This window comes from Balaenoptera acutorostrata, chromosome 8, assembly GCF_949987535.1.
Source record: "Balaenoptera acutorostrata chromosome 8, mBalAcu1.1, whole genome shotgun sequence".
Lineage (NCBI taxonomy): Eukaryota > Metazoa > Chordata > Mammalia > Artiodactyla > Balaenopteridae > Balaenoptera > Balaenoptera acutorostrata.
Window position 1 is genome coordinate 96723043 of NC_080071.1, and position 286363 is coordinate 97009405.

At 44.7% G+C, this 286363-nt stretch overlaps 6 protein-coding genes and 1 long non-coding RNA gene across 19 annotated transcripts in view; 4 read left to right on the plus strand and 3 right to left on the minus strand.

Annotated features, from left to right (window-relative positions):
- PTPN4 (protein tyrosine phosphatase non-receptor type 4) overlaps positions 1–23022 on the plus strand; it is a 184214-nt gene extending 161192 nt beyond the window's left edge. For 3 of the 4 annotated variants that reach the window (XM_007181267.2, XM_057551667.1, XM_057551666.1), the window contains exons 21-27: positions 681–771; positions 856–917; positions 3288–3434; positions 4922–5050; positions 7694–7842; positions 9023–9158; positions 15252–23022. In XM_007181267.2, the coding sequence (XP_007181329.1) occupies positions 681–771; positions 856–917; positions 3288–3434; positions 4922–5050; positions 7694–7842; positions 9023–9158; positions 15252–15338 (801 nt within the window). In that variant the 3' untranslated portion in view covers positions 15339–23022. The remainder of the gene's footprint in view (positions 1–680; positions 772–855; positions 918–3287; positions 3435–4921; positions 5051–7693; positions 7843–9022; positions 9159–15251) is intronic. The other variant, XR_009009090.1, reaches the window with a different exon arrangement.
- A 9897-nt stretch (positions 23023–32919) lies between these two features.
- EPB41L5 (erythrocyte membrane protein band 4.1 like 5) lies at positions 32920–165542 on the plus strand. Of its 3 annotated transcripts, none has more exons than XM_057551669.1 (25): positions 32920–33076; positions 39056–39242; positions 53997–54101; positions 74276–74318; positions 75294–75372; positions 76333–76377; positions 76535–76587; positions 79705–79825; positions 79944–80031; positions 80827–80915; positions 83484–83553; positions 88223–88392; positions 89974–90080; positions 91159–91186; positions 97075–97117; positions 97554–97669; positions 130770–130921; positions 133330–133427; positions 142313–142441; positions 145784–145848; positions 151546–151636; positions 153514–153588; positions 156929–156970; positions 157323–157456; positions 163443–165542. In XM_057551669.1, exons 2-25 carry the CDS (start codon positions 39063–39065, stop codon positions 163507–163509), a joined length of 2190 nt encoding a protein of 729 aa, XP_057407652.1. In that variant the 5' UTR covers positions 32920–33076; positions 39056–39062; the 3' UTR covers positions 163510–165542. The 3 variants fall into 3 exon arrangements, with proteins under 3 accessions (XP_057407652.1, XP_057407654.1, XP_057407653.1); XM_057551671.1 differs by having other exon boundaries at positions 157326–157456; XM_057551670.1 differs by lacking the exon at positions 32920–33076 and adding an exon at positions 33887–33908.
- A 21858-nt stretch (positions 165543–187400) lies between these two features.
- On the minus strand, positions 187401–190195 carry TMEM185B (transmembrane protein 185B). The gene has a single exon (XM_007181269.2). The coding sequence runs from the start codon at positions 189737–189739 to the stop codon at positions 188687–188689; it is 1053 nt and encodes a 350-aa protein (XP_007181331.1). The 5' UTR covers positions 189740–190195; the 3' UTR covers positions 187401–188686.
- Positions 190196–190295: 100 nt separating this feature from the next.
- On the plus strand, positions 190296–201235 carry LOC130708720 (uncharacterized). 5 transcript variants are annotated; one of them, XR_009009073.1, is made up of 3 exons: positions 190296–195866; positions 196697–196811; positions 197142–201235. It is a non-coding gene; the product is annotated as an uncharacterized LOC130708720 (long non-coding RNA). The 5 variants fall into 5 exon arrangements; XR_009009072.1 differs by lacking the exon at positions 196697–196811 and having other exon boundaries at positions 190296–194490; positions 195044–195866; XR_009009070.1 differs by lacking the exon at positions 196697–196811 and having other exon boundaries at positions 190297–190977; positions 191578–195866.
- A 495-nt stretch (positions 201236–201730) lies between these two features.
- Positions 201731–203122, minus strand: LOC130708705 (uncharacterized). Its single transcript, XM_057551374.1, has 2 exons — positions 202778–203122; positions 201731–202048 (listed from the first exon to the last, which is right to left on the minus strand). The coding sequence occupies exons 1-2, from the start codon at positions 203120–203122 to the stop codon at positions 201731–201733; spliced, it is 663 nt and encodes a 220-aa protein (XP_057407357.1).
- Positions 203123–217812: 14690 nt separating this feature from the next.
- On the plus strand, positions 217813–258342 carry RALB (RAS like proto-oncogene B). 4 transcript variants are annotated; one of them, XM_057551069.1, is made up of 6 exons: positions 218269–218673; positions 238213–238369; positions 241043–241202; positions 249741–249949; positions 253502–253679; positions 256621–258342. In XM_057551069.1, the coding sequence occupies exons 3-6, from the start codon at positions 241089–241091 to the stop codon at positions 256738–256740; spliced, it is 621 nt and encodes a 206-aa protein (XP_057407052.1). In that variant the 5' UTR covers positions 218269–218673; positions 238213–238369; positions 241043–241088; the 3' UTR covers positions 256741–258342. The 4 variants fall into 4 exon arrangements, with proteins under 4 accessions (XP_057407053.1, XP_057407054.1, XP_057407052.1 ...); XM_057551070.1 differs by lacking the exons at positions 218269–218673; positions 238213–238369 and adding an exon at positions 217813–217953; XM_057551071.1 differs by lacking the exon at positions 238213–238369 and having other exon boundaries at positions 218268–218673.
- Positions 258343–271481: 13139 nt separating this feature from the next.
- Positions 271482–274641, minus strand: LOC103006490 (sal-like protein 4). Its single transcript, XM_057551714.1, is given in 2 exon segments — positions 271482–272700; positions 272702–274641. Coding segments are annotated over 2 exon segments (3159 nt in total).
- Between the last annotated feature and the right edge of the window lie 11722 nt (positions 274642–286363).

The window sequence follows — 286363 nt, forward strand, 5'->3', positions numbered from 1 at the left end:
GAGAAATATTTGATATAAAAAGAATTCTAAAATGCAGAGTTTTAAAAAGTTGCTTCCAAAATACTAGCTATGGTTTCATTAATAGATATCTGTTTAAAACAGAGGGATAAGGAGGTTTTATAGGTATGTCACCAAGCTACATTTTCTCTGTAATTAAATAGCTGTTTTTATGAAAGGTTGCAGATAGACTATTACAGATGTAAAAATACTGAGTTAAAGGGAAATAATTTTTGTACCGTGTCATATGTACCCCTTCTCTAATTTTTGTCGGTGTAGTTAGCCATCATTAATATTTGCTGCTCTGAAGTGTATGTTATAGACGGGTGACTATAAAATATTTAGGACACGTCAGTTTTTCTTTTAAACGTCTCTAAACTAAATGAAAGCTAAGTGTTTCCTGCAGATTTGCTGTTTAAAACTTCAGGTACTTTTGCTGTAAGGAAAATGGTTTTTACTTGTTTCACTATTTTTCAAAATACATATAGTTCATGTCAGAGATTTTGCAAAATTCAGCTTTGCAAATCTGGTTCAATACCTTACTGAACCTAAGATACATCATTGTATAGATGTGGTATTCCAAGAGAAAAAAACCTGTTTCTTGATAGCATAGAAAGAAGTCTGGAAAACAAAATAGAAACTCTTGATGGCTTTCTGGACGCGTTCTTCTTTTTTTTTTTTAGCAACTATATCGGAAAAAACCTGGAATGACAATGTCTTGTGCCAAATTACCTCAGAACATTTCCAAAAATAGATACAGAGATATTTCGCCTTGTGAGTATCTACCCCCTCTGTATGTTATGTTTAATCTTTTTAACATAACTTTATTACAACATTCTTTCTTTTAAATTTTTTCAGATGATGCTACACGGGTCATTTTAAAGGGTAATGAAGACTATATCAATGCAAATTATATAAATGTAAGTTTTTTTAAATTATGCCTTTGTCATTTGGAATAAGAGGGACCACTATAAACTTTGAGATTTATTCCAGAATCCATAAATAATGACAATCAACTCTTTTAGTAGGTATCTCTGATAAGGACTTTTTTTTTAAGCAAAACTATTATACTGTTATAACACTTAGAAAAATAACAGTAACAAACACTTAGATGAATAATATGCTCAACTTAATTTACATGAAAAGTACAAGTCAAAACTGCAAGGAATTACTACCATTTTTCACCTATTAGATTGAAATATCAAAAAGTTTGATAATACCCTGTACACGTCTACAGCCTTTATCTGAAACCTTGGGGTCAAATATGCTTTGGGATTCAGAATTTGGAGGATTTTTGAAAGGTTATTCGGTGCATATACTGTAATAAGTAATGTCCCCAGCAGGCTATGGGACATTACCCTATAATCAATATGTTGATATTCAACAGCAAACAAACTATGGATATTCCCACGAAATAGGACTGATAGACTATAAACAGGTTCAGGTCGGATATTGTTACCAAATGAGTCCAGGTTAGGTTAGGTGTACCAAAAAAAAAAAGAGAGAGAGACAAACTTACGCTTCAGAGCATTGGGAGTTTCAGAATGTGGAGAAAGCGTTGTGGATTATTAAGGAGTTTACTGAGGAACAAGCATTCCTCGTACATTCTTGGTGGAAGTATAAATAGGGACAACCTCTTTGGAGAGCCATTTGGAGCCGTCTGTTAAAATTTTAAATGCAGGGCTTCCCTGTTGGCACAGTGGTTAAGAATCTGCCTGCCAAGGCAGGGGACACGGGTTCGAGCCCTGGTCTGGGAAGATCCCACATGCTGCAGAACAACTAAGCCCGTGCGCCACAACTACTGAGCCTGCGCTCTAGAGCCTGCAAGCCACAATTACTGAACCCGCACACCACAACTACTGAGCCTGCGCTCTAGAGCCCGTGTGCCACAACTACTGAGCCCGCGCACCTAGAGCCTGTGCTCTGCAACAAGAGAAGCCCGCACACTGCACCGAAGAGTAGCTCCCGCTCGCCGTGACTAAAGAAAGCCCGCGCGCAGCAACAAAGACCCAACGCAGCCAAAAATAAAATTAATTAATTAATTAATTAAAACACACAGGCACTTTGATCCAATGTTCTCATTTCTTCCTGTTGCCTATACAAATATATTTCTTCCTGTGTGCAAAAATGTTAGGTCTACAAATTATTCAGTGTAGCCTTGGTTATGATAGCAGATTAATTGGCCGCAATGTTACATGAATTTATGATACGTTTGTACAGTAGAGCCATTACACAGTATGAAATTTTATGTACTAATCTGACATGATTTTAAAGGTAAAGTAGAAAAAAGAGAAAGAAACAAGATGCAGAACAACATTATATGCTACCATTTATATTTTACAGAAAAAAAGGAAGGTAGATTTGTGTGTAGTGTGTAGAATATCTTCAAAAGGATAGGATAGGAGCTAGGAAAAAGGATTGCCCTCCTGAGTGTAAACTGGAGGCTGGGATGGGAAGGAGACTTCTTTCCTCACCCTTTGGTATCCTTCCAGTTGCCATGTACATGTCACCTTTTCTTTTTTTTAATTCAGTCTTAAAAATATAATATGATGGTTCATCTTCTCCAAATACTTACAGTCTTACTTTCTGAAAATAATGAACTTAAAATATTTTTCCAGCCTTTTCATGTTACATATATTATATATATAATTATGTGCATATTACATAATATTTATACATCACATTATACACATATACACATATATAATATGAAAAATCTAAACTAAAGCCAATGGCAGAATTTTTGCTCCTCACAAAATTTACTAATAAGCTGGTTAGAGACAGTTTTTTTTTCTTTTCTGTTATAATTTATTACAAGATATCGAATATAGTTCCCTGTGCTATACAGTAGGTCCTTGGTTTTTTATGTATTTTATATATAGTGGTGTGTATATGTTGATCCCAAACTCCTAATTTATCCCCTGCCTTTCCCCTTTGGTAACCATAAGTTTGTTTTCTATGTACAGGCAAACATTTTTTATTTCTATATCAATTCTCTGCCTCTGAAACAGGATTCTCTGTAAAGCTGCGCTTAAAAAAACCAAAAGAGCGCTTTGGAAAATATTTAAATTCGTGTTTCCACTAATTGAAAGATAAATATGTATAACTACTGCACATTGCCAAGAAATTTCTGCTACAAATAAAATAAATTGTTGATAAAGATTTGTTTTACTCACTTTGCAATTTATTGAGATTAGTTGTATTCAGTTATCATTCAGTAGATGATTTTCATGTGTTTGAGCCTAGTAAAAAGTAATAATGCGAACGATTTTGTTTTTGTGTCCTTTCAGATGGAAATTCCTTCCTCTAGAATAATAAATCAGTACATCGCTTGCCAAGGGCCGTTGCCGCACACCTGTGCGGACTTCTGGCAGATGGCGTGGGAACAAGGCTGCTCCACGGTTGTGATGCTGACCGCGCAGGCCGAGCACGGCAGAGTAAGTCACGCGGCCCAGAGCTCTTCTAGGCCGCACCGCGCGCTCGGTCAGGAGAGCCACGTCGCGTGGCCTCTCTGTCACCTTCAAACGTCCTTTCTTACGGGGTCGTGATTAAAATCATCACGGATAAGTGCTTAACTGTGACCGACACATAATAAGTGTGGTATAATAAATGTGATGTAAGTGTTAGCCATTATTATTTAAATGGACTAATATATACTTGATAAGGGATTTGTATCTAGAATATATAAAGAATTCATACAGCTTAACCATAAAATAGCAAATACCCCATTTAAAAATGGCCAAAGGATCTGAATAGATGATTCTGCAAAGAAGATATTCAAATGGCCAATAAGGTCACGAGAAGATGCTCGGCATCACTAGTCATCAGGGAAACGCGAATCAAAGCCACCACGCGGTACTTCGTCCTATCTAGTAGGGTGGCCAAAGTAAAGATGACAGAAAGTAACCCGTGTTGGCGATGCTGTGGCGACAGTGGAACCTCCTGTACCGCTGGCCGGTTTGTGAACTGGTGCAGCTGCCATGGAAGACAGCCTGTCAGCTCTTCAGGAGGCTAAGCGTAGAGTGACTGTAACTCAGCAGTGTCACTCCTCGGAATACCCGAGAGAATTAAATCCACGTCCACACAAAACCTGGTGCACAAATGTTCACAGCTGCATTATTTTCAATAGCCCCAAAGTGGGAGAAAACCCAGATGTACCAGATAAAATGTGGTATATTCATACAGTTGAATATTATTTGGCAATAAAAAGGTATGAAAAAGTGATACATGCTGCAACATGGATGAGCCTAGAAAACATTGTGCTAAGTGAACAAAGCAGTCACCAAAGACCGCGTGTTTTATGATTCTCTTATATGTGATGTCCAAAGTAGGCCATAGGGGACAGAAAGTAGATTAGTGGTCACCAGGCCTGGCATAGAGGGAGGAAAGGGGGCCAGAGGGACGCACAGGGATTACTAAGGGCTGTGGGTCTTCCTTTGGGGGTGATGAAAATGTTCTAAAAGTGATTGTGATAATGGTTACACAGCTCTGTGAGTATACCAAAAACAATTGAATAGTGTATGTTAAATGGGTAAATTGAATGGTATGTGAATTGTATTTCATGAAAACTTTTTTTTTATCCTAATTATGAAAATAAATGGATTGCATTTGGCATTTTAGTTGAAGATTCTTTCTCATTGTTAACTTAAATCTAAATTAGTGTAATGGTAAAACAATGGGTGGAAGCTTGTTGTAAACAGGATATTTGCAGTCTCAAAATATATCCAAACAGACTATTATTACAAAGAGAAAAAGTGACCAAGAAAAAAATGATACTAATTGGTAGATCTAGGTGAAGGGTGTGTGAGAGTTTATTAAATTATTCTTGTCACTTTTCTGTAAGTTTGAAAGTTCTTAAAAATTAAAACATTTTTAAAATTGGAGAACCTGAATTATGTATATTTCTAAAATCTATTGATACCAGGTTAAGTGTCACCAGTATTGGCCGGAACCCACAGGAAGTTCATCCTATGGGTGCTACCAAGTCACCTGCCACTCGGAAGAAGGAAACACTGCATATGTCTTCAGGAAGATGACACTGTTTAACCAGGAGGTACGAAGGCAGGGGGTCTGTTGTTAGGGCTGTTTTGTTTAAGGTGGAGGCTTTGACAGGTGAAAATGTTTTCAGTCTGAGTCCTAGTTACTAGAAATATTAAAAAATTGCTGAGCTATTTGCTTCAGTGGGATACTTCGGAATCTTATGAAGTGTATCCTCAGTACTATACTATTTTCCAATTTCTGTAGGTAAATACGAATGATCAGTGAAAACATAGTCTAGTAAATAATACTGATTACTATTAATATTGTACTCTTCCTATTCATAAAAATTATACCGGGGTGTTGGCTATAGATTTCTTCCTCCACATAATATCGGTAAGGTATTGGAGTCCATCTGTAGAAATGGAAAGAACAATTGAAAGCTATCAAATTATTCCCCTTTTTTAAGAGTGGAAGAGAGCAGTTTCACAGTCTTCCCAGTATTAAGGAGGAAAAAGATCATAGGCAGGACCTTCTGACCTCAGACAGATTATAGCTTTCAAATTGTTAGTTTTTCTTACTGCTGCCTGGGTCACTCCGCGTGGCTTCCAGAACAAAGCCAGAGTGGAAACCGATGCGGAAGCGACGGCTCAGTAACCCAGCTGGGAGACGTGTGGAGGGCAGCGTGCGCCTGTCCTGTTGTCCTGTTGGGCTGCCAGAGCCTGGACCAGCCACCTTGGGCGGAGGGGCAGTAGGGGCTTTGGGGGCTGAAGGCAGAAAGAAGTGATGCTAGAGAAGAGCAGACGGCACGGCATCCATGGCCAAGCCTTTGGAGACGAGACCACGTCTCCCCTGGCCCCCGCACAGGCCGCTGCCATTGCCGCGCCCCTCCCCGAGGGTGATTAGAGGAGTCCGGTGAGACAGGGCCTTACTGACCAGAAAGGGAAGGAGCGCCACGTTGTGCGGAAGGATTCTGGCACTGGATAAAGCAAAGTTACAAGAAAATAATAAAGTTTTCAAAATCTTAAGGGCTAGAGATAGGAGAATGAATTTTGGGTTTGGGCATGTACACTGTATAGCTCGTGGTTGTATGACGAGGCAAGCCAGTAAGCTGGTTCTTCACTTTCCTAAATAGGCATGACAGATGAGCTTGTAGAGGGTTGCATCAGGTGATATGTGTATCCCATCGTTCTCCACCGGCAGACTATCCGTGGCAGTTGTATATATTTTAGTGGCTTTTCTTTGCAACGCTGAGTACCTCAGAACTATGCTAAGACACAAATTAGTTTCTAACGTTGGAGCCAATTATAATTGGGAAAATTAACTTGCTACCATCAATACGTAGGTAGATAGATGAATAGACAGATAAATGCTACCCCAAAACTTAATAAAATATGATTCTACCTTACCCATTCTTGTAGATTATTGGTACCGTTAAGTTCTTTTGTTAACAATAATAGTCAAAGGTAATCTGTGCTAGATACCTTCAATTCATCTGAAAAATTAGTTATCAAATTAAACTGAGGTATCTTTGGGAATTCTTCTCTCTTAATTACCTTTCCATCTAATGTAAATGATAGTAACCAGATTTCATAGTGTTGAATGACTATAGCTACCAGGTATTGAGCATATGATTCCAAACAGCTGTGATTGGGTGCTTTGCAGGTCCTCTCACTGAATCCTTTTAACATAAGACTATCCCTCTGAGATGTAGATGTCGTTTCATTTTTCAGTTGGAGAAAGTAAGGCTTCTGAATTAGCATCTTAACTGGCAAAGTTGACGTTTGAACCAAGATGTATAAATTCAGTACCTTACTTTCTTCATTGTACCAACTTTTGGCTCCCCAAAGAGAATTAAGTCCTGATTGATTTTGTGTTTTTATGCTCTCCAGTTTTTAACCTACATTTATTTTGAGATTTTATTTTTCCTGATTTCCATAATTTCACTTGCATTTATCAATAAGTATTAGCCCAACTTTGTTCATTAAAAAAAAAATTTTTTTTTTTACCTTACCTTTTTTGCTCACCTAACGATTCTTTAGTTTTCTTTTAAACATTTCTCTGGGATCTTAATCTGTTTTTGCCTGTTTACTTGATTATCATCCTAAAAATACAAATACAGAAATTGAGTTGTAAGAAGAGTAATAATCCAAGTGACTGATACTTAAATGGGTACAGCTGTTTCTGTAAAATGGTTTCTTTCCTTTTCCTTGAACTTTTGGGTTTTATTGAGTTTATACATTACTTTTTTGGCGGGGGGAATGAGAGTGGTTTCTTTCGCTTTTCTTTTGGTTTTTTAAAAAAATATATTTATTTATTTATTTTTGGCTGCATTGGGTCTTCGTTGCTGTGCTCGGGCTTTTTCTAGGTGCAGCAAGGAGGGGCTACTCTTCGTTGCGGTGCACGGGCTTCTCATTGCAGTGGCTTCTCTTGTTGCAGAGCACTGGCTCTAGGCGCACGGGCTTCAGGAGTTGTGGCTCGCGGGCTCTAGAGCGCAGGCTCAGTAGTTGTGGCGCACAGGCTTAGTTGCTCCGCGGCATGTGGGATCTTCCCGGACCAGGGCTCGAGCCCGTGTCCCCTGCATTGGCAGGCAGATTCTTAACCACTGCGCCACCAGGGAAGTCTATTGCTTTTCTCCTAAAGTTAAAATGACATGAATATTTGCTTATATTTTAAGGATTATTTCTAAGTCAGGTGCATAATTTTTCATTATACGTAGAAAAATGAGAGTCGGCAACTCACTCAGATCCAGTATATAGCCTGGCCCGACCATGGGGTCCCTGACGATTCAAGTGACTTTCTGGATTTTGTTTGCCATGTACGAAATAAGAGGGCCGGCAAGGAAGAACCTGTTGTTGTTCATTGCAGGTATTTTATTTTCTGTCTATTAGGATTTGAGTAACTGACTAGATGTGTCATTTTTAAAAGGAAATACGTATTATATTTTGTCCTTCAGTTATGGTTGTCACTCTGATAGAACTCGAAGCTAGGCTCTGAAGGTAGAAGGCAAAGGGTATGTTTTAACAGATGATTGACAGAAATTTTATCATAAGAAGTAAGAATAATACTTACCGCGCTGATTCTTAGCAGTTTGTCTTCTTCATAGTTATGTCTTAAAGTTAATGGTATCATAGATTTGATGAAATACAGCATTGCAGGAGCTAGGTTGCATCCTGAGGTTTGGATTTCCCGCTCCTGGCCCCTCCTAGGACGTTTGGTGAGCATCTCACCTCCTTGGAGTGGCTCTGCCCAGCCCTCTCCGGAGGGACCACTTCCAAGAGCTCTGGTGAGCGGCGGCTCACACCCTCCTTCCTTTCACACTGAGCCCTTCTGCCCTCAAGGGACCGGATACAATGCTCCAGCCTTGCAGAGATTAGGAGCCAGAAGTTATTTTCTCCTTATCCAAGTGGTTTATTCAGAGGATGTATTAAGATATCTCTTTATCCTTAAACTTTCCAGCACTTTTTAAGAGCAAACTTTCAAATCATCAAAACAGATTGTAGACCAAATATTGGAGAGGCAAAATGGCAGGAATGGTGGACACGCTTGGCTATTTCATATCCTTAGTTCCCAAGAGCTACTTTATCCACATTCACAGAGTACTTCACAAAGTTGTTCTTAACTATCTCAATGGTGAAGTTCAATGAAAATTAAATTTGGTTTTAAAAATTGATTTTTGAGTGTGTAAAATAGTTGTCTTTTGTACATTTGTTAATGATTTATTATTGTAATTCTCTTATTTTGCATTTTAAAGCTGTTTCTCCAATAAGCTTCTATACCTTGTTCAGATTTTAAAAACTGAAATGTAACTTTTAAATTGTATATTTGCAACTAACAGTGGGGGAGGGGTGGTTACAAACCATTTAATCTGTATTAAGTGACTTTTTTTTTTTTTGGTTTTCAAAATAGTTTCCAGTTGGCTTGCTACTTTTGTTAATATAAAACATTAAAATCAAATTGTTCTTCTACTGTAATATGATTCAGTACAAAAGGCACAAGAAGTGTAACAGAATTGTATCAGACCTTGCCCCATATTTGTCTTTTTTAGTGCTGGGATTGGAAGAACCGGGGTTCTTATTACCATGGAAACAGCCATGTGTCTCATTGAATGCAATCAGCCAGTTTATCCACTAGATATTGTGAGAACAATGAGAGATCAACGAGCCATGATGATCCAAACTCCTGTAAGTACTACATACCTCATGTATGGGTGTGTATTCTCAACGTGATGGTTTTTGTTATCAGTATATATTTCAAACCATACTTTTCTCTTTTTAATTCTCTGCCAGGAGCTAATAACCCTAGCACAAGGGCCAGCAAATACTGCCAATGAGCCAAACTCGCCACTTGTGTTTATAAATAAAGTTTTATTGGAAACAGCCACAGTCATTTGTTTACAGGTTGTCTATGGCTGCTTTCACATTACAGTAGCAGAGTTGAGAAGTGGCAGCAGGCACCATGTGATTGCAAAAACGAAAATATTTGCTATCTGGTCTTTTACAGAAAACGTTTGCCAACACCACCCTATCATGCTAGTTCTGGACTGCCTAAACAGGTGCAGAGGAGGAATGTGCCCTGGGTTACTTAGTCAAATGGAGTGCTGAGAACGATAGTGTCCCTAGACTGGAGAATCTTGATAGACCTGTTTTCAGTGAAACAGCTGTGGGGAAATTGCCTTTCTTTTTTACATAAGAGCTTAAATTGCAACAACAAAAATCATCGACATTAAGCTACTAACTTACTATATTCTATACTGACTCTGAATTATGTTCCAAGAATCAAAAGAGGAATCATGGAATTTTAGAGTTAACACTAAGATTATTTTTTATATTAAGCCATTGTGAAATGTTAGCACTGTTGGTGGTGTTAAGGTTACTGAAGTGAACTGACCTGTGTGATAAGTGCCTGTCATTTTTTTAGCTTTTAATTATGGAAAATTTCAAACATACACAAAAGCAGACAATATAATGAACACTGTGTTGCATACTCAGCCCCAACACTGGCCGTGGCGTTTCCTTCATACTGCCACCTGTTCTCCCCATATTTGAAGCAAACCCTACACATCGTATTGTTTTGTCCATACATATTTTAGTGTGTCTCTCTAAAAGATAAGGAGTGTTTTTTTCTTCTAAAGAAAACCACAAGACCGTTATCACACCAAAGTATAATTAACAATAATTCCCTAATATTAGCAATAGCCAGTATTCAAATTTCCAGTTGTCTCATATAAATCATGTCTTTTTAAACTTTAGAACAGCTTTATATAATTCACATGCCATAAAATTCACCCTTTTAAACAAGTGTACATTTCACTGTTTTCTTTTATATCACGGAGTTTGGCAACCATCATTGCTATCTAATTTTAGCACATTTTCATCACCCCAAGGAAGACACCCTGTACCCATTTTTCCCTGTTACCTTCCCCAAGCTTCCCCCAACCTAGCCATAGGCAACCATTAATCTACTTTCTGTCTCTGTAGGTTTGCCCATTCTGACCTTTCATGTGAATGGAATCATATAATTTGATCTTTCATAAATAATTGGCTTCTTTTAATTAGCACAATATTAAAAGGTATATACATTCTGTAGCATATATCAGTACTTCATTCCTTATTCATTGAATAGATACACATTCATCTGTTGATGGAAATTTAGATTGCTTCCACTTTTTGACTCTTATGAATAATAATGCCATAAGCATTTGTGTCTATGTTTTTGTTTGGAAATGTTTTCATTTCCCTTGGGTATATACCCAGGAGTGGAATTGCTGGGTCATATGGTGGCTCTGTTTACCCTTCTGAGGAGCCGTCAGACTGCTTTCCTAAGCAGCTGCGCGATTTTGCAGCCCCCTGGCAGTGTGTGCGCGTTCCATTTTCTCCACGTCATTGTCATCCCTTGTCATTGTCTTTCGCTTAGTTTAGCCTTCCTACTGAATATAAAGTGGTATCTTGTGGTATATCAAGTGGCAACTTGTGGTTTTGATTTGCATTTCCGTAATAACTAATGATATCAAGCATCTTTTCATGTGGCCATTTATTTGTATACCTTCTTTCGAGAACTGTCCAAATCTTTTGCCTGTTTTTCAATTTGTTTTTTCGTTTTATTGTTGAATTGTAAGAGTTCTTTATATTTTCTAAAAACAAGTCTCTTATAGTTCTATGGTTTGCAAATGTTTTTGTTTATGCTATTCTTTCACTTTCTTGATTAAGTCATTTGAAGCACAAAAGTTTTTAATTTTGATTACATCCAGTTTTGTTTGTTTTGTTTTTAATCACATACACTTTTGGTGTCATAGCTAAGAAATCATTGCCTAACTTAAGGTCACAAAGATTTATTCCTGTTTTTTCTTCCAAGAGTTTTATAGTTTAGCTGTCACATTTAAATGTCAGATCCATTTTGAGTTCATATCTGCACGTGGTGTGAGGTAGGAGTCTACCTTCATTCTTCTGCATGTGTATCTCCAGTTGTCTCAGCCCCATTTGTTGAAAAGACTGTTCTTTCCCCATGAACTGTCTCTGGGTCCCTTGACCGCAAATGTAAAGGTTTATTTCTAGACTTTCAGTTGTATTCCATTGATTTATATGTCTGTTCTTATACCATGCTGTATTGATTACTATAAATTTGTAATAAAATTTGAAGTCAGGAAATCTGTATCTTGCAACTCTGTTCTTCTTTTTCAAGATTGTTTTGGCTACTCTGAGTCCCTTGCATTTCCATATGAATTTTAGAATCAGTTTGTCCTCTCTGCAAAAAAAGCAAGACAGGGATTGCATTAAATCTATAGATCATTTTGGGGAGTGTTGCCATCTTAATGATATTCTGTCTTCAAAAGCATGAACACAAAATGTCTTTCCATTTATTTATGTCTTCATTAATTTCTTTCAACAGTGTTTTGTATTGCACAGTCTTATCATTCTTTTGTTAAATGTATTCTTAAGTTTTTTTTAGTCTTTTTGGTCCTATTGTAAGTGGACTTGTTTTCTTGATTACATTTTAGGACTATTCGTTGCTTGGATATAGAAATAAAACTGATTTTGCATATTGATCATGTATCCTGCAATCTTGCTAAAGTCATTTATTAACTAATAATTTTCTGTATGCATGAAAGTAGATTCCTTAGGATACTTTATATACAGATCATGTCATTTGCAGATAGAGATAGCTTACTTCTTCCTTTCCAGTATAGATGCCTTGGTTTTCTTTTCACCTTTTCTGGCCCTGGCCAGAATCTCCAGTATAGTGTTAAAAAGAAATGGTGAAACCAGACATCCTTGTCTTGTTCCTGGTCTTAAGGGACAGTTTTCTGTTTTTCACCACTAAGTACTATAAGGTTAGCATGGATTTTTCATTAATGCCTTTTATCAAGTTGAGAAAGTTCCCTCCCTTACTAGTTTGTTGAGTGTTCTCATGATGAAAGGGTGTTCAGTTTTGTCAAGTGCTTTTTCTGTATCTACTGAGATGATCATGTAGTTTGTGTCTTTTATTGTATTAACATAATGTATTAGATTGATTGATTTTGAGGTGTTAAACTAACCTTGCATTCCTGAGATAAATCTTACTTAGACATGGTGTTTAATTCTTTTTATATGTTGCTTGATTTGATTTGCTAGTATTTTCTTGAGGTTTCTATATCTATATCCACAAATAGATTTTTTACTTTTAATTGTAGTAAAATACAAAACGTAAAATTTACCATCTCGACCGTTTTTAAGTGTACAGTTCAGTAGTATTAAGTATATTCACACTGTTGTATAACCAATCTGTAGAACTTTTTCATCTTGCGAAACTAAAACTCTATAGCCATTAAATCCATTTTTCTCTCCCCCAGCCCCCAGTACCCACCATTCTATTTTCTGTTGCTGTGAATTTGACTGCTCCAGATACATCATAAAAGTGGAATCACACAGTTTTTGTCTTTTGTGACTGTCTTATTTCACTGAGCATAGTGTCCTCAAGAGTCACCCATGTCGTAGAATGTGTTAGAATTTCCTTTCTCTTTAAGGCTGAAAAAAATACTTCATTGTGTGTATATACCACATTTTGCTTATCCTTTCTTTCATCTGTTGATGGGCATTTGGTTTATTCCCACATTTAGGTTATTGTTGAATAATGTTGCTGTGAACATGGATGTATAAATACCTCTTTTAGACAGTGCTTTCAATCTTTTCAGATACATATCCGCAAGTCAGATTGCTGGATCATATCATACGTAATGAGTTTTTGTTTCTGTTCTCACAGTTTGTGTAACGTCAGGATTCGAATATGGCCCACACATTTTGATTGGTCTGTGTGTCTCCTAAACCTCTTTTAATCTGTGTCTTCCTCCTATGTCTCTCTTCTTTCTTCTTGCAATTTATTCGATGAACAGAACAGGTGGTTTGTGCTACTTGTTCTCCCATAGTCTGGATTTTGCTGATTGTGTTCCCAAGATGGTGTTCTCTGTCTTTTCCAGAACTGGTAAATGGATCTGTAGGTTGCAGCAGCTTCCTTCAGGGGGTACATGATGTCTGTGTCTTCCTTTTTGTGATGTTAGCAGCCTTGGGTGATCAACGTCTGCATCATTAATTCATTGGGCTTGCAAAATGACGATATTCTATCATTCCTTTTTTATTTATTAGTTGGAATACTTCTTTAAAGAGAAACTTCTCATCTGCTGTTTGGTTAACCAGTGGTACAGTCTGTATAGGAAAGACGAGATAAACACTTGATGCTTTCCCTTTATTTATAAGTTTTCAATATAATGAGTTGGTTCATTGGCCTCTCCAGGGTTGGTTTGTTCCCATTTCCTTGGGGCCAGTTCTTGGAATTGTGGCAGCTTAGGTCATGGCTACAGCCTGGTCATCGCGTAATTCACTCCTTCCACCTGGTGGGGGTTTCAGTATCTATAAGGCAGCTCGCAGGACACGGCTCAGAATATGATCTATAGCCCTTGAGGAGGAACTGAAGGTCCTTGACTCTGCTTAATGACTATATTATTATTCAGTCGCCTTTGACTGTTTTCCTTTGTTTCTGCATTTTCTCATTTCTCTGATTAAACTTACCCTTTGGCTGAAATTTTTCCACAGACAAAAGGCAGGCTGAGGACATGGGGGGCATAGACCATAGGGCCCTGCTCTGTTTCAGGGCTTCCAATACAGACTCAGACCGCAGTGTTTTCACTTACCATTTTCTGCTTATATCTTTGTCCCTTTTCTTCTCTAACAAGAATGCTGGTTCTCTACAATACCAGAAATGAAAGACTTAGCATATCACAAGTCCTCATTTGTTTTATTCCACATTACCCAACAGCCGTCTCAGAATAACAAAACTAACACTACCAACAGTATCGTTACCAAAAAGAATTTTCAGTTCTTTTTGCTTTGGGATATATATTCTACAGAGATACATAGTTAAATTACTGTTTCAAAGTCCTTTGAAATAGCTCCTCTGTATGTGGTTATGCCATCAACTAGATACATACATTGATATGTTTTATATTTTCAATTTATAGAGGCTTTTAAAATTAATGTTTTAATTATGGAGTATCTTTACATGGTTCCAAAGTAAAATCTATAAAAGAAGGAAGTATATTCTCTATCTCTCTCCTTCACCCTGTTTACTCCTTTCCTTATAGGAAACCATTTTTTTATGATTTATCCTTTCCTTGCTTTTTTCTTAACATACATTTTGAGATAGTACATATTTGTATTCCCCCCCCCCCCTTCTTTTATAAAGATAATATATTGTATGCACTTTTCTCTGCCTTGCTTTTTTTACTTAACAAAATATCCTGGAACCAGCCTGTAGCAGTCTGTAGACTTTTTTCCTTTTCCCCCTGTTTCATAGCACCGCACTTTGAGGATGTAACGGATCGCTCACCCAGTCCCTTACTGAGGACGATCTGAATTGTTTCTGCTTTTTTGTCATTATAAGTAATTCCACAGTGAATAGCCTCATTTCTGAATAAATATTTTAATTTCTTTTTCTAGTTTACCTTCTAGATAGATTCCTAGAAGTGGGATTGCTGGGTCAATAGGTAAATTAATGTAATTTTGTTAGGTGATGCCAATTGTCCGTGCATAGGGATTGTAGTATTTAACATTCCTACTAGCAACGTATGAGTGAGTTTTGCCGGCAAAATATGCTGTCAAACTTTTTTTGCCAGTCTCTTGGTGAAAAATGGTATCTGTGCAATTTTACTTTGTATTTCTTGTATAAGCAAGCCAAGTGAGATGTTTGTCTATCTTTGTTTTCTAGTTTTTCTGATCAATTCTATTTTTTTATATTTTATTTTTCAGAGTCAATACAGATTTGTATGTGAAGCTATTCTGAAAGTTTATGAAGAAGGATTTGTTAAACCTTTAACGACATCATCAAATAAATAAGAAAGCAAAGGTCTGGGATATGTGTTGGGAAACTGCTTTCCATTATACTCACTGTGCCATGACACTGCTTACGGGAAATGGCATCTGAACAGACCAAAAAAAAAAAAAAATGAAGAACTAACAAAAACTGAAAACTTCAGCACTGTTGCACTTTATGTTTCAAAAAAGAGTCACTCTCTCAAAATCTGGAATTCACGTGTTTGAAGACTCGTTCACGCTTTGCTCCGAACAAATAGCGAATAACTGAGTATGTCCGGGTAATTTACGGACTCTTGCGGTGGTACCGTGCAGTCCGCTTCTGGTGGACTTGCCACAAACAAGGCCCAGAATTCTCGTCGTCTCTGCTGTACACCTGTATCTTGAGAGCAAAAAGAAGTCAACGTCAGGAGTCAGCTCTGGTGTTTCCCAGTGATTCACGTTCTTACTCTACTGGTTACCAGATGTTACTTTTTAAATGTTAGCAATATCATTCTCAATATTAGCCAATACACTGCCTATGGATGCAGCACATCTCTCCCTACACCTCCCCCCATAGAGACCTGCTGTTTGGAAGAAGAAAGGTGGAATTTGCTTCTCCCAGGAAATGCTGCACATTGTCCATTTACCAGCATCTTATAGAAAGTATAAATAAGAATCTACAAATTTTCTTGAATTTAATAATGTAACATATTTATCATAAGGTTGGCTTATTCCAAATCATGTGATTTCACATACTTGATGTAAAGGAATGCATGCATTGTGTCTTAACCCCTTAAGTGCCTTGAGACGTCTTTGTATGTCTAATGAAAAGGCACTCCTTTGACCCCACTAGGAGGTATGTATGTATATTGTACATTTACAGTTTTATGCATTTTGAATCAGTTCACATTTTTTAAAATAGCTTCTCGTATTGAGAGTTATGCAGTCAAAGAAGAGTAATGAAATTCTATTTCTTACTCAATTCCTGTATTTTGCCACAAGAAGCCAAGATAATTTGTGTTCTACTGAGTGAACGCTCTGCTGCTATGGAATTATTCAAAACCTGCACATTCCTTTCCTGAGGGACAGGGGTTACAGTTCAGCAGCTGAAGTTAAAAGATGCTTTATTCTTCAAATTTCTTATTTATTTTATCCCTAACTTTAGAAATAGCATCTACTATACACATTAAAGTTAAACATATGGATACTCTAAACTAAAGTTAGAGCAGCTAATTGTGACTTGTTTCTATCACTAAGTAAATGATCAGCATTCATTTCAGTTCTTACCAAGCTTTGTTCACGCTGGTCTGTTGGTTGGGAGACCACAAACGAGGGATGAAACGTCATGGAGTGTTTCTAATTGTAATCCCTCAATAGCTGAAAGGAGGGCTTTCTTGTCATTTTTGTGTACAATTAAATTGCTCCAGTTTATATATACTTATTAAGTTATAAGCATGTTAATATGGAGAGTTTTGATTGTCCAGCCTGATGAAGGACCTGCTTCCCTTTAAGGATGTGTATATTCTCCTCTTCAGGTTTTTTAATTTTTAAGTCCTCAGAGAGATAGAACTTTGAAATTGCCCAATTTTAATATAAGTGGAAATTTTCTCAGCTATTGAAATGTTATATTACACAATTACTTTCTATGGATTATGGTTAAAATAGATTCACTTACTCTAGTGGTTTCTGAATATTTGTGTATAGTCTTGATAAAATTTACAGTTGAATGGTAGATATTTTGGAATGTCATTTAGTATGAGCGGGAGAATGTACATTTTTAAATCTTCAGTATAATCTAAATGATGTTATTTCAAATATTCAAAATCCATAATAGTAAATTTTAGGAAGTTAAGTCCTAAACATTAATAGCCAAGATACCAAATACATTATTGTATTAAAATATTTTACCTTTTTTTTAAAGAGAAAAGTAAGCATGACCTTTATGTCAAAGAGAAATTCTTGTATCTATTTCTGAATTTCACAGTCAAGACAGTGTAAGATAGTAAATAACTCCGTACAGTCTTTCTTGAACATTCCGCTCGTTGCCAGCAGATAGATGTGATTCAGGCTGCTGTACGACATCATGGTAAGTTGAAAAGTGAAAGAATAAAATGTCAGGGATCTAAGAATTAATAACTGTTTTGGCAGTAGTTTTTCACCTGAATTAAAAAGAAAACCTATCCTAACTATATGGACAGAATATGACAACCATAGATAAAAAGATAAAGTTATATAGACATAAACAGATAAATGTCATGGTTGTCATGTTCTTTGATTTAGGGCTCTGTTTACACTTCTGAGAGTAGCTCTAATAATTTGTTGGCAGTGAGCACTTCTGCCTTTTTAAATCATTAATGACAGGCTTGTGGGATCTTAGTTTCCCGACAAGGGATCAAACCCTCGCCCCCTGCAGTGGAAGCGCCGAGTCCTAACCACTGGACGGCCAGGGAAGTCCCTGCCTGAGAATGTTTTTAATCTGTTCGTCAATCTAAATAGGGTTCTAGGAATAATCCCAGCTTTCATACACCAAGTAGTTCTAGATTCCACTCATATCAATGTAATAGTGTGTAACAACGTGCCAGATTTCTTGTATCTAAACTACCCTCCCCCTCCAGCGGCCAGTTCTCCCCCCCCCGCCCCCACCCTCCTGCAACACACACACACACACACTCAAGAAATCAGTGCTGACTGTTATTCTCACAACTGGAAATAGGTATTGGTGAACCAAGGGGCTTTTGTAAATGCTAAGAAATGTTTGTAAAAACCTTTCCTCTCTGATTTAGGATGGTTTTACCAGGTTCATTTTCGGTCTTATACTGAACATCTGGTTTGTGTCAGCACTGTGTACATAGGTTGAGGAATATTTTGGAATAGACCGCATTCACAAGAGGCATACCTGGTAGTATTTGTTAAACCAGTGCATACATCCGAAACCAAGGCAGAGTAAATAGCATAAGCAACCCTTTCCTTTGTGCGGCCTGCCCAGCACAAGTGGGGGGCGTTGACCATGTTGGTTAAGAGTAAAGAGAAAATTTACAGATTAAAAACTGACTTCAAGTGTGTAAGCTATGTTAAACCATTAAGACAGGTGCTTGAAGGTTTCAAGTGCTAATATATGCACGTAGAGATGCTTTTGTGTGATGATGGCATGTGTTGTTTCACAAAGGCTAATACTAACAAACAGGGGTAAAGGACCTGTGGTACCTGTAGAGTTGTGTATAATCTGTTGGCAGGTCTGACCAGGTCTGACCAGGTATTGGAACAAAGGCCTCCCGTCTACACCACAAGTACTACAACCTGAGCGCTGAAAGAAACTTGAAAGATTTTATCCAGTCTCACCTTCTATTCTTATAGGCAACGTATGTGAATATCATAAATTCTTGTGAAGTTTAGTCTGTTTCAGTTCAAGAGTTATACTCAGGCAGTGTTTTTACTTAATAACTTGATGACCTTAGAAGATGTCATTTAATTTAGAGAACAAGTAGGCTTTAAAAAGCAATCCTAATTAGGGCCCCAACTCTGCTTGTCATGCTTCCCTGATAAACAGTAGCTTCTGTCAAGTATTTAGGCTGATACACATGCAGTGTGAAAACATTCTGAAATGCAAATTAGAGGTCTAATTTTTAAAAGCACTTAAAACATAGAACTAAGATTTAGAATGTATGTCCACTTATAATTAAATAATTTATGTTCATAATGTGAACGTGCAGTAGAATTAAAGCATTACTTGTTTTATAATCTTATCGGGAAGGGAGAAGGAAACAAGAATTTTTAACAAAGTTCTATTTAATATCCATGTTTTGAATATTTAAAGGTATTCTGATGGTAAGATTGCCAAAGTAGTTTTGAATTCATAAAAATTATTTATGCCACAATAATGTGGGATATGTTTACACCTCTTTTATTTTGTAGTAATTATTTTGTAGTTTAGGCGAATTTGCATTTAAGTCACTTACATTAAGGTAAATATTTGTTGAAACAAACATCTTTTAATAATAAGAGGAGAGAGGTAAATTATGCCACAGCTTTCTTGTATGTAAGCTGCCATACCAACAAAGTAACTATATTAACACAGCTTACTTCCCACGTTTGCTTCAGCTAGCCAACCACAATTTCTGCAACCATTTTTATTTTTTCTGGTGTTTCCTCTAAGTAAAATACCTATGTTTTTAAAACCCACTGGATTAATTTTATCAAATATCAGAATTACTGATCTGTTGGCAAAGATTTATTGGGGTCTCTGTGATCACAACACAGCTTGTAGCAACTGTTTTATAAAGTTTTTAGAGAATTGTATAGCTCCAAAGGTATTTGTATAATAACGAACCTTATTTGAGGGCTAACTGCGAATAGATAATTTCAGCAATTTTATAGAGAGCCCATGAAATTAATCCCTAAATTGTACTTTTCTGGTTTAACTTACTTTACAAAATCTGCAACTATTTTCAACACAATGTTTTATTACACACAGACTTCATTTATTCTCAGCAGCAATTCCTACAATAAGCCTTTCAATGTTATCAAAAACAAGCCCTATTTCAGTGAGAAATTAGACATTTTATTTTTATAATCTGGGTGAAATTGTTGTGGGTAGACACCAAATAGTTATTTCTGTTTCCATATCTAAATTTGCTGCTACTTATTTGTATGTTTTTCTACTGCAGTTTACTGTTGATTTCTAAAGCTTCCTAGTCATTGTTACCTTTATTGTAGTAATCCAAGCTAAATGGGCAGCCAGAGGTGGAATCCACCGGGGTACCATCCATCAACATTGACTAGGTAGGGTTCAGCGCATAAATAAGTAAACCAATTTTTTTTTTAACTTACAAAGTGAAAGGTATTAGCAATATTGCAAGTTAAAGACTACAATTTTAGGAGGAGGTTCTAATGTTTAGCTTCCTGAAACCTTTTAAAATTTCCAATGCAGGAATGAAAATGTTTGAAAGCCTTGTAAATGCTCGTAGAAGTTTCAGTTAAACACTGTAGAATTTTCCTACCTATTGTTGTATAAATGATATAGAAAATATTTTTCTATGGACAAAAGACTGAAAATGTTAACTTCTTTTGCTTCATTGTTTAAAAAGGAAAAAATGATATTTGTATGTCTTTCATGCTGTAAAGAAATGAATGTATCTTTCAAATGTTATTAGAATTAAGACTTGATTCTAAGGATACTCTTTGTTTAAAAAAAAAGTTAGCAAGGGATTGAAAAGGAAAGGAAGAGTGTTTTCCACTTCATTATACAAAATGCAATTTTAGAAGAAAAATGTAATTTTCTTTATAAATAAGAGCAATCATTATTGAAGTATATTTCAATATTTCAAATACCTTCTTTTTCACTTTGCTTTGTGTTAACTTTAGAAGAGAAATTTTCAAAAAAATGTGTGCATACTGTTTTTAAGTGTAAAATAATTGAATTTTAGACTTCTGGAGTGTGTAGGGGTACATGTGTTTGAGGGTAAGCGTTCGGCTCCATGCGTTTACCGTGAAGGAAAGTTCTCAGGCTTTGTCACTGTGCCAGCCACAAATGAGGACAGCAGTCTGAGCGCGTGACTTCGGTGAAGCCAGAAAACCGTGCCTAAGTGTCACCACAGTAAATATGTGCAGAGGCCCTGACAAGTAAATAGTTTGGTTTCTGTTCTCAGTATCTTGGACAGGTAAGACCACTGAGCCCAACTCTGACGTGTAGCAGTGGTGTCTTATATGGTTAAGGGTTTATTACTTTAGCTGAACAGAAGACAGAAAGAGCCCTACATTTTAAACCAACAGGCATAATTTGTTCAACAATTTCTTTGAAAGGTAGTATTTATTATTCATCACTCACTAAGCTTGGCTCAGTGGGGCCTTTGTTATGTTGACTCCTACTTCCATCCCTCCAACTTAAAAAAAAAATTATTAATCTCCCTTTACGGTAGTCTTTGTGAAGTAAGGTAATCTTTTCCTTCATTGACTTTTGTTACAGTTGTTGAAGGATTAATATCAGGCCCCCTCAACCCTGAGAGTTTCCAAAATTTAGCAAATACTACTTCTGATAATCTTAACTAAAATGTCACATTGCTACATGAAGTTACCACCATGAAGCCATCAAGGAGACTCAGCCCTACTTACAATCTTAGACTGAAAGAGGTGCTGATTTGTGGTTTCACTGTAGTGACACTTGAACCCGTTTTACCTTTTATTGAAAGAAGCTTTTTCGTTTCTACTCCTGAATTGCAGTGTTCCATTTTTTTGCCTTCCTGAGCAGGAAAATTTCAACCCAATTCTGGGAGTCTCTGGCACTCATCTTTTCCCACCCTTCAGTTAGTTGACAAGATTATTCATGCTTTCTTGTGTTCTGTAGAGTAGGTCAGATTTCAATGCTGAAACTGATTTCTTGAATTTCAAACAGCACTTTATTTCATGCTTACTACTGACTTAATTTATACATTTAAAGGTAAAATTTATCCCAGGAGTTTTGTAAATATGGAAAAATACAATGGATTAGCATGTAGAACTCATTGGATTGGACCCAAGTTTAAATGCTTTACCATGATCTCTTGATCATTTGATATTTAAAAGGTAACTTGTGTGATTTTAGCTTTGCCACTTTTTTGTAGTTTATTTAGCACAATAAAGGCTCTTGCTGGACTCTGAGTCCTCTCAGCTAGCTTCAGCCAAGTTGGGTTCACTATAATCATTCTGCTTTGCATTTCTGTACATTACTTGAACACCTGGAAACCCATCTGTTTGGTTTTGAGTTGTATTAGGCGTTAAGTCAGTGCTTCACCACCAGTAAGTTGAAGGGGGCAAAGTCCTGACACTTCGTATACATGTTGAGGGGCAGGATTTAAGAGACTAAAAGTTTACATGAAGCTGTTTTCGTTTTCTGTCATTAGAATATTTCTGCTTTTAGGCAAATAAAAGCTGTCCAGCCGGTGTTCCTGCAGCACCAGGGAGCTGCAGTTACAATCCATACGGTAACCTTTTCAAATAAGAAACGCTAGTCTTTATTTTCTACAGTGTAGGCTCGATTTTAGGACAGATAGTTTACTATACACTCATCAAGGATATTTTTAAGTAGTAGTTTTAAAAATATTTCTATGTAGAGGCTGTTTTAATTTGGGAATTTTTTTTTCTTGTAACAGGTGCTATATGTAAATATGAAGGGCAAAAAGTCATTTAGTTAAAAGTCTAGTTTATTTCCTAATTAAATTATGATTTTACATATTTGCTGCCATTTCACGTTTGATTGTACTGAACTAAATGGAATTAGCCCCTTAATTTTTTAAATTCTCTTTCCCTGTTTCACAAAAATATCTCTTTCCATATGGTTTCCCATAGTTAGGAGACAAGCTTAGGGTTCACTTAAAATGTTTAAGCTTGAATTTGGTCAACACTGGATAATTTGAAATCATCACTATGCATTTGTCACTGCAGCTTACTGTGTGCTTGAAAGGCTTTGTGGATTTGTCTTAATTTCAGTGAAAAATTAGAATTCCTGCAATGAGTTTCATGTAAAAAAAACTATGAATACTAACAGCAAACAGGATAAAAATGTTGATTTGCATTAAAACTGTTTTAACCCTAAGAGCAGTTTATGTTATGTGAAATGCTATTATTATACATATTTTGTTGGCCATAATTCATTTTGATTGAGAACTAGTTGTTCAGGTTCAAACGTGAAAAAACTCTAGCTGTGACTTTAAATTGTTCAACTGCAAAATAAAGATGTGCTTTAGTAATTTAAGTATAGGAGTTTTGAAGATTATTTTATGGGAGTTTTTGTTGTTGGGCTTTTCAAACAATGGTTAGTTTTTTTCATTAGTGGGTGATTATAAGAGACTAGGAGAATGCTAAATGCAAAATTTATTTCTAGAATTACTCACAGAGTGGCTGTGTTTGGGGGTGGGTGGGTCAGTCAGGAACTAAAAGGGATTTAGAAGATTAAAGAATGTCTGATGAGAAGCTCCTCCTTCACTGTGGCCTCCGCTGGATTCTTCTTCTCCCAGCCCCAGCCTCTCTACTCCGGTATTCCTACCCTGAGACCTTGTCAGTCAAAGTAAAGGACCTCTCTTCGTGTGTCTGAAGCCCACTTGCCTTATACCTTCCCCAAGAGCAGTTAGGTATGCCGTTTGTCATCTGTAAGAAAATTTCTTGGAGAAAATAATATTTAATTTTGTATCTAGAAATAAGAAGGCAAAAGTAAATGCCATGCCTCTTTTCTTATGTATGTGATACTACGAACAGTATAAGGAAGACTCAGGAGGAGTTGTGAAAGCCTCTTTCCCATGCCCCGCCCCTAAGAATAGTACCCCTCAAACCAATGGCAACCTTAAATTTCGTGTCTTCTAGGGGAAAATATTGCACAAGCATTTGCGTGTACATACACGTTTTGTTAAGGCCAAAGGGATTGTACAATATATTCTGCAGCTTGCTTTTTCATCTTGTAAGTATATGCATACCAACACACTCAGATCTACCTCATTCTTTTGACTCACAGCGCTGACCTCCATCATACGGGTGGATATGCCGTAATGTAACTTCTTGATGGACATTTGTTTCCACTCTAGAAACAACGCCGCAGTGAGCACCCTCGTGCAAATATTTTCACTAATCACTGCAAGTCGACACACAGGGTCAGTTTCTAGCAGGAGGATTGCTAAGCATTGGGCACCTGCATTTTTAAATGTGAATAGTTCCTCTCAGAGAAGATTATATCACTTTATGCTTCCACCAAACATATAAGAATGTCTGTTTCCCCACATTCTGATTAGGACTGATATCGAACTTCATTTATTTGCTCATCTCATGAAAGAAATATTTTGACATACATTGTACTTATAAAGAGGTTGGATAGATTTTCATATCTTTATTGATCTCTTATATTTCTTGTTCTCTAAATTCCATATCGATATCCTTTGCTCACTTTTACATCAGGTTGTTTATAGCTACTTTATTTATTTATTTATTTATTTATTTTTGGCTGTGTTGGGTCTTCGGTTCGTGCGAGGGCTTTCTCTAGTTGCGGCAAGCGGGGGCCACGCTTCATCGCGGTGCGGGAACCGCTCTTCATCGCGGTGCGCGGGCCTTTCACTATCGCGGCCCCTCCCGTTGCGGGGCACAGGCTCCAGACGCGCAGGCTCAGTAGTTGTGGCTCACGGGCCCAGCTGCTCCGTGGCATGTGGGATCCTCCCAGACCAGGGCTCGAACCCGTGTCCCCTGCATTGGCAGGCAGATTCTCAACCACTGCGCCACCAGGGAAGCCCCATCAGGTTGTTTAATGTTTTATTTATATGAGATGTTGGAAATTAGTCATTTGACAGTCAAACGTGTTGCAAAACCTGTTTCATATGGTGTTCTTTGTCTTTTGACTATTCTTATTTGGGACTGGGGGGTATGATGATATTTTTAATACTTTTATAAAACAAATGTATCAATCTGCACCTTTAAGACTTACAAATTTGGAGCATACTTGCAAAAGCTTTACTCTAATTCCTATTAACATTCTATCTGTGACTGAAGCTTTCTTAACCACCATCCAAATAACCTACTCAGTATACTGGCACTCTGCTTTCTGCCCTTGCCCCCCGCTTGCCACCACTGACCACTCTTAATTATGCCAGGGTTCTGCTAGTTCCACCAAGTACCTTGTAAGCTTACTAAAACCAGCTGTGTTTATTTGCTAACCTACATATGCAAATTTACTTATCTTCATTATATCATTTAATTAATTATATGTTACATAAGCCAATGAAATGTGCATGTGAAAAGAAAAAGGGTAGCGTTTTTCCAAAAGCTTTACACAGGTGTCATTAATACTTTCTCGACGTCTGAAAATTGGTATGAACAAGACAATTATGAGAGACTAACAGAAAAAAATCGATATACTTGGGGTCTGTTTTCTGCAACAGACTAAGGGATTATAATTGAGCTCAAACAAACGTATTCTTAGAGCTGGGCACGCACATAGCCCCGTGCACACGAGCGGCCTTCGAGAGTCCCAGAAATGTGTCAGAGCTTTCCAGAGCCCCTCTGCACATCTGACTCCCCAGCTTTTCATTTTGAGCTCTGAGTTAGGTCAAAGAAAGTAACAATTCTCTGGGATGGGCTTTGAAGTTCTGGCTGTTCTGCTCCCTCAGGTGGCCCTTTGGCTGCTGGTTTCAAGGCTGCAGAGGAACTGGGGAGAGCGAGCTGAGACCCAGGCCCATTTAAATGCCGCAAAACTCATTGCTCTTACCAACATTCAGCTATTTTCCTTGAATAAACACCTCTGGATTGTTGCAAGCCTTTGCTTGCTATCCAGAGTTTGAAAAAAAGTTAATTCTGACCAGGTTTTTTGGTTGCTTTGCTGGATTTTCCAAGGTCCCTACTCTGCCGTTTTCATGGACTGCACTTAACCCCTTGCCTTCAGACTCCTGGTCTTCCAACACATTCACCCGACTGTGTTCTGATTGACTTCTGGCTGTTGCCAGGAACCAGATCCACCCTCTGAGGACAAAGATTTGCTACCACTGCGAAGATCCAGAAGCCTGTGAAGTAGTTTCCACCTAAACTCACAGCTTCACCTCCCACTGCTTTCTCAGGCATTATCAGCACCAGGAATGAGGTACAAAGCCCCTGAACTGCAATTGCCCACCACTGTGTTTGACCCTCACAACTGTGTCTCCATTTTACAGATGAGGAGTTAAAACTCAGTTTATTCTTTGGAAGTTAAGTAGCTAGTGTGTCTAGGAGGTGTCTGACTCTACAGCCAAAGTTAATATTCTTTGAGAGAAATTATTTTTAAAAGAACAGTACCAGTTTATATGTTTGAAAAATCATTGCCATAACTTTGACCTCATATTTCTAAATCAATTTTTGGAAAATAGGCATTTAAAATGTGATGATTCTCTCTTTAAAGGAAATTTGAGGTTTGGTTTATTTTTTTATTTTTTATTTTTTTAATTAATTTATTTATTTATTTTTGGCTGTGTTAGGTCTTCGTTTCTGTGCGAGGGCTTTCTCCAGTTGCGGCAAGCGGGGGCCACTCTTCATCGCGGTGCGCGGGCCTTTCACTATCGCGGCCTCTCTTGTTGCGGGGCACAGGCTCCAGACGCGCAGGCTCAGTAGTTGTGGCTCACGGGCTTAGTTGCTCCGCGGCATGTGGGATCTTCCCAGACCAGGGCTCGAACCCGTGTCCCCTGCATCGGCAGGCAGACTCTCAACCACTGCGCCACCAGGGAAGCCCTGGTTTATTTTTAACAAAACTAAATTCAAATTTTTTTGTGTATTTGGTTTATGTAAAATTAAATGAAATCCTCTTAGGTATTGAAATAGGTGTAGAATCACAGGTTTTAAGATCTGGAAGAGATCTCAGGAAGCATCTGTTCTAATTACCCCATTTGATTTTAATTTTTTTTAAGATTTATTTATTACTTATTTTTGGCCGCGTTGGGTCTTAGTTGCAGCACGCGGGATCTTTGTTAAGGCACGTGGGACTTTCGTTGCAGCACAGGCTTCTCTCTAGTTGTGGTGTGGCAGTTTTCCTCTCTCTAGTTGTGGCACACAGGCTCTCTAGTTGAGGCGCACGAGCTCAGTAGTTGTGGCGCACAGGCTTAGTTGCCCCGTGGCGTGTGGGATCCTAGTTCCCTGACCAGGGAATCAAGCCCACGTCCCCTGCATTGGAAGGTGGATTCTTTACCACTGGACCACCAGGGAAGTCCCAAATTACCTCATTTTATAGACGAGAAAACTAATGCCAGGAAAGATGGGTGCTTGTCAAGGGAATTCATGGCAGGTAGTCACCACTGGTCTTTCTACTGTGTGGTCTCCTGATAGCTTGGTGGGTCCTGGAATCACACAACAGTCACAGGTGTGGGGCAGTCCTGTAAGGGCCACGAACGACTCTCAGGCCCCACCCGACTTAACCTTGCAACAAGATCCCCAGGTGACTCACGTGCACTTAACGTCTGGGCGCCGCCGAGCCGTGGCTCCTCCCCTCTTTTTCCCTTAAGTCTCTCAGTCCCTCGTGGTTTCACTGTTGGGCAAACCAGATGGGAGAATGTTTTCACTTCCGCCTCTCTGTTACTCAATGGCAGGAACTTGCCTGGAGCCATCCAGGGTTTCCTGAAATTCTTTTTTCCCCGGCAGAATAAAGAACGCGTGTCTGCCACCAGATCAGCAGGGCTCTGTTCCAGATAATTCTGAACAAAATGATACATGAAATATGGATTCATGGAACATGAATGCTTAGGTCTATTGTCCTGAATCTCCACAAGTAGGGAAAAGCCTGACTTTGTGCTCTGGAGAAGGGAGTGACTTGTCTCCAGTTTCTCCAGTTTATCTTGCATCTCCCTTCTCTGCACACCTCTACCCCAGCTCTCCCCCATTCTTTTAAGGTGTCCTTCAATTAGTCTATGTGGTTAATACTTCAGTGTGAATTAGTTTAAGCTCCTACACATGCCAGGAATACTTGCAAGGAGAGAAAGGGTGAACTTCCAGACATGAGATTCTGGCTCAGGAGAGATGTAGCGGGTAAAGGGAGGCACCCGAGCACCCGCAACCAGGCCCAGGCCAGGAGCCCCCATCGCCCACTGGCAGCGCGGGTATCTTTGTTACATCATATGTAGTGTTGTGTGCTTCTGAAAACATTTTCAGTTAACTTATTTTATGTAAGTTTCCTAACTACCCTCTTAGGAAGGTGGTATCATCCTCATTTTACAGACTTAAAGTTATTTTGGATCTTTTAGCTTCTGAACTGAAGTCTAGACTCTGCAGTATGCTAATCAAACTCTGTCTTAGTGATGCTTCCTGATTTTTTTTTTTTTTAATTGTGTGCATTTTTGACTAGTCAGTGCTCTCCTGATCCAGTGTCTGGAAAACAAGCTATTCCTGATTCCCGCTCTCTCAAGGGTCTTTTCTTTTTTTTTTTTAATTTTTTTCTTTTTTCTTTTTGTGTGTGTGGCTTAAAATAACAACAAATATTTATTATTGCTCACAGTTTCTGTGGGACAGGAGATAGGTGGTTCTGACTCAGCCACAGTTGCACATTGGTGGGGACTTTGTCATATGAAGGCTTAAAGGGCTTGGAGGATCCAGTGCAACATGACTCACCTACACAACTGGCAAGTGGGTGCTGGCTGTTGGTGGGAGGCCTTGGGTCCTCTCCATCCAGCTGGCTACGCAGGGCTCCTCGAGTGTCTTCATGACATGGTGGCTGCTGTCCCCCAGAGTGAGCAATCTAAGAGGGCAAGGCAGAAGCGGCACTGTCACTTATGATGGAAGTCACACACCATCACTTCTGCAATGTTCTACTAATCACCAAGGGTCTTCTCAGTGGAGGCTTGTGGAAGGCAGGGCCCCTTCAGCCTCCAGGAGGACTGACTCTCATACTGGAATTCTCTCTGCTTCACTCAGCTCAGAATGCCTCAGCATGAATGGCCCCACCCATGTGGACCAGTTCAGACAAGCTGACTGAGAAAGTAAGGAGCTTGGAAATCAAGGGGAGAGGGGTTTGCAGACTTGGGACCAATGTCCTCAATTATTTAAAGGGCTGTGGTGTGGGGACTTCCCTGGTGGCGCACTGGTTAAGAATCCGCCTGCCAGTGTAGGGGACACGGGTTTGAGACCTGGTCAGGGAAGATCCCACGTGCCGCGGAGCAACTAAGCCCGTGTGCCACAACTACTGAGCCTGTGCTCTACAGCCCGTGAGCCACAACTACTGAGCCCGCAAGCCACAACTACTGAGCCCGCGCACCTAGAGCCCATGCTCCGCAACGGAGAGTAGCCCCCGCTTGCCACAACTAGAGAAAGCCCACGCACAGCAACCAAGACCCAACACAGCCAAAAAAATCTTTTAATTAATTAATTAATTAATTAAAAAAAAATAAAGGGCTGTGGTGTGAAAGAGGGGCCATGTTTTTTCTTGTGGGCAAAGGTGGATTTACCGTGAAGATAATCAGGTTTAAGTTTTAGGGCTCCTGACTTGTATGGGCCCCTTCCAAGACCCTGTATCTCACTCACTTTCAATCTTTAAATTTGTCTTATTTCACTTAAGCCTCCCCTCCCCCCACCAACTGTATTATATGATTTTCAGAACTAACAAAACCTGGATCTACCCCTTTCTGTGACTCCAGAGAGAGCAAACCAGGACCTAAAATAGGAGTGGAAATCTAGGGTGAGGATATTAGTTCAATAGAGGAAAATCTTTCCATGGCCAGGACTGTTCCACCAAAAGTGGGTTATTCTAGTAGGCACTTTCGATACCTTACCCACAGCCATTCTTCCTAACAACACCCCCTCCTTCCTGCTAATAGAACTTGGATTTGCTCAAGAAGTTAATGGTGAGCCCTTAATCTCAGAGGGAGCAGGCCCTTCCCCAAACCCCAAGTGTGAATTATAATTGGTCTAAACCAGTTATGGTATTCTCTCTCCCTATGGCCAGTGTGGGCAGGTAATCCCATTTTCACCAATGAGACAGGGCGTGGTGGGACTTCTTTCCCTGAATTAAAGACAAGGCTTCGCTGGGGATTCCCTGGGGGTCCAGTGGTTACGACTCGGTGCTTTCACTGCCGTGGCCTGGGTTTGATCCCTGGTCAGGGAACTAAGATCCTGCAAGCCTCGCAGCACAGCCAAAAAAAAAAAAAAAAAGCTTCAGGAAGAGAAGATCTCTTCCCCTTTCTCTTTCATTTCTTTTTTTTTTTTTTTTTTGACCACAACAAAAGCAACAATGATTGCAATTACCAAACATGAAACACACTTATACTATGTCATAATCTCTTTCATTTCTGAAACTCAGATAGGGGAGCTGATGATACTGCAGCCCTCTTGTGGCCAGTAGGCTACAAGCATAAAAACCAGAGTCAACATACTGAGGATGACAGAACAGAAAGAGTAACAGTTTAGGATCCTATTGGACTGTTGAGTTGAACCAATCTCTAGATTACTTATGTAAGAAAATAGTCTACTTATTTTTTTAAGCTACAGTTAATTGTATTCTCTATTACTTGCAGCCAAGTGCATTATAACTTAATTCAGCTGTGTCCAAGGAGAGAGCCTTCTGTCTCTGGTGGATGGCAGTTAGAGGGCTAATTCACCACAAAACAAGAATGTTGCAGAGGGTGTCTATGCCTGGGGGAGAGGATGAATTGTTAGGAGGAATAATCTTTCATGATTAGAGCACAAACAACCTCCTATGGCTGAGGCCCTTAGCTTGCATCCTCCAAGACTTCAAATTTCCTTCAGCCTATAACCATATTTCTCAACCTATTTCTCTCACCCCACCCTACCCTTGACCGAGGTAGAAAAAAGGATGGAGCAGAGGACCGTTCCTCTAAACTGGTGTGCTAGGCAACAATTTAGGACAATGAAGCTGGTTTATAAGCATTGAGAGAAAGTGCTTCCATTGCTGGTCAGTAGACAGGAAAAGTACAATACAGCTCTCAGCCCTGATAGACTGGGCGGGTGGCACTCAAGACCAGACAGTTCTCAAACAGGGTAACCTAACCCCGGGGAGACATGAAGGGTTTCCACGGGGTACATGGCCCAGAGAGTTGGTTTGTTGTTTTTTTTTTTAACTCTTTACTATGGAAAAAATTCAAACCTGTACATAAAATGGACAGAATAGTTTAATGTGCTCATCACCCAGCGTCACCCTGTGGCCCGTTCTAGCTCCATCTATACCTGAGCCACACTTCCCGACCCCCGTGTCAGCATCACTGGCACCACTGCTGTTTTCTTAATTGAAGTCTAGTTGATTTACAATGTTGTGTTAATTTCTGCTGTACAGCAAAGTGACTCAGTTATACATATATATATTCTTTTTCATATTCTTTTCCATCATGGTTTATCACAGGATGTTGAGTATAGTTCCCTGTGCTATACAGTAGGACCTTGTTGTTTATCCATGCTGTATATAACAGTTTGCCTCTACTAATCCCAAAGTCCCAGCCCTTCCCTCCCTGACCCCCCCTCCCCCTAGGCAACCACAAGTCTGTGAGTCTGTTTCTGCTTCCTAGATAAGTTCGTTTGTGTCATATTTTAGATTCCACATATAAGTGATATCATATGGTATTTGTCTCTTTCTGACTTACTTCACTTAGTATGATAATCTCTAGCGGCATCCCTGTTGCTGCAAGTGGCATTATTTCATTCTTTTTTATGGCTGTGTCAATGCTTTTTTATGGAGCTAAAGTTCAAAGATGACCACCAGCATTTCCTCTCACCCCTGTACCTCCGTGCTGCTCCTCCCATGAAGAAGTGATGAAAATGTCTGTAATTAGATTGTAGTGACGGCTGCACAACTTGGTAAATACACAAAAATCGTTGAAGTGTACACTTTAAATGGGGGAATCACATCTCAATAAAGCTATTTTTAAAAAGTAGAGAAAGAAAACTTCTCTACTTTAATACTATTAAAAGAAAAAAAAATTAGAGGTGGAATCTTGTTTCCGTCCCTTTTGAAACGGGTCTGGCCTTCTGACTCGCTTTAATCAGTAACCCGCAACATAAGTGACAGCGTGTGACTTCTGGGCGTTGCCCTTGTAGGCCTTGGAGCTTCAGTCCTCACTCTTTGAGGGGCTCCAGCCACTTCAACCACCCTGCTGCAGACGCCCAAGAGAACTCAGCTGCTCCTAAGAGCCACCCCAGCTGAGATGCCACACGGACGAGTGAAGGCCTTTGGGCAACCCCAGCTCCTGTGACACCGCAGCCCCCAGCTGTGTCTCCCCAGAAAACGGATAACGCTTGGGGTGGTGCGGGTTCAAAGGGGCAGCGCCAAACCCTAGGAAGGGCCCTTATGCTTTCAGCCAGCAGGTCCTCCACTGAACCCCTCGGAGCTTTGCCCAGGGCCCCGGAGCCCCTTCAGCTCGGCCCTGTCCTCTCTGACTTGTCGTCTCGGTCCCCCACGGCCCTTCCCTCTGCCCCCGCCCCCGGGCACCTCGCTCTCCTGAGCAGGCCGGGCCGAGCAGGGGCGCGCCTTCACCTCCTTCAGGCCTTAACTCCAAGGAGACCTTCCTCCTTCCCTACGGGTCTGTATAAGACCACCAGTCCTCACTCTGTCCCTGTCCCCCTTCTAGCTTTCTCTTTGTCATTTAGCAGGGCCTAACCCTAGTGCCCAACTCTAACCACGAATACTGATTTGGTACTGAATCTTACTAACTGATGTCACTTACTTTCTGTCTCTCCTGCCAGCTCGGAAGGCGCATGAGGTCTCTTCGTGTGTCCTGTTTATCCGTCGTATCTCCGCTGCCCAGAACACACCCTGGCCCATCGCGGGCACTGACCTGAATTCTCTGTACGGAGAAAGGATGCAACGTTCTCCGTTAAATAGAAATCTCCTATTTCCCGTCCGCTGCCTTACCGTTCTTCATGCATCTGTTCACCGTCTCTGTCCCCACTAGAATACAGCCGGGCAGTAAATATTTGCCGCGTGAATTAACTTGTTGAAGGACTGACAGCATGACCTAGCGTCACTTCCGTCCGCAGGTTAAGCGGCGGGCGCGCACCTCCCGGGGACCGGGCTCCTGCAGAGCCGCTTTAAACCAGCCGCCAGAGCTCCGGCCAGGTCTGCATAGCCGCTTTAACCCGAGCATCTCCCCGCCCCGCAACTTCCGGGGCGGTGTCGTTGCCCATTTAAGAGCGGCGTTCCCCGCCCCCGGGGCGGAGCTTAGGGGCTTTAAGGGGCGGGCTGGCGGCCGGGGTCCGCGGGGATTAGTGTGGTGGGCGCGCCTCTGGCCGCCATTTCTCGGCGTCTTCCCGGAGCCGCCCCCTTGGCGCCTCGCGTGGGTCTCTCCCCTCTCGTGGCCGCGGGTGGTCGCCGCCAGGTAAGCGCACCGCCCGCCCGGCTCCTCACGCCCTCCTCGCCGGCACCGGGGCTGCGGCCTCGCCCGGGACCCTCGGGCCGCCCGGCGCGAGGGGCGGGCGGGCGGCGGCCGAGGGGCCGGGCGCGGACGGAGGGAGGCCGGGCCGGGCCGGGCCGGGTCGGGCCGGGTGTCCACCTGCGGGCGGACGTGGCCGCTCGGGGACGCACCGCGGGCCGGTCGCGAGCGCGCTGGGCTGAGGCGCTCCGGGGGCGGACCGGCAGGTGTCCCGGGGTAGGGGTGGGGGTGGGGAAGGGGGGCTCCGGGGACACCCCCCCCCCCACACCGCGGCCGGGCCGGACGCCGGGCTCCGGGGGGGTCGGCTTCGATGGTACCTGCCCTTAAGGTTCTGCCGTCAGAGCAACCACACCCGCTCGGCGGTTACGTGTTTCTTCCAGAATTGGGGGAAGGCTTCCCGTCGTTCCGTTGCTATCCTGCTGACACAGTGGATGGTTTCACAGGCGCTGGTTGGCCGGGTTTTCTCCTCGTTCTTTAGAAAACGAGCTGTTTGCCCCGTCTGCTGAAGGCCTCCCTTGCAGACGCTCTCCGTGCTGGGATCACTGGGCGGGAGGGTGTCAGTCCCCTGGTGGTGGTGAGTAAGCCTGACCCTGGTCGACTGGGGTTTGTGCTGAGCCGGAAAGCCGTGCGGGAGCCGGCGCGTAGGGAGGCGTCCCGGGAGCGCTCCTCGCCGGCTGCCAGCGGGCGGTCTTTCCTTGGGGGGTGCGGTTGCCTACGGAGGACTGGCCACCGCTCACGTAGCAGAGTGTGCACGAATCACGGCAGACTTGAGTTTTAGGTGTGTATTTAAAAAAACCAAAACTTCAGTGAACTTAGGTGGTAAAAGGACGACTTGAGTTTGCATGTTTCCGGTTGTAGGGGAAGCCCGCCTTAGTTCACAGCTGAGAAGTTAGACGTGGTAGATTCAAAACTCCTGTGTAAGAAATAGGCAAAACCCTACCACCCCGAACTCCCGTTGTATTATTTCGGACAAGCTGTTCACGCAGCGCCTGGTGCGCGTACTGCCGTGCTGGCTGGGCCGCCGTGGGGAGCGAGTCGGACTGGGTCCCTGTCCTTGTGTGTGGCTTAGTGGGGGAAACACCCAGTAAAATGGACAGACGGCGTGGCATTTAATTGCAGTCCCTCGAGTGTTACAAAGAGCGGTCTAGGGCTGCTGCAAGGAGACCCATCTCAGGCGGCACGGGATGCTTTTCTGAGGAAGAGACATTTCCAAGCAGCCGTCTGAAGGTGGCCGTGCGAAGTAGGAGAGGGCCGGGGAGCTGGCGTGGGGAGGGCACCCAGAAAGCCGGCACAGCTGGCGGAAAGGCGGCACCGCGGGCTCTCGGGCTGAGTGGAAGCCTGACCCGAGCGGGGCGAGCGCGGGGGTGGGCGCCCGAGGGTCCCGGCGGCGGGGAGCGAGGCCGGTAACGCTGGGTCCTTCACAGGGGTCGGCGGGGTGGCCGCTCAGAATCCGCTGCCGCGGCTCGAAGGAGGGGGCTGGGGAGGGTGGACGTGGGAGAACGGGTCGGCAGTACATTTATTAAACTTAGGACGTGTTCGTATGTTGGTATTATGCAAGAACTGAGAACCTCCACAGGACCCTCTGCGGAGATAACCTTGCTTAAGTGTGCATGTCCTTCTCGTGCTTTTGTGTGTGTACAAGGTGTAAGAATATGTATATGGGTGCACCCCACCCCAGTGTGGAGTAAACTATGCTCCTTTTTCTGATTTCATTTTTCACTTGTAGATTTTGTCAGTGTCTCTGTCAACTGTACTTTAAAAACAACTGTGTCGTGTGCCATTGTATGAACCATCATTTAACTACTTGCATGTTGATAGAGGTATTTAAAACTGTCTTGGGGCGTCCCTGGTAGTGCAGTGGTTGAGAATCTGCCTGCTAATGCAGGGGACACGGGTTCGAGCCCTGGTCTGGGAGGATCCCACATGCCGCGGAGCAATTAGGCCCGTGAGCCACAATTACTGAGCCTGCGCGTCTGGAGCCTGTGCTCCGCAACAAGAGAGGCCGCGATAGTGAGAGGCCCGCGCACCGCGATGAAGAGTGGCCCCCGCTTGCCGCAACTGGAGAAAGCCCTCATACAGAAACGAAGACCCAACACAGCCAAAAATAAATAATAAATAAATAATAAATTTAAAAAAAAAGCAAAACCCATGATTTAAAAAAAAAAACCAAAACTATCTTAATCATGCCCTGAAAATTCTTGTTTCCGTAACTTGGAGCACATACAGGACATTTCTTTAGGCTGTCCTACTAGACGTAGGACTGCTGGGTGAAAGGCTGTGCACATTAACATTTCTCATAGTGTGCTGACTTCTTCCCCCAGGGGGACATGGTGTGAGAGTGATTGTTTTTCACATACCCTTTTCAGCACTGGGTATCTAGGGTCACTTAAATGACAGACAGTATCTTATTTTTTTAATTTGGATTTGCTTGGTTACTGGTGAGGTTGAACATCTTTGTAATGAATATTTTTATTGCATGTCAACTTTGAGACCTTGTTTCTTCATATCTTGTCTGTTCTTTCTCTTCTGGGTTGTTTATCTTAACAATTTGTGATAGTTGTTTATTAAACTGCCTATTAATCCTTCAAGAAATTTTTTGTGGAATTTCACCCTAATATATTATTTGTTTTTTTCTAGTACTTATTTCTTTTACTTCTTTAGTCCATCTAAAATTTGTTTTCATGTAAGTGCTTTCATATTCTTTTATAAAAGAACCTGTTGGGCTTCCCTGGTGGCACAGTGGTTAAGTATCCGCCTGCCAATGCAAGGGACACGGGTTCGAGCCCTGGCCTGGGAAGATCCCACATGCTGTGGAGCAATTAGGCCCGTGAGCCACAACTACTGAGCCTGCGCATCTGGAGCTCGTGCTCCGCAATGGGAGGGGCCGCGATAGTGAGAGGCCCACGCACCGCAATGACGAGTGGCCCCTAGAGAAAGCCCTCGCACAGAAATGAAGACCCAACACAGCCAAAATAAATAAATAAATAAATAGCGTTCCCTTTAAAAAAATAAAAGAACCTGTTATTTGTGGCATGGAGTTTCATAGTTCAAAGTACATAGTCATTTAAATTATAAATAAGAAAGAAGTTGTGTTTTTCCTTAGCAGGTTAACTCTGCTTGTATGGTGAGTCTATTTTTTTTTAAATTAATTAATTAATTTTTGGCTGCGTTGGGTTTTTGTTGCTGCGCGCGGGCTTTCTCTAGTTGTGGCGAGCGGGGCTACTCCTTGCGGTGCGCGGGCTTCTCATTGCGGTGGCTTTTCTTGTTGCGGAGCACGGGCTCTAGGCTCACGGGCTTCAGTAGTTGTGGCTTGTGGGCTCTAGAGCGCAGGCTCAGTAGTTGTGGCGCACGGGCTTAGTTGCTCTGCGGCATGTGGGATCTTTCTGAACCAGGGCTCGAACCCGTGTCCCTTGTGTTGACAGGCGGATTCTTAACCACTGCGCCACCAGGGAAGTCCAGTGAGTCTATTTTTAAGGTGTTAGGGTGAGGTGAAAGAAAACTTGTTTTATAATTCATGTACTTCCTAGGAACCATAAAGTTGTATTTCACTTTGAACTTTTTTTCCCTTAGAAAAAACTTTTTTATTATGGAAAAATGCAACGTATACAGAAGTAGTCAGCAGAATATAATTAGTCTCCATGCACCCGTCAGCCTCAACAGTTGTTGGCCAGTTATCTGGCCAATTTGTGTCCTCTCTCTTCCCGCTTAACTGCCTTCCTGGTATTATTTTGAGGCGAATACTAGACATCACATCATTCTTCTATAAATTTTTCAGTATGTATTTTTAAAAGATAAAGACTTTCTTTTTAAAACGTATCTTTAAAACCACTGTTTATCCAAAAGAAAGTTGGCAGTACTTCCTTGATTATCATAAACAATCCACTTAGTGTTCAGATGTTTGTGTGTATAGTTGTGTCCTTAGGAAGTTCCGATGACAGCTGTCATGGTTTTGCCAGTTTATCTGATTACATAGGAGTATGCGTACTTGTAAAATGAGGCTGTAATTCTCAATTGATAGCTACTGAATTTTTTAAAAATATGTCATTTATTTTAACACTTCAGCTTTTATTTTTATCATGTTTACAAATGCATCTATCTAGTTCACAGCATCAGCTGGTTATGCTAGACTTCTTATAAATTACATGTATAATAACAAATGCGTGACTTGAGAAAATATTTTAGTTTGAAATAATTTTAGACTTATGCTGAAGTTACAGTAGTACAGAGTTCCCATATACTTTTCACCTAGCTTCCCTCAATGATAACATCTGACAACCTAAAAGAATTTTTAGTTGAATTAGGATCTAAAAGTAGGCCCACACATGGTGATTTTTTGATATGTGTTTTAAGTCTCTTTGAATCTGCGATTTCCTTTGCAACTCTTTTTTTTTTTTACCCCTTTGCAATTTATTTCTTGAATATGCTGAATTAAGTTTTAAGAAACAGATTCATCGTGTGTGTTTTATGTTTGTATCTTCATTCAGCATCTTTTTAGCTGTGGTCTTTGATAATTTCTTATCTGTATAATGTGAGTTTTGCATGAATAGTCCTATGATGTAGTCGAAAGACCAAGGTTTGGAGTCAGAAAATCAGAGTTTGAGCCCCTGTCTTCAGTATTTACTAAATAATGGACTTGGTCAGTGGTTTAATTTCTGTGACCCTTAGTTTGCTTATCAAAATAAGACAATATTATTTGGGGAGTTTTTCTGAGTACTCAGTAAGATTATTTACTGAACGTTTGTTGTACCTGATGATGAAATGTGCTGGGTGGCTACCTGTTCAAAGTAGGAATTGTGTCCTCAAGGAGCTTACAGTAGGGACCTCCCTGGTGGTCCGGTGGATAAGGCTCCACGCTCCCAACGCAGTGGGCTTGGGTCTGATCCCTGGCGGGGGAACTGGATCCCCGCGTGCATGCTGCAACTAAGACCCGGCACAGCTAAGTAAATAAATAAATAATAAAAATAAATAAATGAATAAGTAAGTAAATTTTTAAAAAGTTTTCAAAAAGGAGCTTACAGTAAAGGAGATGGACATGTAAATGAATAATTAAAATCTGATTAGTGAGGCAGAAAAACATTTTCAAGGTTCAGTGAAAGTGTGATGATGGGAGTGACTGACTCTTTAGATGTCAGAATTTCCTCAGGGGAGGGTTAGGGGGAGTTAAGTTAACAGGGGTTAGGAGGGGTTCTCTGACATAGGGCGTTAGAAGTCTGCGGTGACAAGTGTGACCTTTGACAGGCCGCTGAAATGAGACTGGCCAGCAAGGTGCAAAGGGAGCAATGCCCGAAAAGAACCCTGGGGAGAAGGAGACTGGGGCCACACGTTACATATGAGGGTTTGTAAACTGAGAAGCTATCTGAAATTTCATAGTAATTTATAAATTACTATTAAATTTATAGAAATTTCATAGTAAAAATACAAAAATAATCATCTATTTCAAATGTAATTCAAATATAAGTTTTTATCAAATATTCTATTACAGATTTTAAATTGCTACTTAATAGTAGCTAATCTGGTCAGAGAAAGAAATGGAACTTCTTAGGATGGTTGTTATTATCAAGGGGCACCTTAGTGTATGGCATCGTCTCCTAATGTTTGTAGGGGTATTTGGCTGTTGTACATATAAATTACTGGCCCAAAAGACCTGTTGAACTTCATAAATGTTTGCCCTTCTCTTACCAGATAGCTCCTTATAAAAAAGTCCAGAAAGTTTCGAAGTGCTGTGAGCTGCAGCCATATTTTAGGTTAAGGTCTTTAAAAACTCAACTGAAGTAGCCAGTATTAATAATACTTTTTTCAAATTTACTTGGCCAGATGCTCTTTTAATAACGTATCTCCTAGTGCCCACAGAACTTTACTAAATTACACCATTTGTCTGACAGCCAATTGCGGGAGACCTCTGACAGCTTTTCCTGTCTTTCGCAGTGACAAAATGCTGAGCTTCTTCCGCAGAACGCTCGGCCGCCGGTCGATGCGCAGACAGGCCGAGAGGGACCGGCTCCGCGAGGCCCAGCGTGCAGCCACGCACATCCCTGCGGCCGGGGACGCGAGGGCCGTCATCACCTGCCGAGTGTCCCTCCTGGACGGGACCGATGTCAGCGTGGACTTGCCGGTACGGTCGCGCTGAGGTCACGCGCTTCTCTGGAGCTGCGGGGAGGGGCGGGGGATCAGGTCACGTGGGTAGGTGGGATCAGGTGGCCTTCGGTAGCGGGCGCGCTGGGACGCCTCTGGAGTTAGCGGCACTTCACTGGGACTTCCGGATGTTAGGGCGGTTGCTGGCGTGAGTCCTCCGTGTGCGTGTTTGTGCGTTCTCCACGGAGGCAGCACGCCCTGTGCTTCCCGGGCCTTCCTCACAGTCCTTGTTGAGCAGTTATGAAAGCGGTGAGAATCTCTGGGGACGATGATGATACTTACATGGATACCGCAAGACGTTTAGTTCTCTGTATTTTTCTGTAGTTTTCAAAACACTCCTCACTTGCCTCAAAACAAATACTTCCTGCCCACTTCGGTGTGCTTGTAGACGTTTTAATGGAACGAAGTGAGGAAAAGGACTTCGTTCATACCCCTCAGCTCCGGCTGCCCATCTCTTTGTTCCCAACGTAGTTTGCAGGGTAGGTTTTCCATACACTGTGATTGATCTTTATTTCAAGGTTGGATGTTGTAATTATATTCACATTTTGGGGAGATTTCTTTTGCAGTTATGAATAATCATAACTCACAGTGTGAAACAATCCAGTATATCTGAAAGGAGTTAACTTATTCCTTGCAGGTCTCTTTTTTTGAGGGGAGGGGAGGTAGCTCTATGGGGGGTGTGGAGCTTCTTTCTGAGCTGTTTGCTAATACCAAATCTCTTTCTCATGTCTTTGCCCTGTATTAAAAGGTTTACGTGACTAAGCTGTAAAATGTGCAATTTGAGGTGTCACTGAATGTTCCACAGTGTCTTCCCGCCCTACAGACTCCTTTTAGTGCGCATTCATTCACGCAGAATGCAATTAAAGAACACTTAGTGCGAAGCGGTAGCCTGGGTGCTACAGTGGTGCATGGTCGGACGAGCCGTGGACGGCCTTAGACTCGCAGAGTGAGAGATGAAGGGACTGGGTAGTTTGTTTAAACGAATATTCTGATTAACTGAGTAATTTAGAGTGTACTACTGTGTATGTACATTTTACGTTTTCAAAATAATGGAATATGATAAAATTAAGACACAGGATATCTTGAAGTGTTTTGAAGTCATCATTTTGAGTATTTATTATATTTGTACATTAGACTGGGCATTTTCAGGGGTTTTGATTCTGAAAGACTTTAATGCATTTAAATTTTCTTCCTGTAAGGGCTTCTTGAGGGTTTGTCTGATGTTCCAACATGTGCTCCTTTGTGAGGGTAGTTTTCATATTTATTTGATAAGTATCTCAAGAGTTCTGTGTACTAGTCCACTGAAATATGCTTAGGTATGTGGTGAAAATGTTGAGATTGCTGTGTAGGAGAGTGGAAGGAAGTTTCTCATTACCTAATGTTGGAAGTATGAAGTCTCGAGGGTGTTGATGGAGAAGCTGACACCAGGAAGGTAGAATAAATGGCTAGTGACTGGTTTAGAATGCTTTCCCTTGCTTGGTGCGCTCAGTGAGGGCGTGTGTGATACTCCATCAGGCCAGAAATGTTAGCCCGCCTTGCGCGCACACAGCTGCAGCGAAAAAGCCAGGAGTTTTACGTTTGTCTCTGTGCAGCCAGAGCGGTCGCCTTTTCAGCTCCGCAGGGGAAATCCTCGAGTTAATAAGCTAACTCTGGATGCTTACGTGGATATAAAATGGGCATTGCCCTCCCAGCTAAACTGCCTTACTAAAGAAAATGGCCAGAAGAATAGTAATTTCTGGGAAGAAAAGGCTTTCTCTCTTTCTTTAATTTTCTAATACAAACTTATTTATTTATTTTTGGCTGCGTTGGGTCTTTGTTGCTGCACATGGGCTTCCTCTAGTTGCAGCAAGCGAGGGCTACTCTTTGTTGCGGTGCACGGGCTTCTCATTGTGGTGGCTTCTCTTGTTGCGGAGCACGGGCTCTAGGCACACGGGCTCAGTAGTTGTGGCACACGGGCTCAGTAGTTGTGGCTCACGGGCTCTAGAGCACAGGCTCAGTAGTTGTGGCGCACGGCCTTAGATGCTCCGGGGCATGTGGGATCTTCCCGGACCAGGGCTTGAACCCGTGTCCCCTGCATTGGCAGGCAGATTCTTAACCACTGCACCACCAGGGAAGTCCAGGTTTTCCCTTTTTTTGATTTAGCTTCTCAGCCAGTCTAGTATGACTCTGAAAGAAGATTTAGAGTTGACCTTAGAAATTGAATGAAGCACATACTTATTTCCCATTGGGTTTAGCGTCAGTATTGATCATAGCAAGCAGCATGGAACTCAGATGATTGTCCAGGCAATATGCAAGGGATTATCTGCAGAGAAATCTAGATCTATATACTTCAAATTAATGTATACTTAGTAGTAATAGTCATTTTCTTTCTTCGGTTCTCCTTTCCTCTCAAGATTGGGGGAGGAATTTAAGTACCTTCTACTTCCTTTTTTTTAAGGAATTAACGTAGTGAGAGTGCCTTTCAGTAAATGATAAAGGCAAGGCATCAGATAGAAATTTCTGATTATCTGGTTTTTAAACTTTCTCTTTGGAAATGCCATAGTAACTCCTTTGATTTATGAGCTTAGTATTGTTTAGTAAATAGCCTGTCTTGTAAAACTCTGCGTCTCCTAAGTTTTCAATTAATGGGAAATATTTGATTAACCATTAGATAATAATTTTTATATATCCTCTTTGCTGATACAGATGCTGAAATCTTTAAATTATATAGACCATTGTATCTTAAAATAACTGAAAAAACATCCTGTGTTCACGAATTGTAAGACTTAACATTGTTGAGATGGCAATATACCCAAAACTGATTTACAGATTCAACATAATCCCCACCAGAATATCAGCTGATTTATTTGTGGAAATTGACAAGCTGATTTTCAAATTCATATGGAATTGCAAGGGACCCAGAATAGCCAAAACAATATTTGAAAAAGAACAAGGTCGTAGGACTCACATTTCCCAGTTTTAAGACTTAACTGTAAAGCAATAGTAATCTAGATGGTGTGCTTTGCTGGCGCAAGGACCAATGGAACAGAATAGAGAACCCAGAAATAAACCCACACATCTATGGTCAGTTGATTTTTGACAGGGTGCCAGAGCCATTCAATGAGGGAAAGAATGGTCTTTTCAACAAGTGGTGCTAGAACTGAGTAGCCACATGCAAAAGAATGAAGTTGGACCCTTAACTCCTACATATACAAAAATTAACTCAAAATGGATCAACGTCCTGAACATAAGACTATAATACTCTTAGAAGAAAATTCAGGGATAAATCTTCATGACCTTGGATTTGATACCAGTTTCTTGGATATGACACCAAAAACATGAACAACAAAAGAATAAATAAATTGGACTTAATCAAAATTATAACCTTTGTGCCTCAGCGGACACCATCAAGAGAGTGAAAAGACTCTCACAGAATGAGAGGAAGTATTTGAAAATTATATATCTGATAAGTAACTAGAACATGTGAAAAATTGTTAGAACCCAATAGTAAAAAGACAAATAACCCAATTTAAAAATGGGCAAAGGATCTGAATAGACATTCCTCCAAATAGGATGTGCAGGTGACCAACAAGCACATGAAATGCTTGACATCATTAGTTGTCAGAGAAATGCAAATAAAAAACATGAGATACTACTTCACACCAACTAGGAAGGCTAAAATAAAAATGCCAGGTAATATCAAGTGTTGGTGAGGATGTGGAGAAATCTGAACCCTCTTACATGTTTTAGCAGGAATGTTAAGGTGGTCCAGCTGCTGCTCTGGAAAACAGTCTGGCAGTTCCTCAAATGATTAAACATAGTTACCATGTGATCTGGCAGTTCCACTTCTAGGTATATGCCCAAGAGAACTGGAAACACGTTTACACAAAAACTTGTGCACAGGTGTCCATAGCAGCATCATTCTGAATAGCCAGAAGGTAGAAGCAGCCCAGACAGGTAAGTGTCAGCAGATGAATGGATAAATAAAATGTGTTATATCTGTATAATGGAATACTGTCAGTACTTGACCGTAAAGGAAATGGTACTGATACATGCTACATGGATGAACTTTGAAAACATTATGCTAGGTGAAAGAAACCAGTCACAAAAGACCATATATTATGTGATTCCGTTCGCATGAAAGTCCAGAATAGAGAAATCCAAAGGGGAAAAAAAAAGCACATTAGAGGTTGCTTAGGACAGATGGGTGGGGACAGAGAGGATGGTGTGAAGGGTGGTTGGGGCCAGTAGCTAAAGGATATGAGGTTTCTTTTTGAGGCGATGAAGATTTTCAAAAAGTAGTTGTGGGGATGATTGTATATATCTGTGAATATACCTTTGAATTATATACTTTTAATGGGTGAGTGGTGTGGTGTGTGATTTATATCTCAGAGCTGTTTAAGAATGCATGGATTTTTGTATACTTGTGTTTTATTCCACTTAAAGTTTTTTTAGTCGTGAAGAAACATGATAAAAGTGACATACAGCTTTGATTTAAAGGTGATATGCTTGATTCATTACAGGGAAAAAAAGTAAGAGACTACAGTAATAAAGGCACAAGATGATGGGGCTGCAGAATAACTGTGGCTGTAAGTTTGCAGCGGAAGAAATGCTTTGTACATGGATATGGGGGTGGAGAATGTAGATTAGAAATGAGTAAAATATAATTCTCACTCTGGTGTAGAGGGTAATGTTGATTGTGTGGAAGATCAGGAGAGGGTAGTCGGCTGTCATGCAGAGAAGGGGTGAAGGGATGAAGTGGGAAAAAGAGCTTCAGTGGGATGTGTTTGGAAGCCATATTTCAGAAGGTTTAAAGGAATTATTAGGGACAATCTTATATTTTTGGGGTCTCTTATAGTCCCTTGTACCCAGTGGGTGCTTAATAAATATTGTTTAGTTGTCTGAGGGAGTGCATGAAGGGAAAACGGGGGATTGACACGCGAGAATTGGCAAGGAAGAAAGAAAATAGCACAGCAGCTAGAGCATGGCTGTATAGGGGAGATCTGAGTTTGTCGAAATGGTTTTACATACACAGGTAGAAATGATAGGAACGTTCTAGGAGGAATACCATCTTATGCTGAGAAAGATAGAAGACTGATGGGAAGATGCTCTCTTGATGGTCTTAATCTTCCACAGAAGAGGTTATGAAGTGAGGACTGTGTCTGAATGAGGTGGTGACCTAGAGGAATTTGTTAGGAAAGAAAAGAATATAAATAGCAAGCACTAGTCTAGATTTAACTGAAATAAGAAACTGTAGTTTGTTTTAGGTAAGAGTCCAACTTCATCTTTTGCAAGAGAATACCCAGTTTTTCCAGGACTATTTGTTGAAGAGACTGTCCTTTATCCATTGAATGGCCTTGGCACCCTTGTCAAACATCATTTGACTGTATATGCAAAGGTTTATTTGTGAGCTTCCTATTCTGTTCCATTGGTCTGTATATCCGTCTTTGTGCCAGTATCACATTGTTTTGATTGCTGTAACTCTGTAGTAGGTTTTAAAATCAGAAAGTGTGAGCCTCTAGTTTGTTCTTTTTCAAGATTGTTTTGGCTATTCACTGTCCCTTGAGATTCCATATGACTATTAGAATGAATGTTATATTTTTGCAAAAACTGTCATTGGGTATTTGATGGGAATTGCACTGAATCTGTAGATTGCTTTGGGTAATACTGACATTTTAACAATGTTAAGTCTTTTGTGGGGAAAGGCAAGATAGGGGTAGGGGATTAAGAGGTACAAACTACTATGTATAAAATAAATAACCTACAGGATATATTGTACAGCACAGGGAATATAGCCAATATTTTATAATACCTATAAATGGAGTATATAACTTTTAAAAATTGTGAATCACTGTTGTACACCTGAAATTTATATAATATTGTAAATCAACTATACCTCAATAAAACAAACAATATTTAGTCTTCCAAAAAAAAAAAAGAAACTGTAGTTTGCCAGAGCTGTGTGGATCTTTGTTTCACTTCTTGTTTTCTGCTTGGTTCGTATTCAGTAGCTGCAAGATGAGAGGGTGTATGAAAATGAGTAGGAGGTCGACCCTGGGATCAGGGATTTCACATCCCTATTCTACACACTGTGGCCACACTGGACCGTCTTACTCTTTGCCCAGACATGGTAGACTATTTTACAGCTCTGTGCCTTTGCATAGGGTTTATACTAACTGGAATTATAGGTACAGAGTAGCACAGGAAGGAGGGTTCAGGGTCTGGCTTTTTTGGAAGGTAACATAGATGTACTCATTCTTGAAGTCAGAGTTCATTGGAGACCTAAAGGACGTTCTGAGCAGAAAGAACTGCATTTTGCTAAGGCTCAGAGGTATGACTTACTAGGGAAATTGTAAGCAGGTGAAAATGCTGGAGTGACAGGAGATGAGGCTGTAAGAGTGAGCAAGGAACAGTAGGAAAGACTGTTCATGCCCTGGAATTCACACTTTAATCTGTAGAGGAAGAGGAATAATTTTTTAAGGATGAGAGTGACATTCTGTTTTGCAGTTTTAGGAAGAATCACATTGGCAGCTTCTGCCACTTTGTCTTCTAACTCTTGCCTGCCTCAAGTCTGTCTCTGTCCTCAACCCCACCATAGACTGTCAAGACTTCATATCTTCCTTCATTTTGTTTTTACCTAAAGTGGCAGAATTGTATCAACCCTTCCAGGCCCAATTTCAGATATAAATTCCTCTGAAGGCTTTACTAGTTTTAAGCAGACTTAACTCACCCTCATTTCCTTAGCATTTTGTCGATACTGCAGGGATAACACTCATATTGATTGTGTTTAAACTAGTTGTGTATGATTTTATTCTTAGTAAGGACCTTGTGATTGCTTGAGAACAAGAAGTAAACACATATTCATCTATATACCTCTAGCAGCTAATGCATAATAGGTGTCATCCAGTAATTGTTGGATAGAATTGAATGATACATTATGTCAAAAATGTTATTTCCTGTGAATTTTTAAGTGCGTAATGAAATGAAAAACCCTTAAGAGAGTATGGAATGGGGAAGAAACAAAAACACTAATTCAAAAAGACACGTGCACCCCAGTGTTCATAGCAACACAATTTACAATAGCCAAGACATGGAAGCAACCCCAAGTGTCCATCAACAGATGAATGGGTAAAGAAGATGTGGTACATATATACAGTGGAATACCACTCAGCCCTAAAGAGGATGAAATTTTGCCTTTTGCAACACAGATGGACTTGAAGGGTGTTATGCTAAGTGAAATAAGTCAGAGACAGACAAATACTGTATGATAATCACTTATATGTGGAATCTAAAAAATAAAACGAACTACTGAATACAACAAAAAAGAAGCAGACTCACAGATATAAAGAACAAACTAGTGGTTACCAGTGGGGAGAGGGAAAAAGAGAGGGGCAAGTTAGGGGGAGGGGATTAAGAGGTACAAGTGACTGTATAAAATGAATAAGCTACAAGGATATATTGTACAGCACAGGGAATACAGCCAATATTTTATAGTAAGTATAGAGTATAACCTTTAAAAATTGTGAATCACTATATTGTACACCTGTAACATATAATATTGTACATCAACTATACTTCAATAAAAAAATTTTTTAGAGACGATTTTTTTAAATTTATTTATTTTTGGCTGCATTGGGTCTTCGTTGCTGCGTGCAGGCTTCTCATTGCAGTGGCTTCTCTTGTAGCGGAGCACGGGTTCTAGGCACGCGGGCTTCAGTAGTTGTGGCGTGTGGGCTCAGTAGTTGTGGCTCGCAGGCTCTAGAGTGCAGGCTCAGGCTCAGTAGTTGTGGCGCACGGGCTTAGTTGCTCCACGGCATGTGGGATCTTCCGGGATCAGGGCTTGAACCCGTGTCCCCTGCATTGGCAGGCGGATTCTTAACCACTGCACCACCAGGGAAGTCCGTAGAGACAATATTAAAAACAAGAAAAAAGTATTTACTTATTGTCTGAGACTTATTTTCATGAAAACAGTATAGTTCTTTTTCATGCTGACTGGACTCCAGATGAAAGTTTTAAAAATATTCATGCTATCCCTGAATTTCAAATTAGGATGTTTTGGGAGATTCTCATTTTGAGATGTCAGATTTCTGTTAGTTTGAGCATTATTAACATCAGGAACCTGCAAATACCTTGTGTTCACTATTGGTTGGCCTATAATTAGTCTCTATTAAGGAGTCAATACATACCCTTGAAAAGATTTTTATTCTGAGGAGGCAGCTACCCAGCTGGCAGAAGCCCATTCTCTCTTTTCTCAAAACACAACTCCCATGTTTCAAGAAGCTGGCAGATGATGCTTTGGCAGAATAAAGATGAGGATGAGAGCCGAATAAGGGAGCCAGGCTTCCCTTTGGTCTTTGAAGCAAATACAGAATGTTGATGCAATCTGAAATTGGTTCTAGAAATGCACCTTAGAATGAAGGTAATGGAAGCATGTAACTTTAGTACCAGATAAGTAAAGATTTCTGTGACTTCCTGCTATAACTTAGAAATATTTTGTGTTCCTTTTAGGATCATTGCCATTTGCAAATTTTTTGCGTAATTGCTATTTTCTATTTAAGTTTGTTAGCACTGCTCTGGGGCTTAGTTATTGTAAGTATGATTTAAAATCAAAAGCTTGGGCTTCCCTGGTGGCGCAGTGGTTGAGAATCTGCCTGCTAATGCAGGGGACACGGGTTCGAGCCCTGGTCTGGGAAGATCCCACATGCCACGGAGCAGCTGGGCCCGTGAGCCACAATTGCTGAGCCTGCGCGTCTGGAGCCTGTGCCCCGCAACGGGAGGGGCCGCGATGGAGAAAGGCCCGCGCACCGCGATGAAGAGCGGTCCCCGCACCGCGATGAAGAGTGGCCCCCGCTTGCCGCAACTGGAGAAAGCCCTCGCACGAACCGAAGACCCAATACAGACAAAAATAAATAAATTAATTAATTAAAAAAAGAAAATCCTTAAAAAAATAAAAAAATAAAAAAAATAAAATCAAAAGCTTTCTTTGTCATTTCCAGTAACAACTGTCTCTTCCCTTCCTTTGTCCATATTTCTCTTTTCCATCATGTTAGTGGAAAAAATATGTTCAAATGTTTGAATTCAGGTCTTAATCTTTACCTCCATTGTTGTCTTGATATTTGGTATCTGCCCCCTGACTGTGTCCTCAAGAATAAATCATGACAGCACTCCCCAAAGTTCTCTACCTCTAGAAATCCTCACTCCTAACATTTCTTTTCTTAATTTTATTTTTTTTTATTTTTGGCTGCATTGGGTCTTCGTTTCTGTGCACGGGCTTTTCTTTGGTTGCGGCGAGCGGGGGCTACTCTTTGTTGCGATGCACGGGCTTCTCATTGTGGTGGCTTCTCTTGTTGTGGAGCACGGGCTCTAGGCGCGTGGGCTTCAGTAGTTGTGGCATGCGGGCTCAGTAGTTGTGGCTCATGGGCTCTAGAGCGCAGGCTCAGTAGTTGTGGTACACGGGCTTAGTTGCTCCTCAGCCAGGGATCAAACCCATGTCCCCTGCATTGGCGGGCAGATTCTCAACCACTGCACCACCAGGGAAGTGCTTTTTTTTTGATATGAACCTTTTTTTTTTTTTAAAGTCTTTATTGAATTTGTTACAATATTGCTTCTGTTTTATGTTTTGGTTTTTCGGCCCTGAGGCATGTAGGATCTTAGCTCCCTGACCAGGGATCAAACTCGCACCCGCTGCATTGGAAGGCAAAGTCTTATCCACTGGATCGCCAGGGAAGTCCCTTAAAATTTCTTTACCTGACTGAATTCCCTACCCCTCTTCCATCAAACTTTCAGGGAGTGATACATTATAATGAAAGGAATGTATCTAGTGTTCCTTTCCCCTTCCCTTTGGAATGGGAGTGAATCACAGACCTGAAAAGTTGTTTGTTGAATGGGAAGTGATTGACTATGGTTTTCTGATTCTTGGGCCTCTCCTCTAGGACTCACCTACACCCCCACTAATTTCTCAGAGCTAAATGGAGCTGATACAGACTAGGGTTGAGCTCTTTCTGTTGTTACACATAATCCAGAGAAGCTTATTCATCCTAATGAATATAGCAAAATAAGGAGACAAATTTAAAATAAAGGACAAATTAGTGAGTGGGAAGATCATATTTAGGAACTCTTCTCATAGGAGGAAAGAAAGTACAAAATAGGAAGCATAAGAGAAAAGTTAAGAAATGGAAGATAAGTCTCTATTCCCCTAAGATTAGGAACAAGACAAGGATGCCTGCTTTCAGCACTATTATTCAACATAGTATTGGAAGTTCTAGCCAGAGCAGTTAGGCAGAAAAAAGAAATGATAGGCATCCAAATTCTAAGGGAAAAAGTAAAATTATTTCTGTTCAAGATGACTTGATCTTATAAGTAGGAAACCCTAAAGATTCCACAGTAAAACTATTAGAGCTAATAAAAGAATTCAGAAACGTTGCAGGATACAAGATCAGCCAACAAGAATCAAGTGCACGTCTATACACTAGTAGTGAGCAATCCAAAAATGAAATTAAGACAATAATTCCTTTACTATAGCATCAAGGAGAATAAAACACTTAGGAATAAGTTTAACCAAGGAGGCAAAAAACGTGTACACTGAAAACTACAAAACGTTACTGAAATGAAAGAATATCTAAAGAAAAGATAACCCATGTTCATGGATTGAAAGATTAATATTGTTAAGAGGACAGTACTACCCAAAGTGATCTGTAGATTCAGTGCACTCCATATCAAAATTCTAAGAACATTTTTTGCGCACATAGGAGAGACCATCCTAAAATTCATATGGAATCTCAAGGGACTCCAAATAGCCAAAACAGTCTTGAAAAAGAAGGAAAAGGTTGAGCTTGCATGTCCTGATTTGAAAACTTATTACCAAGCTATAGTAATGAAAACAGTGTGGTTCTAGCATACAGACAGACATGCAGACCAATGGAACAGAATGGCGAGTCTAGAAATAAACCTTCGAATACATGGTCAAATGATCTTCTGCAGAGGTGCTAACACCATTCAATGAGGGAAGAGTCTTTTCAACAAATGGTGCTGGGAAAATTGAATATCCACATGCAAAAGAATGAAGTTGGATTGTTATGTTACACCATATACAAACATTAACTCAAAATGGATCAAAGAAGACTGTGGTATTGTGATTTATAATAAATATATATTTGATCCTTGTCGTGTTTCTGGCACAGAGCTCCTAAAGCCCTTGGAATTTCCTAAGTCAGGAGAGCCCTGAAAGTGTTTCTGTTATGTTAACAAAGCCCCTAGGTAGCCCACTGATAGGGACTGGTTGACTGGGGGACTCACCATGTGATTAGGAGGTTAGAAGCTGGTACCCCCACCCCCACCCCAGCTGGGAGGGAAGAGGGGCCAGAGATTGAGTTCAGTCCCCAGTGGCCAGTGATTTAATCGGTCATGCCTATTTAATGAGGCTTCCATAAAGACCCAGAAGGACAGGTTTGGAGAGCTTCTGGGTTGGTGAACCAGAACGCTTCCACGTGCTGGGTCCCAAACTCCACTGGGACAGAAGCTCTTGTGTTTGGGACCTCGCCCTGTGTATCTCCTCATCTGGCTGTTAATTTGTATCTGCTGATATCCTTTGTAATAAACTGTTAATCTAGTGAGTAAACTGATTTCCTGAGTTCTGTGAACTGTTGTAGCAAGTTCATTGAAGCCAAGGAGGGGGTCATGAGAAGCCGTTTAATAGCCAGTTGGTCAGACACACCCATAGCAACCTGGACCTGCGATCGGCATCGGAAGTGGGAGCAGTCTTGTGGGACTGAGCTCGTAACCGGTGGAGTCTGATGCTCTCTCCAGGGAGACAGGGTGAGAATTGAGTTTGTCTGACACGCAGTCAGTCTCCTTGGAGAACTGAGTTAATTGCTTGGTTGTGAGGAAGGCACGGACACATCCGAGTGGGTGTAGAATCAGAATGACAAAATTTTAAGTGTGAGAGCTAAAACTATGAAACTCTTAGAAGAAAACATAGGGGAAAATCTTCATGACATTAGATCTGGCAGTGTTTTTTTGGATATGACAATAAAATGTAGGCAGCACAAGAAAAAATAAATAAGTTGGACTTCATCAAAATTAAAAACTTTCGTGCGTTAAAGGATACTCACTATCAAGAGAGTAAAAAGACAACCCACAGAATGGGAGAAAATATTTGCAAATTGTGTATCTGATAATGGATTAATATAGAGAATATATAAAGAACTCCTACAACTCAACAACGAAAAAGCAAGTCAAATCAAAAATAGGAAAAGGACTTGAATAAATATTTCTCCAAAGAAGATATGCAAATGGCCAGTAAGTACATGAAAGTATGCTTAACATCACTAGGCATTAGGGAAATGCAAATCAAAACCACATGAGATACCCTTTTACACCCATTAGGTTGGCTGTTACCAACACAAAAAAAGAAAATCCAGAAAATAACAAGTGTTGGTGAGGATGTGGAAAAAGTGGAACCCTGTTCATTGCTGGTAGGAATGTAAAATGGTGCAGGTACTACGGAAAACTGTTCGGCGGTTTCTCAAAAAGTTAAACATGGAATTACAGTATTCTACACCTAAGTGTGTACCCAAAAGAATGGAGAGCAGGGACTCAGTTACTTGTATACCACTGTTCACAGCAGTGTTATTCACAGTAGCCAGAAGGTGGAAACAACCCAGTGCTCATCCACAGATGAGTCGGTAAACAAAATGGCCTGCAGTCGTCCCTCGGTGTCTGTGGGGGATTGGTTCCAGGACCTGCTGCAGATACCAGAATCCAAGGATACGGAACCTGCCGTACGGAGGGCCGACTGTATACATACCGTGGAATATTATTCAGCTTTAAAAAGGAATGAGGGACTTCCCTGGCGGTCCAGTGGTTGAGACTCCGAGCTTCCACTGCAGGGGGCACAGGTTTGATCCCTAAGATCTCACACATGCTGCACAGTGTGGCAAAAAAAAAAAAAAGCTGAAATTGACATCACACTTTTCAGTGGCAACATAGACTGTAGGAAGACCATAGAGTAATATATTTTGAGTGATAGAGTAATGTATTTTGAGTAATAGAGTATTGACAGAAAGTAACTTTGAACCTTGAATTTTATATCCAGCCAACTGTCACTCAAGTATAAGAGCATGATTAAAATATTCTCAAACATAGAAGATTACATATAAAGTCCCACACGGGAAACATTTCTTGAGGAAAAACTCAAATGAGTAGAGAAATCTCGCAGATGCTGCTAGGTATGTGTAATGCACACGTGTAAGACATGTAAAGAATGATTGAATACCAAAGTAAAGTTGTTGTCTTAAAAAAGATTAACCATGACCAAAGAAAAGAAAAGAAAAAGAGGAAGAATATCCATAAAACCTGATGAGGATTGGGTGGAGGGGTGACTGGGGGGCATGAGGCCCTGGTAAAGTTCTGTCTTGATAAAAGGATGACAGTTTATCAAATAGAAAGGATGTAGAAAGTGCAGAAAAAGCAGTGGACAAGTTGAAATAATCAAGTTTTCAGTTAAAAGGCAGAAATTGATGATTCAATGAAAAAATCTACATTTTTTTTTAATGGGAAATATTCTAAATAATTTAAAACTAGGGGGAGGGGCATGGATACAACATATATGAAAATTGAGGATCTCAACAGTGCTTTTACTTAAAAGGTTGTATTTATGGATAGTTACCATATTAGAAATTAAAACCGAAAGATTAGGGACTTCCCTGGTGGTCCAGTGGTTAAGACTTTGCGCTTCCATTGCAGGGGGCACAGGTTTGATCCCTGGTCAGGGAACTAAGATCCCACATGCCACGTGGTGTGGCCCAAAAAAAAAAAAAAAAACTGAAAAATTAAAGAAAAACTTTACTGGTTAATTTAAAAATAGCAATAATATACCCCTTATAGGTTAACAAAAGTAACATTTTTATGAAAAATAACTATCTTACTAAACAACAAAAGAATTTAGTGAGAAGAGTAGCATTATTTTATGCACTTTTACCAGTCTCTTTAATGCTTGATTTAATAGACCAGTACTTAGATTCTCTTATCTCCTGTATTCACTCTGTTGCAGTATGTTGTTTTGATTGAGGTACGTGGGGAGAATCCTGGGACCATGTGGATCTTTCTTCTTGGGATCCCTCAGGGGTCCTGAGAGCACACTCTGCCACCTGCTTTTTCTGCGCAAGCTTCTTTGTTATCGCCCTGACTCCCTCCAGTTTGGTGTCTTCTGAGTTTATCAGTAGTTTTCTCGCTGTCCATTTTCCCTCCCACCTTCCATTTCTGCTTTTGCTATTTCCTACCCTACATTCTTTCCAGTTTAAGACCGATCTTCAAGTCTTCACTGATGATTCTAGTCTCAGTGACTCTCTCTTCTCTTCTCTGGCAAATATAGTTGGTTCCACATGGTTTGTGCTTAAGTGTTCTAAGATTTCTTGTTTTCTCTTTCCAGTTATTATAAAGCTCCTTTAAAGTAGGGACCCTAAAAATTGACAAGACAAGAGTTTCTTCTTACACGTAGTGTTAGGTACACAGTAATATTTGTTGGTTGATAGGAAGTAACACTATCCAGGAAAGCACATAATAGATCACAAATTCTCTTTTGGCCTTAAATGGTTTATTGGAAAACCATGGTATCTTCCCCATTACCGGCTACATGGTAATACTTGGTGTTGCAACTTTTTTTTTTTTTAAGAGATCTTGTGTAATTAAAACCATCTTCAGTTCAGACTTGTTGATCTTATAAGTCACTTACTGATTTATTTTCTTGCCATTTCAGAAAAAAGCCAAAGGACAAGAGCTGTTTGATCAGATTATGTACCACTTGGACCTTATTGAAAGCGACTATTTTGGACTGAGATTTATGGATTCGGCACAAGTAGCAGTGAGTATCTTTTTTGGAGGCTCTAAAATGGGGACAGAAATGAAAATTGTCAGATGATGTGCTAAGTGCTACTAAGGCTATACACATACTCAATGTCTTCTTTTTTCCTGTGCTTTTCTTATTATGGTCTGAAGCTTTGACGCCTTGCTTAAGAATAACCTGAAGTGCCTCTTTAAAAAAAAAAAGAGTTCTGGCCGTAAGCCAAATTGCTAGAGCATGATCTTTGCAGATGAGACTTCGAAATCTCAACCGGTGGATTGGTCTCGGGCATACTAGAGTTACCACTGTGTCTTCAGGATGCTGGGATGGGAGGTTTCTGGGCTCTTGGGTGAATGAGTGACAGAAGTTCCTAGTTTGCAAATTAAGGTGAGAGGACTAGGATATCCCTAAGATCCCTTCCAGATCTGTGATTATCTGTAAATAGACGTTCTTTGACGTGTGCATTTGAGATGAGAGAACGGCATATGTAATAGGGTAGGAAGTTGGAGGCTTTTCAAAGAATTGAGTACTTTAGTAGGATTTGACGGGAGGGTATTTGCAAGAGAGTAGTAGTTAAGATTGGAAGGTGGATTAGTGGCCAAACTGAATAGCAAAAGTGTTAATAATAAATTGGCACTATTCTCTAATAATTGGGATTAGGAACTTTTCAGGCAGGGAAGTTATATTTTTCTTTAGGAAGTTTTATATAGGAATATTGTGTAGGATTGTTTGGAGTGGGCAGAGAACGAAGTCAGAGAGAGTCAGTGCAAACACTTCGGGGATAAAAGTAATATTAGGGCCTAGAGTAGGGCATTCACAGTAGCCGGGAGAGTGAGGGAGCAGGGAGAAGGATATCAAGACCTTAAGGCTTGTTTTCTGGAAGTTTGTGATGGGTGTGTGTGTGTGTGTGTGTGTGTGTGTGTGTGTGTGTGTTAGTGACAGTAATTGCAGTGTTTAGGACCCGACCCATAGGGACAAATATATTACGTAATAAGAATTCTCAAGTTTCTTTTGGAGTGGGTTTTTTTTGTGGGGGGGGGGGCGTTTGGTGTGATTGATAAATTAACTGGAATATCTCTGTAAGATACTTTATAAACCCACATGTCTTGGAGATGAACTCCTAGGATGGTTTTATAGAGCATCTTAGCTAAATGTACAGCTGTTAATAATGTTAGCTGCAGCTGTTTTCTTGATTTCCCCTGATCCCTAATTTAAAAAAATAAGCATGAGCATTTAGCTGCAGGGTATTGGTGAGGTAAATTTTGATACATCCTTACAGTGGAATACCTGCAGCCCATTAAAAACGGTGATTTTTAAGTATACTAATTGACACAAATGATGTAAAAATAAAAAGGGTTACAAAACAGTGTAATTGAATTCTTCTGTTTTTAAAAAATCTGGATATGTGTGCACACATAAACATGAAAAAATTTGAAAAGCTGTTTTCCATAGTTTCAGAGTTCTGATCGCTGGATAGATTTAGTCTAGGAGGCATTTCTTTCATTCTTCTTTTGAACCTTATTTCTTTTCTATTAGAGGAAACCCCCTAAGGGCAGGGAGTGAGTTAGTTACCTCTGTTACCCAGCATGTGGTAACAGCCCACAAGACCATTTACTGAATTGAATTCTCTGCTACTTAGTTTGATAAAGGCTTGGTTAACTGGTGAGTTGAATATCATTAAACTCTCATCTCTAGAATAATGGAGTTAAAATCTTACAGCCAGATGAAAAGAATAAATGATTTTGGGGGAAATCACACAGCCTCCTGTTTTTTGAGGGGTTGTGAGGGAAAAGAGGTAGAAGTGTGCCAATGTTATGTTTCAGGTACTTTCTTTCCATTTCTTAAAGTATTTAAGTAATTGTGGAAAGAAACAGACATGCAGCCCTTCCTAAGTTGCATTATTTATTCTTTGCTACTATCAGCAATTACTGAATTACTAGATCCCATATTTTTTCCTCTCATTTGATACACATATAGTGCTCTTCTTCTGGTCATAACAAGTGTCTGGTAAAGCCAGCATTAGAATTTGTGATCCCTACTTTTTTTAGTTTTAGTTTCTCTCTCTCAATGCTCAGAAATCTAGGCAGTAAGATTAAATTTATATAGTCTTATGTTTTTTTCAGTTTCTACTTGTGCTGTCACTAAAATACTCTTTGTGAATTGAGCTGGAAGAACAATAATTGGTGGATGAAAGCTATGGAAGATGAACTCTAGATAGCACTTCAGGTATTCTGAAAGTGCTGACTCACTTGCTTCCGTAACAGTCTTGTGACATAAGTGAACATAGAGATGAGTGTCAGTTATTCAGAGCATGGCCAGATTTAACCCCAGAATTAAACAAAATTGATGCTTTACGACAGTTCAGTTTGTTGGTGAAGATAATGAACGTGATAGATCATGTGGATTTTTGGCCAGGATCATCTATGTAAACTAAGTTAACCCAGTGGTTTCCATAGCTCTTTTTCTGGAACCATTTGAGATACAGTTGCAGGTAGGCTGTCCCATTACCCCTGAATTTCCTACAAACAAGCATGTTCTCCCGCATAATTCAATACAGGCATCAGAACCAGGAAGTTATCATTGTGACATTGCCACCATCTAATCCTCAGACCCCACTCAAGTTGTGCCACTTGTCCCCAGAGTGTCATTTGTAGCCAGAGGCTCCCTATTTACCAGTCACTCCCCATTCCTCCTCCCCACAGCCCCTGGCAAAGGCTAATCTTTTGTTTGTATGGATTTGCCTGTTTTGAGAATTTCATACAAATGGAGTCATGTAATACGTGGCCTTTGAATCTGGAAATGCACTTGGCATAATGTTTTCAAGGTTCTTCCATGTTGTAGTACGTGTCAGTGCTTGATCCTTATAGGTGAGTAATATTCCGCGGTAGGGATATACCACATTTTTATTCATTCACTGATAGACATTTAGGTTTATTCATTTTTGGCTATTATGAATAATGCTGCTGTGAACATTTGTGTACAAGTTTTTGCGTTGAACATAATTCTTCCAGGTATGTATCTAGGAGTGGAATTACTGGGTCATAGGGTAACTTTCTTGTATAACTTTTTGAGGAACTGCCAAACTTTTCCATAGTGACTGCACCATTCCGCATTCCTATCTGCAGTGTGTAAGGGTTCCAATTTCTGCATATCCTCACTAACACAACATTTCCCCTTCTTTTTGATTCTAACTAGTTGGTATGAAGTGGTCTCATTGTGGTATTGATTTGCACTTCCCTAATGGAAAAGATGTGAACATCTTTTCATGTGTGTATTGACCATTTGTATATCTTCTTTGGAGAAATGTGTTCAGATTCTTTACCCACTTTAAAATTGGGTTATTTCCTTTTTATTGTTGAGTTGTAAGAGTTAAACTATTGCCTATTCCATAGTCACAAAGATTTAGGTATGTTTTCTTCTTTATCTGTTTGGAGTTAATTTTGGTATATGCTGTAAGGTAGGGGTCAAACTTCATTCTTTTACATGTGGATATCCAGTGGTCCTAGCAGCACCACTTGTTGAAAAGATTATTCTTTCCCCATTGAATGGTCTTGACACACTTACTGTAAGTCAGTTGAGCGTAGATACATGCGTTTACTTCTGGGTTCTTTGTTCTTTTCCATTCATCTATATGTTGGTCCTTATGTGAGCACCACATAGTCTTGATTACTGTAACTTTGTAGTAAGTTTGAAATTGGAAAGTGTGAGTCCTTCAATTGCATTCTTCTGTTTTAAGATTGTTTTGGCTGTTCTGAGTCACTAATATTTCCATATACATTTTAGGATCAGCTTGCCTGTTTCTGCAAAGAAGGCAATTGGAGTTGTTTCTTTGTTTGTTTATACAGCAGGTTCTTATTAGTCATCAATTTTATATACATCAGTGTACATGTGTCAATCCCAATCTCCCAGTTCATCACACCCCACCCCCACCCCCTGCTGCTTTTCCCCCCTTGGTGTCCATACGTTTATTCTCTACATCTGTGTCTCAATTTCTGCCCTGCAAACCGGTTCATCTGTACCATTTTTCTAGGTTCCACATATATGCATTAATATATGATGTTTGTTTTTCTCTTTCTGACTTACTTCACTCTGTATGACAGTCTCTAGATGCATCCATGTCTCTACAAATGACCCAATTTCGTTCCTTTTTATGTCTGAGTAATATTCCATCATATATGTGTACCACATCTTCTTTATCCATTCATCTGTCGATGGGCATTTAGGTTGCTTCCATGACCTGGCTATTGTAAATAGTGCTGCAGTGAACATTGGAGTGCATGTATCTTTTTGAATTATGGTTTTCTCTGGGTATACGCCCAGTAGTGGGATTGCTGGGTCATATGGTAGCTCTGTTTTTAGTTTTTTAAGGAACCTCCATACTGTTCTCCATAGTGGCTGTATCAATTTACATTCCCACCAACAGTGCAAGAGGGTTCCCTTTTCTCCACACCCTCTCCAGCATTTGTTGTTTGTAGATTTTCTGATGATGCCCATTCTAACTGGTGTGAGGTGATACCTCATTGTAGTTTTGTTTTGCATTTCTCTAATAATTAGTGATATTGAGCAGCTTTTCATGTGCCTCTTGGCCATCTGTATGTCTTCTTTGGAAAAATGTCTATTTAGGTCTTCTCCCCATTTTTTGATTGGGTTATTTGCTTTTTTAATATTGAGCTGCATGAGCTATTTATATATTTTGGAGATTAATCCTTTGTCCGTTGATTCATTTGCAAATATTTTCTCCCATTCTGAGGGTTGTCTTTTCATCTTGTTTGTAGTTTGCTTTGCTGTGCAAAAGCTTTTAAGTTTCATTAGGTCCCATTTGTTTATTTTTGTTTTTATTTCCATTACTCTAGGAGGTGGATCAAAAAAGATCTTGCTGTGATTTATGTCAAAGAGTGTTCTTCCTATGTTTTCCTCTAAGACTTTTATAGTGTCCAGTCTTATATTTAGGTCTCTAATCCATTTTGAGTTTATTTTTGTGTATGGTGTTAGGGAGTGTTCTAATTTCATTCTTTTACATGTAGCTGTCCAGTTTTCCCAGCACTGCTTACTGAAGAGACTGTCCTTTCTCCATTGTATATCCTTGCCTCCTTTGTCATAGATTAGTTGACCATAGGTGCGTGGGTTTATCTCTGGGCTTTCTATCTTGTTCCATTGATCTATATTTCTGTTTTTGTGCCAGTACCATACTGTCTTGATTACTGTAGCTTTGTAGTATAGTCTGAAGTCAGGGAGTCTGATTCCTCCAGCTCCACTTTTTTCCCTCAAGACTGCTTTGGCTATTCAGGGTCTTTTGTGTCTCCACACAAATTTTAAGATTTTTTTTGTTCTAGTTCTGTAAAAAGTGCCATTGGTAATTTGATAGGGATTGCATTGAATCTGTAGATTGCTTTGGGTAGTATAGTCATTTTCACAATGTTGATTCTTCCAATCCAAGAACATGGTATATCTCTCCATCTGTTTGTATCATCTTTAATTTCTTTCAGCAGTGTCTTATAGTTTTCTGCATACAGGTCTTTTGTCTTCCTAGGTAGGTTTATTCCTAGGTATTTTATTCTTTTTGTTGCAGTGGTAAATGGGAGTGTTTCCTTAATTTCTCTTTCAGATTTTTCATCGTTAGTGTATAGGAATACAAGAGATTTCTGTGCATTAATTTTGTATCCTGCTACTTTACCAAATTCATTGATTAGCTCTAGGAGTTTTCTGGTAGCATCTTTAGGATTCTCTGTGTATAGTATCATGTCATCTGCAAACACTGACAGTTTTACTTCTTCTTTTCCAATTTGTATTCCTTTTATTTCTTTTTCTTCTCTGATTGCTGTGGCTAGGACTTCCAAAACTGTGTTGAATAATAGTGGTGAGAGTGGACATCCTTGTCTTGTTCCTGATCTTAGAGGAAATGCTTTCAGTTTTTCACCATTGAGAATGATGTTTGCTGTGGGTTTGTCGTATATGGCCTTTATTATGTTGACGTAGGTTCCCTCTATGCCCACTTTCTGGAGAGTTTTTATCATAAATTGGTGTTGAATTTTGTCAGAAGCTTTTTCTGCATCTATTGAGATGATCATATGGTTTTTCTTCTTCAGTTTGTTAATATGGTGTATCCCATTGATTGATTTGTGTATACTGAAGAATCCTTGCATCCCTGGGATAAATCACACTTAATCATGGTGTATGACCCTTTTAACGTGTTGTTGCATTCTGTTTGCTAGTACTTTGTTGAGGATTTTTACATCTATATTCATCAGTGATATTGGTCTATAATTTTCTTTTTTTGTAGTATCTTTGTCTGGTTTTGGTATCAGGGTGATGGTGGCCTCATAGAATGAGTTTGGGAGTGTTCCCTCCTCTGCAATATTTTTGGAAGAGTTTGAGAAGGATGGGTGTTAGCTCTTCTCTAAATGTTTGATAGAATTCACCTGTGAAGAAGCCGTCTGGTCCTGGACTTTTGTTTGTTGGAAGATTTTTAATCACAGTTTCGATTTCATTGCTTGTGATTGGTCTGTTCATATTTTCTATTTCTTCCTGGTTCAGTCTCGGAAAGTTATACCTTTCTAAGAATTTGTCCATTTCTTCCAGGTTGTCCATTTTTTTGGCCTAGAGTTGCTTGTAGTACTCTCTTAGGATGCTTTGTTATTTCTGCTGTGTCTGTTGTAACTTCTCCTTTTTCATTTCTAATTTTATTGATTTGAGTCCTCTGTCTCTTTTTCTTGATGAGTCTGGCTAATGGTTTTATCAATTTTGTTTATCTTCTCAAAGAACCAGCTTTTAGTTTTATTGATCATTGCTATTGTTTTCTTTGTTTCTATTTCATTTATTTCTGCTCTGATCTTTATGATTTCTTTCCTTCTGCTAACTTTGGGTTTTGTTTGTTCTTCTTTCTCTAGTTCCTTTAGGTGTAAGGTTAGATTGTTTGAGATTTTTCTCGTTTCTAGAGGTAGGCTTGTATAGCTATAAACTTCCCTCTTAGAACTGCTTTTGCTGCATCCCATAGGTTTTGGATCGTCGTGTTTTCATTGTCATTTGTTTCTAGGTATTTTTTGATTTCTTCAGTGATCTCTTGATTATTTAGTAATGTATTGTTTAGCCTCCATGTATTTGTGTTTTTTACTTTTTTTCCGTGTAATTGATTTCTAATCTCATAGCGTTGTGGTCAGAAAAGATGCTTGATATGATTTCAATTTTCTTAAATTTACTGAGGCTTGATTTGTGACCCAAGATGTGGTCTATCCTGGAGAATGTTCCGTGTGCACTTGAGAAGAAAATGTAATCTGTTTTTGGATGGAATGTCCTATAAATATCAATTAAATCTATCTGGTCTGTTGTGTCATTTATAGCTTGTGGTTCCTTATTAATTTTCTGTTTGGATGATCTGTCCATTGGTGTAAGTGAGATATTAAAGTCCCCCACTATTATTGTGTTACTGTCGATTTCCTTTTTTATAGCTGTTAGCAGTTGCCTTATGTATTGAGGTGCTCCTATGTTGGGTGCATATATATTTATAATTGTTATATCTTCTTTTTGGATTGATCCCTTGATCATTATGTAGTGTGTCCTTCCTTGTCTCTTGTAACAATCTTTATTTTAAAGTCTATTTTATCTGATATGAGTATTGCTACTCCAGCTTTCTTTTGATTTCCATTTGCATGGAATATCTTTTTCCATCCCCTCACTTTCAGTCTGTATGTGTCCCTAGGTCTGAAGTGGGTCTCTTGTAGGCAGCATTTATATGGGTCTTGTTTTTGTATCCATTCAGCAAGCCTGTGTCTTTTGGTTGGAGCATTTAATCCATTCACGTTTAAGGTAATTATAGATATGTATGTTCCCATGACCATTTTCTTAATTGTTTTGGGTTTGTTTTTGTAGGTCCTTTTCTTCTCTGTGTTTCCCACTTAGAGAAGTTCCTTTAGCATTTGTTGTAGAGCTGCTTTGGTGGTGCTGAATTCTCTTAGCTTTTGCTTATCTGTAAAGCTTTTGATTTCTCCATCGAATCTGAATGAGATCCTTGCCAGGTAGAGTAATCTTGGTTGTAGGTTCTTCCCTTTCATCACTTTTAAGTATATCATGCCACTCCCTTCTGGCTTGTAGAGTTTCTGCTGAGAAATCAGCTGTTAACCTTATGGGAGGTCCCTTGTATGTTATTTGTTGTTTTTCCTTTGCTGCTCTCAGTAATTTTTCTTTGTCTTTAATTTTTGCCAATTTGATTACTATGTGTCTCGGCATGTTTCTCCTTGGGTTTATCCCGTATGGGACTCTCTGTGCTTCCTGGACTTGGGTGGCTGTTTCCTTTCCCATGTTAGGGAAGTTTTTGACTATAATCTCTTAACATATTTTCTCGAGTCCTTTCTCTCTCTCTTCCCCTTCTGGGACCCCTATAATGCGAATGTTGTTGCATTTAATGTTGTCCCAGAGGTCTCTTAGGCTGTCTTCATTTCTTTTCATTCTTTTTTCTTTATTCTGTTCTGCAGCAGTGAATTCCACCATTCTGTCTTCCAGGTCACTTATCCGTTCTTTTGCCTCAGTTATTCTGGTATTGATTCCTACTAGTGTATTTTTCTTTTCAGTTATTGTATTGTTCATCTCTGTTTGTTTGTTCCTTAATTCTTCTAGGTCTTTGTTAAATATTTCTTGCATTTTCTCAATCTTTGCCTCCATTTTTTTTCCGAGGTCCTGAATCATCTTCACTATCATTCTGAATTCTTTTTCTGGAAGGTTGCCTATCTCCACTTCATTTAGTTGTTTTTCTTGGGTTTTATCTTTTCCTTCATCTGGTACATAGCCCTCTGCCTTTTCTTCTTGTCTTTCTTTCTGTGAATCAGGTAATTGGAGTTTTTACCAGAATTGCATTGAATCTGTATATCTATTTGGGAAGCGTCGTCATCTTAACAATGTTAAGTATTATACGTGATCACGGAATGTCTTTCCATGTATTAGGTCTTTATATTTCTTAAAACAATGTTTTATAGTTTCAATTTACATGTCTTTTACCTTCTTGGTTAAACTTATTCTTAGCATTTTATTCCTTTGATGCTATTGTAATATGTGATTTTCTTGTTATCATTTTTGGATTTTATTTGGATTGTAGTGTATAGAATTCATTTTCACATATGTATCTTGCAACCTTGCTGAACTTATTAGTTTTTTTTTTTTTTTTTAATTTTATAGCTACTTTATTTATTTATTTATTTATTTTTGGCTGTGTTGGGTCTTCGGTTCGTGCGAGGGCTTTCTCTAGTTGCGGCAAGTGGGGGCCACTCTTCATCGCGGTGCGGGGACCGCTCTTCATCGCGGTGCGCGGGCCTTTCACTATCGCGGCCCCTCCCGTTGCGGGGCACAGGCTCCAGACGCGCAGGCTCAGTAGTTGTGGCTCACGGGCCCAGCTGCTCCGTGGCATGTGGGATCTTCCCAGACCAGGGCTCGAACCCGTGTCCCCTGCATTAGCAGGCAGATTCTCAACCACTGCGCCACCAGGGAAGCCCTATTAGTTTTTAATGTGTTTTATGTATAAGATCATGTCATCAGCAAAAAGAGACAGTTTTACTTCTTCCTTTTGAATCTGAATGCTTTTTATTTCTTTTTCTTTTATCTCTTTTTCTTGCCTAAGTGCCCTGTCTAGAACCTTTAGCAAAATGTTGAATAGAAGTGGTAAGGGTGGACATTCTTGTCTTATTCTTGATCTTAGGGGAAAAGCGTTAAGTCTTTCACCATCAAGTATGATGTTACCTGTGGGATTTTTATAGATGCCCTTTATCATTTTGAAGAAGGTCTCTTCTATTCCTATTTTATTGCACGTTTTTTATCAAGAAAGGGTGTTGGGTTTTGTTAAATGCTTTTTCTGCATCTATTGAGAAGATCATATGGTATATTTCCTGTATTCTATTAATATGTATTACATTGACATTTTTGTTCATGTATTGAACCTTCCTTGCATTTCTGGGATAAATTTCACTTGGTCATGGCGTATAATCCTTTATATATGTTCCTTGATTTGATTTTGTTGAGGATTTTGATGTCCATATTCATAAGGAATATTGGTCTATAGTTTTTTGTGTTTTTTCCCCCTTGTGATATCTTTGTCTGGTTTCAGTAAGAGCAATACTGGCCTCAGAATGAATTGGAAAGTCTTCTCTCTTCTATTTTTTGGAAGCTCTCACGAAGGATTGGTGTTAATTCTTTTTTTTTTTTTTTTTTTTTTTTAAAGCAATGATTTCCTCCCTCTCCTTAACCCTTAACTCAGTCCTTAACCCTTTGCAACCACTGTAACATTCTCCATCTCTATACTTTTATAATTTCAAGAAATTTACAGAGATGGCATCACACAGCACGTAATCTTTTTGGGGCTAGCTTTCTTTTTTTTTTTTTTTTTTTATTTATTTACTTTTTAAACGTTTCTTTAATTAATTAATTTATTTATATTCATTTTTGGCTGTGTTGGGTCTTCGTTTCTGTGCGAGGGCTTTCCCCAGTTGCGGCGAGCGGGGGCCACTCTTCATCGCGGTGCGCGGGCCTCTCTCTGTCGCGGCCTCTCTTGTTGCGGAGCACAGGCTCCAGACGCGCAGGCTCAGTAGTTGTGGCTCACGGGCTTAGTTGCTCCGCGGCATGTGGGATCTTCCCAGACCAGGGCTCGAACCCGTGTCCCCTGCATTGGCAGGCAGATTCTTAACCACTGCGCCACCAGGGAAGCCCTGGTGTTAATTCTTATTTCAACACTTGGTAGGATTCACCAGTGAAACCATCTGGGGCCTGGGCTTTTCTGGGAAGTTTTTTGATTAGTGACTTAATCTCTTTACTTGTTATAGTTACATTCAGATTTTCTGTTTGTTTCTTCACTTTTTAAACCAGGCCACTGTAGAGTGCCTTACTGGATGGAGGGGTTGGGATAGTAGGCCTAAACCAGGATTATTCTGGCATACTAGGATATATGGTTACCCTTGTTTTAGTTGACTGCACAACACTGCCCCATTTCTATTTTCAAATCTAAACTTAATTTAGTATCATTTTATATAGTCCAGTGATGATCTTAAACCTTGAGTTACGATGACAAAATCTATGGATGCTTTCCCTAGAAAAAGGCACATACATATAACATTCTTTGCACATATATAGGTAATTCAAGTATTCCAGAAGCCCACCTATGGACTCTTATTTAGTAATAACTCTTCTTTAGCAAATAAACAACCTGTAGCTTAAGGAAAAACAGATGATGGTATTCATTTGCATGCTTTTTCTTCAAGTCTTTATGATAATACTGTTTTTGAAAATTTATTATCTTTTATACTGTTGGTGAAACCTTGTTATTAAATCTCATTGTATGACTGCAAAAAACTTTATGGTAATTTAATGAATCCTTCCTTCTTGATGAAGGATTTTGGGAAACTCTGTCATAAAAGTAACAGGATGTGTAAAGAGTTGCCTTATGGCAGCAGAACTGTATACATTAATGGTTTTTAAAAAAAAGGATGATTTGGGGTAATTTTCTTGTACAATAGAACTTTCCAGCGTGGAAGTAATATATCTTAAGCCAGGCAAGAAAGAATTCTTCTTTTGATACTGTGTGGTTTTAGGTTAGTACAATAAGAATTTACAAAATTGTTAATTGGAATTAACTATAACGATTTGTTAGAGAACATGTATGATTTATTTTGAAGGAATAATATTCAGTCTTAAAATCAAAAATCTACAGGAATCAGACAGGAGAACAAAAGGGAAGCGAGATGGCAGGCATATTAAGGACATGGGAGTGTTATTTATTTCCAAGAAGTATGGTTTTTCTCTTTTTTTGAATCATACTACATGCTTGATATGTTTTCTTTTCTCATTTTTGATAGATACAGAGACAGAAAAAGACAGCACCGTGATAAATTGTAGCTGACATGTTGATTGGTAGAGGAATTGTGGTGAAGTAGGGAGCATATCACTTTTCCCCACAAAAAGGAGGCAGAGGGGCAGGTACCACCTAGCTCTAGCCATTTGTTGCCAGATAGCATTGCTGGCTCTTCAGGTATTTCAAGAGAAGCTGGAAATCCAGATCTTTAGAATAAATCTTTCATTTTTTAAAAACAGTGGTTAAATTTTTAAAAATAGTGTGGCTGATGGAAGAAATCAAAAAAGAGCTAAATAAATGGAGAGACATGCTGTGTGCATGGATTAGAAGACTCAGCAAAGTAATCTGTTCTTCCCTAATTAATATGCAAGTTTAATGCAGTTCGTATCACAATTCCAGAAAATCCTTTGTAGATATAGACAAAATTATTTTAAAACTTAATATGGAAAGGCAGAGGATCTAGAATAGCTAAAAAACAATTTCAAAAAAGAAAAATAGTGAGAGTACTTGCTCTGCTCAACTTGAAGACTTACAACTGCCGTGAACAGGACCACGTGGTGTTGGCAGAACCTCAGACACGCAGATCAGTGGCACAAAATGGGGAGCTCAGAAGAAGCTGTGCATGGCTATGGCCAGCTGATTTTTGACAAAGATGCCAGAGAAGTTCAGTGAAAGAAGGGTAGTGTTAATAGTGGTGCTGGATCAATTGGATGTCAGGTGAAAAAATGAACCCTGACCTAGACCTTATACCTATACAAAAATTAACTCAAAAATAGGTAGTGTATGTAAATATAAGATGTAAAACTATAAACTTAGAAATACATAGCAGAAAATCTTTGAGACCTAGGGTTGGAGAAGATTTATGCGACGTGACACCAAAAACATGATCCATTTTTTAAAAACCGATAAAATGAATTTTATAAAAATTACAACGTTTTGCTCTGGGAAAGGCCCTCTTAAAAGGATGAAAAGCCAAGCTATAGACTGGGAGAAAATATTTGCAAACCACATGTCTGACAAAGAACTCATATCTAGTGTAATAAAGAACTCCTAAACTCAACATTTAGAAAACAAACAATCCAGTTAGAAAAGTGAACCAAAGACCTGAAGAGACATTTCACCAAAGAGGATATACAGATGGCAAGTAAACACACACAAAAAAGTTCAACATCACTAGACATCAGCGAAATGCAAAATAAGACCTTGGTGAGCTGTCATCACTATACACCTGTGAGAAGAGCTAAAATAAAAAATCGTGACAACGCCAAATGCTGATGAGGATGTGGGGAAACTGGATCTCTCGTACACTGGTTTTGGGAGTGTAAAAACGGTACAGCCGCTATGGAAAATAGTCTGGCAGCTTCTTAAAAAAACTAAACTTACATTTACATGTGACTCAGCAATTGTATGTATGGTCGTTTATCCTAGAGAAATGAAGACTTATGTCTTCACAAAAACCTGTGCGTGATTGTTAGTGACAACTTTATTAGTAATAGCAAAAAACTTGAAAAAAACCAGTGTCCTACAGTAGGTTAATGATTAAACAAACTGTGACACATTCATACCTTGGAATACTACTCAGAAATAGAAAACAAAAATCTATTGACACACACAACTTGGATGGATTTCAAGGGCATTATGTTGAATAAAAACAGCCGATCTCAAAAGGTCATATACTGTACACTTCCATTTATGTAACACTCTTGACAAAATTAGAGAGAGAGAGAGATCAAACTAATGGTTGCTGAGGTTTAGGGATGTTGAAGGTGGGAGAGGTGTGCCTATAGAGGAGTATTACCGGAGAGCTCTTGGTGCTAGTGGGATGTTTCTTTATCTTGGTTGTGGCATCAGTTCAGGACTCTAGCTGTGTGATAATGTGACATAGAACTGTGTATGCACATTGTACCAATGTGAGTCTCCTGATTTTAAGATTGTACTGTAATTATGTAAGAGGTAAGCACTGGGGGACAAAGGGGGAAGATAGGACCTCTTGCAGCTTCCTGTGAACATTTCATAATAAAAATTTTTTTAAAGAATATGAAAAATATAGTATGGACCAAACAAAACATGTTTCGGCCAAGATTTAATCCTCTGATCTATCTATACGTTTGTGACCTCTGGTTGATGAAGTTTCTCAAACTTCGTATTTAGAGCTTAGAATTTTAACTGGCCCAATCAAGTTTTTAAAAAAGAATGAGTCACCTAGATTGTAGACACTTATGTTCAGAAAAGGGAAACATAGGTAGCATTTCTCCTAATACTCGGAAAAGAAGGAAAAAGAACACAATAGTAATTATTTTTTGCCTTTTTCTTAAATCAATTTGATAGCTTGTCTTGGTTCGTTATATATGTACATATATATATGTATGTATATATTGATATATTAAACTTCCCTTGTTCTTTATATAAAAAATCCTAAATAAAATATCAGCATGCTATGTTCAGCAGCCTATTAAAAGTATAAATAGTACATATGATCAGGTGGAGTTTATTCTCAGAAATGCATGGATGATTCAATATCACTCATTATAATTCATCAGATGTTGTACTGTATATCATAGGATTGTTTCCTGCCTTTGATATAAGAGGATGATACTTTCTTGCTCAGTTGGTGCTAGGTTTTGACCACGTGACTTGCTCTTGGCAGTAGAATATGAGTCTGTGTGATGTGTGCCACTTCTGAGCAAGCTACCTAACCCTTCATTTATGCTGTTAACTGCTTCATCATACACATAAGTGAAACTACATTCAGAAAAGACTGACACTCAAATCTCTACCACAGAAGAAAGTAAGAGAAGTAACTTGATTAGTTGAAGTTTATGGCATTTAGTTCAGACAACACTGAGTGCAGATGGAGATGGAGATGTTGAATCCAAAGCTGAGAGGTAGACAACATGTTAGTCATCTGGTGGAACACTGGGGAAATACTGTGCAAGTGCACAGCTGGAGACGACAACAGTGGCCCCTCCGTGGCAGGTCCTAGATCCCTGAGCCAGGGGAAAGGGCAGGTCTTGTTCCTGGCACTGCGGGCGTGATGTGGTGAGCTGTGTTTGCCTCCTCTGAGGTCGGGCAGGTAATAATCCGCTCTCAACTTCCTTTCGTGTGGGTTCGGTGACCTTTGGAGCCCCTTCTTCCTGGCCCCAGAACCCCTTGAATAAACCTCACGGACTTTGGCCTGTACGGAATTGACCTCCCTTCTCCCTGTGTAGATCTAGCCTAGTTTTGGAAGCTGCGCCCGTCTCCAGGGTGATGGTAGGTATTCGGCAGACAGGTGGCCCAGCAGGCGGCCCCTGTGAGAACAGACCTGGTAGTTGCTCAAGGGCTTTGCTCTCCTTCTGTACAGATTTTTGATGATTAAAGTACAACAAACAACTTTACGTTAATAGAGAAACAAACAAACAGAAGCATTCCTACTAAAGACAGGCAGGAGACAGAGATGCCCCTTATTACCACTGCTATTAAATTTCATAACAGAAATAACAGCAAATGCAGTTATAGGAGTTATAAACGTTGGAAAGGAGGAGGTGAAATGATCACTATTGGCAGCTGATTTGGATAGGATTGTAACTGAGAACTTAACACAAACAATAGGATCGATAAAGTAGTGGGGAGTGAAAAATATATAGAAATAACCTATATGTTAAATATACATATGTATGTATTCTATATTGTGACAAACACACAGGCCCATATATTTGCACATATATTTTTTTTTCAAAAAAGTGTATTTCCGAAATAGATTATGTGCTGTATTTCCAGAGAGTGAATGTATAACCTACCTAACTCATCTACATTTCCATTATAAATTTGACTTTTAAGAGTCCTAAGAAGGCATACTAATAATACACAGAAAGATACAGTGGAAAATATGTTTTAATGGCTCATCTAAGGCTTCATTTGGAATGCCTTATAACACAGACTTTTAATGCCAAAAAAGTAATCACCCAAGTAGAATTTATAATGGAATCCAGGGTAAATTGAAGTGTTTTCAGTTAGATTGATCTTCTGTTTTCATGGCATTCATTGATTTTTAACATTTGTTAATTGTTTAAAGTGTTAAAATTTGCTTTAAAATAATCCCTTAATGCAGAGCATGAGCGTCTACTACTCACAGGAGAAATATTTTTTGCAGAGGCAGTTGTTTGGAAAGATGGTTAACGTTTGTGTGCGGTAAGCTCTTTGCTCCTTGAGCAGAAGCAGTGGAGTCGTGTGGGCGTTAGAAGTCAGGAATCATTCATTTGAAGAGCTGTTTGCAGACTGGCTATCGGGCCTGGGTAAGGGTGTGGATTTATTCGTGTTCTGGAAGCTCCCTAGGTGATTCTTTGTTTGGTTTAGTAATGCCTGTTGTTATGTTTGTGATTATTATGTATATTTTAAGACACAGGAGTAAGTGTTCTTTCATGCCTAGCTCAATAGGATGGAAAGAAATGTAGCTTCCCATATCCTTTGAATTCTAAGTTTATCAACCAAACTTTAGGAAATTCGAAGGGAGTTTGTTTCCTTTTTAATGTCCATGAGGAAAGAGAGCCATATTAGTTCCACACTGTGCATCCAGGAGTCTATGTCTGCATGCTCTCACTTTTATCTTCTGCTGTAATTTAAACTCAACTCCTAAAGGTTCAAGGAAAATACTATCAGTGCCTGTCTCTGAGCTCTGAATTTTCCAGTCCCTGGGCTTGGAATGTGGAGGAGATGAAAGAAAACAGACTAGAGGATATGCAAACATGAACTCAGACCTTTCCCAGAATGTCACCAGGAATTCCCCCAGCTCCTAAATTTTACTTTAAAATGTGTTTGATGCTTTATCCGAGTTTTGGGTTGTCTTAAGGGAGTGCAGAGTGTAGAAGCTATTACATGCAGGTAGAAAAGAGACTAAAATGCCTACTTGGAAGAAAACTCTGATCCTTTGTCTCACCAGGATGATTGTATGTTTAATGTGCTTCTTAGAATATTAGGGCACAAATTAGAGATTAAAGGTCCATTTATGAGACTGGCCCTAAATGTTCTTAAACTGGAAGAAATTTGTTACAACTGTCTAAGAAAGACTGAGTTGTTCTTGAAATAGTATTGGTCTATCTTATATTAATGTTTCCTTCTCAATATCCCTTAAATTTATTCTGTCAAAGTTTATATTTAGCCTGTTGATTTTCAGCCCATTGTTAATTTCTTTACTCTTTACCAACACACACAATTTTTTTTTTCTTTTTTCTTTGTTTGAAGAATCTCTGGAAGGAATCAGAAACCAGTAAATATCTTGGTGGGTGGGGAGTGGTGCATATGATGATAGAAGTTGGTATTGCAGGGGTTGGAGGGACTGTTGACCATATACCTTTTAATATTACCAAAAAATTAAGCCACATGAATATATTACTCATATGAAATATTAAAATAAGGGGTCCATGATTATTGTTTTAAGTAGGAGTGTGCTTGTTGTAGACTAAGTTGAAAATATAGGAAAACACAAAGAAAAATGATCACCAGCAGTCTCAGCCACCTAGCTGTACCATCTCTTACTGCTTTGTTATAGATTGCCTCAGTCCGAAAGAAAAGGCATTTTTAAAAATTAATTAATTAATTTTTGGCTATGTTGGGTCTTCATTGCTGTGCTTTCTCTAGTTGTGGCGAGAGGGGGCTACTCTTTGGTGCGGTGGTGCGCGGGCTTCTCATTGTGATGGCTTCTCTTGTTATGGAGCACGGGCTCTAGGCACCTGGGCTCAGTAGTTGTAGCACGCGGGCTCAGTAGTTATGGCGCACGGGCTTAGTTGCTCCGTGGCATGTGGGATCTTACCAGGCCAGGGCTCAAACCCATGTCCCCTGCATTGGCAGGCAGATTCTTAACCACTGCGCCACCAGGGAAGCCCAAAAGGCATGTTTATATATACAGTGGACCCATGACCAGTGTGGGGTTAGGGGTGCAGTTGAAAATCAGCGTGTAACTTCTATAGTTGGCCTTCTATATCCGAGGTTCTGCATCTGTGAATTCAACCAACTGAGGATTGTGTGGTGCTGTAGTGCATGTTTTAGTGAAAAAAATCCACATATCAGTGGACCTGCAAAGTTCAGCCCCTTGTTCAAGGATCAAAATGTACAAATTTGTGCATTTTGACAAAACAATTTACAATATGTTGTAATTTGCCTTTAACAATTTTAATGGGACTTCCCTGGTGGCGCAGTGGTTAAGAATCCACCTGCCAGTGAAGGGGACACAGTTTCGAGCCCTGGTCTGGGAAGATCCCACATGCCGTGGAGCAACTAAGCCGACGAGCCACAACTACTGAGCACGCACGCCACAACTACTGAAGCCCACGCACCTAGAGCCCATGCTCCACCACAAGAGAAGCCACTGCAATGAGAAGCCCACACACCACAATGAAGAGGAGCCCCCGCTCGCCGCAACTAGAGGAAGACTGTGCGCAGCAACAAAGACCCAATGCAGCCAAAAAATTTTAAAAATAAGAAAAACCCCAAAAAACAAAAAAACAATTTTAACAGTATACTATAAATAATTTTCCAGATTCTTAACTACTTTTGCTTTCATTCTTTTTCATCGTTGCACAGTTCTATAATGTTGAAATACTTTAACCAGTTCACTATTGCTGGTGGATATACAGATTTCTTTCTTTTCTCTGATATAATTCCTTGTGGGTTAAATCATCCATAATGGTTTCTAGATGCAGAACTGCTGAGTCAAGGGCACATAGTTATTTTGAAGGCATAGTCAGATTGCCTCTCGGAAGGTGTGTGCTCCTTTGTGTTCATTATGGTGAATGAGAGTCTCCCTAACTGTGGCTGCACGAGGTGCCTGGGTGACCAGCATTCACTTCCGAATTCACTGCAGTGTAATAGATGAAGCCTGCACATGGGGCAACTCCCAGATCCATGGGTGTGGGGAGAAAACAATCTAGGGCATATTAGCAAAATTTATCTCATACCTGGTGTGTGACTGGCATTAGGCTGTAGTAGGTATTTTGCACAACTAAGTCTGGGGTTTTTGTATAGTAGATTCCTGGGCTTGGCCATGATGGGTGAACTTTTCACTGTCCTGGTTGAACTCTTTTCAGCTGATAGATTGAATTATGTTCTGCCTAGTGGCTGACCAAGCATTGTATTAATGGAAAGATGTGTAAAACTGAACAGTTGCCAGATTAAAATATGCTTAAAAGTGGATGTCCGACTGCATTTATTGAAAGATGAGAGATGGCTAACTAAGTAGCCTGCACACTTGGAATCCAGAGGCGATACTGCACTGTATTTAATTGCCTTTGGAAATGTTTACTGACCATCTTGTGTCGACATGCAGAGGTACTTTGCTGGCACACTGGTGGTTCTGTGAATTTCGCTTTTGGATCTTGGCAGAGAGTGGAGAGAAGAGGCTAGGCAAATAACTGGCAAGAAAAGCAAATGGTTACAAGTCTGTTAACAGTGCAGCCTTGTTTACCCACACTTTGCCTGTCTGGGTTTCTGAGACTGGATTCCTTAGCTCTGTGAGCTGTAGCACAAGAGCCCTCCTTTGGCTTAGGGTGCTTGGAATTGTAAGCATGCTGGAGAGAACACAGTCATGTGTATCTTAGTGGGATGAGTGCGTCCTGTCCCTGTTAGGACTTGGTGTAAAGGATTAATAGTGAAGAGTGAGCTGGGAGTGGTTTATCCGTGCGGGTCTCTGGAATCGGTTCTTAGGTCTGTTTGTGTTTTGGGCATTTCAGAGTGAAGAGGTTACAGAAGTCAGAAAAGGCTGTTACTGTTGAAACCAGAAGTCTGCTAATCACAATGTTACCTTTTTTTATTTGTAAAGCAAAGGAACAAAGACTGCTTATTTAATAGATAAGGCCTTAGTTATGAGAAAGATCTAATTTTATTGTGTAAGCTCTTTCAGAGACTACTACTCTGAGTAGTACCTATTTTGTAAAACATAAGTGACATTGTTATTTCACCTGATTTGTGGTTATGATCTGTTAATAAATCTCACATTTTTATTACAAGAATGAACCAAGTACTAGAATATGAGGATACTTTTCTTCTAATTTTATCAGTTTTGAAAGAGTCATCTTTTGGGGGACAGTGAGAAAAACTGAGGGCAAAATTTAGAATATCATCCTTGTTACTAAGAGAGCAGAGGAAATGGTTTAAGAAGTCATATATCTGGTTTTAGGGTTTTTTGTTGTTGTTGTTCATATGTGTCATAAGCTTGCTGTGGATTCTGGCTAGATTAACACTCCCCTGCTCGCCAATTTTCAGGCTCACATTTGTTTTTCTCTTGTGAAATATTTCCGTATCGTTAATCAGCAAAAGCATGATGAAAATTAACTTTTCGTAATTAAAATGTTAAGTTCTCTCATCCGCTTAAGAGCTAACTTTTTGTTTTTGTTTTCAGCACTGGTTGGATGGTACAAAAAGCATCAAAAAGCAAGTAAAAAGTAAGTGTTGAAAAAATTGTGAAAAAAATTGGAAATCGAATTATATATAATTGTATATTAGAAACTGATTTCTCATAGTAGGGACATAAGAAATCATGTTTCCGATGAGTTTCTTAGGATCTCCACTTTCTAAAAATAATTTCAATCCGATATACTGACCCACCCTGTAAATTATATAGGGTTGATGGTAATCTAGATTCAAGTGCCTTACAGTTTGTTTCCAGGAGAAAGGCTTGCAGTTTGGAAATGAGATGTGAGTTCCCATGAGATGCCTAACTTTTCTTTAGTAATTACTTATATTGGAATGTTTCTGTTTGGTGTCTGCCCTGCTCTAGAAAATATTTTGAGAATTTAAGGCTGTAACTTTTTTTTTTTTAATTAAGAATAATGAAAATAAGTCATTCACATAGAATGTTAGTATTGTTCCTAGCGATAGTCAGGGGAAAATACCAGTGTCCGATCCATAATCCATCATGTTTTCTGTAGTAACAGAGATTTTTAGGGCACCTCAACTCTTTTTACAGAGTAATGGGACCTCTGAGAATGTAGAGGTTGGTGAAGTGGATTGGAAAGGATGTGGGCTGATTTGCCACGTGCAGTTAATAACGGGCGTCCCTCCTTGCTCTCGAGAAACAGAGCTCGGCAGGTTTTTAGGGCTGTCATAGTGCATAGTCAAGACTTTTTCATTCAGCGTATTTGGCCCTGAACTATTAGACTTAGTCTGGAGCTGTCTGTGCCTGGGAGGCCAGATACGATGTGACGCTGCTGCATGATGGTTGTTGGTACATTTACAACGTCTGTTGATTGTGTTAGGCTTCATCGAGCCCACAGTGGAACCTGAATTATTGCTACAATAATCTGTTACCTTCTGTCCACTTCAGTAGATTTTTGACAAATTTACTGACTGAAAATTCTTACTTATTTATAGAGCTATATTGAAAAAGTTACCCTCTGTTTTTTTTCTTTTAATGGCAGTTGGTTCACCCTATTGTCTGCATCTTCGAGTTAAGTTTTATTCCTCAGAACCAAATAATCTTCGTGAAGAACGAACCCGGTAAGCTCAATGTCTGGAGCTGTGTGCAAGCATAAAGTTTTGGTCAGGCTGGCTAAAGATGTCGGGAGGTTGCCTTTACAGTTCCTTCCAGTGTACAGACAGCTAGTGAAATGGATACTTTGCCCCTGGTAACAAGATACCAGACAAGATAATTTCATTTTGGGGCAGTATTTTTTTAAGTGTAGAATGTTTTCCTTTATTTACCAGTTTTCAAAACAGTTGGTTCTCTAGCATCGTGCAAAGGTAACCAGTGAATTCTGTTTTTAAGTATCATTATCAACTCATGAATTTTAAATAGGACTGATGTGCTTCAATACATTATCATATTGTGTCTATTGATGTTCAAAATGATCTATTTTCGGCCACTGAGAGTTGTTTCAAGTTGGCTCCTGACTTTCTTTATTGAAATGCCATTGATTAATGAAAAATGTTGAATCCTGATTTTGCTTGAATAGTTTTCAGTAACTTTAAGTAAGTTACAAACATTTATTTTTATTTTGTCTTGCCTCAGTATTTATTCATGGACTCTATATTGCATATCTATGACTCATGCACACATACTATTTTTATTAAGTAAAAAATTGAATTGCTGAGTCCCTTTAGAAGGGATTCCTCTTGAACACTCTGCTAGCGGATAAGATTAGAGCTGTTACCCATGTGTACATTGCCGTATTGCTTTACGTATGAGGTGGCTGTGTCGTCACAGTGAAGGTGAAGCAGACCACAGAGCTCATTCCCAGTAATTTGCTTTAAACCTTTTCTTTTGAGGGGCTACCCTGTACTCTGGCCCATCCTGCTGACACTGAGTGCCCCTTGTTTCATGTTCTTTTTTCCTTTACAGACTTTATTGTGGGTAAAGTTTTGTAATTAAGAATGTTTCTTCTCAGATTAGAAGGGCAGGATTATTTTTCATGGTAGATTGTTCTGTTTAGTTAAATTTGTGCCTTTTATTTTTCTTAGGTACTTATTTGTTCTTCAGTTAAAACAAGATATTCTCAGTGGAAAGTGAGTATTAGTTTAAGGTAAACCACATTTTCTTGAGTAGTAGAAAAATAAGTTCTTAATTATGAAAAAGAAATGTCAAAGTATGTCTTATTTCCATTTATCGTAAAACGAAGGTTGTGACATTGGCATGTTTAACACATTTGTGTTCTGCTCTCAGATTGGAGTGTCCCTTTGATACAGCGGTTCAGTTGGCAGCTTATAACTTGCAGGGTAAGCAGTTTTTTATGTTGGCTGTTAAGAGTGAAGCATAATTCTTCTTTGTGTGCATTTGAGGAATTTCAAAAGATTCAAAGTGATGTGTGAGAAAAGCACCACTGCGGTTTGTGTAAACATGTATCAGGACCCAGCTCTGCCTTTCCCTCCTTTTAGAATATTGCCTTCTTTTTCTTCCCTTTGTCTTTACTTGCTCCCTTTCCATCTAATAGTGTTTTCAAACAGAAATTGCAGTCTACTTGATGATTCAATAACTGTTTTAGTTGGATCCTCAGCTAATTTTTTTCCTTTAAAAAGAATGCAGGGATATATGAGCAAATTGTTGCTGTACCACCTGGTTTGCTTTCTTTAGTCTTATTCTTAAAAATAAATCCATGAAAGAAATACTTAGCATGTATTTAAAAGTTCCTGATGGTTATTTTAAGAATTTTTTAAAAAGCGTTTTCCAGTCAGTGAGATTAATGAAAAACTTACCCTTTTGTACCTTGTTACACTGATCAAATATTTGTTGAACTTGTATTCTCTTCTGAAAAATTGACGTTTTGGGAAAATAATAATCTTCAGTCCTTGTTCAGAAAATGGAAAGAAATATTCTGACTGGAGTATCCATATTTATTAGAATAAAAGCAATATTTAATGATTATTAAGACATTAATAATTTTATGCTTTTTTTGGGTGATTCCATATAATCCCCAATCTCTCTAAGATCAGCAGTATTTATTTTCCATTGTGTGGATAATAATGAGACTAAATTTTCATGTTTTATGGTAAACCTATTATTTTGCTTATTTTGTGCTTCTCCTATTTTAGAAAGAATATTTTTCTGTCGATAGAGGGATTGGTGACTGAAGGAAATTTCTGTACCTCAAAAATTTGCCGATAGTGTAAATTGTAGTCTGTCTACAAACTAAAACTTGTTTTCTCATCTGCTAGAAAGTCAAATAGATACTAGTTTGGAAGTGCTGTGCCTCTAGCACTGTAATGATCACGCTGTATAATTGCATGCATCTTTTCTTGAAAGCACATTTTTTGTTTTATTAATTGCTGTGTGAGGTTGTTAATTCTGAAACTCTCAGATCTACAGAAAAGCTGTCATTTTCAGCATCTGTGTTCCACCACTTACTGCTTCTTATACTCTGTGTCTCGTTTTATAAGTTTCGTTGACTGCCAAAGTATACACTTCTTGAAAATATGATTTTTATACATTTTTGTGTATTTAACAAAACACTCATTCAAAGTAATGCTCACTAAATACGCATTGTCTGATTCATGCACGTGGCAGTGTAATATTATCTCTTAACCCTACCTATCATATTTTTTCCCTGAATAAAATCTTTCCTACTTTTCTCTTGCATCCATGGCACCTTTTTTTGTTTGACAAGGAAGTAGGATGTTTGGTGGGCACACGTAAGGAAGGACGGCGCCAAGGCTGTCACGAGTGCCGGGCCCGCTGCGTGTCCAGGGGCCACGGTTAGGGGTGTACTTGACCCACAGCCATCCGGCGTGAGCTGCGTCTCTGCCACTGTGCTTTCAAATTCATCCGCGTTAAACTTTGTCAGTCCCCACTTCTTGGAGATGAGGATCTTCTGGCGGCCAGGGAACTTGAACTTGGCCCTGCGGAGGGCCTCGATCACATGCTGCTTGTTCTGCAGCTTGGTGCGGATGACATTGTGACTTGGCCAGTGTGGACCCTGGCCACTGTGCCCTGGGCTTTCCAGAGGCCCCTTGCATACCTGTCTGGAGCCCATCCGCTCCAGCACAGGACAGCATCTTGTTGGTGCGGATGACGTGGGAAGGGTGGGGCTGCGCTCGGATGTGAACAGCATCTGTGCCCCGGCTTTTCATCTTGTCCTCGTTGGCACAAACACGGGCAGCCTCCAGGGCTTCGGAGCAGAGTTGCTCACACCCGTCTGACACCATGTGGCCACGGAGTGGGTGTGCCACCGTTCTCTTCATGATTCCTCCAGACTTCAGACTATGTCTTACGCATCTCATTGTCCCGTGTCGCATAGCGTACCAAGTCCTACTAATTGTTTAGGTCCTTGAGAGTAACTCAGCTGAGTGTTCCTCCCGTCTTCATAAAGTGAGCGCCTCGCTTCTCATTTATGATTTTCTATTTTATCAGAATAATCTTTATCACTTTTCTCACACTCTCAAGTTCAGTTTTTCTTTACCATTTTAGTATATATCCTGAACAACATTATGTAGCAGATTTGGTTTGGGGCTTCTTAAAGAACTTGTGATCCAGACAGAAGAGCATTTTCTTCAGCAGTGAAGTAGGAGTGAGAATATTTTCCAAGGTTGTGAAGTTAAATGACAGTACATCTGTAATATGTCTAGTGTGTAAATTAGATGCTCAGTAAACAACAAGTTATTACCATTTTTATGATCAAAGTAGTTCTCATGTACATTTTCTTTCCACGGCCAAATTTTTTATCAAAATGGAAATATTTTAATTTGAGTAAAATATTTTTTTAAAGGAAATATTTCTAAAGAATAGAATATTCGAATCATTGTTTCCCCTCCTTCCCCAAACCCAGTTCAGAGATAACCACAGATGGGTACATAAATGTCTGTTCATCGTCCAGTTCTTTTCCTACTGCCTTCACAAAATATTTTTTAGTAAAATTTTGTTATTTCTTTGGGATTAATAATTTAAAGTTCCAGGAAGGATAGTGATTATTTCTTACAGTGATATTTGATGTCATGTTCTGTGCATATTAGCTTCTTAACAGATGCCAGCTAATTGTCTTTTAAGGATTGCTAATAAATATTTTTGTTTATTCAATATACAATCAAAAGATATTTCTCTATGGAAGTCTAAAAGAGGTTTTCAAAAGCTGAGCATTATAACATATGAATAAATTAAGAGAAAGACATTTAATTGAAAATACACTACCAACCACAAATGCTTGATTTGTGCGTACAGACAGGTAAGTCTTAAGTCAAAGCTAGATTTATTTTTGGGAATGGTCTGGGTGTTATGAATGCCTTGTAGTTTAAGAAAGAATCTAATCTTCTTAGCAGTTTTTATTAATAAAATGGGTCTTGAAGAAGGATTCAGCAGGAAGTAAACTTATTAACAAAACGTAACTGTGAAACTTACGTTTGTAGCTGAACTTGGTGACTATGACCTTGCCGAGCACAGTCCTGATGTTGTGTCTGAGTTCAGGTTTGTGCCCGTTCAGACGGAAGAGATGGAGCTGGCTGTTTTTGAGAAATGGAAGGAATACAGGTACTGTCACATCACCACAACAGCGACTTCGTATTTGTTTTCTTCTGTTTCTCTACTTGGTATAGAATTCATTGTGTATTTGTAATCATCTTAAAATTTTTTGTTTTTTAAATTTCAGAGGTCAGACACCAGCACAAGCTGAAACCAATTATCTGAATAAAGCCAAGTGGCTAGAAATGTATGGGGTTGATATGCATGTGGTCAAGGTAAGCACTGTGTTGTGATACTTTTTAAAAGCGTTATTCCTTCAAGACTCAAGGTGATTATGGACTCTTTCAGTGTGAGGGGGGTGTGGAGTTTGCAGGGGCTAACACCGGGTGCTTTGGATGAGTGGTTATGAAGATTGAGGGTAAATACTGAATGATGGGAGTCTCACACAGAAATTCCTTATAAGAGAGAGGAGAAACAGCCAAAATCTCCAAAAAGGTATGTCTGTGGTTTTAAGCTGTTGCTGTTGGGTTTTTGTGGTTTTTTTAAAGTTTTTAACCCACTTTTTATTCTTTCACTTCATATTCATATCATCTTTTATCATGTAAGCTGAGTAGGCTCTGTAAAAATGAAAATAATTTAGGAAGTAAAGTTAAAAATTTGTAGCTTGAGAGGACTTTGATAAGCTGTAGTCTAGTACAGCTTATGTAGTGATTTGTTATTTTTAGTTTAAGAAGCTAAATTTTCCCAGAAAGGCAGTCTTTTTCAAAATCTGTGATTTAAATAGTGACTAGAATTTGGGAAGACCCTGGAAAGCTTTCTTTGTCGTGGCAGTTATCACTGCGTATTTCCAATGAAGACATACCTTAAAACTATAGTGTCTATTAATATGCATGAAGTTTCCTGAGAATGTGATTTTGGGTGCTTTAATTGTTGAAAACACCTTTCGTATTAATATTAGTCTGTATGTAATTAATGTAATTCCATATGAAAAGAAAATTAAACAGTTGTGTGAAAATGTGAAACCTGTTTTATTCAGATAAAGCTAACACGTGTTGCTCCCCTAAAATTAGGCCAGAGACGGGAATGACTACAGTTTGGGACTGACCCCAACAGGAGTCCTTGTTTTTGAAGGAGAGACCAAAATTGGCTTATTTTTTTGGTAAGCAGAGTTAATGTCGAAGATAATTATTGTTGTTTCATTTTTTTAATGACTAGAAACACTTACATGAAGTTAGTGCAGAAAGCAGAACTTGGAAGTAGTTCTGGCAAAGCTTGGGCGTGAACTGCAGCTGTCTCCTGTCACCCTCCTGTTCGTCTGTAGTCTTGCTTCCCCGAGGCAATTTGTAAAAGTCTTCTAGATGCATTTTCCATTAGTTTCAAGGTATGTCAAAATACATGCCTTAACATAAAGAGCATCTAGTTCTGTGTATTAAGTGTTCACATGGCCACTCCCTCCGTCCTGCAGTTATGTTGCTGTTTGGAGTGTGCTTTGTTTCACGGTCTTTTACTCCCCCCCACCCCCCCACCCCCTCCTTTTGTGTGAAAGAGATAGTAATACTTTTACCCTCCTGGGTCCCAGCTTCTGTCATCCATACTTCTAACTTATATTTCATGTTACTTTTACATCAAGGGTAGATATTACTTGGATTTCATAACCATAATTAAGTTCTTCAGGTTTTGTCTGGCTGTGTCTAAAAGCTGAAAATCAGGAAATAGTGTTTATATTATTATGTGTTTGTCAGAACCGGGTGGAGCTAAGTAGTACCCTGGGTTATATACATGGGCTGAAGTTGGCTCTTGGATACCAGTTGTTTACTTCTTCGTAGCACGCCAGGACCCTTAGCTCAAAGCCCGCCAGCGCCAAACTCAAATTCTTACACATTCAGTTGCTTTAAATACAGCCCAGCAAGTGTAGTTTTAGCCATTCGGAGCACGCCTGGTTTTGCATATCTCGCTGCAAACTGCACGTCACATCTGCTAGCTGTGGACAAGCAAACCCTGTAGCTGTAAGAGACCCCAGACCTCCCCTGCTCCTCGGAGCGCTGTGGCTCAGAGACCTCCCCCTGCCGCTGAACGCCAGCCCCTCCCTCCCTCCCTCCTGGGAGCTCCCTTCCCCTCTCCCCCTCCCGGGTGGGAGCCCTGGGCCGCCTCCTCCGGAAGGTCTGCGGCCGTGAAGGGACCCCTCAGCAGAGCCCGCTGCCCAGTGCTGCCCTCTCCTGCTCCTGTCTTTTTCTTCGTCAGCCCTGAAATCCTTGAACTCACGACTGGGATTACGGTTTCCTTTGTTTTCCTGGAGCTCTTGGCTCCCATCCGCCCCACACATCTCTTTAAATGACCTGCCTTTGTCTTCTTGAGTTTTTTCAAATCCTCCAGGGTTGCCTGAGCTGACTCTTTTCCAGTTGGAACTGTTGACTCTTCCAGGCTGCTCTCCAGGTTTTATCTTGGGACTTTGTTTTCCCATTTTCTCAGTTATGAATCTGTGTCGTCTTCCATATTTTCTTGTCTTTCCTTTTGTTTTTCTGATACATCCTCAGGTAATGCCTAAGAAAAGGGTGTACGAGGTAAATTATTTGAATCCTTTGATGCCTTAAAATGGTTTATTCTTCTCTCATGCTTTCTTGATAACTGGGCTGAGAATGGAATTTTAGGGCGAAAATTAGTTTCCCTCAAAAAGGTGAAGACAGTATTTCATTTTTTTTTGTACCTCCTAGAGATTCCCTGGGACACTTGAGTGTAACACCTTTATAATTGTCCCTTGGGTGGGAAAGCTGTGTTATGTATTTCTCTAGTCCTTAAGTGCGAGCTCTCTGAGCCTTCCAGCTTGCCCGCGGGCAGGTGGAGCATCCTTCATGGCCAGAGAACGCTCCAGGTGGAGAGAGAAGGAAAGCATCGTTTGTACTGCCTCATAAGGATCAATTGAATTAATACATGTGAAACACTTAGTAGAGTACCTGACACTTACTAGGCACTGTGTAAGTATTTGCTACACTTAGATGCTAGATTCTCCCCTCCTATTATACTTATTTATTTACTTACTGTTTTAGTACAGCTCTTGTAAACAAGTTCTGTTTTACAATTTTATTTCATATAAGTTATATTTAAAAATTAGTGAGAGTGAGAGTCATGTTGTTTTCACATTCACGGTTCGTAGAAGTACAGAGGTAAGTTTGGTAGGTTGCTTAGGATTTTTGTACAGGTGGGAGATGGAGTTGGAAAGTGGGCCATAAAGTGTAGTTTAAAACATTTTTTATTTCTTAAATTAAAGATGTCTTTAATCAAAATTGCTATAGAAAATAGAGTTGAAGATCAGTAATTTTTTTTTTTATGCCTTTTAAAAAGCTTTATAGTGTTTCCTGTATCCAGTTCCCCTGCTGCTACTGTGACATTAGGCTTGGAGAATCTCTTCCACCGTAGTTAGGGGCCTATGAATATATATGTTATATAGATATATCTTTCATTTTCTTTTTTCCTTAACATTTTTAATGTCTTACATATGTGCAGCAGAAATTTTGCCAAAGGTACTGCTTTTGAAAATTTTTTTTCTGTTACCTTAACTGTTTTTTAGATTGGAGACTTTTTTGCTGGGCAGTGCAGGTTATGTTTACCCTCTTATCCAGCTTTCAATTCAGAAGTTAGATGATTAATATGCTTGAAGTAACAACAAATTTTTTAAATTCAGAGAACATTTATTGAAATCTGGCTGTTACTCTCATATTGTTTGTTATAGGCCCAAGATAACCAGATTGGATTTTAAGAAGAATAAACTAACCTTGGTGGTTGTAGAAGATGATGACCAGGTAGGAATTACATTGTGTCACATATTTAACGGTGACTGTGTTATGTGGTCACTTAAGGCTCTAAAAGGGGGAACACATCTTGTTTATAGAGCCATAGAACAGAAACTTAGTGTAATTAATAACTTAATTAAGTAATTTCCTGCTTTGTGTCATACCATCCTAAAACTACAGTTTTCTGTCTTTAAGATTAAAGATTAAATAAAAGACTTCTCTTGTTCCTTGGTTGACAATATATCTCAAATATATAAAAATTTATATTTAAATGGCTTTATTCCTTTAGTCCCTGATCAAAAAGATTAATCAAAAAGATCCACCTAATAATATTCTTTAATAAAGCCTTCTGTACTAAGGATTATCTTTTTTTCAGTTAAGTCTAGTTCCTAATTGATAAACTCATAACAATACGAATGCATCTCAGATGAATTATGCTAAGTGTAAGAAGCCCGACTCAGGACTTCCCTTGGGACCCAGTGGTGAAGAATCCTCCCGCTGGGGCTTCCCTGGTGGCACAGTGGTTAGGAATCCACCTGCCAATGCAGGGGACGCTGGTCCGGGAAGGCCCCACATGCTGCGGAGCAACTAAGCCCATGCGCCACAACTACTGAGCCTGCGCTCTAGAGTCTGTGAGCCACAACTACTGAGCCTGTGTGCCACGACTGTTGAAGCCTGTGTGCCTAGAGCCCGTGCTCCGCAACAAGAGAAGCCACCGCAATGAGAAGCCCGTGCACCACAAGGAAGAGTAGCCCCCGCTCGCTGCAACTAGAGAAAGTCCACACGCAGCAACGAAGACCCAACGCAGCCAAAAATAAATGAAATAAATAAATTTATAAAAATTTATTAAAAAAAAAGAAGCCCGACTCAAGAGATTATGACTGTATGATTCCATTTATATGACAATCTAGGAAAGGCAAACCTATAGGAATAGAGAATAGCTGATCCTTTGAGACTGGGGGTGTGAGGGTGCTTCACTACAAAGGAGCAGCACAGGGAACTTGGGTGGGGGGGTGAGAGGACTATTCTGTATCCTGATGTTGGTGGTGCTTGCCTGATCCTGTGCATTTTCAAAACCCACGGAATTGTGAGTAAATTTTAAAAAAGTAATTTTACTGCATGCAAAGTAATAAATTTGAAATATACGTATAGATGGATACAAATAAAAGGAAATAGGGGAAATGTTAAAAAGATTTGTTTGCACAGTGAAGTGTGAGTAGTGCTACTTAGCAGAACCTAAAAAAAGAAGATCCTGAAAATTAGATGAAACAGTTACAAGTTTTTTGAAAGTTTTAAGTTATGTTACTGGTATGCACGCAAAGGATTGCCCTATCACACAGCTTGGAAGAAAGTCAGAGACAATAAGAGAGCATTTTAAAAAGCAATCTCTTGATGGCACAGATGATCATTATCAACAAATGAGTTGAAAATGATTCAGAAGAGGCAGATTTCGCATCTAAAAACAATCTATTTTACAAATATTTTCCTTTTTATGTAAGCACAGATGCAATTAAATGATATTTGTATCTAAATCTAAAGGAATCATTCAAGAAGAATAAAATACAGTTCTGTGTGGTAAGAAAATATGGTCATAATTTAATGGGAGATGCCTGTTCTTACTGGGTCATAAAATAATTGTGCATCTCACAATTGATAGCATTTTAGATTTGATCTAATATAGTATTAGCTTCTTGGATATCTTTTTGAAGATACATATAAGCAAATGTGTATATCAATTCTTTTTTTTAAAATTTATTTAATTAATTTATTTTTGGCTGCATTTGGTCTTTGTTGCTGCATGCGGGCTTTCTCTAGTTGCGGCGAGCGGGGGCTACTCTTCATTGCGGTACGCGGACTTCTCATTGCGGTGGCTTCTCTTGTTGCAGAGCACAGGCTCCAGGCATGCAGGCTCAGTAGTTGTGACGCACGGGCTTAGTTGCTCCACAGCATGTGGGATCTTCCTGGACCAGGGCTCAAACCCATGTCCCCTGCATTGGCAGGTGGATTCTTAACCACTGCATCACCAGGGAAGTCCCCCTCAGTTCTTTTTTATGCAGAGGTTGCCATACTTATATACAGGGTTCTCTACTTATCCTTTTTAAACTTTACATTCTAACTTGGAATGTTTTCTACATCAGTACATAAAGTTGTTCTTCATGCTTATAAAAGCAAACTAAAATGCATAGTATTCTAGTGTATGGTGTACTCTAATTTATTTAATCAATTCTCAGTTAATTGGCATTCACTTTTTTATTCACTATCTATAATTAATTTGTACACTGGCAAGTATCTGTAGGATAATTTAATTTCCTAGAGGGGGATTGTGGGGTTGAATAGTTTATGTGCATTTGTCTTGGATATAGAGAGGTCCTACCAGCTTGCATAGTTTTTAGTGCACAGGCCTGTTTCCTGAGAAGGAATTAATCACATTTGTATCTGAAAGGTAAAAAATGGAATTTCATTGTAGGTTTACATTTTATTTCTATTATTATGAGTGATACTGAACATCTTTTCATACATTTGAGTTACTTGAATTCCTTTTTTCTAAACTGTCTATTCCTTTGCCCATTTTTCTTTTGGGTTATTGGCTTTTTTCTTATAGGTCTTGCCCTTTGTCACAGACATTATAAATATTTTATTTAATAGTTGTTTTTCTTTCAGCAGTGCTTATTGTGGGTTTTGTCATGCACTTCAAGAAATTTTAAATAGGTGAATTTATTAATCTTTTATGGCTTCTGGGTTTTGTGTCATAGAAAGCTTTTCCCTGTTTTGAGGTTATCTATTTTCTCATGTTTTTTTCTATGTGTAGTTTTTGTTGGTAAATTTCATTGAAGTATAACATCCATTCAGATAAGTGTAAAAATAAATGTACAGCTTATGTTGGATTTTTATGTATACTTGTATGACCAGCACCAGAATGAGGAAACAGAATTCCAGCAGAATTAAATTTCTCTTGTGCTCCCCACCAGGTACAGTTTCCCAAGGGTAACCACTCTCCCGACCTGACTTTAAGACCAGAGATTAGTTTTCGCTTATATTTTGGACTTCATGTAAATGAAACCTGGCTGACTGTTCTCTTTGTGTCTTGCTTCTGTATTTCAGGGCTGTAGTTGTGAGCTTTCAGCCCTGCTGCAGCAGGTGGCTATAGTTGGCTCATTCCTGCTGTTATACGGTATTCAGTTTTGTGAATACACTAGTATTTATCCATCCTGCTGTTGATGGACATGTGAGTTGTTAATTTTTGGCTAGTAAGAAGAGTGCTGCCCTGAGCCCTGGGATGTGCGTGTGCTTGGCTTTTGTGGAGGCCGCCACACTGTTTGCCAGCCTGTCTATACACACTCAGCTGCACTCCCACCCGGAGTGTCTGAGAGTGCCGTTTATTCTTCTTTGGCTTGTGTTTGGACTTCTCTTTCTCATTTTACCCATTCTGGTAGTAGAATCATCTTGTGGTTTTAGTTTGCATTCCTCTGATGACTGCTTCAGTTTACACTTATTTATATATCTATTGGATGTTTGGATAGTCTTTCTTGTGAAGTGCGTGTTTAAGCCTGTTGTTGATTTTTCTGTTGGGTCGTGTGCTGTTTGTCTCATTGAAGAAGTTCTATTCGATACAGCTAAGGTCTGAGCCACAGCTTGTCTCTTTCTTCCTCATTCTTGCAGGGTATCATTCTCATATTTTCTAACCTTTTGTAAATATAACCACATCATGAAACGTGGTAGGATGTTTTATAAATCTACATATGTATTATATATAATATACATATATATTAGGGTGGGGTTTTTTTTTTTGCAGCTTGCTAATTTTGCCTAAACAGGTAGACCTAGTTCATTCACTTTAACCTATATATAGTATTCTGCAGTATGAATAAACAATAGTGCATTATTAGTTCATTCATCTTTTATTCATTTATCTCTCTGTATAGTTTGTAAATAATATCATTGTTTACTTATTACATTTCTCATGTTTTGGACATTTAGGGTTTTGTGCCAGTTTTTACTATTATAAATGAGACTGTGAAGAAAATCTTTGGGTGTAAATTTTGGTGTTGAGAAAGTCTTTTCCCTTAGAAATACAGCATAGCTTAGTGGTTACAAAGGTAGGCTCTGGAGCCTGAATGATTAGGTTCAAATTCTGGTTTCCTCTCTTAGTAGCTTTGTGACATTGGGCTTAATTTCTTGAGACTCAGTTTTCTTATCTGTGAAATGGAGATAGTGATAGTATCTACTCATTGAAGCAATTCATGTGAAATTCTTAGAAGAGTGTCTATGAATGTTAACTAGTGTAATTAGATTCCTGTGAGTATGGTTACTATAATAAAGAATGTGGCCATTTTTAAGGCTGTTACGTATGTTGCCAGATCTTATATGAACCTTTACATTATAATTATACATTTATCCTGAAGTATGGCAGATAAAGGCTCATTTTATGTCTCTTTGAGAAATGAGATCATGTAAGTAGAGAGAAAATAGGAATAATTTTATATTGGCTGAGAAAATGGACAGCTTGATTTTAACTCTGCCGTTTTATGTACTAAAGAGTGTCAGAGTCTCAGGGAGCAAACTAGATGCTTTATTATTTGATTCTTGCTCTTGCTGCGGTTGTATTCATAGCTGAATGGGAGGGGACAGGACCATCTGAGCTAATAATTACCTCTGTTAACATGCGTTTCTTTTTCAGGGCAAAGAGCAGGAACATACGTTTGTCTTCAGACTGGATCATCCCAAAGCATGCAAACACTTGTGGAAATGTGCCGTGGAGCACCACGCCTTCTTCCGCCTCCGAGGCCCTGTCCAAAAGGGTTCTCACCGATCAGGATTTATTCGATTAGGGTCACGGTTTAGATACAGGTGAATGTTTATAGCTGCTTGCTGTATCTTTCATTGTTTCATAGAGGCCAGAAAACTTAGCCCAACTTCTCATTTTACAGATGTGGAAACTAGGGCACAGAGAGGTGAAGTGGTTTGCCAGTGTTTTCCATTGGCCAAAGTAAAAGAAAATCGGTACATATTGTTATTGTTTGTAATTTCCTGAGTAGACAGGAGAATATTGTAATGGTGTAATGGATTTCATATCCCTCCTGATGTTTTTGTTTCTTCCTTTTTTTTTTTTTTAGGAGTAATTAACAATTTTTCCAGTTAAAAACGTTTTTTTTTATTGAGGTATAGTTGATTTACAATATTATGTAAGTTTTAGGTGTACAGCATAGTGATTTATAATTTTTGAATGTTATATTCCATTTATAGTTATATAAAATGTTGGTTAAGCTTATTTATTTTATACATAGTAGTTTGTACCTCTTAATCCTCTACCGCATTGTGCCTCTCCCCACTAGTAACCACTATTTTGTTCTCTGTATATGTGCCTCTGTTCTTTTTTGTTATATTCACTAGTTTGTTTTATTGTTTAGATTCCACATGTAAGTGATATCATACAGTACTTGTCATTCTCTGTCTGACTTACTTCACTTACATAATACCCACCAGGTCCATGCATGTTGCTGCAAATGGCATTATTTCATTCTTTTTTATGGCTGAGTAATATGCCATTGTGTATATATATACCACATTTTCTTTATCCATTTACCTGTTGATGGACATTGATGTTTGCTTTATGTGTTAATCCCCAGTTTAAATCCACATAACAAGAGTTTTAAGGGGGCTCCACCCATCAGCTGGATGCCATGTAGACAGAGAGCGCTGTGCACTACTGGGGAGTGATCTGGACGACGTTTCTGGTCCTTATAAACCTGACGTTCCATTGTTCTCACAGACTCCTTGTTTGTTGGTCATAAGTTAGAAGTGTTTTGGTTTACCTCAGAGTAGCTTATTGATGGTGAGTTTTCGGCATGTCACGAGAATCCGTCAGTGTAATTTAAAGAAGGAATGGATAATATCAGTAATGTGGCCTGTTGACTGTGTGTGGGGTTCATGCAAGAGAGCTTCTATTCTACTTACATTAAAAGTGGGGAGGCATTTTCTTAGCAGAATTTAAATGGAAATGAAGGTGAGTGGGACAATAGTTTTAATATTTCTGGAAAAGTGACCTGAAAAGTATATCACAGTTAGAAAAAGTAACTGAAAATCTTGAGTTAATTGTACATCTTGCATTGAGGAGTATGGATGGGAAAGGGAAGGGAGTTCCATAAAAGGACAGATATTTCAAACTTATTTAATATGTTCTTAGGTGATGTGCATGATTAAGAAAAAGCAATATAATTGGTGTTGCATCTTTCACACAAGCCTAAAGAGTGAAAGAATGGTGTGGTAAAGAGAGACGTCAGCACTGTTTTTCGTAGTTCATTCAGGAAGGAAGTTCAGGATGGTTCTCTTGAGGAGAACCTCAGTGTAGACTTTCTCTCATTTTTGTGTATCTGACTACTGTAGGCCTCAAATTCTCTTATTCCTGTTAATATGCCTCATTTATTTTAGTGGGAAAACTGAGTATCAGACCACAAAAACCAATAAAGCAAGAAGATCAACATCCTTTGAAAGGAGGCCCAGCAAACGGTATTCCCGACGAGCTCTGCAAGTGCAAGGTGACGTGCAGCCCTGCCTCAGGGGACGCCTCTTCCTCACACTGCGTCCTGTGCTGGTGCTGGGGGCTGGGGAGGAGGCTGCCTCGGTCCTCTTAGTCTCTTCCAGGCAACTGAAGAGCTCTTCTTTACTGGATCTGGTTCTAGCATAATCAGTGTTTAAGAATACACGGGGAAAAACGGCCTGTACTGTTGCTGAGACGAAACGTTATGCTCATCCCAGCTCTGACGCTGCGCTGAGTTTGTGTTCAGTCTTCGTTCTTACTATTTTAGGTCTTCTCTAGAGCAACATTTTCCCTCCCTTTTTGACTTCCACATCTCATTCATAATAATCTGTTAAATCCCCGCAGATATTTTTTAAAACATTAGTATATGATGAATAAATTTTTTATTTTGTATGTATTATAATAATATTAAAGGCTCTGTTAAGTACAGTTTTTATATTAATCATCAGTGTACATGGTACATAGAGATTCACAAATTCATAAATGTTACTTGCTGTTTGTTACTTTAATTATGTAATACAAAGAATGGTTTACTTTGACCAGTAAGCTAAAACTTGTTTGGTTTCAAATCTGAGTATGTATTAAAATACAGATTGAATTTTAAGTATGTCCAATGTCAGAGTTGTCACCAGTTATCCAAAAACAACTGCCATGACCTCATGTTGGCAGTATCATTTTTTTAAAAAACTGATTTTGAAAGCTATAATTTTTGATGTATCTATAAATTAAATAATATGTAGCTATAAATGAAACCATTTCAATTTGTTTAAAACTCTTAGTTACCTCTTAGACTCCACTGATGATTTTTCACTGTCAGCTCACTCTGAAGGCTTGCAGATGGTTCTGTTTTTTAAAATGTATGCTTATTTTGTTGCCTTACTTAAAAATTGGAGATCGTTGTCATTATTCACTTGAATGGCGTGAGCCATAGAACACTTCGGTGAAGTGAAGATTTTTAAATCTGTAGTTGGGAAACAGCTTACAAAGCAATGAGTCAAGGTGTACTTTCGTGAATAGTAAAGCAGTTTACCATGTTGGAGGAATCTAATGGGATGTTTTCTGTTTTTTTCTGTCAGCAAGTACAGGAAAACCTGAAGAACTCAGGTGGGTAATGTCTTGCAACTTAGGAATTGATAACCGAATGTTTTAGCATTTCTGTAGTTGCATCGTTAATTGAACCAATGTCTGTTGAAGGTCTGTCACAGTGTTCACTTGCCCCTGAGCACGGTGGATCTAGCAGGGAGCAGATAAACACATCATAATGCTGGGTAAAACGGACAGAAAGAAAAATAAAGCAGCTTAAAAAAAGAGTGGGCTTGGGTGGCTGTGCTGTTTGTAATGAGAATGACATATTGTACGTTTGTTATTGGCCTGTGACTGAGGATATAAAGACGAATAAACTGTGGCCCTTGCACACAGGAAGCTCAGAGAACAAAGATTGATTTGTACACCAGCAGTTCATTTTATTCCTGGGAGAAATCCCACTTGGTCATGGTGTACAGTCTTTCTTTATATTGCATGTTGCAGGATTTGGTTCACTAGGTTTGTTGTGGATTTGTGTGTCTATATTCATCAAAGACACTGGTCTATAGTTTTCTTGTACTGTCTTCATCTGGTTTTGGTATCGGGGTAATTCTGGCTTCACAGAATGAGTTGGGAAATGTTTCTCTCTATTTTGGGGGAAGGTTTCGTAAAGAATTATTTAAATATATGGTAGAATTCACCATTAAAGCCATCTTGCCTGGACTTGATTTGTGTCAAGTTTTAAAATTTCCAGTTCAGTGTCTTGTTGTAGATCTATTCATATTTCATTTTTATCTTGAGTCAGTTTGGGAGTTTGTGTCTTTCCAGAGTTTGTCCATTTTATCTGAGTTATCTAATTTGTGGCATACAGTTGTTCATTTTATTCTCTTTTCCTCCTTATTTCTATAAGCTTTGTGGTAATGTCCCCTCATTCATTTCTGATTTTAGTAATTTGAGTTTCTTTTTCACTTGGTCAGTTCTAGGTAAAGGTTTTTCAGTTTTGTTGGCCTTTTCAAAGAACCAGCTTTTGGTTTCATCAATTTTATCTGTTCCTCTATTTTCTATTTCATTAATTTTCTCTCTGGTATATTATTTCACTCCTTCTGCTTGCTTTAGGTTTAGTTTTCTTTTTCTAGTGTCGTTAGGTGGAAGATCGGTTTATTAGGACATGAGATCTGTATTCTTTTTCATATAACATTTATAGGAATTAATTTCTCTTCGAGCACCACTTTAATCATATTTCATAAGTTTTGGTATATTGTATTTTCATTTTTATTCATCCCAAATTATTTTCTAATTTCTCTTGTGATTTCTTCTTTGACCCGTTGGCTACTTGGGAGTGTGTTGCTTAATTTTGACGTTTGTAGCTTAAATTTTCCCCTCTCCCCTTTTTTTCTTTTGTTGTAATTTTATTCCATTGTGGTTAGAGAATGTACTTCACATGACTTTGATCCCTGTACAGTTATTGAGACCTCTTTTATGTCCCAGCATGTAGTTCATCTTGGAAAATGTTCCATGTGCAATTGAGAAGAATGTCTATTCTGCTGTTGAGTGTCATGTCCTATGGATGTCTGTTAGGTCTGCTTGGTTTTTACTGTTGTTCACTTCTGTTTCATCACTGGTCTTGGCTTAGATCTCTCCATTATTTAGTGTGGACTATTGAAGTCTCCAATTATTGTTGTTCGGTTGTCTGTTTCTCCCTTCAATTCTTTGTGCTTAATGTATTTGGGGCTTTTTGTTAGGTGCATGGATTGTTTATAATTGTTTTATTTTATCACCAATAAATGTTCCTCTCTTTCTCTAGTAACTTTTTTGTTTTTTTTAGATCAGATTTTAAAAAGTTACTAGATTTTCTTAAATAAATGTTTCTCCACTTGATGTATGCCTTTTAATGATTTTTTTTTTAAGAAATTCACGTTATTTATTTATTGATTGATTGCTGTGTTGGGTCTTCGTTTCTGTGCGAGGGCTTTCTCTAGTTGTGGCAAGCGGGGACCACTCTTCATCGCGTTGCGCGGGCCTCTCACTATCACGGCCTCTCTTGTTGCGGAGCACAGGCTTCAGACGCGCAGGCTCAGTAATTGTGGCTCACGGGCCCAGTTGCTCCGCGGTATGTGGGATCTTCCCAGACCAGGGCTCAAACCCGTGTCCCCTGCATTGACAGGCAGATTCTCAACCACTGCGCCACCAGGGAAGCCCTTTTAATGATTTTTTTAAAGAATAATTTTCAGCAGCTACATGTCTGTTTTGCTGGGGAGAGGGTCTGCTGTAGTCCTGCAGTCACTGTTCTCCAAGTCCTCCTTCTGATGAATCAGTATTAATAGTGTATATTACAGTGTGGAGTTTCACGTAATGCTTCTCAACCACTGTTGTACCAAAGCCTCCTGGAATGCCTGGTAAACTGTGAGATTCAGGACATACTCACAAATCTAGTTTTTGTTAAAACAGTGTCTACACTCCTGTATGGAGATGTGTCAGTATAACTAGAGCTTCTTCAAAAGGAGAAGTTGTTTGTTTTGGGTACTGAGTAGGGTCAGCCTCAGCTGGAGATGTCCTATTCAGTTTTGGGTTTTTTCCCACTTAGAGAGCCATTAAAGCCAGGCTGTGATTAGTGACAGTCACAAAAGCACTCTGCTTTTTGAGTAAGGATTCCCCTGAAGTCCCTTTAGTGGTCAGGAAGCTGTTAAAAATAAATAAGTGGGTAGAGGAGAGAGGAAGTGTGAGGGATTCTGTCCATCGTGAACTTTTATTTTTTATTTTATTTTTAAATTAATTAATTAATTTATTTATTTATTTTTGGCTGCATTGGGTCTTCGTTGCTGCACATGGGCATTCTCTAGTTGCGGCGAGTTGGGGCTACTGTTCATTGCGGTGCACGGGCTTCTCACTGCGGTGGCTTCTCTTGTGGAGCACGGGCTCTAGGCGCGCAGGCTTCAGTAGTTGTGACACGCAGGCTCAGTAGTCATGGCTCGCGGGCTCTAGAGTGCAGGCTCAGTAGTTGTGGTGCATGGGCTTCTTTTTTTTTTTTTTTTTTTTTTTTTTGCATGGGCTTCTTTGCACCACGGCATGTGGGATCTTCCTAGACCAGGGCTTGAACCCACGTCCCCTGCATTGGCAGGCGGATTCTTAACTTCTGCGTCACCAGGGAAGTCCTGTGAATTTTTAATTAGGTAAAAAAAATTTTCTGCCTTTTCTGGGCTATACACTAATTTTTCTTGGAGTTGTTTTTAAACTGTGCTTTTAAGAGGATTGGTGGAGAAGTGTTAGAGGGGTTCTGTATATTTTAAAGTATTTTATTTGTTTGTTTAATGAATCATGTCTTGTTTTCCTGAAAAGGAGGCTGGGACAGAGTATTAGAGCTTAAAGTGAAGAAGATTCCCTGATGAAGTTAGCAGAAATGTAAACAAAGCATTCAAGCAATGATACGTAGTTGAAAAATTCAGGCTTTTATTTGCAAAAGTTTGTCCTCCTTTAAAATTTTTTGAAATACAGATTTCTGACCAAAAAGTGAGTATGACTGACTATATAATCTCCTAGCATTGAGATTAATTTAACTTTAATAAGTAAATTTTATTGTGTCTTCTTGAGTGATGCTTTTGGCTCTGGAAAACACAGCAAAAATGGAGTATTTAAGCACTGATACTTTATTATTTTTTTAGGTAGAATAATTTTTAGGAATGAAATTCAGAGGAGGACCCACTCTCCTGAAGGTTATTGAGCCCTGCTCCTAACATTGCTTGAGAGAACCTGAGCTGGCAGTGGCAGGAATGCCCTTTCATTCCTGCCCTCAGAGTTCTGTTCACGTGAACAGTTCTGCTCCAGTGAACCATGGCAAACGGTACTGTTAGAAAAAGCGCAACTATTTGACCTGAAAAGCTTCTTGACTTTGTACTGTGCTTACTTGAATAACAGGTTTTTAAATTGGCTGATGTTAGTTTTCCTTGTACTCTTTCATTTCTTCCTAACTACTCCCTGTGAGTCTTGACTAACATAAAGTATCTTAGGAAGAGGTGACATTTTAAAGGACAGTTCACTTTACACTTACTAGTACTTCTTGTACAGGCTTAGTGGACAGTCTTGAAGACAGAAGAGAGAGGAAAAGAAATGGTGGAGGAAATGATGCATAGAGGGGGCAAGAGCAAAATGGGTCAGGTATTGCAGACAGTCCTTTAAAAGGGAAGCTTGGATTGGTCAGTAACGGGAAGTATTTGTTCCCTTCATATTAGTGGAAGTGAAAGAATAAGTGTAATTATGAGAAAATAGTGCTTCCTGCGTTTCAAATTGTTTTAAAACAGGGAGCTAGAATCCGGTGAACATCACTTATCATCAGCGCTTTTTTCTCATGTTGTTCTTCATCTTTTACTTATCACCTACTGGACTTATTCCCAGTTCAAGGAGAAGCTTCAGAGCGTAACCCCGGGGGCCATAACATAATGAGTCTAATTTCTGTACAAAGCAGGTTGGAGGAGGTTTCATTAATGTGGGGTTATGAGTTACTTAATATAGCACAGTGTATCCTGAGAAGAACAACAAGGTTCGTAAAAGAAATTGTGCCGGATTGGTATATTCTTTACTCCGGCCTTGGCAACAGATCTACACTAAACAAGATGTTCTTTTTAAAGATTTCGTTGTTGGTTAGTTTTATTTGTCATTGTTCTTTGTGCTTTGCTAACATTTATTCGATCCCCTAATAGTCCCATGCGAGTGAGGAAACTGCGGTTCAGAGAGCAGAGCTAGTGGCGCGGTTTGAATTAGAACCCAGACAGTGGAGGTGCAAATTCTGGTGACTTAACTTGTAACAGAGATGTGGTTAATAAAAAATGGGGTGTAGAATGGGTTACTCCTTCTCACCCAGCCTTTTAGCAAGGCCTCTTCATTCTTGAGTTCTTTTTAATTGGTTGTCTTTCATCATCAGATACTTTTGTTTTGTTCTCACTCCCCTAAGAAAGGCTCCTGGATCTTGTATTCACAGTTTGTTTTGTGTTTGTGAAGCTTTGCCCATTTCCTTTTACTAGAATGACATCTTGTCTGGGTATAGTGTTCTCTGAGTGTTGCCATGGAGAAGTCTGTGCCAACCTGATGCTGGCAGTGATGTGCTTTTAACTCTCCTTAGGGTACCTGAAGTATTCTTTCCTTATCGTTGAAGGTCAGTAATATAACAATAAGGAATTGAATGTATTTAATTCTGTATCTCATCTCCCTGGAACACAGTGTTCTTGCTAAATCTGTAGATTATTTTCTCACTGTCAAGGAATTTTTTTATAACATTGAATAAATTTTCAGTTACCTTAGCTGAATTTTTTACCTCAGGATACTAGTTATGCTTATGTTAGAAGGTCTGAAGTCAGTAAACTCTTTTATTTGCCTTATTCTGTTGTGTTAGTATCTCATCTTTGAGTTCTTATTTCATTGAATATTTGTTCTTTTTTATTTAGCTGTTCTGAGGTTTGTTTCTATTTATTTTGTTGCATTATATGCTGAGTTTTTTAAGTGCTTTTTTGTGGGAGTGGGAGAGGAATGAGTGCAGTCTAAACTAAAAATTTAAAAACATATTTTGAATCATTTGGAGGAGAAGGATATACAGAGAAGTTTCTAACTTTAAGTTTATACTAAGGCCTTTTGAGTTATAAAATGCTAAGCTACTGCTGACACCATAAAATCTTGAGAGGGTAGGAATATATAAAAGAAGTGATGGGTAAGGTTATGTGGGTGTTTGTGCTGAATGCCTTGAATTTAAGGGATCATTTGTGCTGCTGGTTTTGTCATCTTTGACAGATGTTGTCCAATGAATAAACAAGATTAGTAATGAAGTATATATCTAAAGCACAAGTAGAATGTAGATATATGGAAATAGCAAATGAGCAGAAAAGCAAGTATTTGCCTGTAAAAGCAGATGTTTTCTGGACATCTTACATTCTTAGTTTTAGGTACCCACGGTAATTTTTTCTTTATTTTTTTCCCCATTACAGTGTTCACAATAATGTTTCAGCTCAGAGTAATGGCTCCCGACAGGTAAGACAATATTAAGCTTCTAAAGCACTGGAACACTGTAGTTAATTATGACAAACAATAGTATTATTAATTGAATTTTCTTAGTGGTATAATCTCAGGAAAGTTTTGTGCGTTTTCGTTTTCTTATCTGTAAAATGGCTCAGTAACGTGTGACCTGTCATTTTATTCTCTAAGATGTTACAATAGAACAGGTATAATGTTATAATGAAACATTTTCTGTCCCTGTAAATCCTGTAAAATAAATAAAATACTAATATTCAGTTAGATTATTATCTATCCCAAGGATGGTATATAACATTCAAGCATTTGTTTTTTGCTCTGTTTACTATCATATCTGTTCACTATGTAGATAGTATTCCATTTTAATGTTCTGTTTAGTGGTGAAGAGATCGTTTATCTAGGCAAAATAGATGATTTTTATAATTTGTGTCCAAAGGCTTGGGGTGTGAGATCCACTGTGCCTGTGATTCCTTCCGTTCCCTCTGGTCCTGTGCTGGTGCAAGTTGAGAATCTTCCAAGGAGTGCCGGAGCCGACCAGCATGACAAGAAATGGTTTGTTCACTCGTTGAGCCAAACTAAAACACTGCTTGCCTAAGGGCGTTCTGAATCCCCGGCCATACCCTTAGAGTACTTTAACTATGACTGAAAGCAAAGTATTCGTATTGGTAAGCTGAAAAGAAGCACGTCACGGAGCTGTCAGGTTGGGGTAAGTAAGGCTGCGGACGGAGCAAGGGGACAGTCGTCTAAATGAGGCACACCAGGCGGCCCCCGACTCCGGGTAGCATGAGCTGGGAGTGACGGTGCTTCTCTGTTGGAAGGGACTTCAGTGCTAGTCGGTAGGACCTTTTCCCAGATCCCTAAGGGTAATGTATCCATTACATGTTACTCCACACAGCGCGATGCTACTGCTTCGGGTGTGTTTTCTTCATTAAAGGCTGAAGATAAAGCCAAAACAGAAACGTGATTATAGTCCAATGAAACAAAGCACGAAATACTCCATTTGGGGGGGTGGGGTGGAGAAATAATCTAATGACAGAGAAGATACTTCATTTGTTTAGATTCCCAGGGTCTTTTTTTAGACTAATAGTAAGTGCACAAATATGGATACTTTGTGGCTTATTGGGGTTAATCAGTGGGGTTAATCCTTTCCCAAATGAATGTATGTGGCTTGGGGGCTGCTGGGGAATTATTTGATTGAATGGTCATGTCGGTTGCATCATCTGTTCAAGTTTTGTGTCTGTTTATGACATGAACTTTGATAATTCATAGGATTTTTTTCTTTTTCTCTTGCTCTTAGTTTGTGTAGTACCTGAAATCTAATGAGTTTCTGTGGTGATCTCAAGGTGTGGGTCAGCTTTCTGTGCAACCAGCTCTTCCTTCATGGTGGTGGGTCAGCAGTGGTTGGTGATTATTTTCAGTCTTTGCTATGTAATTGTTTTTCACTGTTATTTTGGCTTAACTAACTGCAAGGTGCTTTGCTTTTGATGATTGGGCATATTTTTACCTCAGTTCCAAATAACTTGATTAGTTTCTAAGATGGAGGGGATCCCCCCCCCCGTGTTTTCCGTTATCCTCTTTTTTCCCTCCCCACCATGTTTTCCGTTATCCTCTTTTGTCCCTCCCCCCCACCATGTTTTCCATTATCCTCTTTTTTCCCTCCCCCCACCCCGTGTTTTCCATTATCCTCTTTTTTCCCTCCCCCCCATGTTTTCCATTATCCTCTTTTTTCCCTCCCCCCCGTTCTCCGTTATCCTCTTTTTTCCCTCCCCCCCCCCGTTTTCTGTTATCTGCTTTTTTCCCCTCCCACCCCCCACCCCGGGTTTTCCGTTATCCGCTTTTTTCCCTCCCACCCCCCCAGCCCTGGTTTTCCGTTATCCTCTTTTTTCCCTCCACCTCCCACCCCCCGGGTTTTCCATTATCCTCTTTTTTCCCTTTCTCCTTGAGAGTGTGCTGGGGGTAGTGTGTGTGTGTGCATGTGGGCACACGCTTAAAGTATAAACAGTGAGGCTTCTGAATGTCACATTTTAGTCTTTATTTTTTTAAGCCATTAAGGACAGTGTTTTCAGTTTCTACTGAAGACACAGCTCCAGTAATGTTACCGCCAAGTCTTATTGGCAAGGAGACATAGTGCTGAGACTTCAACTAAAAAAGAGCTCATTTAATACGTGCTTACCTCTTAGATTAATATGGAATGAGAGTCTGGTTTGTCTGCATCTGTGTTATGACACTACATCTTTATAGTTTTCCAGTTTTAATTGGTACATGTTTAGGCATTACTCAGTTCCTTTGATGCAGCCTATAAAAAGAGAGAATGCTGAATCTAAGAGTATTGAATTTCAAGAAAAATGAAAAATTTGGAGCTGTATGTCCTTCTTCATGTCATTGTACTGAGGCCTCCTTTGTGGAAATGGAGCAGAATGGGGACCCTCAGGCCCAGGGAGCCTCAGTGTGTGGCAGCAGACATGGGACTGAGTACGGAGCTGGCCTGTCTCGGAGCTGACGGGTTCCCCAGCCTTAACCTAAGATGTGTTCTGCGTTTCAGTCTTTGTTTCTGCATGCTTTGATTCTTATTAATACTTTCACATGAATATATAACAGTCCTCCTTTAGAAAGTGGTACGTTAATAAAATTTGGAAATGCTCCCTAGGTTTGGACAGTTGGGCAGAATAGTGGACAATTCTATTTCTGGCAGATAACTTTTAACCAGTGTAGTCTAAACCTACTCCCTGTTCGGTTCTTTAGCTTTTTCTTGCCATCTTCTAAATGACACCATTATTTCAGTGAATGAATTGGTATGTCAGTAACCTAGAATTATCCAATATTTAAACTATCTTTTGAGAATTACTGTATTTTAAACCTATAAACTATTTATAAACAAAAACTGAATACTGTTTGGAAAATCTTGCATATGTAGGGGGAAGCATAAACCTAATTTAACTTTCTAAATTTTCAGAGACCCTATATTGAAGGTTGTGAGTTTTATGGGTTAGATCTGATGAATAGCTTGTATTTCAGTTGAAGGAAAGATGGTAATTTTATTGTAAAGAAAAAAAAAAAAGCTTCCAAGTTTGTTCTGAAAACCCTTTTCGCTAATTTATTTCCAGTTTCCTTAAGGAAAAAAAGGTGAAGATTCATGTTTTGGTGGAAGAGAATGTCTGTTCTTAGACATTTTTATAATTGGGGTGATTTTTTTTCCTTTGTAGTTATCTTAAATATATGCTGCCCTTTTTGTCACGTCACAAAACCTTGGCAAATGTTTTCTTTCTACTGGAGGACTCTGATGATTTCTAACCAGAAACTGCTTGTGTGCATGTTTCACTCTCTTACTTGAATAGGCCTGTTTATAGCTGTGAGAAAAGGTGTCTAAGGTGCTCACTAGACTCTCCTGGAGGGGCTTAATCTCATCACATTAACTGTACCTGTTGAATTTCATGCATTATGGAAGGAACAATGTTTCTCCATTGTTAATTGGAAACATTGATATCAAATTACATGGCCTCTGTGAGGGGAGATTTTTTTTAATGCTCTTTCTGAATTTTGTTTCCTGGATTTCAGTTTTGTGAAGTCAGTTGATCAGGGAAATAACTTTTCACAATTGCCATTTTCTCTATGTGGCTTTGTCCTAATGTAGAATTGTCCTTTCAAACACTTGAATTAAGTAGATAATAAGTATTTTTTCTTGTCATTAGAGCCTCAGACAGCATCTCTGCCTTTGGTTTTGATAGCAACATCAGGGACGGATGCAGAGCGTCTTGCTCTCCGTGAGAGTCCCTCTGTTTCACTCACCTAACTGACTCTGATGGCTGCTTCGTGTCTCCGTGTTGACACGTGCCTTTGTGGATTTTCCCCTTTGTCCTTCTTGAGCGTCTCACTGCACCGGTGCGTCCTTGTAGCAGCAGTGCACGCTGGTCACACAGCCTGCTCCTTTCTTACCTCTCACACCTCTTCCTGCTTCTGACTAACTGTGCTCCCTCCCACCCAACCATCCAGGCTCCCGGCTGCCGGTGACGCTGTCAACGTGGTGAAAGCCAGTGGGACACAAGGGCCTTGTCCGCACCCCAGCCTGCACACAGAAACTACCCTGACTTTGTCCATGAGCACAGTGTGAAGAATGTAGGAGTCCAGCAGGATGCTCATTTTCCTGGCCCTGCAGCCATGACTGACATATGAGTGTTGAGCCTCTCAGGCCTTGGGACTCTGTCGTGCAAGTTGATGGTGTACATTTTCTAGAGTTTATAGAGGATCGATCACATTAGGCAAATTTGGGAGAAGTTATTTTATACCGAATCACTCGTTGGGTAGTGTTGTTTGTAATTGAATTCTTCTCTGAAAGGGAAAAGGATCTGAAGATGCTATATGCCATCAGTGATAATGACAAATATTTCTGTGCTGCAAAGGGTATGTGTATCATAATTTTGGAAAGGTTTTTCGTGATTTTAACATGTTAACACATCACTCGGAAGAAGTCTCAGGAGAAGGTTTGTGTTTATAAACAAGCTGCCCGTTATCACCCCCACCCCATGCCGTGCCAATAGATCGAGGTTAGCAGAATCAGACACTGAAATCACACACAGAAGGAAGCATGTCGAGGCCTGATGCATCAGCCTGTGGTGATATTTTTATAAAACTGCTCTGATACACTATTTTTAATATTTCTGAAGTGACTCAGGCCTTAATTTCAGTTAAGTGCCTAAGATTCTATAATTTTAATTAATGTAATTTTAAATTAAGAACTTACTTTTTAATAAACACTAGTATTTTAAAATAGCAGAAGATCTAGAAATCACAGGAATGTGACTCATGTGGAGAGAGGAGTATGAATGGTTACTTCTTCATGATGAACTGAATAACCAATGGTGAGCTGAATGGTTATATTGCTACTGAATGGTTGTACAAGATGGAACATGTATTTAGTTTTGTCTTTTCACTTTTCTCTTTTATCTCATGCATCTGATAGATTTCCCAGGTTTGCGAACAGCCTCGTAATCTGGCCTTGTACAACCTCTAAAATAAAATTCTGAAGCCAAAACCATATCACTTTTAATACGTAATACATATCACTTTTAATCACCTCACCTTTTGCATAAGTTACTATTTTTGGTCCTTTATGAACTTCAGAATGTAATTGTCCAAGCTCTTTGGTTTAATTCATAGGGCAGATTAACTGGAGGAAGTATATTTCTGATGTAATGGGAAATGATGTAAGGGAACCATTTCTTTTGTCTTTTTAGAGTTTGAAAAATTTTAACATAATTTTCAGGCTTTTAAGCTATATATATAGTCCTTTGAAGGTGTTTTATAGTCTGAGAATTCATAATACTTCAAGATAATGAAGCTTCATTATAGACAACATAACCTGTTTACCATCCCGCCCACCTCAGAGGTCAGTCTTACACATCTCTGCCAGACAAAGGTCAAGTTTCAGAGGGCCTTATTACTGGGCTCTTGGTGGGAGATACATTACAGCTTGTCAGTAGAAGACGTAAGTAAGCAGAAGTAAGTAATATTTAGAGGATGAAATTTATAGGCAGGTTTCAATCTGAATTTATCACAGTCATAAGTATTCTTTAATCCATCTAAATATGAGCAGATACACATCTTAAATAGCCCAGCTCCCTACCTCTGCAAGTCCATCATCACAGCGTGCTTACAAATGGCCACTAATGGTACCCCTCATAATTATTTTAGACTTTACATAGCTCAGATTCTAATTGTCAAGTGTTGTCGCTGGTGATTTCTTTCTTAAAGGAATTTGAACCATAACATTTTAAGCACAGGAACTCCGACTTATGCCATTCAAGAAAAGATTTCGTGAGTATGAATATGATTAAGATCTTACTATTTCCATAAAAGAGGCATAATAACAGCACAGCTTTCTGGTCTCTTAGAAAGTGCTGAAGTTTGACTTGTCTCACTTTAACATTAATCTTGAAGCCTGAAGGTCAAACTGCTGATACAGTGCCACATATGTGTCTTACCAGAATCTCAACTTTGGGAAATATGGAAGGATTGTCAGAGTAAAGCTCTTCTGTTTACATGGAAAGTGGTCATTTCTATACTTAGAATTTAAGTTAATCGATACTGTTACATTTAAGTGATGGGAGAATCACATCACGGTTTTTGTTTGTTTGAAAACCTTGTTATAAAATAGTTTATTTGTAAATTCCTGATGATAGAAACTGGGTTGGAAGGGTGATGGGGCAAGAAGGCAGCAAAGGGTGGGGGGAGCAAAGGGCTAAGCCTGGATGGTGTAGAATCAAACTTGTCTACTTTATACAAGTTCCTATGCTTCAGGATTTCATAGCAAATATTAGGAATACTTGTTGCTACTGGTATTTTCAAGATGGATATACACGTTGTTTCCAGAGGTATGAAGAATTTACAGGTGGCTCAACCTAAATTAAATAAACTATCACCAACCTGTTTATACTCTGCATTTTATTCTACCTAAAGGGTCAGTGATCACACATCCTTGATTAGGGACCTAATATACCCCAGAAGCACCTTACTTGGTTATTTACTATCCTTTTGGTCCGAGGGAGCCATCAGCCTAGAATGCCAGGATCATGTGATTCAACTCCAGTGCTTTGGCTAACTTAACATAATTAATTTTAACATCTTGAATTAAGTTGGTTATGTTTCAACTGCATTTTTATAGACAGAGAAACTTACAGAAACAGCAAAGTTAGTGACCTTCACACTTTCACACACGAAAATTACATGCGCTGTTAAGATCATTATTTCTTTTGATGGTAAAAACACTTCCAAGGCATTTACCTATCTCTAAGTATAATCTAACCTTTCTGATCTTGATAGGGTAATCATAGATATACTTTTAAATGAATTTACAGAGAAAAACAAACTTTATTTGTCCTGTTATGTATGTCTCTATATTTTAAAAAGCAACCAATATACAAATATTGTAATAGTATAATTCAAATAATTTTTTAAGGGGGGAGCTTTTAAAGTGTTGACCCAGAAAATATTATTAGTTATAACACTTGGGTCATTCTTTATTGTTAAAATTGTCCAGGATGTAAAGGTGCCATGTAAACATGTCAGGGTTATAAAACTAAAGTATCTCCTGAGTGGAGGACAGGGACACAGCTTATCTCGTAGGATAAAACAATTAGCTGAGTCTTAATTATGGAAGTTTCTCTTATTTACTAGATTTTTACATATTTACTTGGTTGATACACTAAAAAATATTTTGATTAGTAACCTTGCTTAATAACTTTCATGTGTCCTGATGTCATGTGTTTCATCTTTCCGTCTTGCCAGACAGGAAGATAGATGACAGGGGTGAGGAGTTGGGGGCTGTGGTGCTTTGGGGTTTCAGGACGAAGAAGGGTTTTGTGGGAATGACTCTGGCTTTACAGACACGAGAAGACTCATCCTCAGCTTTGACCCCGTTTACTTCCATGTGTACTCACAGCTGCGAACTGAGCAAAGTGGGAAGATGGTTGTCCCACGTGAATGCAGCATGCTCTGATGGTGGGGTAGCCATTGTTTGAACCATGATGCTGTAACTGCCTTGGTCAGAGCAGACCCTTCACTTGTAAATCATCGTTAATTGCTTTGAAACACCATGATTTTTTGTGTGTTAGGCTTTGAGTATTGGGTTTGAAAATAATACCACGTTGCGTTAATTTATATCTTTGGTATATAGGACTTGTATGATTTGCAAGAATAAAATCATCTTGTGCTAATGACATTTAATCTCTTTACCCCCACATGCCTCTTATATTTTAATACACATTATACCACACTGTCAGTCATACCTTGCTTCCAGGATTGTTGCGAATGCTTGCCTGTGAGATGCTTCTATGTAAGGGATAGAATTTGAAGATACTTCTGTGGTGGGGAAACCCCTCTCTCCATGTGTGTCTGTCTCATGCATAAAATGCGACTTGTCAGATCTTTTCTAGATGTTATGAACCGTGTGAATTTAGGTATGGTATTCTTCCTCAGCTCCCCCTTTTCAAGAACATAAAAATTTCTCCTCCTGTCTTCCTATAAATTACCTTTTACTTGAGTCACATGAAATCACTGTGAGAATTTTGTCTTGCTCAGTTGACATTTACTGTGGTGGTAAAGATACTAGGGCACAGGCATGTGGAAGATATGTTACGTAACTTCATTGCACTCTTCGGTTCTTTTTTTTTTTTTTTTTTAACCTTTTCTCTTGTTCATCTAGTCTTTATGTCTTCTTTGGGGGAGCAGGGGGGGGGGCCTCATCGCACGGCTTACAGGATCTTAGTTCCCCGGCCAGGGTTTGAACTTGCTCCCTCGGCAGTGAAAGTGCAGAGTCCTAACCACTGGACCGCCAAGGAATTCCCCCTTGACCTTTGCTAATTTGTAGTCTACTAGCTGCTTTGAGCTCTTTGCATTCATGGGAAGATCATAATATTAGCCTCAGAGAATTAGTGAATTAGTACAGGGACAATTTCAAAAGAAATTTGGGAAAGGAAAGAATATTTCTGTGGCTTTTTAAATGACACGTTTTAATATTTATGCTGAAATGGAAAAACAAGTGTTCCTGCTTTTCCTGAAGGAATTGTTCTCACAGGCTTTTTGTTTTTAGATGATTACCTAAGCCTCTGTGCTCCTGACAACAAGCTGTGGCCTTAATTCTAGGTGAAGGTGCTTGAGTGAACTTTTTCCATTTTGTCCCTGACAGCTGGCCAGCATTCTGTTTACGCTGGCGTGGAGGAGGGATACCTGACCTGGAACACAGCATTCTCCAGGGCGTGTGCCTGCGCCTCCCTCGGTGGGGTAATAACCCTGTACCTCCTCCTCTTGAAAACAGGTTCCGCAGCTGCAGACCTCATTTCTCGTTGTTAAAGGAATTCTTGTTTGTTTGTTTTTAACTAATTTTAATAAAGCAAAAAGAAAGGAGATACATACCAGGGTATGGTTAGGATTTGTAAGAAGTTGCAGATTTCTTAATAAAGGTTTGGTCTACAGACACAACTGATTATTGTTAATATTAAATGAAAAATATTTTAAATTACTAGGGGTGGAGTAAAAGAAAAGAATGAAAGATAAGAGATGATACTAGGAAGAGAATTGCTGGCTTGATTTTTCTTGTGGAACTAGTTAGCGGGGTATCCAGAGAAACCATGGAAACATCCCAGTATGTAAAATACCACTAGAATATATATTATTACACAGAAGAGTTTCTTATAACAAAGTTACGTTTGTAGCCCAGCCACTAGCTTCAGTGATTATTTAATTGCAGACTTGCTAAGAGTTTGAAGACAAGACCCACTTTTAACAACTTGTACTAATTCTTTCTGGCTGGGGAGCAACTTCTTTCTTCCAGCAGAACCCTTGGAAGCCTTTAGAAAGACCTGGGAAGATTTGGTATCGTGGGGTGTGCAGGTTATCCCTGTGGCTGGAATAGCAGTGACCAGTATTCGCGTAGGTTGGAAAGGCATCGACTGGCCGTCTGAGGAGTTTGGATTTGGTGAAGAGGCCTGGGGCAGTCATTGCAAGGTTTTAAGTGAAAGAGCTTGAGAATCTTGTATCCATATCTCCTTTTTTGATCCACCGCATCGTTTGCTGAATATCTACCAGAGTGCCTCCTTCTTTCTCGCTTCCTTACACAGTCACTTCCAATTACTCCTTTGCATGGGTCCTCAAATTTCTTGGCCCTTCTGCTATGGTACACATCTAGTTAAATTCTGGATTTAATCCTGGATAAATCCAACTCTGTCTGCTGTGCATATAGATGGTAAATGTGAAATGCAATATCGTTAAACAGTCTTTATTTTTTTTAAAGATTTATTTTATTATTTGTTTTCTTTATTTTTTGCTGCATCGGGTCTTAGTTGCGGCACGTGGGATCTTTCGTTATGGCGTGTGGGCTCTTCTCTAGTTGTGGCGTGCGGGTTTTCTCTGTCTAGTTGTGGCTCGCAGGCTCCAGCGTGCGTAGGCTCAGTAGTTGTGGCGCACAGGCTCAGTAGTTGTGGCGCATGGGCTTAGTCGCTCCATGGCATGTGGGTTCTTAGTTCCCTGACCAGGGGTCGAACCCTTGTGCCCTGCATTGTAAGGCAGATTCTTTACCACTGAACCACCAGGGAAGTCCCTAAACGGTCTTAATTTAAATGTTGGCCATTGAGCTCAAGTTGGGCCTTCAGGGGTGCCTGAAATCCTGTCACATTTCCTTAATCTGTTGATTTTCCCACTCTGCCGGCAGTAGTTTCTCCTCTTTCAAACCCCAGCCATGTCCTCACCTCTCACTTCTCACTCCTCACTCCTCAGTCTCCGGTCATGACCTGGCTTCCTGCTTCACCGAGAAGATAAGTGATGAGAAGCGATCTGCTGTACCCTCCCACCGCGTGATCTGTTAACTGCTCTCTATCGGGCATCTGTACTCGGCCCTCCCACCTGTGCCCGAGGTGAGCCGGCCCCAGCGAGGCCCCGCAGTCTGTCTCATGTGCCCTCCTGGAGGCTCTGCTCACGCAGCAGCATGAGGCCCTCTGGCCTCGGTCCCAGAGCCTTGTCCTTGTCTTGATCCCTGTGTCTCTCCTCATCAGCCAGCGCGTCCTGTCAGTTCTGGCTTCACAGCACATCCCGGAGCCACTTGTCACCATCTCTGCTGCACCCACCCCGTTTCCCTTTGCTCTTACCTGGCCCCCTGCCGCCCTTGCCTCCTGCCTGTCTCACGTCCCCCCCGCCCGCCCCGGCAGCCGCGGCGCCGGTGGCTGAGACCAGGCACGTCCCGCCTCCGCACACTCCAAACCCCAGATCTACACTGACAGAAACGTGGTTTTCCCACTCCTTGACTGCGCTCACTTTCCTCCGAAGACTTGCTCAACCGTACCCAGCGCGTTCCATGTCTGGGCCTTTGCACTTCTCCTCTGCCTGGATAGTCCTCCTCGATCGCCTGTGGTTCATTCTGACACCTTCAGGCTTCCTGTCAGAGCGCTTTCCTGACCTCTCTGCCCCAGTCTCCTCGTCCCCCTTACCTTGCTTCACGTTTCTCTCGCCTCACTTCATGTTACATGCATGGTTACTTGTTTGTCGTCTTTATATCCTCCGGTAGAGTGTCAGCTCCATCAGGGGAGAGCACTTTGTGTACCTCGCCCTGCCCGGAGCAGTCCTGGGCTCAGTGCTCCATAAACGGTAGTTGATGGATTGAGTGAATGAATGCTGAGCTCATCTTGGCAAACTTGATGGTACAGAGATCGTCAGAATGCTGTCCCTGGCTTCAGGAAATTTGCTCCAGGTGTGGGGAAGGGCACTTTTACAAATGACAGGTGCAAGGGCTAAGTCGTTAGGCAGTAAGCAGGGTCATAGAAGGTAGACGAGGTGGAAGCTAGAGAAGGCGTCCTGACATTTGCGCCAGACTTCGAGGGGCACGTAGAATCAGGAGCTCTGGGTGGCTAGATCACTATGGACCAGAGGGCTGCAGCAGAAGAACACTTGAAAGTAGCCGAGGGCAAGGTGTCGTCGGGGGACGATGAGTGGGGTTGAGTAATGAGTATAGAATTCATGAGGGTGCTTAGTCATAACGGCAAGCAGACATTTGAGCGCTTCTGTGCCTGGCCTTGTTCTGGAGGTGCCGCAGTTACCATTTACTGGAGCAAGTCGTCTGATCCTCATAGGAACCTGTAAGGTGTTTAGGTCGGTGAAGAAAGATAAGAGTAACTTCTCCGAAGCCACGTTGCTAGTACATGGTAAGGCTGGGCCTCAAACTCAGACAGCTTGGTCCTAGAGCCCAGACTGATGTCTGCTATGCTGACTCCGTAACAGTGAAAAGCTGGATGAGGCCTACACTGCTTTAGAAAGAGGACTCTGGCGGCAAGGAAGAACGAATGTCAGTTGGTGGAAGACTGGGATAATTAAAATATGCTGCATCCATACTGTAATTTTTAAGGAATGAGGAAAATCTACACGAGCTGCTTATTGGAGTCTTGTCAGTGCTACATTGTTGAGTTACAAACTCAAGTGAAGTGTCTGTGTGAGGAATGTCCCCATTTTTGTAAAAGCCACCAAGCCATGTATCTATTTATAAGTGAACAGAAAATGGACCTGGATAAACAGTGAATTTTCAGAGAGTGGGGATAAGGGAGACATTGCTTTTCTTAGCTAGCATGTACTACTTTAAGTAAGTAAATACAGATTAAAATGCCCTAAAATGTAGTGGAGAACAAGACAGATGGCTTCAGTTCATGCAGGTAAGTGTCCCTGGAAAGGAAGGAGATGGACAGACGTGATAACGTCCTTACACGGCCCTTTGTGCATTTGTGAGGAATGCATGTGTCCTGGGATGTTGCCGGGAGCCACAGAGTGAAACTGTAACGTGTAACTGTGTGTTTGAAGCCTTCAGTATATTCACAGAGGTGTTACAGCCGTCACCACTCTTCAAATTTCAGGACATTTCATCATCCCCCAAGGAAACGCCTCAGCTGTTAACAGTCTGCCCACTCTCCTCACCCCGCAGGCCTGCAAACACCAATCCTACTTTCTATCTCTGCGGACTTGCTCATTCTGGACATTTCCTGTAGGTAGAATTGTACAGTATGTGACCTCTTGTGTCTAGCTTCTTTCACTTAGCACAGTGTTTTCAGGATTCGTCCATGTTGTAGCCTGTATCAGTATTTGATTCCTTTTAATGGCTCAATAAATTCCCTTGTATGATATACAGCATTTTGTTTGTCCATCAGTTGGTGGACATTTGGGTTTCTGCTTTTTGGCTGCTGTGAATATTCATGTATAGGTTTTTCTTTTTTTGTGAACATGTGTGTTCAGTCATTTTGGGCATATATATACATAGGAGTGGAATTGCTGGGTCATATGGTAACTACGTTTAACTGCCGAATTGTTTTCCAAAGCAGCTGTACCAGTTTACATGTCCACCAACAGTTGTATCTTGTCATTTTGATTATAGCCATCCTAGTTGTTGTGAGGCTGGTGTATCCATTGTGGCTTTGATTTGCATTTTCAGGAGGCTAATGATGTTGGATTTTTTATAAACATATTGGCCATTTGTGTATCTTTTTTGAAGACATGCCTATACATATCCTTGCCCATTTTTACATTGGGTATAATAATCTCATTTCTTTATCTGTAGCATCTGAAATTCTGTCTCCTTTTTAAAAATTAATTATTTTTGGCTGCGTTGGGTCTCTTGCTGCACGTGGGCTTTCTCTAGTTGCGGCAAGCGGGAGCTACTCTTCGTTGTGGTGTGTGGGCATCTCATTGCGGTGGCTTCTCTTGTTGCGGAGCACGGGCTCTAGGCACGCGGGCTTCAGTGGTTGTGGCACGTGGGCTCAGTAGTTGTGGCATGTGGGCTCAGTAGTTGTGGCTCGCAGGCTCTAGAGCGCAGACTCAGTAGTTGTGGCGCACAGGCTTAGTTGCTCTGCGGCATGTGGGATCTTCCCGGACCAGGGCTGGAACCTGTGTCCCCTGTACTGGCAGGTGGATTCTTAACCACTGCGCCACCAGGGAAGTCTTCTGTCTCCTTTGTTGTTTGTGGGTTCTTTTCTGGAGGCTAATCTGTTTATCAAGTCTTTTCAAAGAACTAATGTTTTACTTAAATTTTCTGGTGCATTGTCTTTGTGAGGTGGAATGTGTGGAGTGAAAGTAAGGCACCGTGACTCTTACATTAAACAAGTCTTCAAGTTGTGAACAGCTCTTGTACCAGGACAACTAGTATTTGTCTGTTTTAGAGAGAAAAAGTAAAAAGTAAGTTTTGTAGTTTACATCTACAGAAGATGGGGTGCTCAGGGGTGAATTACTCATTTTATCAAATTGTATTTTTTAAAATTCTGTCTGTTGAATATTGCTTTTTTGTAGAGTGTAATCCCATGTCTATCTGCGAGTTGCAGTGGGACAGTTAAATAAATCTTTCTGGATGAAGGGCAGTAAGAATGTTCCCTTTGAATGATGTACGTATTTCCCTCGGGAAGACAAGATAACGTACAGTGAGTCTGCTCAGGCGGTTCCTGAGCGCTGGGTGCCGGACTCGCGGTTCCTGAGCGCTGGGTGCCGGACTCGCGGTTCCTGAGCGCTGGGTGCCGGACTCGCGGTTCCTGAGCGCTGGGTGCCGGACTCACGGTTCCTGAGCGCTGGGTGCCGGACTCGCGGTTCCTGAGCGCTGGGTGCCGGACTCGCGGTTCCTGAGCGCTGGGTGCCGGACTCACGGGTGTCTCCTTCCGGTCACTGTGTAATGAGTTACCTGGAAACACAGAGAGAAAAATCCTCAGGTGGTTTTTGCAGACAGGCGTCAGTCAGGAGAGGTATTTTATCTGAAGTTACCTATGAAAATTTCAGTAACAGCAGCACACAAGCAGCCTTGAGATAAACCACAGCCTGTCCTAAAAGGTGGGGTGTGATGGGTGAATGAGGAAAGATGGTTCACTCTTAGAATCTTTGTGACTCAAATGTGTCAACCATGGTTTTCATAGAAGATGAGAAACAAAGGAATCCTCTTGTTTTCTTGGCTTTGTTTTGAGACAGAGTGATTGAAGGAGAAACCCTTGCTGACACCACTCACAACAGATGTCCTTCTTTTAATACCCCTCCCCTTGCTTACACATTCTGCCCCCGCCCCATTTAGCTTGAAGCAGATTGTGGCTCAAGGGCATGCGTGGAATGCGTGGTCTCTGTGTCTCCTGGCCTGGCGGGGGCGTGCTTACACAGCGAAAAGGTCGCAGGCCCCCTGTTTTCTGCCCTTTTTCCTCCCCAGCTCTAGCCGCTTAAAGTTGGGGGGTTTTGGATTGTTCTGTGCTGCTTCGAATAGCTCCTGAATGACCATTTGGGATTTCATTAGGGTTTCCACTCTTGTTAAATGGTAGTCTCCATACCGGGTACGTAGAAAAGTAGCTCCGTTATTCAGTGACTAGTTGTTGAGTGCCTGCTGTATACAGGCGCTGTCCTGTGTTCTGGAAAACAGTGGTGACCAAGACGTAAGTGCCTCCTCTCATGGCACCTACATTCTAGTGAAGGAGACCGGCAGTAAATATACAAACAGGGAAAGATGCTGTGGTTTCCATAGTAGTAGATGCTGCGAAGAAAATAAGGAAGTGTCAGTGCAAGCGACTGCAGGGTGAGGGGCAGGCGGGCCTCCGAGGAGACGCTTCCATTGAGGTCTGCGTGGCATGAGGGTCAGCCGTACAGAGGAGGAGGAATGTGTCGGGAGAACCAACAGCTGGTACAGGGGCCTTTGAGTTGACTTCTGAGGGTAGAAAGAAAGCCATGTGGATGGAGCGTAAGTAAAAGGAAGATGTGGGTCCGATAAGGGTTCTGAGGGCACTAGGCAGGGGCCCAGTCAGGTGGGCCTTGCGTTCCAGGGGCAGTGATCAGGGTTTTATTCCAAGTGCATCGGGGAGCCTGTGGTGGATCTCAAGTAAGGGAGCAGCGTGTCCTGTACACTCTTTCTGAAGATGACTTTGTTGTATGGAAGATACAGGGCAAGTGTGGACTTTTGTTCCTGACCAGCTGAGAGTAAGTTTCAGAGATTGTGAGCCCACACATCCAAATTCTTCAGCAGGTATTTTTTTTAAGAACAATAACATTCTTGTACTGTGTACAAGGCACTTAACCACGTGCATCCAGGGAATCAGATATAATATAGTACTATTACCAAATATATGCTGTCCACATTCAGTTTTCCTGGTTGTCCTAATCCTGTCTTTTAGCACAGCTTCTTTGGTCCCACTCAGGATTCTCCGTTAGCCTTTTGCTGTTTCTTGAGTGTCTCAGTCTGCAGCAGTCCCTCGCCTTCTCTTTACCTTTTTTTTTTTTTTTTTTTTTTTTTTTTTTGACTGTGTTGGGTCTTCATTTCTTCACGAGGACTTTCTCCAGTTTTCAGCGAGCGGGGGCCACTCTTCATCGTGGTGCGCGGGCCTCTCACTGTCGTGGCCTCTCCCGTTGCGGAGCACAGGCTCCAGACGCGCAGGCTCAGTAGTTGTGGCTTACGGGCTTAGTTGCTCTGCGGCATGTGGGATCTTCCCAGACCAGGGCTCGAACCCGTGTCCCCTGCATTGGCAGGCAGATTCCTAACCACTGCGCCACCAGGGAAGCCCTAAAATGGTATTTGGGAACCAAGATCTGGGCACTACTTACGTTCATTGCTGCTGTAAACGTCATTATCCAGTGGATAGAGTTTAAAAATTGATATTTATGTTTAAATCACAAGTTCATACAGATACTCTAATTCCAGTCCAATACCTAGGGTTCTTCCCCCTCACCCCGTTCCTTATTTCCATTTCCTTTCTCTCCTGGTGGGAAACCTAACCCCCAGCAGCATTCATATCTCCATGTCTGCCCACTTGTGTAACGTATGCTCAGTAGTTTCAGAATTGCTCTATCCATACCATCATCAACAACAAACCTACTAAGTAATGCTCAGTATTGCTTCAGTTCTTCCTCCTTATGCTGAGGGTAAATAGGTGAAGTGCAGTGCTTAAAGTTCACTTGGATGAATTCCTTTTTTCTCCCTGTGATTATGGCATTCCTTCTTGGTAAACACATCTTAATTTTTCTAGGTATTGCGATACTCCCCTTCACTGGAGATGAAGTGTATTTTTCTTGCAGCTTTATTGACATACACTGATGTACAATAAAATACATTTGTTTAACGTGTTTGATAAGTTGCAGCTCACGCAGGCCTGTGACAGCCGCACCATGAGCAAGATTGATGATGGATGTTTAGTGTGGTGTCGCTTAGATTTCTCTTTTTATGAGCATACTTTTGTATGTTTGAGTCATTTGCATATTCTTTTCTGTGAATTGACTGACTGTTCTCATCTCTAGTGTCCCCTCCCCACCTTTTAAAACAGGGCTGTTGGCCTTTTTCTTCTCTATTTTTAAGAGGTTTTCAGTGTCTATTTAGGGATATTAACTCTATAATATCAGTAACTCAGAAAATATTAATTGCAAATATATTTTCAGTTTGTCATTTGTCTTTTTACTTTGCTTTTAGTAAATTTTAAATTTTTATATAAGCGAATCTATCCATCTTTTTCTTTAATAGTTTCTGGATTTTAATAGTTAGGAAGGTTTTTCCCACTGTCACATTTTAGAGGAATTCAGCCATTTTTGCTGAATTAGGGTTAGGGTTGCGCTTGTATGGTTTCATTTTTCTTATATTTGAATCTCAGATCCACTTAGAATTACCTCATTTTAAGGTGTGAATAATGAATCTGTTTCATTCATTTCTAGATGGCTTTCCAGTTGTGTCAACACTGGTTTTTAAAAATTTTATCATGGTGCTGGGACAACTGGATCTCCACATACAAAAGAATGAAATTGGACCCCTACCTCACATCATATAAACAATGGACTCCAGATGGATCATAAACCGAAAATTAATAGCTAGAACTATAAAAGTCTTAGAGGAAAACATAGGAGCAAATGTTTGTGACCATGGATCTAGCAGAGGTTTTTTTAGATATGATATCAAAAGCACATGTGACAAAAGAAAAAAATACATTGAAATTCATCAAACATTAAAACATCCTTGATGTTTCAAAGGATGTCATCAAGAAAATGAAGAACAACCCATGGAATGGGAGAAAATATTTGCAACTTCTCCTGAGTTCTGTGGCATGACTTGGGTTTTTTCTAGGCTTTTCCTCCTAGAGAGGGTTTAGCTTTCTGCAGTCTTTCTAATCAATGACCACTTGTACATCTGTTCCACTACCTTCATATATTTTTCTCTTGCCTTTTTGTGTTCCTTATGCGTGATTTGTGTCCTTACACTGTCACTTTAGACTGGTTTTATGAGAAAGCAGGAGTAAATCTTGCATGTTCTGTTTGCAGTGTTTAATCCCGCATGGATGTCTTTTGGAGAATTTCTAGTCACATGTCCTCTAATACTGCCCCTCTTCCGTTATCTCTTTCCCATCTGCAGTGTCTATTAAATGTATGTTGCAGCTTTCAGTCTATGTTGGTCTCTGTATTTCCTGTCTTTCATATTTGCCATGTCTTTATATCTAGATCTTTCTTGGTGGTTTTCTTAATTTTTATCTTTTAATTCAATAATTCTTTAACTCTGTCTAGTCTGCTGTGTCCCCTCTGCTGAATGTTTAATTAACGACTCATTTAATTTCTCATTTCTTAGAATCTACTGTTACAGTTTCATAAGCTCCTTCCCTGTTTTATTGATTCTGTCCTTCCTATATGTCTTTCAGCACATTTAATATACTTACTTTGAACTCCTTTTTAGATTGTACTATTCTTTCTACTTCCTCAGCTGTAAATGCTCCTGTTTCTTGGGTTCCTTTGGTTGTCTGTCTTAGCATCAAATTTCATTACATGCTTTGTAATTTTTGGTTTGTGAGTTCAACTTGCCTTGTTTTCTTTCAGGGGGTTTTTCTTCTTTTCTTCTTCCCACGCTCACCCTTTCCTGTAAGGCAGTTCTGAAGTTGCCCCAGCCTGACTTTTTGAAATCCTCAGCTCCGAAGAAGGTCTTGCAATAGGGTCTTTCAGAGAAACTGCCTCCAGTACTGACCAGCATGTGGTGCTTTGATTGTCTGTTGCACAGATACTTCTAATTCTTCCCTTCATTGCAGGCAGGCACTTTCTTTTCATTTGAAGTTGGAGTAGTGACTTGAGCTTTGTCACCTCTGTGCCTGTCTAGAAGATACAGTCCCGGGTCTCACAGGGTGAGTCTGTTCACTGCCTCACAGGAACAGTCTCAGGTTTCATTTCCTCCAGGGAGGTGCATCTTTGACCCCGGTGCCTGTTCCCCCTCTCGGCTCCCTGAGTTCCTCCTGGCTCAAGCCCCAGTTCACTACTGGGAGTTTATCACTGTTGTTTTTGTAAACGGCTTAATCCTCTGCTTTATTTTTCTAATATTAATTACTGTATTCATCTATTCAAGGTCAGTTCCTCCCTTTCTAGCCCATCATTTGTACGTATAAAGACCATCTTATTTTTAGTAACTGAAGCGTACTTTAAGTTACAGAAAGTCTCCAGTTCTAATCTTACACCCAATTTAAAGATTTCCCCTTCCCCCCATACGTGCGGTGAGGGTGGTTTCTTCTTTTAACCTTCACTTTCTCCCACTTATCCTTGTGCTTACTTTCAGGGTTGAGGAAGGAGAAAGAGGAAAGGGGCCAAGTCTGATGTGAATGATGCTGTTGTAATCCAGCTAGGTGTCATGGCATAAATATAAGTGCCAGTTCTTTTGTGCTACACATAGTATGTTTTTTCAGAGGCCCTCATAAAACCCGTCACTTCCCCAGAATAGGTAATGTACTTCATATTTCACCTTTTGCAGCTCTTTCCCTCTCCCGTATTCGGGGCTCAGCTCTTGCCCATGAATACGCTTTTATTGCTTGAGTCATCTTACCCTCGGACACTTGTCTCATGGGTGGAGTTCCATTGAATGGGCTTCAAGCTGGACTTAAACTTGGCTCAAAGGAAGTGCATAAGTTTTGTCTTTTCTCCTAACTTTTAATTTTGGAAAACTTCAAGCCCACAGAAAAGTTGAAAGTATAGTGGATGAATAGCCATATGCCCTTCCCCCTAGATTTTCTGCCTGTTAATATTTTGCCTATTTGCTGACATAGAGTTTTTTCTTGATTGAACTAATTGAGGATCACAATGCAGACATTATATTACCGTATCCCTTAATACTTCTCTTTGCATGTATCTCCAAACATCAAGGACAGTTTTGTAGGTAATGTATTTATTACACAGAAATTTGAACATTGTTACAACACTATTATCTTCTAGTCCATACTCAGATTTTTCCAAATGTTTCAATAAATGCCCTCTATAGCTGTTTTTCCTGTCTGATTCAGGGTCCAGTCAACATTGCAATTAGTTTCTCATGTTTCTTTACTCATGAAGACATCCCCCGCCTTTTTTGCCTTTCGTGACATTGACATTTTTTAGAGTCTATGCCGGCTTCTTTGCGGAATAGCTCTCCACTTAGATTTGTGTGATTGTCGTCTTATGATGAGATTCAAATTAAACACTTTTACTAATGCTTTGGTGAAGGCGATGTCTACCAGATTTCTCTGTAAAAGTACCTTTTTCCCTTTTAATCTGTGGAGTGTCATTTTAAGACTGAGTGGACATCCTATTCCCTGAAATCTTTTATCTAGTGGTTTTAGCATCCATTGATAATTTTTACCTGAATCGATTATTATTACTTTGGTATTTACAGTATGGTGACTTTGCAGTTCTGCCCTGTCTACAAATACGAGGTGGCATTCTTCTGTAAAAGAGAGCTTTCCTCTTTCCTCTCACCTTTAAAGGAAATGATTTGTTACTAGTAGGCTCATGGGTTTTTAAAAATGTATTCTCATCCACTCCTGTTATTGATTTTGGTGTGTGACTTATTCCAAATTTGGCCTCTGGGAATCTATGCATTCTTGGCCCTGCCAAACACTGTAAATGTAGCTTGTCCATCTGCTGGCTTTGCCCCCAGGCTATTAAGGCAAGCCCCAGTCAGCTTGTGGAGTTTGGACCTCTCCGTGCCAAGAGGCGCCCTTCCCTACACGGGAGATGTGTTTACATATACTCCCAAACTTAGGGTTCACACGTCACATTTTCCTAAGTGCTCTCCCAGCGCTGCACCTGACATGGGCCCTGTAGTTTCTAATGCTCAGCAATCTCCACCCCACCCCACCGCAAAGTAAGATGCCATCCTCCTCTTTCACAGGTTCTGTGAGAGCCTCCATTACTCGATGTGATTTTGCACTCCACTGCTGTCCTGGGGAAAGAAAGAGAAAAGTTGGTGCTCTCTTGTCCTCTGAATACTGTTGCAGAACATCCCTTTGAATGTCTTGTCTTTTCCTTTATGGCCTGGATAATGTGGTGCGCTAAGGTTCTTTTTAGTAAGTCCTGCTCAGATCTTTAGAATGTGAGATATGTTAGTTTCCTAGGACTGCTGTTACAGCTGGGAGACAACAAATTTTGTCTCACGGTTCTAGAGGCCAGAAGTCCAAGAGATAAAGGTGCAGGCAGGATGCTTCCTTCTGAGGGCTCTGAGAAGGTTCTGTTCCATGCCTCTCCCCTGGCTTCTGGTGGTTTGCTGGCAGGCTGGATTGCAGAAGCATCGCCTGGTCCCTGCCTTCATCTTCCCATGGCCTTCGTGGGTGTGTATCTGTGTCCATATTTCCCCCTTTATAAGGACATCAGTCATATTGGATTAAGTGCCTACCCTACTCCAGTATGGTCTCATTCTGACTTAACTGATTACATCTGCAGCTATCCTGTTTCCAAGGGAGATCCCAGTCTGAGGTAGGGGCCGTGAGGACTTCAGCATATGAATTTGGTCACTTTTTAACCATTGTTCTTCAGAAATTCTGAGACAATTCAGCATCTTTTATGTATGGACTTCTATTTCATTTCTGATTCGTGAAGTTTTTAATCTTATTTTTGAACGCTGTGGACTGAGTGTGTCCCCCCAAAATTCATACGTGTGAGAGCTAATCCCCAGTGTGACGGTGTTTGGAGGTGAGACCTTTGGGAGGTGATTTTATGAAGGTGGATTAAGCCCTCATGAATAGGATTAGTGCCCTTATAAAAGGGACCCCAGAGAGCTCCATCATTCCTTCTGCCATGTGAGGACACAGCAGAAAGACAGCCGTCTGTGAACTTAAAAGAAGGCCCTCGCCAGACACCATAACTACCAGCAAGACTTGGCAGCCTCTGGAACTGGGAGGAATAAAGTTGCGTTGTTAATAAGCCACCCAGTCTATGGTATTTCTGTTAAAGTAAGCTGAATGGACTAAGACACGTGCGGTATAGTTTAAAAGAAATGTTTTCTGTCATGTGTCCATATTAGGACCGCAGGAGATGAACTTCCACCAGTTCTCACGTTTTGTCCAAAAATATTTGTATCCGTATTTTTTTAAATTTTTGATGAAAATTTCACAGTTATATAAAGGTACAACATATGGTGAACCACAGCATTCACATCAACCAGCTTCAACAAGCTCCAATATTCTGCCGCTTTTGTTTCATCTCTTCTCATCCCCACCACCATCTCTTCTTTTGATGTTTTTATCCTTTTTCTTTTTTCTTTGATGTTCTTATCCTTTTTTCTTTCTTTGATGTTCTTAGCCTTTTTTTTCTTATCCTTTTTTTTTCTTTTTTTTCTCACAAGTTGTACTGATTCACACTTAGGAAGAATGACAATTGGACCAGTACAAAAAGGATTGAAAATGAGCTGATAAGATGGTTTTGCATCAGTAGATTTTTATAGTGTTAAAGATGAAAAAAGTGCCTGAAGTGCCTTTACTCCAGTGGCTTCCAAATGACTTTTGGCTAAGAAACCCATCTAATTAAATTTATCTGGGAATTCCAAATAAAATCCCATAAAAAATTTACCAGGGGGAAACCAAAACTCTACCACCTTTTCCACTTTTTATGTAAGTCGTAGAAGTCTGTGGAATCCTTTGGGCTCTGTAGAACATATTTTGAAAACCAAGGTAACGTAACTTGTTTAAAGTTGTATAGAGATAGGACTAGGACATAGATCTCTCTCTCTCTCTATTTTTTTTTTTTGGTACATTTTTATTTATTTATTTTTTTCATTTTATCTGCAACCATACCAGTTCTTCTGTCAACGATACTCAGACTTTTGTTGCAAGAAAAAAAATGAGCAGATACTGCTCCCAAGATACTAACATTTTATGCCAAGTAGAAGCTGAGTGGTTGGTTCACCATATCACGTGTCACGCCAGGCAGGGTGTTTCACTCTCAGTCACTGCGGATGAAACCCTCCGTAGAGGAGAATCTGCCAACTGCATCACAAATGTGTGTGAACGACAGATTTTCCCTGCCTGACATTAATGAACTGCAGATGGTAAATAGTTTTTCCCTTTAAAAAGTGGATTTATTTCTCAGTTTGTTAAAATGCAAATGCCCAAAACAAGCACACAGCTCCCTGCCACTGCAGGCTTGCCAAAGTCTTTGTTCTTAAATAATCTTAACTATAACTGCCCTTTGCGGAGTTAATACTCTTAGAGTAGTAGCTAGCATTTAATGCTTGGAGAAACAAACTGATTTTGTCCATGATGCTGTCATAATTTCTAAGTGAAAAATATTATCAGTCCTGATAGGAACTCTCAAATAGGAGGTTTGGAGCTGCAATCCTTTTGTCCCCCTGAAAGATAGATAGATAGGCAGACAGACGGGCAGTTATATAATGGATATGGATATAGGGGATAAATGAAAAAGGGGCAGGAACTGATGTCACATAGAGCCATAGTGGGTAGGCAACTGGGGGCCATTCTACCTGTGTGACAAGAAAGAATGAACAAGGGAAGAAACAATAGTTACACTGCTCAATTAGAAGTGCTGGGAAGAACAGCTTGGGGGAGGCAGCCTGCCTGTGTCTCTTTTTTTTTGAATTTTTGAATTTTATTTTTGTATACAGCAAGTTCTTATTAGTTATCCATTTTATACATATTAGTATATATATGTCAATCCCAATCTCCCAAATCATCACACCACCACCCCTCCCCCACCACCTTCCCCCCTTGGTGTCCATACGTTTGTTGTCTACATCTGTGTCTCTATTTCTGCCCTGCAAACTGGTTCATCTGTGCCATTTCTCTAGGTTCCACATATATGTGTTAATATACGATATTTGTTTTTCTCTTTCTGACTTAACTTCACTCTGTATGACAGTCTCTAGATCCATCCACGTCTCTACAAATGACCCAATTTCGTTCCTTTTTATGGCTGAGTAATATTCCATTGTATATATGTACCACATCTTCTTTATCCATTCGTCTGTCGATGGGTATTTAGGTTGCTTCCATGACCTGGCTATTGTAAATAGTGCTGCAGTGAACATTGGGGTGCATGTGTCTTTTTGAATTACGGCTTTCTCTGGGTATATGCCCAGTAGTGGGATTGCTGGGTCATATAGTAATTCTAATTTTAGTTTTCTAAGGAACCTCCATACTGTTGTCCATAGAGGCTGTATCACTTTACATTCCCACCAACAGTGCAAGAGGGTTCCCTTTTCTCCACACCCTCTCCAGCATTTGTTGTTTGTAGATTTTCTGATGATGCCCATTCTAACTGGTGTGAGGTGATACCTCATTGTAGTTTTGATTTGCATTTCTCTAATAACTAGTGATGTTGAGCAGCTTTTCATGTGCTTCTTGGCCATCTGTATGTCTTCTTTGGAGAAATGTCTATTTAGGTCTTCTGCCCATTTTTGGATTGGGTTGTTTGTTTTTTTAATATTTAGTTGCATGAGCTGTTTATATATTTTGGAGATTAATCCGTTGTCCATTGATTCGTTTGCAAATATTTTCTCCCATTCTGAGGGTTGTCTTTTCATCTTGTTTGTAGTTTCCTTTGCTTTGCAAAAGCTTTTAAGTTTCTTTAGGTCCCATTTGTTTATTTTTGTTTTTATTTCCATTACTCTAGGAGATGGATCAAAAAAAATCTTGCTGTGATTTATGTCAGAGAGTGTTCTTTCTATGTTTTCCACTAACAGTTTTATAGTGTCCAGTCTTACATTTAGATCTCTAATCCATTTTGAGTTTATTTTTGTGTATGGTGTTAGGGAGTGTTCTAATTTCATTCTTTTACATGTAGCTGTCCAGTTTTCCCAGCACCACTTATTGAAGAGACTGTCTTTTCTCCATTGTATATCCTTGCCTCCTTTCTCATGGATTAGTTGACCATATGTGTGTGGGTTTATCTCTGGGCTTTCTATCTTGTTCCATTGATCTATGTTTTTGTTTTTGTGCCAGTACCATATTGTCTTGATTACTGTAGCTTTGTAGTATAGTCTGAAGTCAGGGAGTCTGATTCCTCCCGCTCCGTTTTTTTCCCTCAAAACTGCTTTGGCTATTCGGGGTCTTTTGTGTCTCCACACAAATTTTGAGATTTTTTGTTCTAGTTCTGTTAAAAATGCCGTTGGTAATTTGATAGGGATTGCATTGAATCTGTAGATTGCTTTGAGTAGTATAGTCATTTTCACAATGTTGATTCTTCCAATCCAAGAACATGGTATATTTCTCCATCTGTTGGTATCAACTTTAATTTCTTTCATCAGTGTCTTATAGTTTTCTTCATACAGGTCTTTTGTCTCCCTAGGTAGGTTTATTCTAGGTGTTTTACCCTTTTTGTTGCAATGGTAAATGGGAGTGTTTCCTTAATTTCTCTTTCAGATTTTTCATCATTAGTGTATAGGAATGCAAGAGATTTCTGTGCATTAAGTTTGTATCCTGCAACTTTACCAGATTCATTGATTAGCTCTAGTAGTTTTCTGGTGGCATCTTTAGGATTCTCTATGTATAGTATCATGTAATCTGCAAACAGTGACAGTTTTACTTCTTCTTTTCCAATTTATATTCCTTTTATTTCTTTTTCTTCTGATTGCCATGGTTAGGACTTCCAAATCTATGTTGAATAATAGTGGTGAGAGTGGACATCCTTGTCTTGTTCCTGATCTTAGAGGAAATGCTTTCAGTTTTTCACCATTGAGAATGATGTTTGCTGTGGGTTTGTCATATATGGCCTTTATTATGTTGAGGTAGGTTCCCTCTGCCCACTTTCTGGAGAGTTTTTATCATAAATGGGTGTTGAATTTTTTTTTTTTTTTTTTAAATTTTATAGCTACTTTATTTATTTATTTATTTATTTTTGGCTGTGTTGGGTCTTCGGTTCGTGCGAGGGCTTTCTCTAGTTGCGGCAAGTGGGGGCCACTCTTCATCGCGGTGCGGGGACCGCTCTTCATCGCGGTGCGCGGGCCTTTCACTATCGCGGCCCCTCCCGTTGCGGGGCACAGGCTCCAGACGCGCAGGCTCAGTAGTTGTGGCTCACGGGCCCAGCTGCTCCGTGGCATGTGGGATCTTCCCAGACCAGGGCTCGAACCCGTGTCCCCTGCATTAGCAGGCAGATTCTCAACCACTGCACCACCAGGGAAGCCCAATGGGTGTTGAATTTTGTGAGAAGCTTTTTCTGCATCTATTGAGATGATCATATGGTTTTTCTTCTTCAGTTTGTTAATATAGTGTGTCACATTGATTGATTTGCGTATATTGAGGAATCCTTGCATCCCTGGGATAAACCCCACTTGATCATGGTGTATGATCCTTTTAATGTATTGTAGGATTCTGTTTGCTAGTATTTTGTTGAGGATTTTTGCATCTATATTCATCAGTGATATTGGTCTGTAATTTTCTTTTTTTGTAGTGTCTTTGTCTGGTTTTGGGATCAGGGTGATGATGGCTTCATAGAATGAGTTTGGGAGTGTTCCTTCCTCTGAAATTTTTTGGAAGAGTTTGTGAAGGATGAGTGTTAGCTCTTCTCTAAATGTTTGATAGAAGTCACCTGTGAAGCCATCTGGTCCTGGACTTTTGTTTGTTGGAAGATTTTTGATCACAGTTTCAATTTCATTACTTGTGATTGGTCTGTTCATATTTTCTATTTCTTCCTGGTTCAGTCTTGGAAGGTTATACCTTTCTAAGAATTTGTCCATTTCTTCCAGGTTGTCCATTTTATTGGCATATTATTGCTTGTAGTGGTCTCTTAGGATGCTTTGTATTTCTGTGGTGTCTGTTTTAACTTCTCCTTTTTCATTTCTAATTTTATTGATTTGAGTCCTCTCCCTCTTTTTCTTGATGAGTCTGGCTAATGGTTTATCAATTTTGTTTATCTTCTCAAAGAACCAGCTTTTAGTTTTATTGATCTTTGCTATTGTTTTCTTTGTTTCTATTTCATTTATTTCTGCTCTGATCTTTATGATTTCTTTCCTTCTGCTAACTTTGGGTTTTGTTTGTTCTTCTTTCTCTAGTTCCTTTAGATATAAGGTTAGATTGTTTATTTGAGCTTTTTCTTGTTTCTTGAGGTAGGCTTGTATTGCTATCAACTTCCTTCTTAGAACTGCTTTTGCTGCATCCCATAGGATTTGGATTGTCATGTTTTCCTTGCAATTAGTCTCTAGGTATTTTTTGATTTCCTCTTTGATTTCTTCAGTGATCTCTTGGTTATTTAGTAACGTATTGTTTAGCCTCCATGTGTTTGTGTTTTTTACTTTTTTTCCCTGTAATTGATTTCTAATCTCATAGCATTGTGGTCAGAAAAGATGCTTGACATGATTTCAATTTTCTTAAATTTACTGAGGCTTGATCTGTGCCCCAAGATGTGATCTATCCTGGAGAATGTTCTGTGCGCACTTGAGAAGAAAGTGTAATCTGCTGTTTTTGGATGGAATGTCCTATAAATATCAATTAAATCTATCTGGTCTGTTGTGTCATTTATAGCTTGTGGTTCCTTATTAATTTTCTGTTTGGATGATCTGTCCATTGGTGTAAGTGAGATATTAAAGTCCCCCACTATTGTGTTACTGTTGATTTCCCCTTTTATAGCTGTTAGCAGTTGCCTTATGTATTGAGGTGCTCCTATGTTGGGTGCATATATATTTATAATCGTTATATCTTCTTCTTGGATTGATCCCTTTATCATTATGTAGTGTGTCCTTCCTTGTCTCTGGTAACATTCTTTATTTTAAAGTCTATTTTATCTGATATGAGTATTGCTACTCCAGCTTTCTTTTGATTTCCATTTGCATGGAATATCTTTTTCCATCCCCTCACTTTCAGTCTGTATGTGTCCCTAGGTCTGAAGTGGGTCTCTTGTAGGCAGCATTTATATGGGTCTTGTTTTTGTATCCATTCAGTGAGCCTGTGTCTTTTGGTTGGAGCATTTAATCCATTCACATTTAAGGTAATTGTCGATATGTATGTCCCTATTACCATTCTCTTAATTGTTATGGGTTTGTTTTTGTAGGTCCTTTTCTTCTCTTGTGTTTCCCACTTAGAGAAGTTCCTTTAGCATTTGTTGTAGAGCTGGTTTGGTGGTGCTGAATTCTCTTAGCTTTTGCTTGTCTGTAAAGCTTTACATTTCTCCATCGAGTCTGAATGAGATCCTTGCCAGGTAGAGTAATCTTGGTTGTAGGTTCTTCCCTTTCATCACTTTAAATATGTCATGCCACTCCCTTCTGGCTTGTAGAGTTTCTGCTGAGAAATAGCTGTTAACCTTATGGGAGTTCCCTTGTATGTTATTTGTCGTTTTTCCCTTGCTGCTTTCAACAATTTTTCCGTGTCTTTAATTTTTGCCACTTTGATTACTATGTGTCTCGGCATGTTTCTCCTTGGGTTTATCCTGCCTGGGACTCTTTGCGCTTCCTGGACTTGTTTGGCTATTTCCTTTCCCATGTTAGGGAAATTTTCGGCTGTAATCTCTTCAAATATTTTCTGAGGTCCTTTCTCTCTCTCTTCTCCTTCTGGGACCCCTATGATGCGAATGTTGTTGTGTTTCATGTTGTCCCAGAGGTCTCTTAGGCTGTCTTCATTTCTTTTCATTCTTTTTCCTTTAGTCTGTTCCACAGCAGTGAATTCCACCATTCTGTCTTCCAGGTCACCTATCTGTTCTTCTGCCTCAGTTATTCTGCTATTGGTTCCTTCTAATGTAGTTTTCATTTCAGTTTTTGTATTGTTCATCTCTGTTTGTTTGTTCTTTAATTCTTTTAGGTCTTTGTCACACATTTCTTGCATCTTCTCGATCTTTGCCTCCATTCTTAGTCCGAGGTCCTGGATCATCTTCACTATCATTATTCTGAATTCTTTTTCTGGAAGGTTGCCTATCTCCACTTCATTTAGTTGTTTTTCTGGGGTTTTTTCTTGTTCCTTCATCTGGTACATAGCCCTCTGCCTTTTCATCTTCTCTGTCTTTCTGTAACTGTGGTTTTTGGTCCACAGGCTGCAGGATTGTAGTTTTTCTTGCTTCTGTTGTCTGCCCTCTGGTGGTTGAGGCTATCTAAGAGGCTTGATGGGAGGCTCTGGTGGTGGGTAGAGCTGACTGTTGCTGTGTACTACTTCCTTTTAATATGATTATTGATATGATTGTGTCTATCATCCTGCTATTTGTTTCCTGTTTGTCCCATATGTTTCTTGTTCCCATCTTCCTCTCTTTTTTTTTTCATTAATCAGGTGTTTTTTAAAAAATTCCATTTATATCCTCTTCTTACTCCTCAGCTATAACTTTTTGGGTTTTGGGGGGTTTTTTTTCACTTTATTTGTTACTTTAGCCTGTACAACTTTCACTTATCACAGTCTGCTTTCACGGGATATTATACCATTCCATGTGTCGTATAAGAACTTTACAGTAGTGTACTTCCATTTCTCCCCTCCCAGGCTTTGTACTATCATTTGTCAAGCATTTTACTTCTATCCGTGTTTTATACCCCACAATACGTTGTTTGTTTTACTTCTGCCTGTAGGTCTTCCTTTAGCAATTTTTTAGTGCTGGTCTTTTGGTCATGAATTCCTTTTATTTGTCTTTCTTTTTTTTTTATTAAGATATAATTCACATACCATACCATTTACGTATCCAAAGTGGACAATTCAGTGTTTTTAGCACATTGATAGAATTGTGCCACCTTTATTACAGTTTTACTTTAGAATAGTTTTACCCCTCCCCCAAAGAAACCCCATCCCCATTATTAGTTGTTCTGCTCCTCACCTATTCACACTTTTGGCGAGGGAGGGATCCCCCACCCTAAATACTACAAGATGGCCAGACACACAACACCCAGCCCTGGACAGGTGAGACAGACAGCAGTTTATTAGACACATACTCGTGGCTCAGGGGAGGAGGAAACCCCACAACAGCGGGGCCTCGTACGTGTTGCACTTGTGAGCAGAGTGGACAAACATGGACTTTGGGAGGCAGGCTTTATAGGGACATGAGAATGAGCCACCCTGGTTCCCATGAGGGGACGTGATTGGCTCGTCTGAACAGTTTCACGGGCTGTCAGAGAAGTGAAGCTTGTGGGGTTAGGAACATGGTGGGATGCAGCTGGTATAGTTGAGGGGAACCTTTTTCACTGGGAGGGCATATCTGGTGAGAGCTGGGAAACTCATGGTTGGGCCTTTGGGGCCTCATGAGGCTCAGGGACGTCCAGGCAGCCCGTGCTGTTGAAGCTTAACTTCAGACCTTACACCACAGCAGTCTGTCCCCTTTCTTCTCCAGCCCCTGGCGACCACAGATCTACTTTCTGCATCTGTGGATTTGCCTGTTCTGGACATTTCATACAGATGGACTCATACGATATGTGGTATTTTGTGTCTGGCTTTTTCCCCTTAGCATTATGTTTTCAAGGGTCCTAGCATGTATCAGTACTTCACTTCTTTTATTGCTGATTATTATGCCACTCTGTGGATATACCACATTTTATTTATCCATTCCTCAGTTGATGGGCATTTGGGTTGTTTCCATGTTTTTGGCTATTATGAATAATGGTGCAATGAACATTTGTGTATACATTTTTGTGTGGTTGTTTGTTTTCACTTTTATTTGGTATATACATAGGTTTTCCTTTATTTTTGAAAGCTTTTTGGCTGGATATAAAATTTGGGTTGATAAGCTTTCTTCTTTCAGCGCTTTTAAGATACTCCTCCACCGACCTCTAGTTTGCATTATTTCTGGTAAGAAATCTGCTGTCATCCTTTTTTTTTTTTAAACATTTTATATTGGAATATAGCTGATTAACAATGCTGTGATAGTTTCAGGTGGACAGCAAGCAACTCAGCCATACATATACATGTATCCATTCTCCCCCCAAACTCCCCTTCCATCCAGGCTACCCCATAACATTGAGCAGAGTTCCCTGTGCTATACAGTGGGTCCTTGTTGGTTATCCATTTTAAATATAGCAGTGTGTACACGTCAATCCCAAACTCCCTAACTGTGTCTTCCCCCTATCCTTCCCCCCTAGTAACCCCCCTTTGTTCTCTAAATCTGTCAGTCTCTTTCTGTTTTTGTAAATAAGTCCATTTGTATCATTTCTTTTTAGATTCTGCATATAAGGGGTATCATACGATATTTCTCTTTCTCTGTCTGACTTACTTCACTCAGTATGACAATCTCTAGGTCCATCCATGTTGCTGCAAATGGCATTATTTCATTCTTTGTAATGGCTGAGTAATATTCCATTGTATATATGTACATCTTCTTTATCCACTCCTCTTGATGGATATTTAGCTTTCTTCCATGTATTGGCTGTTGTAAACAGTGCTGCAGTGAACATTGGGGTGCATGTACCCTTTCAGACCACGTTTTTTTCTGGATATATTCCCAGGAGTGGGATTGCTGGGTCGTATGGTAGTTCTATTTTTAGTTTTTTAAGGAACCTCCATACTTTTCTCCATAGTGGCTGTATCAATTTACATTCCCACCAGCAGTGTAGGAGGGTTCCCTTTTCTCCACACCCTCTCCAGCATTTATATTGTTTGTGGATTTTTTGATGATGGACATTTTGACTGGTGTGAGGTGACCTCAATGTAGTTTTGATTTGCATTTCTCTAATAATTAGCAATGTTGAACATCTTTTCATGTGCCTCTTGGCCATCTGTGTGTCTTCTTTGGAGAAGTGTCTATTTAGGTCTTCTGCCCACTTTTTGATTGGGTTGTTTTTTTTGATGATATTAAGCCTCTTGAGATGTTTGTAAATTTTGGAGATGGATTAATCCCTTTTTGGTCACATCATTTGCAAATATTTTCTCCCAACCTGTGGGTTGTCTTTTCGTTTTGTTTATGGTTTCCTTTGATGTGCAAAAGCTTTTGAGTTTAATTAGGTCCCATTTGTTTATTTTTGTTTTTATTTCCATCACTCTGGGAGACAGATCAAAAAAGATATTGCTGCGATTTATGTCAGAGAGTGTTCTGCCTATGTTTTCCTCTAGGAGTTTTATAGTGTCCGGTCTCACATTTAGGTCTTTAATCCATTTTGAGCTTATTTTTGTGTATGGTGTTAAAGAATGATCTAATTTCAGTTTTGTACATGTAGCTGTCCAGTTTTCCCAGCACTATTTGTTGAAGAAACTGTCTTTCCACCATTGTGTACTCTTGCCTCCTTTGTTTTAGATTAATTGACCATAGGGTTTATCTCTGGGCTTTCTATCCTGTTCCATTGATCTATATTTCTATTTTTATGCCAGTACCATACTGTTTTGATGACTGTAGCTTTGCAGTATAATCTGAAGTCAGGGAGCCTGATTCTTCCAGCTTCGTTTTTCTTTCTCAAGACTGCTTTGACCTTACGGATACCAAGGGGGGAAAGTGGGGTGGGGGAGTGGTGGTGGTGGTGGGATGAATTGGGAGATTGGGATTGACATGTATACACTAATATGTATAAAATAGGTTAATAATAAAAAAATAAAATAAAAGATTGCTTTGGCTTGCTGTCATCCTTATCTTACTCCTTTGAACATACAATGTTTTGGCTGCTTTTAAGTTTTTCTTTTCATCATTGGCTTAAAGCAGTGTGGTTATGATATGCTTTGGTGTAGTTTTCTTCATGTTTCTCGTGTTTAGGGTTTCCTGAAATTCTTGGATCTGTGGGTTTATAGTTTTCATTGGATTTGTAAACACATCAGCCATTTTTTTCTTCAGATATTTGTTGTGTCCCACCCCCACTGTGGGACTCCAGTTATTCATACAGTAGGTTGCTTGAAGTTGTCCCACAAAGAATAACTGACATTCTTTTAATTTGGCAGATTCCTTTTTCCCTGAGTCTTTTATTTTGGATAGTTTCTATTGCTATGCCATTAAGTTCAGTATCTTTTCTAAAATCTAATCTGCTGTCCATCTCATCCAGTATATTTTTCATCTCAGATATTGTGGTTTCCATCTCTAGAAGTTTGGTTTGGGGCTTTTTTGTATCTTCTAGTTTCTGCTTAAGTTTTGAGGATATGGAATACAGTTACAATAACTATGTGTCTTTCTCTGCTAATTCTGGTATCTGTGTCAGTTTCTCTTGACTGATTATTCTCTTTAGTATGAGATGTCTTTTTCTGCCTTTTTGCATTCCTGATAATCTTTGGGTGCCTGACATGTGAAATTTACTTTGTTGTATGCCAGATCATTCTGTGTTCCTCTCAGTCCTCTTGAGCTTTGTCTTGGGATGCATTTAAGTTACTTGGAAGCAGTTTGATCCTTTCAGGTCTTTTATGATGTGTTAAGTGGGTTTGTTGCCATGGTCAGTCTGGGTTAATTACTCTCTACTACAGAGGCAGGACCTTCCTAATACTAAATGCCCTTGAATTATGTTTTTTTACATGCTGTCTGTGGAGGGGGCACTGTGGCCCAGTGTGAGTGCCACTAGTTCTTTCCCAGCCTCAGGGAGTTTCCTTACACACATTCCCTGATCAGTGCTGTCCTGCATACTTGAGGGGGGCCTCTGCAGACCTGTAGGATTCTCTCCTTGCCGGGCTGCTCTCTCCTGTCTGGTAGCCTGTGCTGTGAACTCCGGCTGCCTTGGTCTCCCTGCGCTGTCAGCCAAGGGGGGCCTCTGTGCTCTGCCGCACTGCACTCCCTCTGCACCCCGGCCCGGGGACTCCCTCAGATCAAGCACAGGGCTCCTCATTTGTTTTCCAAAGCTCAGGATCACTGCCTTCTGTTGTTTGAGGTCTTATGTCTTGTACATTGTTTTCCCCTTAGGTTATTTCAGTTGGGAAGCTAAATTCAGTTCCTTTTACTCCATCTTGGATGGAAGAGAATCTGCCCAGAGGGTTTTGACAGATGAATAAACTACTTGGGATCCAAACTATTAAATGAATTATTTTTCCAGCGGAGATTTTTGTTAGTATTTTAAATTCTTTTCCGGATAAACTTCTTGGTTTAATTAAGTTTTCTGTTACCTTTATAGCTTGCCTCTGAAGATTGATTTGCTAGATAGTCCAGACTTACTGGAAACAACCATTGATGATGTAGTTGGGGCACCTGACACCATGGCCATGTCCCAAGCCCCAGGCGAAGTGAGCACAGCCGCCAGGCAGGCTGGATTAGAGGGGCTGGAAGGTGAGTGAGGCGTAACTAGACATTCTGTGTAACATCACTGGCATCGCCCTAGTCTGCCCGCCTTTGAAATGGCAGTTCCTCTAAGAATATTTTATGCAGTAGTTGGATTTGAAATGTTACTGTAGAATAGTTATGCCTTCTTGCCTTTTTGGCTTAAGGGTCCATTGAAATATTTAAGATCACACAATTGAGACCATTAAACATTTGTGTCATTTATAAGTTCTTAAACATTTTTGAATTTTCAAATTTGCTTTTTACTTTGTTTCTTGAGTGAAAATTAAGAGTAAAAAGTTTCCTTAGAGACCTAGGGCACAGGATTGAATGAATGTTTGGACATTCCATTAGTTCGCAGAGAGTATTTTGTTTTGTTTTCATTTTTATTTATTTTTTTATTTTATTTATTTATGGCTGTGTTGGGTCTTCGTTTCTGTACAAGGGCTTTCTCCAGTTGCGGCAAGCGGGGGCCACTCTTCATCGCGGTGCACGGGCCTTTCACTATCACGGCCTTTCTTGTTGCGGAGCACAGGCTCCAGACGCGCAAGCTCAGTAATTGTGGCTCACGGGTCTAGTTGCTCCGCGGCATGTGGGATCTTCCCAGACCAGGGCTCGAACCCGTGTCCCCTGCATTGGCAGGCAGATTCTCAACCACTGCGCCACCAGGGAAGCCCTAGTATTTTGTTATTAATGAGGGCTATTGTTGCCCAGACCCACAAAAATTAATAATCCAGAAAGAATGCTGCTTTCCTTAACTTTTTAAAAGGTTAAAAGGAAACAGTAAATTACACATTGAAAATTTCTATATACTTATGAGTTTGATTTGATATTAAAGCATAAACTGTCTTTAAACAGGAGCTTTCTGTTGAATCTCAGTGTGTGTTCATTTAAAAGCAGCTTATGTTTATGTGGCTCTTGCCAATTTTGATTTCTGTTGCTAAAATTAAGACACTCTCTTTAAACAACTTATTGGAAATTGCCAGTGAGTATGCTGTTGTCTCTGAGGAGTGTAGAATACAGCAATAGTATTTAGTAATTTAGAAAGAAACATTAATGAAAAGTTGCACAATGCTTCTGCTTCATAGAACATGCTGAAGTACTGCTGGTAACTGGCATTAAAAATTTGTTCTGGGGCTTCCCTGGTGACGCAGTGGTTAAGAATCCACCTGCCAATGCAGGAGACACGGGTTCTGGGAAGATCCCACATGCCGTGGAGCAACTAAGCCCGTGTGCCACAACTACTGAGCCTGCGCTCTAGAGCCTGTGAGCCACACTACTGAGCCCACGCGTCACGACTACTGGAGCCCACACGCCTGGAGCCCGTGCTCCGGAACAGGAGAAGCCACTGCAATGAGAAGCCCGCGCACTGCAATGAAGAGCAGCCCCCACACGCAGAAACGAAGACCCAGTGCAGCCAAAAATAAATAAATAAGTAAATTTATTTTTTTAAAAAATCACCTGGAGAATTTTAAAAACTACCAATGGCAGAAAACTACATTCAGAAATCTGATATCATTGTTCTAGAGTCAGCTCTGGGAATCAGTATTTCTTAAAAATTCCACATCTTATTCTAATGTGTAGCCAAGGGAAAGATGTATAGAATTAATTGATGGACACTTTTGGAAGATCCCTTTGACCAAGAGCAAATGATTTCATAGTTTTTCCCTCCCTTCTGCCTGATTATATAGAAATTATTAGGCATTCAACAGCTTCTTTGTCAAGTGGACAATGTAAAAATTCAAACTCCTACCAAATTGGTCCCTGCAAAATAAGATTAATACAACTAACAATTGTTAATTTAAATAGAACTCATTTAAAGCTAAATTGTCTTTAATGTATCATCTTTCAGTGGTTGCAGGATTTCACCTGTAGTGTGTTTTGCAGCCTGGTGGCATGTAGTGAGGATAAAACGCTTGTCCTTCATCCCACCTGATGTCACCAATGTGTAATATGTTGAGTCAGTGAGTGAATAAATGTGTGTCCTTCATCAGTTTGCTCCACGTACGTTTAGTTGTAGGCTGTGTGCAGTCAGGACCAAGGAAAGGAAACAGCCAAGTGCTGAGGTTTGCAGGGGGAGCTTGGGTGGTGCCTAGGAAGGAAGGCCGTGTCACAGGTGCCCTGTGCCTTTTCCTCTGCTCTCGCGGCCGTGAGCTTTCTTAGCCACACATGCCATGGGGATTCCGCATCCAGCAGAGCAGATACAGGGTGATGTTCCTATTTAGGTTAGCTCTTAATCAAATTAATGGAGAGTTTCTTGGTGATAGAAAGAATATCTGTTCCGTAGTGATCTGGGTTATTACCTGTAATTGATGGTAACTGATGTTGAGGGGTGTGGAGAAAGCCTAAGTCTTCACCCTCACACAGCTGTGACAGCCTGGCAGACTAAGCGGCTGTTTCCCCCTTTTTTTTTTCAGCATTAAAAGATGCCTCAGAGAAGCTCAAACACCTTGAAATGGAAAGCGGTCCTTTGCCAGCCAGTCATCCCAACAGGGACGTTAACATCAGCACCCAGGTATTCAGAGTCCTCCTTTGTTGCCTGTCCCACAGCTCCAGACCTCTGAGAAGTCATTTCCATCGAAAGCCAGTACTTTTTCTTTTCTTTCCCTGGGAAATCTGTCTTTGCTGAACGCTTATCAACCTGTTTCACCATTTAAAAAGGTGAGATTTGTGGATGTGCAGGAGGAAACGTGGGCATCAGCGTTACGAACTATAAGGTCATCTCAAGTTTTTTTTAAACACAGTCAAAAGTGATATGGTTATTAAATCTTTATTTTTATTCAGCCCAGCCCAGGCCTGTTGAATGAATTTTGTTTTGGTTTGGTTTTAAAGAGGAAGGGGGAACATGTGACTTGCAGTGCTCTTTCGTCCCTGGATAACTAGCTGGAGGTCTTCAGAGACCAGTACGGAGCACAGAGTGATGTTCTTCTTTCTTACATAGTCGCTGTTAAGATTGTCCTTTTGAATCCAAGTCTTCTTTTTTTCCCTTCTATTATGTTTTTGCTTAGAAATGTCTTTTAGAAGCTGATTCAGTTTCAGAAAGTCTTCCCTTTTTTTGACCCCTCAGTATTTTTCAATGATACTGGTCTGTTTCCTTCACATTGTCATTTTTTTCTACTGTCTCTGTAAGGTAGGGGAGTGCGGCGTCAGAGACAGAAGGGTTAATTGAAAGCTTTAGATGCAAGCTTTAGATGGTTGGCAATTAATTTGACAAAAATTTAGCGGAGGCATGGAGTGATCCTGAAGAAGAACGAAGCCAGGTGAACCCTGGCGGGGTGGTGAAGGTGGGGAGCAGAGGGTGATTGTCACGCTGGGAATGCATTGAGTAGCTGCTTGATTCTTTTGCAGAATTCCCTGCACACTTTGCTGTAATGTAACTGAGCCTCTCAACCAGAGGATCTATTAAATTCGTTTTGAAGCGTTGGGAAAATGAGTACAAGTGTGGGTTTAAGATAGGACAGGGAGTAAGAGAGTGGGTTAGGTGAAGGATGGTATGCCATCAAGGAGTATTTTAGGGCTCACGTAGCTAGGAAAATAATAGCTAATACTTAGTGAGGGCTTACTCAGTGCCAGGCAGGAATAACAGGAAAGAATTCAGTACTGTACTAATAAATAAGGGATATCAGACTAGTTAATAACTCTTCAGCTAGTGCTGTGTGCAAGTCTGTCAACTGAAAAAAAAGCACAACCTAAAAGTTGAGAGATGTGTGTTATTTGGTGGACTTTCTTAGTACTTTGAGCCTGGGACACAGCATCTGAGATAGCTCTGAGGGCCGGCTCCAAAGAGGCGGGGGAGGATGTATAGGAGTTTTTGCAACAAAGACCAGGTAGTGGGAACATCGAAAGATTACTGTTAATAAAAGAAAACCAGGCATGTCACGTTAAGGGATTTAGTGCTTTTCTATATATGGGAAGGTGCAAGAGTCTGGGCTCACTGAAATCATTCCTTTGATATGTACCTCAGCTCTCTGGGGCCAGCATCCTGTGCTTTTCCATCCTGAGTCCCCTCAGGGTACGCCGTGTTGGGGGAGGGGGCTGCAGTGGCTGACTCTAGATGAACTTGACAGTGGGCAGCCCGTTTGTTTCAGTCCTGAGTTCCCTCAGGGCTCACTGTCAGGCGGCTGTAATGTGGTGGCTTGATGGCTGCAACATCCTTTGCTGATATGGCAGCAACATTTTAGTTCTCAAGTTGATTCATGTTTTATTTATATGACACACTTTTAATCCACTCTGATTTCTCTACCTCTGCCATCAACAGTTAATGTTTGCTTAAGGAATGCAAATTAATCTTAACATCAGCTTTACTGAGTAAAGTAATTTTATGATGAAAAGCCTATTGTAAATAAAATATATTGTTCTAAAACAAAGTGTCAGTTGTCGGACGATTAGCTCTAAGAATTGGGTAACTGAGAAGCTCTAAGCCAGCCCCAGAATCGTGAGGCTCGGACTAGCGCTACTGACAGCAGAGCGGACTGCTAGCTCGTGTCTTGAGACCCCACTTCAGAGGGCCCTCCTCCCCTTCAGACCTGCGCCACCCAGGGTTGATACAGTCACTTGAGAACCCGTACACTGTTGATTCAGTCCTACAAACCTGTGTGTTGTTTACTTTTAATAAGATATAAAATAGTAAGTATTGTGGGGAATCCACAGAAGAATGACAAAATCTTGGCCCTCCGGAAACTTGGACCTGTCTCACCCATAGAAATATCGCAGGTCTCCTCTGCTGATGGAATTTTCAGTTGGTAACAGCTGGGGAGTACAGTTTGAAAGACAAGAATCCGTATCCACGAAGACTTTGACAGGCTGGAATGATGGTTTGGATTTAAGAATATATATTATGACAAGTCTGGCACAAATGTAGGATTAAGGTCGGGAGGTAGAATGTAACAAGCATGTGTAAAAAATGTTTGAGAATCTGTAAACAGAGTATGAAGTGTAGCTGCTGAGACGCCTCTGTCGTGTTAACTGAAAGGGCTTGAAAGGGGGGATCCAACCACAGTACGCAGCGGGAGCGAGGGAAAAGTAACTTCGGAAAACGAAAGGGGTTTGAGAAAGGAGTGTGGTGAGGGGTCTTGAGACGCAGTTACAGCGGAGGCTCCGTAATCTCGGGGCTATCTGAGGAGCTATGTATGATGTGACACAGGGAGTGAAGTAACTTGTTTTTTAGGAGCCTCAGAGAAGAGTTAGGGTCAGTGAGGATGATAGAGTTACGCAGATTTCACCTCGGTGTAGGAAAACACGTCCTAACATATCTGCGAATTGAACAGGATGCCTTAGGAAGCAGCAGATTCCCCAGTGTGGGAAGTTCCTCAGGCTAAGACTAACTTGATCAGCTCTTTGGATACTTTGGTGGTGGCATGAAGCGAGCGTTCTTTCCACCTGGGGGTGCTGACACTGACGGCTCTCAGTGTCGTCGTGGGGACTCTCCCCTTCCTCGGGCCTCCTCGTGTTGGAAATATGTTCACGGTGTCTGCCTGACCTTGTGTTGGAAGTACTTAGGGCTTATGCTGTGTCAAGATGTATGGATTTTTGAGTTACCTTCTTCTTCTTAATTACTTGAGACAATTCCAGAATTTTCTTTATCTTCAAATTTCATTTCAAGAATCATTTTTTCTTGTTCCTTGATCAGAAAATTTTACAAAATGCTTGAAACAAAACCTAAGCTGCATTTGTTAGTGGGGTCGGGGCACAGTGAAGGCGTGGTCTTTAGCCACTCATCTTTTTAGGGAAAGGATTAAAAGTCAGGCACGATGACTGTTCTCTTGACCACAGGTTGGCAGCCTGTTTCATTAAAAGGTCAGTAAATAGTTTAGTCTAGGCCGCCGTACAGTCTCTGTCATTGTACTCGACTCTGCCACCGTGGCGGGAGAGCAGCCACTGGGCCCGGGTATGGCCGTGTTCCCATCAGGTTTACTTACTACAGCAGGTGTGGGCCAGGTTTGGCCTGCAGGTTGTCCTTCTCTTGTTGGGAATGTAATCTAGCAGCAGGTTGGTACCACACAAGATTTGGAATAATCTTTGTCGTTTTTACGCTTTTGATTTTCTTTGTATCCAAACCTTAATAGGGTATAACCAAAAAGTATAGCAAAACCCAAAATCTGCACTCTGAAGAAGACAAAGCAAAAAGATGAACTTATTGCAAGGATTTTGACCTGCAAGCCTGGAAACGCAAGACTATGGGAGCAGTTAAGTTCCAAGCTGCTGACGGATTAAGGGGTTTTATGGGAGAAATGCAGAAGTTTTTTGTTTTTTTCAGCTGCCTGGTTGCCTAATGGTCTTCTTTCTTATTTGGATCAGAGTAGCTGAGTTAGGGCAACAGGAAGCACAGAGCTGGCTTGGACGGACTTAGTGTGTGGGGCTTGGCTGGGGTCCTCTGCCGACCTCTGAGGAGAGCTGTACATGCTGCAAGGTTAGGTTAAGTGTCCTTCGTGTGCCTGTGTTGACTGTCTCCATTCTGTCCCTGACACAAGTGACTCCAAACGTTTTATTGATAGTTTGGTTCTGTAAGTGGTTACTTTCTTTCCCTCTACCCTCAATTTGGACACAGAAGGTGTGGTGATGGGTGTGACTTCCCTTTGGGGAAGTCTTCAGACATTAGCCATGCAAAGGTCACCCTTGTCCAGGGATCTGTTGTGTATTATGTAAGTAGTAAATAGAAATGATACTTTTACAAACGCAAAGGCAAATATCTCCTATTTGACAGTAACTGCTGTAGGGGAGAGAAATAGTTTCCCCCTCTACCATTCTCAGTTCTTGGCTGAGACCTCTGTTTCAAAAGACAGATTAACAAGAGAAAAACAGAAGTTGATTGATATGTGTATCTCAGGTATAGGTGGGAGCTACCAGGGAAGAATGAGTAACTCTCAGAGGTGGCTTAGAATTGCAGCTAAATACCATCTTCAGCTAAAGTCAGAAAAAAGAAAGGTGTAGTTGGTGGAGAGTACAAGGAAAGGTGGGGCGAACAGCAGTAAGGCTTGTTATGCAGCTTTAAATCCTTGCTTTTCATGATAAGGGTTTGAGTTGTTTGCAGGGATTAACATTTGTCCTTCCCGGTAGAGAGGGAAGGAGGGACTCCTTTGTAAATTTCTGTCCTGCTTTTAGGCAAATAGGGTAAGGACGGAGTGTTTCTTGTATCTGCTTCTTCTCAATTGCCTTCAGCTCAAAATAATATGCCCCAAAGTGGCATATTTGGGGATGGCGTATTCTGCTACCCCTTGACATTTTCAGCTTAAAGAATAGCTACTAATATTATACTAATATTGTTGGTGCAGGGTTTTTATTTTTATTTTTTTAATTTTTTAATTTTTAATTTTTATTTTTTGACCGCACTGTGTAGCATGTGGGATCTTAGTTCCTCAACCAAGGGATTGAACCCATGCCCCCTGCAGTGGAAGCATAGTCTTAACCACTAGACCACCAGGGAAGTCCCAGGTGCCGGTTTTTTAAAGAATAATTTTTAAGTCTGGAAATCAGGCTGTTAAGCTGTTTGTATCTTAGCATTTTTTAGTTTATATGGTAAGCTAGCTCTAAAAGTTCACATCTCTTTTATCATGATCTCAGGGACTCTTCTGGCTTCATTTAGATACATTCAACAGTTTAAGGGGAAGAAACTTTATAAAGTGGTTAAAACTTTTGTGTATATTTAGGTAAAATACAAGGCAAATTGTATGTGTTCTTCTAAAGCAAGATTCTTGCAAATCATGGATCTACCCATGAATAATTATGAGGAGTGCCTTAAACCCTATAAAATTGAATACATGTTCTTGTCTTTGGTTCACTTATACGTTTTTCTGGAAAGTGGGTCCAAATTTTATTAAATTCTCAAAAAGAGTGAACCATACCAACCTTAAAATAACTCTTTGCGTCTCTCCAAGGTTAGAACTAAAAAGAACTTCACTTTAGTTAAAAGGCTTATATAATTTTTTTTCAATTAAACAGTTTCAGTTTTCTGAGCCATTTAAAGAAGGAGCTCTCAGAAATAAGACTTCTCTTCTAGCCAGGATTGTTTCAAGAGTGGTTTTGAGTTTAGATGTGATGGCATTACGGTTGAGAACTTCAAACACTGAGTGGCCCTGCTGAGTTGATGATTAATCTCTCTATCCAGAAACTTCATTCCCTTTCTTGTCCTGCCCCTGTTCCCCTCAGGATTGAGGAGGATCCAAGAAGAGGGGAGACTGAAACCAAGCAGAACCCCGTGGGGCCCTCCCAGGAACAAAAAGCCTCTCCATGTCCCCCGTTTCTTGTTTGTAGGAAACAGGGTGTAGTCTCCTGGGCCTTCCCTGAGTTCCAGAGAGCCGACTCAAGCAGTTAATGATTAGGACAGTAGAGTCACTGGGCTCCTAGGTCCACCTGAAGGGATGTGGAGAACAGTCTGCTGCGTATCTCTGAGCTGTTCTGCAGAAGCTGAGACCCCCACCGCTGCGGGATGGTGACGATGTGCTGACCGCAAGCATGTCGACCCGAGACTGGTTGGAACCAGAAGGTTGAGGTTCCCGAGTCATCACCCTTTTACCACCAGCCAATCAGAAGAAGGTCCACAGGTTGATCACGCATCCTGGACCCTCTTCCCTAACAATGTCTTTAAAGACCCTTGCTTGAAAGCCGTCAGGGAGTTCAGGTCTTTTGCGCATGAGCTGCCTGTTCTCCTTGCTTGGCACCCTACTTTGCTGCAAACACCCGCTGTCAGAGTTTGGCTTTCTGTGCTGCGAGCGCATGACCCCTTGCTTGGTAACAAACTGAAGCAGTCTTTGGATGACTTTAACCCGACTTAAGCTCCTAACTAAGCTGACTCTGATGGCAGCAAGGACGGCTCTACAGGAGAGTTTGAGTGTCCAGTCACGTTTGGGGTGTTTAGGAATCAGGGTGTCTTTTTAGTTCTTTCGGTCTTCTGTTTGCACATTTTGGCCATCCAAGGCAGACATATCAGCAGCGTAGTAACACAACATAAAGATTTTAAAAAGCAGGACATTATCCAACCTCCATTATCCCAGTACTAAGAGGCAACTATGGTTAACATTTTAAACCAAACCTTGAAATGTGATATATATATTTTTTTTTAATAAAAATGCAATAACACTGTTTTTTATAACTAATCCATTATAACTCTCTTTATTTCAATAACATATTACCGATGGTAGTTAAATGGCATGCATATATCATCACTGCATTTACTCAGTCTCCTGTTAGTCATTTAGATTGTTGCCAATTTTCACCGTCATAATCAGTGCTCTGGCAGTCTTATAAGTAAGTATCTGCCATCATCTTTGATTATTTTACTGGGAAGTAGAAGTGTTAGTTTTGGGACTTCCCTGGTGGTCCAGTGGTTAGGACTCTGCACTTTCACTGCCTGGGTCGGGTTCAGTCCCTGGTCTGGGAACTAAGATCCCGCAAGCCGCATGGTGCGGCACAGCGTTAGGTCAAACTCCAGGAATAATTTAAAAGCCTTTGGTACTTTTGCAAAATTGCCTTCCAGAAAGATGGTAACAGTCACGGGTACTTTTACCTGTGATACGTGTGTTGAATTCTTGTTTTTGTTTTTAATATAGGCAGGAAGATAAATACTTGCCTGTATCAGAGGCAAGTTGCTCTGAGAATCCTGTGACGTGCAAATATAAATGATTAGCAAATAATCTCAAGTCTGCAATGTAATTGTCTCTGAAAAGAAAATGTCAAAGCATTTGAACTAGCCATGATATTTTTCCAGCTTTACTGAGGTATAATTGACAAATAAAATTTAAATATCTTTAAAGTGTACACCTTGATGATTTGGTGTAAGTATACATTGTGAAATGATTCCTACAGTCCAATTAGTTGACATATCTGTCACCTCACATAAGTTACCTTTTCATTTTGTTTTGTTTTTTTAGTGAGAGCGCTTGAGATCTATTGTCTCAGCAAATTTCGAGTGTAAAAAACAGTATAATTAACTGTAGTCACCATGCTGTACATTGGGTCCTCAGGATTTATTCATCTGATAACTTGTACCAACCTCCCTCTGCTATCCCACCCCCTAGTCCCTGGCAACCATTCTGCTCTCTGTTTCTGATTTAGAATTTTTTTTTAGGTCCCACATCTGAGTAGTGCCGTGCAGTATTTGTTGTTCTCTATCTGGCTTGGTTCACTCGGCACGAGGCCTCCAGCTTCATCTGGGTTGTTGGAAATGGCGGGATTTCCTTCTTTTTAAAGGCTGAACAGTATTTCCTTGTGTGTGTGTATTTATGTGTATGTGTGTGTGTGTGTGTACTTTACATCCTTTTCATCATCTTTGATGGGCCCTGCGGTTGTTTCCATGTCTTGGCTGCAGTGCACCTGGGGGTGCAGATCTATTCGGGATAGTGATTTTCTTTCCTTTGGACGTATGCCCAGAGGTGGGATTGCTGGATCATGTGGTGTGAACTAGGCATGGTTGAAAAAGGATATCAGGTCTTCTTTCACTTGCTGGGAACCATTCTAAAGACTAGGAAGTTACAGTCTAGTGCAAAGTAGTGATTCTTAAACGTTTAGAGGTGTCAGAATCACGCAGGGAAGCTTGTTAAACATTCACATTTTGGGGTCCCACCCAGAGGCAGATGTGTGGAGACCACACTTAGAAAAGCCAGATTAGAATAAGCACATTAGTTAAATATTTTCAAACCTGAAAGAGCGGTGCAGTATGTAATCCCATACGTGGCAGCTAGCCTGTTTTATAGAACAAAAGCTGTATCTGAGACGAAGAAAGTTTTTAGAGTGAGTTTGTTATTTAGCCCAGTGTTAAATGGTAACCATAGTAATGATAATGGTAGTTGTTGTTATTATTGATTGTCATTCAAGTCAGGTAAAATATCAGTTGTAGTGCAGATAATTTAAACTTATTAATTTGCTTTCTCCCATTTCTTTTCATAATAGTTAATTTATATTGTTTCAATTATGATCTTCATTGAGTGGACTTGTGCTTTATTTTATCATTTTCATAAGTCTTTACCTGATAGGGACCTCCTTCTGGCCATGTAACATAATCTCAGACACAGTCATCTACCCGGTGACAGTTCCAGAACCACAGGGATTAGCCTGCGTAGGGCCTGACCTAAAACCCAATTGAAATTAATTGCGGCAGAAGGCACACAGTCTGTGGTTTATTTCAGGCATTTGTCCAGGATGGTATCGTTAGTTATTCAGTTGCTTAAAGACAGGAAATTGGGCTAGATGATTTCCAGGGGTCCCTGCCAAGCCATAGTTCTTGTTTGTGATTACTGCGCCTTAGTTTGAAACCCCATGTAAGAGTCGACTCTTCCTGGAGTAGGATATGACTGCCTGAGACACGTGATTCCCTGATTGTCTGAATATGAACTTTCATCAGTCCTTTTCTGTTTCCATTTAGTTATATGCTCTCAGAGTTGCTTACAGTATATTTTTAATATCTAGGAGGAAGTGGTGAAGTTAACTGAGAAATGTCTGAATAATGCCATTGACAGCCCAGCACTGAATGCCAGGAGAGTTCCTCCTGACTTGAAGAGTAACATTTTGAAGGCTCAAGTAGAAGCAGTGCAGAAGGTAAGCTGCCTTTACTAGGGTTCTGGTGAAGTGGAAGGAGACCCTGTAGAACAAAGAAAGTACACGAACGGTAGACATGAGTGACTTGGCCAGTGATTAGAGAGAATAGTACCAGGAAGCACACGCAAGCTGGCAATGCCGGCACTTCCCCGGCAGCCCGGTGGTCAGGACTCCGCGCTTCCACCGCAGAGGGTGCGGGTTCCACGCCTGGTCGCGGAACTGAGATCCCGCATGCCCAAAAAAAGGGAAAAAAGACAAAACAAAGGTGGCAGATGCCTTCCCAACTCCAATTCTACTCAGGCAAGATTAAGAGGGGGGAGTCACAGGAGAAAAAGAGTAAAGATGCTGCTCTACAGTGTAAGAAGCTAAAAGCCAAATTCCTGCAGAAGTGCGTCCCTAATCTTCGTCACTTTTACAGCTGGAAACGCTATAGTGATTTTTAGGTTCCTGTCAATATTAAGTCTATGACTTTAGGTCTTTCTTTATCAATTCATTGTTCCCCACCACCCATCTACCCCCAGTTCAGCAAAATTGTGATGTTATTTGCAACAGAGTGATGGTTGTAAGGCGAAGAGTTGGCTGTGTCGTCTCATGAGGGTGCAGTGGGTAGGGACCAGCCCCCATGAAGTTGATGGCGTCCATGCTCTCAAAATCAGCTTTTCCTTGGCCCTCCCCAACTTTCAGGTTATCCTCTGCGCTGAAACAGGACAGAAGCCTGTCTCACCAAGTCCTGTTGTCAACTAGGATTTCAAAATAATCCTGTTGCTGAGAAGGGGCTCTTTACCCATTGTGTTCCCAGGCACAAGCTTTGAGGAGAACTGAGAGGACTTGAGGAATATCGTTCGTGCATTTTATGTACCTTCTCACCCTAGTGTAAACATAAAACATAATATTTGTATATAAAAACAAATATAAAATATGGCAGTACAGGCTCTGGAATCAGACAACTGGAGTTTGAATCCTGTTTCTAATCTACTAGTAGCTAGTCGCCGATTAGCTTTGTGACTTGGCAAGTTAGTTGATTTCCCTGAGCCTCAGTTTAATTATGTTTAAAAAGGGGTGATGGTAATACCTTTCCTAAGGTGGGTTATAAGGATGAAATAAAATGATAAAGGTAAAGGCCACAGAATGGCTCCTGGCACAGAATTAGTGTTTAGTAAGTGTTGATCCCGATGTTGACACCGCCTATTGTAGCAGCAGTGGTGGTGACAGTTTTTCGTCACCTCACGTTTCAGTTGTACTTTGGATCTGTTTTGACTTGAACAAGAGAGAAATAACTTGAATAGCCCTAAATGAAAGATTTTGTTTTATAGTTAAAATCATCCCACAAAGAAAAATTCAGGACCAGATGCCTTCGTTGTTAAGGTCTACTGAACATTTAAGGAAGAAGTAATGACCGTTCTACACAAGCTCTTTCAGGAATTAGGAGAGCAGGGAGCACTTCCCAACTCGTTTTATGAGACTAGTCTCAGCCTGACACCAAAGCCAGAGGGAGGGAGTACAAGAAAAGCAGCTACAGACCAGGACTGTTCTTGAACATGGACTCAAAAGTCCTTAACAGAGTAGAAGCAGATCATACTGAACAGCTTATAAACAGGATAGTACACCATGGCCAAGTAGGGTTTATCTCAGGAAAGAAGTTGGTTTATTGTTCAAAAACCAGTATAGTACAACATATTAGAAAATAAGGAAAATTGTCTCAATTTATTTGGAGAAGGCATTTCACGTTATTTAACACTTGTTCATGATAAAAGCTCACAGCAAACTAGGAATAGAATGGAACTTCAGCCTGATAAAGGGTATCTATGAAAAAAGTCTACAGCTAACATTGTAATTCATAGCTAAAGTTAACAACTGACACGCCCGTGTGGGCAGTGATGGACGGCCTGCAATGCACGCAGCTGGTAAGAACATAAAATGTTCCAAGTACTTTATAAGAGTTGGTAAGGGTTTCCCTGGTGGTGCAGTCGTTGAGAGTCCGCCTGCCAATGCAGGGGACACAGGTTCGATCCCTGGTCCCGGAAGTTCCCACATGTGGTGGAGCTACTAAGCCCGTGCGCCAGAACTACTGAAGCCCGTGCGCCTAGAGCACGTGCTCCGCAACAAGAGAAGCCCCCGCAATGAGAAGCCCGTGCGCCACAACGAAGAGCAGCCCCCGCTCGACGCAACTGCAAAGAAGACCCAATGCAGCCAAAAATTAATTAATTTTAAAAAAAGAGTTGGTAAAATATTGAATGTACACTTAGCATATGACCCAGCAGCCCCACTCTTAGGTATTTACTCAAGACAAATAAAAGCGTAGGTTCACACAGGTATTAGTACATGAATGTTCCTGGCACCTTTGTTTGTAATAGGTAAAAACTAGAAACCGTCCAAATGTCCATCAACAAGTAAACAGGTAAACAAATCGGGGTGTATCCATACAGTGGAAAGCTACTCAGCACGCAAAAAGGAACGCGTTAGGGACACATGCAACACCGTGGGGGAACCTCAGAAACATCCTGTTACTCTAAAGAGGGGGCCACAGAAGGATGTTACGATTCCATTTACATGGAACTATGGAAAGCACAGATCACTGCTGGCCACGTGTGTGGGTTTTTGGTGGGACTGCATCGGAAGCCTCAAGGGAACATTTGGGGTAGTAGAAGTGTTACATATGTTGATTGTAGTGTTGATTATGCACCAAACCGTACATTTAAAATGTGTGCATTCTACTGTATGTAAATGATACCTCAATAAAGTTGAGGGGAAAAACTAACTGACCTCTTCAGAAAGATTTTTTAGAATTCTCCTCTGAAATATTCCTTCTACTCAGGGAAAAACAAAAAGCCAGATACGCAGCTTAACGTCTGTTTCTTCTTTTTATCATGTAAATTTGAAAAATTCTGGCATTGAATCTTTTTGGATTCTGTGTACATCGACTAACATACCATTGTGTCTTAAATGATTTAGAGCTGTCTAGTAAAGCGTATGGATTCGTAGACCAACATATTGAAGTGGAAACTTGGAGTATGAATTTGGGCGAGGGATAGGATTGTGCTGGGTACAGTACCTATATTTCCATAGATAAGGTATGGTTACCTCTTTCTGGAACTGAAGCAAACAGATACTTCTATTTTTAGTGGAAAGGAATGTAAATTTATTACTTTATTATCCGTGAGAGAGATTTAATTTTTTTAAATTAATTTTTATTGGAGTATAGTTGATTTACAATGTTGTGTTAGTTTCTGCTGTACAGCAGAGTGAGTCAGTTAATATAGCCACTCTTTTCTAGATTCTATTCCCATATAGGTTATTGGAGTGTACTGAGGAGATTTAATTTTTATGATTTCTTTTTCTTAGGTTACAAGAGAAGATAGCTTATTAAGTCATAAAAATGCCAGTGTTCAGGATGCTGCCACCAACAGGTACAGTTGTGGGTAGACTGAATTAAGTTGATGTTCTTTTCCTCTTAACTTTCTTTGGGAGGTGTTTTTTATCCTCTTTCCCACTCTGTGATCACATGGTTTCAGGATATCTATTTGAAAGATAGCCTGAAATCACTCTTCTATCCACTACATAGCTTCTTAGGACCTAATTTTAGATCATTTGAAGATACTCCTAATTAATCTTTTCATTCTGATTCTTCCTCAGCTGATTCAAACTATAGAGCAAAAACAGCTTTTGAAGATATTTTTAATCTCGTAAGATACCTGGTGAAGAATGTGTACTACTTCTCTTAGGTGTGGTAGTTGCCTTAGTGCCATGCTGTCGGCAAGGTGGGATTGCTCTTATAAACTGTCTTACTATGGTCTCTCACATGACGCAAGCAGATTTCTTTGCTGTTCCCTCTGAGTTCCTTCTGCCTGTCTTTTCTTGTTGAGTGTTATGCCATGTCTCTTGTCTTACTAGACTTCCATCCCCTGCTTTGTTGCAGTTTGTTTCGTTCGTCCCTGCGTATCCAGTGTTGTGTGCTTAGTTGGTGCTAAACATTGTTGAGTGAATGTGTTTCTTTTCCCGTTATTCAGAACTTACGCAGTGAAGAGTTTTCTGATTAGAGATATTCAGTTCCAGGTGGTGTAATCAACATAGCACTTAAGCACATGCTTCGTGTAAAGGACTTTACAGTTAGTACTCAGCAAACCTACTACTTGGTGATCAGGGTACAACTGGAATTACAACTTAACCTTTTCTAAGAAATCAATTTGCCCACAACATTTTTAATGCTATTGTTGTTTTTATTGGAGCCTTTTAGAGTAACCTCATCACAAACTTTTTTGCCAAGAGGAGGATGATAGGGATGTGACTACCCAGTTGTTTATCAGAAATTTCATTGAACTCTGGAAGGTGGGAAGGTCCTGGAATGGACTCCAACTTCCGGATTTGTTTTTCCAAATGGCTGTTGGTATTTTGAATAATCTGTTTTCCTCCCAGGATTTGAAATGGATCCTTTAAAATATGCTTATGTTCTTATACAAACCTGGGTCTGTTTCTGGATCTTTTTCTTTTCTGGTACTGTTTTATTCCTCATGCCATACCACACTTTAAAAAAGTTGCTGTACCCCCTTTTTAAAAGGAAATATTTCAGGAGTACAGAAAGGTGTGGAGACTATATAATACATGTCTGTGTACCACATGTCAAGCTTTGTCATATCCTCATATTTTGCTATAGTAGATTTAGATCATTTTGCTTTTATCTTTTTTTTTGAGCTGTAATTCCTATACATTAACCCTTTAAAAGTAGGCAATTCAGTGCTTTTTAGTGAATTGACAAACTTGTGCAACCCTAACCGCTATCTAGTTCCATAATATTGTCCTCACCCCTAACGGAAGCACCCTCCGCATATGCCGGCTCTCCACGTTGCTCCTCCGGCACCTGGCAACCACCCATCTACTTTCTGCCTGCACTGGATTTGCCTGCTTTGGACAGTTCATATAACTGGACTCATACAAATATGTGTCTGGCTTTTTTCATTTGACATAATGTTTTCAAGGTTCATCCATATTGTAGCCTGTATTGGTACTTCATGCCTGAATAATATTCCATCGTATATCCATGTGTCAATTGATGGACATTTGTGTTGTTTCTGCTTTTTGGCTACTGTGAATATAGCTGTTGTTGAACATTCCCACACGAGGATTTCTGTAGACATGCTTTCAGTTCTCTTTAATGTACGCCCAGGAGGCTGTTGGGAGTCATGTGGTAACTCTGTCTCTAACTTACTGAGCACCTGCCAAACTGTCTTCCAGAACAGCTAAGGCATTTTCCAGTCCCCCAGCAACATATGATCTTCCCAGCTTCTCCATATCCTTGCCAGTGTTTATTATTCTTCATTTTAAAAACTGTACCCACCCCAGTGAGTATGAAGCAGTGTCTCGTTGTAGTTTTGATTTTCATTTACCTTGAGAATAACGATGTTGAACATCCTTTTTTCTTTGGAGAAATGTCTGTTCGGATCGTTGACTTTTATAACAGCTTTATTGAGATACGATTCAAATCACCCATTTACAGTGTACGATTCAGTTACTTTTGTTTTGATATATCTGAATCTTAAAAAAGTTATCCATGGTTTCTTCATTTCAGTTGCCACAATATGTTCATTTTTTAAGTTATGGACAAATGTTTGTTCCAAATTAACATTGTGCATGTTCTTCATTGTACACACATGTTGTAAGGATTTTTCATCTGCTTTCTGTGTTTTGCAGCAGTGTAAACTATGTTAAGACTAATCTTTTTTTTTGTCCTTTTTTTTTTTTTTTTTTTTTTTTGGTTTGGCCTCAGGATTCTTTTTTTAAAATTGAAGTATAATTGATTTACAATATTATGTTTGTTTCAGGTGTATAATATAATGATTCAATAGTTTTATAGATTATACTCCATTCTTAAATTTATTATAAGTTGGGTATATTTATATCCTTGTAGCCTATTTATTTTATACATGGTATTTAGTTTATACTTATTGATTTCCTATCCCTATCTAGCCTCTCCCCACTTCCCTCATCCCACTGGTAACCCCTAGTTCTCTGTATCTGTGAATCTCTTTGTTTTGTTATATTCATTTGTTTATTTTTTAGATTCCACATATAAGTGATAACATACAGCATTTGTCTTTCTCTGTCTGACTTATTTCAGTAAACATAATACCCTCTAGGTCCATCCATGTTGTTGCAAATGGCAGAATTTCTTTTTTATGGCTGAGTAATATTCCACTGCATGTATACACCACATCTTTATCCATTTATCTTGATGGACACTTAGGTTGCTTTTGTGTCTTGGCTATTGTAAATAATGCTGCTGTAAACATTGGGGAGCATGTATCTTTTTGAATTAGTATTTTTGTTTTCTCAGGATTTATATCAGAAATACAGTAGAATTGCTGGACTGTATAGTAATTCTATTTTTAGTTTTTTGAGGAACCTCCATACTATTTTCCATAGTGGCTGCACCAATTTATATTCCCACCAACAGAGCACAAGGGTTCCCTTTTCTCCACATCCTCACCAACATTTGTTATTTTTGCTCTTTTTGACCATAGCCGTTCTGACAGGTGTGAGGTGATATCTCATTGTTTTGATTTGCATCTCCCTGATGATGAGTGATGTTGAGCATCTTTTCATGTGCCTGTTGGCCATCTGTATGTTCTTTGGAAAAATGCCTATCCAGTTCTTCTGCCCACTTTTAATTGGTTTGTTTATTTTTTTTAATATTGAGTTATATGAGTTATTTATGTGTTTTAGATATTAACCTCTTACTGGTCATATCATTTGCAGACATTTTCTCCCATTCTGTAGGTCATCTTTTCATTTTGTCAGTGGTTTCCTTTGCTCTGCAAAAGCCTTTAAGTTTAATTAGGCCCCATTTGTTTAGTTTTGCTTTTGTTTCCTTTGCCTTAGGAGACAGATCCCAAAACACTATTGCTATGATTTATATCAAAGAGTGTTCTACCTTTGTTCTCATTGGTTTTATGGTTTCTGGTCTTACATTTAGGTCTTTTATCCATTTTGAGTTTATTTTTGTGTATGGTGTGAGAAAATGTTCTAATTTCATTCTTTTACATGTAGGTGCCCAGTTTTCCCAGAACCATTTACTGAAGAGGCTGTCTTTTCCCCGATGTATGTTCTTGCCTCCTTTGTTGTGGATTAATTGACCCTAAGTGCATGGGTTTATCTCTGGGCTCTCTATTCTGTTCCATTGATCTGTGTGTCTGTTTTTGTGCCAGTACCAGACTGTTTTGATTACTGTAGCTTTGTAGTATAGTTTGAAGTCAGGGAGTGTGATACCTCCAGCTTTATTCTTTTTTCTCAAGATTGCTTTGGCAATTCGTAGTCCTTTGTGTTTCCATATAAATTTTACGATTATTTGTTCCAGTTCTGTGAAAAATGTCTGATAGGGAGTTTGATAGGGATTACATTAAATCTGTAGATTGTTTTGGGTAGTATGGACATTTTAACAATATTAATTCTTCTAATACATGAACATGGGATATCTTTCCATTTCTTTGTATCATCTTGAGATTTCTTTGTCAATATTTTCAGAGTTTAGTTTTCAGAGTATAGGCCTTTTGCCTCCTTGGTTAAGTTTATTCCTAGGTATTTTATTCTTTTTGATGCAGTTTTAGACAGGGTTGTTTTTTTTGATTTCTCTTTCTGATAGTTTGTTATTAGTGTGTAGAAAAGCAGGACTAATCTCTTGTTGAGGGGTTGGGAGACTTCATTGTGAAATGTATTTCACTCCTTTCAGGGCTCACTCCTTTAGTCTCAGCTGTTTCTTTTCTCTGGAGCACAAAGTTATCTTTTCTCTCTGGTAACTTTCAGGTTTTTCACTGCTTATTCTTGAGATTCTGCATTTTCATTACTGTACATCTAGGTATAGTTTTATTTTTCATTCTTGTTAGTATTCAAGATGGTGTTTCAATCTGAAGACCTGTGTCTTTTTTTTAGTTCTGGAAAGTCATAAGCCCTTACCTTTGTGAATATCCAGCATCCGTTAGACATTGGCTGAAATACCCTGGTGCCTTCTCTGTCTCTCGTAACTGTTCCTTCCTACTTTTCGCCTCTCTGCCCCTGTGTGCCTCGGTGCTGTGGCTGCAGTGGTCCTAGCTTCTGTCCAGCTCCCGAGGCTGACTCTTCCATCTAGGGTTTGCCTCTTGTTTTTTCTCAGTCTCCCTTAGCTTCCGTCCAGCTCCCAAGGCTGACTCTTCCATCTAGGGTTTGCCTCTTGTTTTTTCTCAGTCTCCCTGTGGGATTGGACGGGCACTGCCCCTGTCACTTGCATGCTTTGCAGTGATGCTGGAGAGGACCGGGGTCCCTGCCGGGTGTGTCGTCCTGGTGGCTGATGGTCTCTTGGCTTCCCCGTCTCCTCCCTGGCGTTGAAGCTGTCTGTAAGCTGCTCCTGTTCTTGTGATCCTCACCTGGGGCTGGCGTCCTTGTCCTTCCTGCTGGCACCCTCTCCCGGGCCAATCCCGCCGCCGCGTCTGGAGCCCTGGAGGTGGGCTGCTGCCCTGTGCGGTGGAGCGCTCCTGCCCGCCTCCTGAAGGGGCTTCCTGCCTCGTTCTCCGCGGCTCAGCTGTTCCGTGTCACTGCTGTTCCACCGAGCTGTCCCGTTCTTGATCTGTCTTCTTCGTGTATCTGTCTGTCTTGTTTTGTGTATCTGCCTTGTCTTTTACATGATTTCTCTAGACTGGATGCTCTTTGGAGCAGACTGTAGCATCTAATCTGCCCATAACCCTGAAATCACCTCTTGTACTGTGCATTTCACGGTTTTCAGCATTTCCTCAAAGCTCCTGAGCTACCACTGACATCCTTTATTGGTTCTGAAGTTTTATGATTTTATTCTTTTGTTAAAAAGAAATCTTTTCTGTCATTTCATTGAGCTTTCGGAGGGAAGCAAAGCAGTAGTGAACGGGTCTGACCTGGATGTGAACCTGTTATGCGATGGGTGGGGAGGGGTTCACGGTGGCGTGTGGGGCAGCGCGGACCACTGTCTGCTCCCCACCCCCGCCGCCAGCTGTCTCTTCCTTCCCTGCGGGGCGGTTACCCTACTTCCCTGAGCCTCCTCCTTCAGCACGCTGCCTGTTGCTCCTGCGTCAGTCGTCCGTGACGCGAACCTGCCTTTCTCTTCCTAGTGCTGAGTTAAATGAGAACGCCGCGCCGGTCCCTGGAGGGTCTCTCATTCCGATGCGAACCACGCCTGCAGAAAATGGGCCTGCTCTAAAGGTAACGATTCCTTCCACTTTCAAGGTTACTCCACAAAGACTCCCCTGCCTCGAATCCTGGTTGTAAGGACGCCTGGTGATCTGTGACGGCCACCAGAACGCCAGCCGTGAGAAGAGCATCGAGCCTCACTGCTCTAGGGAGAATGCTGTTGTCACATCCCTCCCAAGAGCAGCTCAGGGTTTCTTCTCCGTTTTTTTTTTTTTTTTTTTTGAAGCAGAAGTGACTTTAATCAAGGGGTGAAGTCCTCAGTCAGGGAGACCTCACTTGACCTTTGGTGGTGGGGTCTCAGCCTACCTACCCCCAGCGGCCCCTGAGGCTCCTCAGGAAGGAGGGAGCAATTGAATCTTCTCCATTTTTGAGGTATTTGTTGGTAGTTTTGTTTTTAGGGGGTCTCGGTATTTTGGGGTTTTGGATTCGGGCTATGCTTCCCTAGTGTCTCAGACTGTACATGACACATAACAGGCACTGAATAAATATTGATGGATTGAAATTGACTTTCTGACACTGTGTTGTAACATAACCAGCAAGTCTCAAATCCTGCCTCTCCTCTATCCATCTGCCGTACACCCTTAGCAGTTCACAAGTCACAGAAACCCAGCTCATTGCCCAGTGAATGTTTTAATTTGCAAGTTAAACAAAAAATTATTTTTGTAAATGAACATTTACCATTTTGTTCTTTTATTGTGTAAGCACATTTATTGTAGAAATTTACCAAATATTTCATAAAAAGAAAACATTAGAAATCACCTGATTCCCACTACCCAAAGACAGTGTATAGTTAATATTCAGGTGTACGGTTTTTCAGACTTTAGGGGTTTAAAAAAAAACTCAACCTAAAATACCTTTAATCAGGAGATTCCTTTCTGCTAATTAAAATTCTAAAAAGATACATTGACATCTCTGATCACTGAAAATCATTAGGTGGAACCCGAGATGTTTTTGGAACAGAGAAGGACAATTAGCCCAAAGATTTATTGCATATTGTACCAGACAGCGTGATAGGCTTTGAAAATTCACAAATGAGTGCAACACGGCCTCTTCTTTCAAACTGCTTCCAGTACAGTTGGAGAGAGAATTTTGATACGTTGTGGTGGAGATCTGCACGGGCCGTTTGGGGGGCTCACCCAGGTTACAGGGCACGAGGGGGTGGAGTAGGAGGAGGGGGTGTGGGAGGAGACAGGCGGTTTTTCATATGTGTGATTAAAATTCAGTTGACATCGAACAGGACACGCACCGTGGCCTGAAGACAGACAGGCAGAAATGTATAAATGAAGGGCCTTTTTTGTTATGGACTACACCCTGGATACTTACTTCTCTTATTTCCAGACTGGAATTTTATCTGTTATCCTTTTAAAATTCTTCCTGTGCCCAGAAACACACACACACTGCAGAACGGAACTCTGTTTCTATAAGGTGCTTCAAATACTAATTAGACAAAAGTATTAACATTTATGGGGGGGGGTTATATTATACTCTTTGTGAACAGTGAATCACCCATCCATGTGGATAAAGAAGCATTGCAAGTTCAGGCGTGTCCATAGTCATCGTCTCCTGGGCTGAACCTTTAGCCTCTGCCGTCTGGTTTAAGAACTGAGAGCCGGGACGGTCCTAACCCTACGCAAGTTTTGTCTCACCAGAAGGAACAGTTGTATGAAAATTCACATAACACTTTAGCTTTTTAATGTTCTGACTGTAGGCTAGGTTCCTCTCCAAACAAAAGTGGAATCACTAATAATCATGATTCCTGAGGGTCCCCTTCGTTTAAAGGTTAACGCCATCCAGGCCTGGGTCCAAATTATACACTGAGAGGATATGGAAAACAATCTAGTCTGGTGACTAATGGGTCATTTAACGTCCATGTATCTTGTCTTCTGTAGGGTGCTACAGATGAATTGGATGCCTTGCTTTTATCTCTAACAGAGAATCTCATTGACCACACAACCTCACCTCAGGTAAATAGGCTTTAAAACAGCCGGATGGAAAGGTATTTCTCTTTGAAAGTGTTCCCAGTAGATTGCAGTGTTTGCCTTTTCTGCAGTTTAGTAAAGCTTTTCACTTAATGAGAGTTTATACTTCGGTAACCACCTAGCATCGCCTTTCTATAGTGAGGTTCTGCCCACTTGGGTCTGTGTGTCACAGGACAGCGACCACATGTTGCTGAGCCTCTGTAGCCCAGCACCCTAGTGAGTGGTGTGAGAGGGACATGCGGGGTGAACCAGCTTCTGAAGGGTTCAGGCAGTAAGACCTCCAGCTGTTGAAAACATGTACAGAAAGGTGGGAGCGTAAGAGTGGTTGGCGTTAAACGTATTGATCATCATTTGAGTTTGGGAGATACCGTGTTAAGTACTGTGACCATAATACAAAGAGGAAGCAGTCCCTTCCCTCCAGAGACATACTGGGATGAAAGGTACACAGATAGTTCACTTAGTACCTTGTGAGTGGTGTGGCAGGAGTTGCCGTAGGGGTCACTCGAAGCCTTGCAAGTGAGGGCGGTCCTTCCCCTGATGTTTGCGTAGGTCACCAGCCCTCACACTGAGGTGTGTGTCTGCATCACTGGAGAGCGTAGGAAAGCACAGGTTGCTGGCCTCCACTCTTGGGCTTTCGGATGTGGTGCATTCCTGGGGCCCAAGAAGCTGCATTTCTGACACATTCCCAGTGATATGGGTGTGGGCCGGGAACCACCAGCTTAGGGCGATAATCGCAGAGACTTTACCATGTGAGCAAGCAGAAAATAAAAGGGATGTTGGCAATATCGGGCTGCAGTAATCCTTTAACCAGATGAAAGAGGTAACTTCTAAGGCCAATGCAAGATGGCCCGAAGCCCGGAGAAGGAGTCCTTGGGGCCCAACTCAGAACACTTACTGCTTGTTTATGCTGCCTCACAGGTGGGGGTAATACAGTGATGAAAATCAATTTGATTAAAGACTTTTTTTTATCACTAATATATTTTTCCTTCCCTACAAATTTAGAATGTTTTAAATAAAAATGTAGACTATGATGCATTTTACATTCTGCATATGAGCTATCTATTCTGTTACACTTACTGATTTTTCTGTTGTTAGAACTGTAATACTCTTCTAGTAACTTTTTTTTTGGCTGCGTTGGGTCTTCGTTGCTGCGCGCGAGCTTTCTCTAGTTGCGGCGAGCGGGGGCTGCTCTCGGTTGTGGTGCGCGGGCTTCTCATTGCGGTGGCTTCTCTTGTGGAGCACAGGCTCTAGGCGCGTGGGCTTCAGTAGTTGTGGCATGCAGGCTCAGTAGTTGTGGCACACGGGCCCTAGAGCACAGGCTCAGTAGTTGTGGCTTGCGGGCTCTACAGTGCAGCCTCAGTAGTTGTGGAGCACAGGCTTCGTTGCTTCGCGGCATGTGGGATCTTCCCAGACCAGGGCTCGAACCCGTGTCCCCTGCATTGGCAGGCGTATTCTTAAACCACTGCGCCACCAGGGAAGACCTCTAATAACTTTTTAAGTGATTTTGATACGTGGTGAGGCCAGTCCAGCATCATTATGCAGGTGTTTTGCTGTTTTTGCATGTTAATTCTTTCAGATGATTTTTAGAATAAATTTGTCAAGTCTCACTCCCTCTGAAAGCCTTTGAATTTTTATTTGTAATTACGTTAAATTCATAAATTAACTTGTGGAAAGAACTGATATATTTGTCTTCTTAGCCAAGAGTACAATATGTTTTTGTCATCCATGATTTCCTGTTTCTCCTAAAAGTTTTGTAGTTATAGTCTCCCCAATATAAGTTTATGTTTTCCTATTTTTGTTATTTCCAGGTCCTTCATGTTTTTTTGCTACTGAGATTTCTTTCCCCCATTATATTTAAAGAATTTAGGATTTAACGTAACAGAAAATAGTCTCTAAATGTTCTCTGTAAGTCTTCTCTATTCTTCATTAGGTTAACTCCTAAATACTTCATAGTTTTGTTGATATTGTGAATGGTATTTAATTTTTTTACTATTGAATTCATAAGTTAATTTTGTGTCTAGCAAACTTGATGAATTCTTTCAGTAGTCAATCTGCTGATTCAAATATTCTGTCAGTTTCTGGGGTGTCTTTAGTATCTCTGTCTACTGTTATTGATTAGCCCATTTCTTACCTATTGCTGGATCTTTCAATTTTTTGTATATTTTGAAGATAGGCTGTGAGATGCATATATGTTGATGGTAATTATACTTTCTGAGCTCCTTTTAGCACTTTAAAGGTCCTTCTTCGCCCTTTTTTTCCTTTCTTTATTTCCCTTTTGACTGATAAAAAATTGACACCCGAGCTTTAAGTTTGAATCACCTTATGTATAATTTTCTATCATTTTATTTTCAACCTTTTTGTATCTGTTGGTTTTAAGTGGACCTTTCAGCATTTTGCTGGATCTTGTTTTTAAAATCTTATTCGAGAGTCTGTATCTTCTGATTGAGTTTAAATCCATTTATATTTACTGTAATTATGGTTATTATAGGACTTGTTTCTGCCAAACCATTTTTGTTTACTTTTACCATATTTCTTTTTTCTCTCTCTTTTAATTCCTATGGTTAGAAGTACATTTTCTTAATACTGGTGGGAAAGTCATATTTTGTGTTTTTATTCTTTTGGTGGTTACCTAGATTACTAAAACCTGGGCTTAAATTAATTTTTTCTTATCAGAATCTGTCACCAGTGCAAGGACTAGGCTAAGTTTCCATAAAATAGGGGGAAGTTGGGAGTTCATTAGATTACAGTTCTACACGCGGAAGTAAGATACAGAAAATTAAACCTTAGAAAGAATATAGCAAAGGCCCCATGAGTCAGGAGCAGTGTGGGTGTTTTCATTGCTCTTTCCTCCATGCGGAGTTAGGACATGGACTGTAGCTGAACAGAGCTTTCTTCTGTGTACTTTCTTCTTCCTCTTCGTTTGAGTTAGTCACAGCCCACCGTTCAGCATGCTACCAAGAAGGCTATGATTATTTTGTAATGGACTGAAATGAAGTTTCAGAAAATAAATGTTAAATTGGATGCTAGGGGTGGGGGACAGTCCTAGTGAATGACCTGAAAGTAGTAGTAGCATTCTGGGAGTAGTAAGTTTTTAGATTAAAGAGATTCTCGAGATTATGACAGTTTCTTAAGTGGTGACGTATGGCATGTGTGCTGTAGAAAAGGACCTTGGGTTCAGAAGTCCACGTCAGCTCAAGGGCACCATTAAGACCTGCTCCCTGCCCCCCACCCCAGTGCATTTCATAGTAGAAGAAAGCATTATGAGTATAATTATGAAAATGTCAGTCTTCCCTAAAAATAAATATACATGTACAATTTTTTTCAGATATCTTCCATATCCACGATCACACCCCGTTGGATTGTGCCAGTAAGTTAATGATATTTGCAATTTTTCTTTCCATTCCCCTTTCAGAATGAGGCCTGAAGGAATACCAGGTTCTTATTTTTCCTTGAAAACATGGGGTCATCATCAAATCTCTTCTGATTGAACCTACTGGCTTCAAACTAGAGGTTTAATTTTTCTGCTTGTAAATAGTTAAGGGTGCTGACAAAAACGAAAATAAAAGTCTGATGTGAAGGATGGTAGAAAAACAAAGCAGCTGTCACGGTGAACATCACCCTTATCACCGGCATCACTGGAGAAGATGACGCGGGGCTGAGTGCTGGCTGTGGGGCAGGTGTGGTCACCTCCGCTCAGACTGCCCGCGTGTTTCCCTCAGCAGAGTGCTGCCCTTCCTAACGGGCTTGCAGGAGACAACGGGCTCTCGCCGGCCGGGAAGGAGGGGCCTGGCAACAGAGGCGTGGTCTCCCTCATCTCTCCCCCAGCGCCGTTCTTTGTGGATGCTGTGACCAGGTGAGGAATCTTTTCTCAGTTGCAGTTCTCAGGCCTCTGTTAAGAGGAAAAAATAACGAAATTAATTGTACTTAAAGCAATAATGTCAATTCTTCTCTAGTTGAACTTAATTGAAACTGAATAAATCTTTTCTGTGATTGTTATTTAGAGTAGTGTTTTTTTCTTTTTTCTTGTCAGTAGCAATCTTCTACAAAAGTATGAAGTAGACCTTACTTTTTTTTTAAATGAAGTCTTTATTAGATAAAGATACAAGCAGGTTTATCTTTAAAACTTTGTATTTGTTTTAAAATTGATTTAGGTCTTTTCCTATCATGCTTTACTGTTAGGTTGTCCATGAATACAGGGGAAGAGGCTCAGATAAGGGTGGGGTAGGGAATTCCCAAGGTGAGGGCTCATAGCTTTTACCGCAAGCTCATTTTAGCATATCACTTGCCACAGCCAGAGCTTTTGTTCAGCATGTAGTTCTTCAGCTTTTAATTGTTAGGACCAAGACTGTGCCTGTTTTGCAGAAGATCTATAATTGCCCCATTTCTCACCTCAGACGTCTTCCTGGTATGTCTACTGTTTCTCACATCCTCCTGGTATTGAGAATGCGGGTCGGTCGAAGTAGATGCTTTAGAGAACAAAATCCCTGATTATAACAGAAGAGTTATTAGAGATAATTAACTTGAGAGAAATTCATAGTTTCATTTTAAAGTTGTTGTCTAATCTCCATAGTCTTTACTGTAATTGTTCACTCAGCAAACACTTACTGTCTGCTAGGCACCAGGCATTGCTTGTGTCCGGCACTGAAGGTAGGCGTGAACAGGACAGGTGTGGGGCCTGTTTTCCTAAACATCTGTATGACTGGTAGTTCCCACTGCAAACATAGGGATTGTGTGTAGGGGGCCAGGTGATAATTCTTTGTAATTGAGTTCACACAGTAAAATGCGAGTTCGTAAGGACTTCAAAATGAGAAGTTACAGATGACATGAGAGCTTGTCTCCATTCCTTCCCAAAGCAAAGTAGTCATAAAGGAATTAGATCAAAGATGACAGGTAGTACACCTGAAACTAATATATGGCAGTATCTCAGTAAGGAAAACATGGCCAGTAAATCAGTGAAACAGTTGAGTCCAGAAACAAATCACACAGGTATAGTTACCTGATTTATGAAAAATGATAGTACAGTGCTGAAGGGAAAGAGCAGTCTTTCAGTAAATCAGCCCAACAAGTTAAATATCCTTGTGGGAAAAAATTAATCTTGACCCAACTTCATACTACACAGCAAAATCTACTGTAGGTGGATTGCAAATCTAAATATGAAATGTCCAATAATAAAGCTTTTAGAAGAAAATATAAGTGAACATCCTGTGGCCTTGAAATAGGCAAAGATTTTTTAAACAGGTAACAAAAAGCTTCAATCCTACAGGAAAAATTGATAACTTGGATTGTGTCCAAAACTCCTATTCAGGGACTTCCCTGGTGGCACAGTGGGTAAGAATCCACCTGCCAATACAGGGGGTGCGGGTTCGAGCCCTGGTCTGGGAAGATCCCACATGCCACAGGGCAACTAAGCCCGTGGGCCACAACTGCTGAGCCTGCGCTCTAGAGCCCACGAGCCACAACTACTGGGCCTGCATGCCACAACTGTTGAAGCCTGCGCTCCTAGAGCCCGTGCTCCACAAGAGAAGCCACTGCAATGAGAAGCCCGCACACTGCAAGGAGGAGTGGCCCCCGCTCGCTGCAGCTAGAGAAGGCCTGCATGCAGCAACAAAGACCCAGCACAGCCAAAAATAAATAAATAAATAAATTTTTTAAATTAAAAAAAAAAACTCCTATTCATCAGAAGATATTACTTCAAACACTCAAAAAGGAAGCCACACAGTGGAGAAGACAACCGCACTTCCCCCTCCCTCTGACTCTGTCTGTGTCTCTCTCATAAAGAACTCATATCCAGAATATATAAAGAGTTCTTGTGAATCAATAAGAAAAAGAGAGCTCAATAGAAAAATTGGCAAAAGAGTTGAATAGGCAGTTCACAAGAGGGCATCCAGATGGCCCATCTTGACAAGTTATTGAGAGATACAAATTCAGACCACTATGTGATACCACTGCATACACCTAGAACGGCTCAAGTGAAAAGACACATAGTACCAAGTATTGGTGAAGTTATGGGGCAACTGAAACTGTAAATTGAAATAACCGTGTTGGACATAGATTTGGCTGTATCTATGAAAGCTGAAAATACGTTTACATGCATACCCAATAGAAATACAAATATATGTCCATCAAAAGGCACGTACAGGAACGTTTATGGCAGCTGTGTTCATCATAGTCCAAGCTGAAGACTTTTGAAAAGCCCACTGGCAGTTAACTAGATACATACTGGACTAGGGCAGTGAAAACTAACGAACTGGGACCGCGGTAGAGAGATACAGACGAGTCGCGCACACAGTTACATGAGGTATTTATCGCTGTGTAACAATCTGCGGGTCTCCCCCAGGCTCCACTCAGGGAGTCGGCTGGAGCTGGGCTCTCGTGTGAAGGGTCAGCTGGCGGAGGGTCTGCAGTCATGGCCGTTGGAGGAATTCAGCTCCTGAGGGGCTGCCTGCTGAGGGCTGGCTCCAGGCCGCGCTACCCTCGCTACTTGCCTGGGGCCTTTACTTCAGCAGAGCCAGCAAACCAGGAAGGCGGTGGGACGCCTGCCAGCCGGCCAGAGGTCGCCATCTGTATACTGTAATCGCGGGGGTGACAGCCTGTCGTTACCTTTGCTCATTTGCATTGGTTAGAACAAACCACAGGGCCTGCCATGCTCAGGGGTAGGAGGTCTCATACGAACGTAAGTACCAGGAGGAGGGGGTCATTGGGGTCACCTGAGAGTCTCCTCTCCTTGATAATGGGGAGCAAAACAAAGTTCAGAAAGAGGCACAGCTCTCAGAGACCAAAGTAATGGTTACCCTGAAGGTGGCTAGTTTCAGAATGCTAGTGACGTTGTTTCTCGTTCTGCGTGCTGATTACACAGGTGTGGTCAGTGTGCACAGGGTCCTCAACTTAACAGCTCCTGATTTGTGCACTTCAGCGTTTGTATGTTATAATCAGTAGCGTGTTTTTAAAAGAATGGTGATGGGGTTGCATCTGTACAGATTCAGATTTACTTGGGGTGTGCGCTGTGTAAATTTTATTTTAAAGTTAAAGAACAGGAGAGGAAACAACAGCAGTTGAGATTACCGAGCAAGTTTTAGGAGCAGCTAGATGACAGATAAGTGGTGACCAGCTTGGCAGAGAGGAGAAGGCTGAAATCTAAGCCTGGAAAGGGGAGGGGGTGGAGACTGGGAAAATAAGAAGCCAGTCCGCGCTGTAGCACCCGAGCTGGCTCAGGAGCTGAGGTACCGAGTGTTGGGAAGATGGGTCCAAGGTGGGGCTGAGAATGTGCCCCTTTAGACGCTCCCCCTCCCCACCCCGCCGATGCCGGCCTGATTCTGGAGGCTCCCCTCTGGAGGAGCTGGGCAGGCGGGGCCCTGGATTGGGGGACCCTGTTGGGAGGAAGGTCCTGAGCTGAAGGAGGTTAACTCAGTGTCCACATGCCGAGGGGTGAGACCCCCCAACCTTCCTTCTGTTTCCAGCTTCCAGAATGCCGTGGGCCATGTACACACGTCTCAGGTGAGAAATTCAGAGGATTGCGCTCTAGAGAACCTGACTGAGCGAAGAAAAAGGCCCAGAGAGACTGACATTTGTGGATCCCCAGGAAATCTGATAACTCGACTTGGAAGCCCGTAGTTAGTGGGTTTTGCCCACACATGCACAGCTTTCACACGGCGTTCCAGTGCTTCACGCTTAAGTGTGAGCATGCCGCTTCCCTCTTACATGTGAACAGAGCCAAAGATTATCAGATGTTTGAGGGAACACCAGAGCAGGTCAACTTGAAAGAGAAATGAGGAAATAAAGGAATGTGAGCATCAAAAACTTTGCAAAGTGATAGTGTGAGAAAGAAGGTACTGTATCCATGCAACAGTAACAGGAAATTATGCAAAGTGATACCGTGAAAAAGAAGGTACTATATCCACGCAACAACAGGAAATTAAAAAAGAAAAGGAACAGAAAATAAAGTATTCTTGGAAATTATTAACCATGTTAAAAATAAAATTCAAAGAATGCATGGAAGGTAAGATTGGGGAAGTCCCTCAAAATGTAGAACAAAAAGTTGAAAATTGGGAGAGAAAAGAAGATTGGAGGATTGGTCTAGGAAGTCCAGTATGTGAATCATTGGAGGTCCAGAAGAAACAAAAGTGTCCAAGAAAGAAATCAAGACTTCCCAGGACAGAAGCACTTGAGTTTTTAGATTAAAGGAGCCCAATGAGTATCCAGTAACAGAATGAAAATAGACGACAGCAAGGAACATCATGAAGTTTCAGAATGTAAGAGAGGATGTAAGTCTTCAGAGAGGGGGAAAAAGAGTTCATACAAAGGACTGGTAATCTGAATGACAGCAGACTTTACTGAAAGCTAGAAGATAATAGAGCAATGCCTTCAGAATTCTGGAGGAAAATCATTTTTCACCTCATGTTTTATACCCAAGCTATCAGTGAAGTGTGAGATTAGAATGAAGACATTTTAGGGAGTTCCCTGGCGGTCCAGTGGTTGGGACTTGGCGCTTTCACTGCCAGGGCCCGGGTTCAACCCCTGGTATCCTGCCAGCCACGCAGCGCGGCCAAAAAAAAAGAAAAAAAGAAATGAAGACATTCTAAAACGTGGAGTTTCTATAAAATACATGCTTCTAAGGCGGCCTTCCTCAGGAAGCTACTGAAGTGGAGGATGTGCTCCATCAAAACAAGGTGACTGTCCAAGAAAGAAAACAGGGGACCCAGGAAACAGGTGCCGCAATTTACCAGGAGGAGAGTGAAGGGAAGTTCCAAGCAGGCCTAGAAAGGACCCTGTACAGATTAGAAGAGGAGGTTGTGGAGCTCCAGGAAGGATATTGACAAGGGGAAACGACAAACACATGGCCCGCCCCTAATTTTACAAAATTACCTGAGAACAGAAGCCTGGTTGTGTTCGCAAGGTTAAGGGTAAATTAGAAACGAAGTATTGGACGCCGAGCAAGCAGTTACACGAAAAAACAAATTGTACAAGAAAAGAAATACAATACACCCATAGTGAGCTGTGGAAATATTTATGTAATTATAGCAGACGCTGACTCTTAGGAAGGACTGTGTGTCATTGTGGAAACACACCCCTGAGAACAGTGAGGACACCGCAGCTGGCGGGCCCGCCTGGAGGGCTTGTTAGAGCACAGGCGCTGGGCCGTCCTCAGGCTTTGGGCCAGTGGGCCAGGGGTGGGGCCTAAGAACTTGCATTCATGACGAGTTCCAGGACCACGCTTTGAGAACCAGGGATCCAGAACAAGAAGGGAAGTTACAGGAAAATCCAGTCGGCAGTGTCTTCTCTGTGGAGTGGAAATGCGGAAGGGGAGTTCCAGCAACAGCTGTTTCGTTTACACGCCTTGATAGCGTCGAGGACGTTAACCTCTGGCCTTGGGACTCTGGTATTGTTTTCAGTCTCCCTGAACCTGCACCTCTGCGCACGCCCTTGCCCTGAGGCGGAGCGGCGCACTTACTCTTGAACTCTGACGCAGCAGAGGAGGTGGTGCGGGGCTCAGACCCGCCGTGGGGGCTGCGGGAGCACACACAGGACCCCCGGCCTTGGCGCTTTCCGAACGTGTTGCCACGGTGCCCAGCACAGCCCTGGCTCAGCAAGAAATGAGGTTTCTGTTTGGTGTGTTGTATCCAAGGCAGCAGGGAACTTAGGTTCCATTTCAAGATGGAATAAGCACCGGTTATCTAGAAAATGACCCTCTGCAGAATCGCCTACGTTAAGCGCTACTACACCCCCTCTTTCCTCTCCGCATGCTCCGGGAGGCGCTTGGGAGAAACGCAGGTCGCTTCCGCCTTGGATGGTGGTCTTTTCATTTTCCAAAAAGTGAGTAACGTATTCTTTCTTCCTGTCAGCTCGGCTCCAGCCTCTGCTGGAGAAGCCACCTTGAAGCAGAAGTGTTTGCTGACAACAGAGCTCTGAGGGGCAGCCGCTCCTCACCTGTGACCCGAGGCCGGGCCCTCCAGCCGTCCGTCCTGGAGTCCACTTCTGCTGGAGCTGGTTCTGCGCTTGTGGGTAAAAAAGCTCACCCGGGTGTGACTTCATCTCTGTGAAAAAAGCAGTTACATTTCCGTCCAACTGGAAGGGCGTAATTACACTACACGTTAGCCCAAGTGAGCGTCTATGACCTTTTACTTTCTCTAATTTCATTTGAAGTTGTGAATTCCTGCAATGGGGGGTTCCTTTCCCTGCGGTTTCCTCTGAGCTCTTTGCTCCACCCACTGGTTGTGACTGTTCATGACGCCCCCCGGGTGGGCCATCCCTGGTGGTCAGCAGCCTTGGGAAGGTTGCTTCTCTCTCTGGTGTCAGGGTGAGTGTCCTTGATCTGAATGCCTGCTATAGAAATTGTACCCTTCTGTGCATTGCCTGGAAATCAGGAACTGAGGTAGATTAATTGTTACTAAAGAGAAGTTTTTAGAATACAGAGAGTTTTCACATGTCTCCCATACTTTTGACTTTTTGCTGGACTGGCTATCTTAATACTCCAAGTTTACATCAAGGTAAGATAGACCTTGAGAAGAATTACAGAGGAATCGGTTGCCTGGCACAGTTTTTCAGCCCAGCCGTCCCTCAGGAAGCACACCTGCGTGGACCACACACGCGTCCTGTAACTTTCGGCCTGGAAGGGGCGGGGTGGTCGCAGAGACCTCCAGGTGTCCCCATGGCTTCCTGGGCTGCGTGGGGCTGAAGGCCGAGGTAGACTCAGGCAGCGAAGGAGAGCACAGTGGTTTCCAGGTCCCCATTTGGATGTAGGCTCCATTTCCTTTTAATGTAAGCTGAATAAATTCAGATGGTGTAAACTGAAGGAAAAAAAATGCCAGGTTAGAAATAGGGAATCGGGTTGAGGGGATTCATGTCTGAAACTAAATGCAAGGTACTGAAAGAACGTTTGGGATTTTGTGTTAGTTGAAAAGGGTTCTCTAGAATTTCCTCATTGCTTTCTGTCTGTACAGAAAATTATGGATGTTAAAGTAGTATGTGCTCATTGTAGAAAATAGAGAAAAGAATTTCAACACCCAGAGAAGCACTATTTTAGCTTCAAAACTTCGGACTGCGTAAAGGAAACCTCAGTTGCTGTGGGGAATGCGGGTGATCTGGAAACCGCATTGGTAAAGTTGTGAATCCCTGTTACCAAGGGCTGATGTTAAACTGTACCTCCTGGAATTTGGTTTTGGTTTGCTGCCCTGCGGTGTGCACGTAATTGAGTGTTAGTGTCTGCTGTCCAACATAAAAGAACATCCAGTTTTCAGATCTTTAAAACTCCATGTTTTGGATGGTCCTGGGTTCCCTGTAACATAATCAAGCTCAGGCAAACGCACACTCTTGTCTGACTGGAAAGCCCTGGGATCTTAATCTTGTGCTGTTCCCAGGGGGCCGTAGAGATTGGAAACCACTTTTTCACAAAACAGTTTTGCCGAAGGAAAGACTGTTGGCACTTCTTGTTGGCTGTCTCCCCTTAGCCGTTATCCTAAGCTCGTGGATTTTGTTGGGGGAGCTCGTGCCACTTCGTAATTGTCAAACAGGTTTTCTCACAGCTCTAATGACACCTAGGACCAGGGACTTGACCTGGGACATGCTGGACTGAGCATCGAGTTTTCAGCACACCGACGACCCTGAAGATAGAAGGTTAAGGTTGTGCTTCTGGTCAGAGCAGCTTTCTAGATTTTGGAATTAAGTTGTTGAAAATATTCCATAAGCTTTGTGTCTTCAGGAACCTGTATTTTTGCCAGTCAGAATATTGATAGGGACTTTCTTACAATGCATTTGAATCTCAAGGTAAAAGGAAATTCTGTCTCATGTCCTGGCAAGAATGGTACATATGGCAATTAATACTTTAATGAATTAGCCCTGACAGAATAGATACCTGTCAGGTAGACCTTTCCTTTCCTGTCTGCTGCGGGTGCCGTCCCCGGGCACCTGTAATGCTCACCCTGTTGCGCTGACCTGAGAATGGGGCGGGGTGGGGGGGGCGGGCGGGAGCAGCAGGTGTGAGTCGGGGAAGGATGCCGGCAGGGAGCCGGTGTGCGGTGGCTCCGGACCAGGACGCAGGAGGTTCCCTGGGGGGGAGGGCATCTCGCTGTGGCAGCCCTGCAGGCTGCTGGCCCTCGGCACAGTTCCCGGTGACGGAAGATCTTCGCATCCTCCCGCCCATCGGAACTGTCCTATCAGCTGAGTGCAGCTCTGGTCCCCGGATGAGCTGAAACAGCCCAGGGGCTGTTGTAAACGATGGCTGGCTGGGCGGGAAGTGTTTCTGCGTCTAGAGAGGCTCCCATGCCGTAGGACAGTGTAGCTAAGGAGAGCACTGGCCGTGTTTGGTCCAGTCAGGAGGAACGAGCACGCATTTGGAAAGAGCAGGGCAACAGTGTGTTGGCGAGCCGTCAGCACCCCTGCGTCAGGAGACGCTCGGAGGGCTTTGTGGCTGAGCTGACAGAGCCGTTTGGCAGCAGTAACAGAAGCCTGCTTGAGCCACAGGCTCAGCTCTGTGTCACTTTCTTTGCAGACTTTCCAGAACCAGCTTTCGCTCTGCTAACTCACTAGGAGCCGGGATGATGGAGTTGCGGCTGTGAGCAGGTTTAGGGGCTCAGGTTGGGGGGGCTGCTTGTGTCCTCTTGCTGTTGCCTCGTTGGTCTGTGAGGGTCTGCGCTTTCTGATGGTTGCAGGGGGCACTCCGCTGCCACCTCGGTCTTGGTGGGTGGGGAGTGGAAAGGGCGGAAGCTCAGATCAGCTGGCTTTAGGTCCTGGCCGGGGAAGGTCGGGGAAGGGAGAGCTGGCCCTGGGGGCTTAAAATGAGGTTGGTAGGTGTCAGTTTTCTCTCCTAGACTCCTCTTCAGAACTTGTGGAATATCCTGTCTCTCGGGGACCTTACAGAGGTCGTAGTGTCCCCTTTGTGTACACAGGAGGGGTTCATCGCCCTTTTTACTCCTGCCCTTGAGGAAACCCTGATGAACAATGGAGTGATTAGATTCCTTTGCTCTTGATAAATTTAGACGTACCCTTAGCTGCTTGTCTAAAATGTTGATGTTGTTTTAAGAAAAAATCTCGTTAAGGATGTGTCTTCTAGTCTCCCAGGCTTTTGTCTTTACGTGTATGTGCGTGCGCGGTCACACAGGTTCTGTGGGCAGGTGAGGGTGGAGCCCGGGGCGGCCCTGCATCTTGATTGCTTGTCCTCCTGTGTCTCGGCTCTGGCCGCCCTGCCTGTCTCCTCCCAGACCAGCGCCAGGGTCACTGCAGAAAGCTCCGAGAGCAGAGCTGTGTGGCGGCCACTGACACGGGAAAGGCTCTCTTGTTCTTCTGAGTCAGGCCCCGGAGAAGCCAGGTCCCCAGCTTCTCCTCGAGGGCGGGCCAGCAGGCAGTTGTGTCCGGAGCAGGGCTGGTGAGGGCCCCGCGGCTTGCGGGGCTGGCGAGGCGGGGGCGCGGGCTCGGCTGCGCGCGGCACGTGTTCAGATGGGCTCTGCGGGCGGGCTGGCCCCGGAGGCCCCGGCACCCTCACTCACGTGTGGGCCGGGGCAGGCCTGGGCCTCCGTCCCCGAAGGCCGTCAGGTCTCCGCACTTCTGACTCATCTTGCCCTCAGCCTTGTGGTTGCTTGAAAGCTGGAGGTCTCTAGTGCATAATACACGTTGCCCTGTCATTTGTTCTTTTCTGCTCTCACAAACGTGAACGCTGTGGCCCCCGAGTGGGCAGAAGAAAGCTGGAAGCTCCCGCTACCGGTTAGCCCCCCGGATGAGGGACGTTGTTTGGTTCACGGAAATTTGCCCTGAGCCGGCTCGGCCGAGGTCGCAGGTGCGGAGCTGTGCTCGTCTCCAGCTCTGGACGCGGTGCCCGTGGACCCCGGTGTCGCCGTGGTGCGGACAGCAGCTCAGGCACGCTCCAGGTTTCTCTTTGTCGGAGAGGCGTTCGGGCGCAGACCCCTGCCCTTCGGATCTTCATATCTTCACGCAATAGACGGTTACAAGGACCTCACTATTTTGTGTTTACTTTTTATGTGTGTAAAGCTTTGCAGTGGCTTTTAAAGTGTAATTTATTTTTTCATCGAGTGCACTCTTCACGCCACGTGTCCACGGTTTTATACGACTTGCACTGGGAGCGCTGCGCTCAGCTGTGAGCTGCTTGTGCACTGAGGTGGCAGCCGTAGGTGTGACCGCAAATAAAGCTTCTGTGAAACACTCACGTCTGACGGGCTGCTCCGGTCTCTTGGACGTGCAGTACCCGCCCGCCGGGCGCGTCTCTCCTCAGCAGGACCGTCAGCAGGAGTCGCTGCCGTGCGAATGCGAGGCGGGGCGGAAGCAGCACTGCCGTTTGCAGTGCGCGTTGCAGAGCGGCGCTGTAATGGGGCTAGAGGCACTCTGGAAGTTTGGAAACACCCCCGGCCATCCCCAGCGCCTCCCGGGAGGAGCAGCGTGGTGCAGGCGAAACCCCGCTCTGCTGCTGCCTTCCCGCGAGACCTGGTGGCCGGCCGCCCCCGTGCCGCTGCCCCTGCCGTCATCTCAGGCCCAGGGAGGACACCTTTGAACTGAGAAGAGGGCTTGTCCTGGAGCAAGGGAAGCCACGTCCGACCTTGCCCTGTGTCCCCGAGCTGCGGGGCTCCCCCTAAAACCAAAGGCAGAACGAAGTGGGGCAGCCGAGGGAGCCCGGGCCCTCCAGGTCTCTGCCTCCGGGAGGGCGCATCCGCCCCCGGGGTTCCAGGGTGCCGGTGAAGCCGGGTCCCCAAGACCTGGTTGGCCTGCTGTCTCAGCAGCCCTGGTCTTCCTGCTGGGGTCCCGGGTTCCCACACCCCGCAGAGCGAAGCCGAGAGGCACACGGGCGGGGCGTTGCTTTTCCGAGCCCAGCGTGCTTGGGTGGGCGGAAGCACCCAGTGACTGAGCACCTCCTGGGCGCCAGGCTGTTCTGCACAAGGGCGTCGTGCCCCCACCAGTAACCCCAACCCTCCCGCCACCCACCAACACGGGGGAGCTCTTTCAAACTTAGGAAGGTGACCAGCGGACACCACACTGCAGGACGCACAGCAAACAGCGGGCCCCGGGCATCAGACCCCGGGTCCCAGGGGCCAGGAGGCCTCGGGGTGCTTCTCGAGCTGTGTGGAGGAGTCGGGTTTGGTGACCCCCGCGCGGAAACCGCAGGGGGGTCCTCCTTCGTGTGCTGCTGTGTTGTTCTGGCGGCCTGCCCCTCTCTCTCACCGCGTCCCAGGAGCGGGGGTCTCGGAGGGCCGTTTCCCTCTCCACCTCGGACCCCAGGGTGCAGAGCGGGATGCCGAGCCACCCCTCTGTCCTGCCTCACTGAGGGTGGGGACCAGGGCGGGCTCACGAGGCACACGTTTCTTTCCTCCCGTCTGGCCACAGACCCAGAGGGGACTTGCAGGCCGGCTGCTGCCCCAGGCTTGGCTGCATTTGAGGGCGCGGGGCGGAGGGGGCCTGGGAGCACCCGCAGGCAGGCGCCGTCTAACCCGAGGGGCCGGGGGGCCGGGGCAGGGAGCGGCCCGTTTGGCGGTGACGCAGAGCGAAGTAGCTCTGTGGTCGCTCTTCCGGTGGACGGCCAGGCCCGGCCCGGCCCGGCCTGTGGGTCGGCAGCGTCCACGGGCAGCCCCGCCGGAGCCCCAGCTGCACCAGGTCGAGAGAGAAGCTACAGGAGGCCGCCCGGCCCGGGGGACACCCACGGGGTGCGGTTGTGGACAGATCGCTCTCTCTGCGAGGACTGGACACGCCCACGGGTGTTCTTACCCGGAGAGAGTTTCTCCACAGCCCGGGCCGGGCGTGGCCGGCGAAGGCCCAGGAGGAGGCGGCGACAGGAGGGGCAGGAGGCGGTGGCTGTGTGGACTTGTGCTGTCAACGCCCCGGGAGGCCCGTTAGTGCTGAAGGAGGCACCCTGACACCCCCTCAGAAGGCACCGCGAGCGTCTGTGCCCTCTCCTGCCACCAAGGACACCCGGCCCGTGCGTCCTCCCGCATCTGTCTTCGTGCGTTCTGCTCAGAGAACCCACTGCCGGCCCGGAGACAGCGGGGCTGGTGGCGAGATGCTCCCCACGAGGGGACGCGTCCCGAGGAAGGCCGCGGCGCAGGGCGGCCGCTCAGCCTCCAGAGCCCAGACCCTCACCTCCACTCCCGGGGCCTCGGGAGGACACGCCCAGGAGCCCCGGGGTGGGGTGGGCGGGGCACAGGGCTCGAGGCCTCAGGGCGGGACCCCGGCTCTGTTTCAGTCTCAGCCGCTGGGTGGGGTGGGGGCCGGCGCCCTGCATTCTGCAGCCTCCGGGGTCTTTGCTAGTCTCGGGTGGACGTCCGCCCTCCCCGCACCCCTGCCCTCGGGCCCCGCTTCGCCCGGAGGGCTGACAGGGGGCCACCACTGCTGCCCTGAGCCGGGCAGGGACACAGGGTGTGTGAGCGGTTCCCCGGTCAGCACCGCTGCCCCGCGCGAGCCTCTGCCCCGCGCGAGCCTCTGCAGGGTGGCTCTGTGGCTTTGGGGAGCCTGGGGGCTGGGGGACCAGGCTGTTGCTGTACCTGGGGGAACTTGCCATTCCTGCGTTTGCACTTTCTTCTCCCCTCCAAGGAGCTTTTGAAAGGTTTTTTATTAAAAAACAATTTTTTTACTGTGGTGAAAGCTATATGATGTAAAATTTATTACCGTTTTACAGTTTAAAATTTTTTAATTAAAAGATTTTTAAACTGGGATAAAATATGTGATTTACCAGTTTACCCATTTTAACAATTTAAATTGAAAAATTTTAAACTGATACAATATGCATAAGATTTTCCATTGCACCATTTTTCAGCGTCCAGCTCAGGGGCACTAAGTACATTTACGTTGCTGTACAGCCATCATCGGCATAAGCTCCAGAACCTTCCCATGGTTCCCAAACTGAAACTCTGTCCCCATTAAACACCAACTCCCCTCCCCCAGCCCTGGCACCCACCCTTCTACTCTCTGTGTCTATGAATGCGCCTGTTCTAGGTGCCTCATGTACGTGGAATCTTGCAGTGCTTGTTTTTTCCGGACTGGCTTACTTCACTGAGCCTAATGTCCTCAAAGTCCATCCATGCTGTAGCAGGTGTCAGAATTCCCTTCCTTTTTAAGACAGAATTATATTGTCTGTACAGACCACGTTTTGCTCACCCCTTCATCCGTCAAGAGGCATTTGCCTGTCGGGGAGGAAGAAATTCCCTCTGCCCTTCTAGGCTCTTCTTTCTGCTCTAAGAATTAAACTGACATGAACCAGATTAACAGGAGAAAATCCAGCAAAGTCCAGTAACATGTGGACCTGGGAGACACCCAGACAACCTGAGTACCTTGTTCAAACGGCCGAAGCCCTCACCTTAGATCCCGTCCTTGCCTAACGGCAGAAGAGGATGTTGAAGATGGGGAGAGTCGGTTATGAGGGGTGACCAGGGAAGGCCGGGTAAACAAGGGGAAGGTTCTTGAAGTCCTTACCTTCTCCACCCGTAGGAGCTGCTAGAGATTCGGTCGTCCTCGTGTTCCTGGTACAGCGAGGGGGACGCCCTTGCATGTGGAGATTCCCCTGGTAAATGTCCCTGTCTCTTACAAAAAGGTGACTCCTACTTGGTTTTCAGAGTTTCCCCCATGTCTGCTGTTTCTTATAAAATAAGCAAATAATTAATGCTCTAAAGAGATGTATTCCGGGGTGGCAAATCCTCCTCCCCTACACCTTTTAGCTGTTGCCATGAACATGGGTGTATGAGTATCTGTTCACGTCCCTGCTTTCAAATCTCTGGGCTACAAACCCAGGAGTGGAATTGCAGAACGATAATGTCATTCTTTCTGGGGAACTGCCAAAACATTTTCCACAACAGTTGCATCATTTCACATTCGCATCAGCAGTGCCCACGTGTTCCAGTTTCTCCACATCCTCACCGATAGTTACTGTTTTCTGTTTTTGTTTGTTAGTTTGTTTTTTATAATAGCCATCCAGATGGGTGTAGTGGTATCTGATTGTAGTTTTAATTTTTGTTTCCCTGTTGATTAGTGGCGTTGAGTATCTTCATGTGGCTTGTTGGGCATTTGTGTATATTCTTTGGAGAAATGGCTATTCAAATCCTTTGTCCATTATTAAACTGAATTGTTTATTTTTTGTTGTTGAATTTTAAGAGTTCCTTATATATTTTGGATGTTAATCTCTTATCAGATAAATGATTCACAGATATTTTCTCTCATTCTGTGGAATGCCTTTTCACTCTGTTGATTATGTCCTATGATGTACAAATTTTTAAACTTTGATGAAGTCTGATTTATCTGATTTTTTCTTGTGTTGCCTGTGCTTTTGGTGTCACATCCAAGAAATCACTGTCAAATCCAATGTCATGAAGATTTCCCTATAACCTATATTTTCTCCTAAGAGTTTCATATTTTTTAGCTCTTACATTTATGTCTTTGATCCATTTCGAGTTAATTGTTATGCATAATATTCACATTGCATGTGAATATCCAGAGATAACTTTACTTCTTCCCTTTGATTTTGGGTGCCTTTTGTTTCTTTTTCTTGGCTAATTTCTTTGGCTAGAACTTCTGATATTCAGTACAAGTGGCAAAAAAAAGGCATCCTTGTTTTTTCCTGATCTTAGAGGAAAAGTACTATGGACTGAGTGTTTGTGTCCCCCCAGAATTCACATGTTGAAGCAGTAATCCTCAGTGTGATGGTGTTTGAAGGTGAGGCCCTTGGAGTGTGGTTAGGTTTATATGAAATCATGAGAGCGGAGCCCCCATGATGGGATAGATGCCCTATACAGAGAAGAAGAGACACAGATACCTCTCTCTGCACGCATGTGCTGAGGAAGGCCACGGGAGGGCAGAGCCAGGAAGAGGCCCCTGGCCTAGCACTGCTCCCGGCCTCCCAGCCTCCAGAGCTGTGGGAAGGAAACGTTTGCTGTCTAAGCTGCCCAGGTTATGATCATTTGTCAAAGCAGCCTGAACCAAGACAAAAAGCCTTCAGTCTTTCACCATTGAACATGGTGTCAGCTGTGGGTTTTACGGCCTTTATCATGTTGAGGTAGTTTCCTTCCATTCCAACTTGGTTGAGTGTTTTTACTATGAAAGGGGATTGAGTTTTGTCAAATGCTTTTTCTGCATCGATTGAGATGACCATGTGTTTTTACTTTCTTTCATTTTGTTAATGTGGTGTTTTACATTCATTGACTTTTGTATGTTGAACCTTGCATCCAGGCCTAAATCCCACTTGGTCATGGTGTATAATTCTTTCAACATGCTGCCGAATTGAGTTTGCTGGTATTTTGTTGGGAATTTTTGTATCAATATTCATAAGAGATATTTGTCTAATTTTCTTTACTTGTAGTGTCTTTGTCTGGCCTCAGGGTCCTGAGCTCTTGACATTAACTTCCAAGTCCCAGAGCCTTCATTCATGTGCCGTCCCTAAAACTTGCATCACAAAGATGCCGAGCCTTTAGCCAGCGCTCACTTATTGCACTTTTTGGGGGACCCAGCCCATAGGGGCTTACGAGGCATGTTAGGAGGATATTGAGAGAATGATTCAGTCCCTGACTTTGAGATGTTTCAGTCCAGAGGTTTTCAAAGTTTAGTTCGGGGAACCTGGGGGCATGGGAGGTCAAAGCTATTTGTATAATAATATTGAAATTTTCCTTTTGCTTTGTTGACATTTGCGCTGATGGTGGATAAACAAGGGTGGGAAAACCGGACTCCTTAGGAAGATCAAGGTCATGTGACACCAAATGGTACGAGGATTCTGTTGCCACTTGGTGGGGACTTGGGGGAGCCTAAAGTGAGGGTTTGGGAGTAGAAATGGCTCTGAAAAACAGAGTTTATGGAATTTGAGTCCAAAGGGGTCAAAATGGCTGCTTACAGAAATGTGTGTAATTTTCAGCCTGTTGTCATGTTGCTTAAAATGCAAACAAAAGTTGGATATTTCCTTGGCTTCACAAGCATCCTTGTTCATCAGTTATTTCGGGGGGTGTGGGCTTGGTGTGACACATGCCTTTCCCTGGCCTGCGCGCACGTGTGCTTGCTTGTGCGTGTGTGTATGCATATGAGATGGGGGGGCAGAGGGTCAGACCCCTTGGAAGCCTGGTGCCCTATCAAGGGAGGACAGGCGTGATCAGAGTGACAGAGGGCAGTCTTTGAAGCTGCGGATCCTGGGGCCAGAACGTAAAACAGTCCGGGCGGGGAGGCAGTAGAGATACGCTTGGCTTCATGGCAGCGGAAAGTTGCTGCCAGAGGTGGAAACAGCCAGGTGTCCGTCGGTGGCTGAATGGATAAGCACAATGTGGTCTGTCCATACAGCAGGATAGTACTCACCCATGGAAAGGAATAAAGTACGTGCTACAACATGGGTGCACCTTGCAAACATTGTGCTGTGTAGCGGAAGCCAGACACCAGTCGCATGTCGTGTGATTCCATTACTGTGAGAGATGCAGGGCAGGTGAATCCACAGACACAGACAGCAGGTCAGTGGCTGCCAGGAGCTGCAGGTGGGGGACGTGCTTAATGGGCGTGTGGGTCTCCCTTGATGCCGAAAGCTCGGCCTCGGCGCACCGGTGCCAAATTGGATCTCAGAGACAGAGTTTTGGGGTGAAGCAGAAAAGAACAACTTTGTTGCTTTGCCAGGCAGAGGGGGACATAGCAGGCTCGTGCCCTCAAAACTGTGTGTCCCAACCCGGGGCGGGGTTGGGGGCGGATTTGGTGAGGAGTTTTACAGCAGTGGTTCAAGGGTGGGGTTGCTGAGAAGGATCAGGGTGTGTGCAGGGCCTGCATTCCTTTAGTCTGGCCTCAGGTGGTCTCCTGATGAGCTTCTGTGGGTCTGGAGCTTGTCCAACTGTGACCTTCTCTCTGCAATGAACAATGCTTCATCAAGTAGTTAACCTCTTCCATTTGTTGGGGGTTTTACTTCTGCAGAAGAGCTCAAAGATACTGTTCCGTGTATCCCTTGAGGCGGGGCCAGGACCCTGCCCCAAGGCTGCACTGTTGTTCCTTGACTGCCCCTCCCATGTCTCTGCATCCCCTCCCTTCCCTGATTAGCAACTGTTTGAACCTGCCCTTAGGAACGCAGGGAAGGTCATGGAGGCTGAATGAAGCCTATTTCCTACAAACAAGGAACGGAGACACGGAAGGGCTTCCATGCCCAGGAGCCCCACAGGGTCCTGCTTGGTTTCACTTTGGGGATTCTGAAAATGTTGGCACTAGACAACATTTGATGTTGTCAAATGATGTCTGCAGAGCATTGCGAATATACTAAATTCCAGTTAATTGTACACTTTAAAATGGTTTATCTTATACTTTGTGAATTTCACCTCAATAAAACAAAAAATAATGAAGTCAGAACAAGGAAAGCTACCAGGAATAAAGACAGACAATAGGTAATAATAAAAGAGTAACTTCACCAAAAAGACATAATAATCTTAAATGACTGTGCACTAAACGACAGAGCTTCAGAATATGTGAAGCAAAAACTAATAGAAGCTCGAAGAGAAATATACAAATCCTCAGTTATATACAGAGATTTCAATACCCCTGTAGTATAAGTGCCTGACAATTCACTTTTTTAATTGTAAGTGCCTGACCTTAAGCTTTTCACTGCTAAGGCATCCATTTCAAAGACACATTGCCAGCTACACAGATAAAGAACAAGGCCACCCCACCCATGAAGTTCCCTTTCAGAAAGCCCTGGGTCATTCAGATAACTGGCCCTTGAGTGACATTGCTTTTCCCTTCTCATACTTTTAATTCCTGCTCTTACTTTTACGTTCACTAATAAAGAGTGAACCCATGAGACCCTAGGCCCCCAGCCTCAACCTCAATAAAGGTGGAACCCAAGGCCCTGCTCTCTCTCTCTCTGCCTGCATCTCTGTGTGCCCTGGATGTACCAGTGCCCTCCAGGACCCGTGAGTAGTAAAGCTTGTTTCTTCCGAGTTCCCTGCTGCTTGTTGCCGAGGTGCACCTTGCAATCGTAGTAAGAACCACAAGGGCCTGTCCGGCCACAAACCGGCCCTGGTGGAGGGTGGGGGGCAGTGTCTGTAGGGCCCAGGTGAGTGCCCGCAGGCATTCCTGGCCCATAGCATCACTGTCAGTCGGCTGAGACCAGTAACTAACAGTGTACAGAAAATCTGCAAGGATATAGATAACTTGGAGGACACCAGCAATCAACTTGACCTAGCTGACATTCATAAAACACTTTCTCCCGGTAACACTAGAGTACGTTTACTTTACAGTACACACTGAAGACTTGCCAGGAGAGACCATATCCTGGCCACTAAGCAAGTCTTAATGAATTTTAAAACATTCAAATCATACAAAGTATATTGTCTGACTATAATGGAATTAAACTAGAAACCGGTGACAGAAAGAGATCTGGAACCTTCTCAAGTATTTAGGGACTAAATAACCCACTTCTTTTGTGGTTGTTGCCATCATATTCTTTATTTAAATAAAAATTTTTTTTGATGGCTGCTCATTTTTTTTAAATTTTAATTTTATTTAGAGTATAGTTGATTTACAATGTTAGTTTCAGGTGTACAGCAAAGCGATTCAGTTATACATACATATCTATTCTTTTTTAGAGTCTTTTCCATTATAGGTTATTATAAGATACTGAGTATAGTTCCCTGTGCTATACAGTAGGTCCTTGTTAGTTATCTATCTTATATATAGTAGTGTGTTTGTGTTCATCCCAAGCTGCTGATTTATCGCTACCCCCCCCACCCCCATGTTTCCCCTTTGGTAACGATAAGTTTGTTTCCAATATCTGTAAGTCTGTTTCTGTTTTGCAAACAAGTTCATTTGTTTCATCTTTTTAAAAAATTAGATTCCACATATGAGTGATATCATATGGTATTTGTCTTTCTCTGTCTGACTGACTTCACTTGGTATGATCATATCTAGGTCCATCCATGTAGCTGCAAATTGCATTATTTCATTCTTTTTTATGGCTGAGTAGTATTCCATTGTATATATGTACCACATCTTCTTTATCCGTTCATCTGTCGATGGACATTTAGGTTGCTTCCATGTCTTGGCTATTGTAAATAGTGCTGCAATGAACATTGTAAATAACCCACTTCTAAATGACTTACTGGTGAAAGAAGAAATCAAAAGGGAAATTTAAAAGTATTTTGCATTGTATGAAAATAAAAACACATAATCTCAAAATTTGCTGGCTGCAGCTAAATTAGTAAACAAAGGAAAATTGATAGCACTTAACGCTTATATTACAAAAGAAGGACTCAAGTCAGTGACCCCAGATTACACCTTACAAAAAGAGTAAAAGGAGAAAGTAATTGAATCCAAAATAAGCAGAAGAAAGAATATAATAAAGAGAAGTAATCAATGAAAAAGAAAACCAAAAAAATAATAGAGGAAATAAAAATAACCACAAGGCGGTTCTTTGTCAAATCAGGGAAAAAAGAGAGAAGTCACAAATTACTAATAGAGAGGTTGAAGCCGAGCAGGACCCTGTGGGGTTCCTGGGTACAAGTCCTTTCTGTGTCCCCCTGATTCTTGTTTGTAGGAAATAGGCTTCGTTCAGCCTCCAGGACCTTCCCTGTGTTCCAAAGGGCAGGTTCAAACAGCTGCTAATCAGGGAAGGGAGGGGATGCAGAGATAAGGGAGGGGCAGTCAGGAAACAATAGTGCAGCCTTGGGGCAGGGTCCTGGTTCTCCTCAAGGGATACACAGAACAATATGTCTCTGAAGTTCTTCTTCAGGAACTCAGGCCCCCTCCCGGGCGGAGGATGGAATGATGATGATGACCCTCCTGATTGCAGTCAACTAAAGCTTGGACTCTGTTGACCTTTGCCCCAATTCTATGCTGAATTCTCCTCTGCTCAAGCCGCCTCATGAATATGCATGTACTCTTAGCTTAAGACATCCCCAGTTTTTTGCTGTTTGGGTAGACACTGCTTTGGGAAGGATCCCGGGTGCTCTCCTTACTTGCTGCAAGTAATAGTAAATCCTTTCTTCTCCTGATCTTGGCTTGGTTGTGTTCGTTGGCTCGACACCCACCAAGAGGCAAACCCAGTTTTCAGGTAGCAAGGTGACATCACAACAGAATCAACAGATCCTGAAGAATAATAAGGGGGATTATATGAAATCATGCATGTGAAACTTTTGAAAATTGTAAAGCCCTGTAGAATTTAAAGAATCTTTCATTCAAGAGAAACAAAATAAATTTTAAAAATTTTATAAAAAACAATAAGGGAATGTTATGAACAACTTTATGCCAATAAAGCTGACAATTTAGAAGAAATGGAGAAATTCCTTGAAAGACACAAACTACCAAAGCTCATTCAAGAAGAAATATGGGCTTCCCTGGTGGCACAGTGGTTGAGAATCTGCCTGCCAATGCAGGGGACACGGGTTCGAGCCCTGGTCTGGGAAGATCCCACATGCCGTGGAGCAACTGAGCCCGTGAGCCACAACTACTGAGCCTGTGCGCCTGGAGCCTGTGCTCCGCAACAAGAGAGGCCATGATAGTGAGATGCCCACGCACCGCGATGAAGAGTGGCCACCGCTTGCTGCAACTAGAGAAAGCCCTCGCACAGAAATGAAGACCCAACACAGCCAAAAATAAAAATAAATAAATTTAAAAAAAGAAGAAGAAATAGATAACCTGAGTAGTCATATCAGTATAGAAGAAATTATGGGAAAAAAACAAACTGAGAAAATAAGAGTCTACGGTAATAGTCTTAGGCTGGAGATGAAATAAGCCTTATAGAAGGAGTTGACTGTTGGTATTTCTAATTTACAGATAAGGAAACTAAGGCTCATGAGTGCTAAGTAACTTTCTCTGAAATTTCACGTAGGAAGAAAATATCTGAGATTCATATGTAACTCCATCAGTCAACTCTTAAACTCAGGCTTCATCCACTAAACCAGGAGGCTGCAGACTTTTTCTCGAAAGGACCAGATATAAATATTTTAAGCTTTGCTGCCCATATTGTCTCTGTTGCAGCTACTGTCAGTATCGGACAAAGGAGCTTCAGACGACATGTAAATGAGCAAACAAAAGAAAGTGTATTTGTAGTTAAATGTCTTCCCACAAAGGAAACTTCAGGCCCAGATGGTCTCACTGGAGAATTTTAACTACCATTTAAGGAGGACACAACACTCATTCTGCACAGTTTTGCAACAAATGGAAGAGGGAATACCCGCCCCCCAACTTATTCTACAAGGCCAGCATTTCCCTGTCACTCAAACTAGACAGAGACTTAACAACAGAAAGAAAACTACAGACCAACATCTTTTACAATCACAGGTATAAAAAATCTTAACAAAATTTGAGCAAGTTGAATCCAGTAATACATTGAAAAGGATACGACATAATGACTAAGTAGGATTTATCCTGGAATGAAAACCCATCAATGTAGTTCACCGTTCACCCAGGTCAGGCCAGTGAGATGGGAGGAGAAACCTTCTGGGAAGGGTTTCCTCGTTCCCAGCCGAGAGCTGGCGATGAGATGCTCCCTTGTTTCTCCGACCCGGCGTCTGGAGCGGCTGCGGCATCTTGGGTCTAGGCTGAGGATGAAGCCACCGCAAAGGCAGCAGCAGACAGAAGGATCCTTGCTAATGTCATCAAGCTACTGAATCAGTGGGCTGAGAAGTCAGTCCTGTCCTGGGGTTTACAGTCATGGAAGATAATATGTTTCGTATTGTTTTTTTTTGAAGGCAACACAAACACTGGAGACAAGTAATAAAGAGCTCGAAAATCCCAATCTTTACTTGAAGTTAACATAGAGAATTTTCAAAAAGACCTGAAAGGTGAGAAATCTAGGTATTCAGGCACATTGGGCTGTGGCCAGCCTCACCAGAAAGATTGAGAACATGGGTGGAAACACATCCCATTTCGAGTAACTGTGACCAAAACAGCCGTCAAAAATCCATCAAGAGAAAGAAGTGCAGACACCACTAGAAGGTGCTCTGGAGGACAATCCCGTCTTCAGGGAAGCAGAAGAAGCCAGAGGATGGTGAGGAAGAGCACACACTCGGGGCCCGGAGAGAAAGGCGAGGAGGGGCAACTTGGGGCGCGACGTTACGACCGAGACCTCCTGGAAGGTGAACCCTTGTTCCAGTTCAACCCTTATTTGAAAACTGTTGCAAAAAGGAACAGGAGAGGGAAGGCACGCCAAATTACCTGAAGAAGATAGAATAACGGACCACTTGAAGATCAGAGTAAAAACCAGAAAAATCGCAGTTGGGAAGGGGGAGGTAGAAACTTCAAGTCCTTCCTGAGCTCACGGGGAAAAGGGTGAATTTTCACCGAGTAGCCATCTTTCCGAAGCAGCTGGGTCTCTGCCCTCCCAGGGCGCCTTCTGGGCGCTGGGAGTCGCAGCCGTCGTGGCGGTGCGCGTGGGGCTCTTTCGGAAAGGGAGCTGCCCCGGGGGGCTGGAGGGGAGGAGGCCCGCAGGCTCAGGGCTGAGGGAGGAGGTGGGCCTTCGCGCGGTCCTGCGCCTCCCGTCTGGCCCGTCGCGGGGCGTTGCAGGAGCCCCGACGCGGCTGGAGGCCTGTGAGAGGGCTCGTTGCTCACGTCTCTCGGAGGCCCCGTGGGGCGCGCGCGGGGGCACGGGCTGCAGGAGAGGCTGCAGGGGAGGCTGGAGGGAGGGCGGGCCCGGCCGGTGCCGGTGCCGGGTGATGGGAGGCCGTCCAGCCCCCGAGCCGCGGGGGCAACAGGGGCGGGCTCGCTGACCTGGGGGACTTGCTGCCTGGGCTGCTCTGTCTGGCAGGTGTGGCCCTTCTGTCCCCCTCCAGGTCCCCGGCCGTCGCTTTCCCACGCTCTGTGCGCCTTTGAGCTGAGCCCCTCCCGCGCATCCAAGCTCAGCAGGATGGTCCCCGAGCCGGAAGAGGTGCGGGGGCCCCTGTGCGGGGCGGGACACGGGGCCGCTCCGGGTCCCCACGCCCCTGCACCGAGGCCCGCGGGGCGCTGCTGGGGCAGCTGCGGGTAGGGGTGGCAGGGCTTGGCCACGGCCGGCAGGTGCGCGGCCCCGGGGAGGGGCTGCCGTGCCCGGCTCGGCTCGCCGGCCTCCCGGAGGCTGACGGTGCCCTCAGACCCCAGCCCCGGCCGTAGCGCCCTCTGGCTGAGCAGCCTGTGTCCCCCCGGCAGAAGCTGCTCTGTCCACGGAGATGGAAGGTCCGGGCCGCACCAAGAGAGCCCCGGGCTTGGCCCCGCCGCTGCGGCGCGGAACAGACTTTCGGACCCTGGTTGGCCTCCTGGGGCTCGAGGCGGCGGCCTGCGGGTCTAGAGGCACGTCTGCACCAGGTCAGCGCTGCCCTGGGAGCCCGGGCTTCAGCGCACCGCGAGGCCCCTGGCCGTGCCTGGCACGGCCGCGTCACGGCTCTGGCCGGCCTTTGCCCGTCTCTTCCTGTGGCCTCGGGAGCTTTGCCCTCCCCCTCGCCCTCAGGCAGCCGAGCCTCACGGGTCTGTGAGGGGCTCTGGGTGCTTCTCACCACCCTTGCTTCCCGCGCCCCGACCTCCCGTCTCTCTGATTCTGCTTCTCCCTTCTCGTCCCCCCCGGCCCGTCCAGGGGATGCCGGCTCGGAAGCTAGCGCCATGCCCTGGTTCACTCATGTCTGTCCTTCAGCCGCAGCGTGCCAGGCCTGCCGGAGACGGACAGCCTCGGGAGGCCCCGCCCCGGAGGGGTCAGCTTCTGGCCGCGGCGGGCTGAGCGCTGTGAGATGGCTGGGGAAGCCGGGGACCCTCAGCGTCCCCAGTGGGAAGGAGAGCTTTCCGGGGGAGGCGGTGCTGGCTTTCACCATCAGCTGCAGGCCTTCAGCAGGACCCCAAGCAGAGAGCGCTGGGGTGAGGCCTGCAGGTGTGGCTGGGGGTCTGGCAGCTGCCGGCCTTAGCAAAGGCTGCGGCCCTCCGCTCCGTGCACCCGGCTCTGAGAGGAGCGATGGGGTGGGGGCCGCAGCAGCCCCTCTGGTGCCTCTCTGAGCTTCTGCAGACAAACCAACATCTGTCACCTGACCACAGCCCCTGCTCACGCTGTGAGCCCTGCCTCTCAGTGCTCCGAGCCCTGCACCAGCCTGGTTATCCGGATGAACTTACCCGGGTGCGGTTTGAAGCAAGACCTCCCGACCCAGGACAGTTCCGCTGTTCCCGTCCCGGCAGTGATCCTCGAGTCTCGCCTGCAGGGGCCCTCAGGTGAAGGGCGACCTCTCTGTGAAGGGGCCCGTGTTGTTTGGGGCCGGCTGGGAGCTCCTCCCCTCCTGGGGGGCTGGGAGCAGCTGCTGCCATGGATCCCAGGGCGGGCAGGGCCCTGTGGCTGTGGGGCGAGCGGGCGGCCGTGCCTCTCACCTCGCCCCGACGGCCAGGCCAGGGAGAGGCGTCCCGAACGGGGGCGGGGAGGGTCCCCAGCAGGCCTGGGGGGAGGTGGCTCTTCCAGTTGAGAAAGTCTCCCCAAACTGGCAGAAATCCTGCCACTTACAACTTAGACTCACTAGCTCCTGGAGGTTGGGGCCGCTCACCACAACCTTCGTGTTGGGGTGGGATCTCACCCTCCAGAAAGATCTGGTCAAGTCCTTACCCCCAATACCTGCCATCGTGACCTCGTTTGGAAGCGGGGTCCGAGTCTGGGAGGGTCCCAAGCACAGGAGCTTCTGTCCCCGTGGAGCCTGGGGGCATCGCCCTCCTGGTTCCTCCACTTGGGCGCTCTCTGACCACAGAGCAGTGGGAGTTGATGCAGGGAGTTGATGATGCTCACGTGGGCGTCACCCAACACTGACTCCATTTCCAGCCCCTCTCCTCTCTCTGGGGGATGGGGCGAAAATTCCAAGCGTCTAATCACAATTTGGTCTTTCTGGTGACCAGCCCCACCCAGGAGCCACCCAGCGTCACCTCATGAGAACAAAAGATGCTCCCAGTACTTTAATCACTTAGGAATTTACAAGGAGTTCAGGAGCTCTGTGTCAGGGACCAGGGACAGAGACCAGTGTATATGTTTTCTGTGATCTCACATCACTGCACTTGGTACTCGGAAGGTGCTTGGGAAATGAGCTGAGTGTTAGGCTTGGTCCCCTGCCTTTGGGCCTTTCGTGCTTAGTGGGTGGGACTGAATTGTGTCCCCCTCCCCCCCCAAAATTCATAAATCGAAGCCCCACCTCCCAATGTGATGGTAACGGGGACTTTGGGAGGTAATTAGGGTTAGATGAGGTCGTGAGGGTGGGGCCCCGTGATGGGATTAGTGCCCTTATAAGAAGGGGCACCAGAGAGCTTGCTTCCTCTCTCTTGGCCCTGTGAGGTCACAGCTAGGACGGGGCCATCTGCCAGCCAGGAAGAGAGCCCTCACCGGAATCTGAAGGAGCAGGACCTGGTCTCAGATGTCCAGCCCCCGGAACTGTGAGAAATAAATGTGTTGTTTATGTCACCCAGTTGTTGTTAAGTCGCCCAGTTGATAGTAGTCTTTTGTGGCAGCCTGAGCTGAGACTGTATTTTGGGCACATGGCTGTCACTTGACCTTGTGTGTGGGGGCTGCTGCCCCCCGAGGGAGGGGCCTGTGCCTTCTTCCTTTTGGGGTCTTTCCCTCCCACGGACCCCTGGGGCTGGCCCTGGGCCATCAGTGGAGCACTGGGTGGCCTGCTCTCACCTTCCAGGAGTCCTCAAGCAGCGTCTATAGGGCAGCAGGGTCTTGGGGACGTCCCAGGCAAGGCCCCGCCACCCCACCCATGACTTCTGCCCAAAGCCTCCAGGGAGGATGGTGGCCGTTCAGAGGCTCCTCCGCCTGCATGTTCTGGCCCCGTTGGCCTCTCAAGCCTGGGACTTGGGTCGAGGTGGCCGTGGCCCTGGTCTCCCAGCTCTTAGGGGTGTGCCTGATGCTTCAGAGCCCTGTGGTTACAGCATGCACCCCTGGTCTGGGGCAGAGTCCGGCCTGGTCCTCAGGGTCAGCCGGCAGACCAGGCTCAAGTGTCCTGTCCCAGGGGACAAGAGCTGGTCAGGGACCAAGGAGGGGCAAGTCAGGACTTGTGTGGAGAAGGGGCCTTAAGTGATGCTCAGAACACTTAACCACCAGGACGGCAGGCCCCGCACCCCCCAAGCAAGAGTCCTGTCATCCAACAAGCTCGCTGGGGGGGGCGTGGCAGGGCAGCCCGGCGTCGGGGGTGGGAGTTGGGGCGGGCCACAAGGGGCGGGACTTCAGCCACGTCCCATTGTCCTTCCAGAGAGTTGCTCAGGTCGAGAAGCGGATGGGTGGGGAGGGTCGCGGTGCAGAGCGGAGGACGGAGGGCTGGCAGCACTCGTCCGGGAGGGGCAGCCCCTGCGACCCGGCTGTGAGGGGACCAGCAGGGCTTGGGGGGGACGAGAGGTGCGATGGACCACGTGGCCCCAGATTCTGCACAAGGTGTCTGGACACAGGGTGGAGGCTGGGGGCGGCAGGGGAGCCCTGAGCCGCTGGGTGGAGGGAGGTGTCGCAACCCGCTTCCCCTCCCCGGCCCTTCAGGCAGCGATTTAACCACAGGACATCCTGAGAAGACAGAGAAGGTGGCCCGTGAGCACCAGGGGGGCCCGCTGTCCACCCCTGCTTCCCCTCGGCGGTCGGGGTCACTGTCCCCCCAGCCAACGCAGCCGCCCTGGGGGGGCTCTTGGGACAATAGTGTTGCTGCCACAGAAGGAGCGGGGCTTCTGGCCAGAACCCCGGCGCTCCTCCAGGCCCCTCATAGTTTTAGGTGAAATTAAATGAAAAAGCAACAGGACCAGCAAAGGGCTCGGGCCCCCCTCCCAGAATGAAGGTGAGAGTTACCCCACCGGTTACATAACCAGACCACCCGAGGTGCCTGCGGAGGACAGCAGGGTGGTGGAGGGTCGCAGGGGAGGGCGCAGCCTATGAGCCGTGCCCCGTCCGCCACAGCACGCGGAGTTGAACGCGTTTCACCCGATGTTCATTTTCCTTCCTCTCCCTTCCCCCCACTACAGTACAGGGTAGCGGTTCTCAAAGTTTCTGGTCACGGGGCCGCTTCAACACTCAAACATTGGTGAGGACCCCAAGGCGCTTTTTTGTGAGTCGTAGCAGCGTTTTCCATGGTAGACAGGAAAGCCAACGACTTTAAAAAATATTAATTCTTTTAAAAACAATAAGTCCATTACATGTTAACTTTTTTTTTTTAAATGAAAAATGACAAGAAACGTGGTGATGAGAGGAGTGGCATTGTTCTTGCACATTTGCAAACCTTTAGTGCCCGGCCTGGTGGGAGGCGGCTGCGCCCCGGACCTGCGCCCGCGTCTCACCTGCTGCAGAGCGTCGTCTCGGCTGAAGAATGAGGAGGGTCTGCTTCCCCCAGAGGTGTCGTGGGGAGGGGGGTGCTTGTGGACCCTGGGGTCCTCGGACCAAACTTGGAGGCCTGCTGTGGTGGTAACTTTAATCCACACGTTCTAGAATATACGGAGAACATGCAGAAGGAGAGGAGTAGGCGGCCTGCATTAAGAGGAGGACGAAGGAATCGATGGAGTAGCTCTGAGTCGTCCCTCCTCCCCGGGGGAAGGCGGAGCCCCTGCTTGGCCGCGAGGCCAGCTGCGTCCGGCCAGACGGGAGCCGTGATTTTGAAGCGTAAGCTCGTGAGGAGGACGCGCGTCGGCTTTTGTCATTGGCCTTGGTCACCCAGCAGCTGGACGCCCTTCCCTTCTGGGCAGATCCTCTCCGAGCGTGTTTTGGCCGAGTCCGGCCTCCTCGTCCTCCGAGCGCTGAGGGAACCAGCTCACCTCCCGCCTCAGTTCTGGGGTCTGCGGGGCAAATGCACACCTGAGGTTTGCCCATCACACCTCCCTCCTGGTACCTGAATCTTGACCTCATGGCAGAGACGCCTGGGGAATTCCTCATGGCAGCAGGGGCCACACTGGTGGCGTCTGTCCCTTTGGTGGCAGTGTCTCGCGGCCGGTGGTGGGGACCGGCTGCAGCATTGCACCAGGTGGCCCCTGAGGTGCGAACCTGCTGGGCTTTCCGGCAACACAACTTCCCTCGGTCCCCGCGTGCCCGCTGAGCTCGGTGCCGGCCTTCCTGCCAGCGTGCGAGCTCCCCGGATGCTCCTGACAGCGTCCTGTCCGGCAGGCCTGGCGGGAGGCTCTGCTTCGTCCCTCACCAGCTGTGCCGCCAGGCCCGTCTAGACTCCGCTTCTTCCTTGTCTCCCAGCACCTCCTACCCGGCTGGTCCCCCTGAGCCCAGGCTGGACCTTTCCAGAGCATCCTGCAGGGCCCCCAGAGAAACCCTCGGAGTCCAGCACTGTCATAAACCCATCCCGGGCGGAGCCCCGGTGACCCTCCACGCTTTACAGAGGGGTGTGAATGCAGGCTCTTCCTCATCTCACCTCAAATCCTCCCCGCCCACCCCCAGCGTCCCTTCTAATTGTTATTACAATATTAAACAGTGAACTTTTTAAAACGGGGAAAATCATTCATGTTTTACCACAAATTTTGTCATTCCTTTCCAGCCTTCAAAACTATCTTGTAACATCTTTGCAGACTGTGTCTTTGTTCCTTGGGCTTGAATTGGCCACCCCCTGAGGTCGGGCTTGGCCTTGTGCTTGGGCCAGCGGAACAGTGCACTTGGCATACAAGAGCAGGGGCTATGGGGTGCTTGCGGGATTGGCTTGGCCTCTTGTGCTTCTGCCTTGAGAAAGGACATGCCCCTGGGAGCCGGAACAGAATCAGGGATGCGGGACGCTTCGTGGGACAGACCTGGACCACAGCCACGGCCCGAAGTGTAAGTGCCAAATGCCCCAGAGCGAGAATTTGTAATTGGTAGGCCACTGAGATTTTTGAGGTTGTTTGGCAGTAAAAGCTGACTAAGCATCTTAACAGGAGAAACTAGAGTTTCTCTGTAACAGAGTTACAGAATTTGACCCATGCTAAATACTGTGGATAGTCAAGAGATGCAGCAGCAATTAAGTAAATCCCCAGGCACAGCTGAGACTGTATTAACTTTTACAGATGAAACAACTTTCTACAAGCTGTGACTCCCGCTGTTTCTACTTAGTGGACTTGAGGCAGGAAAGAGGCCTGATGGGATAAGCAAGCTTGTCATTGCATCCAAGCAGTGGCTCTCCAACACTGGGACACCTGGGGGTAGGAAGAGAGGAGGTGGGCTGGGTGAGTGTGGGGAGGGACCCCCCCAGGTTAGGAGGGATCGTTTTAGGTGTCAGCAAGCCCCCGGCCTCAAACTGTAACTAGGAGGGGCTGGTTATCCTCCTGCTGCCCCCAAACCTGCCCTTCAGTCCCTTCACCAACCTCCTCCTTTGCTCCCATATCCTACCCAAGCGTAAGCCAAGGTCTTTGAGGTATCGTTTCGGGGGCGGAAACAAAGGCGGGCCTTAAGTTCCGGGCAGAGGTCACCCCGAGGCCAGTAGCACCCTCCCAGGCGCTCTGCATACCCTGCTCTGGGCCCGGCCCCTCCCCCAGGCAGGCTGCTAGGACGAGCACCACCTTCCTGTCAATGTTAATTGTGTGCTTTGTGCGTGCGGGCCAGGGCCACATTCGAGTTGCTTTCCGATGGATCTGCACATCCATGTCTGGCTCAGAGTAGGTCCTCGACAAATGTTTGCTGAGAAAGCAAATGAATGAATCCTTGCTCATGAAATGTCACACCCACTGCTGCTCAGGGCTGCCGCCCGCATCCTGACGGCTGGCAGAAGCTGACTGTGTGCACGTGGTGACCTCGGTGCAGTTCTCTGTGACTAAACTCAGTTGCGGCATCCTCAGGCTTCCAGGGACCCAGGTTCCCGTGGGCTGGCTTTGCTGCTAGCGTGTCCTCTCACCAGGTAAATTGTTTGCTTAATTCATATGGAGCGCAGCTGAGATCATTTTTACTAGGTTGCTAGTTAAGAGAAACGGGTTCCCTCCAGCCTTCTCCCCAGTAATAATATCAATACTCCTTTTAATTTTAACCTTCTTTTGGAAGTATTTATTTGTTCTCAGTCACAAGAACATTGCTCTCCCAGGATCTGGTTTTTGCCCTTCTGATTCCCTGGTACCACCAGTACCTAAAGCAAAATTTAAAAAATAACCTGAACTATTACTTCCCTGTCGCTGCCAGATCAAAAAGTTTGGACCTTAAAGTAATACTTGATCCTGCTGACCATGTCCGGTTAAGGCCGCTCTCTCCAGCTTTCCAATGACAAGCACAAACACCACTTTATATCATGGCCAACTAATATTCTAAGATTCTTAGAAATGGACAAACCACCTGCTTCTTTTGGTTGTTCCTGAAGAGAAGAATTCAAGGTGCTAAATAAGTGTCACTTTAGGGTCTGGTACCACACTGGAGCATGTCACGTGTTCCCAAAGGATGGTGGCTCCTTCCAAGAGAGACGTCCAAGCTGCGCAGACGGAATCATCTAACACCTGAATATGAAGATCCTTGGGACTTTCAATCCCCATATTCACGCCCAGAATTTTAATAAGACCCCATGCCAGGTACATATTCATGTTTTAAGCAATCTTTAACAACATCTGCAGTAGACATCTCTCTTCACATATAAACTTAAAAAAATACTTTAACATAATACACCGTACTGCACAGAACTAGAATTCAACACATTACAGTGCTAAAACAGTCATATAAATATCATATATGGATGGATTCACTGCATTAGAAAAATTCACCTATTAGGCTGTTAAAGACCAGTATCGGCAAAGCCCAAAGAAAAACCATTCTAACAGTAGCAACACTAAAAATAACAACTATGAGGCTTATATGCAAGTGGTGGGAAAGAGAATGCTTTACATTTGCTATGTCACAACAGGCACAATCTGAAATACAATTTTACATTAGCAGTGTATAAAAATACTTTTCAAAACAGTACTTTTGATAGGTATAGTACCACTTTCAAATCCCCAGCTGTGTAGTCACTCCATCTGAGGACCTGCCTGAACAACCCTATTCACTGCTCGCGGCTGGCTCGCGACACCAGCCTGGAGAACAAGCGCGTCACAGAGGCGCACCGCGCACACACAGCTGCACAGTAAAATAGCCTCCTACGTCTCTGGTGAGTGCTGATGAGTCACTGATAAGCAGCAACCTCAAACAAGGCATGAAATGATGTTTGGAGCCTGTTTTCAGTTCCAGGTTTGGCATGGATGAGCAAAAAGGTCAAAGGAAGGTGGATTTTGTGTGTATATGGTTTCTCTTCCACTTGTGGACACGCCCCAGAAGACGAGTTTAATCTGGCATATCAATACTTAACTTGGGGGGTGGGGGAACATATTTCCCAGGGCTCTGGGTTATCACCACCCTGGCCTTCTTTCCAAACATCGGAGCGATTTTAGGCGCTTCTGACGCCGATGTTTCTTCAGCATCTTCATTATCTTCATGATGTAAATCATAGGAAATGTTCCCATATTCTCTTAAAAATGGGAAAATTTCGAGCAGAAACTGACAGAAATCTCTGCGAATACCAAACCACCAGTGGTTGCCCCCTTTCCGCCTAAACGTTGTGGCCATCAACGTGATTAGCGAAAGCCAAAGGGGGACGAATATGGAGATGAAGGAGAACGCGTTGTGGCCGTCCAGCCTGTGCACCAGCAGAACCTCGAAGGTGAGCAGGGGCACCACGATCGTTATCCAGCTGATGGCCATGGTCACGTGTGTTCTTCGCTGCTCGGCAACCACATCCAGGGAGCGCAGAAACAGGAGGGACCAGACGATGTAATACAGGACCACCAGGCAGAGGAACGACATGAGGATCCAGAGCGGCACAAACACCACCAGCCACGGCCAGTGGATGATCCGGTCCAGCCTCAGGGCGATGAAGATGAACTGCAGGATGTTGACGGAGCACAGGATCTCCAGCTCCAGGGACCGGTCGTGTCGGAAGCCCCACACGCAGGCGGCCACGGACACGGGGGACACGAAGAAGAGCGGCATGAAGACCAGCAGCCAGAAGTGGGTCCCCCGCTCCACCCTGTCGCAGACCAGGACCTCGAACATGAGCAGCAGCAGATGGATGCCCACGGCGATCAGCATGGCCTTGAACTCTACGCAGGCCTCCCCCTCCGTGCGGTAGCGCGGGTTCCGCGCCCAGACGCCCGCGCCCACCGAGGCGCCCGCGAGGACCAGGAGCTTCCACAGCCAGATGGGGGCGAACACGGCCCAGCAGCTCCACTGGATGACGCCGTCCAGGCGGAGGGGCAGCAGCACGGAGAAGAGCAGCAGGCAGGCGTAGATGAGGAACTTACTCGGGTTGAAGTCCTGGAACAGGCCCCTGGGGTTCATGGCGAGGCCGCTGCCCGCTCCCCGGCGGGCGCCGCGTCTGCGCCGTTCCCGGCTCGCCGCCTCCCCCGCCGGCCCGCGACGGTTCTCGGCGGGCAGCAGCCGGGAACCCGCCGGGAGCAGCTTCCGGCCCGCGGCGCCGAGGAGCCGGAACACGTGCGCGCGCGGTCACGTGGCTCGGCCGGAAGCGCGTTGGGCGGGGCGTGCGCGCCCGCCCGCCGTCCCCCGGCGCCGCCCCGCGGGGTCGGCCGGCGCGGAGTCGGCGAGCGGGGTCCTCTGTCCGCCCCGCTGCCCGCCTTCACTCCGTACCCATTTGCAAAGCAGCTACTGCGTGTGGCGCCGGGAGGGTCGGGGCGGGCGACTCGGGCCGGGTGCCTGGCGCGCTGCTGACGCCGCGGCCGGCCCGTTGGCAGCGAGCGGGCCGCGACCTCGGGCGGACGCTTCCTGGCGGCGCCGGGAGCAGGGAGGTGGGAGTGACCTCACATCCTCCGGGCCGGGCCAGGGGCGGGGCCGGGCCAGGGGCGGGGCCGAGGAGCGGTGGGCGCGGCCTGCCGCGGGTGCCGCACCCTCGCCCGCTGCCGACCCAGGGGCTCCTGCCCCCGCGGGGGAGGCTCGGCGCCGGGCGAGCGGAGGCGGGGGACGGTGTGGGCGCGAGGCCGGGCGCGCGTGGGGGCTTGCGAGCGGGGGAGTGGGTGCCGTGACTGAAAGCGCTGGGCGGGCGCGCGCACGTGAGGGGGCGGGTCTGTGCCTGTGCCGGGGCGGGGGGCCCCGTGTGTGCGATCTGCGCCCGGGGCGGGGTGCAGGGCTGTGCTTGGAACGGACGGCTTCCGGGGCCGGGCCCCACCTGGCGGGGCGCCGGCAGTCGTCGGGCTGCCTGTGCGGTGGCCGAGGCAGAGTGCCGGGGCTGTCTCACCCCAAAGGTGGAGGGTGGGTGCCGGGAGGGCGCTAGACGCCGCAGGGCCCCGCGGCTGAGTTCCGGGCAGCGGCTGCTTCCCGGAAGCCCCGGCCACCCGGCAGCCTAGGAGCAGAATGGAGATTCCGATTCAGGCTCTCACCTTTAAGTCCCTGATCCTCATTTTGACGTATGTGGCCCAGCTGCAGTCTGACTCTCGCAGAACGCTGTCGGGACAAGGGCTTTGCGGCCGGAGATCAAGAAATCTGGCTTCCAGACCCTGCCAGCCAGCCGCTGAGAAACCTGGGCGCGTTCGCCCCGTGCTGTCTTGGCCTCAGGGTCCTGGCTGGTGAGTCGGGGGCCGGCCGGGTGGTCTCCAGGGGCCAGCAGCGCCGCAGCTCCCCCGCTCCCCAGCCGGGCAGGCGCTGGAGGCCCCCTGCCTTCTCCAGGCTCCCGTGCAGAGCCCTGCCCTCCAGCCCCCCTGCCATCTGCCAGCACAGTGCTGGGCTCCGACGGGGAGGCCGCCAGGGGGACGCAACAAGGAAGGGGTTCCCGAGAGACAGGTGGGGGCCACGGTCCAGTCTCGGGAGCTGGCTTCCCCCAGTCGGCATCCACATGGTGTTGGTGAGGCCCGGTGCGGGGGTGGACAGTCCCAGCCCTCGGAGCTCTCCCAAAGCTTCGCCAGCCTCACCTCAGCCGGGGCAGTCGGGGCGGCCTCGGGGGCGGGGCTCCCGGCCGAGTGAGCCCTGCCAGGCCTCAGGGTTCAGCCCCAATCTCAGACACACGTCTTCAGGGCCCCGAATTTGTGAGGAACCCCTTGGGAGTCATGCGGGGAGGCCGTTAGCTGAGTGGGTTGCCAGCCTCTCACCCTCAACCCCTTCCTTCTATCCTGAGTCGCTCTAACCTGTCTGTCTTGCACCTTGGATGTTCTTTTACTGTTCCCTTTCAGGAAGGGATTTGTCAGCGAAAACAAAATTTTAAATTCCGAACCCCTCTACCAACCCAACTATGAAGTGGGCTAATAGAAGCACTTGGGACCGTTTTGAGGATGAGATGAATCAATACATGGAAAACACTTCGCATTTAAAGACACGTGAGATATCAGTGCTACCACAGTGGGGAAAGCAAAGCTTCCAGAGGGGAGGGGCCGGCTGGCAACTCCACAGGGAGATGGCGGCCGAGCCCGGGCCCCTGGACCCTGTAGGGACAGGCAGGAGCCCTGTGCCAGATGACCTCAGGGCCTTTGCTGCCAGCGTTGCGGCAGAGAGGGGAGTTTGGAGGGTGTTTTCTCCTCTGCAGCTGCTCAGGACAGGCGTCTGGTTCTCCTCATCCAGGAGGGGGATCGTGCCGTGGCCCCTCACCATCTGGTGTGTCCTTGCTGCCCCCTCCTGAGAGAGGCCGGAGCCCGCTTCCGGGTGTGAGGTGGAGTCACAGGGAAAGGGCCGCTGTCTGCCGCCCCCTTGGCCAGCTTTCCTGGGCCCCCAGGCCTGGACCCTCGGTTCTGTATGTGGACCCCTCTCCTTTGCTGTTTTCCCTAATGTGGTCAGCCTCTCGGGGACCTGCTCTTGTCCTTTTTTTTTTTTGGCCGTGCCACGAGGCGTGCTGGATCCTAGTTCCCTGACCAGGGATCGAACCCAGGCCCCCTGCAGTGGAAGCACGGAGTCCTAACCACTGGACCGCCAGGGAATTCTCTGCCCTTGTCTTCATGTTGACCGTTAAAGCTAACAGATTGTTTGCTCTGTGCCAGGTGCTGACGACCCAGCCACCCGTGAGGTTGGCACACACCCCAGAGCGTAAAGGCTTTCATTTACAGAGCGCGTGTGTGTGTGTCCATGCCCGGGTCCCCCGGCGCAGGCCTGCCATGCTGAGTCAGCGTGGGGGCCCGAGATGTGTCCGCATCCCACCACCTCCCCCCTGCTCAGCATCCTCAGCTGCCCTGGGAGGCCGCCCCGAGCCTGCTCTGGCCCCCTTGTGGTCCCCTGCCAGCCTCCCGCCCTTCCCCGGAGCGTGCCGTGCTGCTCTCTCAGTCCTCAGGGCTGGCCCGCTGCCCCAGCGCCCTCCCTCCTGGCCCCCCAAGACCCAGGGCTTCAGGCCCGGGACAAGCTTCTCAACCCCTGCTGGACTGAGACCCTCCGCTGACCTCCCTTCACACCGGGGCCTTGGTTCCTGGGGGACTCCGTTCACTGGATTGAGTCTGTGTGCCCATCTTTCTGCTCCTGAGATTGGAGTTTGGACCCCTGGCCAGCACTTAGGTCATAGCGAGTGCTTACGGAGTGCTGGTGAGTGACTGAGTGAGCTCATTTGCGCCTGCTCAGGACGGGGTTTCTCCGGCCGGGGATCAGCTCTGAGCACGCGGGGCCGGGAGCCAGGCCCAGTCCCCAGGCCAGCATCGCGGGCCCTGTGCCATCCCCTGCCGGGCCAGGGCCAGCTGACTTCAGAGAACTCACGTATTCGCTCTCAGTTTCCAGTTGTGGCCGGCACAGCTTGCTGCAAACGTCGCAGCTTACAACAGTGCCTGTGAGTCGGGAGTCTGGGCGTTGGGCGCTCAGCGGCTTCCCTGCTTTGAGTCTCACAGGCCGGAATCGAGGGCTGCGGTCCCTTCTGGAGGCTCTGGTGGGAATCGGCCTCCAGGTTCATTTAGCTTCTCTGAGTTCATTTCCCTGGAATTGTGGGACTGAGGTTCCCATTCCCTTGCCAGCCGTCAGCTGAGGATGGCTCTCAGCCTCCCACATTCCTGGTCGGTGACCCCTTCACAGCCACCGACGTTGGGTTGAGTCTTCCCACTGTTGAATCTCTCCGGCTCAGCCTCCTGCGGCCTCTCTGCTGCCTGCCTTTTCTGTTTTTAAGGACTCGTGTGATTGCGTTGGGCCCAGCTAGATGGTCAGTCCCCCTGCCCCGACCCTGAGCAGCTGGGACTAGGGCAGGAGTCTGGGTGGGACCACGGTCCCCTGGCCCCAGGAAGCAGGATCCCCCCGCTGAATGTCCTCCAAGTAGGTGGCTGGGGCAGCGGGGTGACCTGGACAGAGAGCCCAGGGACATCTTCCCTTTCAGGCCCGTTTGGATTTGCTTACATTGGCTTCTTCACAAGGAGGCCGCAGCCCACCTGGCCCTTCGTGTCACCCTCGGCGCCTCAGTGCCCCTTGTCCCCCATCCCCCAAGCTAGCGTGCAAATCCTGGCGCTGATGTCCCCAAGCTCCGTGACCTTGGCAAGCAGCCCAGCCTCCGGCCCCCATCTGTGACATGGAGATAACCTCACAAAATTGTGAGCGTAAACCAAACAATGTGCTCACTGATCCTGCCCCGTGGGCGGCTGTCGTTTCTGTCTTGGCCGTAAAGGAGGCGTCCCTGCTTCGGGAAGCCTGTCCTCCCTGCCGTGCAGTCAGTCCCGGGGCTCACAGCACTCTCCTTGCTCGCCCAGCTGTCCCTGGCCGCATCTCCCAAGGGCAGGGCCCCGTCTTTCATGTCCGTATCTGCAGTTTCTAGCACAGGCCTGTACACAGTAAACGTGTCCAGGAAAGCACAGGCGGGCAGGAAGGACGCAGCTGACGCGGCATCTTTTCCACGTGCTGAGCGGCGGGCCAGAACAGCTTGTGAGCCCAGAGGTGCTGGCTTTGCAGGGAGGAGTCTGGGCTCCCACGAGGACGCCCTGGAGCAGCCCAGCCCCTCGTACCTGCGCCGGGCTCAGTATTTCAAAGCTCTGTGTCATCTGAAGCTCATGTGGTGGCAGAGGTGCGACTCTCATTTCACAGGTGGGGAAACTAGACGCGACCACAGTCTTCTGCTGAACTTGCGGCTGCAGACTTTCTTCTGAGCCCTGCTGTTGGCCCGGCTGGTAGCTCGGCCTGTGCGGTAGCTCAGTCCGGTGAGAATGGCCCCGCTGAAGACCCAGACTCTGGTTGGGACCCCTGGAGACTTAGGCTCACGTTTTAGCAGCTTTTCCTCAACTAGTGTATTCATTTAAGAAATACGTATCGAGCATCTGCCCCGTGCCCTGGGCCCCGTCCTGACATGGGATACAGCATTGCTCAGCTCCGACCGCTTCTCCCATGCAGGTCCCTTCCCAGTTCAGGAGTCACCTCCTCCAAGAAGCCCTCCCTGACCAGCCCCTCCTTAACGTACATCACCCTGTTCTGTTTCTCCTGTTTCCTATATGGTCACTAAATACATGCTCACTTTAGGAACATCCGGAAAATGAAGAGTTGTTTAGAGAGAGAAAAAACTCTGGTCTTACTTCACTATCTACAGAAAATCCATGTTAACATTTTAGTGTAGTTCTTTCCAGGTGGTCACCTCTGCAAAGACATGTCATTATCCACATGCCATTTTATTCTGCTTTTTGGTTTAACACGAATTCTGTGACTCACTTATTTGCACGTCTCTGGATCATGCACTGAACAATTGATGGTGTCTTACAGGCGCTGTCAGCCTGTGTTGAAACCCAGCTCTTCCAAAGGGGTCCTGTTTGCTTCTGACGGTCACCTGGGGGCACTGCCAACTCCAGAAGACTTTGCATTAAATTTCAAATAAATTCGGTTACAACATTTGCTCGAGGTGTTTTCAGACCACGTCTGTAGCGCAAACTCAGACTCCAGCCTGCGTGAGTCCTGGCTTGTTCTTGGTGTGTTCCCTCCCCACACCCGGGGCCGAGGTCGACACGCCATTTCCGTCTGACAGGGCTGTTTATCATTCCCCTTCCGTGCAGGGAATAGCCCCTTGGAGTCCCAGCTTTACTTACATGCCTCGTACTAGCTACCCCATCCTGGGAATTCTTTTTCCTTCGTGGTGCATGAGACAGCGATGTGTCTTATAATCAACGGTGTCTTCAGTGTGATGAAATGCCGTAAAGAGAAACGTGTCTCAGAGTCCCGTAAACACGTCTTTATGAGCGTCTATTTAACGGCTGCACATTACCTCCCAGGGTTGCCTGCCGTCCTCGCTGTGTCTTGGCGTAATTTCTGTTCTTTTCTGTGGTCTTTCTTACTCCACACAGCTTCCTCTGCACTCAGATGATTTCTTTCGGGTAATTCCTGGAAATCGAATTGCCAGACTGAAGAAATGAATATTCCAAAGACCCTTAACACATAAAGTCTAGTGTTTTTGGAGGCTGATGTTTTTTTCTTTCTTCTGAGTCATCTTTGCAGAAACAGAGTTGGTGCGAATCTGCCTATACTGGCAGCAGCTGGCCGAGTGCTTTCGGGCTGGGAAACTCCACAAAGGTGAAGAATTAACGTTAACGAGGTAAAAAGGCCGAAATCAAAGGTAGACTCAGGTGTCGGGCTGCATAAGATTGAACGTCAACTGAAAACTAGGACTGGCTTGGACATGCGTGTGTGCGGTCAGTGGTTAACTGGCGTCGATCACAGTGACCTCCAAATGTTAGGAACCCATAAACTGAGCCCTGGGATAATTTAATTTGAGGCATCCGAATAGAGTTAAACCTTATTTATTTATTTTTGGCTGCGTTGGGTCTTTGTCGCTGCTTGTGGGCTTTCTCTAGTTGTGGCAAGTGGGGGCTACTCTTCGTTGTGGTGCACGGGCTTCTCATTGCGGTGGCTTCTCTTGTTGCGGAGCACGGGCTCTAGGCGCACGGGCTTCAGTAGTTGCGGCATGCAGGCTCAGTAGTTGTGGCGCACGGGCTTAGTTGCTCCGCGGCATGTGGGATCTTCCCGGACCAGGGCTCGAACCTGTGTCCCCTGCAGGTTCCGGCAGGCGGATTCTCAACCACTGCGCCACCAGGGAAGTCCCAGGAGTTAAACTTTATTAATTCAAACTTTTTTTTGTGGTTGTGGGTAGACGCTTCCTGAATGATGGAATGTTCAACAAATGGTAGGCCGCTCAAGCATCCACCGTTTGTACTTAAATTGGCACCACCAGGACTTCCCTGGTGTCCAGTGGTTAAGACTGCACTCCCAGTGCAGGGGGCCCGGGGTTGATCCCTGGTCCAGGAACTAGATCCCACATACCACAACTAAGGAGCCCGCGTGCTGCAACTAAGACCCGGTGCAACCAGAATAAAAATAAATATATATTTAAATAAATAAATCGGCACACCTCGGTATCTTCAACAGTTTGCACGTGTTGTCTGAGCCTTCTCCAGTCTCATGTACGCTATTAATTTACTTGGCCAAAGAGTCCTCTGTGGTGCTGAGATAACCCTCACTCCTGCTCTCACCTGGATTTGTCGTAAGTTGCGGGCTGGTGTGTTGTGGATGGATGCTGTCGTTACTGGGGCAGAAATAAGACTGTCAAATTTGGGTCACAATTTCACCCTGGGTGCCTCTCATTCTTTCACTGACTGGTGTGAAGTAGCAAATGATAATAAGCAAACAAACCAGTAAATACAAGAAATGCCTCTGCCTGTCCTTCAGAGCCAGGCCCTGCAGTCACCCCAGGAACCGTAGGGGGCTCCTGCCTTTAGAAAGCTGTCAGTCTGGTGTGTGGGGCACAGGGGGACACAGGGTCACAGGGTGTGGTGTCCCTGCTGCACAGCTTCAGTGGCTTCTCGTTTCTCAGGACCAAAGCCAAGCGCCCGCCCTGCCCTTCAAGGCCTGGTGGACCAGCCTCCGCCTGTCTCTCTGGCCTCATCTGACCGCTTGGCCCGCGGCTGCCTCTGGGGCGTCGTGGGCTTGAGTGCCTGCGCAGATGCCTGCCCGGGGGACGTGGCACTGAGCCTGGCCCCGCACACGAGCTTCAGGCCGTCCGCGCGTCCCCCCGCTGTGGTCGCCTCTGTGACTGGTACGTGCCAGGCCCGTGGCCTTGGCCCCAAGGACTGCTGACTCCGTCATACAGGCAGAGGGCACGGACACAGCACACTGAGCCACCCAGAGAGCCGTCCAGAGGCCCCCGGGCTGAAAGGGACTAAAAGTCAGCTGAAAACGAGAGGAGAAGAAGCGCTGGGAGTACGCCGTAGGGTGAAGATTGGGAGATGGGGGCAGGAGGCTGGAACAGAGCCTGGAACTAGACCGATGCTGAGACGCCCCTGCGGCGGTGATCCCCAAACTTCCCAGCACCAGGGACCGGTTTCGTGGAAGACAGTTTTTCCACGGTGAGGCGGTGCACGGGTGGTTCAGGCAGTGATGCGAGCCATGGGGAGCGATGGGGAGCGGCAAGTGAAGCTTCGCCCGCCCGCCCGCCCGCCGCTCACCGCCTGCTGTGCCGCCCGGCTGCTAACAGGCCATGGACCGGTACCGGTCCGCGGCCCGGAGGTCGGGGACCCACCTCGCCGGGGTATTTCAGGTGAGTCACGGAAGGGACCGCCTGGATTCAAATCCCAGCTCTGTCATTTAACCAGATGACCCAGCGCCTGTGAGGCTCGGTTTTCTCTGTGAGGTGGGGATGGTAATGTTGGCCTCATGGGATGGAGGTGGGATGACCGAGGTGTAGGGCTGGCACTGCCGGTCAATGACCAGTATCTGTACACACTCCCCTACTTCCTCTCTCACTTAAAGGAGAACTTCAGTTCTGTTAGTTAAATAACTAACCCAGATGACTGGCAACTAAGTCACTTCTCCACCCTGGGCCCAGGTCTGCTTTACCAGTTAAGGGGCCAGGGCAGGACAGAAGTCTTCAAATTCAGGTCCCAACGCAGCACTGCTGGCTAAAGAGGCAGTTACCTGGACCTCAACCCAGACTCCCCAGATCAGAGTCCTTGGGGGTAGCACCTGGAATCCAAACTTTGTTAAAGCTCCCCAGATGATTCCAGCGTGCAGCAGGCTCTCAGAACCCTCAGCCCAGTGGCCCCTGAAACGCCGTCTTAGCCCTGAGGGCCTGTGTTTCTCTTCCCACCAAATGCCCCGTGCCGCCTCTGTGGGGGTCTGGCGTCCGTGCATCTGGTCCAGAGTTCACCTCCTGCTTTCATCAGAGATGGGACACTTCCCCTGCTGCTGACTCAGGTGATGAGACCCCGAGGTGGGACCACTGAGTCTAGGACTAAATCTGTAGCCCCGCCCAGTGCCCGGCCCTGGAGGTGGTTCGAGGAGAGGAAAGAGCCAACCTCTGAGCCCGGGGCTGCCTTCTCACCACGAAATATCTGAATCTAAACGGAAAATATACATCTTTAAGGCTGGAGATGCATTACAGAATCAGAACCGAGTCCAAGCAATCCCTTCCTTCTCGTGTAGCAAAGAAAATGAAATTCTGCAGAGTTCCTGCTGGTCTTAGATTTTTCTCTTTTAAGAACATAAAAATTACTTACCGTCGCTGAGGTTCGTTCCAAGTTGCCCCTAACAGCTGTAAACTTCCCGGCTTTATCTAGGGAGCCCTCAGGGCGGTGAATTACTGTTCACGTAATGAATTCCTATTGCAAATCCAGCATTAGCAGATTTCCCCCATGAAGACAGATAATTTCTTGAACTCCAAGTGCTTTTATGGAGCAGGGGGTTGAGGGAAAGAGGTTTTACTTTACAGTCTCTAAGTGGATGATTTAAAAAAGCTCAGTAAAATGGTTTTACTGGCCATCAGGGCCACCACAACAGATGTATCCGCAAAGGAAACGCCATCAATTACACGGTTGGGGTGCTGGGGTGTGTGGGGAGCGGAGGTACGAAGAACACCTAGGGTGTCTTTTTTAATTAACAAAAAATATGAACGCATTTGGAAGTAAATAGAAGGCCCAGTTTTCCCCTTTTGGGCTGAGAGGGTCTTCGGGGGCGAGAGGCAGGAAAACAGTTTTCACCGTTGAATATGATAACGATGACCATGGCAGTGACAGAGTAAGAAGAACTGAGGTTTATTCGCATGGGGAGTGGGGGTGCCCACATTCCGGGCGGACACTGACCGAGTGTCTGACCGAGGCCCCGGCCGGGCTGTGCACCCGGGGTCCCTGCCCTTCGCTGCCCTGTCTGCACAGTAGCGCAGGGGGAAGACGGAGCGCCGTCCACGCTAGTGCTAAGTCGGACACACAGCCAGGAAAAGCCCAGAGGGTTTCTGCCAAACAGCTGATGAGAAGTTGGTTGGTTGTTTGTTTTTCTTTCCTGCCATTTTATTACAGTGAAGTTTAACAGCAGAGAAAAGTCACATGACCTTGGTGGATCGAGAAGTTGGCTTTAAAGAATCATTTCCTAAATAATCAGTTTCTCACCATTAAAAAAAAGTATGTTTTGACCTCGGGCGAATACAGAGGGCTGTGGATGAGAACCTCTTTTCTGACATAATAATACAGGCAGTGCCGGGGGGTGGGATTTTGGAAAGATGCTGGGAGGGGTCCTTGCCCCTCCCCCAGGGCCCCGGGTACTGGGAGGTCACGGCTGCCAGGAGCAGCGAGTTGGGTGAGGTTAGTGGCCGGGCAGGCACGGAGAGCTGGTTTTTCTCCTTTTCTTGTGAGCTTGGTCGGAACGTGAAATTCCCGTGTCTGTCCTGGATAGCGCAGATCCAAGCAGCAGACTCTGCCGGCTTCCCGTGAGCGAGGTTCCCCATCTTCCAGTGGAGAAGTCTGGATGGAATAACCCCTTCGTTTCCACCTGAACACGGGGACCAGAGGAGGTGGGGCGGGGAGAACAGGGCCTCAGAGCCGGGCTGGGCCGGCCTCTCAGCACACGGAGCAGGCCTTGGCATCAAGCTGCGTCTCCTCCTCCCGGAAAGCAAACACCCTCAGCAGGGCTGGCGAAGGGCACGGTCTGGGGCCCTGCTTCTTCCAGCTCCTTGGCCTGCCGTTGTGTGGTCCATGCGCTTGTCCCGCCCCGCCCCGTCTGCTGGCCCGGCTGCTTCCCGGCCTAGTGCCCTTGGGGCAGCTTCTCTCTGGGAGGTAGCGCTGTGAGCCTAAGGCTGGGTTTTCTGTGGGGCGGCCCTGGTCCGCATCCCACGTTTGCTGCTCACTGGCTGCAAGACCTCAGGCACACAGCTCGGTCATCGCACCTCTGTTCTCTTTACTGTTAGATGGGGCGATGCTAGGACCCAGGAGGGCAGCTGTGGGACTGGCGGAGGGCAGGCTTGCGAAGCGCTGGGCCAGTCCTGGCGTGTGGGAAGCCATGCCAAGGACTGTCGGCCGCCCTTCTGTTTAGAAAGCAGTCGTGCCGTCTTCAGCCTCCATCCACGGATTCCCTTGGACAGAGTCCGGGGCGCGCTGGCTGCCGGCTGCAATGCTTCCACTCCAGTCTGATCCCTTTCTCTCTTGGATTAGAAAGAGGTCTTGTAGAAGCTGTGTGCTGACCTCTGTCAAGGTCAGCATTTTGTATGCAGCTTTGGAGAAGGGAGTGGGATTTTATTGCCTCTTTGGTGGGAAAAATTACGTATTGTTTGGGTCCGTGCTAAACCCTGACGCCGTTGTGCGATGGGGACACTTCTGCAGCGGTGGATCCACCAGGGGGGCGGTGTGGGTGTGTGTGCATGCTCACGCGCGGGGTTATCTTTTGTCCTCAGAGCCAGGACCCTGTCTCTAGGTGGCATTGGAGAGGGTGGGGGGTCGGGGTGCCCATGTCCCCACCCCTAAGGCTGGATTCAAGCTTTTGTTTTTTTTAATTTATTTTATTGAAGTGTAGTTGATTTACAGTGTCGTGTTAATTTCTGCTACACAGCAAAGTGATTCAGTTACACATATATATACATTCTTTTTCATGTTCTTTTCCATGATGGTTTATCACAGAATATTGAATAAAGGTCCCTGTGCTCTACAGGAGCCCCTTGTTGTTCATCCATTCTATAGATGACAATTTGCATCTGCTGACCCCAAACTCCCACTCCATCCCTCCCCTGCCCCCTGACCCTTGGCAACCACAGGTCTGTTCTCTGTTTCTGAGAGTCTGTTTCTGTTTCGTAGATAAGTTCATTTGTGTCGTATTTTAGATTCCGCATATAAGTGATATCATATGGTATTTGTCTTTCTCTGTCTGGCTTACTTCACTTAGTATGATCATCTCTAGGTCCAACCATGTTGCTGCAAATGGCGTTATTTCATTCTTTTTTATGGCTGAGTAGTATTCTCAAGCTTTTATTTTGTCTGAACCCCTCATTTGGACGCAGCTGGATCCCTCTCTTACATAAATCACAGTGAACACGTACATGGCCTGTATGGTGAGCCGGGACACTTGCAGGCTGGGGAGCAGGTAGGATCGTCGTCCACATCCGGACCCCCGAGGGTCCCGAGGCTCAGAGCGGACAGGACTTGCTCAGCTCAGACGCTGGGGCAGCAGGGCCAGTGGGCACAGGTGGGCCAGCTCCAGAGTCTCGGTGCACAGCCTCCTTCCACCCAGTGAGGAGAAAGTAGCGTTTGCTGAGCGCCTACTACGTTCCAAGCGTGATGTAGGAAAACGTGGGTAAAATCCCTGAGGCATTCCTTCCTCCCAGGAAGAGGGGCGGATGGGCAGCAGGCGGCTCTGCCCCCCTGGGCCTGACTCTGCCAGCCTGGAGCCGACGGGACGAGGCACTGTCAGGGCGGCGGGGCCATCGCAGGAGGAGGGCAGAGCCGCGGGCAGCCTCGGCTCTCCCTGCAGGCAGACAACCCGGAACACAGCTGCGGGGCTGGCTGGGTGCCCGCCCATCCCATAGGGCCTCCTTGAGCGTGGAAGCTGTCAGCCCGGCCCCCAGGGCTGCTCGCCCAGGCTCATCACACAGGTGGGCACAGCCCAGGTGCCTGACGGTTCCGGCTTCAGGGTCACGGCCTCGCCACCGGAGCCCCGTGGGACACCCAGGAGCTCTGACTCGGCACTTTGGGTTGCAGAATCCCACAAGCAGTTAATGTGGGCTGGTGGGGAAATCCGTCTGCCGGTGGTTTGGGCAAACCTCCGATCTCTTGTGAGACGGAAGGTGCAGGGCGTGCGCTGGGGCTACGGCTTGGGGCTGCCGCCACCAAGGGGGACAGGGACCCCTTCCCCCCGCCGCCGTGCCCGCCTGCCGAGTGCGGTGGGTGAAGCCGGGCCGGGGCTCTCCCGGCAGCTGTGCCTCCCCCGTAAGTGCCCCCAGTCCCGCTTTTCTCGCGCCCCGAGCGACAGCGCCCTGCACCCCCAGGCAGTTCCTTGGCTGCCGCATCACATGGTCAAGGTGAGGGCCGAGGTGCCGCCCGCCGGACGCAGAGCCGGGAGCCTGGGTGGGCCCTGCGGGGCGGAGGCGGGGTGCCCTTGCTGCCCGGCCTCCTTGCGGCCTCAGGGCCTGGGGCTGCCCTCTGAAGGCTCTGGAACAAGCACAGGGAGGCTGACTTGCGGGATCCCAGATCGTACCGGGGGCCTCTGTGTCGGGAGCTCGTCTCCTGCGGGTGGGTTGGCGCCCTTCCTCGCTCGCTGGGCAGACGGTCCCTGTTTCCCCGTCACCCTCCGCGTGCTGCCCGGCTGCGGGGCTTCCGGGCATCGGCGGGAGTGGGGTGTGTGGCGAGCGTGCGAGGCCGGAGCTGGGGGCAGCTCGTGGGTGTGATCTCGCGGGGCCAGGGTCGGGGGGGGGGCGGACAGCGGTGAGCGGTCCTGAAGCGAGATCTGCGTTCCCGGCGCAGGAGTTGGAGCTGCGCGGCTGGGATGATAAACCAGGAATCCTAGCCGAGTCCGCCCGGGGCCGGAGGCTCGGAGCACCATGGCCCTGGCTCTTCCCCCCGTTTGAAAGCAAGAGTGTTTCAAGGAAGCAAAAACTGCAGAAACAGGTACAAAGTTTCTTATTAGAGACACAGCACAGCGCATGGGAGAGCTCCACACAGAGAAGCAGTTTATTAATTTAAGACAGAAGCAGGGGGCTTCCCTGGCGGCGCAGTGGTTGAGAATCTGCCGGCCAATGCAGGGGGAAATGGGTTCGAGCCCTGGTCTGGGAAGATACCACATGCCGCGGAGCAACTAGGCCCGTGAGCCACAACTACTGAGCCTGCGCGTCTGAAGCCTGTGCTCCGCAACAAGAGAGGCCGCGATAGTGAGAGGCCCGCGCACCGCGATGAAGAGTGGCCCCCGCTCGCCGCAACTGGAGAAAGCCCTCGCACAGAAACAAAGACCCAACACAGCCAAAAATAAATAAATAAATAAATTAAAAAAAAAAAAAAAAAGAAGCAGGACAGAAATACACACCCGGAGAGAAAGGTGTGGGCATCCTCTCTGCTGGGGAGGAGCTCAGGAAAGGAGGCGATTTAAGTCCCTTCTATAGGACAGGCCTTCTGGCCTTTGTTTACCTTTGGCCAGTTATCTGTTTCTTTTCTCACACCTGACTGGTCCCAGCACCCTCCCCACGTGCGTGCGCGGCTTTTTGCTGCGAGGGATCCTGGCGCAGAGGCCTGTGGGTGCATGGGCACACTTATTACGGGGTGGGGCCCGGGTGGGGCTCCTCCCTCTTGACCCCCAAGGGGCCTTCGTGCGCGCGTGCAGGCAGGACGTTTTCCTTGACCTCAGGAGCGGGCGCCTCATCTCTCTACTTCAGCGGAGCTCAGCTTCTGCCACCAGCTTTGTCCTTGGAGCGCGTGGGTGAGACCTGAGCTTCAGCATTGCTCCTCGTGACAAACCCCCGGTGTCCGGCCCAGGGGCCCATCCATCTCCTACCTCAGGCGGGTCTCAGAGAAAGAGGCCGCCGGGCCCCGCCGTTGCCCTGGCACGTGCCCGGGTGCAGGTGGGCGCCCCCCCCACACACCTCGAAGGAACCCTGACCCCAGTCACAGCCCAGGGCAGAGGCTGAGGGAAGCTGAGTCAAGGGGTCCCGAGCCTGGGCCCCCTGGAGGGGGGGCAGAGGTGGGTCGGGGAAGGGCGGTGACGGTGGCTTTGCTCCACGGTCATCTCTGCGGGCTGAGATTCCGGGGTCTCTCCCGCTGGCCCCGCAGCCTCCCGGGCAGGGCTTTCCACGTCGCGGTGTCAGCGAGGGCGGCCCGTCCCTGAAACGCCACCTCCTGCTGGTCCGATGCTGTCCGCGGCCGCGGCCCGCAGGCTTCTTCCCGCCACCCCCGGCCTCCTGTGCTGCTGGACTCCGCTGCGTGCAGCCCGCTTCCTCCGCGAAACGGCCCCTCTCAGCCTTGCCGCCCCGCCGGGGCTCCCCCCGCCCCGGGCCTTTGTTTCTCTCAGCCCCGGCCCTTGTCCTTCTCTCTCACCCTCCTTCGTGTTGCCAGAACCCTCTTCGTTTCTGCTAGCCCGGCTCTCCACAGCCCCGAGTCCGGGGACGCATCTGGCCGCCTGCCTCACTCTGCCGTGCCGACGCTTTGCCCTGCAGTCGTCTGGAATCCTCTCTTCCTCCAGGGCCTCGGTTCCTTCCCTGCAAGATGGATGGGACAGTACCACGTCGGGGATTTGTCGTGAAGATTGTCTGCCATGACCTGCTTCAGTCCTTTCCTGGAAGGCAGCTGGGGGGTGGAGTTTGACGGAGGCGTAGACAGCGGGGAGCTCCGGGGGAGGGGCGCGGAGACTGGGGGAGGCTGCCGGCCTGGGCCTGGCTGCGAGGCAGGGAGGTCACGGAAGGGGTCACGGGGTCAAGGCCAGGCCTTGAGTTGTGTGTGGAGGGGCCGGGGGGTGGGGGGCGCCCCAGGGGAGGCTTCGGCGGAGACCCTGGCCCAGGCCTCCCTGCCGCCCATCCTGGAATAAGAGGTGGAGAACTTGGACGCGCTCCGCGGAGATGTCTTGCGCGCGGCCTGGGTACGGAAGATGGAGGGTCCTTCCTCAGGACCCCAGCCTTCCTTCCCTGGTGCCCTCCCACTTCCCCGGGTTGGACTCCAGTTCTACGCCGACACCCTGTCTGTCTGTCCGTCCGTCTGCCGGGAGCCGGCTCCTTTCTGGACTTCACTCTTCCGCTCCGTTTCCCTCCGCTGCTCCCTCAGCTTCAAGTGAGCAGAGCTTTGAGCACCAGCCACGTGGGGCCGAGGGGAGGGGGCACAGCCGGCCTCGCCTTCCCCGGTCCCCCTCCCTGTGCCCCACGAGGGCGCCACTAGCGTGTGGTCGTTGTGCGATGAATGCTTATCGAGTGCCGGCATCTCCGGGTGTTCAGTGGGCGCCCAATGATGTCACCCCCCCCCCATAGTTTAGATGCCAGGATTTGAGGGCGGGGGCAGGAGCGACAAGCCGTGGAGGAGGTGACCGACTCTACCCCATCAGGTTATCTGTCCGCGTCTCAGCGCATTCCAGGAGGTCACATGCTGATAGGCGTGTGGCCCAGGTGACCTGTGACTGTAAAGGTTCGGGGCGGGAGGGACCACAGGAGACGCCGTGCCTCTGTTCCACGTTCTGAAATGTGCTGGCCCCCTTCTGAAATGGTTCACTTGTCTTATCACTGAGCTTGGCAGCCACTGGGGAATTTCTGGAGGGAGGAGGGGACCCTGGAAGGAAACCGCCCTTGGACCCATTGTTTCCTTAGAAGCCCAAACACAAAGAAAGGATGGAGTGGAGGTGGAGCTGCAGAGGGGCTTGTTTTTTCCCTTCAGATCCAGCCAGCCCCAGTCGGAAAAGGAAGGTTGTTATCCTTTTAGTCCAGTGCTTTGTTTCCTCTCCAGAGGGTCTGCATGTAGGTGGGATTTTGGCAGCTGGGGACGGGGGTGGGAGGAGGGGAGTTTCTGCATGAAATCATGGCCTGCAGGTGGGTGCAGCGAGTGGGACCCAGGTTGTCCTGCCGGGCTGCACGGCGCCCCCGGGATTCAGGTGTTAGCCTTCTCACGTGGGAGGAGAAGCTCAGAGAGGTGAGGGGGCTTGCCCGGGGTCACACAGCAGGTGGTGATGGGGCGTCCCCCTTGGTGGGAGAAGCAGCGGGATACACACAGGCCTGCCCTCCCCAGTCTCGCTGTGGGTCATTCCAGGCCTTCCCTCCGTCAGCGCTTCCCATGCCCACATGCCAGCCTCTGGTGGTGCCTTCTACTGTGTGTGCCGCGGGGTCGGTGAGGGGCGGCTTCCAGGCATCAAGTGCGAGTGCTGGGGACTTTGGGAGACGGTGTCCTCATGGTGGGGTTTCCGGCCGCCACCGAGGCTGCCTCTGGGTGGGGCAGTGGGAGCCCAGCTCCAGGGGGAGAGGGACGGCCTCTCCTGGGGACCAGGAACAGGAGCGGAGTCAGTGCTGGAAGCTGGCTGGGCAGCGCAGCCGTGGGACCCTGACCCCGACAGTCACCGGGCGGTTCGTCCTCGGCCCTGTGGGGCTGGCGGGGAGAACCCGCGCCCCCTGCCTGCCCTCTGACCCCACCCCCAGAGGGCCTATCCTGAGCCTTCCCGAGAGGGTGGACTGAGGTGGCCCCAGCTGTAAATAATCCCCGGGGGCCACAGGCTCACGGTCCCCCGCAGGGAGAGAAACAGCCCATTTGCCTCCCCGGGACCCAGAGGACCAGGGGAGGAAGACCGGGACAGAATCGCGGGTCTGATACCCACCATTTGCCTGCGGGGAGCAGGGTCCAGAAGCAAGGGGACGGCCACCTCACAGCCTTTAGGATGGCTGCTATGAAAAAGCAGAAAATAAGTGTGGATGTGGATGTGAAGAGATTGGAACCCTTGCCCACTCTTGGTGGGAATGTAAAATGGTGCAGCCACTGCGGAAAACAGTGTGGAGGGCCCTCGAGAAGTTAAGAATAGAACTACTATATGACTGCAATTCCACTTCTGGGTATATACCCTCAAGATTTGAAAGCAGGATCTCAAAGAGATATTTGCATGCCCATGTCCATAGCAGCATTATCCACAAGAGCCAAAAGGTGAAAGCACCCCCAAGTGTCCACTGATGGGTGAATGGATGACCAAAATGTTATGTGTATACATACATATGACACATGCTATATGGATGAACCTTCAGGACGTTAAGTGACGTGAAACGAGCCAGTCACAAAAAGACAGATACTGTATGATTCCATTTATACAAGGCCCCTAGAGTAGTCAGATCCTTAGGGGCAGAAAGCAGAAGGTGGTTGCCAGGGGCGGGCGGGGAGGGGGCCTGGGGAGTTACTGTTTAATGGGGACAGAGTTTCAATTTTGCAAGATGAAAAGAGTTCAGAGATGGCGGGTGGTGATGGCTGCACGAGGATGAGAATGTGCTCAATGCCACTGAACCGGGCACTTGAAAATGGTTGAGATGGTGACTTTTATGTTGTGTATTTTACCACAGTTTAAAAAATAATAATAAATGAATTCAAAGCAAAACAAAGTCAAGGAAACGGATGTGAACCAAAGGGCCCGTGCAGGCCAGGTTGGCGTCGCATTATTTAATCCCCAGCATCCTGCGTGAGCTGACTTTCTCCTGCAGGCGAGAACGCTGAGGCTCACGGCCTCCCCGGCGGTCCAGCGGTCGAGACTCCGCGCTTCCACTGCAGGGGGCGCGGGTTCCATCCCTGGTTGGGGAGCTAAGACCCCACGTGCCGCACGGCGCGGCCAAATACTTGGAAAACTGAGGCTCAGAGCCATGACACAGCTTGCCCGAGGGCCCTCGGCCAGGCTATGGCAGGCCGGGATTTAAGTCATCTTTGTGTTCCGGGTGAGAGCTGCTCCACTGTGTCATGCTGGGTTGTAGCGTCCGGCGCTTGGTCTGCTGGGGCGCCTCATACCCCCAGGACAGCAGAAGAGAACGTGTACTTGGTGGTGAAAATGTGTGCACAGGTTAGAGAGGCCTGAGTCATGGGGAGGCTTCTTAGAGGAGGGGGTGGGATTGGATAAGGCCTGGAGGGGCACCTCCTCCCCCATCTCCCCACCAGGGGTAGGGCTGCCACACACCATCTCATTTGAGCCCCGCTGTCGTTGCTGGGGGGACGCTCTCATGCCTTGGTGGGGGGGTCCCTCTGTCTGGGCCGGCCACTCTGGCCTCCCTTCTGGGCAAGCCCTGCAGTTGGGGCTTTGACAACGTTGGTGGGTGTGGGCCACTGATATTTGCCCACCCAGAGATCCCTGGGCTTGGGCAGGGTTGTCAGATTTTGCAAATAAAAATACAAGAGGCCCAACTGAATCTGAATTTCAGGTCCTCAGTGAATAATCTGTAGTATAAATATGCCCGCAGTGTTGCAGCTGTAGTCGATGTGGCCACCTTAGTAGTCTTGGCCTTTGTCCACTGAGGGAGGTGCTCTGGGTGTTCCAGGTCAGGGACCTGCCGGCATTGATCATCAAGCCCAGGGCCCAGCCTGTCACAGCTCTGCTGAGACATACGTGGTGGCCTTGGGTCAAGCCGCTACCCAGTGTGAGTTGACCAGGCTGACAGCAGGGGCCCTAATCACCAGGCGTGAGTAAGATGGGCCGTGTGCTTGACCTGCTCTGTGTGCCACACGGAGCCTGCAGTGGGAGACTGGTGCTGTCAGCACGTTGGGGGCCTGTGCTCCCGACCTGGCACGCTGGTCCCTGCATGTGCCTTCCCCGCCTCCTGCTGTACCAGTACCTCCAGACACAGCCCTCTGGCCGCCACATACCTTCTCCTGTGTGTCTACCACCTCACATCGGCCTCACCACGCGTCTCCAGTTCAGTGAATGCCACTGCCTTGTCCTGGAGCCTCCTAATCCTATTCTTCCAACCATTCCCTCATCCACCCACCCACCCACCCATGCATGCATGCATCCATCCATTCACCCATCCACCCACCCACCCATGCATGCATGCATCCAACCATCCATTCATCCATCCACCCACCCACCCATGCATGCATCCACCCACCCACCCATGCATGCATCCACCCACCCACCCACCCATGCATGCATGCATCCATCCATCACCCATCCACCCACCCACCCATGCATGCATGCATCCAACCATCCATCATCCATCCACCCACCCATCCATGCATGCATGCACCCATCCATCATCCATCCACCCACCCACCCATGCATGCATCCACCCACCCACCCACCCATGCAGGCACGCATCCATCCATCACCCACCCACCCACCCACCCATGCATGCATCCACCCACCCACCCATGCATGCATGCGTCCATCCACCCACCCACCCATGCATGCATGCATCCATCCACCCATGCATGCATGCGTCCATCCACCCACCCACCCATGCATGCATCCACCCATCCATTCATCCATCCATCCATCCATCCACCCACCCACCCATGCATGCATCCATCCACCCACCCACCCGTGCACGCATCCACCCATCCATCAGTCCATCTGTCCGTTAATTAACAAGTATTGACACTTACTATGGGTCAAACACTGTAGCAGGCACTTTGCATAACATCTCAGCTGTAGGAGGGATTAAAGGAATTAATATTTAAATGTGAGTGGCTGATGACAGTCATCAGATATGAACAAAAGGACCCAGTCTCCTGTGTGTCAGCAATAGGTCATCTGGGGAGAGATTCTCTAGCCTCGCCCTTTATTTTATTTTATTTTAAAATATTTATTTATTTAGCTGCACCGGGTCTTAGTTGTGGCATGCGGGATCTAGTTCCCTGACCAGGGATCGAACCCAGGCCCCCTGCGTTGGGAGCGTGGAGCCTTAACCGCTGGACCACCAGGGAAGTCCCTAGCCTCGCCCTTTAGATGGCAGCCACTCCTCCAGGGAAACTCCTGGAGAAGGCTTAGGCTGTGATGAGATGGGAGCAGGAACACGGGGTGGGGCAGGAGTCTGAGGGGCCTCCAGAGCAGGGAGCTGAGCTGGCGCTGCCAAAGGCGTGGCCTCCACCCTGTCCGGGTGCCCATCGGGAGGGGTAGAGTACAGGATCTGAGGAGCACTCTTCCCTGACAGCTGGTGCCTGGCAGAGACTTGAGACTCTCACAAGACAGAGAAGACCGAGGTCCAGAGAGGGGAGGTGACTTGTCCAAGGTCACACAGCCTTGCAGCCATGGGACTGGGATAAAGCGTGTGGACTCGTCAGGCACACCTGGTTTGAGGCCTGGTCTGCCTCTCCACCTCACTGACCTACCTGTGAATAGGAAATCACACCTCCCTCTTGGACTGTGCGACATGAGACACGCTGAGACGCCACTGTAAACTGCTTGGCCTGGGATGTGGCGGGGTGAGGCTGGGGGACGGGGTGGACCCCAGTCTCAGCTGAGAGGCTCCCTGTGGCCTCAAACCCACCCCTGCGGCCTCCTGAGTCTGGGCCTCGTCTCCTACCGGTGTGAGGTGTGGGCAGGCAGGTGCGGCCGAGGTGCGGAGGGCAGGAAGCTGGCCTCCGGCCGGCCGGCCCTTGCCATCATGCTGTGGGCCTGTGCAGCCCCCTGGGGCCCGCCTCGCTTCCTGCGGTTTCCGGCCCTGAGCGTCCCGCTGGGTGTGCCACCTGCGAGGGCTGTGGAAGGAGGTCGCCACCCCATCCTTCTGGGGCTTTCCCAGCGGGGACCCGGCCTCCGTGGGAACCTGCAGCTTTCCCAGCCCTGGGGCCACGCTCACCTCATTGCCGCTTTAACCTTGTTCCTGTCTACCCAGCTTCTTCTTGGCTGTTGTAAAGAATTAAAACTCGACAGAAAAATGGATTCCGGGGAGGGAATCGTTCCCCAGCCCCCATCCCAGAGATGTGCATTTTCATGTTTTAGTGGTCTTGCTGCTGGAGGAGGGACTAGGCGCGGGGGGGCGGGGCTGACTTTACTGATGGTAGTTTTCCTTTCCTTCCAAAGCAGGGGTCCCCTGGCTCAGGGGTCCCTTATCCCCCACCGGCCACCCCACATTCCTCAGCCCTCTGACCGCTTAGCCTGCCCTGCTCTCTGGAGCGGACGCAGGGAAGAGATGGGCTGTCCATAAAAAAAGAAAAGCACAGTATAAAAAAAGGGCTGCTCACGAGAAGAATCACGGAGCGGGGGAGGGGCAGAGTGACAGTGGCTGCGGGGCGGGGCAACCGAGCCGCTGGAAGGGGGCGGGGCAACCCAGCCGCTGGAGGGGGCGGGGCAGGGGCGGAGGTGCAGCCCCCCCATCTCCCAGCAGCAGGCAGGTGGGGAATGAGGCCTGGGGCGCCTGGTCCGTGCTGGGCGGCCCCCAGGAATGCTCTGGCTGCCCTAGGGCAAGAGCAGAGCCAGTTCAAGGCCAAGCTCCGGCCGAGCTTGACCTCGGGCTCTCCGCCTCGGGCCTCTGTGCCCAGGGACCTCATCTAGAGAGTGAGGAAGAGCCGCGGCCTGGGCTGCGCGGGGGCGGGAGAGAGCAGAGGCCAGTGCCCGCAGCACACCCAGCTCCGGGGGAGGAACTTTCCCGGCCCCTTCTGGGTTCTCCCGGCTGGCCTAAGAATTAACTAGACGCAGGGCAGATTCGCAGGGGAAGTCGACTGTAATTAGGTACGTACAGGGGCTCCCTAAGAACATGGGCCCAGCACAAGTCACGCAGGTGAGGCTTACGCGCCATCCAGGAGGAGGATGGGTGGGGTTGGCCTTCAAAGGGGACGAAGGCAATTTACAGGAGGATGAAAGAAGCAAGTGACCAAATGTTTGATAAACAGATGTTTGCTGGGCTGTGCAGGGACATTGGGACACGGAGGTGCTCTGTGATCACACGGGCCTTGCTAATTTCCCCCGTCGACCACCCCTCACTCATGTTATTATATTATGGTTTTCTGCAGTGATAGTTCTTCTTCCCGGAACAGGCCCTCCATTTAAATTCTGTAGGCGGTTAGTTAGGGGGAGGGTCGAAGTCTTTTGGGCCTTGATTGTTTTTAGCTCAAAATAATGTGCAAGCCAAAGAGACACATTTTGGGGTGGCAAAGTTCTCTCCCCTACACAGCCAGCACCACTTCTTTCCTCATCCCTCCTCCTAGCTCAAGTTTTTGTGTCCCCGTGTCCTTTGTGTCTGTCCGTCTGTCCACCTAGCTGCCCAGAGCTAGGCTCCGTGGGTCTCATGCATCTGCAGCTCAGGAGCACGGCTCGGCTGGGAGAGAGGAGGAGTGTCTTCCTGCTGTTAGAGGGGGCTGGCTTCCTGGGAGACCATGGCTAGTATTTCATGTTGGAGAGAGCTCAGCACAGAATGCAGACCCTCGGATCTCATTTTATCTCACCCTCGAGGGCTTTGCCGCTGTCACCCTGCGGGACTTTTGCTCTGGTTACCGGGAGGTCAGCACTGGATCTTGGTGGTGGTTACTGAGGAACCACGGAGCGTGTGTGTCCCCAGAGTGGGAAGGGGAGAGGGTGAGCTGGCACGTGGTGGGTTTAGCCATAATGATGAAGACGTATTACTTAATGACAAGACAGACTTGCCCTCATTTCTGGGGGACAACTCTTGGTAAGCTATGATGGCAGAAAGATACGTGCAGCTGATTCAAGAATTCAAAATAGCAAGGAATCATTGTTTTCTAATGTGCGTCCCAAGTGGATTCGCCTCTTTTGGAAGAGGAAAGCTCCTCCACCTAATTACGGGGCTTCTGCAGAACAATGGCTGGAATGTCATCTGGTTAGTTCCTGCTGCCTGGCTAGGTCTGTAGAGACCACATAGGAAGGTGGTAACGGCGAGAGAGAAGCTCTTGATAAAACAGTCTTTTTCAGTGACAGTAACTAAACTGAACACCAAAGGCAAGGTTTTGAACACATTTAGGAATAAGTAAGCACCAGGGGCTTTTGCTGGTAGCTGCCAGCGAAAGGCTGCAAGGAAGGGGAGGCTTGGGGCTGTTTCCCAGGCTTTGGAGGAGGCTTCCAAGTGAGAACTCAGGAGTCGGAACCTTTTCCCGGGGAGGGATAAGTCACTCCTTGCTACTTGTGTGAACGAAAGATCTCTGGTCCTCCCCTAAATACTTCCCCTGGCCTAAGACTTCAGGTTTTAGTTTTGGACGATGAAAATCTTTTTTTTTTTCTTTTTGGCCTCGCCATGCAGCATGCGGGATCTTAGCACCCCGACCGGGGATCGAACCCGTGTCCCCTGCATTGGAAGCGCAGAGTCTTAACCACTGGACCGCCAGGGAAGTCCTGCACTGAGCCGTCTTTGGTCATTTATTCCTGTGTGTGCATAAGCCCGTGAGACCCGTTCCTGAGAACAGGAAGCACAGGGCACTGAGGGCTGGGGAAACAGAGCAGAAAGGTGACTGGAGCAGTGGCGGTGCGCCCCGTCTAGTCTCGCTGTTTACAGTAGATTCTCCCCGCCGTCGGTAGGTAAGAATGGCTTTTTTCCGTCTATAGATCGGTGGCCCCCCTCTTTTTTCTAATCGAGGCGGTCACCAAGTATCAAATGCCCACAGGGACGTCGGAGCTTGTCAGACTCTTTCTAATAATACCACCTAAGGCTGTTCTGGCTGATGTTCTAGGAAATTGGCCAGCTCTCTGCTCCACACCCTCCCCCGTTCCGCCTGGCTTTTGAGCACCCGTCTCCCTGGAGTCAGGGCACCTCTGGGGGTCCCGACATCCAGCCTTGCCTCTGCTTCCTCTGGGATTTGGCAGGAGGACCTTCTGTTTAGTCTTCAGTGCTTTTGCTCCCCTCCTTCTGCAAATCTCCCCGAACCTCCTGAGGGCAGATTTCCCTTCCAGCCTCTGGCCCTGCGGACCCCACTTTGCTTGGACCCCCGGAACAGCCTTCTAAGCTCCACGCCCACACCCGCCCCTTACAGCTCGACCTCCACACGAGAGCGAGAGTGGTCTTTCTAAAACCTAAATCAAAGCCTGTCAGCCTGCAGACTTGAACCTCCTCAGGGGCTTCCTGTCACACTAGGAATACATTCCAGTCTCCTCACCCTAACCTAGGAGCCCCCAGTGATCCAGATCCCGCCTCCCTCTGCGCCCTCTGGGGTCTCACCCGCCCGCCCCGCCCACGGCGCTCCGTCCCCGCCTCCCGTCTGCTGTCGAGAGGACCAAGCTTTCCTCTGCGGCTTCTTCCTCCGCTCGGAAGGTTCTCTCCTTCCCCTCACTCCCAACCTTTCCTGACACTGATTCCTTTGCGTCCTTCAGGTCCTAGCTTAAATGTCGCCTCCTGACAAAGATTTTTTTTTAAAAAAATTTTTAATTGGGGCATAGTTGCTTTACAGTGTTGTGTTGGTTTCTGCTGCACACGAAGTGAATCAGCTATGTGTACACACATCCCCCGCCCCCATCCCACCCATCTAAGTCGTGACAGAGCACGGAGCTGAGCGCCGTGTGCTGTACCGCAGGTTCCCACTAGCTCTGTTTTGCACATGGTAGTGTGTCTATGAAGAGAGACCTTTTTTTGACCACCCAGTCTGAGGTCATCGGGAGTTCTCCGGTTGCTTGTCCGTCGACTGGTTCTCTCGTCTGAGTCGTCCGCCACCGCATCCCCAGCTTGGTACACGTTAGGGCCTGGCGTCAGTCAGAGGAGGCGAAGCTCTGCAGCCAGAACAAACAACTCCCGAATCTTAGCGCCTTCAAACCACGAACGTTTATGTCTCAGCCACGGTCAGTGTCCATCTCAGGTTGGCGGGGGCAGGGGTGAGAGGCGCTGGGCTCACTGCAGGCGCCGGGGCCGACGGCGCGGCCACCCTCCCAAACATTCCCAGCGGCCGTGCCACCGAGAAGGGTCTCGCACTGACACTCTCCTGCCCCCAAATGACTACGTGTCCCTTCCGCTTCCAGCTCATTGGGTAGAACTAGTCACATCGCCTCACTCAAGCACAGGGAGCTGAGAAGCTCAGGCCCCGCCAGTGCCCGGGAGAGAGAAGTGGAAATACTTGTCAGACAGCGCTCTGGACCCAGTTGATAGTTTTGAAAGAGGGAGCATCTAGAATGCTTTTTCTACAGCTGCAGTGGGTGACATACAGGGGCCTGCTGGGGATCTCGTATCCCTGCTGTTCAGGCCCTTGGCTCTGTGGGCAGTCAGGGTTCCCTTAGGAGAAGCTCAGCAGACAGGGTGTCCCCTGAGACCAGACAGGAGCAGTCCCAGAGGCTCTGTGGCTGGTCACCTCTCAGGGCTCACCCCCCACGGGACACGTTCCTGGGCTGTGGCCTCTGTGAGACAGCCCTTCCAAAAGGGTCCTGCTGGTCATCTCCGAATCCACCGCGCTCAGCTGGGGCCTGGCGTGTCCAGGAGCCAAGCAGATGTTCCTACTGGCCGAGTGCCAGGGGAATCCCTCCGAGTCCTGGGAGCTAAAGGAGGGAAGGCGGGGGCGGGGGGGGTGGAATGGGGTAAGAGAGTTAGGGCAGCATTTCTCAGAAAGCCCACTGCCTCCATCCTGCATGACATTCTGTTGTTAGTCACAGGAATGGCACTTACGCACCCAGGAAAGGTAAGGAAACTGCCTGTGGCCACTGTGGACCCTAGGGGTGTGGGCACAGGAAGCGCTGGTCATCTCCACAGCCCTGATCCTGTTCCCTAAACTGCCCATTTCAGCTGGCCGGGCTGCGGGGAGCCGCTCCGCTGTCTAAACGTGCATCTGGTCAAACGACAACATCACAGCAGGTCGTTGCCACCGGGCTGCACACAGCACTGGCTGCACGACAGCGGTGCGCACACCCCAGACACCACGGGCCTCGGGATGAAATGCTGTCCCCGAGGTGGTTACGAGGGGCTTGAGTGCGCATCTTGGCCTCTGGCGGCAATCACGGTTGAAGCTAACATTTGTTAAGCGCTCATCAAGTTCCTAGCACTGTACCTACCAAGAGCTCTACAGGTAATTGCATTTAAATCTTCACACCTGCAGGGCACAGGTGCTGCTCCTATGGGATGGCTGGGGAAACTGAGGCCCGCGGAGGCTAAGCAACTTCCTAACCACTGCTAGTTCTGTGAATCTGTGCTTCCTGATTCTAAACCTGTGCACATCATTGTTACTCCATAGGAAAAAGTTTGCACCTGATTCCCCTTCTAGGTTATAAATACTAGAGAGCTGACTTTTTAAAAAAATTTTTTTACCTTAAAGTTTATTTTATTGAAGTATAGTTGATTTACAATGTGTTAATTTCTGCTGTACAGCCAAACAGTGATTCAAGTTATACATATACATATATATACATTCTTTTTCATATTCTTTTCCATTGTGGTTTAACAGGATATTGAATATAGTTCCCCGTGCTCTGCAGTAGGACCTTGTTGTGTATCTATTCTCTATATAATAGTTTGCATCTGCTAACCCCAACTCCCAGCCCACCCCTCCCCCACACCCTCCCCCTTGGCAACCACAAGTCTGTTCTCCACCTGGCTGTGAGTCTGTTTCGTAGATAAGTTCATTTTAGATTCCACACATAAGTGATATCATATGATATTTGTCTTTCTCTCTGAGTTACTTCACTTAGTGTGATCATCTCTAGGTCCATAGAGAGCCTCCTTTTTTGAGAAGCCTCCTACCTTCTCTCTTATAGCACCTGGCAGAGTTTCTGTCATATAATTAGCAGGCAATATAAGCCTTTAATGCGTACGAGAAGCGTAAAACAGAACACTTAGGATAGTAGGGTAACACTAGGATATTCTGGTGACATGTTTTTTGTTAAGCCCGTTGCTTAAGACTAAGTTAAAGCTTCTGTGCTTTTTGATACAGCTCTTGGTAGAGGGCCTGATTCTGTTAGCTGCTTATACATAGCAATGTAATCAAGGCACAAAGCCTCTCATATACCACACACAGCACCCTGATGTATAATTATCAACAAGGAAAGGATTAATTACACGGTGCTAGTTGCTGTGGATATCAAATTGAACAAGAGATCGTTTTCATCCCTAGAGATATAGAGGCGGGCATTTAAACAACTTACTGCCATGCAGTGTGTGAGGGACGCGCCGTGAGGTTTGTGTAGGGATCAGGGGGGCCATAAATCCTGCGGAGGCGAAGTGGAATGAGGGTAGGACTCAGCTCTAAGAAGAGGCAGTTAGGAAAATCAACCCAAACCCTATTTGGATCGAAATTACAAGTGCCCGAGCCTTATGGGTGAAAACCCCGTCGGCCACGAGCTTACCCACTGAACTTCCGACATCGAGGCTACCGCTGGGGTGAGGATTCCGGCCCTCATACGTGACCTGGGCCAAGTCATTGCGAGGCCTTGGCAACCCCATTACTGCTAATGGGGTGTCATCAGCCTGGCGAGTGGTGGCGGCAGGCGGAGGTCCCGCCTCGGGAGCCCCGGGCCGGCGTCCAGACAGCCGCCTGGAGGCATCGTGATTTGCCTCGGTTTCTCCACATCAGGCCTGCCTTTCCCTTTTGCTTTCCAGGGCTCTGACCTCGCCCTGACCTAAGCCCACAGCGGGAGCACCCCTGCCCGCCACGCCCAGAGTCCCCAGACCTGCTCGGATTCCTTCACTGGAGCAGTGGTCACGTGCAGCGCGTCAGCCGCCGACAGGAGGAAGTGGAGGTGGGCGTGGCCTGCGTGCCGAGCCCGCCCCTCCCGCCAGAGGCGGCTTCTCATTGGCGAAGCTTCCTCCTCACCCCGCCCAAGGCTGGGAAGCTCCGCTTCGGATTGGCTAGTAGGCTCCCGATGGGCGAGGCCTCCGGGGGACGGGCGGGAGCGGACGGCAGGGCGCGCTCTCGAGGGGCGGGGTTGCCTAGGCGACGCCGGGCGCGCGCTCGGGGGGTGGGGAAGCGAGCTGGCGGCTCAATGACAAATCGGCGGGGCAGGGCTGGGGTCCGGCCGCCACAGGAGGCGTAGGAGCGGGCGGGGCGGGTTTAAGGGCGGGGGCCGGTGCGGACTGCTAGGCGGCGCGGGACGGGTCGCAGGTAAGGGTGTCCGTGCCCCGGCGGGGCCCTGCGGGGGAGGTGGGTGGGGCGCGCGCGGGGGCGCGGGGGCGCGCCCCGGGCCGGGTGGCCCCTGGCTCCGGCTCCGCGCAGGGCTGTGGCCGGAGGGCGACCTGGGGGCGGCGGCCCCGCTCGAGCCGGGTGGGGGGGGGGTCCTCCCAGACCCGCTTGGGGCGGAGGAGATGGGGGCGGCGCCCCAGCCGCCCCCCGAGTCCGCCGCTCCTTCCCTTGTCCCGCAAGTGGCCTCTGCCGCCACTTCCTGCCTTTCGGGCCTCCAGCCGAGGAGGGTCCACTTCCTCAGGCCCTTAGTCGCCGCTGTGGTCAGGGTGAGGCTGTGAATGTCGCGCAAACTTCTTAGCGCCTCCGGAGCTTGGCCGGGGACGCCCGGGGGCCGCGCTTCGGAAGTTGCGCGGTCTGCTGCGTGTTGGGGTTGCTGCCGTCCTGGGGCTGAGCGCAAAGTTGTCCCCACCGCCCAGCTCCCTTCCGCGAGGGGCTGGCGCTGGGGCGGCTTCTCCCGGGGCGCACCCGGCCCGGCCCGTGCGCCTCGTCTCGCCCCCGGTAGGTCTAGGAGGTCGTGTCCGTGGTGGGTCCAGACGCTGGTGCCGAGACAGCTGCGCCCAGGCTGCTCGTGGGAGCAGCGTCCGTTCTGTGCTCGTTTTCGGATGAATTCTGGAAACGTTGGAACTTTGATGTTGCCTTCAGGTGAGTCTTCCGGAGAGAGGCTCTTGTGTCCCGCGCACTCGCTTAGAATTGCCATTGGGAGAGACTTGGCTGATGGCTCGTTGGAGTTATCTGTGACTTGGTTTCGTTCCTTGTAGAACAGTGAACGTTCTGCTTTGTCCCGGTTTCCTAACCTCATTTTTAATTTTTTTGGTTAGGTTTTGAGGATGGATAGTGGGTACTGATTGTCAGAGGGGATGGTGTATCCTTCAGGCGGGTAAATGACCCATATTTTAAGAAGAGCAGCAAGATTCTCGGATGTCAAAGTTGGAAACAATCTCAGGCAGTGTTCCGTCAACCTGGAACAGTATGATTGGAATGTCGACGTTCTCAGATGCGGGGTGAGCGGGAAAGGTAGCCTCGGATATTGGGAAGGACAGGAGGGCAAGGTGCGAAGACCAGGTTCTGAAACTTCACTCGTGGCGTGATCTTGAGCACAGCTTTGCACTTCTCTGTGCCGCGGAGTCCACAGCTGTAAAAAGGTGATAGTCGTTATCTTCCTTGTTAGGGTTCAACGGAGTAAGGAACGCTGGAGGCATCCTTTGTGGCGGTGGGGGTTAGGGTTAGGGGTGGGAATAAGGCCAGGGACACACATCCCTCGTGTGTGGCTTCAGTTGCTACAGCTCGTCTTTCTCCTGCCCCATCTGGGTCTTCCCTTCCTTTTCTATTCATGTTATTTCCCATTGGAAACAGTGACTATTGTGACCCGAGGTGTCAGCAAGATTTCCCTATGCCCGAGGAGTAGAACCTTTCCCAGGGTTTCGTGTGGAAAAAAGTGGGGGAATAACTTATTAGATGTCTTTTGGGAATACGGGACTGGACACATAAAGACAGGAAAACAAGAATAGGGCCGCAAATGGGATCTCAGTGGGTCTTGGTAGAAGGTGGAAGAGGTGGAAAAGTTCTGATTTCTTGCCTTAATTCTTCAAGGTTCTTGCCTTGGTGGAAGATGGCTTGAGATTCTGGAAATGTTTAGACCACAGGGTTGAGATAATTCTTTGGGCTGCATCACCCAATCCCACAATAAGTCTTTGCATTCAGTTACTAAATTCTTACCCACCTAGAAACATAATTGGAGCCTCTTTCTGAAAGCTAAATGTGGAGACAGTGTAACGACCTAGAGCAACAGCCCTGGGAGGTCCTGGCAGCTCTTCTGAGGCTTCCGGTGCGACCTGTCTCAGGGTGGTAGCAAGAGTCCCACTTGTCACTGGCTCCAAATCCAGCTTGTCCTTGACTTACTGAGGTTACGTCCCGATAGACCCACCATAGGTTGAAAATATCGTAGGTCAAAGATGCATTTAATACGCTTAATCTGCTGAACCCCATTGCTTAGCCTGGCCCACCTTAGACCTGCTCAGAGCACCCCCATTGCCTCCAGTTGGGCAGAATCACCCAAAACAAAGCCTGTCCTATAATAAAGTGTTGAATATCTCAGGTAGCTTATTGCATTCTGTACTCAGAGTGGAAAACAGACCAGCTCTGTGGGTATGGAGAGTACGGACTGGTCCTGTCTGAGCTCTTCCCCCTTGTGATCCTGTGGCTGATGGGGGCTGTGGTCCAGCATCACAGAGAGGAATTTTTTTTTTTTTTTTTTTAGTTATTGAAGTATAGTTGGTTTACAATGTTGTGTTAGTTTCAGGTGTACAGCAAAGTGTGTATATGTTTTTCAGAATCTTTTCCATTGTAGGTTATTCCAAGATATTGAGTAGACTTCCCTGTGCTGTACAGTAGGTCCTTGTTGTTCACCTGTTTTGTATAGAGTAGTGCGTATACGTTAATCCCAAACTCCCTAATTTACCTCCCCCTGCCTCTCATCCCCCACCTGCTATCCCCTTTGGTAACCATAAAGTTGTTTTCTATGTCTCTGGGTCTGTTTCTATCTTGTAAATAAGTTCATTTGTATCATTTTTAAAAAAGACTCCACATATAAGTGGTATCATATGATATTTGTCTTTCTCTCTCTGACTAACTTCACTTAGTATGAGAATCTCTAGGGCCATCCATGTTGCTGCAAATGGCATTATTTCATTCTTTTTTAAGGCTGAGTAATATGCATTGTATATATGGACCACATCTTCTTTATCCATTCATCTATTGATGGACACTTAGGTTGCTTCTTGGCTACTGGAGTAAATAGTGCTGCTATGAACATAAGGTGCAAGTATCTTTTTGAATTATCGTTTTCTCTGGATATATGCCCAGGAGTGGGATTGCAGGATCATATGGCAACTCTATTTTCAGTTTTTTAAGGAACCTCCATACGGTTCTCCATAATGGCTGCACCAACTTACATTCCCACCAACAGTGCAAGAGGGTTCCCTTTTCTCTGCACCCTCTCCAGCATTTATTATTTGTAGACTTTTTGATGATGGCCATTCTGACCGGTGTGAGGTGGTACCTCATTGTAGCTTTGATTTGCGTTTCTCTAATAATTAGCGATGTCGAGCATCTTGTCACGCGCCTATTGGCCATCTGTACGTCTTCTTTGGAGACGTGTCTATTTAGGTCTCTGCCCACGCAAGAGGGTATCTTACCGCATATTGCTAGCCCAGGAAAAGATCAAAATCCAAAATCTGAAGTAGGTTTCTACTGAATGCGTATCTCTTTTACACCATCATAAAGTTGAAAAATCGTGGGTCACATCCTAAGTTGGGGGCTGCCTGTACAGAACATACAGCCCGTTGGATGTTTTTCTAAAGTGAATGCATGTTGCTGAGGAGTCTGAATGAAAGGGACCTGAGTACCAGAGAAATGGAGCCCTTCCCGCATCATGCAGAGGGGGCCTGGGTGGGTGAGGAGGAGGAGGGAACCTGATACTTACTGAGCATCAGCTGTCTGCTCGCACAGACTCCCTGATCTAACCAATACCAGATAAGTATCTGGCCTTGGAGATTTGACCATGAGCTGTGTCCTTTAGCTCCTCAGTTCTTTTGGTTCCTAGGAATACAAATATGGGTGTGCACATGTACATATTGGATGTTCCAAAAAGTAGAGGGGCCAAGCAGACACGAGGGCAGGGCATGTGAGCTTTTGGGTGGGTGAGAGTGGAAAGAAAGACGAAGAGAATGTGGATGCTGAGTGTCAAAGAGGGAAGGTACGTGTGGTTCCTATAGCAACTGCAAAATACCAGCCGGGTCTCAATTTCAAGTTTATGTTACTCTAAAAAAAAAAAGTAAGTGCTTATCATTTTCCTGAGTGTTTTCTGTCATGGTTGTAGACCAATCTTTGGGGAGTTTTTGCCTTTTAAAAAATCGAAGTCTAAATGCAGAAACAGGTGCCATTAATAGATAACGGCTAATACATTGTTGTCTTTGTTGCTTTTGTCAGTGCTTCGTGGGCAATATGTATACAGTATGATTTAGGCCCACCAGATTGGGAATCGACATACAAAATATTGAGTTAGGTCTCATCCAAATTAAAACATTCCAAGCTGTGTAATTTTGCTTAGTATATGGCATGAGTTGAAGGAAATAGAGTAGTTTGGTGCTGTGTGGCTGCCTGCCTCAAAAGTTTGTCTGTCTTTTGAGTGAATTTTCTACTGCTGTGTAATAAATTGGCCCAGACTTAGCAGCTTGAAACAACAGACGTTTATGATCACATAGTTTCTGAAGTTCAGGATCTGGGAGCAGCTCGGCTGGGTGCTGTGGTTCAGAGTTTCTCCCGAGGTTGTGATCACTGCCCCGAGATGGGGGACTCACATGCCTGTGGCCTGGGGGCCTCAGTCCTCACCACGTGGCCGCTCCACAGAGCTCTGCACAACCTGGGCGCTCACCTTCTCCCCGGGGCAAGTGACATGAGAGGGAGAGAGAGGGAGAGAGAGGAGGATGATCACGATGGAAACTGCCGTGTCCTGGGATCTCCTCTTGGAAGCCATGTGCCATCCCTTCTGCCAGCACATGGGCCAGCCTGGTGCAGTGTGGGAGTGGGCTGCTCTGGGGAAGCCTGAGGGCCACTGGCATTCTTGGAGGCTAACTACCACAGTTTCCTTTTGAAGGTTTTGTTTCATATGCTTCCTGAAGTTTGTACCATAGGAGGTTAAAATGCAGCTGGAGTTTTTACTATTCTAGAAACTTTTCATATTATCCTTGAAACGTCATGTTCTTTCTCTGCTCCTTCATTGTCAGATGCTAGGATTAATTAGCCAAATATGCAGTAGCTTTGGAAATGAGAAATTAAAATCTCGCTAGTCCCTAAACAAAATGGAACAGCTGAGTTTTTTTTAAACCCTGGAACAAATTGGTAAAAAATTATTGCCAAAATGATCTCCCTGATGAGCAGCTTAAAGTCAGTCATTAATCATCTGTGTATTTTTAAAAAATAAAACTCACTGGCAAAGTAGCTGAAAAAATCTTGGAGAATCTGGGTGATGGACACAAGGCTGTTTATTAAACGCTTCTTCCTGTCTTTATGTATGCGTGAAACTTTCCACGGTAAAAAGTTTTTTTGAAAAAGAGGGAGGGAGAAAAGAGGCATAATCACAGGAAAAAGTTTTCTAGAGCCCTGACGCTAAGACCAATAAATAAACTATGGCATTCCGGGGGAAAAAAAAAAGCCTCTCCTCCAATTACCATAAAGCTTTGGACAATATTTCTCTGCTTAGCAATTCTTCATTTCTCTTTTGAAACCCTAATACATTTAGCTTCTAGATGAAATCTTTTTGGAGTGTCCATACGTGGAGAGAAGAATTTAGGGATCCTGAGACGGAAGCCTGAGTCAGTGACCTCCAGGTTTCTTTCCGTCTCTAAAAATTCTATGATTCTAGTACTTTCATGTAACAGATATCCTTTGACTCAAGCATATTTATAACAAGAGGCTTCATAAATCATGTTAAATTGTAACTTCAGCAAATGAAGTCTTCTGAGAATCGCTTCTGTTCATTCCAGCCCAGTTCAAGGCTGTTGGACTCATCAGGAGGCCAAGTGGAAAAGTCAGCACAATTTGCCGTTCCTCTCTTCCTATTTTTGGCTCTTTTCCCATCTGCTGCCCCAGTTTATGAGCTAGTGTCTTACTTTCCTTTATCCTGCCGTTTATCCTCTCCCGTTGTCCCCTCCTTCCTCCCGCCAGTCAAAACAGGAAAAGATGGGTGGCCAGTCAGCCATTGTGGAGTAGCTGATCCCATTGTTAGGACTGGATTTCAGCCAGCGTGGTACCTCTCCTCACCCTTGCATATTAGGCCTTTTTTAAATCTCAAATTGCATATGTTCGTTCTGTAAAGTCTGCCGTTTTTTTAACTTCTAAAGGGGTTCTACACCCGCCTCCAAGGTGGGGTGGGTGAGGGCGCACCACTGAGAAACCCTCTGCCACCAGTGGGGCGTCCTTCATTTCGACCCGACCGTGACACTCTCTACCCAGGGGTAGCGCCAGACTCCACAGCTCAGGGGCTCAGTCCCGCAGGACTGGCGCTGCTTCAGACACCAGTCGCGGGTCCAGGTCGTCACCTGTGCTTCCGACCAAGCGGCTACAGATCGGAGGTCCCCGTGACACCCTGATTGGGTTTCAGGTGCCAGGTCGTCGCCTGCACTCCTGACCAACTGGCTATAAACCAGAGGTTCTCACCACCCCCTGACTGGGTTCAGCTAATTTGCGGGAGTGGCTCACGGAACTCAGGAAGCCCATTTACTCACTGGATGACCAGCTTGTTACAAAGGATGTGACTCAACAGCCAGGTGAAGGGGTGCACAGGGTGAGGTCCCAAACACAGGAGCACGTGTCCTTGTGGAGTTTGGGGCCCCCCACGGTGGCACGTGCCACCGCGCGCTCTGGTTCTCCCACCTGGAAACTCTCCTCAGCGCCTTCTTTTCGGTTCTTATGGAGGTGCCGTCACACAAGCGTGGCTGATTCAGTCACTGGCCATTGGTGACTGATTCAACCTCTAGCCCCTCCCTCCTCCCCAGAAGTCAGGGGGTGGGGCTGAAAGTTCCAGCCCTCTTTTCAAGGCTGGTTCCCCCGGCGTCCTCAGGTGCTTCCCCCGAGTCCCCTCATCGGCCTAACCCAGTTGTGGTGGGAAGGGGCTTGTTGTGAACAAGACGCTCACGTCACCTTTATGGCTCTGAATCGTTTTCTGGAACTGAGGACAAGTGACCAAACATAACAAAAGGTGCTCCCCTTGCTCTTATCATTCAGGAAGTTCCAAGGGTTCTGGGAGCTGTGGGCCAGAAGCTGTGGACAAAGACCAAAGACGTATGAGAACTAGAATTAGGTCATCTGAATGACCGCATATATATTTCTCATAACTCACAATATCATAACCTCCTAACTGGTGTAAAGCCTGTGCACCGTCCCCGTGTCCACTGTCATTCCCTTAGGCCAGGCCTGCTGCATCTGCCCCGTCTGCTCTGGGCCGCTCTGCTTTTCCACACTGTAGCTACAATGATCTTTTCAACTTGCAAGTCTAATTTTGTCACCCATTTGCTTGTAACACTTGGAAGGCTTTTCCGTGCACTCAGCAGAAAGTCTAAAATCCCTAAACTACTGGGCCTACTGGCCCTTACTTTCCTCTCTACCTCCATCTCATGCCAGGCTCTGCCTCTTTCTTTCTGCTTCAGGCAGCCACGTGGATCTTTCTTCAGTTGCCTGAGCGTACCGTGCTTCCTCTTGCTTCCAGTCTTCCTAAAAGCCAGATGAGGAAAGGGTAGAGCGCGTGGAAGGGGTCCTGGGCAGGACAGTACTTGGCCTGTGCTGGGAGCTGAAGGAAGGCACACTGGCTGGGGGAAGGCCGGTGCAGGGTCTTGGGGCGACGGTGGGTGGAGGGTTTGGGTTTCATTCATGGTGAACATGCATCTGCTTGTAGGGGCTTTTGTTTGCAGCAGGGGCTGTGTGGAGAAGAGGCTGTGGACAGGCTGAAGTGGCGATGAGAGGCCAGTTAGCAGGTCGTGGCTGGTCAGTGGTTGGTGGCTGGCTCTGGGCTCTGGAAGCAGATGGCTTTGGAGTGGGACTTGGAGGTAGAATCAGTAGAACTGGTCGTGAATTGAGGCGGCGGAGGGGCAAGAGGGGTCACAGGTGACTCCTGGGTTTCTGGTGGTAGTGATGAGTATGGCTGGCTATGGGAATCATGGAGAAGGAGCAGCTTTTAAGGGGGGAAGAATCAAGAGTTCTCTTCTGGGAACGTTAAGCTGGAGATTCTTGTGAGACACCCGAGCGGGGAGAGGTGGCCCAAGGCAGAGGAGGTGAAGGAGCCTGGAGGTCAGGAGAGCGCCCTGGGCTGCGTCCTGAGAGTTTGGGGGCTACAGATAAAGCTGCTGAGACGGATGGGATCCCCACAGGGGAGAGTGGGGAGGTGAGGGGGAAGGCTGAGCTCTGAGGAGGACTGACACGGGAAGCCAGGTAGAGGAGAAGGACCTGACGGGACCCCCTGCCAGTGGAGCAGCAGGGCCTGGGGGGCCGTGTCTGCAGGGAGATGCAGAGGGCTCTTTGCTTGGCCCGCTAGGCGCCTTCCCCTTGCTGGGCACACTTCTGTCTCAGTGGCTGCACCCTCGTGTTTGAGAGGACCGGAGAGGAGAAAGAGAACTTTAGCTGGAGTCTGCAGCATGGAGTTTATCGGCGACCTTGACGGGACGGTCTCGCTGAACTTGTGCTGGGGGAGGGTGCAGGGTCAGAGCGGATTCGGACAGAGGGAAGAAGCACAAGGCCCTGCTGCTCAGAGGGGCTCTGTGGCGGGAGCAGTGTCTGGGCGGCGCTGGCAGAACCGAATCCTGGGCTCCACCCCAGACCTGCCGAGTCAGAATGCGCGTCTGAACAAGATGCCCAGGGAATCTGCCTGAGAGGCACTGGCACAGGTAGCCAGGCCCACAGAGAAATTGTGTCACTGGCCAGAGGGGCGTACGGGGACCAGAGGGGCGTACATGTTTAGGACGAAGGTTAAACAGAACCGTCTGTATGCTGTGGGGGAGGATCCCGTAGGGAGGCGAAGGCTGACTCGCGATGCAGGGAAAGGAGGGTGACGGCAGAGGGCCGCTCTGGGGCGAGGGGGCAGCACGCAGTCTGGAGCCTGCGTGGAGGGCTGGCCTGCAGGAGCCCGGGAGGAGGTGGGCGTGAATGCGGGCGGCTGGGGATTGGGAGGCAGAGCAATGGGGCGGTGTGCCCGGTGGCCTCTGTTTGGGGAAGATGAGGTAAGGCACTGGGGCAGAGCGAGCATGGGGAGGGCCTGGGGAGCCTCCCAGGGACATCTCTAGGAAGCGGGGAGTGCATGCCCGTTCCGCTTTGTGACCCTAAACACCCGGCCTGTGACGTTTCCTGAGGCTGGTTGCGTGGCTTGCTTTCCCGCTCCGGCCGCGGGAAGGGTGGTGAGTGGGAGGCAGAGGCTGCGGGGTCTCTGCCGGGGAAGGAGGGGTGTGGGCCCGTGGGGGAAGGTGCTGGAGGCCAGGGCTCTCATGTCCAGAGGCGGAGAGTGACGGCGGGCCGGCACGGGAGCCGGTGAGCTAGCGGGGTGGAGGCCGGGGCTGGCCCGTTGGAGGACACGACTCTGATGGTGGTGCGCTGCCGTGGCTTAGCTTCGGCTCCTCGGCCAGTTTCTTTCTCAAGACTTTCTAGAATATCAGAGTGATACTCCAAAGGCGAAGCGCTTACTCAGAGCCAGGTATCGCGATAGGGGTTTTCTCATTTCTTGATAATGACTCGGAGGATACAGATCTCCTGTATATTTTATGCATCACACGGAGGCTGAGAAAGGCAACTTAACCAAGGTCGTTAGCTCCCTAATGGCAGGCTCCAGACTTCAAGTTGAGCGGCTTTTTCTCCTGATCCACGCTGCAGTTGATATATAGCTACTTTTTAAAAAGTTGTGGTGAAATATACATGACATAAAATTTACCATTTTGACATTTTTTGCGTGTACAGTTCAGTGGCATTAAGTACATGCACGTTGTTGTGCGGTCATCACCACTGTCCAGACTCCTAAGCACTTGCATCATCCCATCTGAAACTCGGGGCCCATTGGACACTAAGCCCATCCTCCTGGCCCTGGCCCCCGGCCCCCGCTGGTCTACTTTTCATCTCTATGACTCTGACTGTTCCAGGGCCCTCGGATAAGGGGAATCACAAGGGGTTTTTCTTTTGTGGGAGCTTATTTCACTCAGCCTAATGTCTTCAAGCTTCATCCATGTTGGCATATGTCAGAATTTCATTCCTTTTTTTTTTTTTTTTTTTAATTTTTTTTTTTTTATAGCTACTTTATTTATTTATTTTTGGCTGTGTTGGGTCTTCGGTTCGTGCGAGGGCTTTCTCTGGTTACGGCAAGTGGGGGCCACTCTTCATCGCGGTGCGGGGACCGCTCTTCATCGCGGTCATTCCTTTTTAAGGCTCCATAATATTCCACTGTATGATGGGCCACATTTTGTTTTTCATTCATCCATCGATGGACACTTGGGTTGCTTCCACGTTTTAGCTATTGTGAGTAATGCTGCTCTGAACACGGGTGTACCGATATCTATTCAGGTCCCTGCTTTCCGTTCTTTGGGGTGTATAATAACTGCTTTTTGTTGTACGTTTCCTCTCAGGTCTGTGTTTTATTGATAGAGCTTGTGCTCGAGTTGCCTCTGCATTTCTGTCTCTTGATGAGCTTTCTGATCCACGAATTCCAGGACTTCGCACCACGTTTGAAGGTCTCTCCCAGCCCAGCCCAGCCCAGCCCACTAACGGAGCAGCACAGTGTCCAGCTCAGGGTGGGGATGCTGAGGCAGGACGGCTGGGTGGCCACTCCCAGCCCTGCCACCGACCGGTTAAGTGACCTTCCAGGTCACATAGCTCTGTCTGCGTGCATGTGATGTGCTAGCAGATAATGCAGAAGTGGTGGCAGCACGTCTCTAAACAGGATCTTATTTGGGTTAGTCATTCGGGACGGGGCCGTGTACATGCTAGTTCCAGACTTGACCTTCAGCCGTCGGGAAGTGAAGCAGCTCCCATGTCTCCACGGTGGCCTGTGCAGGTGGAAGGAGCTCAGGTCTAAATTGGTGGCCCTCTCCAAGGCCAGTGAGATCCCCAGATTCCCTGGGGGGTGAGGGCCTGGTGGGAGAGGTCTTTATTTCAGATATAATCACACGTTCTTAAACAACCAGAGCTTGCCAATTACTCCCCACCATTTCTTATTGCTTAGCTTGTAGTTCAGCAGAGTCATCCTTCAAGGGAATACACTTCTCAGAGTTTACCAGTTACCACTTGTCCTTTTGAGGCCTCCCAACCCAGACGGAGAACCAGACGGAGAACTTGCTTTTCTTATCCACCACGGACTGAGCATCTCCTAAGTGCCAGGCACACGGCACACAGGATGAATGGGCAGCTCTCGGTGTCTCTGCGGGACAGACCTCATGCAGTGCAGCCGTGGGTGGTGTTGACAGGCCTGGGAGCCTGCGTAGACTGGGAGGGTCAGCTAAGCTGGGCGGCGGGCTGTCCAGGAAGGTAGGGGAGGAGATATTCAGGCGGCCACTCCATCAGGAGGAAGGAACATGTGCCCAGAGGTACAGACCAGAGGCAGGTGCTTATGAGGAGCAACTCAGAGCTTTTTAGTTAATTGAGTTTGTTTGCGTTTAAGGTTGGTGTTTTTTCCTCCCCTTTGGTGGGAGAACGGATAAAGAGATATGCTTTAGGGAACAGAAACACCTAAAACAAATTTCCTTAGGCACACGGGAGCACTAAGTTGTTTTGCAGATCTAATTTCAGAAGAAAAAAAAAACAGCAAAAACTTGGAAAGGAACTTAGATCATTTAATTCAACTTCCTTATTTTCATGGACATGGAAACTGAGTCATACCTGCATGGGAAGATAAAAATATTCTCTTCCCGGTGCTGGGGGCAGTAGCAGCTACACACAGGGAGGGCGCCCTGGAGTTTCCTTCTCTGAGTCAGTACATGTGGGAAAGGCTGAGACTACAGAGAGAAACTGAGCGCTCTGATGACTGCAGTTGTTTCCTGCCAGGACCGGCACTCCTGGAGTCCCCGTTTCGTGAAAAGCAGTAAGAACGTGCAAATTTACCAGCTAGAGAAGTCCATACCAAGTATCTTTGTTTGCTAGAAAGATTGGCGGGAGGGCTCAGCCGCGGCCCCCGTGAGTCTGTGGCTGTGGAGACCCCTGGCTGGGTGACCAGCAGCCTCTGGAGCTCAGGTGCTCAGAGCAGCTGTCCTGCCCTTCCCGTCACCTGGCCGTCCAGGTTCAGCTGTCCCCTGCAGGGGCCTGGGCTCCCTTCCGAGAGGCAGATCGGGTACGAGACGGCCAGTCAGAAAGGTCGCTGCCAACCAGATAGCAATCAGATGACCATAAGTGCTCATTTAAAGCAGTGGGTGAAATGATGAGACTCTTAAAGAGTATTGAAATAACAACCTTAAGAGATTAAAATTCTTTAGTGACAAATTCTCAAACCTTAAAAAATATAAACTAATGTTATCCGCTTGTCAAACTTTGCTTTTGAAATAAGGAAGTAGTGGCTTAACAGTTTTTAGGCTTTTGACCATAAGTACCTGAAATAAGATATGAAGGAATCCCCAAGTGTCAAGTTTACGCCATGGCGCTAGATTTCACACCACAGTGTGGGTAAAATCCATGTTATTTAGGTTGCAGCATGATTTATGTGATGATAAAAGGGAAATATCCCTACAGTGGCAGGATACAAGAGGGAAAGGCAGCTCTGGGGCCTGCCCTCAGGGAGCTTCAGTTATTGTGGAATGAATAGCAAAAAGCAAGTAAGTAGGAAAAAAGAAAGGAACTGAAGGCTGGGGTCAGGGCAGTGAGAGGCGCAAAGGGCAGAGGTGGGGGATGCGAGGGGCGCCTGAGGCCGGGTGGTCCGGGAGGCCTCCCTGAGGACGTGATGTGAATGTGGAAGCCCACAGGACAAGAAATCGAGTCTGAGCGTTGACTGCGAGAGGCCTGGGGTTGGGAGGGGGGCGATGGTGGGGGCAGAGTAGCGGGCCATGAGGTTGGAGACGGGAGACCCACGACGGGAGAGCAAGTTCTGGTCCTGGCGGCATCATCCTGGTCCCTGGACATCGGCTGTGTGAGCCGATCGGTGACTTTTCTGCTTAAGCTACTTTCACCTGGGGCTTCTGTCACTGTGGACAAGAGTCCTAGACATACAAGGGGCAGAGCAGTGGGCTTCCCTGGAAGCTCCTTCGGCTGTGTAGAGTTCATGCTTTATTCATTCAGGAGGAAGTGCTTCTGTGTCATGTATTTCCCCCACGGCCCTGCCTGGGTCTCAGTCCCTGGACTTGAGTTGTTTGTGTACCTTCGAAGCCAGGTGTGCTGTCACCTGGTGCCCTCGGTGGGAAGGGACAGAAGTGTCAGGTAAGCAGCCTCACACCCAGAGGGTTTTTTTTTCTAATTGAAGTAGAGTTGATTTACAATGTCATGTTAGTTTCAGGTGTAGAGCAAAGTGATTGAGATCTATATCTATATCTATGTATTCTTTTTCAGATTCTTTTCCATTATAGGTTATTATGAGATGTTGAATATAGCTCCCTGTGCTGTACACACACATGGTAAAGTTCTATGCTTTCCCAAGAGAAACAATCTTTAAAAAATATTCTTTCTCGTTTACTCGGGGCTCCCCTATTTCTGAAGACTTTAAAACTTCAGTGTGAATTTATGGAGATGGTTGTAGTACTTGAATTTGCAGAACAGAAGTTAAATAGAAGAGTCTATGATGAATAATATTCTCTAGTTAGGAGGTGAATATGAAGAGGAAAAACATTCACTTTATGGGCTGAATGAAAAATAAAGAGATCGTCTCTAGGGATGACATCAGAGAGTTAAGCAGTGATATTTCTCATCTCCATCGAGATACTAGAAACTCAGGAAAATAATTTTGAATCAGTTTGTGAAAAGTGAATCAATTTTCTTAAGATAGCAATGAACCATGGCCCTTGCAAAAACAAAGGTGGTAGAACAGTGTTATCTGTGAGACTGTCAGCTAATAGTCATTAGAAAATAAGAATTCCAGTTGAAGTTAGATTCATGGTTCCATCCAGATGAGTATTCTAATTGCTAGAGAATTAAGGTGATAACTGATTCACTTTGTTATGAAGCAGAAACTAACACTCCATTGTAAAGCAATTAAACTCCAATAAAGATGTTAAAAAAAAAAAGAATTAAGGTGAGAAAATGGCTCCCATCTTAGTTAATTCATTCAATTAATATTTAAATATGTTTTCTGTGATAGGTAATGGGTGAAATCGTGGTAAACAAAATACAGACTCTGTTCTCAAAGAACTCAAAGTTTAATGGGATGGTTTTCAATCTAGGTGTGAATTGGAATCACCTGGACAGCCTGAGCACCTAGGTTTCCATGTGCCTAAATTGGAATCTCTAGGGGAGTGGGACCCAGGCACCTATATCTTTGTCCTCATTATTTAAAAAACTTCTTAGTGTGGAAATTTTCAAAGATATATAAAAGTACAGAGACTAATATAATCAACTACCTTGTATCTATCAGTCAGCTTCAACAGTTTATGATCAGTTTATGGCTAATCTGATTTCATCTACATCCCTACTTCCTCTTTCCCCTTGATAACTTTGAAACAAATCCCATATATCATTTAGCTTCTTTTGTAATGAGGTTAAATGTAGTCACTTGAAATTTTTTTTAAAGAATAATTCCTTAATATTATCAAATTCAGCCAGTGTTCAGAATTCCCCAGTTTTCTTGTGTGTGTGTTTGTTCAAACTGGGATCCACATAAGGCATGTATTTCAGTCAGTTGATACGGCTCTTAGGTCTCATAATTTACAGGTTCCCTCTCCATCTTTCTTTTCTCTTGCACTTTATTTGTTGAAGAAACTGGGTGGCTTATTCCATAGAGCTTCCTACAGTCTCTGTGTTGCTGATGGTGTGTCCGTGTGGTATGTTCAGCATATTCCTCTGTCTCCTGCACCTCTGGTAAATCAGTAGTTAGATTTAGAAGCTTTTTGTCAAGACTACATCATTGATAATTATGTGTCTTTTTCAAGGTGTCAGGTTGTCTCTTTTTGTAATGTTAGCAGCCATTGATACTAGACTTCTTAACTCATGAGGAGTTGCAAAATGGTGATAGCCCCAATTACATCATTCCTTGATTAGTTAGAATATTTTGTAAAGGGAAACTTTGCTTCATCTATTATTTGGTCACCTGTTAGTACAGTTTATATAGGAGAAGCAAGATACCTTTTTAATTCTTTCCCTTAATTTACCAATTTTTTTTTTTTTTGGAGAATAATGGGGGCATTGTACATGAGGTTGGAAAATGGCCTCTCAAAGATTTAATTTACCAATTTTTAAAATAATGAGTTGTTTCACTAGTCCTCCAAAGGTGACGAATAGGTGCTTTTTTAGTTTCATTGTGAACAAATTAGATGTGTTTCGATCCATTGCAGTTATTATCTTTATTGATCTTTAATTGTCCATCTTTGACCCGTCTCTTCAACTTGGCTTCTGAGCATGTGTGTGTGCCTGTGCTTGCACAGGTGTGCATTTAAAAATTATTATTTTTGTAGCTAACAGCATTTATTGCTGAACTACAAAAAGAACCTCTGGGGAGGGCTGCCACTTTAATTGCTTACCTTCTAGAATCAGTGTTCACAACAGAACAATCAGGAGACATTTCCTTAATGGAACGTGGATGAGAAATGAGCCATAGTACGTGTTACGGAAAATTATTTACAATGTGTCCTCATTTTTATTTCTTAAAACTCTTCCCTCATCGTTCATTCATACTTTACACGTTCTCTGGGCATTTCTAGGTCTCTGATTCACTGCAGGCCCTGGAGGCACACATAGGAATAAGACACTACCTACCTATCTGTCCAGGGAGTGCGTGTGAGACTGTTTACTAATAACCACAAGTTTGTGTTTTGTCATTAAAAGGATAGGGATGTAGGGGTTCAGTGCTGTCGGTTCCTATTCTCACACACGTGCACACGCATATGTATAGTCATTTTGTCACAACGATGTATAATTTGGTGTTAGGTGCTAGGAAATAGGAAGGCTGCATGTCGACTTTCAGTGTTAAGGGAAATGATGTCCCCTGAGTAGACAGTGTCACTGCGCTTTTCTTTGTCATTATTCAGCATTTACAGCCGCTGCAGTCTGTTTGCTGTGTTCCTTCATATTTGAGAGTGCTGTTTTTTTCGGGGGAGGGTCCTTCATGACCTAATTTAGATCGGATTGTTCCTGATTTGGATCGTAACAGGAAGTGGTATGAACAGTTGGGATTTGTCTTGACACTTAGAATAGTGCTGATTGTTAAAATGCAGAGTCTGATTCATAAATAATCTATGGAGACACTTTAAGACCATGAAAAGTATCCTGTTCCTCATCTAAATCTCCCCTTTAGCTTTAGCATCTTACTAATGATTCTTGCCTGAACCAGTCTTTACTCTGATAGTTGCAAAATGTTGGGGTTTTTTCCGCTTTCCCTCCCTGTACGTTTGTCAGTCAGCCTTTGGTGTTCGGCTCTAAGCAGGAGCCCTCCTGTCTCCCTTTGTTTGTTTACTATTTACGATAGGTATGGATTCATGAATACCTTGTTTTTCAGTGGTTTGTTTTCATTCCTGTCCTTAATTATTTTGGTGCTTAGATTGTCCCAGATTTAGGATTGTCTTCCATTTTGATTATTTAAAGGACTAAAAACTTGAATAATATTCTGAGAGACTTAAATATTATGATTATGGCCTATTAGTAATATCCAGGTTACCACCTTCAAGTCATATTATCTGGAGAAAAAGTGCTAAATGCAATTCTTTGCACGTGTACAGTGTTTGATTGTTTCCCGTGTGCTTTTGTGTACCACGTTACCCAGGACAGATGAATTTTATGAGGACCGAAGAGTACTTTTCTTCTACATTTTCAAATTCTGGTTTGATTTTCATGACAACCCTCTGATACAGACAAGGTTGACTCTACCTACTGATTTGTTCTCTCCCCGCTTAAGTTTAACAAGAGACTAATGACTGTATTAGCCCATGGGATTGGGGGGCAGTAGAAGCCACACACACTGCGTGGTTTATGTATCTATACCGTGATTTGCGTTCAGAATGTTACTTCTCAGGGGAATGTGCGTGCTTGTATTTGAATCAGTGCTAAGTGGTAGAGAGCCCCCTCTAATATTAGTGTGTCCTATAGAAATTACGTAGGAAAACCATTTCCCAGCTCTTTTGTCTCCTTGCCAAGCTACCTAAATGAAGCTGTCTTGGTTTTGTGTACGGGAGGGAACGTGTTCGTTCTTCCCCATGCCTTACAGTTAGGCCGGGCTGGGGGCCCCACCTGCAGTGGCTCCCTGCTTTCTCTAGGATAGATTTCTTCAGACAGCACTTCAGGCTCATTTTTAGGTGAACAATCTGTCTTTTGAGATGTAATGCTCTGTCACTTCCCCACCCCATCCCTGCACTTCCATGTCACGTGATACCAGACCCGCCAGCACGCTTCATGCCTCTGTTGCTTTGCACGCCTTCCGTTATGCGTGGGAAGCTTCGCTCTCTCAGCCCCTCTGCTGAGTGAACTTGGACTCCATGTCGAAGCCTTTCTGGATCTTCTTTTCCCAGAGTTCATCATGCTTTCCATCAGACCTTGTAGCATCTTTATCACTGCATGTGGGCAGTTCTATTTCCATCCTTTGTTTATACCTCTTTCCTCAGGAGATTGCGTTTTCTAAGGGCAGAGATGCACAGCTTAGCACAGAGTAGTGTTTAAATGTTTTTTTTGAGCAAAAACGAAGCCCACTATAGAGCTTTCCGGTCGGTAGGTAGAGGTGTATTAAAGGGTGTCTGTTGGTGTGTTTCCCAAGTCCCCGGTAAAAAACTTCCGACTGTAAGGTGTGAGCCTGCCAGAACTTGATGTTATGGGCCCCGATTCCCCTTGTTGGAAGGTCTGTGTTGTGGCTTTTGTGTACTGGCGATGAACCCAAAGAGTTCGTGGAAGAGATTAAGAGGTTTGCAAGCCCCTCGGAGGTGGTTCTGGGAGAAGTATAATTGCTTTGTAAACAGTGGACGTCTGCTGAAGTTAGGGATGGCATGTACTGATGTCTACAGTTTCCATGGAAACACATCAAAAAGTAAGATGGATTGATGGGTGGGTCAGGGGAGGCCCGATGACTGGGTTTGCAATAAAGCAAATGGAGTAACATGTTGATTGTAGAATCCAGGGCTGCGAATATGGGTTCACTGTGCAGCTCGTCCTACTTTTCTGAAAACTTGGAACTTTTGCTAATAAGATGTTCGGGGAAGGGATAGCTGTGTTATTTTTTAAGAACATGTTTATGGGAGAGGCACATCTGTTATAAACATTAAATCGTCGACGTGACTTCCTGAGCCTCACTGACTTGTTTTCTTCCTGGTATTTCTCCTCCTCTGTAGCCACTTCCTTCACATCTCAGTTCTCCCTGTAAGAACATCCCCTGACCTGCTCTGATCTAGATGTCCCTCCTCTGTGACCCCAGAGCCCTTGGATACTTCTGCCGTAGAATTTGTCAGCCATACTATAATCGTCGACTAATCTTCTGTAACTAATCACTGGACTTTGAGTCTCTGGAGTGCAAAGACTGTTTCTGGAATGCTTTCAGTACAAGTAACAATGGACTCAGAATGGTTTAAACAAATAGGGGTTTATCATCTCCGGTTACAGGAGTCTGGAGGTCGCCGTTTGCAGTTTCCGGGATTGGTCCAGGCTGACTCTCCTGCCTTGCCCCTCATCGTGTCAAGTGTTCTTGGGTTATACATACTGGAAAGAGCCACCATGGTTATTTCAGTTTTTGAGCTTTGAGCACAGATACTTTGGCAAATATCTGTGGATTTGTTGAACAGTCTTCAATCCATTTATTGTGGTTTCTTCTAGAGAAACTGACTTTGTGTTTTGAAAATAACAGCTCAGAGTTAGATGTCTACATGTGTTTGAAAGCACCCCTGCCCCTAATCTGGAAAAGGATTTCTCCATTTTCATACAACTATAATAATTCATGGAAGCAAGGCTGCTTCGGAGAAATCGTGTGATGGGTTGATGGTCTGGAGTTTCCAGCCTCAGGCACTGACCTCGGCCCTATGGTGAGCAGCTGTGGACCAGAAATTAGGCCCAAAGCAGCTTCACCTTCCTGAGCCTTTGGGGGAGGCCGGCTCCTCATCCCACTTACCCTATTTTAGTCACAATTCAAATGTGCTTAATTATCTAGTTAATTGCTTAGAACGCTTATTAAAAAGCACATCATTAGAAAAGGGAGAGTGGACGGAGGGTCCAGCTTGAGGGGAGCCAGCAGACATGTGATCCCACCCAGAGCAGCCGGTCACACAACTGGTTTCCATAGTGATGATGGTCCTTGAATCACCCAGAAAAGCTTTGAGTATGATCAGTCTTCACTGCTTAAGAAGACAGGTAGCTATACTACGTGAAAAATAACATGCAAAACTACGTAAATATGACCTCAGAAAGGTCTTAAATATAGGAATATATGGATTAAAATATGAGAATATACAGATTAAATTATGGGCAGGAAGTAACGCTGTAATAGCGAATATCTCTGGGTGATGGGATTTTTCTCTTTTTTTTTGAGATAGTTTTGTGTATTTTCTAAATTTTCTACTGAGCACCGAAGGGGGGTCAGAACATGTCACCCCAAAAGATGCCACTTTGACGTAAGGATTATTTTGAGCTGAAGGCAACTGAAAAGTAACAGACACAAAGAAAAGTTCTACCTTCCCGTCTCCACCAGGAAGGGCGGGGCGATCCGTAATCACCCAGAGGAGGCCCCCCGGGGAATCGAGGTAACACCCCTTCCTCACAGCCCGCACCCTGCGTCAGTTTCCCCCTCCCAGAAGTGCAAGGCCCCCTCCCTTGTCTTGTCACTTCCCTGCAGCATCCGCTGTTCTTTGGTTAAGAGGCTCTGTGAGCCCGAGTCCCACCGCCCGTGGAGCCGCCCCCACCGCGCTCTCCTGCGTGGATGCAAGGTGCACCTGTTCAGAAGTCTCTGTTTTTCTCTCCATCTGTCTCTCGTCAGTCTGATTTTCAGGGCCCCGGCCGATGAACTAAGATGGGCTTGTTTTCCCTCCCCTACATTGTTATTACTTTTCGTTTTAAATACTTAAAAAAGGATTGTAGACCTTCAGAGTGATTCTTGTTCAACTCTCGGCCTCCTGATAATGCAGTTTCCCCACATTTTGCCTCTGCCTTTGTTAAAAATGATCAAATAATACTTTTTATAGTGTCTGTCTGAAAGGTCCTACTCGTTAGGGACGCCAGCTCTCCTGGTGGTGATTTCCTTAGGTGTTTCACAGGTCGGGGCTGTGGGCCCCTATTTGTGGGCTTTGGTTGTAGGAGTCCTGAGCCGCCTTCACTGCGTCCCCCCGCCGAGGTTGTAGTCTAGCACCCTGAGCAGCCTGGGGTTACTTTCTGTGTTGCTTCCTGGCTTTGGGCGAGTGCTGCGGTCGCAGCTTCAGGGCACACTTTCCTGCGGCCAGGGCTCAGGCAGACATGCTTCCGTGCTGTCCTCCCCTGTGGGTGCTGTAGGGGGGCAGGTACCATCCCGGAATAGGTCTCTTTGGCATGGTAATAGTTTTAAGCTGGTTATTTTCCGGGAAACAGCAGGCGTAGAGGAAACTCTGAAAACCCAGTAGGAGTCACCTTTTTGTAAGAGACAGGGACATTTACCAGGGGAATCTCCACATGCAAGGGCATCCCCCTCGCTGTACCAGGAACACGAGGACGACCGAATCTCTAGCAGCTCCTACGGGCGGAGAAGGTAAGGACTTCAAGAACCTTCCCCTTGTTTACCCGGCCTTCCCTGGTCACCCCTCATAACCGACTCTCCCCATCTTCAACATCCTCTTCTGCCGTTAGGCAAGGACGGGATCTAAGGTGAGGGCTTCGGCCGTTTGAACAAGGTACTCAGGTTGTCTGGGTCTCTCCCAGGTCCACATGTCACTGGACTTTGCTGGATTTTCTCCTGTTAATCTGTTTCATGTCAGTTTAATTCTTAGAGCAGAAAGAAGAGCCTGGAAGGGCAGAGGGAATGTCTTCCTCCTCAACAGTGGGCCGATGTTTTGCTCATCCATTCTTTTTTTTTTTTTTTTAATAAATTTATTTATTTATTTTATTTTTGGCTGTGTTGGGTCTTCTTCGTTGCTGGGCGCGGGCTTCTCATTGCGGTGGCTTCTCTTGTTGCAGAGCACGGGCTCAGTAGTTGTGGCTCGTGGGCTCAGTAGTTGTGGCTCACGGGCTCAGTAGTTGTTGCACACGGGCTTCAGTAGTTGTGGCTCGCGGCCTCTAGAGCTCAGGCTCAGTAGTTGTGGCGCACAGGCTTCATTGCTCCGCAGCATGTGGGATATCCTCCCGGACCAGGGCTCGAACCCGTGTCCCCTGCGTTGGTAGGCGGGTTCTTAACCACTGCGCCACCAGGGAAGTCCTGCTCGTCCATTCTTTACCTGAAGGTGCATTCCTTCGGGGCTCTTGGTGTCTCTGAGGGACAGGCCTGTGTGTGTGTTAAATCCTAAGTTACCCAGAGCAGCAACCACCTAGGACCACAGAAATATCAGCTCTGATTTTTTTTCTCCCCAGCATTGGGATTTTTTTTTGAGCCCAGCTGTGCATTTCATAGAAGTTCTCAACCTTGGAGGTCTACTGTCATCACCTGGGAAGCTTTTAGATGTTCTCATGCCCAGGCTCTGATCCCAGGCATCCCAGACCAAACTCCATCAGAATCTCTGGGGAGGTTTTTAAAGCTCCCCAGGGATCCCCTTGTGCCACCGAGGATGGGAACCACTGATTTAAAATGATGTTGTTTTCTGTTATGCAATGGTGTGTGTGTGTGTGTATTTATTTTTTTTCTACTGGCGGTATTTTCAAGTTACTTTGTCAGAAATAGGTGCCCACCGTGTCTAATTAGAAAAAAAATTCTCTTAAAATGAGATAGGAAGGAAACCAGCCTTTTTAAGTTCCTGTTATATGCTAGGCACAGGGCTTCGATCTTTCACATGTGTTATCTCATTTAATACTCAGAAAAATCCTGCAGGGTGGGTGGTGGTTTACTTGTGTCTGCAAATAAGAAAACTGGCTTAGAGAAACTGAATAACTAGTGTCCAGGTCCCGCATTTCACGAATGGCAGAGCCAGACTTGGGCCCGTGACATGCCCGAGCCCATGCCCTTTTTCCTTACGCTGTGGCATCTGTGAGAGAGATTTTCCATAAAAATCGTTTAAAATAAAAATTGGCACTTGGGTTATGCAGGAGCATATGGTAATTCTATTTTCAGTTTTTTAAGGAACCTCCATACTGTTCTCCATAGTGGCTACAACAACTTAACATTCCCACCAACAGTGTAGGAGGGTTCCCTTTTCTCCACACCCTCTGCAGCATTTATTGTTTGTAGAATTTTTGATGGCCGTTTCTGACTGGTGTGAGGTGATACCTCATTGTAGTTTTAATTTGCATTTCTCTAATAATTAGTGATGTTGAGCATTTTTTCATGTGTTTGTTGGCCATCTGTATGTCTTCTTTGGAGAAAGGTCTAGTTAGGTCTTCTGCCCATTTTTTGATTGGGTTGGTTGTTTTTTTTGATATTGAGTTGTATGAGCTGTTTGTAAATTTTGGAAATTAATCCCTTGTCGGTTGCTTCATTTTCATATATTTTCTCCCATTCTGTAAGGGAGAAAATTCTGTCTTTCTGTTTTGTTTATGGTTTCCTTTGCTGTGCAAAAGCTTGTCAGTTTAATTAGATGCCAAGTTTCAGGTACCTGTTAAATGTGTTTTTTCAGAATACTTTCTCTTCCCACACCGCCGAGGTTGCTCTGTTCTACTCACTTTATCTCGCTCTGATGAGGCTAAACTGATTTTGACTAATAGATTGTTGTTTTGGAAAAGTCTGACCCATTTTAGTTCTTAATGTAAATCAACGTGGAATAAATAATTTAGTTGTCTTTCTTTTAACTGTCCTGTGTCGTGAAGGGATGCTGATTGTTAAAAGCAGGTTTACTCACCCCTTTTCAGAGCCCCCCTTGGTCCCCTGGGAGGGCCGTGTGGGTGTGTTGCGGGGGCTGGGGGGGAGTGAGGCCGCAGAGATGCTGGGGCCCTGAGCAGCTCCCGTGGCACAGGTGGCGCGGGGTCGCCGCGTGCCTCGCCCGCCCCATGCGGCTCTGCTGAGGACGTGTGGGTTTGCCGGTGGACCATCCTCCCCCCCACCTCCAGTGATGGGGCGTCGGGTGCGCACGCCCGTTTCCTCTCTTCGTCTCACCTTCCCTCGGTCGGCTCAGCTCTGGTTTGTGGCTCGGCAGCGCCTGGGGGGCTTCGTCTCTGCCTCGAGCCCGGAAGAATGACCTCTCTGGTGGAACGTCTGGGTTACGCTTTTCTGGAGGGTTTTCATTTGATGTCCTTTGGGTGGAAACCAAACCGCCTCTGAGTCTGTCTTCTTCCTTGGCAGCTCTTCGTCCGGGTCCTCCGGCCGCGTTTCGCAGAAAACCAGCGGGATGGCTGCAAACAAGAGCAAGAGCCAGAGCTCCCTGGCCCTCCACAAGGTCATCATGGTTGGCAGCGGAGGGGTGGGCAAGTCGGCCCTGACCTTGCAGTTCATGTACGATGAGGTAAGACACACCTCCCCGTCGGCCTGCTGTCGCCGCGTCCCTCCTCCAGCTGCGACCCTGTGCCCGTTCCCCGGGGCTCATTGGGGTCATGGGGCAAGCTGTGCTACGATGGCTTCTGAGTAGCTTTCCAGGGGGTTCCAGCCAGGGTAAGAGCTGCACTGCTGATGTTAGGCGAGTCGTTTCAGCTCAGGCAGGGACACGCGGGGTCCCTGCTCGCATCGTTTCCGTCATTATATTACGACAGGAGCTGGGGGCAGGTGTCGAAAGGGCGGGCCAGATGCTTAGCTGCGACAGCCAGCTCGTGCAGGCACTGAAGGGGACAGCTGAGCTGCCCTAAGAGCGCCATCTCTTCTCCTTGCTCCGGTTCCCCCGGTTCAAGCTAAAGCCCCAAGCTTGCATCACTTCCTGGGGGTAATGGCGCTGCTGCTGAGTCCAGCGCGACGGCGCAGGCTTGACGCCTGTGGAAACAGGTGTCCCTGCTTGACGGCCGATGGCTGGTCGTGCAGCAGCGTGTCCAGACCGGAGCCGGAGCCTCGGGGCCTCTCGCTGGCACCCTGTTTGCGCGGCTCGTGCCTTCCAGAATTCGCGGCAGAGGACGCTGTCACCACGATCAGCTAAGACGACCCTCTCTTTCCACCAGGCTCTGCCCCGTCCAGCTTCCTGCCACACAGGGTGTGCTGCCGTGGCCGCGACATTTTGGGATGTGGCCAAGGGAAGCCGACTTAAGGATGCAGTTAGCAGGGGCCCTGGCCTTGTGATGGGAGCGCGGGGAGGGCTGTGTCCAAGGCACCCGGCACGGCAAGTGAGTGGGCAGCGGCTCCAAAGGCGGTGTCAGAGGCCGGTCTGGAAGGTTCTTCCAGGCCTTATGGCTCCTTACGTGGAAGATGGATGCAGGGCCTAAATTTGCCAGTAGTCCCCGAACCGTCCTTACTAGGAATGTCACCTAGTCGTGAAGCCAAAGAAACCTTGCTAAACCGTCATGAAAGAGAAACTCGGACCAGCTGTGCTAGAGGAAGGACTGAATTCTTTTTCAATTCTCTATAGGCAACGTTGGCTCGGCCAAAAAGTGCGTCCGGGTTTTTCCAGACCATCTTGCAGTGGCCCGGAACGAACTTTTTGGCCAACCCAGTGCTTCAGGATCCCTGGCATCTGACAAGATAGTTCAAACGCATACAGCCAACAGAGTAGGACGGTATTGCAGAGGTGTGTCAGCAGTTAACAAGCAAGACTGTTATTCTGCCGGATTTGGGGTGCGAGTGGTATTTGTAGTATTGCCGTGGAAGAAATCCCCACACGGACATCCGTCACCTCCTGTTTCCAGGAGTCTGGCCCGGCTGAGCGTGGTGCCGCCCAGGGTCTGAGGCTGTGGGGAGGGTGCCCGGCCTCCTGCGAGCCCGCGGGCTGCTGGCGGGTGCAGGACGGGGCCCCGGCTGCTGGAGGTCGCCCCCAGTTCTCTGCCGCGTGGCCCTTTCTGTAGACAGCTCTTCCCATGGCCGCTTGCTTCTCCCCGGCCAGCAGGGAACTGTCTGGTAGCTAAGACGGATCCTTCCACACAGGAACGTGGTCACGGCGTCGTGTCATCACTCTGGTGTGTGCTGTTGGTTGCAAGCCAGCCTCAGGGCCTTGTGCGCTCAAGCGGAGAATGCGGTACAAGGGCGTGACCCATCGAGGGGCCCCCCGAGGGTTGGGTTCACCAGAGTATTTGTGTATTTTAAAAACTGTGTAATGAACTATAATTTCTTTTCTCCTTCTAGATAATCATTTTTGTATTTACCATTATATGTGTACTCTTGTATTCTTTTCTTAAAAGAGGGCCCTGCAGTGAATAAGCTTCAGACCAAAACCAAAACCTCCAGACCATCTCCCCCTGGGTCACACCCCACTGCATCTTATCATGAGAAACTTTTTGTTTGTATGTTTCTGCATGACCAGTTTCTTTTTTTTTTTCTTTTTTAATTGAAGTATAGTTGATTTACAATGTTGTGCTAATTTCTGCTGTACAGCAAAGTGATTCAGTCATACATATATATACATTCTTTTTTTATATTCTTTTCCATTACGGTTCATCACAGGATATTGAGTAGAGTTCCCTGTGCTCTACAGTAGGACCTTGCTGTTTATCCATCCTATATACAATAGTTTACATCTACTAATCCCAAACTCGAAGTCCATCCCTCCCCCACCCTCCCTCCCCCTTGGCAAGTCTGTTCTCTGTGTCCGCAAGGGTGTTTCTGTTTCATAGACACGCTCATTTGTGTCATATTTTAGATTCCACATAAGAGCGATATCATGTGGTATTTGTCTTTCTCTTTCTGACTGACTTCACTTAGTATGAGAATCTAGGTCCACCCATGTTGCTGCAAATGGCATTATTTCATTCTTTTTTATGGTTATTGTAAATAGTGCTGCTATGAACACAGGGGTGCATGTATCTTTTTGAATTAGAGTTTTCTCTGGATATATGCCCGGGAGTTGGATTGCTGGATCACATGGTAACTCTATTTTTAGTTTTTTAAGGAACCTCCGTACTGTTCTCCACAGTGGCTGCACCAGTTTACGTTTCCACCAACAGTGTAGGAGGGTTCCCGTTTCTCCACACCCTCTCCAGCATTTGTATACTTTTGTTTTGGAGGGTTGTTTTTCTTTATTTTATACTAGGGGCCAAAGTGGGGAAATCTAGCAGAATCTGTTTAATTTACGCCAAACGTTTTTGCATAAAAGAAGAGAGGCAAGTTACAAAATCTGCCTTGGAAGTCTTTATTTGTTTTTCCTTAAAAATGTGATTTGCTTCCTAAAGATTCCTTATTTTCCTTCTATAACAGAGGCTGGGGAGGAAGCAACAGCGAGGAGAAGAATTAAAACGTGGGAGACGGGGTTAGAAGAGCAGGTGTTAACGGAGACGAGGGGGGGGTTCTGTGTGTCCTCCCCCCACCGCTGAGTAACGGGCAGCGTCTGGGGACATTTGGGGCCGTCACAGTGGGGGGATGCGACTGGCCCCCAGTGGGTGGAGGCCGGGGTTGCTGCCGAAGGTGCTGCAGGGCGCCGGAGGGCCCCACACGGGAGAGTCGTCCAGCCCGGAAGGTCTGTCGTGCTGCTGTCTGGGGGGCGGCCTGGCCGGAGTCACGTCAGGGGAGGGGGGCTGCTCTACCACGCGGTGACAGAGGGGCCCCGGGTGCCAAATCTGAGAGCACGTTCGGACCCCGAGCCCGACTCCGCCGTGAGGTTGGAGCCGTCCTGCCCAGCCTGGTGGCTGACGCCGCAGGAGACCAGGGCAGTCTAGACGGCATGTTTCACTTTCCCTGCGTATGTTTCTGTGTGTACAGCAAGAGGGAGGGGAAGAGATGCGGAAGAATCAAGAGCTTTTTCTCTTCTTCCTAGTTTCTGCAGAGAACCAAGGGGAAGCTGTGCTTGGCCTTAGTCTGTTTCCCCCTGGCTAACGTATGTGGGGACCAGAAAGCAGCAGTTGTTGAAGGAACGGTAAAATAAAAGCACAGCAGCAGCAGAAGAGATGGAGTGCTTGCGTCCATCCCCCTAACAGTGCTGCCTGCTAGAACCTTCTGTGATGCAGGGCGTGTTCTGTATCTGTGCTGTCCAACACCTGTGGCCGCTGAGCCCCTGCTGCCCGGCTAGTGGCTGCGAGGTTGAAGGGTCTGCCTCTGGAATCACAGTTTCGGAGCTTGAGGAGACCTTAGGGGTGACGGCCAAGCCCGGCTGATCGCAGACCCCCCCGGGGCTCCTTTGCCAAATCCCTCTGGAGCTGGAGCCGGGTTGTGCTTTTCCTGAAGCTCTGCCAGCAGTTCCGAGGAGCGGCCAGGAGTGGCTCCCCCTGTCCGGGAGGCCAGATAAAAGGAAACTGAGTCCCGTGCTCGGAGATGCGGGTCGGCTGACGCCTCCCGAGCCATTCGGACCCTTTGTTCTTGGTCCAGTGCTTTGCCCTTCGTTTAAAAAACCTTTTAGCTTCTGTGGTGGAATTTCCGGGAAAGCTGGATCACGGAAGCAGCCACAGCCTCGGAAGTCTTTATTTTTGTCTCAGTTCTGACTTGGAAAGATGGGCAGGGACTGCAGTGAGGCAGGGGGAGAGCTTGCCCTTGCGACCCCTGGCCGGACGCGCTCGAAGACTTCTTAGCTGCCTGCCTGTGCCGGTGAGGTGAGGCTGGCCACGGGCCGGTTCGGGCGGCAGCCACGCTCGCGAGCAAGGCGTGAGGGGCTGGGCTTAGACCGCGTGTCTGGGCGTCTGCGGCGGGGTCACGGCAGCCCTGCAAGCCAGCGCGGTGGCTCCTGCTAGCAGGGAACGGAGGCGTCAAGGCTGTGATCTAAGCTCCCACGGTGAGCGCCCTTCCCCGGCGCGGACGCACCTCCCCGCTGCCGTATGCGGGACCTTCTGACTTCCAGCGTCAAAGGAGCGGGTGGGACTCTTGCCGCTTCATCCTTGGAAGTGCAGGAACAGGCAGCCGAGGTGCTTTAGGGTGTATGCAGACGTTCGCACTGGGTGTTGGGGTCGTTTTCTTTGGGGGGGTCGTGTATTTGTCTCTCTGGAAGGACATTAACAGGAGGACACTGCTGTGAAGCATAGGCAGATTTTCATCTTTTCTCTATTTTAAGATTGTTATATGAGTGTAAGAGACTCTTGAGTTTTATTTATTTTTCAAATTAATTAATTCATGTATTTTTGGCTGCGTTGGGTCTCCGTTGCTGTGCGCGGGCTTTCTCTAGTTGCGGTGAGCGGGGGCTACTCTTCGTTGCCCTGCGGGGGCTTCTCATTGCAGTGGCTCCTCTTGTTGCGGAGCACGGGCTCTAGGCACGTGGGCTCAGTAGTTGTGGCTCGTGGGCTCTAGAGCGCAGGCTCAGTAGTTGTGGTGCACGGGCTTAGCTGCTCCGTGGCATGTGGGAACTTCCTGGACCAGGGCTCGAACCCGTGTCGCCTGCATTGGCAGGCGGATTCTTAACCACTGCACCACCAGGGAAGTACCCTCTTTAGTTTTAGTATTAGGTTATCTTTAGATTTAAAATCATTTGAATTAGTAGCTATTGATTGGCAACACAAGGTCCTTTAAAGGGTCCATAAGTTCATATCGATATTTTCAACTCGATTTTTAAATTTTTAAAAAATTTAAATGCTAGCTTTATGAGGAATTCACGCACCATGAAATTCACCCTTTTAAAGTGAACCATTCAGTGATTTTTAGTGTATTCACGCAGATGTGCGACCATCACCACAATGCAATTGTAGAACATTTGTATCACCCCAAAAAGAAGAGCCCTGCACGGCAGCAGCCGTTCCTCATTAGCACCTCCCCCCACCGGCCCCGGGCCTGGCAACTGCTTTCTGTTTCTATGGATGTGCTGTTTGGACACTTTACATACGTGGAATCAGACAGTGTGTGACCTTTATGTCTGGCTTCTCTCACTGAGCATCACGTTTTTTTTTTGTTTTTTGTTTATTTTTAATTTTTATTTATTTGTTTATTTATTTGTGGCTGTGTTGGGTCTTCGTTTCTGTGCGAGGGCTTTCTCCAGTTGCGGCGAGCGGGGGCCACTCTTCATCGCGGTGCGCGGGCCTCTCACCATCGCGGCCTCTCCCGTTGCGGAGCACAGGCTCCAGACGCGCAGGCTCAGTAGCTGTGAGAGGCGGAGCACAGGCTCCAGACGCGCAGGCTCAGCAATTGGAGCATCACGTTTTGAAAGTTCATCCATGTTATAGCTGTATCAGTGCTTCATGCTTTTAAAAAAATTGAGATGTGACTCACATACCATAAAATTGAGCCTTGTACGTGTACAATTCAGTGGTTTTTAGTATATTCACAGAATTGTGCAGCCATCACCACTACTTCCAGAACATTCTCATCCCCCAGAAAGACACCCCTCACCCACTGGTGGTCCCTCTCCACCCCCTTCCCCCAGCCACCACGAATCTGCTTTCTGTTTCCATAGATTCGTCTGTTCTGGGTGTTTCATATAAATAGACTCATATATTATGTGATATTTTGTGTCTGGCTTCTTTTACCAACCATAATTTGTCAAGGTTCATCCACGTTGTAGCATGAATCCGTACTTCCTTACTTTTTACAACTGAATAATACTCCGGTGTCTGGATATGTCACGTTTTCTGTATCCATTTGTCAACTGATAGATATTTGAATTGTTTCTACCTTTGGCCATTATGAGCAATGTTGCTGTGAACATTCATCTACAAGTTTTTGTGTAGACATGTCAGATTCTCTTGGGTGTGTACCTAAGTGGGAAATTTCCTGGATTATATGGTAACTCTGTGTTTAACTTTTTGGGAACTACAAAAAGGCCGTGTTTCCATGGCAGCTGCACCGTTTTACAACGTATGACGGGTCTAGTTTCTCCGCAATCTCGCCAATGCTTATTATTGTCTATCTTTTTGATTACAGCATCCTAATGGGTGTAAAACGGCATCTCATGGTTTTGATTGGCATTTGCCTAATGACTAGTGATGCTGAGCATCTTTTCATGTGCTTATTGGCCATTTGTATATCTTCTTTGGAGAAATGTCTGTTCAGATCCTTTGTCTATTTTTTCTTCATTTGTTTTTTTTCTTTGCCTATTTTTAAATTGGCATTTAATTTCATTTAATTTTAAAATTGTCTTTTTATTGTTGAGTTTTAAGAGTTATTTATATATTCTGGGTACAAGTTCCTTATTAGATACATGCTTTTCAGATATTTTCTGCTATTCTGTGGGTTGTCTTTTGACTTTCTTGGTGGTGTCCTTTGAGGCATGAAATTTTTAAATTTTGATAAAGTCCCATTTATTTTTTCCTTTTGTTGCTTGTGCTTTTGGTGTCATATCTAAGAATGCATTGCTAAATCCAAGGTCATGAAGATTTCCACCTTACGTTTCCTTCTAAGAGTTTATAGTTTCAGCTCTTGCATTTAAGTCTTTGATCCATTTTGAGTTAATTTTTGTATGTGATGTGAAGTAGGGATCCAACTTCATTCTTTCACATGTGGAGATATCCAGTTATACCAGCATGAATTCAAGTTTAATAGTACATTGCTATCATTAACTTTTTTTCCTGAATATCTCGACTTATACTATCATTAAAATAATTATTTTATGTATAATGCAATATAAAGAAAATAGCTTTGAAATATTCATATCATTGCTACTAAATAATATAACCACTGAGGGAAGTTTAACATTTCTTTGAATTTTTTTTGTCCTTAGTCTCTTTTAATGGGATGTATTCTATCCAAATATTCTTTTTTAAAGTCTCTTGAATTAATTCTTTCCCTGTCGGGTTACATTACCAATCTAATATTCATTTACGTTCACTTGTTTCAGTTTTCGTGTTTAACAGCTTTTAAATTTGTTTTGTTTTGTCTTCCCAGGGTGTGTTTTCCCTCACTTTTTATAGCTGCATAGCATTGCATTCTGTGGGTCCCTGTCCTGGGCATTTGGGTGCTTTTTCATCTTTTGCTGCTACACGTGGTACCACAGTGGATAACCTTGTATGTTGCTGTGCAGGTGTGTCTGTAGATTAGATTCCTAGGGGGAGGACTGCTTCTCTCGCTCGATTAGGTGTCGCCATGTTGGTCTCCGTACAGACTGTACTGCTGTCTCCTGCCATTAGCAATGTGCAAGAGGTGTGTTGTCACACTTTGGGACTTTTGCCAGTCTGGTAGGTGAAAAATGGTATCTCCACGTAGTTACCATTTTCTTTACTAGTGAGGATGAACATCTTTTCATATGTTTAACGTCATATGTGTTTATTTTTCTGTGAATTGTTTATGTCTGTTGCCACTTTTTCCCATAGGCTTGTTGATCTTTTTTCCCTCCCTGTTTCTAGTTCATAGTTCTAATTTCTAGTTCATAGTTCTCTATGATATGGGTTTAAATACTTTTTCCCTGCTCGTCATTTGTCTTTGTTTATAGTGTGTTGTGTCATACAGAAGTTTTAAAACTTTTAATGTAGTCTAATTTATCAATTTTTTCTTACATGGCTTCTGGATTTTGAGTCATAGTTAAAAAGGCCTTCCCTACTTCAAGGTAATAAAGGGATTTCACCCATGTTTTCTTCTAGTACTTGAGGGTTTTATTTTTAACATTTAATCTTTGACCCATTTGGAGATTTTCATGTTGTATTGTTATTTAAGCCTCTGAGTACCTCTTGGCCAGTTACTTTTCAGAGGAGTTTTATAATTCTGTTGATTATGAATAAGAGCTCCCGTTTCTTACCCTTGCCAGTGTTTAACTGTAATTTTGTACTGACAAGAATATTGCCAAGCGTTCTGCTCTCTGCTTGGTCTCTTCTCATCTGTAAAATGGGAATATCTGTTCTTATTGTTTAAAAACAAAATAACAAATGGTGGAATTGGAAGCAACAAAGAAGTACTACCTAAGGAGTTATCTCTGTCCTTAGTGCCTTACACGTGGTGTGATAATTATCAGCAGTCAGTAAAGCCGCAGTTGATGATAAGCAAAGCACCCATATATTGAAATTTATTTTTTGGCAGCTCTTCTTTCTCTTAGAACTTGGTTAACTACTAATCGTGTCATCTATTTGCTCAGTTCGTGGAGGACTATGAACCTACCAAGGCTGACAGTTACAGGAAGAAAGTGGTCCTGGACGGGGAGGAAGTCCAGATAGACATCCTGGACACGGCCGGACAGGAGGACTACGCGGCCATTCGCGACAACTACTTCCGGAGCGGGGAGGGCTTCCTCCTTGTGTTCTCCATCACCGAGCACGAGTCATTCACAGCAACTGCCGAGTTCAGGTGCGTCCCAGGGGGTCCTCTGCCTTCCATTCTTGGCCGCCTTGGAAGGAGGTTGGGGCTGAGCGGAGTACATCTCAGGACGAAATCTCTCTGAAGAGCTTGCTGGGGCTTTTTGGATCTTGGCACTTTACAGCTCGTCATTTGTTATGCTCTCTTTGGGCTTCTTAGGTTTGTAACTTCCACATATAAATGATCTTAAGGATCTGTTGTTCCTAGAGAGGACGAAGCCATTCCATACAGTCAAGAGCCGGTAGTTTTGTTTTCATGTAAATCCCGAGAGACAGGGGTTGGTAAGCGTTAACTATCTTTATCTTTTTCCCAATTTTGCTAGAAAAGCAACAGTTCTGCTCTACTTTGAGGCTTCTGAAACCTCAGATGTCGGGAGAGTGGATGCCTTGGGTCAGAGTGACCGTGTGCTGCTCCCTTGGGGACATTAGCTCAGTGGGGCAGAAAGCACCGGCTTCAGGGTCACATAGACCCGGGGGGTCTGAGTCCCCACCCTGTCACAGTACTGTGACCCAGGCCAAGTGTCCTTAGCGTTCTGTCTCTTTACCTGAAAACGCTCTTGTTGATGAGATGAAATAAAATGACGCGTTAGACTTAGATTTCCTAAGGAGAGCCCTTCGTGGTGTGGCGGCCCCAGGCCCTTCTCACTGTGTGGGCACAAGGTGATGCTCCCAGGGGTTCTAGCGGGAAGGGTCTCTCTCTTTCCCATCCCTGTCCCAGCTCCCTTACACACTTGTGCGTTTTCATCCCCCTCCTTATAAACAGATCCATCCAGGTGACTTTTCGTTTATTTTTTGGCCACACTGCGTGGCGTGCGGGATCTTAGTTCCCCGACCAGGGATCCAGCCCGTGCAGTGAGAGTGCCGAGTCCCAAGCGCTGGACCGCCAGGGAAGTCCCCAGGTGACTTTTTATTCTGAGAACCAGAACTAGAGTCTAATAGGGAACTAAAAAGGAAGGAAACAACCAGTAATCTTTTCTCATTCTTTAGCAAGTTCTGGTCAGAAGTGAAGGTCATCAGCCGAAGGTGAGAACGAGGAAGGTAAACATCCCCCCGAGATGTGGAAGGAGCATCAGTGGGCGGGGGGGGGGGGGAAGCGCTCAGGAGCGGCCTCGGGGAGACAGGCAGAGCAAGGCGAGAGGAGTCAGGCGGAGCCTCAGTTGTTGTCTTCGTGGCGCCAAGCCTCCCGGGGCGGATGACGCAGTTCTCGGCAACTGTGGTGTGTGTGTTGTGAGCTGTTAACCCGCTAGGACTCCCTGTGAGAAACCCTGTTACTTGTAGCTCTTCCTGCTGTACCGAGAAGCTTCTGTAAGTGGCTGTAGTCCACGTGTTCACAGTTGGCTTTGCATCGACACGATCCTGCTGTGATGCCTTCTTGAGGACCGAACAGGACGGATGCACTCACCGCCCTATTTTCTTCCCTGTCCTGAGCTTTGGGTTTCCCATCGGCCCCGTGAGTCACCATAAAGGAAGCGCTGGCTGTGCCCCCAGTCACTGCGCACACACACACACACACACACACAGATACACTCGTGTCTCCTTACTTCCTCCTGGGAGGAGGGTTTTTGGTTGTTATGAAAGAAGAGAAAGGACAGGTGATGACCTAAAAGAAAAAGGAAGGGGAAGTTAGTGCTTGTGGCTTGAACTCTGGGCAGTTCGATAAAAGCCCCAGGCCGCCCCGGTTTCCCACGTCGCTGGAAGCAGACGGATGTGGGTAGATCCTCGGAGCCCTTATGCTTAAACTCAGTCGCTTCTCGCCTGTTAGCAGTTTTAAAACAGCATTTCTGCATTTATCTTCCAAACGGAAAGGCTCCAACATAAAACAAAATGTCAGTACACCCTCTCTTCCTTGAAACTTTTAGGCTTGTTACAAGAGACCAGAGCTTGGTACTTCTGTTTCTCGTTCAATATGTTTATCGATGAGGTGATTAGTCACGCCTCTGCAAGACTAATGAGCCAGAATGTGATCAGTTTTTACTGTTCACCATGTTTACTGATCACTAACTTCTAAGCATAGCCCGCGCTCTTTGACCCCTGTGAAATGCAGGGTGTGGCAAAGCTCCTCAGAGACAGGTTTCAAGCATCTGCTTATTTTTCATTTTGCTTAAAGCAGGGGATAAATCAGGAGCTTGGGATTAACAGACACACAGTCTGCATACAAAGTAGAGAACCAACAAGGACCTGCTGTACAGCACAGCCAACTCTATTCGCTATCTTGTAATAACTGATAAGGGAGAAGAATCTGAAAAAGAAGGGATACATGTATATGTGTAACTGAGTCACTGTGCTGCACACCTGAAACTAACACGACACTGTAAGTCCACTAGACCCCAACTGTAAAAAACTGATATCTGGTAGTGAAACCGACTGTATGGGAAAAAATTTAAACGTTTTTATTATTATGAAATGTCACCCCGTATTATGTAAAAGTGCAAATCCCCACCAAATACGTTTTTGAAGGGGTCTCTTTTGGGAATGTGTGGGAATACAGAAGTAGGCAGGTTCCCCCTGGTTCAAAATAATGGAAGCGGAATATTTAATTTCTTGAATACTCTGTTTTTCCAAAATGATTTTAGGTAGCTGATTATTTTTAGTAGAGGTGAACTTTAATGTGCTACAGGTAGCAGTTATTTTAGAGAAGATGTTTTGGAAGTACTTTTCCATAGACCTTATAGTATTTCATTTTTTCCCCCCCACTTTGTAGTAGAAAAATAATGCACGTTGAAGTAGGGCTCCTGCCTCACAGACCTGGGCGGGGGCGGGGTGCACAGATGCAGACAGAGTTGAAGCAGGAGTGGCAGAAAACCATACTTACCTTCACTGTGAGTGTCCCTCTAATGTTGCTTTGCTTTTCTGTAATATGCTACTTGACTGAGGAAAAAGAATCACCGGTTTTTCTCCCCCTGCATTGATTTCACGGTCTGCTAACAGACCATATGAAAACCCCTGGGTTTCATGGCTTTTATTCTCACAAAGAAATCAGACTTTTTTTTTCCCCAGGGGCATTATTAAGCGTTTTGTATATGAAGATACTTCTTTCATCTGCTTTCTACCACAGAGGGTCCCAGGTTTCTCCTTTGTTTTGTTTTTTGGCCAAAGCATAAATTGGGGATGCTGTTGAAATGCAGAACCCTGGGCTCCTGCCCAAGTATCTGCTCCTGGGCCCAGAAACCTGCGTTGTTTTTTTTTTTTTTTTAAGAACTTTTCTCCCGTTTTACTGTTCGTTATATTTATTGATTTTTTGGCCACACCGCGCGGCCTGCGGGATCGTAGTTCCCCCACCGGGGATGGAACCCGGACCCCCTGCATTGGGAGCGCGGAGGCCTAACCACTGGACCGGCGCCAGGGAAGCCCCCAGACCCGCGTCGGTAGTGGGTGACCGGGTCCCTGGGGCGCAGCAAGCTGGGAGCGGAGCCAGCAGGCGCTGGCTGGCCACGGGCGGGAGGGGCGCTCCCTGGGGACGGGCCTGGGCCAGCGGCCCGCCTGTGGGGGGGCCCGGCGCCCGGCCTGGCCTGCTCAGCCGCCTTCTTCTTGACCTGTCGCCCAGGGAACAGATCCTCCGCGTTAAGGCGGAAGAAGATAAAGTCCCGCTGCTGGTTGCGGGGAACAAGTCTGACCTGCAGGAGCGGAGGCAGGTGCCGCTGGAGGAGGCCAGGGCCAAGGCCGAGGAGTGGGGCGTGCAGTACGTGGAGACCTCGGCCAAGACGCGGGCCAACGTGGACAAGGTGGGCCCCGCTCCCCACCTGCCGGTCCTGGAGAGCCGGGGGGGTGCCTCCCGGGGGTCCTGGCGTCCGCACGAGCGGCTCGGGGAGGGTGCGGCCCCCTGGAGCCGGGTCAGGTGCGCGCCGTCGGGCGGGCGAGGCGCGGCCTCCGCAGACGCGGCCTCCGCGGCCTCCGCGGCCCGTGTCCTCCAGGGGCGGGGCCGGCGCCTCCGGGGGCCCTTGACTTTGCCCTTGCTGGCGGGTTGGGTAGATTTGTTCTCTTCACCTCCCTGCCCACCGGCAGGGCCAAGGGGTCCAGCCTTTATAACTTCGTCTGTGCGTCCAGGGATCCCTCCCCTCTTCCCCAGCCCCAGCGTAGTTCTTCGTTCAAATCTCTGAGGCGAAGGAAAGGATGACCTTGACAGTGATGAACACCGACGGTTTGAAAACCCACCTTCCAGTGATTGCGATTGTGAGGCCTTCTTTTAAAAAGCTGGAGTTCACAGCAGTGGCCCCAGAGCTAAAATCGACCACCTAAAAGCTGAGGTCCTCTCTCTGCCGTCACGGCCTGGGTTCCCGTAAGGCCGACGCGCGTCACTTTGCAGCCACGCCGTGGACTCGTCTGCTCCGTCTGTGCAGCACCTGAATCCCTCACATCCCTCCTCCTTTCTCCTTTGCTTCTCACCTGCGGAGGAAGGGATTTGAAACCAGGCGTCACTTCAGCTTGCAGGGTTGCTGGGAGGACGCTGGTGTTGGAAGGCGCCCGCTTTGGAAGCCTCTCCAGCGACGTCAGTCTGTTAAGCTGCTTCTGCCGTGCGAAGCAGGTTCCCACGGCAGCTCCTTTTTCTCTGATTGTTATCTCAGCTCTTACGTTGATTCTTGTGCATTTCCAAATCTTTCCGTTCCTATCAAATTGTTTTCTAGCTGTAGAATTAGAAAACACACAGGAAGTCCAGTCACGCACTTCATTTTTAAAAAATCAGGAAGACTTTCCGGGCTTGGAACTGCCGACCTGGGGGGCGGGAGCTGTCACACCGGCTTGTCACCTCCCCTTCCTGGCCGGGACCGGCCGGACCTGCCAAACGGGAACCAGCAGAAGCTGATGCCGGGCAGCGTTGTGTTCACTGTGAACAGTTCCCAGGAAAGGAGGTTGTCGATGAGACTGGCGATGAACAGCTTGGGCATCATTTGAAGCTGGACACACGCCCTTCCCCTCCCTCCGCCTGCCTTCTGCTGCTAGGACAAGGAGAAACCGGTGACATTCGAAGCTGTTCACAGCCCCTGTTATGGGGGAGGGGGCGCTTTCCTGAGAGGCTGGAGGAGAGGGGTGCTTAGGTCAGCCTGATGCAGTTGGGGGGGTCCTTTCCTGCACCCTGAGCTAGTGGTGAGGGCTCGTGGAGTCCCCCACTCAGAAAGCTCAGTCTTGCTTTCCTCTAGAAAGTAACAGGAGCCTGTTCTGCGCAAACGTCCGAAGGTCAGAGGCTACACTCAATCTCACACTTTCCGTCTTCTCTGTGAGAAATCGCAAATCTTTCTTTGTAGGAGGCGTATTTCGGCTGCTGGCATGTAGTTGGTACCCGGGCATGGTTGCTGGTAGCAGAGGGCAAAACCCAGACCACTGTGACAACTGATAGCACGCTGGCATTCAAAGGACACGTCTCATCAGCTCTTGATGAGGCCCCTTGCAGCTGGCATCACGGGAGCGGGGCAGGGAGGGGCAGACGTGGGGAGGGTGGAACCCCCCTCCGCCCCCCGCGTCGGGGGCCCCGTCGTTTGTTCAAGCTGCATCCCCTCCTCCTCCCCGCCCGCCGCGTTCCCCAGTCTGCCGTCGGGGTCAGGCTGCGAAGCCGTCCTGCGTGATGGCACTCGTGCCTGTAGGGTCAGGGGAGGACTCACCAGCTCGGTGGAATGTGGCAGGGCCCCGAGGCACTCTCCTCCCTTCCCTGTCCCGGTGGCTGGAAGCCAGGACGCCTGCTGACTGTCGTCACTCTCGGTGTCTGTAAGTTTCACAAACTGTTGTCGGTCTGTCCTGTGATGTTTCATCCTTCATCACACTTATCCCCAGAACAGGTTTCATCAGCGTGAAATAAGCTGCTGAATCGTAGTAACGGTATGACGCTGCTCCCTTAGCTTGACCCATTATATGATGTGAGCAGAGAGGTTTCCTTTGTGGAATTAGAATACGTTTCTAATGTTAGTTCTCATCTGCTCTAGACCTTTTGTTTTTTGGGTTTTTTAAAAAATTAATTAATTTTTATTTTTGGCTGCGTTGGGTCTTCGTTGCGGTGCGTGGGCTTCTCATTGCGGTGGCTTCTCTTGTTGTGGAGCGTGGGCTCTAGGCATGTGGGCTTTGGTAGTTGTGGCACGCGGGCTTAGTTGCTCTGTGGCATGTGGGATCTTCCCGGACCAGGGCTTGAACCTGGGTCCCCTGCATTGGCAGGCGGACTCTTAACCACCACGCCACCAGGGAAGCCCTAGACCTTTTGTTTGTTTTTTTAAATATATTTTTCTTAATCATATTTGCTTATTTATTTATTTATTTATGGCTGTGTTGGGTCTTCGTTTCTGTGCGAGGGCTTTCTCTAGTTGCGGCAAGTGGGGGCCACTCTTCATCGCGGTGTGCGGGATCTCTCACTATCGTGGCCTCTCTTGTTGCGGAGCACAGGCTCCAGACGCGCAGGCTCAGGAGTTGTGGCTCCCGGGCCCAGTTGCTCCGCGGCATGTGGGATCTTCCCAGACCAGGGCTCGAACCCGTGTCCCCTGCATTGGCAGGCAGACTCTCAACCACTGCGCCACCAGGGAAGCCCAACCTTTTGTTTTTGATGGCCCGTGGTTTTTAAGAATACATTTGGCTTTATATATACTTTAAACTGTAACTACATATCCTGCTTGGTCGAATTGCTTCATTAAATCATTAAATGGCTTTTTCTTCCTTGTTCTTTTCACCCCTTTCTCCCCACCCCAGGTGTTCTTTGACCTCATGAGAGAGATCAGAGCAAAGAAGATGTCAGAAAACAAAGACAAGAATGGCAAGAAAAGCAGCAAGAACAAGAAAAGTTTTAAAGAAAGATGTTGCTTACTGTGAAGGTCGAGGTGCTGGACCAAGTCGGTCGCCACTAAGGAGAGAGGGCAGGTTCCTCAAGCCAAGACTCCAGTCGACCTCTCGGCCTGTTCCCTGCTCTCCCCAACCTCATTCACACACGCTTCTATAAATGGGGAAAATATTTGTGAACCGGTGGCTGGCAGAAGAAATAAGCCCTTGACCGTGCAATGGGACAGCTCCTCTGTCGGGAGGTTTCAGAGTTTCCTCCTTCTTCTCCTTCCTAAAATAAGCCACGTATGTAGTGCTACAGGCAGGCGTTAGCCAAGTGTTAATTAAGAAGGACTGTCCTAGCTTCTTACTTTTTCCCCAGTTTTGTAACATTAGCGTCTTTCGTTTTGAAATAAAAGTGTCTTGTTTTATTAGATCTTGGGAAGCGAGGGTAGGGTGAGGCTCCCCCCACCCTTGTCAGCTCAACAGTAGTTCTCAGAAACATCCACGAGGTTCTAATGACGCTGGAAAATTGGGAGATTGTTTTGGGTCTCTTGGCCATACCCTGTGGCTCTGAAGCAGAGCTAAAAAAACAAAGTTGAATGGGGCCCAACAGATCAACACCAAGCTCAGAAATCCTTCTCAATATGAAATATGAAGGTTGTGCTCTTCATAGTTAAATAGCAGCCAGTTACGGTCTGTGTTGGCTGCTTTTCTCCTGTGGCATCCTGATTTCTGTGTAGGAGCTTCATTTTTAATAAGCGACATGAAGACTCAAGAGCAATATACTGTATAAATGATATACTTTTCTAATCAGAATTTTTAAAAGAAGTCCTTTGGCTAAATCCTCTCCTAATTGCCACTCGTAGGGTCAGGCCCCTCCTTCTCCACCTGTAACCCACGCTCTGTCCTGACCTGCTCCTCCCTGCAGAGGTTGAGAGGACCTTTTCTTTTGTTTCTTTCAGTGTAGCCCAAGTTCTTCTGAAGAACGTGATGACTTAAGATTGTGTTCTAAAATCATGAAGCCAGAGCCTGTGCCAGACACCTGCTACCTCTCATAGAATTGCTCAGTAAATTCAGAAGAAGTGGAGAAGCCACTGCCCCTTTACCTCTGAGAATTGGCTGCTGTTTCTAATATAAATTTGTTTCTGAGACAGCCATCTAGTTAGTTAGAAAAAGATTTTTATGGATGAGATATTGTCTTTCTTGTATCAATATTCTGAATTCAGCAGTCAGAAAATTTTTCATGAGGAAAGGAGGACAGCGGTAAAAACCTAGTACTCAGCATATTTTTTCCCCATTTTTCAGAAGTGATATTTCATGTATAGGTGCCAAAAGTGAATTGGGGTGGGGAGAACGGGAACCCTTGGAATTTATGGTTATTACAGAAATTGTAGAAATTATGATCTGACTGGAAAACAAACAATCTTGTATCACCTCCCAAAGAATCATGGGCTTTTTTTCAATTAAAAAACAGAAATTTACAGTTTTTCAGAATTTCAGCCTTCTTATTTTATCCTTTTGTCATACATGTGAAACGTATTAAAGAAATGGACAGGTATTCATTATCGTTCTTGTTAGATGTTCTGCAAACTTTTATTTCAATTAATTTTTTGAATTGGGCTGGGGAAATAAATTTATAAGTATAAACAGTAATTTTAACTTCATCTTTCCTTTGGAAGGGACAGACGACTACTCTTCTTAAAATTTAAAAAGTTGAAGGTAATCACACTCTTGCATTTTCTGAAACAACCTTTTTCTTCTCCTCCTAGTTCGCCACCTGTTTGATATATCAGTTCTGGTCGAGAGTAGGTAGGTTTGGAATACATACAAATAAATTAAGGATGGTACGAATTGTTCCATGCTATGGAAATTATTCTTAGTATATGCCATTAGTGTATTTCTGAAATTATATTTAACTGGATAGCAATCAGAAATGGATCTTCCCAACAAAATGATTTATAGAGATGAGATTCTTTTCCCTAGAAAAATAAGGAAGCAATGTTCTTTATAAATTTGAAACATACTACCTTGCTAAATGACTAGATATTGTGTCCATAGCCTAGCATTATTTTTCTGAAGTCTTCCTTCTAGAAATATTTGAGCACCTACTTGGTGTCAGGCTCTATTCCAAGTGCTGGGATATTGTGTTGAACAAGATAGGCCAGAGCTCTATTCTCCTGGAGCTTATGCTTTAGTGAGGAAAGAGACAAATAATTGAAAATATCACAGCAAGTGCCTTGATGATCATAAAACTGGGTAATAGGATAGGAAATGTTTCTGGGCCATAGAGCTGATTTCAATTGGGTGGTCAACAGGCTTCTGAAAGGGAGTGACATTTAAGCTGAGACCTGAAGGAGCCACATGGCTGCAGTGTGATGAGTGGCAGAGCAGTAGAGAAAGACCTAACAGGCTATAGATTCAAAAAGTGATGCAGGGGAAAAATACCTGGACGTATAATTCCCTACAAGTGCCCTAGTTCATCAAATATCAGACACCACTAATGATAAGACATCCCCATAATTTACATACCACTAAGGAAAAACCTGCCAAATTATGTGAATCCATCCTGACACCAATGACATGAATATGTGGGGAAAAAAATAGATGCTGTAGATTAGGTGAATTATGATATATAAATTTAAACAAAATGAAATTGGGGTATAAGATTCACCTATGTTGGTCTAAACACTATATTATAATAAAATAGTATAGAAGCTTAACAGTGGATAAGTATTAACAGTGGGAAAGTACCCCACGGTGTAGGCGGGGCTGAGGGCAGTGCCAACAACAGTGTACCTTGTGAGCCTGCACAACGGGTGACAGGTGGCACCACAGAGCACAGTCACAGGTGGACAGCTCCAGTGGAGGAGTCCTCATCCTCTCCCAGTGGGAGTGCCCCAATTCCTCCTACCTTGCACCACATCTCAGAAACGCAGCTCAGAAATGGGCTGGGGCTTCTACTCCAGCAGCTAGGAAGCAGGCCCCACCCCTGACAGGGCTGCGACAGTCACAGAGCAAATAGGAGGTCCTGGTTAACATCCGGTGCAGGCTCTGGTCACAACACCAGTCACACCCCTATCAAGGTGGTAACATAACACGCTGAGGAAAAAGGCAACAGGTACCCACACTAAAAGCAGCCCTGGCGCCGAGATGCTCCCACATAAAAATAGCCCTCCAAGACCACAGTAGATAATTGTTTCTCCTAAACTCATAGAGCAAGAGAAATATAAGTAAAATGAAGCAGCACAGGAACCACTTCCAGTTAAAAGATCAAGAGAACACCCCTGAAAAACAATGAAATGGAGTCTAATAGACACCAAGTTCAAAAAGGAGATAATGAAAATACTGAAGGAATTAAGAAAGGCTATTGACAGAAATGCAGATTACTGTAAAAAACTAGAAGGAGTAGCCAAGAAAAATTAGAAACCTCATTTGCTGAGATGAAAGCTGAGCTCAAGGCAGTGAACAGAAGAATGAATAATGCAGAAGAACAAATAAGTGATCTGGAAGATAGAATAGTGGAAATAACCCAACCAGGACAGCAGACAGAAAGCCAAATGAAAAAAAAAAAAAAAAGAAAGCAATCTAAGAGACTTACTTATGGGATAATATAAAGTGTGCCAATCTACACATAATAAGGCTTCCAGAAGGAGAAGAAAGAGAAAAGGGGATTGAAAATGTATTTGAAGAAATTATGGCTGAAAACTTCCCAAACCTAAAGAAGGAAACATATCCAGATACAGGAAGCACAGAGGGTCCCAAAAAAGATGAACACTACAGACCTACACCAAGACATCATATAATTAAAATGGCAAAAGTTAAAGAGGATTCTGAAGGCAGCAAGAGAAAGAGTTAATTACCAGGGAACCCCCATAAGGCTATCAGCTGATTTCTCTACAGAAATGCTGCAGGCCAGGAGGGAGATGCAAAATATGTTCAAAGTCCTAAGGGAAAAATCTGCAACCTAGGAAACTCTACCCAGCAAGATTATTATTTAGAATAGAAGGAGAAAGAATTTCTCAGACAAGCAAAAACTAAAAGAATACAGCAATACTAAACCTACCCTAAAGGAAATATTGGAAGGTCTTCTCTAAATATAAAAGAAGCAAGAAGCCATAGGAAAGAGGAAATCACAATTGGAAAGTAAATCACTTATATAAGCCAGTATACAGATTAAAAGGAAAAAAAATTCTTATGAAAGCAATGATAAGCACAATGAACAGCAAAAGGATAAACATGAAGATGTAAAGGAGGACATCAAAATCACAAAATGAGGCGGAGAGTAAGAAAACGTAGATTTTTTTTTTTTTTTAGAATGTGATTGAACCTATATGACTATAGATTGAACCTATATGACTATCATCTAAAGCAAGCAGATACAGGAAGTGGTTAACTTCCTTGAAAGTTGTAAACAACTTTTCAACAAAGTTGTAAACAACTTTTCAATTTTACTTGAAAAACAGGGTAACCACAAATCAAAAACATATAATAGATTCGCAAACACCAAAAAGAAGAGAACACAAGCATAATATAAAAGGAACACATCAAACCACAAAAGGAGAAAAAGAAAAAGGAACAAAAAAGAAACACAGAATCAACTGGAAAACAAGGCTGAAATGCCAATAAATAAATACATATTTATCAATAATTAGCTTAAATGTCAATGGGCTAAATGCTTCAATCAAGAGACAGAGAGTGGCACATTGGATAATAAAACAAGAGCCTACAATATGCTGTCTACAAGAGACCCACTTTAGGGTAAGGGACACACACAGACTGAAAGTGTGGGAGTGGATAAAAGATACCTCCTGCAAACAGAAATGACAAGAAAGTGGGGATCACAATACTCATATCAGACAAAACAGACTTTAAAACAAAGGCCATAAAGAAAGATAAAGGACACTATATAATGACAAAAGGAGCAATACAAGAAGAGAATTTTACACTCGTCAACATATATGCACCTAACATAGGAGCACCCAAATACATAAATACTAACAGACATAAAGGGAGCAATTGACAGGAATACAATAGTAGTAGGAGACTAACACCACACTTACATCAATGGACAGATCTTCCAGACAGAGAATCGATAAGGCAACAGAGATCCTAAATGATACAATAGAACAGTCAGACTTAATTGATATTTTCAGGACATTACATCCCCCCCCCAAACCAGAATATACATTATTTTCAACTGCACATGGAACATTCTCTAGGACTGACCATATACTAGGGCACAAAACAAATCTTGATGAATTTAAGAATACAGAAATTATTTCAAGCATCTTTTCTGACCGCAATGGGATGAAACTACAGATCAACCTCAGAAAAAGAAAAGAGACAAAAACGATTACATGGAAACTAAACAACATGCTATTAAAAAAAAAAAAAGGGTCAATGAGGAAATCAAAGGAAAATTTAAAATACCTCGAGACAAGTGACAATGAAAACACAACCATACAAAATCTATGGGATGCAGCAAAAGCATTTCTTAGAGGGAAGTTCATAGTGATACAACCCTTCCTCAAGAAACAAGAAAAATCTCAAACGACCTAACCTACCACCTAAAAGAATTAGAAAAAGAAGAACAAACAAAACCTAAAGTCAGCAGAAGGAAGGAAATAATCAAATCAGAGAGAAAATAAATAAAATAAAGATTTAAAAAACAATAGAAAAAAATCAATAAAACCAAGAGCTGGCTCTTTGAAAGGGTAAACAAAATTGACAAACCTATGGCCAGGCTCACCAAGAAGAAAAGACAGAGAACCCAAATAAAATAAGAAATGAAAAAGGAGTACATCAATCGATACTGCAGAAATACAAAATACCATAAGAGAATAATATAAACAATTATATGCCAACACATTTGACAACTTAGAAGAAATGGAAAAGTTTCTAGAAACATACAGCCCACCTAAATTGAATCAAGAAGAAATAGATAATTTGAACAGACCAATCACTAGAAGTGAAATAGAATCTGTTAAAAAACAAACAAAAAAACCCAAAGAAACTCCCTACAAACAAAAGTCCAGGACCAGATGGCTTCACAGGTGAATTCTACCAAACATACAAAGAAGAATTTATACCGATCCTTCTCAAACTCTTCCAAAAGGTTGAAGAGGAAGGAACATTCCCAAAGACATTCTGTGAGGCCACCAGCACCCTAATACCAAAACCAGACAAAGATACCACCAAAAAAGAAAATTACAGGCCAATATCTTTGATGAATATAGATGCAAAAATTCTCAACAGAATAGTAGCGAATCGAAACCAACAACACAAAAAAGATCATACACCACAACCAAATTGGATTCATCCCAAGTTCACAAGGATGGTTCAACATATGCAAATCAATTAGTGTGATATACTACAGCAACAAAGGACAAAAAGCACATGATCATCTCAATAGATGCAGAAAAAGCATTTGACAAAATTCAACATCGATTCATGATAGAAACTCTTACCAAAGTGGGTATAGGGGGAACATATCTCAACATCATAAAAGCTATTTATAACGAACCAACAGCCAATATAATACTGAAAAGCTGAAAGCCTTTCCACTAAAATTTGAAACAGGACAAGGATGCTCACTCTCACCACTTCAATTGAACATAGTATTGGAAGTCCTTGCCACAGCAATCAGACAAGAAAAAGAAAGAAAAGGTATCCAAGTTGGAAGGGAAGAGGTAAAATTGTCATTATATGCAGATGACATGAAACTATTTATAGAAAATCCTAAAGACTCCACACAAAAGCTACTAGAACTGATAAATGAATTCAGCAAGGTAGCAGGATACAAGATTAACATACAGAAATTGGTTGCATTTCTTTAAACTGACAGTGAAATATCAGAAAGGGAATTCAAAAAAAAACAACAAAAAAAAAACCTTTTAAAATCACACCCCCCCAAAAAGATACTTAGGAATAAACCTGACCAAGGAGGTGAAAGACTTTTATGCTGAGAACTATAAAACATTAATAAAGAAAACTGAAGATGATTCAAAGAAATGGAAAGATATCCCTTGGTCTTGGATTGGAAGAATTAATCTTGTTAAAATGGTCAAAGCAATCGACAGACTTAATGCAATTCCTATCAAATTACCCATGACATTTTTCACAGAACTAGAACAAATCCTTCTAAAATTTATATGGAAGTATAAAGGACCCAAAATTGCCACAGTAATCCTGAGGAAAAAGAACAAAGCAGGAGGCATAACCCTCCCAGACTTCAGACAATACTGCAAAGCTACAGTAATCAAAACTGCATGGTATTGGTACAAAAACAGACATATGGATCACTGGAACAGAATAGAGAGCCCAAAAATAACCCCCTACACCTATGGTCAATTCTTTGACAAAGGAGGAAGAATATACAATGAAAAAGAGACAGTCTCTTCAGCAAGTCGTGCTGGGAGAGCTGGACAGCCTCATGTAAATCAATGAAGTTAGATCACACCCTCACACCATACACAAAAATAAACTCAAAATGGCTTAAAGAATTAAACATAAGACATGATACCATAAAACTCCTAGAAGAGAGCAGAGGCAAAAATTCTCTCACATAAATTGTACCTGTTTTCTTAGGTCAGTCTCCCAAGGCAATAGAAACAAAAGCAAAAATAAACAAATGGGACTTACACTTACAAGCTTTAATACAGCAAGGGAAACCATAAACAAAATGAAAAGACAACCTACAGACTAGGAGAAAATATTTGCAAATGATGTGACCAACAGGGGCTTAATTTCCAAATATACAAACAGCTCATACTCAAAAAACCAAACATCCCAATCGAAAAATGGACAGATGACATAAATAGACATTTCTCCAAAGAAGACATACAGATGGCCAACAGGCACATGAAAAGATGCTCAACATGGCTAATTATTAGAGAAATGCAAATCAAAAGTACAATGAGGGATCACTTCACACTGGTCGGAATGGCCATCACTAAAAAATACACAAATAACAAATGCTGGAGAGGGTGTGAGAAAAGGGAAACTTCCTACACTGTTGGTGGGAATGTAAGTTGGTGCAGCCACTATGGAAAACAGTATGGAGTCTCCTAAAAAAACTCAAAATGGAGTTACCATATGATCCAGCAATCCCACTCCTGGGTATATATCTGGACAAAACTCTAATTCAAAAAGATACATGCACCCTTATGTTCATAGAAGCATTATTTACAATAGCCAAGACATGGAAGCAACCTAAATGTCCAAGAACAAATGAATGGATAAAGAAGATGTGGTATATATATATATACAATGGAATACTACTCAACCATAAAAAAGAACGAAATAATGCCATTTGCAGCAACTTGGATGGACCTAGAGATTATCATACTAAGTGAAGTAAGTCAGAGAAAGACAAATATCATATGGTGTCACTTATATGTGGAATCTAAAATACGACACAAATGAACTTACCTATGAAACAGAAACAGACTCACAGACATAGAGAACAGACTTGTGGTTGCCAAGGGGGAGTTGGGTGGGGGAGGGATGGATTGGGAGTTTGGGATTAGCAGATCCAAATTATTATATATAGGATGGATAAACAACAAGGTCCTACTGTATAACACAGGGAACTATATTCAATATCCTGTGATAAACTGTAATGGGAAAGAATATGAAAAAGAATGTATATATATGTATAACTGAGTCACTCTGCTGTATACCAGAAACTGATACAACATTGTAAATCAACTATATGTCAATTTAAAAAAAGAAAAAACAGTGGGAAAGTACTAACATATACAGTTAATGTTAGTAGTAGTAAACTTGACTTTGGTATTTTTTTAATTCCTTACAATTATTTAATCAAAATTATAAGTGCATGTGCTGGAAATTCTAATGGTCTAGAAGGGCTTGTAATGGAAACTCTTTACTTTTGCTCTTTCCCACTCCAGCTCTGTTCCTTGAAAGTCACATTTAACCATTTCTATTCTCACATCAGTGGTTAGATAACTCCTGTATTTCTAGATACTATTATTGCCTGGTAGGAGGGGAGCACTCACAATATAAGCATACCCCATACCACACAGGTGGGCGACCCACACACTGGAGAATAATCATATCGCAGAAGTTCTCCCACAGGAGTGAGCGCTCTGAGCCCCACGCCAGGCTCCCCAGCCTAGAGGTCTGGCATCGGGAGGAGGAGCCCCCAGAATATTTGGCTCTGAAGGCCAGAGGGGGTTGTAAGCTGGTGGTGGATGTAGCGGGGACCTATGTGAACCCAGGCTGGAGGCAGATGTCTCATGTCCTTGGCAGCGAAACCTGGCCCCACCCCATAGTCTGCAGGCTCCAGTGCTGGGACGCCTCAGGCCACACAACCAATGGGGCTGGAATGCACCTTCACCCATCAGCAGACAGGCTGCCTAAAGACTTCTAGTGCCCACAGCCACCTCTAGACATGCCCAACCCCACCTACCAGTAGGCAGGCACCAGCCCCTCCCACCAGGAAGCCTGCACAAGCCTCTTGAGCAGCCTCACCCACCAGGGGGCAGACACCAGAAGCAAGGAAACTATGATCCTGCAGCCTGCTGAACTGAGTCTGCAAACACAGGTCAGAACCTACCCTGGGACCAGCTGGTCCTTGGGTGACAAGAGGGGAGTGTACTGCTGGGATACATAGGACATCACCTACAGAGAGCCACTTCAAGGTTGAGAAATGTAACTAAGCTACTACATACATAAAAATATAAATAGAAATTTAAACAAAATGAGACAGCAAAGGAATATGTCTCAGGAAGGAACAAGATAAAACACCAGAAGAACAACTAAGTGAAGTGGAGATAGGCAATCTACTAAGAAAGAGTTCAGAGTAATGATCATAAAGATGATCCAAGAACGTGGGAAAAGAATGGACACACAGAATGGACACACAGACTGAGAAGTTACAAGAAGTTTTTAGCAAAGAGTTAGAAAATATAAAGAACAACCAAACAGAGTTGAACGATACAATAACTGAAATGAAAAATACATGAGAAGGAATCAATAGCAGAATAAATGAGGCAGAAGAATGAATCAGTGAGCTGGAAGGCAGAGCAGTGAAAATCACTGCCACAGAACAGAATAAAGAGAAAAGAATGAAAAGAAATGAGGACAGTTTAAGAGGCCACTGGGACAACATCAAACACACCAACATTCACATTATAGGGGTCTCAGAAGGAGAAGAGAGAGAGAAAGGGCCTGAGAAAATATTTGAAGAGGTAATAGCTGAAAACGTCTTGAACATAGGAAAGGAAACAATCATCGAAGTCCAGGAAGTGCAGCGCCCCATACAAGATTATCCCAAGGAGGAACATGCCAAGACACATAGTAATCGAACTGACAAAAACTAAAGATAAAGAGAAAATATTAAAAGCAACAAGAGAAAAGCAACAAATAACATACAAGGGAATCCTCATAAGGTTATCAGCTGATTTTTCAGCAGAAGCTCTGCAGGCCAGAGGGAGTGGCATGAAATATTTAAAGTGAAAGGGAAAAACCTACCACTAAAAATACTCTACGCAGCAAGGCTCTCATTCAGATTTGACAGAGAAATCAAAAGCTTTACATACAAGTGCTAAAAGAATTCAGCACCACCAAACCAGCTTTACAACAAATGCTGAAGGAAATTCTCTAGGCAGAAAAGAAAGGGCTACAACTAGAAACCAGAAAATTATGAAATGGGAAAGCTCACCAGTAAAGGCAAACATACAGTAAAGTTAGGAAATCATACACACACAAATATGATATCAAAACCAGTAATCATGAGAGGAGGAGAGTACAAATGCAGGATATTTGAATGCATTTGAAATTAAGAGATCAGCAACTTAAAACAATCATGTATATATGTAAATGGTTACATCAAAACCTCATGGTAACCACAAAAAAATCTATAATACATATATACACAGAAAAAGGAAAAAAGAATCAAAACACAAAACTAAAGACAGTCATCAAATCACAAGAGAACTAAGAGGAAAGGAAGAAAAAAGACCAACAAAACAGATCCAAGGGCTTCCCTGGTGGCGCAGTGCTTGAGAATCTGCCTGCTAATGCAGGGGACACGGGTTCGGGCCCTGGTCTGGGAAGATCCCACATGCCGCGGAGCGGCTGGGCCCGTGGGCCACAATTACTGAGCCTGCGCGTCCGGAGCCTGTGCTCCGCAACAAGAGAGGCCACGATAGTGAGAGGCCCGCGCACCGCGATGAAGAGGGGCCCCCGCTTGCCGCAACCAGAGAAAGCTCTAGCATAGAAACGAAGACCCACCACAGCCAAAAATAAATAAATTAATTAATTAAAAAAAATTATTTAAAAAAAAAAAAAAACAGATCCAAAACAATTTATAAAATGTCAATAAGAACATGAATATTAATAATTACCTTAAATGTAAATGGATTTAATGCTCCAAGCAAAAGACACAGACTGGCTGAATGGATACAAAAACAATACCTGTATATATGTTGTCTACAAGAGAACCACTTCAGATTTAGAGACATATACAGACTGAAAGTGAGGGGAAGGAAAAAGATATTCCATGCAAATAGAAATCAAAAGAAAGCTGGAGTAGCAATAGTCAGACAAAATAGTCTTTAAAATAAAGACTGTTACAAGAGACAAAGAAGGACACTACATAATGATCAAGGGGTCAATCCAAGAAGAAGATAAAACAATTGAAAATATATATGCACCCAACACAGGAGCACCTCAATACATAAGGCAAATGTTAACAGCCATAAAAGGAGAAATTGACAGTAACACAATAGTAGTGGGGGACTTTAACACCCAACTTACATCAATGGACAGATCATCTAGACAGAAAAGCAGTAAGGAAACACAGGCCTTAAATGACACATTAGACCAGATGAACTTAATTGATATTTATAGAGTGTGCCACCCAAAAGCAGCAGAATACACATTCTTTTCAAGTGCACATGAAACATTCTTCAGGATAGATCACATGCTGGGCCGCAAAGCAAGCCTTGATAAATTTAGGAAAACTGAAATCATATCAAGCATCTTTTCTGACCACAACGCTATGAAATTAGAAATCAAATACAAGCAAAAAAATGCAAAAAACACAGACACATGGAGGCTAAACAATATGCTACTAAACAATCAAAGGATCACTGAATAAATCAAAGAGGAAATTTAAAAAATACCTAGAGAAAAATGAGAATGAAAACACAGGGATACCAAACCTGTGGGACACAGCAAAAGCTGTTCTAAGAGGGAAGTTTATAGCAATACAAGCTTACCTCAGGAAATAAGAAAAATCTCAAACAATGTTAAGTTACACCTAAAGCAACTAGATAAAGAAGGACAAGCGAAACTCAAAGTTGGTAGAAGGAAAGAAGTCATAAAAATCAGAACAGATAAGTGAAATAGAGACTAAGAAAACAATAGAAAATATCAATGAAACTAAAAGTTGGTTCTTTGAAAAGATAAACAAAATTGATAAACTTTTAGCCAGACTCATCAAGAAAAAAAGGGAGAGGGCCCAAATCAATAAAATAAGGGGTCTTCCCTGGTGGTCCGGTGGTTAAGACTCCATGCTTGCACTGCTGGGGGCACAGGTTCGATCCCTATTCAGGGAACTAAGATCCCACATGCTTCATGGTGTGGCCAAAAAATAAATAAAAATAAAATAAAATAAAACAAAACAAGACAAAATAACAAATGAAAAAGGAGAAGTTACAATTGACACCACAGAAATACAAAGGACCATAAGGGACTACTATAAGCAACTATATGCCAATAAAATGGACAACCGAGAAGAAATGAACAAATTCTTCGCAAGGCATAATCTCCCAAGACTGAACCAGGAAGAAATAGAAAATATGAACAGACCAGTTACAAGTACTGAAATTGAGTCTCTGATTACAAAACTGTGAACAAACAAAAGGCCAGGACCAGAGGGCCTCACCTGGAAACTCTATCAAACACTTAGAGAAGAGTTAACACCTACCCTTCTGAAACTATTCCAAAAAATTGCAGAGGAAGGAACATTTTCAAACCCATTCTACGTTTGGTAGAATTTACCTGTGACGTCATCTGGTCCTGGACTTTCGTTTGTAGGAAGGTTTTGTTGTTGTTGTTGTTGTTTTGTGGGGGGCAGGGTTGTTGTGGGGTTTTTTTGTTTGTTTGTTTGTTTTTTTTTTGGTGAAAAAAAGAACCATCCAAAATTTATTCTCCAACAGACAGACAGCATCAGCAGGTAAAAACTACAGGGGTTTCTCCGTAGATCATACATTCACAAGGCATTATTAGCTTAACAAGTGAGAAAGCCTCTGGTGTATTTTCTGTAACAATATCCACTTCACAGTGTAAACAGGTACTATTATTGTGTTCACTTACAATTCCAGAAGGAAAGGCACAACTTGGCAAAACAAAAAAAAATTTTTTTGGATCCTAAAGTCAGGTGCAATTACCGAGAGACAGACTTGAGAACAGTTGCAATCCACTTTTCCACATAGAGGGGCAAAGACTTCACCCAGAAATGTGGGTCTTTCTTTCTCCTTCTGTGTTAAATCCTCAAGAGTAACGCTTCATCGTCTGCTTAATATCACATATACAAAAGGGGGATTAAGAAAAAGAGAATCACAACAACATCTTGAACTTCCAGCTGCTCCCACCAATACATCAACTCTTAGGTTTACGACAGGGCCTAGGAACACTTCAGCGGTCATCAAATAAGAAAATAGAGACTATAGCTACAAAAATAACACATGAATGAGGTAGATAAATTAAAGCTTTCACATCCAGGACTTGCCTGTTCCATCTTGGTAGCCTTCATGCAATACTCAGAAAAAAAAAAATCTTCATAATTACTTGGCATAAGTCACAATCAAGGAACTTCTGGTACAAATTAGTATAAGAAGTTATTAGTATATAATAAGAAGACACGCCCTTCTGGTGAGTTTGTTTCTTCAAGAACGGACACCCAGCTCTTCAGAGTAGGCACCGGTGAACTAAATTAAGTCACCTGAGATTCCCTGCTCAGGTGCTCACCTCTCCTGGTTTTAGGAAGAAGAAGGGCATCTGGAAAGCTTAGGGAGGACACCTTGGCACTCTTGGGGCTCCAACTGAACTGTATTTAAATAAGCAGCAACACACACACCGACTCTCTAAGGACTAAAATCTGTCCACTTGAGGGCATTCTACTTAAGGTTCCAAGGTTGAAAAAAAATTTGGAATTCTACAACCTTGGTTTAAAAAAAAAAAAAAGTACATTCAAAAAAGAAAAGAAAAATGGGCGTAGGGTTGGGAGAATACCAAACAGGTCCCTAAACAGACGACAGACCTTGTCCATTTACCCGCATACAGTCACCGCAGAAGTAAGTATACAGTACCCACCCACCCCTCCCCCCAACCCCTAAACAGGCAAAACAGTTGTCTTCTCCATGGTGCTTCAACACCTTCCAACTTGAAATAGGTGACAGTCTTTGGAAACAGTTACTCTAGGTTGTACAAAGGTTTTATGTATATAGTTTGTTGCAAGTAACAAAACTACTTTGCAAGACCCGCTTCTTTCCAAAATTAAAAAAAAATACTAGTCTATATTTGTTTTAGTATGAATTTTTTTTTTCTGATTTTTCTTTTTTGTTTGTTTGTTTTTGCAAAGCAGCATAGCAACATTGTGATTGTAGGATGTGCCTGAGGTTGTGGTCACAACTGTAAACATTATTTGCACATCAGGAAGAAAACTGGAGGAGATGGGGGTCTTTAAGAAAAACAAACAAAAAAGGGACAGTTCTAGAGAGGTCACTGCACTGCTCCTTTGACGTGCGTTCTCCTGTAGCTTAGCTGACGGCGATCTTGTTTTCCTCCAGGAAGTGAGGGAACTGGTGTTTGGGGACGCTGTTGGCAGCTCCCGGCTTCTCCACCTCGGCACTGATGGCCGACTGGGAGCCATCCATCTTGGAGGTAGCGGTGTTATTCACCACGGAGCTGGCCCCCAGCGACACTGGGAGGGTGGGAATGCCACCACTCTGGATCACGGAGATTTCATTGGTCTTCATGGCCAGACCACCATTGAGCATGGTGGTGTACTGGTTCCACACAACAGGGTCCACGTTCACCGAAGGGGCCAGGATTTCCTTGGGAAATATCTCGGGGACCCTCTTTCCATCTGTTCCTAATAGAGCCATGGTGTTCTCGATGGCCAGCTTCCTGCCACGGCGTGCCGAGCTATTGTTGGCCCCATGCGTCATATAATGGACCTGCAAGTTGCCTTTGGTGGTAAAAGCTCGCCCACAAATGTTACACACGAAAGGCTTCTCCCCGGTGTGAGTCCGCTCGTGAATCTGAAGCGCGCTGGCAGATGAGAAGTTCTTCCCGCACCTCGTGCAGCCGTGCTGCTTGGCCTGTCGTCGGGGCTGGACGGCAAGCAAAGGTGTCACGCCTGGGGACATGGTCGTGGGACCAACAAACGCACCAGGAACTTCAACTTTGACATAGGCTGGCTGGGCTCGGATAAATGTCAGTGGGCCACTGCTCCGACCTTCCGTCTCAGGGCGGCTGTTCTCGGAGCTGTCCGCTTTGCCACCGGCATCAGGAGACTTGGACTTGACACTCTCCACTTGGCTATTGGCTGGGGAGACTGCCTGGAAGGACGTGGTCTCCAGGACATCTGGACTTCGGCTCGGATACTCCTGGTCCCCCATCACTGAGGAGGAAGAGTCGTTGGTCAAGCCATCACTCTCCACTGAACCATTCTCTCAGCTGCTCTGTCGCTGCAGGACAAGACCAGCGAGACCCGTCTTCCCCGGGGCATCTAGGGAAGCCACCGAGGACAGCCCTAGAGTAGGTGATGCCGAGTGGATGCTGGGAAGGGGCATGGGGACCTTCGAGGAGCTGCCAGGGGCCTCCTGGGAGCAGACTTTGTCTACATCGATGCTTTCGACATCATCGTGACAGACAACGCTTGTACTGCCATTTTCACCGACCATCATTGGCTCGGGATCCGTAAAGTCACAGGGATTCTCCGGCAGAGGCGTGTTGGTAATCTGACCACCCATGAATATGCTGCTGCAGCATGACCGCGTTGGTAAACTTCTTCTGGCAGATGGGGCACGAATGCTGCGTCTTTATGCACGTGTTGGTCCGGTGCACCCTGAGGTGCGTCTTCAGGTTGCCTTTGGTGGAGAAGGCTCGACCACAGATCTTACACTGGAACGGCCTCTCCCCGGTGTGGGTGCGGTAATGCATCTTGAGGGAACTTTGGCAGCTTAAGACACGGCGGCATATGAGACATTCATTGGGGTCGATGGTGGCCTTGTCAATGTTCTCCACCAGCTGCTGCAGCTTCAGGGTCTCTGACCCCGGCTCGGGTGTCCCACTCCCTTGGAAGGCACCAACCCTCGGGGAATTATGGTTTAGCCCCACCCCAGGTAGGATGGATCCATCCTCACTTTCCGGAGAAGGCCCGGGCTGCAGGTCGCTGGGCAATGGGCCACCCATGAGGTCCTTGGGGTTAGTCCCCGAAGAGAGATTCTGAGGTAGCCCTACATTGGGGGTCCCCGTCGCAAGGACGGGTTTGTTGTCTAAGGAGAGCCCGGATTCATCTACGGGGACAGGGCCAGAGAGCATGTAGGGAAGGCCACTGCCTGCCGCCATCTTGTCGTGGAACTCGGCAAACAGCTGGGGGTTTGCCTTCACCTGGGGATGCCGATGAAAGTGCACCTTGAGGTTGCCCTTGGTGGTGAAGCGGTGGCCGCAGACAGAGCACACGAAGGGTCTCTCTCCGGTGTGGGAGCGGAGGTGGATCTGCAAGGAGCTATCAGTCCCAAAAACCTTGCTACAGTACTTACACTTGTGCTTGTAGAGGACCTCGTCCTTGGGTTTGACATCTACCGGGGAGACACTCGGTGGCTTCCCTTTCCCTTTCTTGGACGGGTCTAACGCCACCGCGGAGAAGGGGCTCTGGAAGAGCACAGAGCCTGGGGCCTGAGGTAGCAACGCCCCCGGGAGATGCGACAGGACGTTGGGGAGCACCCGGGTCCCATCTGGCTTCAGGGCGAAGGGCGTCAGCCCCGGGGACACGGAGCTGGCAGTGGAAGGGATGCTGGTGTGAGGTAGCTTGGCTGGCTTCAAGGTGTTCAGGGGCAAAGCCGGGCTCCCCACCTTCTGGCTGAGCAGAGCCACAGCCGCCGAAACCTGCTGGGACACGTGGCCGCCCAGCGTCTTCAGGGAGTCTGCTCCGGCCACACCACTGGAGTGGAGGGCGTGGGAGGCCCACAGGTTCACCTGCACGCGGATCTGCTCCGTGAGCTGGATTTGCTGGAGCTGCTGCTGCTGCAGACACTGGATCTGCTCGAGGACCCAGGGGATGCTGCTGGCGCCGGGCAGCGGGGCTGGGGCTGCGTCCGTGCCCCGCTGGTTCACGGCCACCTTGGTGCCCCGCAGTGCTTGAAGTGTGACGTTGGTGTTGGCCACTTTGCCTTTGGGTAAATAGCTTATGTCCTGGGGTGTAGGCGGCAGGGCGGCCTCCGTCTTTAAGTACACGACGGACTCTGCCCCCGGCTTCTCCCTCGTGTCCCCTGAGCTGCCACCGTCCTCTCTGTGACCGTCCTTCCTGCTTGGGCTGCGTGGCTGGTGGCTCAGCAAAGCCCCGGAGAAGTCTTCTGAAGGCACCGGCCCCTCGCTGTCGTTCATGATGAGGACAGGTGGATTTTTAGTGCAATTTTTCTTATGGTCTAAGAACTCCGAGAAACTGAAGAACTCGGCACAGCATTTCTCACAGATGTGGGTCTCCTCCCGCCGAGGCCTCTTTATCCCTGCTCCGTCCACGTTCATGTCATCGCCACTCTCTGGGAGGTTCATTGGAGTACCCGGCTCCCCCGCCGCCGGCGCCGCTGCGGCCGCATCTGCAAACTCCGGGGCCGGCTGCTGCGGCTGCTGTTCACCCTGGTCCTCCTCCGAGTTGATGTGTTGGGGTTTCGCCTGCTTGCGCCTCGACATGGTGCGAGCATCGGGGCGCCTGGAGAGCCGCGGTTATTTGCCCACTCCGCCACAAATTCCTGGAGTTGGGAAATTTACCCCCCTTCGGCCGGAACGCGCATGTCCCAGTAATTCTTTTTTGTTTGTTTTTTGTTTTTTACAGATTCAATTTCACTTCTAGTGATTGATCTGTTCAAATTATCTATTTTTTCTTGATTCAGTTTTGGATGGGCTGTATGTTTCTAGAAACTTGTCCATTTCTTCTAGGTTGTCAAATTTGTTGGCATATGAATATTCATAGTATTCTCTTAAGGTTTTTTGTATTTCTACGGTATCAGTTGATGTTACTCCTTTTTCATTTCTTATTTTGTTTAATTGTGTTCTCTCTCTTTTCTTCTTGGTGAGCTGGCCAAAAGGTGTGTCAATTTTGTTTACCCTTTCAAATAACCAGCCCTTGATTTTATTCTATTTTTAAAAATTTCTATTTTATTTATTTCCTCTCTGATTTTGATTATTTCCTTCCTTCTGCTGACTTTAGCTTTTGTTTGTTCTTCGTTTTCTAATTCTTTCAGGTAGTAGGTTAGGGTATTTGAGATTTTTCCTTTTTTTGAGGAAGGCCTGTATGGCTATGAACTTCCCTCTAAGAACTACTTTTGCTGCATCCCATAGATTTTGTAAGGTTGTGTTTTCATTGTCATTTGTCTCAAGGTATTTTTTAAAATTTCCTCTTGGATTTCACTGTTGACACATTGGTTTTTTATTAGCATGTTTTTTAGTCTCCATGTAATCAGTTTTTTCTCATTTCTTTCCCCGTGTTTGACTTCTAGTTTCATGCTGCTGTTGTCAGAAAAGATGTTTGAAATAATTTCTAGACTCTTAAATTTGTTGAGGCTTTTTTTCTGCCCCAGTATGTGCTCAGTCCTCAAGAATGTTCCATGTGCACTTGAAAAGAATGTGTATACTGCTTTGTTTTTGTTTGGGTTTTTTTTTGTTTTGTTTTGTTTTTGGTTTTTTTGGAGGTAACGTCCTGAAAAGATAAATTAAGTCTAACTGTTCTATTGTATCATTTACAATCTCTGTTGCCTTATTGATTTTCTGTGTAAACTATCTGTCCATTGATGTCTGGGGGTGTTAATATCTCCTATGTTATTGTATTCCTGTCAATTTCTCTACTAGTATTTGTTTTATGTATTTGGGTACCCCTATATGGGGTGCATATATGTTGATGAGTATAACATCCTCTTCTTGTATTGATCCTTTTATCGTTATAGAGTGTCCTTCTTTATCTTTCCTTATGGCCCATGTTTTAAAGTCTATTTTATCTAATATGAGTATTATGACCCCTGATTTTTCGTCCTTTCCATTTGCATGAAATATCTTTTCCATCCCCTTACTTTCAATCTATGTGTGTCTGTTGCCCTAAAATAGGTCTCTTGTAGGCAGCATATAGTGGGCACTTGTTTTATTATCCAATCTGCCACTCTCTCTTTTATTTATTTTTAAATTAATTTTTATTGGCATATAGTTGATTTACAATGTTGTATTAGTTTCTGCTGTGTATGTCTTTTTTTTTTTTTTTTAAAGGATTTTCTTATTTATTTATTTATTTATTTATTATTTATTTTTGGCTGTGTTGGGTCTTCGGTTCGTGCGAGGGCTTTCTCCAGTTGCGGCAAGCGGGGGCCACTCTTCATCGCGGTGCGGGGACCGCTCTTCATCGCGGTGCGCGGGCCTTTCTCTATCGCGGCCCCTCCCGTCGCGGGGCACAGGCTCCAGACGCGCAGGCTCAGCAATTGTGGCTCACGGGCCCAGCTGCTCCGTGGCATGTGGGATCTTCCCAGACCAGGGCTCGAACCCGTGTCCCCTGCATTAGCAGGCAGATTCTCAACCACTGCGCCACCAGGGAAGCCCTGTATGTCTTTTAATTGGAGCATTTAGTCCACTGACATTTATGATAATTATTGATAATTTGTTGACATTTTAAACCTTGCTTTCTAGTTGATTCTGTATTTCTTCTTTGTTCCTTTCTTTTTGTTTTTCCTTTTGTGGTTTGATGATTTCCTCTTATTTCATGCTGTGTTCTCTTCTTTTTTGTTTTTTGTGAATCTATTGTATGTTTTTTACTTGTGGTTACCTTGTTTTTCAAGTATGTTAACCCCTTCCTATATCTACTTGCTTAAGACTGATAGTCATTTAGGCTCAAACACAGTCTAAAAAAAAAAAATCTTACTATCTTCCCCATTTCACGATTTTGATGTCCTCTGCTACATCTTCATGTTTATTATTTTGCTGTTCATTGTGGTTATCCTTGCATTCACAAAATTTTTATTTTAATTTAAAAAAACGTTTTAATCTGTATACTAGCTTATTTAAATGATTTACTTTCTGATTCTGATATTGTTTTTCCTATAGCTTCTTGCTTCTTTTCTTTTGTTTTTAATTAATTAATTAATTAATTAATTTGTTATTTATTTTTGGCTGTGTTGGGTCTTTGTTGCTGTGCGTGGGCTTTCTCTAGTTGCGGCGAGCGGGGGCTACTCTTAGTTGTGGTGCGCAGGCTTCTCATTGCAGCATCTTCTCTTGTTGCAGAGCATGGGCTCTAGGCACACGGGCTTCAGTAGTTGTGGCTCGTGGGCTCTAGAGCACAAGCACAGTAGTTGTGGCTTAGTTGCTCTATGGCATGTGGGATCTTCCCAGACCAGGGCTCAAACCTGTGTCCCCTGCATTGGCAGGCGAATTCTTAACCACTGCGCCACCAGGGAAGTCCCTTCTTTTCTATTTAGAGAAGACCTTTCAACATTTCCTTTAGGATAGGTTTAGTATTGCTGTATTCTTCTAGTTTTTGCTTGTCTGAGAAATTCTTTCTCTCTCCTTCTATTCTAATTGATTATCTTGCTGGGTAGAGAATCCTAGGTTGCAGATTCTTCCCTTTCAGGACTTTGAATATGTCTTGCCACTCTCTTCTGGCCTGCAGAATTTCTGTACAGAAATCAGTTGATAGCATTATGGGGGTTCCCTGGTAATTAACTCTTTGTTTTTCTCTTGCTGCGTTTAGAATCGTCTTTAACTTTTGTCATTTTAATTATAATATGTCTTGGTGTAGTCTGTTTGTATTCATCTTGTTTCAGACCCTCTGTGCTTCCTGTACCTGGATATCTGTTTCCTTCTTTAGGTGTGGGAAGTTTTCAGCCATAATTTCTTCAAATACATTTTGATCCCTTTTTCTCTTTCTTCTCCTCTGGAATCACTATTATGTGTAGATTGGCACGCTTTATATTATCCCATAGGTCACTTATTGTGCTTTAATTTTTTTCATTTGGCTTTCTGTCTGCTGTTCTGTTTGGGTGATTTCCATTTTTTCTATCTTCCAGGTCACTTATTTGTTCTTCTGCGTTATTCATTCTGCTCTTCGTTGCCTTTAGCTCAGCTTTTGTCTCAGGAAATGAATTTTCTAATTTTTCTTGGCTCCTCCTTATAGTTTCTAGTTCCTTTTTACATTAATTTGCATTTCTGTCGATAGCCTTTCTTTATTCCTTCAGTATTTTCATTATCTTCTTTTGGAACTTGGTGTCTATCAGACTAAAGAGGTCTGTTTCATTCTTTCAGGGAAATTCTCTTGATCTGTTAATTGGGAGTGCTTCCTCTGCTTCCTCATTTTACTCATATTTATCTTACTCTGTGACTTTAGGAGAAACAATTATCTACTGTGGTCTTGGAGGGCTATTTTTACGTGAGAGCATCCCTGTGTATCTTGCATGGTTTTAATATTCTTGGTGCGAGGACTGTTTTTAGTGTGGATGCCTGCCTCATCTTCCCTCAGTGTGTGCTGGCCATTATCCCCTTGATAGGGGGTGTGCAGATGCAGTGGCTGGTGCCCACCCCCGGAGTCTGTGGCAGCAGCGTGGAACCCACATTTAGAGTCAGTAAAAATATTTAATTTTTTAACCTTCCCTAATTGCAAAGCTCTCATTCATGCTATTAGCTTGGCCTTCTGGGCTGATTCTGGAGTGGCAGGGTCTTGGCTTCTATGACTTCACCGAGGCTAACTGGCATACCCTGCCTTCCAGGTTCCCATGTCTATATTACTCCTCCTGTTGGTAAACCATTTGACCTCTGGGTCGTCAAGAGGTTCATCTAACAGATCAGACCTGCTGGAGTAAGTTTGTGCTATGGTCTCTATCCACTGTTGGACTAAGTCTCCATTCTTGACAGCTGGAAGCAGATCTGCAGAGTTCAGGGTTTGACACACTTTTAAGGGAATATCAGGGGGGTCCATTAAGAGGGCCTGACATCTTCTTAACCTTCCCCCAGTCAACCAATGATGTCCTTTGACCACCAGCATAGATTGTACCTGATGAGGGGTTAATTCATCTAAGTGTCGTCCCAGGATAAGCTTGGAAGCTCATTAACCAATGGGGCTGTGGCTGCTACTGCCACGGGCAGCTTGGTCATCCCAGGGCTACTGAGTCCAGCTGTGTTGAGAAGTAAGCCACTGGTCGCTGATCTGGTCCCAGCTTTCGGGTCAGGACTCCTGGTGCCCTCCCTGACCTCTGGTGAACGTGTAGGGTGAAGGGCTTGTCCAAATTTGGAAGCCCCCGTGCTGGTGCTCTACTCAACTCTGTCTTTAGAATCTCAAAGGCCCATTGCTGGTCCCTATTCCACTGAAGGGGTTCCCTTTCTCCTCCCTTTAGAGTCTCATATAGAGGTTTGGCTATAAGGCCACAATTTGGGATCCAGATAGGGCAGAACCCAGCCATCCCGAGAAAGCCTTGGAGTTGCCTCTGTGGTTGGAGATGGTAATGCACTCACTGCGGTTTTTCCCTCTGTGGCCAAGGCTCGAGCCCCTGGGGTCAAAACAAATCCTAAATACTGAACCCATTGCTGTGAGATCTGAGCCTTAGATGGGAAGACTTTCTATCCCCTTTCTGCCAGAAAATTAGGATTTTAACAGTATTTTGATCTGAATCTTGCTTTTTCTCACTACTTGTCAATAAGTTATCAACATATTATAGCAAGAGTTCTCTCCTCAGGGCTCAGTTCCCTCAGCTTCCTTGACAACATGTTTCCAAAAAGATGGGGGCTGTCCTGAAAATCCTGCAGAAGCACTGCCTCAGTATATTGGGGAGCCTTCAGCATGTCAAGGTCCCTCCGTTCAAAGGCAAAAAGGTATTGAGAGTCTGGATGAAGGGGAATTCAGAAGAATGCATCTTTGAGGTACAAAGCAGAGAAATACCGAGCACTCCCCAGCACTTTGGTGAGGAGGGTATGTGATTTGGCACCAGTGGGTGGATAGGGATGACGGCCTCATTCAGTGCTCCCAAGTCTTGCACAAACCCACACTCCCCGTTAGGCTTCTGAGCAGGGAGCACCGGCATGTTGGAAGGGGATCGGCAGGGCCTAATGAGTCCATGTTTTAGGAATTTGCTGAGCAGCTGTTGGATCCCCTCATGGCCTCAGTCTTTAAAAGATACTGTCTCTTCCAGGGATATTTTTCCTTCATCGTATTTCTATTGGGGGAATACATTTTGCCCTTCCTGGCACCGAGGTATCCCCAACTGCACAATCTACTTGTTCTCTCATTTCCTGGGGGATGTCTTGGGGAATATTTGGATGACCAGCAGGTGGGTCATCTGGGGCTACTAATAGATGCATTCTCTGTTTGAATTCTTTACCTCCTTGGATTTTATCCAGTCCTAAGAACATACTAGCTCCAATTTATTTAGCAAATCTCTTCCGTGGAGGGGGACAGGGCATTGTGGCATATACAAAAAGGATAATAATAATAATGGACCGGACTCCGCAGGCAATGGGAGAAGTAAATCGCCTTCCCTTTGGCTGTCCATCAACTCCCATCACAGGACAGTCACGGTTGGGGAGGGGACTGCCCGGCCAAGTCACAACAGAGCAGGTGACTCCAGTGTCTACAAGAAACTCAGTTCTCCGACCTGCCACATTGAGGGTGAAGTGAGGCTCCACTGGAGAAATGAGGACAGACAGAGTGGGATCTGGAGCCGGGCAGGCACTCGGGACATCAGTCGGTGTGCGGGAGTCTCTCATCCGAGATATTCACAGGGAACTGGGGCTGGGTGGGGCTGCCCCTCGGGCGTCTCACAGGAGGGCACTCAGGACATTCCCCCTTCCAGTGCTCCCCCTGCTGACAAAAGGAACGTTGGTTTGGGCCCAGGCGGCTTCTTGGTGGTCTGTCCAGCCTTCTCAGCCCTCCAGGCTTCCACTCAAGGTGGCAGGTGAATCAGAGAAGCCAAAAGCTGCGTTTTCTTTATTAGCCTCTTTATCCTTATTGGCCTCCTCCATTAAGTCTCAGTCATTATTGTCAACTGAAAAAAAAAAAGCACAACGTGAGAGTTGTGTGTTGTTTTATTTGGGGCAAATTGAGGACTATAGCCCAGGAGACAGACTTTCAGCTAGCTCTGAGAAGCTGCTCCCAAGGGGTAGGAGGAAGGTCAGGATGTATGTGATTTTGGTGAAGGGGGTACATGCCGTCCAGTCAAGCACAAATTTTTACAGAAGGCTGCTGCTTGTCACGAGAAGCAGACGTCACCATTTATGATTTTAGTGCTTTTCTAGATACGAGGAGAAACAGGAATTGGGGTCATAAAATCTTGTCCTGAAAATATCTAACTATCTGAAGGCCTGTTCTGCCAGTTTTTCTCAGAGCACAGAGAGCCTCATTTCTGCTCTCCACCCTGAGCTCCTTTCAGGGGGTGTTGAAGGTCACCAGCTGCAGCAGCTTGATCCTTGCAGAAGTGGATGGCAAGTGCCAATGTTTAGCTGGCAGCGCCCCCTCATGGTCATAAATTCGACCATGGTTTGGGAGGCGTTTCATGGCCATTTCATCCCATGGTGCTAGGAAGGCTCATTCCCAGGTCTGGCGAAGATATCACCGATAGGCCACTCAATGTGCTACTACTGGACTAGGCCTTATCAACAGTAACCAAAGGTCCCTGGACCACCTGTCTTACTAGTCTGTTATGGTCCAGGAAAAAATTCCCTCTTGCATCTTCCCATGTCTAGAGTTGCACTATTACAATCATTGATCTCATACAGAACCATACAGTTGATCAGCCGCTTCAAGTCTCTTAGTCATCATTATTTTTGTTGGAGGCTCAGTCACACATTTGGTAATATAAGAAACAATAATCTTGTGAAACAGGCAAAATACAAATAATATAGCTAATAACATTAATAGAGTTATAAGTAAATATTTAAGCCAAGAACTTCCCATGGCAAACCAGTTTTTGAAGAGGTCGTCAAGACTTAGGACTTAAGGCAGAAATCCGATTTTTCATATGGTTCATTAAATGTGTTATATTAGGGGATTCAGGTATGAAATCGGTATGAAAACACAGCATTCGGTTTTAATTATGGCACAGGTGCCTCCCTGAGATGCTGTAAAGATGTCAAGGGCCATGCCGTTTTGTAGTACCACTCTTCTCATCATAGAGACCTCAAAATTCAGTAGGCTAATAGCCTGGTTACAATCATTTAAAGCCTGTTGAGTGAATTTTGTTAAGGCTTCAATATGGCTGATTATATTCTCCAATCCTATTGAAGGCGCAAAAATAGCTGCTAAGTGGTCATACCAGCGGAATACAGATCTCTTGATGCATAGGGCTCATACCAGTGGTAAATTGGCTGGGGTCATCTCTAAATTGTTACGTATATGACCTTGAATCCATGGGAATCCCAGGGTACATCTTCCTATCCATCCCGGTGGAAGCCAAGGCCATAAATTAGTACTGCAAATCCACTGAGTTCCATTCATGTGACCCAATGAACCTCTGGTTGTCTGACCCAGTCGATTCCATACAAATCCTTATCTCTAAGGGTAATAATATGTAGGCATTGTTCATAAGGCACCCAGCCTAATTTCCTAATGTTACTAGGCTGATCATTCTTAGTATGATTTAATTGTTCCCAACATAGAGAAGCCTTTAAACTTAAATAGCCTGGTGTTAACCACATAAATCCATCCCATAATTGTTGGAGGTTTTCTTCTACTAAATGGGAGGTTACAGTTTTTGATTGAGACTTAGACTGTTGTTCTAACTGAGCTTGAGTGACCATAAAGGAAGTTCATTTTTTTGGCCAGGGTCAGAGCAGGTATTATTAATTGGCCAGGTGAGGGGATTCCCACCTAGTAATATCAATAGTAGCCAGAACAGGACTGAAATTTCTTTCTTCTAAAATAAATTTCCTAAGAGTCAACCAATTAGAGCCTTGGAGGGGAGAAATCCACCAAGGTAACCCAGAAGTACTGGACACAGGTAACTGGCCACAAACCCAACAATTGGATTGATTTTTAAAACTAGCATAGGATCATGCCTACGATAGAAAAACATTTGATTCACATGCAAAGGTCCAAGAAGTCAAAAAAACACTATAAATGATCATACGAGTCAGGTCCAGCATCTTGGGTAAGCTGTCTACTTCTGATGTCATCTTCTTCTAATCCTGGTGGGAGTGTAGTTTCTCCTCTGTGTGAGCATCGTTTTAAGCTGAGTTTGAGGTCAGCAGTCCTCGCTGTAGACCGGTCCGGTGCAGGGGTCCTTTTTAAGTGGGAAATATGAATCCAAGAGTCAATTCCCTTTAGTTTTGCTGCACATGAGCTAGTTAAGAGTACCTGGTGAGGGCCTTTCCATCTGGGTTGTAGTGAGCCCTTTAAATGATGTCTTTTCCAATATACATAATCTTCAGGTTGTAAATCGTGGGATAGCTGATCTTCATCCAAAGATAGATTACTATGATAGCCTTCAGAAACAAGCTTAGAATGCTCTTTTAGGAGCTTGATTGGGCTTTTACAACAACGTAACATGTCCCCTTTTAATAACATAGATTCATACAATCCTTCACCTAGTCTCATTGGTCTGCCAGTTATAATTTCAAAAGGAGACAAATGATGTTTCCCAAAGGTAGTAGATCTTAGGTTGAGAAGGACCAATAGAAGGGCCTTCAGCCAGGGTAAGGAATAAACATCTACAGTTTAGCCAATTGGGTTTTAATTGTTCCATTTGTTCTTTCTGCTAACCCGGAGAACTGGGGGTGGTAAGCACAAAGGAAATGCTGCATAATTGGCCAGATTTTGCAAATTTCCTTGACAACTTGTCCAGTAAAGTGGGTTCCCCTATCACTATGTATTTCTGAAGGGACTTCCCAAGCGGGAATTGCCCTTTCTAATATTAATTTGCCTACTGACTGCGCAGTGGCCCTTCTGCATGGGAATGCCTCAAGCCAACGTGAAAACATGCAAATCATAACAAGTACGTACTGGTAACCTTGAGAGGGGGGCATTTGGGTAAAATCCATCTGCCAAATTTCAAAAGGGCCAGCAGGTAATGGAAAGCTTCCCTGAGAACTGTATAATGGCTTTCCTGGGTCATATTTTGGACATGTGGTGCATCTAGAATAAACTTTCTGAGCTATAGTGAAGGAAGGCTTCCAAAAATATTATTTACCCCACAATACCATCTTATCCGGGTTCCAGTGAGTCAGCTCATGAATATATTGTAAAATGGGGTGTTGAGCTCCAAAAGGAAGGATAGGCTTCCTGTTTGGGCCTATCCGGAGCCCTTTACTGGAGTCAAACCTTCCTCCTTTTTGTTTCGAAGTATCCTTTTCTCCTTTTGGTGCCGTCCCCTGAAAATTTAATGGGGTGTCAGTAAGGTTACTGGGAGGCTGAAAAGAGAAAACAGCTGTTAGTTGACTGTTATCCTTCTGCAGAGTTGCTGTCTTGGTGGCGTGATCAGCTAAGGAGTTGCCTTTTGCTTCTGTGGAGTCAGGCTTTGAATGACCTGATACTTAAATGATAGTGCACTTGGTAGCAGAATTGAATCCAATAATTCTGTAACTTATCTCCCTTTTTAAAAAATTTTTATTTATTGATTTTATTTTTGGCTGTGTTGGGTCTTTGTTGCTGCTCACGGGCTTCTCATTGCGGTGGCTTCTCTTGTTGCAGAGCACGGACTCGAGGCGCGCGGGCTCAGTAGCTGTGGTGCACGGGCTTAGCTGCTCCGTGGCATGTGGGATCTTCCCAGACCAGGGCTCGAACCCACGTCCCTGCATTGGCAGGTGGATTCGCAACCACTGCACCACCAGAGAAGTCCCATATAGTGGCTGAGCTATTAAATAAAAATTAGGAATTCAATTCCTACAGTAGCCTGCAAGGCCCAAAAATCCCCTTAATTGCCTTTTTGTCTTTGGGACAGGGAAGATTAGAATGACTTTCACTCTATCCAGATCAATTAAAAGTCCTTCTTTAGCTATCCTATGTCCTAAATATTTCACACTAGTCTTACAGAATTGCAATTTCTCTTTGGACACTTCATGTCCCTTTAAGCCTAGCTTCTGAGGTAAATACAGGGTGTCCTGCTGGCTCTTTATCAAGGAATTTGAACACAGCAGCAAATCGTCTACATGTTGTATCAAAATTGACTTGAGGAAAATCCAGATCATCTAGATCGGCTTTTAATATCTGGGAGAAGGAAGTCGGGCTTTCGGTATAGCCTGTGGCATATTCGGTATAGCCTGTGGCACGTATATTACCGTTCATTCCAAGTAAAGGCCAAAAATACTGGTCATCTGGATGTACAGGGATGCTAAAAAACGCACTACAGAGACTGTCACAGAAAACAGGTCACTGCTTTTAGGGATATAGGGCGGTAAGGAATGGGGGTTTGACACTAAAGAATGACGGAATAATAATAGCATTGATAAATCTGAAGTCCTGTACCAAACTCCAACCCTTGCCATCGGGTTTTTTAACTGGCAGAATGGGAATTTTACAAGGGCTGGTGCAAGGCACAATAAGCCCTTCCTCAATGTAAGCTGATATTAAAGGTTTTATTCCTTCTATGGCCTCCTGCCTTAATAGATATTGATGAATACTGGGCAGGGGCTTATCCTTACCTATAGTAATTTTGATGGGGGATGCAGAATGTATTCTTCCAATGTCAGTAGAATCAAGTGCCCATAATTCTTTAGGTGCTAAGCCTAGCAATTTGTCTTGTTCAGTGTCAGCCTCATCATGAGTCATGAATATTATATGATGAAGGAAGTCTGATTGATCCTTTAGATCTAGAAATATTTCTCCTTTAGGAGTAAAGGAAATACGGGCTTCATAAGCTTCTAATAGGTCTCTACCTATCAGGTGAACAGGAGCACTTTCTACTAGAAAAAATGGAGTGTCTTCCTTTAAGTTCCCCTGAGTAGAATTCTAAAGGTAATGATTTAAGAGCCTTAGTGCGCATTAGAAACCCCTACTGTCTGTATCGAGGTATTACGCCGAGGGAGAGAGTGTTTAATTTTGGTGGGGTTCAAAACTGAAAAGGTGGCCCCTGTATGTATTAGAGCTTTATGGTTTCTCCTTGCATAATCATTTATGCTTCTCCCAGGGTGTTAGAGGGGAGAAAGTAAAAGACTCCCCACATTCCCTCGGAGCAGCCCTATTCTTGTTTAACTCAAAACTCCGGTCTAAAATCCAGTTTTCCTTCTAGGTTTCTCCTTAACTTGCAGTTCACTTTGTGATGCCCTGGTTTTCTAAAGTAAAAGCAAACTTTGGGCTTCTCTACCAGTTGGGGATTAAACAGGGGTCGGTTAACCTTTGACTGGCATTGAGTACTTAATTGGCGCAATTGAAGGTTCATAATTTTCGTAGATACCCCCTATTCTTTCTTTTTTTAATGGTCTTGAAAAGGTGGTCAGCCAGTGTAACAAGGGTGTTGGTATG

Coding starts and splice junctions, on each gene's coding strand:
- EPB41L5 (XM_057551669.1), top strand. CDS start 39,063: ATGCTGAGCTTCTTCCGCAGAACGCTCGGCCGCCGGTCGATGCGCAGA. Junction 76,378..76,534: donor CAAGATATTCTCAGTGGAAA/GTGAGTATTAGT, acceptor TTCTGCTCTCAG/ATTGGAGTGTCCCTTTGATA. Junction 80,916..83,483: donor AAAATTGGCTTATTTTTTTG/GTAAGCAGAGTT, acceptor TGTTTGTTATAG/GCCCAAGATAACCAGATTGG.
- TMEM185B (XM_007181269.2), bottom strand. CDS start 189,739: ATGAACCCCAGGGGCCTGTTCCAGGACTTCAACCCGAGTAAGTTCCTC.
- LOC130708705 (XM_057551374.1), bottom strand. CDS start 203,122: ATGGTGCTCCGAGCCTCCGGCCCCGGGCGGACTCGGCTAGGATTCCTG. Junction 202,049..202,777: donor TCCCGACACAGAGGCCCCCG/GTACGATCTGGG, acceptor GTCTGCCTGCAG/GGAGAGCCGAGGCTGCCCGC.
- RALB (XM_057551070.1), top strand. CDS start 241,089: ATGGCTGCAAACAAGAGCAAGAGCCAGAGCTCCCTGGCCCTCCACAAG. Junction 241,203..249,740: donor TGCAGTTCATGTACGATGAG/GTAAGACACACC, acceptor CTATTTGCTCAG/TTCGTGGAGGACTATGAACC. Junction 253,680..256,620: donor CGCGGGCCAACGTGGACAAG/GTGGGCCCCGCT, acceptor TCCCCACCCCAG/GTGTTCTTTGACCTCATGAG.